General features: G+C 39.6%; 2 protein-coding genes across 2 annotated transcripts; one reads left to right on the top strand and one right to left on the bottom strand.

Annotated features, from left to right (window-relative positions):
- The first annotated feature begins 2220 nt into the window (after positions 1-2220).
- On the top strand, positions 2221-14452 carry RPP40 (ribonuclease P/MRP subunit p40). Its single transcript, XM_005149916.3, has 8 exons — positions 2221-2429; positions 4128-4272; positions 5380-5448; positions 6805-6900; positions 7666-7791; positions 10745-10943; positions 11873-12007; positions 13850-14452. The coding sequence occupies exons 1-8, from the start codon at positions 2301-2303 to the stop codon at positions 14046-14048; spliced, it is 1098 nt and encodes a 365-aa protein (XP_005149973.2). The 5' UTR covers positions 2221-2300; the 3' UTR covers positions 14049-14452.
- Positions 14453-30629: 16177 nt separating this feature from the next.
- On the bottom strand, positions 30630-137059 carry CDYL (chromodomain Y like). Its single transcript, XM_005149917.3, has 7 exons — positions 136886-137059; positions 85628-86294; positions 40400-40656; positions 39623-39795; positions 37847-38057; positions 33497-33640; positions 30630-32523 (listed from the first exon to the last, which is right to left on the bottom strand). Exons 1-7 carry the CDS (start codon positions 136907-136909, stop codon positions 32365-32367), a joined length of 1635 nt encoding a protein of 544 aa, XP_005149974.1. The 5' UTR covers positions 136910-137059; the 3' UTR covers positions 30630-32364.
- Between the last annotated feature and the right edge of the window lie 106734 nt (positions 137060-243793).

Genomic DNA, 243793 nt, shown 5'->3' with positions numbered 1-243793 from the left:
CACATGTTAGAAACAAGTGGGTCTGGATCACCTTAACAAGCCAGAAGCACTTAACTAGTAACTCCTCAGTAGCATCCCTCCTTCATTTAAACAAGCATGGTTCTGTAACACAGCCCTTGCAAGAACCAGCCTTTTCATGCTGCTACCTATTTATAGCTATGAAGTCAGCAGCATCAAGCAGACCCAAACATAGACAGAGCACCACGAAAGTTCAGTCTATGCTAGAAGTGGAGCCTGAGCACATCAATACTGAAGCTGGAGCCATAACAGAAATTCACCAGACTAGAAATGCAGATCTAGAAAACTAAAGTGCTGTCTATTTACCTCAGCCAAACAGCCAATAACTGACCAGGTAGTGAACAAGAGTGCCCGATTATGATAGCAAACCACAAATATATGTAGTTCATGATTGAGTAAAATCATAACAAGATGATGGTTCATACCTGTGTAACACTGCAGTACTTGAAAAAGTGACCTTACCATAACCTATACTTTTCTATATAAAGTTCCTACACTGATCTATACTGAACAAACTTTTCAGCTTGGCATCCAACTAGCTAAGGGAGAGGAATAATCAAACTCATGTACCCCTAAGTGTTAATATTGAACTTCTCATTTAGAAACAGCATGTCAAGATATCCCTAGGGCAAGCTTAGGATCTCTGGAACTACTGTTGTCAAACTGGCATCAAAGCCAAGCATCAGCTTTGCCAACTTGATGGATGTTTGGTGAAGTGACCCAAGTGGTGCTTTAAGTAAGGTTACATACAGCCTTGTACAAACTACAGAAACAGCAAATATGAATAAAGCTGCTTGGTACCATTTTAAACTAAATTAGGAGCCATGAATATAGAGGACAGGGAAAAGAAATACTGCAGGAAGACGGAAAGAGGGGATTTTTATGTGTTTTATATAAAATATAAAATGTACAGAACAAGCAGTGAGACGGCACATCGGAGGTAGGGCCCAATTCCATAGCCCTTGTGCACTGTGCTCACTAACCTGGGCAGTCCCTTTCGGAGGGATGCAAGATCTTGTGATCTTGTAAAACTGCAGCTATTACTACAAATATGCTCAGAGATCTAACAGATGACAAATTTTCAGTATGAATTCACATACTTGATGTATCTCTGTAAAACACTGATGAAATGTTCCAAAATCAGGGCTCGTCACCCAAGGCCATTCCTTTATTTTTTTACTTTTACAAAGTTGCCTTTATTTTTTGCCATCTCACAGCAGTGACCTGCCTCACAGGAGACGTGCACCCCTGCAGCTCCTTGGGTTTTATGCATATCTCACATCTGCTGTAGGGTAGAAGGAAGCAGGTTGCTTAATATCTTGAAAGCCTGTCTGGTGCTATCATCCACCCCGGGACACACTCCTCTCCATCTGTTTTATCTCTCCAAGCATCCCTCTCTCCTAAAACCATTCCACATCAGGACATGAGCCCTGGACACATACAACTCTTCCCTCAATGCCAGTGGGGCGCAGCTCCTGCTTGCAAAATTCATAGAATCATAGAATTACCTAGGTTGGAAAAGCTCTCTGAGACCATCAAGTTTAACCATCACCCCAGGACTGCCAACTCCACCACTAACCCATGTCACAGAGGGCCTCATCTAAACGGTTTTTAACAGTTCCAGGGATGGTAATTCCACCTCTTCCATGGGATGCTGTTCCTGCAGAGCTTTGAATTCTCAGCAAAAACTGGCAAAATAAACTCTCGAACCAGAATGAGAAGTTAGAAAGACAACATTACTATAGCACCAGGTGCATAGGGGATTGGTTCGCCCATCTTCAGCCCTCATTGCCTTGTCCATGGCTATGTCTCTATACATGATGGAATATCATGGAATCACAGAATGTCTTGGGTTGGAAGGAACCTTAAAGTTCATCTAGCTCCAACTCCCTGCCACGGGCAGGGAGGGACACTTTCTACTAAACCAGGTTTCTCCAAGCCCCATTCAACCTGGCCTTGAGCACTGGCAGGATGGGTCATCACAGCAGTGCATGGGCTCAGCTTGGGCTGAGACGAGTGTCCCACGAAGCATTCAGTACTTTGACAGCGGGCGAAGCTCGCAGCGGCTCCCACCACCGCCACCGCCACCACCACCACATTAGGACCGCATAGAGCCGGCACTGCCCCGGAAGCGGCTGCGCTACCGAAGCAGGCGGAAGTGACCTCAGAGCACATCTTGTTCCCCGCCTCCCTCCCCGTTGCTGTCCGGTGTGTGTGTGTGTGGACAGCCGATCGGGTACTGTGACCGGAGCTCTCCCGCCCGCCGTGCACGGCAGCGGATCATGTCCCTCCCGCCGCTACAGCGCCTGCGCCAGGCGCCGCGACACCTGCTGGTCTGCGAGAAGGGGCACGCGCGGCACGCGCGCTCGCGGCACGCGGCGCACGTGCGGGACCACGCGTACAACTGCCGCGTGAGTGCACGCAGCTCCCTGCCTGCCTGCCTGCCTGGGACGGGTGGTAACGGCCGTTGGGGGGCAGCGTGAGGAGCGGGTGCGCTGAGGGGGTCGCTGGCCCGGCTGGGGGTGCTGAGGAACGGTGCTGGCCGCGCCGAGGGAGGAGGGCGGATGGAAGCATCCGTGCCTCCTGGGCCAGACCGCAGCACCGCGGGCGGAAAGGTCCCCATGGGTCCTCCTGACAGCCCTTAACGGGACGCTTTGGTGGCGCTTCACCCCACGCCAGGCGGTTCTGTGGAAGGTTCCTCCGACCTTGTCAGCTGGCCGGTCTGCCTCTTTTTGTGGGAAGGAGAAGGAAAATTGGCCCCGTTGGCTTGGTGGTCTCACACAGTTACACAGCACCTTGAGGAGTGGAAGACCGTGCAGACACAAACTAGAAGAGGGGTGACAGTGCTGCCCACCCAGTCCTGCAGGAAGAAGCATCCACAAATTCCCAGCCCAAGCAGCAAGGGCCTGAAGGAGTCCCTCAGCAGGGAGGGACCTGGCAGCAGGTGTACCCTGAAAGCACTCAGTCTCATGCTGTCCCTGCCTCTGCCAAAGCCTCCTGTCATGCTCTCATCAGCTGCTTAATTGTTTTGGATGACTTAATGTGCAAAGTCCAGTTTTTGACAGCTTGCTCTCTTTTCTTCGACTGTTACAAGTTCCAGTCAGATCCTCTTGCCATTTCCTTAGTAATTTGTTTTCAGCAGCTAATTAGAAAGCTTCCTCCTTGTGTGGCAGGAAGCCCATCTGTCAGTTGTTACTTCTCTTGTGTATGTGTGCAAAGGGAGATAAAAACCTGTTCTCTGAGAGCTTTGGGGAAAAAAAGTTTGAGGGAGAGAGAGAGGAGGAGCAGGGGGACTGACCTTTTGGTGTTTGGGGATAGTTGCTGGGAAGCATGGTACTTGCCCATGTAGTAACGTTTTCTGTGGTCTCCTGGCCTTAAGAGTTCTCTTGATCTATGAAACACATACAGGCATGGTTTTAAACAAAAGGGAAATTAAAGGTGGGCAATGGGACCAAAAGACAAAAATGCTGAGTGTAGAGTAGGAAGAAGCGCTAGGTGCTTCTCCCTTTTGAAAGTCAGTTTTCTACCTTAAATTAATCAGAAGTAAGAGCCTTTTTTGTGAGCCCATCTTCAGGCTTTGCTCTGATAGCGTGTTCACTCTTCTGACCTCCAAAGTATTCCACACAGGAGAGTGCATTGATTTAAAAACTAGTTGAAATTCTACTTTGGTCTTCAGTTTTCCACTGAGATTACATAAATGCTTAGCCTACATTTTTAGTTATAACTGCTTCCTGCAGCAAAGGCTGAAGGAAATGTTCCAGTGCAACATCAAGCTAAATTTATAATGACGTGAAACAAGATCTTAACTCATGCTGTGTAAAGGCATGCCTTTACTTAACACCTCAAATGCATATAAAATGCATATAAAATGCAAAAAAACCCCAACAAACCCAACAAACCCAAACCCAAATAATGTATTTAGAGAACCTAGAGACTTCGTGTGAATTGATACATTTTGAAGACAATAGCCTGATACTATTTTTTCTTCATCTCATTTTGGTGGAATATATTCATGTCCTTGCAAAGTAGAGGTTTTATTTTGTACTTCTTGGTTTTCTTCTAGAACAGATTTTAGGATATGATTTACATTACAGATATTTTCCTAATAGGTGTCTTTTTTGATCCCCGAATGTGGCTTGCTACCTGAAGTGCTGAAAAGCACTATTGCGGATGTTGGAGAGTACTACCTGGTGAGGAATTTACCAGTTCATGAATTGGTTGCTCATGATTTCATTGATGCTTTTGTGAAGAAAGGTAAGGAAATCAGAACATGACAGATGCAGTAATAATATATTTCTTTTTCATAGCACAGTAAAATCTATTAATATTTCTTCCTCTAAAGGAAGAGAAGAAAAAGTACAAAGAAAATTTTGTATTAATTTATCTGCTTTGTGGTGTGTCAACATTTGTTTGCACCTGCTGGGTCCAAACATTTTGCGACTGTTCCGTCTTCATTTCTCCTTATGCCATCTTAATTTTGCAAACCAGCTATGAAGAGGGCTTCCATGCATCCTCATACCTATTTATTTGACATCTCATCTTTATGCTGATTCCTGCAGAAATCTGCTCCCTTCTCCTTTTCGTTCCTTCTTATTTCAGCACAGAGTGGTGGTAGCTGTGTTCCACAACATGCAGTAGAAAAAGAGAAAAGATGCAGCCTCTGCCCAGCCAGCTCGCTATTGCATACTCAGAGCATGCTGTTTTCATCTAGCAGGGCCCACTTGTTTGGCTTATGATAACTATTGTACCCTTCACATGATTGCCCGGGAGGAAAAAATAGCTTGAAAGGGGAAGGGAAGGAGAGCAGAGAACATGTAGATGAAACAAGAGAGTAGATGTTTGCTTGCTGGCTGTGGGACTCTCTTCTTATTTCCTTTAGTCTCATTAATGATTCTTATGCCAGCAGTTTTATGGAACCACTATGACATCTGTACACAGAGTTTACAGGATCTGATGCCTGTATTTTGAAAAACATTTGGTTGTGGCAGATAATGCAGCAAAATAGAAATGTGAGCATCTTGCCCCTTGTCTTTATATGAACGGATAATAGAAAAGTGTCTGGGGTTAAAAATGGGGTTTTCAGTTTCTGAATGGGGAAAGTTGCAGGTAGAAAGAGGTGCTTTCATATCGGGCCATATTGGTAAGGTCCTTCAGAACAGTGCCGATTCAAGGTTTATAGTTCATAAAAATAATAACAAAATGCTCTTTTACTTGAGAGGGCAAAAAAAATTGATGAAAACACCACGGTTTAGAGTGATTCAAATGATATTTGGCATGTTAAAATATCTTAAGATGAATCTTTCATATCGTCATGTCTCTTTAGAGACTGCAATCTCATTGTTTTCTGCTTTACTATTAAAGGTTCATGCTACGCGCTTACCTATAAAACAAAAATTGATCAAGATAATACTGCAGCTCTGCTACCAAATGGTATGTTTTTTTTTGTTTTTAATAACGTATTGATTATGGTTTGGGGATTTTTTTTAAGGTAAACTGAAGAATGTAATGGTGCTTATACTTACCAACTTAACCAGAAATACATTTGGATCAGGAAAATGCTCATTTTAACTCTTTTTCATCCATACTGTTAAACCAGGTTCAGTTCTGTAGAGCGTCCAATTGTCAGTGCTTCAACTATAATTGTGAATGCTACAGAGGATTATTTTTGTGAAAACATTGCATTCCAGTTTCTTGTTTCCTACTGGTCTTAATGACAGAATTTGAAAAAAAAAATAAAATTCAGCACTGCTTGGAAACACTTTTCTTTTTTGAGAATTATGTGTTAAAATGCTCTGTTTCTCTTCTGTCACAGTTTTATGACAAAATGTCAGGTGGTATTTTGAATGCAGAGAAACTGATGAAGTTATTTGGGCTTCAAATATGTCTTTATTTCTGTTTAACATTAGATCAGATGTAATAGAAACACAAATTGGTCTGTCAGCCCTCTAGCCTCAGGTGCTGTAATATGCCAGGTGCCCATCAGGGCATAAGTAAATTCAGATTCTTCAGAGGAGGAATTCTTTATGTGCTCTTTTAGCACAGTCCTAGCAAAATGGAGACAGTGATTGAGTTTGTGTGATGGAGTTGCTACAAGCTATGCACAATTAATGCAGAGACAGCACTACAGTTCCGGGTGATGCCAACATTTGAAATCTTTAGCAACTGCCTTGTTTGTTTGTATTCTGTGTTAATACTGTTACTTGTACAGTAGAACCAAAAGGCTGTGGTAGAGATCTGTTATGAAGTTTTGTAGCAAGGGGCATCTGCCAGATTTGGTTTATGAGCATGGAAGTGGAGTTGTTCCAGCACATATCTGCTCATCGCTAATAAGCAGAGTTAGATGAATGTGAGTAATCCCACTAGATTTGGAGGAACTGCTTTTGTATGTTTAGTTGAGCAAAGTGTGCATGAGTATTTACTAAATCAGAGCCAGTTTTAATGTAGAGTTCAACCAACAACGCAGCAAATACTAGGGTACAAGTGGAGGAAGGATTGAGCAATGAAGGGAGGTAGTACAATAAAAGGTATGGCTACCTCAGTAATAGCATTACACTCTTCTCATTCTAGTTCATCAGACCTCTTTAATAAAAGGGTAATTGAGTTACAACACTTTTTTCCTTTTTTTCTAATGGTTAGTCAGGTAATCTATTTATATGGAGCTAAGGAGTTTGGAATACACTAATAATACCATTGAGCCAAAGGTAACATTGTATAAAGTATACAGTTCTCAGAAGACTTCAAAGGGAACTAAGTAAAAGATTGTATTAAAAATTGTTTTGTTTATAGGAAATCTAATTCTGTCGGTGGATAAGGATACTTATGAGGAACTTGGACTGCAAGGTCGCCCTTCTAAATATTCTGGCAAAAAAGTAATGAGATATAGTAAGTATTATTTATATTAACAGTGCTTATTTCAGATCTTTTGTTGTGATTTTGTTACTATTATTATTCTGTAAATAATTAAAATAATGCCATCTCATGTATTAGAATTCACAGTAGTTGATGGGTAATTACATAAAACTTTGGAGGAAACTTGCTATCAATAATAAGAATTTTGGCAAAATGGGACATCATTTTACCATTCAGTTTGTCAAGTAATAAAATGTATTATGAAATTTCCATCTGAAAAATAAATGTAACTTTGTCCTGGGATCAGTTCAACAGTTGAAGAAGTGTCATTGCTGTATATGTAGCTTTTGGTGTCAGAAATTGTAGCTTTTCTTGCTGCTAATGTCTTGCATAATTACCAAGATATTTCTAAGGCGCTGGTTTGGGATTTCTGTCAGTGCCATTACAGAAAGAACCTGTCCCTCCAGTCACTAGAAGGCAGTTTCAGATTATATCAAAATAAGGACAGCAGGAGGTAAATGTTTGTTTACATAATGAGTCATATTTACATAAAGATGTAAAGGTGCATATAATATGTGAAAAGGAAGTTTAAAGTTCCTTGGTTTCTTTGGAACTTTTTAATATGATAAACTTTTGAGCAACTTGGTCTAGTGGAAGGTGTCCCTGTCAATGGCAGGGGAATTAGAACAAGGTGATCTTTAAGGTCCCTCCCAACCCAAACCGTTCTATGATTCTTAATTAATTTAATATTAATATTTATTTCAATTGGTTAACAGTTGCTTTTGTACATTTTTGCAGTTATAACTATTGACTTGACTGATTCCGGCTTTCATCCTGATAGCAAGAAACATAACAGAGTGCTTTGGGCCTTAAAAGAAAATAAACCTTTAGAATTTGACTTCCTACTAGCTTGGTATCATACAGGTAATAAGAACTAAATGTAAAAGTAAAATCTAACTGACATGAAATCCAAACATTTTTAGTTCACTGTTCTTTTGTAGTGATTGTCTAAATGCATTTTTAGTGGAAGGAAAAGTTAGACTAAAATGTGTTTGTGTGTGGGTTTTTTTATTTGTTTCGCTTATTTGTTTGGGGCTCTGTGTGTGTTAGTTACTAAACAGCAGAACATTTCAGTCAGGAATGCAACAGTGATTTGTAGTAGATACATTAATTACTTCATTTCCATGTCTCTGGATTGCCCTGGATTTCTGGGGTAACTTTCCTTGTTTCATAGTGCTGTCTCATCGTTACAAATTTGTGACATATGTAACCATTAAAAATAAATGGTTTTTATTAATATCTGTAACTTATATATTTGGTGTAATAGTTAAGATGGGGAGCTTCCATTTCATCACTAGCTGTAGGACATATACAGAGTCCCTATTTCCATCATGTTCTGTGTACACTGATGCGGACACAGTCCCTTTTTATCATTTTATTCTCAAGCACTTGTTTGAGACTGGAGGAGAGTAAGAGGTTGTTATAAGAAATGTTATTGTCTTAAATCACCTTTCTTCTAGTATTTGTTTATCTCCTGTTTGCTGGTTACATTATTTCTCCTCTGGATTCAAATATTGTTCTTCCTCTGAGGGCCCCTTTTCAAAGTCGGCAGTTCCTTCTATTACCTCAGAACTGGCTGTATCTAGGGATATGTAATATTTGCATAGAATTGTCAAAAACTGCATGAGTCTATACTGAAAAATAAAAAAAGGTTTTCTTTGTCATAGCTGTGTAGCTTTTAGTGTGGTTCTGCTTTGAGTCTCCACACTAGTGAGGAGGGATGTTAGAGAGGTCCCCAAGAATGCTTTCCCATCTGCTCCTTATGTTGTTACCTTCCTTGTTCTTCAGGACCAAGTTTGACAGGGAGTTAACTGATCTGAGGAATTAAAGCTGCTTCTAAGATTCTTTAGTAGTGTCCATGTTTCACTTTCGTTCTTCATGTTTCCTCTCCCCCTTTTTAAGTGCTAGTCATACAATAAGGACTCTTCTTTGTTTGGCACACAGCAGTTGTTTAGGGGTTGCAATTCTTGTCCTTGTCTTCAGAAAAGAGTCATAGTCAAGACTTGCTACCTAAACCCAGCTGAGGTGGTGTATCTTCAGGCTCAGCTTGCTTAGATTTGTTGATCATAGGCAGAGAGCAAAATGCCTCTAGGGCTGGTAAGTTTCTTGTGTTTGTTGCTGCTAGTGTTAGCAGCATTCAGGAAGATTAGCATTCATTTTTCCTCACTTTCTTATATCCAAAAAAGGAGTAAGGTCAATCATTTCCTGAATATTGAGTTAAATCTGCATGCCTTTCAGTGCAGGAATCTTGTCCTCATAACACATGAAAGACATTTATAGCTTTTTATTAATAGACATGAGACATAGTGTGTATTCTGCTGGAAGGAGAAAAGAGCTGCATTTTGTTGAGCTAATCCATGTCCTCTATGAGCATTCTGTGTTCAGCCTTCCTGCTGATAGCTGCTGTTCTTTACTATGGCCAGCAATGCTGCAAACCTATAAATATTTGTGTCACTTTCAAAAAGCAGGACTTCCTGTTTTCATACCTGTTTTTCCCACTTAGTAGTCCTGGCACCAAGAAAAACAGAAAAAGGGGGTATGGAGTGTCTCATGTCTTCAGTGACAGAGGGAAAACAATAGTTTCTTCTCTATTTCTGCAATTTCTATGACAATTCTAAATGTTTATTGGCTGAAGTTGACTGGTCTCCAAAAAACTTTGTCAGTGTGCCTGGTGGTTGTTGACATGGAAAGCTTTGCTGTAGCTAGTGGAATTATTCTGTTGGAGTCTTGACTGTAGTCTCTGGCATTTCCTTAAGTTCGGGCTATAGCTGAGGCTCTCATATGCAGCAGACATTTAAAATGTAGATTTTTTTTATATTTGACTGAGAATTCTAATATGCATCGTTTGAACCTTTTGGTCTAACAAATACCAATAGGAAGTACAGGCTGAAGGAAAACCATCTGTTCTAGCAGACTTCAGACTTAAACGTATCTGTATAGAAGTACGAAATTAACGAGTTTGGTGGCTGCCTTTGTCACTGTGCCCTTTGGTGCTTGGGCAGCCTTTTTTGAAGGATGACTAAAAGGGATCAGTTTAGCTTCCTTTTTCTACTCCCCCAAATGATTGTTCTTGAGAGAAATATGGCTGATGGAGTTTAGGCAGTCCATAATTTTTTACAGCAATTCTTGGATATTGTGTTCTGAAGTCTTTATCTGTGGATATAGAACAAGGATTCCACAGACCTCTGTCCTGTTTTTGAACCTCTGTTTGTGCATGTATTTCCTGCAGTATTTGAATACTGTGCTGGACTTCAGACTTCTTCTGAATAAGGTATTATTTCTTGGTCTCCTGGAGACCCATTGTTACTTCATGAAAACAGAATACATTATCTGGAATTTCAAATTTAGGAGAATTGATTCTACATCAGTTATCTTACTGCTTCAGAAAGAAGTTGGTTGATATTTTTGAATTTGCAGTATGCTTGCTTAGGTTAGGCTTTTAGTCTGGGGTACATTTTGGAAACAGTTTACATGTGTTCCCTTTCATGCACCCTTTCATTGTCTTCCTTTTCAGGAACACTATAAATTCCTCTTTCTAATGAGTCCACTCTATTACTTGGCCAGTTAATTCGGCTTCAATTTCCTATTGACAGATCTATACTTGCTAATTAAATAGTAAATTTACTGAGCTATGTTGAGTTGCTGGATCTCACACTAATTTTTATTTCCAAGAAGATAAGGTTTTGCCAGAGATAACACCATGTAAGCAGTTTTACACACCGCATTTTCTTGTATACATATACAATGGTTTCATGGAGTCAATGCTCCTTTTATTTAGTAGTTTTGTAACAGCTGTTTATGTTGTTATGTTGTTAAGGTGCAGAGGGATCAACACTGGTGTCATACTTTTCAAAAAACCAAATAGAGACCCTGAAGCCAAAAATAACATTCAGCACATTAAGGGACTTACAGTGCCCACTGTTGGAAAGTAATGAACTATATGGAAAGCCAGAGGAGTCCTGCAGTACAGAGGAGCTGTTTGAATGGCTAGGTGCTGTCTTGAATCAAGTTAGCTTGTAAGTATTTGAATTTGTTTGATCTTTAAATACATTTTAAGTAAGGAAGCTGTTATTTTAAGCAAGAGTTGAATAAGAATTAAGAAAGACACATTTGTAAATGGGAAGTCTGTTACACGCTTAAGCATTTGTTGTAAGTCTTGAATAACTTACCTGTTTGTAGGGGTACCCATGTGTACAGGTTTCGGTTGAGATAGTTACCTTTCTTCATAGTAGCTGGTATGGTGCTGTATTTTGGATTTGTGACCAAAACAGTGTTGATAACACAGTGATGTTTTAGCCAGAGCAGTGCTTACAGTGTGAAGGTCTTTTCTGTTTCTTGCACTGCCCTGCCAGTGAGTAGGCTGGGAGTGGGCAAGAAGCTATGAGGGAACAGAGCCATGACAGCAGACCTCAACTGACCAGAGGATTGTCCCACACTATATGGTGCCATGCTCAGCAATAACAGCTGGGGAAGGAAGGGTGGGGAATGTTTGGAGTTATGTTTGTCTCCCAAGTCACAGTTAGACACAATGAAGCACTGCTTTCCTGGACGTGACTGAGCATCTTCCTGATGAAGGGAAGTAGTAAATGAATTTGTTAGCTTGTTTCACTTTCCTGTGCAACTCCTTCTTTACCTGTTACATTGTCTTCATCTCAATATATGCCTTTTCTCACTTTTACCCTTCTGATTCTCTCCTCCATTGCACTAGAGGAGAGTGAGTGAGCATCTGTGTGGTATTTAGATGCTTTCCAGGGTTAACCCACAGCACCATGACATCTTGTGTATTAATTTCTTGGCCATTAGTTGCTTTGATATTAATTTAGATGATATACGTAGATACTACTTATTTGGTATAAGTTCTGATTACTAAGATTTCCTGTAGAAGATTTAAAGTGACTGTTGTTTTTGCTTATTTTTTGTGTGTTTGGTGTTTTTTTTGCCCCAGAGACAACAAATCGTCTAGCTTCTTATCAACTTATTGCTGTCCTCAGCCGAACACAATTGTGGAAAAAGCATTTTTGTGCACAATCACAGGCTTTATAATTCCTGAGAAGATAATTCAGTTATTGGAGCAGCTGTGGTAAGGACTGACAGGAGTATACTACTAAAACACTTGTCCTCTAACACTTTTTAATTTTTGAAATCACTCTTAAATACTTCTTTTCAGTAGTGCTGTTACAGGTAAATAGCAAAATACACAAAATGAAGAGGTTTTTTAATTAGGAAATTAGCAAGTAGTTTAATATTATTATAATAAAGCAATAAACAATTTTGGATACTTTAAATTTGAAAATGCCTACCCTGCATTCTAATAATAAATTTGCTTTTCATCCTAATTTCTAAGAAACAGTGGCTCTGCTGAGTTCCTGCATTTTTCAAATTCCCCGTCTATGAAAATCATATGATTTCAAATATGTCTCATTTAGTATTTTTAACTACGGATGTGTCCTGTGTTCAGCTATAACAATTATTTTCCTCCTTCTTAGTAGCTGGTACAGTGCTGTGTGTTCAGCATTAGTCTGAGAACAACGCTAATAACATATGAATATTTTCATTGTTGCTAAGTAATGTTTACTCCGATCAAGGACCTTTCAGTCCCTCATGCTCTGCCACTGAGGAGGGGCATGGGAAATGGGGAGGAAGCAGGGACAGGACACCTGACCCAAACTAGACAAAGGGGTATTCCATACCTCAGCCAGTGAAGCCCAGTATATAAACTGGGGGGAGTCACCTAGAAGGCCAGATCACTGCTCAGGTTGGGGTGGGTATCAGTATAGGTTGGTGCATGGTGAGCAGTTATACTGTGCATCACTTGTGTTTATTGGTTTGTGGGTTTTTTTTTCTTTCCTTCCTGTTTTAGCTTCATAATCTCTCCCCCTGTTATTTCCCTTATCATTATTATTATTGGAGGTAGTAGTAGTAGTTTTGTATTACACTGTAGTTATTGGACTGTGCTTATCTCAATCTGTGGGATTTACATTCTTTCAGTTCTCCTCCCCATCCCTCTGGGAGCTGGGAGGGCAGAAAGAAGATGGAGAGTGAGTGAGCAGCTGCTTAAACCACGACATGGTGGAAAATATGATAGAAATCTCTTTACTATACCAAAAAAAGTATCACAAGATCAAGTGCAACGTAGGACACTGGAGAGTGATGGAACAGGGTAGCTGTAGATCTAATTCAGTACCAAACTACATGATCTTAGTGTATGATGGATCTATGTTGTATCTGTCTGTACTTTGTATTAGTGCTGCTGATAGTAAATTCTGGAAGCTCCTTGATCCATGTGTGAGATGACGCTTGAAATACCTGGTGGCTAACAGTTGCAGCACTGACTCATGACAATATTGCTGTTGTTTTATCTGGAATATGGTCATTACTCTTTGAGCAATTTTCAAATCCTGTGCAGAAGACCTCCCTGGGCTAGGCTTGGAACACAAATTTCCTTGGCTTTTATTCTTCTCTGTCTGGCTTTGATTATTTGTAATCCATTTCCTTCCTGGTGGTAAAAATATTTGTGTCATCAGAGCCTGACTATGTTTCTTCCTCCAGTGTCATTTTTCCCTGATAGCAACTGCTGATAGTCAATGTTTTAATTTTCTGAAAGACATTGCATGCTGTAGGAAATTGAGAACAACTACTTTGCAACTTAGAACTTTCTCTTACTGCTATAACTTTCAGGTTTGCCATGTCTAAAAGTGTGGTAGGAATAATCACTAGTCAATCTTCTTTTGTTTCTCAATGTCTTCTGATGGAATATTTTCTCTTGAATTTATGTATTATGGACTAAAATAGGTTCATTTAACTGTTAATTATAAATTTCCAGTATAATGCCTGTCTTTGACTTTTTGTACTTGATCCTGTATACTTGAACATGCTGTCTATTCAATTATAATTATTGATTACCTTGTCTTCTTTCTTGCAGTTGCTATTTTGGTGAACCAAAACTGGCGTGTTGGCTGACCTTAACTGTGCATGGCTTTGCAGACAGCCCTGTTTCCTGGAGAGAAAATGAACATGGTTTCCACAAGGGAGGAGAAAACTTGTACAACTTTGTTATTTTTAGAAATCTGGACTACTGGCTTCAGATGGCTGTAGGAACTAACGATGATTGTCCTCCATAAAGCTACATCTACACAAGTTGTTTTCTAATAACCCCATGTTACTGTACAGAAACCTAATAAGATAATTTTTATAAAAGGAATCATAACAACTACTGAGAGGCTGTATATGTTTTTACATTACTTATACCCTTTAAAGGATGACCTGCAATGGAAGGAGTGGATTTTTGCTTCTTCACTGTCATACAGTGCCTTCTGAAAGACTTCACAATTCTAGGTTTAAGAAGATGTTTTGGAGAGTTAGAAGTACTCGGGAATTGACTGTAGGTGGTTTCCTTTTATCCAGAAGTAATTTTGGAATTTGAGAGTTAGTTTTACAGATTGCTAGCTAAAATATTTGTGGGGAAAGCTCATTTTGGGATTTAGTGTTTTCTTTCTTTACATTAAAGATCTGTAAACCCTTCAAATTCATGTTTTAGATATTTCAGCCTACATGCTGGCAAATAAGAAAAAAAAAGGTGAGGAGGAGGAGGTATGTGACAGTGGAAGGAGCACCCATTAAACATGGAAAAAGGGAAGGCTTACTGCTGACCTGCATTTTTGATTTAGCACATTAATGTCATCAAAAAGAAGTTGATTGTTAACAGTGATGCAAAAGGCTGCTGCTTGCTTTCTTGATTGACCTACACACACTCACACCACCACCATTCCCCCAAAACCCCAAACACTACTTTTTAAATAGCTTATGGTTCTTGCTTACAGGACAACTTGTGGAGATTTCACTGTCATGTTATTGAAGGCACATTTCTGGGAACAAATACCTCAAACGATGCAGTTGAAGTGAAATGGATTTTGTTAACAATAAGCAATAATGCTGAGTGCACAGGCAGCTATAAAGAATGCAGGTTAGCTCCTGTTGAAATCAATGAAAGGTTGGATGGTTTTTTGGAGAATGGGTGCAGATGTCGGTTGTTTTGTTTTTTCTTTTATGGAATGGGTGTGTATCATTAAAGTACTAACGCAGTGCTAAAATGGAAGTTGTCCACTTGATGGAGTGAGAGATTGGTAGTGGAAGTTAGAGCATGTCTGTAGTAGAAACATCAAGATCTCTTATAAGGGTGAGTAGCACAGAAAAGCAGAAGGACCATGGGAAGCAGTTGAGCTTTATTTTTCCATCTGTTTATTTGCTGTATTCAGTAGGAGAATCACCTTGGATGATTTACTGGATAGTAAACCCAACCCCTTTTGCTCAAGTTTTGTAACACATTTCACAGACACAATTCTGATGAATCAGCAAACAGTTTTAATCCTTATGTTGTTTTTAAAAATTATCCTGCCGCAAGATGTTCTTGGTAGGTTGTCAGGAGTAGAGGTGCCACCTTGTCTCATGTACAAAGAGTCACACGATCACAAACTGAATGAACAAGAGTCTGGGAAACTTCTTGGCTTGACCCTTTACAAGTAAATACTTAACATGGCTAGCTCAGACACTATGTTTCATTATTATGTGTTGGTGCAAATGGCTTCAGTTGTTGGCTAAAGTCTGCTTTTGAAAGTGTCTGTGGAGAGATTATGCCATGTGTCAACTTTCACAAAAAAGAGACTAGTAATCAGAAGTGTCTTCCTTTTTCCTCTTAAAAGCTTGAGCTTTCCTGGAAGCAAAAGTTCTGATGCAAAGTTAAAAATCTTCAATCTTTATGAAAAGTTGAATGAAGTTTGTAGCTGCTCCAGTGACTGCACTCATCTTTCTGTCTGATTCTAGCAAAATTTTTCTCTTACAAAGCATAATGTATACTGCTTGGGGAAAGAAAAACGCTACCTGGAAGTAAGAATTTTGTATTGGTGGGTTTGTTTTCTTTACTAACCAAGAGAAAGGAGACAAATCTTATGCATATGCTTCACAGTAGTCCCAGCAGGAGTGCAGCCGCTGTGGCTCTGAAATGGCAGCAGTAGGAACAGCTGAAATGACTTTTCTAATTGGCACCTGACTGCAGAGCACCTTGGGTTTCTTGATGGGATGATTCTGGAAGGCAAGCTGAGGAGCAGGTATTCCAGCAATAACAGTTTTTCCAGCATGTGAGTATTAATGTGAATCTTTTACAGAAATCTTGGCAAATGATATGGGTCAACAGTTCCCTTTGCATCCTGTTTACAGAGGTAAAGGTCTGTGTTTCTCAAAGCTCAGTGTTACAGGCAGTCATTTGGCTGTGCTGTTTCCTACATCCCTGTTGTCTTTTGGTGGTTGCTTTAAATGGCTTTTCCAGTTAAGGATTAAAATGCTGTCTCTGAATCCTGTAACTTGAGGTGCTGAGTAAGTTTATAGCTTTTCTGAGTTTTCTTTAAACCTAAAGAAAGTATTGAAAGAAAACCTTGTGCTGTTAGTAGTCACTGCAGTTGTCTACTCCTGGCCTGTGTGGGGTGATACTGCATTAAGCAGATCCATGCTTTCGTAGCAAGGTCCAATGGTATGCCTGCCTGTTAGGAGACAGGCTTTCTCATGCTTGCTGGGCTTTGTAGTTGCACAGAAGAGGAACTCTGGGGTGGAACTGACTTCTTTTGTACCACCTGAGAACAACTGTGACCTGAGGGAAGATTTTCTTGGGGTGAGGGACAGGAGCCTGTTTTCTATGGACTGTAAGGATAGAGGGAGCATTGTGTCTCCCCAGGAGAGTCAATCATGGAGGAGACCCTTGCTGAGAAAAGGAGCAGGGGGTATTGCACACCTCCTTGGGGAGCAGGTTAGGAAGGATGGTCTGGATTTGAGGCAGGTGAGCAGTAATTTGAGGGCACATTGAGCAGGGCGCATGATCTTTAAGGTCCTTTCCGACCCAATTGATTTTATCATTCTATGACTGTGAGATGGAAACAAAAGCCTTTGCCTGAGAACGAAAGATGGCTGCTGGTGTTCTTGCCCTTTGTGTCTGTCTGTGAAAGAGGACAGGAAAATGCAAAAGGTTCCCAAGAGCTGCAAAAGTAATGGGGAGCAGCTGTGCACCAGCTGCTTCTGAGATCAAAGGGCTGAGTGCTTACTAAGAAGTTTTGCCTCTGGGGAGTGTTTTATCTAGCATGGGGAAGAAAAGCCAAATACCTGAATGCAGAGACAAGCCTGGGGTAAGCTGGTTGCATGATGAGTAGAGGGGATTTTTGTCTTGGTATGCGGACAGGCAGTGATAAGACACTTCTCGAGAGCTGGGGAACTGCTTTGCTTTAACCTCAGCTCTTTTGCTGAGCTGTGCATTCCTTTCTCTCCACTGGTAGAAGGAAAGGGAATTTTGTTGAGAGGTTACTGGGGGGAAGATGAAACCAGCTGAGAATGGGCTGCAAAGATCGTGTGCTTTTCCAGCTACATGGCTAGTTCATGGTTATGTATATGGGTGTGGAACAAACAGAGAACAAACTTTCATGTTGACAAAGGTGAGGTAAGAGCTGAGGCTGTTGGACAGTGTGTTACACAAAATCAATCTAAATTGAATTTATCTGCATTTTTGGTTTGATGACTCAGGAACCTGTTGGGGAAATAAAGGTATTGTGTCCCTTAACAGCAGGAATGGGAGCCTAATGGTGGTAGTACTCTTTGTGTGAGGAAGGAAATATCAGCGGCTGGGGGGGGGGGGGGGGGGGGGGGGGGGAAGAGGGAGATAAGGATGCCAAAAAGGACTTTGACTATCAGATTATAGAGATGCTGTTGTTTCAGAGAGAAAGCAGCATGATTCAGCACAGCCTAGATCTGGGGAATGCAGGAGAGACAAGAATGAGCGTTAATCTAAGGCTGCTTGAAAGGGAGTTGACAGGGCTTAATGGAAGAAGTACAAGCTTTGTTTTGGCTGCATCATGCTGCTGTTTATGGGGAATATCCATTTTGGACAGCCTAGCCAAGATGTGAAGTTGGATGTCTTGGAAAAATCCAAGAAGAAAGAGACAGGTTAATACGTCATCAGCCTGGGGATTGCATAGCCATCATGGGAGTGAGGGAGATTGCTCAAAGATGGGCAATAATATTCTTGTTGGAAGTAATTTGCATGCCTTTTATTATCCCTTGCTACAGAGAGGGGTTTTGGTTTATTTGTAAGGTTTTGGAGAGCATTATAGAAACATGAAGGTTTAGAACTGTCTTGAGATAGGTTGGGTGACCCTGATGTTGCTGTTAATTGTAATTAGAAGTTGGGCTGCTCACCCAGTGCTGTAGAGCCACTGTTGGGTTTTGCTCATGGAGAGAATGTCCCTGCTACAACTACTGCAAAAAGAAATGGTAAGGCAGAAAAAAAGCTAAAAAGGAAAACGGGAGCTTAGAGGAGTATTTCTTTTCCCCTGTCATGGGAGGGGCATAGCAAATCAGTGGCTGATCTGGGATTAGAATGAAGGCTTTTTATAGCTAGTCCAGTACTCTAGGTACTAGTTTATATATAGTTCCTCTGATGCTGTTAATTAAAGATTAATGCATGCAATTGACTGTCTTTAGTATTTCTTTATGTGGTATCTGTAGTGGAACATGCTTGAACTGTTTCTCTTAATCATTTTTATTCAAAGAACAAAACCAGAGACTAATTCAATTAGTTATTTAATAAATAACCACCTTCTGAATATTAACAAGAATTTCAGAAATATCTACTATAATCCAAGGCAACTCTTAATAAATGAATGGCCTCTGTTTTGTCCTTGGAAGTTGCTTCCATCACTACTTAAATACACTTGTTTTAATGCAGCTGTATATAGGAGCAAAAAAGGGGGAGCTAAAGTGACTTGAGCAGTTTTCAGCTTTCCAGAGAGCAAGGAGCAGGGTGCCTTGGCTATGCCAAGTTTCTTTTAGCTGGCTTCATTAGAACAGTTTAGTGGGCTTTAGTTAGTAGAATATGGTTATGTTTTACATGGGTAAATGGAGAATATCTTAAGCAGTTGTATATGCTGTTCTGTCCCCCTGCTGTGAAATACAGATAACCATTGATGCTAATAGTACTGTTGTCTAAGCCAGATGTCTTGGTTCACTAGATATCGACAATCTTTCTGCATGGTATGCTGGTAGGGTTGGAGACAATGCAAAGGGATTAAGTTTATTACATGATTACAGGTAGAAAATAGCATGTTCATTGATTTATCCTGAAGGCAAATATTTCTAATCTTTGTCACTGTTGAAAGTTTGTACCTTTCTTCAGTGCTACCAAATCAAATATGCATTTCAAAAGGATAGAGTGTAAGGCTTTACTGGAAGCTAGTGTTATTACATTGTAGTTTCCAAAAGTTTTTGTAGTTTGGCATGGGATAAAAGCCTTACTGAACTGCTCAGCACACTGCCGTTGGGACACTGATTACAATTTATGAAGAGAGGTTTCTTCTTTGTTGTTGAAAGAAGTCGAGAGTTTACATGGTCAGCTTTTGTAGGGCAGACTCAAAACCAAGCAGTTTTTGAGCCATTGGTTCTTGAGCCTGTTTTTCAGTTGGATACTAAATTCAACTTTTGAACTACTGGTGTCAGAACAAGATGTTATAACCCCATAAACTTACATAAATGTCCTCAAATATTTTTGTAAGCTTGATGTGATTTGTTTGTAAGCTTGGTGTCATTTGTTTTCCCATAGAGGACTTAATTGCCATATTGTGTACTTGCGACTGATTCGATAGAAAGATAGTTGTGTGTTTCAGACGTCACTGAAATTCATACTACACAGGATATCACATTTAATGTTAAATACTATGGAATTACAGTCTGAAACATGAGGAACCTCTGTATCTGTGCTGCTCTTAAAGGTCTATAGGAATAGTGGGCATTTAGCAATTCAGAGTAATTGATGCTTTGGCCAGGTGATTAAAGGTATGCATGTGACCAGTGTGGGTTTGCAAAGTCCATGAATTAAGCCTTTGAAATTGTGCAGGCACAATCTGGTTAGATCTGTAAAGAGCAGTGATGCCTACATAATTTTGAAGACTTGTAAAACACATGTAAAAGCAGAGCATTGTGGTGCCTACCTGTAGGCAGTTAATTGCCCAATGGTATTAATGGTCTCCAGGCTGGGTACCCAGTCCCACAAAGTGCATTTACTCTTGTTCTTGGAACAGGGATCCAGAAAAGCCAGCGTGCTGAGCAGTGAGCTGCCTATACCAGCTGGTAGACTGTTTGAAGGACTACAGTGCATCTTCAGTTTGAGACTGAAAGGCAAGGTTGCCTGAAGGACACTGGGATGTACTTGTAGCTCTGATAGCAAACTGCTGGATGACCTTCTACAAATAATGTCGCAGTTCTGTGCTGCTCTTACATTTTCCCCTTCAATGCAACAGACTTAGAGATGTTGCTTGCTTTGTAAAGCACTTGGAGAGTGCCATAGGTTATTATTTAGTGTTCACAGAATTCACTTCAGAACCTAGAATCAGCTCTTGCGACATCCATTTTCTTTTGAAGGCTACTCATCAGAAAGGGGTGATTCTGACCAAGGCTTCAGGACAAAATAAATTCTATCTCTCTTTTACTTGTCTGGAGGCTGATATAAGTGAAGGAACTGGTATGGGGTTTACTCTGCTTAAGGCAAGACTGTAATGTGCAGGAAAATGAGTCCATTTAGTTGGCAACATTGTAGAAAACGGGGATGAAGGGTAACTAAGGGTAACATGAAGTATTTGGATATTTATAAAAATGTGAAATGGCTTTCCTTGTTAAAAGAATGGTTGTGCATCATTAAAGGCTACAAAAGTGAAGTGGGAACATGCTTTCCAAATCGGGAGGAGAGCAGTCCTTAGCAGTTGCTAATCTGTTTATGTTCCAGTCATGCTCAGAGTGTGGCTTTGAGCTCTGAAGCTCCTGTAATTGCCTGGAATATGTCACTCTGCAGCAAGATTCATTGTTCTGTTCTCCCCAAGAGGAAGGCTGAGATTTTTAGCTGTAGGACTTCCCTTTCAGTCGAGCAGAGAGACATAACTAAATTCTCATGTATTGTTTTGTTGAAACACTATTAATTATGGCTTCCATTATATCCGCGTCAGTTCTATGTGAAGTAGGCAGAAATTGATGCATTTAGTGGGAAGCAGCCAGATTTATTTTGGAGATTATACACGAGTTTTAGGAGTGAGGTTTGGATCCCTGGTGACAGAAGTCCCTTAAACTTTGCAGGATCAGTGCGATGCTTGTTTGATTCCATAATTTCTCAAAAGATCAGAGAATTATTTTTTTCTTCCCTTTTTGCTCAGATTCTTGCTGCCAGGTTTCCTTTGTTACTCCCCAAGCAATGCTCAAAGCAATAGACACTAAGACAAATTAAATGAGAGTGAACTCAAAGCTCCATGCCTTGCATGAGGATTTAGAGGGGCCAGATTCAGCAGGGATTGAACATGGTTTTCAGGAAGCTGTATAAGATGTAGCTTCAAAAGGACTTCCAGCCCAACCTCACCCATGTTACTTTGCATGGGGACCTCTCTGTGCCTTCTCTTGAAGAGAAGGGAGTGCATTTTTAAATAGCAAAGAATTCCTGGAGTTTCAAGTCCCAAGGTATTGCTGGCCGTGGGAACCTCTCTATATAGCTCTTATGGAACTGGGAGCTTGGAGCATAGCCATGGCACTTCCATGAAAGGAAGCACACATGCTCTATGCAAAGCTCTCCTGATGTTGGTAGTCTGGGTGGAAAAGTTATTTTTTATTCTGTAGATTTGTTTCTTCTGTGAATGACAATCTACACTGACTTTTCCTCCCTAGGGGCTGAAAGTGGAGTTGTTAGATTTCAACTAAATATGAGACTTCTTTAGATCCAGGTGCTGTTCTCTCCTCTTTCTTCAGTGCGTGGCTTGAGCAAGTGAATTGTATGCTGAGGACCTCTAGGGAGAGGAGCTGTGAAGAAAATACATTTCTTCATGCCTGTCAGAAGGTAGGTCTGCCCCGTCCAGGACTGCTTTACACTTTGGAATCTGGAGTAGCTCGCTCTTCTCTTACTCCAGAATGTGTTGGTGGGTTGGTTCAGAAAGTTCAAGCTCCTGGGTTTACTGGCATCTGTTACTAAAAACATTTGCTGTGCTGAAATCAAGAAATCAGCTGCCAGGGAGATGGGCTTTGCTGCAGACAGAGATCCTGCTCAGTGTTCTGCTTCCTTGCCTAGCCAGATCCTGCCCTTGGCCAGCAGTTGCCACAGCTTGTGTGGGTGAGCAAGCGGGATTGATTCCAGGGAATATAAACTGGGGAGTTGTTGGCCTCTCTTCTGGGCGAGGAGTCTTGACAACAGTCATCCAAAGCCCTCCGCACAGAGAGCTCACTTCTCTTTAGCTCACAAATGGTCTGCCTCCACGATGGTGCTTAGATTTGTTCCACCCCCTCAATCCTCCCTGAGATCAGTCATTTGAGGAATACCTGCCATTTGCTAAAAGACCCAAAGAGTGTGATTTGGAAACAAAGTTAAGGAGTTGAAAACTGCACTGGTAACGTAGGACAGATGTTTGGCTGAGGCTTTTTCAGTACATAGAAACTGCTTCATGAACTATATTTTGTTATGTTTTAGGTGCTTGTCCCTGTAAATTGTGAGGACATGGTAGAAGCACATCGGGTCCTTAGAAAAGTGTGCCAGCTCATACAGTTACTACTCTGAAAGGGCTGTGGTGCCCCACTTCTTCCCTCTGAATTCAGTTTTGACAAAAAAGCCAAAGTGGATAAAGAAAAGAAGTTAGAAATTGGTCTTGCACTGAGACTAAACATGATTTATTTATTTATTTATTTATTGCCCTGGATGTTTTAGGTAGAAATATAGAAAAAAGATACAGTATTTTAAGACTAAGTGGAGGCTCTGATACATTTTCTGTTTGTTTTTTTTCTGGGGGGGGGGTGGTTCTTCCAAACTTAGTCTTGCATGCAGAAGAACACAGAATGTGTGAAGATGGATGATTTCAGGGCAAATTAAGAACTGCCAGGTTCTTCCGTAGTGTTCTGAATTTGGTAAAAACGCAGGTTTTTCTTCTTCTAATGAACAAATAGTTTACCTCTAAGCATGCTTAAACTTATGCCATTTGCACTCGAAACAAGATGAGATACTGCCCTGTTCTAAGAGAAGGTCTTCAAATACCAGAATCTGCAAACTGTGCTTTATTAAACCACCTTACTTGCAAGCCAGCAAGTATGTTGGCTTGTAAGTAGTGGTGGGAACAGCATCATCTGATGGCCACTAGATCTGTGGACTGCACTGATGCTTTGTGTGTTGTTTTTTTTGTTTCGTTTCTAACCCCTACAGCTGTTTACCTGTATCTGTAGTTTGAAATGACTACAGTTTTGTTACAGAGGGGATAAGCTTGATTCCTGCTGTCTAAAGCCTTCCTGCATGAACAGTCTGCATGTCCTCAGTGAAGTTTTTACAATTGGTATTAGCACTTTTGGTGGGAAACAGTGCAACTTCTGAGCAATTCACTGAATGTCTAACCAGTTCCTATATTGAATGTGAAGTACCATTGTCTGCTAGCAGCATTATGTCCAGCACTTGTACTGTTATGTAAAAAGAGACCATGTTTGCCTTCCAATGCTCCCAGTCATTTTATTAAAAAAATAAAAAAAAAAGTGGATAAAACTGACGAAGTTGCACAAAGTTTTTGCTCTTAGGGAAGCTGAAAAAGAGGGAAGTGCACTGCAGTGTTTCACCCAGGCTGATGCTTTTAAACTTGATTGATTGATCTTAAACAAGGTTCAGAAAGTTCATCCCTGCCTCATGGTACTTTGGTTAGGCACGGAGCCTGTTGAATTGTATCTCTGTAGCTGTTGTGAGGGTGTTGCTGCCAGCAAAATAATGTCCTATTTACCAGGCTTTAGAGGTATTGGGGAATTACCAAAGGGGTCTGTCACTCCTTATTTTTATATTTTTCTCTCCCAGTAGCATCTGGCTTGCCCCGGTGATGGAAAAGGTTGGTACATGGAAAATCTTGAGACAGACTGTCAAGAACAGTAATGGTTTGAGATAGTGAAAATCAGTTTCAAGATATTGTAAAGAGCTGGGGGAAGCTTTCTGGGAAGGGAATGGAAGCCAACCGAAGAGAAGTCTGGACTATTAAATTAATTAGCCTGTCATGAGGTTTTTGAAAGCAAAGATGAAGCGCTATTAGAATGTTGGCTTCATGGCAACATGAAGAGAGCTGGCTGGAGCCTGTTCATCTGCATGTATTTTTTGGATGAATTTAGGTCTTAAAGCCTGTGGGTTTTGTTGAAAAATGACAATTTGAATGAGGCAACTTGGCTGCTAGCAGTTGCAATCACAACAGAGCCAAAATAAGCTTTGTATTTCTTAACCCCCTGTTACTGTGGGGTCCAGATTATCCCAGATGATGTGCAAAGGCACAAGGACTGAGCATTGTGAGCTGCCAGGGTTTTTTTTTTCTGGGTGGGGGGAGGGAAAAGAAATTACAGTTGTTCATTATGTAAATACATGGCACATATGAAAAAACCCAGGGTTATTCAGATGTGGTAATATTAGTGAGGAAAGAGAGGAGGCAGCTATACAAGCAGAAAAAGAGCTAGGGATGCGAGCAAACTGAAAACTCAGACTGTGACTTCAGTGTCTGGCACAAGTCAGAACAATAAATAAAGCACTGACATGGTAGGGGGCAGGGAAAAAAAGAGTCAAGATTAGCATAAACAGCAAGTCTTGAGCTAGTTGTGCTGTGCACTGTGTTAGTAGGCATCAAGTTGTATTTGTGGGAAAGATGGATACCAGCAAAAGAGACTAAAGAGTCTGTGTGAAAGATGACCAAAAGATTCCTGTGCTCCAGTTGTTTTTGTCCTGTAGCAGGAATTGGGTGCAGCTCCGTGGGACTTCAAAGAGGAATACTGGCATAATGCTAGGATAGAAATGGACCTTCTTTTATTAGAAAATATGCAATTAGATGAAATTGTGATTTATACAATTCTGAGTATGTGGAGAGCTAGCATCAAGGGCTGAGAAAGTAGTCAATTAAAAAGTCCTAATGAGAAACAAGTTGGATCCTGAGGGACTTCTTATTTTTTCCTGATCAAAGATGATCATTAAAAAAAACCTTTAAAAAATTAAGTAGTAAGTATAATTTGGGGCAGATTTTAGTAAAAGATGCTTATATATATACTTCATATATGTGTGATCAGGACCTTTAATGCAGTATAGTAGCAGCTCCAGGTAGGTAAAGCTAGAAGAGTGCCAGACTTAATCCAGCACCCCTGCATTCCTATTGCAGGTATTACTGACCTCTTCAGATAGTGAATGGTTTTACATGTCCTTGTCAAAAGCTATTTTGGGTGTCTGTACAGCTCTGCTTCAAGGTTGCTGATGGATAATGGCAGCGCAGCGGAGAGAGATGATGGTTGTTAAATATGTGTCTGGATACGGTACTGATCTGAAAGATGGGGAAGGATAAAGTGCACAGCCTTTCAGGGGCTCCTGTTTCCTATGGCTTCCGTCTGTTCCGTCAGTAAACCTGAGGGACACTATTTCTATAATTTTGCATTTTCATGAGATTTGATCAGGGATGATGCATAGTTCCTGCCAAAGAAAGAAAGCTACTGCTCAGATTAACTCTTTCTAGGCAAGAAAAGCCTGTGCAGATCAAATAACAGTGCAAAATCATTGCACTGTTCCATCTTCTGTTTAAAACCATAGTAATTCTTTTGTTTACAACAGAGGACATTGAGGATGCCTGGTATCTAACTCCAGCATTCCTAGAATTGCCTGTGAAGGTTTCTCCCATCATACCTAAGCTTGGACCAAGAATCACTAAAGCGAGGCTCCCAAAGCCATACTGGCAAGTCCTGTTTTGTAGTTTTACAAATGCTTCTGATCGTCACAAGCGTTGAATTCATAAATTCTGCTGGAACAATGTTAAGTCAGTGTGATGGGGGATAAAAGCTGAATTTGAAGTTGTCTCGATACAAAGGGAACTGGGTGACTTGTTAATAAAACATATTTTAAAAGGCTTACAGTGGGCAAAATGTTGTAAACTGATCGGGTAAGTTGTCCATGCAGACTGCCCGGTGTGCATTATGTGCATACTGTTTATATACTCTAAATACATTTTAAAGAAGGTATTTTTAATATTCCCATTTGCTTTTAGTGACAGTTATGTCTAAACCTCACAGTTACTTTCAGAAATATCAAACTTCACCACTACCTTAGAGCACAGGTTTGTTAGTTCACACAAATAAAAAAGTATAGATGAGGGAGAATCTGTAGCTATGGTTTTTGAAGAGTTGGAGGCCATTGTGCTTTGCTCCAGAGCCGTGTGAACTGCAGTATACTTGTCAGTTAAACTGGTTTGGGGTTGCTTACCCGTTCTGGGCACCTAGCCAGCCTAACTTACAAAACTGCAATTATCGTGATTGTTAGGAATAGTTCCACTTCTTCCCTTGGATTTCTGCTGCTTTGCTGCTTTTCTTCTTTGAGGAAGTCTTAAATTTTCCTGTCAGTTCTGAGGAGACCCTCTTTTCCCCTTAGGGGTTCCAACAGAGACATAGTGTCGCAGAAGCTCTCCCATTCTCTGACAAATGTAATCTTTCCAGAGGCAGCAGCAGCAGGCAAGAGTGCTGCTCCTAGGGATCAAATCCCTGCTGGCCCCAACCAACCAAGCAGCTCCTGCTGCTAGGAGACCCACAGTGTTTGGGTTTTTTTTAATTTCATGGTTTGACACAGGATTTCTAAATATACATCTAGTTTGAAGGCTGAGAGGCTTTGGTATTTGTACCATTGCTCGTTTATGGCTGCACCATTTCTGTGGCAGTTGCCAGCAGTTTATCAATGAACACTGCTGTGGTATTTTGATGCCCCTCCACAGAACACAGATCGAAAAGAAAGAACTGGCACCTGGTGCTGACCACCCAGCAGCTTTTGGACTGCAAGTGCTTTGAGGTACCTATAGTTTGAAGGCCTTCTGGTGAGGCAGTTTTTACTGCACTGTTGCCTCTAGCCTTGCAGTCTCCAAGAGGAACAAGCCACTGCTTCTGTCAGGCTCTTCTCCAACTCTTTCCAGTCTGCTGCGTTGGCTGGCTGTCCATGTGGATGGTTTGAGTTATCAGGGAGAGCATGCTGGATGGTGCAGTTCATGTTGCTGGTGTGAGCTGGGATCACAGCTTGCTTCATGAGAAAGCCTGCGAGGTGGTGATAGTATGTTGATCTAGAGGGGAAACTGGGCAAGTCTGTAGAGTTAGTAATGTACTCTGCTCTTTTATCACCAGTGATTTGCCAGGTCAAGCATGGCAGCTGTCCAAGCACAGTGCCTACGTGCCTTTGCGCAGCTCTTCCAACAGGGTTCCTGTTGTGCATGGTAGGAAAAACAGATGCGAAAGCTTCTTTAGCCACTGTCCTTGCGGAGGAGCTGTTCCTCTTTCCTGCTTTTCATGTGGATTCTGGGTGGGATGCTCTGATTCGCCTTTCTCTGTGCAAGTGCTTTCAGTTTGTGATGAGGCAGTGGTCTGAGAGGAGAGCAAATCCAGCGCTTATCTTGCTTGTGCCTTGCACTGCTGTGTCTTCAGTGATAACATGTTTCTGTGGAACGTGCCATGACTCCTCGTTGTTGGTACTGTAGCTCTTCTCAGGTTACAGTTCTTTTTCATCGGTAGGACTTGAAGGAGCACTGGGAATGTCAGAGACAAGGAAATGATAACAGCATGTCAGGTCCTTGTGGATTGCTGGCCAGGAATCTTCTACCAGGGAATTTCCTGGGTTCAAACCAACTTCCCGGGGTACGAAACTCTGGGTTTTCTGAAGTGCCTGAATGTGAAGTCAGAGATGTCTGTGCGTGTCTCTTTCTAGACACTGGCAAAAATACATTTATTTTCAGCCAACCAACCTCTCTCAGAAACTTCTGTGCAATTTTTATATGGCTTCCTTGTTTATTTTACACCTATTACTGTTAGACTGCTGTCTTACTTGCTTATTGGGTTTTGAAAGTTCAGTAATCAAAACCAATTTACCAGAGGGGAATTGAAAGAGAGAGATGTGAAGGGACACGGTGAGAATCAGTGAGGTTCAGTGGCAGAATTGCAGTTTTAATGCCTCTGTGTCAGGAACTGTCTAGAGGCAGATGTGCCACATCTCTTGTTCAGCAAGTTTTGTTCCCTATGTGTTGTCTTACCATGTGAGTGTTGGGTGGACTTATTCTACTGTTAGGAAGTGTAGTGAGGGAACTGAATGGCGTTTTAATACAGGCTGACCAGAGATTTCCAGAAAATTGCATACTTTCAGGTTTGGAGGGATCTCATTTTTAGCATTCTTCTATCCTTTCTTTTTTCATTAAAAATTGTTTTTCAACCAATTATGTTTGAACAGGTTAATGTCTGTGGAAAATCTATTTGCTGAGCCACAATGGCTAAACCTGTAAGAGTATCAAAAGGAGCAAGTGTGAAAAACTACCATCATAGAATGGTTTGGGTTGAAAAGGACCTTAAGATCATCTCGTTCCAAACCCCCTGCCATAGCCAGTGATGCCTCCCCCTACACCATGGGTGCTAGTGTTGCTTGGGGTATCCACTGTAGGGGAACCTGAACTGTAGACCTTGGCCCTACATCTTTTTAAGGATCAAGCACAATAGCTTATCATCTTGTGCCAGCCCCTTTCAGAAGCATTGGGGATCATCTGAATTATTTTTTTAAGTATTTATTCTACTTCAGAGCTGGGTTATCTGAGGTCTGCAAACTTCCTGCTTTACATCATTAGGACTAACAATTTGCAAAGATCTTCTGTTGAAGGAGTTACAGCTAATTCTGCTGCCCCCCAGTCTGACAGCAGTAACTTCAGAAGCCTGTGATTCTGGGGGAGAAGATAGCTAATCTCATGAGCTGAATTAGACTGTCCAAAATATCCAAAAGTTTGTGGACATGTTGCCCCTGGTTCATCCATCAGACTGGCTGGTGTGGTTAATTTTGCTTCAAGAAAATTGGTGTCAAGACCTGTCTTTTTTCTTTCTTTTCCCTCAGATGCACAGGCTTGTTTCATTTCTCTCCAGAAAACAATTTTCTATTAGTATGAATGAACATGTAATTCCTTCAGAAACATCAAGAAATGAAAGTGTGACTTAGTGACTTTAGTTATTCCCAGACACAGTATAATGCTGGCTTGACTGATCTGACAATCTTCAGATTACTCCAAAATACCTCTTGTGGCTTAGCTTACCCAAAGCTAAAACCCTGCTCTGCTATTTTTGCTCACTCAAGCTACAGTGTCAGCAGAAGTTGTGGTTTAGTGTACACAAATGGCTTTCTAACAGTTCTAAGTACATTCAACCCATGGCTCTCTGGTTTCCTGACCCAAAGAAAAGGTCTCTTCTTTACTTCTACACATAAACTTGAATATGCAGGAACTTCTGTGGGGAAAGCATAATATATGGCCTCAGAGCTGTCCAGTTGTCAATGCTTGTCAGTTTGCTGTTTGCTAGTAATAGGTGAGCCGTTACCTATTTCAGGTAGAAAGAGAACTAGAATGTCATTTATTCCTACACTGCATTATCAAGGCTCCTCTGGTACTTTCAAGTTTCAGCACCAACAGTGTGTCTACACACTCTGTAAGGAATGATGCAGATTGGGTAGTAGTCATGCAATCAAGATAGCAGACAGTCTTGATAAGAGACCTGAGGGTCAGGCCTAAGCAACTGGGAGTAACTGGGAGTCCCCCGGAAGGGCTCTCTCTCTTACGGGTTGGGCTCATTTCGACAGGTGGTATTGTATTCTCTTCCCTTGTTATTTCCCTTATCATCATTATTATTGGTGGTATCAGTAGCATGGTTTGTGTTATACCTTAGTTACTGGACTGTTCTTAACCCATGGGAGTTACGTTCTTGCAGTTCTCCTCCCCATCCCTCCAGGAGTGGGGGGGGGGGGGGGGGGGGGGGTTAGAGAAAGACTTGGGGGGTGAGAGAGAGACTGTGGTTGGGTTTTAAACCACGACAACTATCCACTGATTAGGCTTCTGACACCCAGACTGGTGCTTTAAGTTTGCTTTCATATCTGAAGGAGTTAAAAACTGCGGAAAACATTTTCCTTGTTTACAAAAGTATATAGAAGTTCTCTTGGGCACAATTCAGAAAGATACTGTTTCTGTGTTATTGCATTGTACCCAGGTCTAGTAAGTCATGATACTCCAGAATTCTCCAGGTACAAGTTGCTCACACATCAGTACTAGAATCAACGTAGAAAACCATTTTTGAAGTACCACTGCTGCTGGGAGGCTATGACTCCAAACCAGGTGTAATCTATGCCCAAATGCTTCTTAGAGATGCCAGAGGAGAGATCTTCATATAAATTTGAGTTGGACTACACATGGTTTAACTATACAGAACTGTAGGTAAGGTATCTTTCCTTCTACTTTTCAATAAAACCAGATCTAACTAAGGAGTTCTCACTTTACCACAGCTACATTGTAGGGAAAATCACCCATTTCTAAGAGATTGCAAAGAAACATTTCCTGAATGATATTTTAGAAGTGTAGCAAAATAACTGAGAGCAGAATGACCACCTATAGACCATCTTCCCCCATCTACCACCTCTAGGAGAAAATGGCTATACAGTTACCACCAATAAATTAATTTTCAACCTTGCATTTGATGGAAATCAAGAGCTGATAAAAGATCAACAAAATAAACCATAAATATCAAAGTCATTTACAAGATTTGTTCCAGCAACTCTTACTTTGAAATCAGAACTGAAATGTCTTTGAAAAAGACAACTCTTGGACCGAGCCACATTTAAAATGTGTTAAGAAATATTAGTTTTATTTAACCAGTTTTCACAGCTGAATATTTATTCTATAAAAACTTTACAGATTGTACAGTTTATATATAGTTCAAACTACTAAGAACAAAGAAGTAGGTCCCACAGATGCAAAAATACTGTACCAATCCAAGGTAAAGGCAGATTTACACACTGTACAGCTCTCCACTGGGAAGGGGAGGTGGGTCAGTTCCAAGTAAAAACTTCAAAACTGTACAAAAATAAGGTTTGATTTCTTTTTCATTCTTCATAATACATTCAATAAGATTGCAAGCACAGATACCCAAGTAATAATAGATATCTGCAGTCAGGAATCAATAACCACTCCTGAAAGGAATGCAAAATAGGTCTATTTACACAGGGCACTCTTTTACACCATACCGTATATAGTGTATATTTAAAATAATAAAAAAGCATAGACAAAGAACATTAAACATCTAATATAAGGTAGTTTTTTTTTAAAAAGGAGTTTTTGTTTTTTATGTCATAGTGTGCCAAAAGAATTTTAACTTATTAAATAATATATTCTAAGTGAACCTAAAATTTATGAACATAAAATGCATTTTTGGTGTAATACATCAATTAAACCAGCAAATAGGAAAAAAGAACCAAAAACAAAACCCAAACTGTATATAAAGTAGTATTCTCACCCAGCAACAGAAGCACTTATGTAGTTATTAAAAAAGAAACCCAACAACCAAACAAAACAACAAAAAAACAAACCCAAAAAGCAAGAAAACAAAAAAAAAAATCCCAAACCCAGAGAGATTTTTAAAAACCCCACTAAAACTAACTTATAACTTAGGATATTCATACAGAAGATATTCAGTGATTCACTAATACTGCAAAACAAGCTCTTTTTTAGTTTTTTCTTTCTTTCCCCTTCCATTTCCCTCCCACTTCCCCTCATCCCCCTTCCCTAAGAGACAGTGGTTTCTTCATGTTATCTGGGTAAGAATTAAATGTATTCCTGCCCTCTTCTTCCCACCCCTCTATACCTCCCCCCAAGAAAGGACAGAGTGTTTTCTTAGCAATAATCCTGAGCACACTCTCTTTTTGGGGATATATGTGATGTAAGCTTAACAGGGTTTAATTCCCCCACATTTTAGAATGTTCCATTGCTTGAGGTATTTCAACCTTCTTCTGAGACAAGGCCTTCTATCTTCGCTGACTCCTTGGGCAGTGAAAGTAAGGGCTGGCTAATACCCGTTTCAATGCTGTAATCTAATGAACAAGAAAAGCATTATTCCAGACTTCCCTGCCACACAGAAAATAATGCAACACCATTCACTTTTTAATCCATTCTCTATTTGATACAGTACTAGCCAAAGATAACAAAAACTAGAGCCTTTAAAGAGATGTTTGGTAGTGCACTCTATCTTTTTTTTTTTTAGCTTGTGTGCGTGTGTCTACATACACACTCTCACACACATATTACATTTTATATATATATATATAAAAGACATATATATGCACACACATACACTTGTGTGTGTGTGTATATCTATATGTAACAATCAGGGAAAAAGGAGTTTTGTTCAGATTTAAGTGATACAGTACTTTTAAACCCCTTGACAGTAAAAGGGGAGGGTGTCCACTCCTGTTCCCAAGCTGAGCAAGGGGTTAGTTTATATAGGTTTTTTTAAATGGGCACTTTAAGTTTGCCCTGATGTCCCAGAAATACAATTCCAGTGTCAATGGGCATCTCATCAGAACTCATCAATTTTCTTCTGCAGATATTTTAACATTGAGTCCATTCCTTGTGCTGAGCCCCAGATTTTCTTCAAAACTTCACATTCCTTTTCATTTGCTTGTTCCAAGTCCACCTTCATGATGTTCCGTACTAAAGCTTTGGATTCTTCAAGTACCTGGGCCAACAAACAAACAAACAAAGGGGTGTTGTGTTAGTGTTACACGTGTACTTACAGGTTATGTGGATGGATCCTGAAGTTGATTATGAACCTAAGCTTATCATACTACAAGCCTAAGAAACACTTCAGTTAACAAGTACAAAAAAAGTGGAAACGATGAAAATAGTAAAATTGTAACCATGAATATAATGGTTTTATGCTGATAACTAGAGAAAACTCCAACTTCATTTTGGTGATGTCTAACCATAATCCAGAACTGCTCCAGTAACCAGGCAGACCTTGACAATCTTGGGCATTCAAAGGAGGCTGAAAAATCTCACTTGCTTTTCCATTTACAAAGCTATTGATCCATTTCAAAACCCAAAATTTCCAATGCACAGAACAGTTAATTTGTACTTCATCTCTTCTCCTAAGATTAAATATGCATAGCTTTGGCTATTGTGCAACAGCCAGTACTGCAACCAGACATGAGGATTGGACTAGATGACCTTTGAAGGTCCCTTCTAATCCACATTATTCTATGTATGCACTAGGCGTTTTGTAGTAAAATTAAGTTCAACATGATGTCAAAGACTGCATTTACTTTCCTGGTAATCTATATTATTATAGCTCAAGACATTATGTTACAACTCAAAGATTTCTGTGCAGTACTTAGGGCAACTGTGTACACTGTTGATTAGAATAAGTTAGGCAACTACGTTAAACACAAGTATATTGTAAAGAGTCCAATGCTGTTTTCAATTTCATAACCAATGTGTACTATGGACTATGAAAAGCGTCAGATACAAACTTAAAAAGCAGTCCTCAAAACCCAGGAAATAAAAAGACAGTGCTGTACAAAAATGCTGTACTTATTTCATGAAAATGGTCATTTTTCAGAAGGATGTAATGATGTAGCCTGGTAATACTTAGATAAATACTTATTAATCTCATCATAAGCACGTATTGCAAGAAAAGAAAGGAAACTTACAACTGAGTTACATGTGACCAGTTCCTTGATTCGAACCATTACTTCTTGTGTGAATGTTCCCGGCCAAAACACTTGAGAGACGAGGCCTTTGGCACAAGCTTCCTGTGCAGTCAACTTCCTTCCACTGAACAACATTTCATTGGCCTGAAGGGATAGAAAGTTACTTCTGGTATGAAATGTAATGAGACAAAACTCATTAAAGGAAAAATGTTCAAAACAAATAAGGAAAATGCCTGCACTATTTGAAATAGTTTTACTATAGCTCTTCCAACTCCTAACGATTAAAGGACTTGCCTTTAGATAGGCAGCTGGTGATGTTCACTATACTATGGCAGGAGTTAACAAAAAAAGCAGAGGTCTGTGATTAAGGGTTAAATGTGAAACTGGCTTTGCTGGTTTCTCATTACTGAGCATTCATTAGCTCTAGCTATCTTGCAGCATTGCTCACTTGATTAACTATGTGGTAATAGGTTACAATTAGGTTACAATGCCTGGCAGATGTGTAAAGCAATAGAAGCCATGGGCTTACCCTCTGTAACAGTGTTAGTTGCAGCAATGAAATCTTTGCTAAAATCTATCCATAAATGATAAAGATAACCCAGTTTTGGTAGCAGACCTCCTGGGAGCTGCTGGTCTTGGTAGGCAAGAACAGGTAACTTTTCGCAACTACATTTTTTTTAGTATTGAATACTCAATGTGGTTTATTTTCAGCACTGCTCCAAAGTGTGCAGCAGGATTTAATTTATAATGCAACATCTAAAATATCTGGATCATCTTCAAATTTGACCTCCAAACCCCACGGCACTGAGCAGGATATAGTCCAATATTTGATCAAATTTATGGAAAATAAACATTCCCATTTTATTCAGGAGCTCAATATGGAACTGATAAATCCTTTCAAAAGCTGATTTATCAGTCTGATTAAAAAGAAAGAAACCCAAACCAGTATTTAAAAGCTCTGTCCATAGTTGAAAGGTACAGAACAGAGTACTACCTTCTGTGCAACAAGGTGATCTCTAGTTCTCTAGATATTTTTTATATGTAATTATAATACACTTGACTGTCTATCAGCTTCACCATTAAAGCTTCATCCTACAACCAGTTCACTTACACTTGAATTCTACCTTTAATGAAGTTTCTTACACAGTTAAACATTTTGTTTGCTGTGCCATCTGCATGAAACAGTCAGTGAAGATAAAGGCAGAGTAACTGCCAACTTCAAAAACCCCAAATGAAAAGGAGTATGACTGTTTCTTTGTGACTAATTTATATTGAAAATATGCCAAAACCATCACTGGACTCTTGAAATCTGGGAAATGAAATCTGAACCTGACAAGTGCAGCATTTCTGAGGACAAAATTTGGAGGTTTTTAATGTTTTCTAATACTGGAAATTCTGGCAATTATTACAGCAGCTTTCAGTTAAGGATCTCATACGATCTAATTGCCGCAGGAACTGTTCCCAGTTTTGCTATTTTACACATGAAGCAAGTTGGAAACTCAGAGGTCTGTTATTTGCCCCTTTGTAACAAAATACAAAGTCTGGGTTCTCCCGGCAGTTGGGTTGCTGACTGTCCATAACATTTACCAGCAGCATTTCTCAGAAGTTAGTATGGGAAGTTAGGGTTCACATATACCCATTTTAAAAAAAACAGTCTCAATCTAAGGATACAAAGTACATGCCTGTATAGTTCTACCTTCTCTGAAAGCAAAATCAGATATACAAGGTTTATTAACTCATGACTCTTCTAATTTTCCACATTACATGTGAATAACCCAAAACACTAGCTAATAAACCGTCTGTGTTGCACACAAGTCCGTCTAACCCCAGGAATTGATTATTTTCCTACGGAGATATGGGGAAAAAAAAGTTATTCCAAAATAATTTTAAAAGCTATTCTACATTTATATCAAAGATCCAGATGTGAAATCAATCCAACTGGAGTTAGGAAGGTCGGAAATTTAAATCAGCTGCTCAGGTCTACACATTCTTCACATGTATTTTTTTGGTAACCAGGATAAAAACAAATGCTAGAAACCCTTAATTTGTTTTCTAGAACTCAATAGTGACACGAAGCCCCACAAGTGACAGTGGGGCAGGTGCCTGTCTTCTGCCAGCTGTAACACAGCAGTAGCAGGAAGCCTCACACGAAATGAGTGCTCCCATGGGTTTTCGCAGTTGACAGGTTTTGAAGGGAAATGTTTTTCTCTGGCATCCCCACTTTTGATCTATGCACAACATGTGCTGGAGACCCACTGCTCAACAAGTTTTAATCCAGTAATCACACCTTGTGTCTGCTGTGACAAATACACTTGGTGGCTACTTTCCACGACATATAATACAGCAATAGAAATGACAGTGATAAAAATATTTCATAGTTGTAAGATTCTCATTAACAATCTTAATTTTCTACTTGGTCTTCTCCTTCCACAGAGGAACTTCATAGGGACATCCTCTGGTCTCTCTTTTACAGCAAGTGCTTTGAGGCTCATGGGAGAACTGTGCAAGCCCACAGGCACTAGCTGCTGAGGAGCATCTTGACTCTCTTGCACTGTGATCAGCAGCTCTGTACCAACTGATCCCCTGCCTGTGATGCGGACTGCAGGCAACTGTGGAAATGCGTATCCTGACTGACTGACAGAAGAGCATGAGAAATACTGCCAAGTGAGCTGGAGACTGGCAGGAAAATCCAGAGTGGGAAGCTTGAGCACGTGGCTCCTGTGTTTTAGATCCAGGACCAGAAAACCAGAGCAAGAACTCCACAGCAGTCACCTAATAACAGATCTCCCCGAAGAGGCACCACCTTAATCTCTGTGCTAGATTAGTTTCAAAAGCTAAGTTTAAGAATCCTTCTAAAATCCTTGGTATTCTCAATACAGCATCAGTTTTGAATCCTAAGGTCTGGGCTTCAGATATCCTGTAATAACAACCTCTCTTGAACATGTTCTGTGGAAAAACCCCTCCACAACAGAGCTGCTCATCAGCCACAACTGACCCTGCAGAGAGCTGAGTATAGTACAACAGAGAGCACTCCCCATCCTGTCACCTTCCGCACTAACTACGGAATTGTTGTCTCTGGAGGCTTTCGGTTTAGATCTTTATATTTAAAAATGAGAGCATTCACAAACACACATGAAAGAGTGGAAGAGCTTCTTGTGTTTTTGTACATCTTCTAAAGAAACAAAGAGCTACAACCACAAGTCTCTAAGGGACGGGGATGGATGGAATGGATGGATGAATGGATGGATGGCCAAATAAAAAGGGAAAGGAACAATCAGTTGTTTGAAACTTGCTAAGATATTAAAACTACTCTTATAACTGTTAATCTATTTGTTACCTTTTCTAATAAGTAAATCCAGAAATTATACAGTTAGTCATTAGATCAAGTGCATTACAAACTGATGCTTTTAATGTATCAAAATCTGTATTTTTAAATCAATAAATGCCTACAGAGAAAAATTTGCTTTTATAATAGACAGTAATTTTGGAAAACCAGGTGTAGCTACAAGCTCTTGTTTCATACTGTCACTGTGCAATTTCAAACTGGGATGGGGCATAGGGTCAAAGTTTTCAAAGAACACAGCATAAAAATTAGGAAGTAACATGAAAAGAATGTAGGTAAAAAGATTTTTATATAGCTTTTTGTTAATTTGATTCTCACATCCAATCGGAAAGCAAGAAAAGGGACTAAGAAACACATGGCTTATGTTTTCAGCAGCAGTGCAAAGCTTCCGTTTTTCTATCCAGCAATACTGGAAATTGAGTGCAAAGACTAAATAATCAGTAAATAACCCTCCACACAAAGGTGATTTGGGCTGAGTATTTCTTCCATAATGCACTAGTGTGAAACATCAGCAGAGATGTACAAAGTGAGCAAGTTCCACACAAGTTCTTGAGAACGAGTGCACAAAAGCAGAATTACTTATTTTGCAGACCAGCAGGAGACTGCTGAGAGCTGGTGCCACAGCATTCTGCTGTGTAACGACACTGAGTGCAGAGCAGCCCATTCTCTGCTACACTTGGAAGCTGTGCTGAATGCAAGATATTGGTGGCTGGTCCTTACAAGGCAACAGCAAGGAAGGTGTGTCCTGGCATGCCGGCTATAACCCTTCTGCCACTGCCAGGGTTAAGGGTGCCCATGACATAGGATTAGGTCCCTGCTTTTGGTTCCGTGCATGCAGGTGAAGACTAGGTTGCAACAGCATGGAGCAGAGAAGCTGTAAATACTGGATTCTCATGAAAGGTTTTCATGAGAGGAAAGAAAAGACAACTTGGCAAAGGTAAAAAGTCTTGAAATCACTCTGGGTAAGTCATCAGAACTGCATTGCCCCTACTCTGCAAGCTACTTACAGAAGCCAGGCCCATTATCCGAGGGAATGTAAGGGATGAACATCCATCCGGACCTTGTCCAAAAGTAGTGTATGGTGTCTGAAACCAAGCCTTCTCGTTAGCCCAAACCACGTCACACAGAGGCAATATAGATGCTCCAAGTCCAATGGCTGGGCCATTTACTGCTACAATGATAGGCTTCTTAAACTGAATAAAAGTATTCACAAAATTCCTGAAGAGAAACAGAAACATGTACTCACTATGTATTTATAGAGAGTAAAATACAGCAGCCCTTGAAAACTTCGTAAGAACTCATCTCCACAGTAACATTACTTTCAAACCCAATCTGATAACCTTCCATGATGAGGTGGTTAGCTTGGATGAGGAGAGTGCAGTGGGTATTGTCTACACAGGCTTCAGAGTGAGGCAGTCAGCACTGTCTCCCACAAGACTCTCCCAGTCAAGCTGTTGATGTATGAGCTGGATGAGCAGTGAGGAGGACTGAAAATGTTTGCATGGCTGGCCCAGAGGGTGGTAAACAGTGGCACCAGGACTAGTTGGAGGCCAGTAATTAGTGTTGCAATGGCTGTTTTTGCATTTCAGTGAAACAGAACACTTCTCCTATATCACATCCATCACTACAGGTTATCATGCTTCAACTCATCCTAGCGAGCTGAAGTAGGTGAATGCTGAAAAACTGCTGGAACGATCTTAAGGAATCCACTCCCAATTCAGAGACTCATGATAATTTTAATCACATTTGAATATTCCAGAGATGACCATCTTAGCATATGTATGAAAAATACCATTCCTGTATTTGAAGGGGGGGTTTTAAGTTCCATTTATCCATTTTCTTAACAATGAGTAATAGGTGACAAATCAGGATTCTGGACGGGACTGAATTAGAACTAATGACAGAAGCTCAGTGTTAAGAGCCTCTGTCCTCTGGCTGCATCTGAAGCTACTGCATGAGCAACTTTTACTTAGAATGACTGAAATATTTCCTTTGGGGGAGAAAAAGGCAACAAAAAAAAAACACCCAAAACCCAACCCAACCAAACAGAAACAAACCCCCCACCTATTACCATCCCTATGAGCCAAATGTGCCTCCAATGAAACAGGCTTTACATGTCAGAAGGCCTTTTTTAGGGAAATGAATATTGATAATGACAACAGAATATTGGTCTCTGAAGGAATATAGATATTCTGGAAACATAACAGAGCTAATCCAAGAGCCCAGGCCCTCAAAGCCAGTATTTAAATGATGAACTAAACTACTTGTTTGTACCATTTAAACATGTCCCCAGGATCCATGCTTTTTTCCATATATATTCTTCTAGTCTGTAGCAGTTCGGTTAATTTTCTTTAAAAATTAGGTTTGGTGCCTAGTGTTGGGATGATGGTCACTGGTTTTAGTCTACTCCTCTAAAGTATCCACCACTGCTCTGAATGTACTATACCAAGTTACACAGTCAATGCATATCTTGTATTTGCATGTGTTAAATTTGTTTTCCTGAAGCCTTATAGCTGTTTAAATCTTTTAAAATTGGTTTCAACTGGAGGAATATTACCATACTAACAGTTTTCATAGGTAAATTTCAGTACTAAAAATAGCAATGCATTAAATAGCAACCCAAATAAGAAGGGACAGGGAATATAAAGAAGTGCAGCACAATATAGCACATAGCATGGGGGTTTCTGGGATCTTGTTGAATTAGAGGCTTTTGAAATAAAGATAAGACAAGCCCCACTACATGAAGAATAGCCACTCAGACGACTGAAGATAATCTTACATACCTAATAGCTTCTGCCATCTTAGTGCTTTCTTTTTTTCTATCATCCGTTAAACGTCGTATAAAATAAATAAAATCAAGACCACAGCAGAAAATGCTACCAACTGCACTGAACAGAACGAGTTTACTGTCATCTGCAGCTGCTGTGTTCAGTGCACTCTGGACTTCCTTCATTACCTGAAAATCAAAAATTCATTAGAATCTTTTTACTCCAATATTAAAAAGTAGCACATTGTTCTCCTCCCCTCCTCCCTCTGAGAGCTTTAATTTCTCCTTAGGATCCACTCAACCAGCAGATTAGAAAAGTTCACTTTTTTCATTATCCTAACATAAGAACATTAAATAAATACAAAAATGGTAGGAGAAGCTTTGCATTTCAAAAATGTAATTAGACAAAGATAATGAAATCATTAAGAACAGATCTATGAGATGCTATCTGTAACTAACGCTCTCATTCAGCATTTCTGTAATTTGGACAGCAGGTGGCACATGCAACCAGTTCAGAAAAAAACAGAACCTTAAATTAGGTTAAAGCTCGTTTCAGGTTGCACTTCGTGAATCACCACATCGTACAAAAGACAGTACATCTCCATGTTCAGATAACACAGTTCTTACACAAACACCTGATTTTAAGTGTAACTCAGTTCAGTTTGACATCTTACAAGCAACAACGTGAATCTTGTTTTGTGCACGTTTGTGCCTGAATAATAGGGATAAAAAAAGAGGCAAGGACTTGGAACTATCCCAGCACCCTTTCCCCCAAAATCTGAATTGTTCTGACCTCTGGATTTAGTGAATTATTTTCAGATGATTTTGTCGATAGCAAAATATGTGTGAATCCATCTTGTTTCCTGACAACAATGTCTCTGTACCGGTATGCGCTCTCCGTCTGCCTCACACTGAAACGTAGCCTTTTATCAAAAGGTTGATCTCTCCTGTCATCAATAAACCTTCGTTTGCTGGCTGTGACTCCTGTTACAGATGTCTGTATGTTGGTTGTACCATTGGCTGCTAATGCTTCCATAAAGGTGGATGTACCTGGAAACAGTTTAAATAATAACATTCTAGTAATTACATTACACTGGGCCAACGATTGCAAAATCCCTATTAGCATGAAAACAGGGTAGTCATATTAAGAACACACAGTAAAGATGAAACTCAGTCCCCTGGAACTGAAATGTTACAGAAATAGATTCCATGCACAGGGCAAAATTAAAGTGACAAAGAGATCCAACAAATTTATTTTACAGTTGTAAGAAAATACATCTTAAACAATCCAAACACACCAATCATCATATACTTATTTTTAGAAAGAGGGAAAGGTTTATTTAACATTCCTAATACCAATACACTTCAGTAGGTTGATGCTCTGCTTTCTCCCTCTCCGACATCTTTAACTCCTTTAGCAGCACCAAGACTGCAAAGAGAAAGCAGAAGCCTTTTGTTTCAAATGCCACGAGAAGTTAATAGATGGAAGAAAGTGACACAAAAAGCCAAATAAAGAACTTGATTGACAAGATCATATAAAGCATAATACTCTAAAGGAAAATGGAAATTAAGAAATACTGACTACCCTTCTTTGAGAGGGAAACAAGACCCATGCAGCAATGGATATTTGATGGATTCATAGACAATGAGATATTTCTCAAGTCTAAACAATTTTTGCTATTAGAATTGTCAAATAGAGCATTATGTCTTTCTGGTCTAGTTCCCAGTTACTTAAATAGATAAAATTTGAGGGGATGCAAGTAACCAGCCAATTCCTCATGACACAGAAGGGACAGGTTTTTCTGTATTACACATTAGAAACTTAACACCAACTAATTGGCACTTGTAAGAGAGAATAGGATAACATCTTAGATGTATAACCCATCTGTATGTTAAAGTCTTCATGTAAAGTCTCCATGCAACCTGTCAGACTAAAGTAATGGAAGTATGCATGGGGGGAGGGGGCAGCAGAGTTAAAATGCTGGAAAAATGTCTTGCAGGATAGGAAAGTTTTGTCAGCTTTTTCCTGAAAACTGAGGTCTGAGTCTGTTAAAACCTACTGGAATCCCACAGCCCTTGTCTCCCAAACAGGTATGTCTTAAGAAGTACAGTTAAACCAGAAATCGTTAATTAAATGCCATTGATGGATCTTGCTTAATTCAGTATTATTTTTCTGAAGAAGCTGCATTTCTCATGTTCTAATAATATGCCATGCTGTGAGTTTTAACTAGAAGGCTTCAAATGCGTGTCCAGTGTAGACATCAACCAGGCTCACCTAAATAACGAATATCCTGTATCTCCACACTCCAATTGTATTCAAATGTTGCTTCCTTTGACCACATGAAGTACGAAAGATATATTAAGAGAAAAACTAACTTAAACCCTAGAACATTACATGGTTTTTGTGTTATTTCAGGAACTGCCTGCAGATACAAATGAAGTCTTTATATCAAATATTTTAAAATAAATGAATCTTTGGTTAGAAAACTGTAATGATTAATTAGGCAAGTTTTCTGTCAAAGGAGCTATACAATAACAAGGTTTTATTTTCCTTCTTAGGGTCTCTTTATTGGTGTATGCGTGATTTAATCCTTAGCATTTGTGAAGAAGACAACTCAAAGTTTGTCAATTGTTTAAAGTGAAGAGCAAGAAAATGAATTCAGTTTGTGGTCAGAGACAGAGGTAAACAAAATGAAAAGTAAAGTTAGTATTAAATAACATCACGGAAAGTTCATGTTGATTCCTAAATTTTCACCTCTTACCATTTTTTTTTCATTGCAGCAGAATAAATCAAAATTTGATGCAGACCAAATAAGCAGCCAATGAGGGATGTCTTTGATACTCTTCCCTTCTAAACCACCTTATGCTGATTACATTCCTTTAAAAGAATTCAGAATGCTGCAGGAACAGCACCATTGTATTTCACTAGGAACACAAGACTACATGGAAAAATGGCTGCAATGGTTTGCTTTGCCATGGAAAAGGTAAATGAAAACAACTGAAAACACCTCTCATTTCTAAACCAAATACAAGATTTTATGCCTTCTGTCATAGTGAAAAAAGCAGAGAACCAGGACAGCATAATAGACTAGACTAAGCCAAAAAAACCCCCAAGAGTCAGTAAACTTGTATAAGAGCTATGAGTAGATCTTTTCCCACGACTCATGCTTCCAAAACCATACTCAAATACCAGAAAATTACTTTTGAGATGTAAGCGGCAATGATCACACACTTTGAGAGACGGAACTTTTGGCAAAGAGACCAAGACGTAAACACCCCACACCAGTTTTCATGCTTATTGAACTGGCAAAGAGGCCTTCCCATTTTTTGTATAAATTCTGCCTGTACTTGTCAATAGTTGCAGTTTCAAACCACAAACAAGGGACAGCTGCACTTCAGTGGAAGAAGTCTCCTACATCCAGTCTTGTAAACACACTTTTAGGCACATTAAAACTGGAAGATTTAACTGTACTGCCATAGATTCCCCCACATGAAACTTTTGCATTGAGGTTTCTTATTTTCAGGTTAATTACAACTGTATTTTATCATGTGAAAATATAGATTTCATAACAAAGCAAAAGCAGTTCTGCATTTTAATACATCAATAAAGACAGCATAGCAAAGACAACCAGAACACCACAGCACTCCTCTTATAAACTGAGCCTTCCAAAACAATAAGGGCTTGGAAAAAAGGCAGTTTACCCTGGATATTTGTCAACTAACGCAGAGCTATGTTGTTTACGAGGTAAAAACCCCTGCTTTTATAGTTACAAAAACCCCCTTCCAATGCCAACAATTAATGTAATGGGATCTTCTCAAAGCTCAAGCCATACTCCTACTGCACAAAGCTTCACCATACAGATGCAAAATGAAACTAAGAGGACTACTTGGTTTTGCAGCTGCTGATTAAAACCTGGTAACAGTCACATTTTCATGCAGCTGCTCTCCCAAGGAAGAAAAAAAACCAACAACCCAACAGATAAGAAAGGAATTGGTCTTACTCAAAGACAGAAAATACAGAACAGGAAAAGTGTCTTCATTCCCATTCCACTGGCAGAAAACAGGGAAAAAAAAAAAAGCCACCTCTCCAAAACATGAGCAGGGTAACAAGGAAAATGCACGATGCCAGACATCTAGATAAACAGTGTTAAAACCAAACCAAGTAACGTGCAACTTCACAACAAGCCAAAAGTCAAAATCCCACGCTCCTCTCTAAGTTATTCATGCCTCCCAGTTACTGCCTCTTGAATTTCTGAGAAGTTCAGTTTAGCTTACACAGCAAGCCTTGAATGCAGACACTTCCCTCCCTCCAACAATACTGGGACACATCCAAGCAGGTGCTCCAAAACCAGCTAAGCCTCTTTAGCACGCTTATTTTCAAGTACACCCGGACAAGTGCTGGTACTCTCCATTCAAAGGTTTGTCTGATAGAGTAGGCTGCTTCTGAAAGGCTTAGCACAGATGTCTAAGGAACAAGCACAAGAAGATGGGAGGTGTGAACATGCTGCCTGAGTATTTCCCCCAATTCCAGCCACCGGAAATTTAGCAGCTCTTAAAATCTGTATGTCCAGAACCACTGGCTGCACCAAAGCCCACATAATTAAATCCTCATTCCCACTGGGATTGTCCAATTTACTTCTGAAACCACTATGGTTTTGTCTTCTGAAGTATCTTTTGGCAGTAAGTTCTGCAACATACATCTTCACTTTATCCCTTTCATCATGTCCCTTCGCCAGGTTCATTAGTCCCAATCTTATTTACCCTTTCTGCTTCTGGAAGCAGACCAAGCCTGTCATTCTCCTCCATGCCTCTCCTTTTCTACTAAATCTTGGAATAGGGTCCAAGTATTCAAGATGGGGTTTTATAACATGATATATTCAAGCCTTTTGTCCCCTACTCCTTTTCCATAACAATTTCCAACTATTTTTTTAAACTAGCACCGGGCAGGTGTTTGCAGAAAGCTGCCCAAAACAAACCCATTGCCCTTTTCCTGAGCAGTAACATGGATTCAGGAACCAGTCATTGTCCAGGCACGGGTTTTTATTTTGTTATGGGCATAGTTTTGCCCAGAAGTCTGCTTTGTCCCTCCCCATTGCTTGGCATTCATCTGAGCTGAAAGCAGCCTCTCGTTTTAAATCACAAAACCACTTGGTGTTTTCAGTTAAGTCTGCAGTGCCCACCAGGAGCTCCAGGGATGCCCGTGCCTCCATGCACCACCCACATCCTCCCCTACACTAGGTGACAAAACGGTTAATAAGTGTCCTACCCGAATAAGCAAGTGAGAAACAGTGGCAACAACAATTTCTTACAGTGTTAACTGCAAAAATAACACTGTAACTGTAACTGGTTATGACTCAAGTAACAGAGGGGAAAATGTGATGTGCAGAACTGATGGGGGAAAATTGTAAAATTAAACAAACAAAAAGTGCTAGAAGGTGGCTGTATTTTTTCCAAAGTCCTTCCTATACTCCACTGCTTTACAGTCCCCTGTATACATAAGCCACAAGAATCCCCATTAGTTGCCCAGTGCTGGTTGCCTTGTGCCCTTTTTGCCTATAAACAGCAGTTTCCTACATGTTCATATGTACAAGCAAGCTCTAACTATAAACACCATTAAGCTTTTCCAGTGTTAACTCCGCACTACATCAAATACCTCACACAATGAGATGTTGACCCTGGACAGTGATACCGCAGTGCAAACGTAATATGTAACATCTTCCAGTAATTTTTCCACCTCTGCTTCAGCAATTACACAGAAAGTATTTATCACAATTGTAGTGTATTGGCACAGATTACAGAAATTTAAGATGAGAGTTCCAAAGAAAACTATGTATGTACCCATTTTTTGTCTCAGTACATGTATTTACATAAATACATAATATACATACATAGCACTTACATTTTGGAAACAAACAAAAGTACCAGCATCCTTTGAAATATCACTATAAATATTTTCAAGAAAAAAAAATCTTAATTTCTTGTACTTTTCAACTCAAATTCCTGCTTTGCTCTGTGTTTCTGAGTGTTCAGAAGGTATATGTCATTTACGAAAGTAAGGTATATTTTAGTTAAATCCTTCCAGAACATGGTGCTGTATTGATGCAACACAGAAAAATCACAGTGTGATCCATAATTAGCTGCACGTACCCTAGTGTTAGTACAGGCATCCCTAAAGATGCCAGGGGGAAGAGGGGTGGGGAAAGGGCAACACTTCTTCAGACTATAGGCTGTTGATCACTGTGATACCCTGCTGCTGGTGCTGAAACCTCCTCCAGACTCTTACAGTTGGGAGGGTGTGCACTGTAACTTTATCGTTTCTAATAAAGCTTCAACTGCTTCTTGATTCTGTTTCAATAGTTACACAAGCAACAATCGATGTTCTTTGGCTGGTTTTGCAAACATGTCACCTTTCTATATTGAAAAACGTGTAGGTTTTAAGCACAGATTAAGTGGCGAATTACTTTAGTAGCACTTGGTGGGACGTCAGTTCCACAGTAAACAGTCCTACAGCAGCTAGCAGGCTTGACTGTCAATGTGTGTCTTCAAATTGCTAAAAACCCCCACCTTTTCTCATGCCCTGTAATGTCTACTCTTTACCATGTATTTTGTATAGCTGTTAATTTTGTATGTCACTTTGAAACACTGGTCCCATAAAAACCTACAGTTCTTACAGGACACTGTTGCCAACAAAATTAACACAAGGAGACACACACACCGCCCCTTAGTAATAATTCTCTACTCAATTAAAAGTCTTTCTATCCTACACCAGTTTTCACCTTTGCTGCCATGTCACATTAGGGTAGTATCATCTACAGTAGCCATTTCCCCCCCCTTTTGTAGCTAGCTTTCTGTTTCTTTGATTACATACAGCATCAGTCAAATATATTTATATGTTTACAGAGGAAACAGCATTTCTCCACCCCTCAAGTTAAACAGGTTTACCTTAGTAAAAGATGGGAATAACAAAATTCTGAACCTAACACTTAAGACCATGTCCATAAAAACCAAAGGATAACATTAATAACATGCAATTTGGCAACAGGTGTTTTAAAAAGTTGAAGTTTTACTGCCTTTAAAAATGAACCATGCATTTTTATGCATAAGGTGTTATATAAACTTTCCATAGTCTTAGAGTGGGAAACAAAGTCCCCCTCCTAACAACTGCAAAAGGCTTTCCAAATACATCTCCATTCTTATTATTTCACTGGAAATACATAAGCAAACACCCATCAGGTGAGCAAACTCTTTTTGTCCTTAATCATAGCATCAAAATAAATTAGGATTGTTCTCTTCCCCCTTTCTGCTGCAGATTTAGACTCATCTGGAAGCGATTTTTTCTCCCATTGACTCAGGATGCTACTGGCTGACAATAGAAAACAGCGCACATAATTCTCACCATTTTAGCTGTTGCTCTAGGAGGCTGCAAGGAAAAAAAATATATGTGAAGATTCTTAAGCGCCTCTGATATTACTTCAGTCCAGAAATCCCAGCCATATTTCACAGTATGCACCAATGTATTTGATGGGGGAAGCAAAGAGTTGTATTTCTTTTTCTCACACATAAGTACAAATGGGAAAAGACTTCCCCAGGTTACAGATGCCTTTTGAAGGCCTTTTAATACTGGAAGCATTTTATAAGGAAGAACCCTCTTATCTTGACACTCTTGGAGCTGCAGGTTATGATACCATGGCATTCATTTGAAATGCTCTCAAATTTGAGAGTTAAGTAAGGACATCTCTCGGGGCTCATCTACAGAGGAAAGATATCACAAAATAGGCTAAGGCTGACACTTGAAATATACCCAGCTATTTCACACTAACTCCTAAGGTGAACACATTCTATATTAAGAATACTTCATAGCAATTTAATCCAATCCCCAAAGTGATTAAAAAAAATGCTTTCTTCCTGTGGAATAAGAGTGCCCTAATGTAAGGCTAGCCTAGAACAGATACTGCCAAAAGACATCCCAGGCAGCTTGCTGGGTGGACACAAACATACACATGCCAGGTATACATGACAAAATTCTTGTAATGACATCAAAACATTTCTGAAACATTTTAGCTAAATTATCAGTGAGATTTATACAGATGGGTATAGCACCACTGTGTTGGCAGAATACTTTCATCTACTTCTTTTTAAAACATGTCGACAGTCATATTTCATTCTTGTCACACACATAAGGCTTTCACTACCAGAGTTTGCAAGAGCTCCATTCACAACTGCCCTTCAACATCTGGCATTTCAATGCAAAAAGGCAGCAGAAAATGGGGGCTTGAGGGCTTTCCAAGGTTCAGGACACGGATCTGTAGATACAAGCTTTGCAAGAGATCCTAGCCCTAGAGTGCTCAGAGTACCTGAAGTGACCACCCCTGCTGGAAGATGCACCTCTGGTTTTACTTGTCTATCTCAAGCAAGTACATGTGTCTTTTCAGCTCCTGTCTAATGTCTACTATTAATAGTAAATGTCTCAATTTCCTGTGGGATTTTCACCAACAGGTTTATTATGAGGTATCAACAGGTTGCTAAGCTTGCAGCAGAGAGGCCATCTTCCAGTACCCATGCGTGCACAGCTGTGTGCCTTAACACCCTATACTCAGGTAACCTGCAGTATGCAATGCTGCTGGCTGCTACTAATATGGGGCCATCTATTCTGTAGCAGCACCCTCCAACAGAAAATACCGACCTTGACAGAAATAAGTGACTGGGGTTGGAAGGGGAAGCCTGAAGGAGGAGTCTCTTGAGTCTTCACTTGATGCCTTCTGGGTATCTCTTAGAAAAAAGCTAAATATTGCAGTGATGGATGTTTAGTCTTGAGCCTTGCACTTGGACAAGAGGGCTACTAGCTTCTGGAGCACTTCTGCTGCCTCAAGGTTTGTGGAGCAAAAATCAGGAGCTGGACATTGACACCAGGGGGAGGAAATATGGGTGAAAAGAAGATGAGAGGTCTCAGGAAAGTATAAACACAGCTCTAGAGCCCTTTGAGGAACGGCACATTCAGAAATGGCTGTGCCAGGCAGGTTCTTACTTTTGATTCAGAGGTACTCAACAGAAAGTAGTCTCCACTGGAGAGTCCAGGATTTGAGCCAAGATGATTTCTGAAAGACCCTTCCTTTAGGCAAAGTACACAACTGTTGTTTAAACCACATCTAAAGAGGCATTTGCAAACTGTTCTAGAGGCAATCTCCTCACCAGTTTTCCCAATATTCTGGGAAAATAAGCCCACATTAAGAGCAGGATGATGAAAGGTATCTTTGGGTATCCTATGCAACAGGTGCTGAATAGCTAGGTGCTCTGAACTCAAGAAGAAATTCAGCGCAGTATATCATCTAGTGAGATCTGTCCTTTCATATTGCTGCAGAGGAACAAATCCCAAATACGATCCACAGGCAACAGCTGAAATGGAGTACGATGGAAAGAAGTAAATAAAACCTGTGCTCGAGCTGAACCTGATCTTCCCTGGTTTTGACAATACTAGCTAGGATCAGCAAGTATGTGAGGATATGCCTGAATTGAAGCAGCCATGGAGAATGTCCAGAATTCTTTATTCTTCCTGTATTATACAACAATAATTAAAACAAACAAACAAACAAACAAAGAAACCCCACCAGAGGAAGTCCCAAAGTCAACAGGAGACTAATGAGAATGAAAGACTTGGATCAGATGTGTTGCATGAGGAAAACTTTTGTAATATATCCTCCCTTGATTAGGCTTTGTGCCATGTCACTGCAGGCAACTACTAGAAAATACAGGCAGCATTTGTCTTCACATCACATAGTCAAGCCCCACAGCTTGACCTCAGCACAAGTGGTATGGTTCTCCACATTTCGGGACTTGCAGAGTGAAGATCTTGAACGCGGCCATGAGTCTTGGGAAAACACTTATAACAAGAACGCCTTTTCATCAAATTTTGAAATCAAGAATACAGTGGCAAACAAGAAACTATATAAAACCGTGTCCAGGGTAAATCACTTGACAATAACCACAGCCAAAAGCAGGGAACAAGAGAAGGCAATGCTTCAATCTTGGCTAGCAGCTGGGAGAAACTGGAGGCAGTGAGCTGCCCTAACCCAGCACGATGGATCACACACATCATGGGTAGCATTTGAGTGAGTACTCTTCATATTGCAGAGGAAAGCATTCAGCTTCTCTTTAAGACCTTAGTCTTTCTACTTCATTGACTGTTGTCAATGAAGGGAAAATCTCACAGACAAAACCCCTAAACTGATAGCTTCATAATGCACTAATTAAGTAGTTAACAGTTGCTGCCATACATAGAGAGTGGTGCAGAGCTGCAAGTGTCTTCCCTCAGGCAACAGAACAAGTCAGTATAGAAGCCAGGATTATTAGTTACAGGTGGTCGCAATTCCCAAAAGCTACTTTTCCCTGTAAAGAAGTTGTATATGTCTAGATTTAAGTACAAGTAGCAATATTGATACTATTGCAGAAGAGTTAAAGGAAGCAACAGAATAAGCACTATGATATTTAAATGGGACATATTGTTGCAGCAGCACCAATATATTAACATGAAACCACAGCCTTGAAGAGATTATGAAGACCAATACTAGAAGGCTGAAATTTTGAAGGGGACAAAATAATCAATGCATTAGGAAATAACAGATGTGGCAGGGGAAAAAAAAAAACAACCAAACCCCCTTCCCCCCTGAAAACCAATGTGGTTTAAGGCAAATTTCAGAACAAGTTTAGAAAAGCTAAACCAGTTAAGATCCATTTCAGAAAACAGGATTTAGCACCGACTATCAACTGTGCCAAAACCAAGAGAGGCTTTCTTAGGTACCATAATGCCTGTTACTACACAAGAGCAAGAACAAAGTATGTCATATCTAACGCTTTAAATCAAAGTGTGCCATGGCCTCAGAGATAATTTTATAGCTTGTGTAGCTGGCAATAGGAAAGTAAGACTTATTTGTGTATTTGGAGACGGAGGTAGGAGCACATCTTTTCAGGGGAGTTGTCCTGGTGTGATCATAGTTCAAGAGTCAATTTGTAGATTTTTTAAATGCTATCACTGCAAGGGCATGGAAGGGCTTGGGCCCCAAACCTGGTAATTTGAGACAGCAGGGGAAAGAAAGGGGGAAAATAAAATAAACAATAATGAAAAAAATCGCCATTTGAATTCTGGCCTTGGTAGGTAATTGTTGCAACTCCAATTATTTAATCCCAAAGCCCAGCACGGGAGCCTCAAATATTCAGCAGGAAGTTCATAAAGCTGTGCTCAGAGTTACATTTAGTGGTTCATGGGTGACAGGCTCTGAACATCTTTAGATACAATAGGCACCTTAAAATGCTGAATCCTGCCTTAGGAAAAAATCCATTAACAACACATAGAGAAACCAAAAACACCAGAGGAAGTCACTACATAAAAGACAGGAGAACTACTACTGAGTAAAGCAATGATCGTGTACACAAAAATAATGGGACTAGTACATAACTAGTCACAATTGAGAGCTCTATCCATTTAAAACATGTCATAGATGAAACAAAATGACAGACGACTTACACAACTGGTTGTTTCCTAAAACCTGCCAGGAACCCACCTGTTCCAGACAGATTCCAACGCTAAACCAAGAATATAGAAAATAGAAGCAGGTGAGTATCAACAAATGGAATTGAAATGTAATTTCTACCAAGATGAATGCTGTGCAATTTTAGATAAATGTGTTATGTAAAAAGATATTGCATTAAATACTTTTTAGATAAATAGCAAGATAGCACAGTCATAAGGAGAGGGTGTATAAATGGAACTAAACTTAAACAGTAATTGAATTAATTTCTTCAGGAGTGAGATGTAGCTTCAATTAACTCCACATGGTTAAACAGGTCAATAGGAACTGAGGGGGAAAAGAGAATATGCTATACTTACAAGAAAATAGGAAGTAAAGAACACTGGGAAGAATACAGGGAGATGCTAAAACAGATAAAGAGCGGATATTAGAAATGCAAACCAAAACTCTAAAGTTCTCATAGTTACAGATGCTAAACACAAATAATTTTTCCAGTTATTAAAAAAAAAAGACAGAAGAATTTGACCAAAAATAAGAGTGAAATGTAGTGTAAGTAACAAAGTCAATTAAAATATTAGTGGGGAAACCAGCATGCCATAAGAAACCAGACAAGATTTACAATGAGTATGAATATATTGTACTTATAACAAATGACAGACTTCGAGGCTTGAACATTGTAAGATTGCTGAGTGACAGTAAAAAAAGAGAAACAGACAAATGTGATGGTCTATATGGGAAATGCATCACAGTAAGTGAAATACCTCTGAGACTTGCTTACTTTAAGATTAGACAATCTGGAAGATACCTTGAGTAATAAAATACGTATTCATTTCAGAGAGAGTTGGGAAAAACCTAAAAACAAGACCCCAAACCCACCAAAATCCTAAAACAAAAAAGGGGGCAACAAATGAAAAGCCTTTAAACTCTGCAGTTTATTTCTGTTCATAAACAAGACTGCTCTCAAAATCATGTTTCAAAAGTGTCATTCTGTTTAAAACCTCCTGGAGATTCAAAGCAATACCCAGGAAAGCCATGCTGGATACTGCAAAGAAATGTTATAACTTCTTACAAGGTAGATTATATGGTTATAATATAAATATATATGCCATATTTTTACCAGTATTTTGTAGTTTCATATCATCAAAAAACCCCAAGCAAAATAAAGAAGCCTACCCATCACATATACGCACATCTAATGTACATGTCAGGCTTTGAAAATATCTCAACACAGGAGCAATCCTATTTCACTCAGCATCAAAGCTGTATATATAAAATGTAGTGATATGAAGTTGGAAATACATTAAAAAGTAAAAGTTATCAATCAAAAATTAATTTTACTTTATAAAAGTCCTAAAACATGAAAGTTCTTATTGATGTCAAGAAGTGGGAGTCAGTAACAACAAAGATTTCAGGGTCATTGCACGATAATAGTAACATTCTCTGTTGTTGGGAGTTTGATATACAAAGCTGTAATAAACTCTGTATCTCCATTTGATCTCAGAATATGTTGCCATATGGTCAATAGTTACGTGAAACAATGATATTGCTTATAGCTTTCTATTCTGTTATTTATCTATATATCAGTGTACTGTGATTTACAAACCCAAACACCTTGTCCATTTTTAGTTACTGTGGTAGGTTACTTTTCCCAGTGTAGCAACATCACAGAAAATATCACACTATCAGATATTCCCCCACAGCTCAATTAAAAGACTATCGATATCTCAGTGGAATTTATCTTCAAGCTCTTCTTTTGAATCATTCTAATTAAGAAAAATGCTACAGTGGGATCCTCCTTTTCATTAGTTTGTAAACAATTACATGCTTACTGAAATTTCTAAAAGGATGATTGTGGGTTTTCTTTAAAAGACAAAAAGTTATTACTTCTTCCCCCCTTCTTTCAAATCAATAGGAGACTATGAGAAAGCAGCAGCACATTTATATGCTGGCTCAGATCAGACCAACACTTCAAACGTATTAACGAAGCTCATCCCTGCTACAAGAAGGAAGAAGTCTGCCACAGGTTTGTCCTTGTGCTCGACTGTCTTTGCCAGCAGACTGACACTCCATTTCACTGGCAAGTTCAGGAAAATCAGTCAAGGGCCTTCTTCCATGAGCTTCTCCATACCCCTGTGATCTGGGCAGGCAGCACAAAATGAATTACTTATCATTACTTAAACAGCCATATAGCTTACATAACATGGAAATTAAGATGTTTTTCCCTTTGCTGCTCTGTTTCTTCCCTGTATAGTCTGTCAGACCAGAAACAAGTATTCATTGCAGGTATTTCTGTCTAACCCAGAAACAAGGCAGCTGGGTTTCTTAATACCTTCTCTCCCTCCACCAACAGATTTGCTGAACAATTCCACCAGAGCTTCCAAGGTTAAACCAAATTCTAGTTTAAAACTATTTACCATCACCAGTGTTTCCACCCCCTTTGGTTTTCACAGTTTTAAGACAACTGGAATCTTTATCTAAATTTACAAAAACCATTAAATATAGGTCAACTGCAGAAGAATAGCCAGGCAAAAGTATCAGTGTTTTCCTATTCTGTGCTCACTATTTGGACAGAAATATCAGCTTATGACTAAGTAGCAAGAAATGAGTAATAAACTGACATAAACAAATGAAGACATGCCAAAAAAACCCACAAGACCCAACAAAATTAATTTAACAGGAGGAACAAGCCAGACATTTTTGCGGGGTGCATTTGGTTAGCTTTCAGATTGATCAGTTCCTGAGTACTGCTGCTGACCAAGCAGGAAGCAAGAATGTGTGGGGAAGGGGTGGCAGAAAGCGGACAGGATAACCAAGAGTAATGTGAAAAGCACGTCTAAAGAGAACAGCAGCACGTTTCCAGTTTAAATAATACACTGACTAGCACATAAGAATTATAGAAAAAAACACAGTTATTTCCTCATGTAAAGCATTTAAAGTATGAGACTGAGTCCCAGTATTACAAAATGATTTATCTGCACAGGAAAGTGGAAGAATTGAAATCATCAGAGAACAGGTATCACTGTAGTGCTACCATACTCTTTCATGACCTACACTCTACAGCATTTTTTAAAAAAACCACCTGATGTGAATCTACCTCTTAATATTTCAATAGCATGGCTACATTAACATTGAAATTATGAACAACTTTTGCAAGCAAAAGGCAACTTCCAGTTCAGAACAGATTTGTGTGAGCTAGTTTATTTGGACTAGTTTATTTGTACTTCAGAAAACATCATGTGATAAAAAGTCTTTAAACTTTCCCAATTAGAAAAATAATGAGAAAGACCACTGCAGGTATCTGCAAAGGAAATACAGCACACTTCATTGCTGGCATCAATTCGTAGTTTATCAAGGCTTACCTACACAGCAAAGACATCAGAAAAGTTATCACAGAAAAGAAAATGGGATCAGAAGCAGACAGGATGTCCTGCTGAGACATGAGCAAGAGTGGGAGGTGGGACATGAAGCCACATATCCACTGAGGCTGCCATAATCTGCAGTGGTATGAAGCACAAGCAGGGGACATAAGGGAAGTGTGACTACTCGTCACCTCCTCTTCACGAGCAGGGTCTTCCCTGCCTGCTAGGTCCAGGACTGTCCCAGTAGCATGAGTTTTGACCATAATAAATTCTAGAGTAAAATGCATAGAATAGGAAAGGAGACTAACGTTCAAGCTGAGGCTCCATAAATTAATCTAACAAATGCTCCAGTAAGCCCTTGGAAAATGTTAGAGTGCCCTGACATGTCTGAGAATTATATTAGTGCAATATATACTCAGAAAGCAGATTTGGGACTGCTTAGCTGATGATTTTGTCAGCCTTTTGAAGGACAGAAAACACTGCAACTGATAAAACCTCTAAAGCTGTTGGGAAAATTGTTTTTTCTAAACTAGTGGCTAAGGTAAATAGAAGAAATGCGCTTTGACATGAAGTCTACTACATGCCATGACATGTTGTCTATCCTTTAAAAGGTACATGGTTTAGCAGTGGATTTGGCAGCATCAGGTTAACAGTTGGACTCTATCACATTAAAGGTCCTTTCCAACCTAAATGACTCTATGATTACCAGCCCATGAAACAGCTCTGTTTTCAGACAGACTCCCAGAGTGCCACTCTGGGTGGTTCTTTCACAACTGCTCTTTCCAAAGACAAGTCCTTCACCACGCACCAATCTGTGTATACCAACCAGCAAGCAAAGCCTTTCCCTTTATTTTATGCCGGTTAAGGTTTAAAACAGTACAGTTTAAAGTTTAGAATCCCTTCCTTTTCATCTAGCTTATATATGTTTCTTATAATATACAAAAAACAAATACGATGACCATGAAGTAGGACACAGTCAAGAACAGAAGTGGGCAAACAGTGGATTTTGGTCCAGAGGGTGAACCGAGACACAGCAAGAAACTTCAACAGGTGGTTCTTTTGTTTTCAGATTTACTCCTTCTAAGTAACATCTTTTAAACTGTTCTGAAGCAAAATTAAAATGCTGCTTCAAAACAAAGCCCGATGTGCATTTAATAAATTGGAATCATTTGTAAAGAGGATCCTCCTCTCCCTTGTTCTAAGCTCCGCTTTTGTTGCAACTTCTATTGTTAAAGTGTTGCTCATATCCATTCAGAAGTAAAATAATTATAGCATTTATTACTAGGGTTAATGCAGCTGTCCTAATTACTTTGCTGTATGAACACAAATACATATTATTGATGTTACTTGTAGTAAAGATAAATAAGAAACATAATAAAATTTGCAAACACTAATACAGCACTTACCTCACTAGCTTCTCCTTGAGAAAGGTTAAAATTCAAGCAGAACAAACCCAGCACTACATCCTACAGGTAGATTTGAAATTTATCACAACTTTAGTTCCACATGTATTTAGCTGAAAGCCAGAAATGATTCAATCTCAAATTCTGAGATTGGAAGAATGCTTCTCTTATGTAGTAAAGGGAAACCAATGGCTTGAATTCAGGCCTGTGCTGTTTCAAGATTGCTCTTTGAAAGGGTCTGTCAGTGATTTTACTCTGCTTTGGTAATATAAAAAACTACACGCGTCAGTGGTCACAAGGCAATTGGAAACAACAACTTCTCACAATTATTTTCCTTCCAAAAGCACTGGAGAAAAACCTCCCTTCCAGTCAAGACTCTTCTACAAAACCCAAAGCTTTTGTCCCACACAGCCGCACTAGCGAGCTAGGGCTGTACAGCCACACTACACAACCAGGCAAATAACCAGGACCCATAAGCAAAAAGGGTGAAGTATGGTCCATTTAAAATAACAGACATCCATTATGCTGTGTTTTAATTCCACTTTACCATAGGCCCAAGAGATGTCTTTTAATGTTCTCATACAGCTAAATACTTCAGGAAAAAGTAAATTCAACCTAGACTCTGAAAGCAAAACAAGATTTTCCCATTTTGTATTCTTCACAAGCAAAAGTAGCTCAACAAAAAAGCCAAGTACCTCCAGAGATGTGATTTTCACTGAAAATTTCCCTCATTAAATCTCCTCTCCCCTGCATCCATGACTAGCTAGAATTGTATTTCTGATGTCCCAAGGGCATCTACAAAAGCAGATGGCATTGAGACTTTATTACACTACCAAAAACACCGTCTGCTTCAACAGATGACCCTCAAAAGGAACCTACCTCCATGTTGCAGCTCCTTGTTTTTATTTCTGTACAGTGATATAACAGCTACTAGTCTTTTTACTAGCTGGCACATTCTTTAACCACAGAGCTACAGGTGTCTCCCAATAACCCTGATGGATTCCCCTGCATGTGAAAACCATTTGACTGAATCAACAACAGCATCTGCAGAGCAGTCCTGGGGGAGGAGGATGGATTAGACAACAAGGGTCTCTTCCAGCCCTATTTCCCAGTATTCTGTGATGTATATGTGATCACTCTATATAGCATTTATGCCTTTTGTCCTGACCTAAAAGCAGTTGCTTTTCAACAAGATGGAATACAAAGACAAGGTACCCAGACCTATGGTAGCAGGTGTAGACTAGCAAACTGTAGAGAATGACAGTCAGATTCTTAGCTGACTGCTGCTTTCAGTCCTGATGGGGAGCTCTCTACCTGTGTCCTTGAATGAACCCTGAGGGTGAAAAATCCTCTTCTGTGGGGATGCTCATGTATTTGCCTGGGAAGCCACAACCACAGCTCCAATACATATCTGTATCTCTGCTTAAGGTTTGATGTTATGTAAGATCTTTGTAAGAATGCTCCTATGGATTGCAGTCTCCATTCCAAACAGATAATCTCTGCAATAATATGACTGTTACTCCTGTTTTATACATTATTTGTAAAATACTTCCAAATCAAGAGACTGGACTCTATGGCTGGGTACAAGAAATGATAGCCTTCTAACAGTTTCACAAGACTGAGAAAAATAGCCCGTGGTAAGATGAAATGTCTAATAATAAGTGATCAGATTAAAAATGACAACTCTTTTCTCTAAGGGTAAGGAACACAGTCATTCATCTGGGGAAACTGCTAATCTGCTTTGGTTTCAGCACAACCAAAATACTATCTAAATTAAATATGGGTGCTATTATTGGATAGAATTTGTGTAATACATTTTGGACTGCTCAAGGGAGTTTATGACCAACTCTCGAAGTCATTCTTTGAGATGACCTTCTGCAATGCTTTGCGTTAAGCTAGAATTTGGCAGGGTTGCAGGAAGAGAAGTAAAGCTAGCCTGATTCCTCTGATATTACTGGCATTTAAGTTCGGACCATAGTAAAATCAACTTTCCCCTGATGTGGGGGAGCCAGGATAGAACAATGGTGAGAGAGGACATAGGGAGTTCAAGAGCAACATGTTTGCCTGTCTTACTGTAGTTACTGAGGGGGGATGCCTACAGTTATTTTTTGAAGGTATTTTTTTCCTTTCTTGAACTTACAGTGTTTTTGTGTCTGCATGTGTCTCCAGTGGTGCCCACTATTACTGTATTACTTCTGAATGCTGAAAGTTACTTAGCCATACAAAGCATACTGGGGAAGGGGAAAACAGATTTTCCATAGTCCCAGCCAAGCAGAGCCAGTTCTCTCTTGAGGGGCTTCAACTTCCTCCTTTCCCCAAACTAATCAAGCAATACTTTGCAGGTAAACATCAACCGGAGCAAAAGGAGTGTTCAGTAGCTGAACAAGAGTTTCAGGAGGGTCTTCCACCCTGATGATGCTTTAGGCCCTCTGCCAGTTTGCAGCTGCTGTCCCAGGCTGGCAGGCAGGAGGTGGTGGGCTCCCCGCCAGGCAGACATTGCAAGGATGCAGCAAGGGCATGGAGTCACTCTTCTACAGCGAAGCACAAGATGACATTATAAAAAGATGGAAAAGGCTGATGAAATTCATCAAGAAGGAAAGGGGGAAAGGGGGGAGGTTTGAGGGGGAAAGAAGTTGAAGCAGAAGGAGTCTTTAGCTGAGTGCCAGCAGAGGCAGCCACAGCTGGTTGTAATTTGGTGAGCAGCCCCTTCCCCACCTGGTCTGATCAGAGAGAGCCTCAGCTGTCCCTCTTCCAGCCCTCACAGCCCTCTCGGCACAAAAGGAGATGGTTATAAAACTCACCCCCAGGTGTTTCTAAAGAAGCCTAGCTAGCAGTGCAGCATTTCTATGCTGAGAATATCCATTTATTGAAAAGGAGACTGTCTACTTCCTCTACTCCAAGCATCCTGTTAGTAGGAAACATTTGCAGGCGCTGTTATGTTAATCTCCAAGCCAAACTACGCTCAGTGTAGGCGATCTTCAGGCAATGTAATGGATAAAAAATGAAGAGGGTTTTGCTGAGTGTGCACACAGTCAAGTCTTTTTAGAAAAACTTAACAGGTGGCCAAGTCTGAAAGGATTTTAACATGATAATAAAAGCACATCTCTTGACACAAAGGACAAAGCTCTGTTCAATTGCAAGTTGTTGCACAAAGGCTCATCTAGGCCTGACAGTTCAGGTATTCAGCAAGCAAACTGACAGCAATACATGACATTCTCAGGATATGGGAATTCCTGACATCCCCTACATTTCTGCCATGTAATTCCCTCTAATGCAAGCCCGGTATTCACCACAGAAGATTCTGTTACTGACATTTTCCTTTGCTTCCCTTTCTTTTACTTTTCTGGTAATGGGCATAAGTTTGTGTGATATATGAAGAGAGCCTGATGTTTATGCCCCTCCTGTTCCCAAAAGGCAAAAAATCTCAAGCCACTGTCCCAGAGTTTAAATACAGCAAGTAAGATGGCCAGAACCAATTCCAGTCCCAATAAATGTGATTTATAACGATGACTCCCTGTTACAGTTTCAATGGAAATCTACCCATCTGACATCGCTGCCACTGAAAGTCAGCCTATGCAAACATATACACACTAAAAATTCCATGTAAACTTTCTTTTGTTTTAAAATTTCTTATTGGAAAGGATGTCCCCTTATTTATCACAGTAAGTTATGTTAGTTTGCACTGAAAATTGATCCCTCTCATCTGCTTAGCAAAGCCGCATTTATGATTCAAGAGAATCAATGACTGTTTAATTTAGTTTCTTTATATTTGTTTTTTGCCAGTGCAACTGATTCATTTATTCATTTACTATGTGGATTTTAGTATTAGACTTCATTAAAATCATTCAACATTGGCTTATCTAATTTACACCTATAACCTGTATTTCAAAAATCGCTGTCGTTATCTCTTGGTAAAGACTCATTTCTTGGTTAATTTAGCAATGTGACCATGTTAAAGCCTATTTTCTTTCACAAAATATGATGAAATATATCTATGTAAAATACATATTCTTAAGTGTTGCTACAAAACAGCAAATATGAAATGTAGTAAGACATAAACAATCAGAAGCACACAGATATTTCTCTGCATATACACATACATTAATCCTAAACATACTATATTGTGAAAATCAGTCATTCAAAGTAAATATTAACATCCCTATTGAAAGCTCCATGTGCTGAAGTTTCATGGATTACTATTATTAATAATATTACTAATAAAACCACCCAACATTTAAACATTGTCCTTGAACATCAACAGGAGACTTAGAGCAAAAAGGCCAGTGGAACTTAGAACGAACTAGATGGATCATAACCTTTTAAGATGAGTGAGTAAGAATATGGACCTTATGACAGGATCAACATTATGGCAGTCCTAGTCACTAGATCAGTGGAGAATAGGTGGAATATTACTTGTGTTGTGCTTGTAACAACTGCAATAAAATTGCTGCAACAGAATCCTGGGTATTCCACGCAAACACATTTGGTCAGAGTGTTTGCCTATGGAATTCTTTTGATTCATAACAATGTACAATGTTTTGAGAGAAAGATACACAGACAAAGAAAATAAATACCCTCTAAACTTTAAAATATTTGTCTTTTAGCTGTCAATCTGTTTCACAATTTAAAAACTCTAACAATAGTTGTAAGAGAAAAAAAAACAAATGTAGTCCCTAAACCAACCACAAACACTGACATCCTAGAAAAATCTAAATATTTTGAAGATGGAAACAAGACCAAACAAGCAAAATAAAGAACATCCTTCTGTAGACCTTTATGCTAAAATTAACTTGCAAAAAAGGGGGTCTATGGAACAGTGATCATAAAATGAAGCTTATATATGACATGTTTTCTGCAGGTTTCATTTCTATCCCACCCTATATGACTTTTCACTTCACAGCAACTGAAAAACTGTGCTCCACTGTGAGGGCAAACCTGAAAACCAACCAACCAATCAACCAACTAACAAGCTAAGAAACCTATTAGTACCAAAACCTTACTATGGGGATTGCACTGAAAAAATAAAAACAGAACAGAAAGACTGAAGATAACATACTGAGAAATAAAAAGCATAAATCTGAACTTAGTATTGAGCCATCAGAGGAGGGTTTTTTGTTTGAGAAGCAGTAAGCTTAGGAAAGTATCATAGTATCTGCCTCTACTGTAAATGAATAAACTGACTTCAAAGACAGAAAAAAAAAGTTCCAAAAAGCCCCTAAACCACATCTGCATATCTTCCCAGGTGAAATGCAACTTTTTATTAAAACCACAAAATAAAGCTTTGAAGAAATATTAGCTCTTTCATGCAAAGATCAGAGTACAGTAAACTATCTGAATAATTCTAAAGCAATTAATGACTAGAATTATGCACTTTAATTATGAGAAAACCAAACACCTGCCAGTGTGTTGATAAACGTTCATACTGGAAATGAGCACAAAACTCTGTAAGAAAGAACATAACCATAAAATAAGATGAGCTATGTGACAGTGAAGGAGTACTATGTCCTTGGTATTCGCCTGTTTCAAACCAAAATCTAGATCTCAGGAATGCTACAATTAATTATGGCAGGTTACTGGAAGAAGCTTATAAAATTGCTAACTTATATTCTGTAATGCAAACAAGACAGCTCTACCTCTCAGCTGAAACTATCTATTTTATTTATATTATGTACTGAAACTAGGTCCAGAAAAGCAATTTCACATGTGTCATAGGAAAACGCTGATGATATGCTCTCAAAAAATAGTAGTCAGAATCGCATCTTTCCTTTTTAAAACAACTGTAACTTTTACAGGCCACAAATCATTCAACAATTTGCTACTGAGCCTTTCTTCCACCAGACTGAATTTTTCAAGAATCACACGGGAAAACCATGGGAAATTCAAAAGACATGGAAGAGGCAGCAAAACCCCTTAATGTTCACAAATGAAATTACTCTTCACTGAGCATAATTGTCTTCATCAAACGAAGGGATTTAGATCAGCCTGATACTTTTACAGCATTTACTGTCAACCTAAAGAGCTGTCTTACTGACTTCACACTGAGTTTAGCTCCCTGGCATGATCAGACAGCAGAGATTTTCCATGTACTTACAGATGCAGTCTCAGGGGATCTTATTATCCTTACCTTTAATAACATGAAAAAAAAGGCAATAACAATTTTATCAAATCCTAGAAAGTCTAAATTTAAGGTAAAGATATGGAGATTATTACCTCTTAGATTTAATCATGTTGTTAATTCAGAGCAGCAGACTCAGGCAATGAAATCTGAATTCTCTCTAACTTCAGTAAAAAAAGAAAACACTCGATCCTAGAGTCTGGCCAGAACATTTTGTTGGCACAAATCTGTTACACTGACAATAAAAATTGAATACTGTTGCTTAAAGAGGATTTAATCTAACTCAGGCATAACAACTTCCCACCTCCCCCAGTTATTTCTTACCTGTAGACAAAAAGAAAATCCTGACTAGTTTGGATATGTATCACATCAGTAACAATCTGTGAATTTATAAGGCAGGAGTCCCTGAAGCACAGGACTGATTACAGAATTGGGCATCAGTGTTGGGAGTTTTATGGGGCAGGTAATATTATACATATTTAAGGTTAGCCACAAGTTAATTCTCCACATCATCTGAAATACACTTCTAGTGGTATTTGTACACATTGCCTCAAACTACACTATCAAATAAATATATGAAGATTTCTCCTTAGAAAATCCACATTTAAGAATTGCTTTATGCCACTTCCCTCACAGGTGCACTAGAAAGAAGCTATCCCACTACGGTCTTCACATCACAGTAGTTACGATTTGCCACTGACAAAAGCAAAAGCAAAGTTGCAATAGAATGCAACCGCAGAAGGCCCTAAATTAAGTATTTCTGGTCAACCTAGAAACTATGACAAGATTCTCATTTACACAGTGAACCAGGATACCTTTACTATCACTGTCCTGTGTCAGAAGTATCACTCCACACTCCAAACTTTCCAGACTGCAGAAACTACTATCTCTTAGAGATGTATATTGCTCTTGGAGGTATATTGCCTATTTCCTGTAGGAAAACATTACCTCTGACAGAAGTATAAAGATCCTCCTATACATGCTGTGATAACCCATGAACTGCAGGCTACATTTAAGTTTGGAGATGTGCATTTTTATTTGTCAGTCCGTTGCACAAACATTGGAAAACAGGTGGTCTCTTCAGCTATCTCGATGCAAAGGAAATAAAAAGTACAGGACAAAACCTACCGATTATTTTTCTGAAACACAGATAATTTGTCATTACATTTAATCACAAAATATTCTAATCTTTGTGAGTGGTGGCCATGAGAAGTTGGTTCTTGAAAAGCTTGAGATCCTTTTTACTTTGCAAACAAGAAAAACCCAACGCAGGCTAGATTTGTCAACTTTCTAGAATGTGTTGAGACAGTCAAAAGTTTTTCAATAAAGTCTCAAGGTAATGCTTCATTGCTTACGGCATTAAATAGATGGATAAAAATCACTCTAACAGTTTTAAAGTTAAAAGCATGTGGGGCAAAAAGACAAGCAGGTTTTCAGGAAACAGGTATTGTTTCTTTAAGTCTGAGATAGGAAGCCAGAGCTGGGACAGGAAAAGTTCTTACAGTGTTTAGCAGGAATCCACTGAACTGAAGCTCCACCAAGTTATAATTAGTGACTTCACTCATCACACCTCTTTGTTTTAAATCCTAACCAAGTATATTGTTTGAGACAAGAAAAATGCCATGATTCTGTACAGCCTGCAAACAATCTAGAACTAGGTGCTGACATTCTTGTATTATTTCAAGCTAGGAGTGATAAAATAAAATAAACGCTGAAGGCATCCTTTCAGTACATATTTTAATATCATATAAATGTGAGCTATTTTGAGAATTAGTATTTCCCCCTAATTTAAAGGAGCTGCAGCCCAGTAACAAGGCTCATAATTCATGTATTTAGGGTCTAAGTGATTTATATATCATTTACCTTCACAGACAAAATGAGATTAAAATAACTATGGCACTGTTTTGTGTTTTTTTAAAGGATGAGGATCACCACCTGAAACAATTCCAAAACATAAGACATGCCTGGTTTTACCTACAAAGTCGCAGCTCAGAGGATAGGAAATATGTGGGAAAACAGGCATTGTGACTGTGTTATGAGGAGGAACAAGTATAAACCCCAGATTATTCAAATAAGCAGTGCACAACTTCTTGGAAAGTCTGGAGCTAAAAATGAAACAGCAAGTGCAGCTGATTCAGCAGTGTCAGCTACTGAAACTGCAAGTACTCTGCAATAAAAGAATCTGTGCACTATGAACACCAGGAAGTATTCACATGGAAAAGACATGCACTGCAAATCACTCCTCCAAAATCAATACTTAAAGTAACTATAATTACAAAGTTCCTTGGTCAAAACATGTAGTTAATGCTGCCAAAAGGAAATCAGACCAATAAGGCTCAACACTCCCAAAAATTTAAATAAAAGTATGCGTGGAGGAAAAAAAAAAAAAAAGAAAAAAAGAAAGAAGTGAATTAAAGTGTGTTGCTAATAGATGCAAACAACATCACCTCATCAGACTGAGCAAGCTATGCATCATAATGACAAAGACCTACAGATCTTGGGCTGCTAATCTCCAGAGAGATCTTTAAAATCTGATAGGCAAAACATTTCAAATTTAAGAGCAATTCAGGAACGGCACACACTTGGATTTCAAAACCTGATCAAATTCACTGAACCTGATCAAAATGTGAGCACTCATAAATTAAAACAGACCAAGGTCACCTTACCTGGAGCAGTTCAGAGGCTGTCATCACACACACAGCCCACTTACATAGAGGGCATGCAAAGACCTTCTATGGGAGAGTGGGCTACAATTTCACAGCCCACAGGCACTGCTTCTCAGGACAGAAGAGGAAGGTAGTACACTGAGCGCAGCCCAACCCTGCACCGAGGCGATGAAATGGTGGGCCTTTCTGCTGCCGGTCAAACCCCACAACCACAACCCCAGCAATCTCACTGAGGGAAACACAAAAAGAAACAAAAAAGGAAACACTTTCTTCCCATAGTGGGATTGGTGCAGTAGATGCAAATAGGGTATTAAGCTGCGCTGTGAAATGTGTGACTTGTCTTTATCACCTTTTTCCCTTCGGAAGAATAAAATCAGGAAGTCTGCAGAATCTAGAAAGTCTTTCAGGTGACAACATCAGCCCTAAGTTTGAGAAACAGCAAAACAAGGTTAGGAAAACTTGGAAGGTAGTCACCACTGCTGGACAAGACAAGCAGAAAAAGGTATGCTGTGACAGATCAGGAGGGTTACTGGGGCAATGGTTATAGGAATACATGGAAGGGAGATGATGCATAAAAACCCAGCTTAAGTATTACACTTCCACCTGTAAATATACTTGGACCACAGCCTTTTTTCAATAAAATGTTTACTCATATGGAAGAAAAATAAAGCATACACTAAAGACATGGCATTGCAGACTGTGAAGCAGAACACAGAAAAGTTTATTTGGGTTATAATCAAAGTGTACACCAGTTAACAATGTGATGTAAAAAAGAAGGGCAAAGTTCAATTGTGGTACACTGGTAAGAAGACTGCATGTGCCAGGAGATGATGCTTTCTACTAAGTACTTGTGAAGTAACTGCTGAAAAAATTCCAGTTTGGGGTACCATATGCAAAGGGAGATACTTTGGACTGTCTATGGTTGATCAGCAATGGCAAAAGATTCAAAAACAGGACATATGAGAAAAGATGAAAGGAATAGGATAATTTTAGTACATAAGAAAGAACTGCAGAGATCTGACAGCTGTTCTACAGCATGTGCAAATAAAATTTGAATTGTTCATTGGAAGAATGACTGCTGAATAGCATTGGCTAAGCTGCATCTGTTAGAATATATTGGGGAAAGAAAAGGAAGAGGACTTTTCTGATCAAAGCAGTATGAAAAGTGAGTTAGAGATGGTTTAATCCCCATTATGAATTTATTGTAAATTTTAAGAACAGGTGATGCAAGCCCAGTCAGGGAAAACAAATACTTGCTCAATTCTGTCTCAATACAAGGATGGACAAAGCTGATCAACATTGCCTTTAGCCCAAGCTGCATCCCTAATAACATCCCTGAGGTTTTAAAAAATAAATAAGAAAATCTGCTTTCCACATGCATAGTCCTGTTTTCAATGCTATTGTATTTTGAACAAAGGCCAATATTTATTGCTTCAGTGACATGTTGTTCTACATAGCTCTTAATATGTTAGACATTTCTAGATGGAGGAATAGTGTTCAAGTAACAAGCTTTCTATAAACACATGCCATCTTGCTAGTTTGAAGCTATTGGTAGAAATCCATACATACCAATAAAGACAGAGATCATGCGAGTCACTAACTCTCTAAGCTCCAGAACACACACCACAGAATTCTTGTCTGGTAACAGCATCTCTTTGAGGACCCCTACTGATCTCCCAAATTCTCCAACTTTGTAACAGAGACTGATGCTACATGTCCAAATAATAAAATGATTCAAACATGACTAGTACTTAACAATGACAAGGTCTGATTACAGTTTACAAGCTTAATTTGACTATATGATTAGGTAGATGTGAGATTCTTAGAGCTTTTCTTGTCCCTCTTCCCCCACCACAATCAGACTTCCAAAGCTGAAAGTTAACAAGCAAAAACTATTCAGATTTTGGTTTCCTCAGTCTGTGTAGGATGGCATGACATATTAGAAATAAGAACCTAGCAAGAGATGATGATTTTACTAATGTTGTATTTAACTACCTAACATGTGGCACTGCAGAAGCATATCTAGGTTATTCTTGAAGGTGCACATTAAAGGATATGGGGCAATGGAAATAGATTGCAACTGGGAAAATTCTGACATTCTGATAATAGGTTAGAAAAAAGTTCACGAAGAGGTAGGCAAGCACTGGAGCAAACATCCCCAAGGTGTCCACTCTCCATCCTTGCAGATGCTTTAAACAAGCCCTGAGAAACCTTCACAAGCATATAGAAATGTCTGAGGAGAAGCAAACAAAAAAACCAGGAATTTCATCAGAGATTGAAGCACAAAAATTTTTTTGAATAACCAAATATAACCCAATGTATTCTATTAGAATATATTGTTTGATCTTGGTAATTATTCCTGCTATAGAGCTGAGGGACCTACTTGTTACATACTGCCTTTTAGAATTTGTTTTGCTTCTATCTTCCCTATGACCTGCTGTCACATTAGTCTACTGAAATCAAAAGGCATCTTCCCTCATCAGCTGGTTCCAAAAAGTCATGTTGATTAAAGGCCCAGACCACATTTTGCTTGGTCTGAATTTAAAACTTCTTGGCTGAAGTTCCAAGTCAGTTACTTCCATTCTTTTCATTCACAGGGACACAGTTGCCGTAAGACTGGAAATGACTACAGGAAATTGCCCTTAAAAAGGCTCTGTATTAGCTTAGTTGAAATATAAAGTAATCTTTCCACTGCTGTAAAACTCAGTTCAGAGGTTTTTATGTTCACGGATTACATACTGCCTGTATTTGAAGAAGCTGCTTAGTGACACTGCATGCTCCTGTGAAGGGGATAGCAGATTAGTATATTGCGTCAGGGTTATAAGCATAGAATCATAGAATATTAAGGGTTGGAAAAGATCTTAAGATAATGTAGTTCCAACCCCCCTGCCATGGGTAGGGATGTCTCACACTAGACCATGTTGCCCAAAGCCCTGTCCACCCTGGTCTTGAACACTGCCAGGGATGGAGCATTCACCACTTTTTTGGGCAACCTATTCCAGTGCCTCACCACCCTCACAGTAAAGAACTTCCTTAATATTCAACCTGAACTTCCCCTGTTTAAGTTTGAACCCATTACCCTTTGTACTATTGCTACAGTCCCTGACAAAGTGTCCCTCTCTAGCATCCTAGTATCGATAATTAGAGGACCTTGGAGTTACTTATAGTAATAGGGGCTTTTGCTCAGTGAAGAAACCAGCTCCTAACTACTCTCCCACCACTTCACCAGGTTTTTTTAGCAAGAAGTCTTTTCAAGACACATCTAGGCCATGCTTCAGTAAGCAGCAGTGCCAGTTTCAAGATCCTCCTCTGCCCCAGGCCTGCTTGTTTCAGCCCATTTGTGTAGGCTGGCATAAATTAAAGGATATGGAGAGGAGCAAGAAACCAAACCATGAGGTGATAAGAGGAACAGATAGAACGAAAGACATCATTGTGCAAGATGTAGGAAGCACCTCTACTTAATGTTTAATCACAGTACTTAACTGGGGGAAAAGTATAGCTGGCTTGGGCTATGTTGAATAAAAGAAGTCTGTGGTATTTCTCCTTGCCCTCAATGAAGCAGTAGAGTCTGAAGATTTTGAAGAAGCTACATTCAACAGAGAGGATGAAATTGGAGAAGGCACTTAAGCAAGGCACAGGAAAAACAACCCAAGCAATTTCAGAGAGAAAAAAACCCATTCTTTTTGCCAGGACCTTTCCTGCCTTTGCAAGGGTTCAGTCAGGTACAAGGAACCTGAGGACGGTCCTGAAGCCAACTTCCAGAAATTTTAAGGTGCAAAATTTTAATTATGCAAGAAAAAATGCAACGTGTTTGTGAGACCTATCTTAAAATCTATTCACATTGGATCTCTCTGGCTTGGAGCTCCTACTGGTATCTCTCCACACTACATCACAGCTTGACACACACAAAACTAAAAAGAACTCTTTGGCAATATGCTATTCCATAGGCACTTGCAACAAAACCAATCAATCAACCAAGAAAACCAACAAACTCCCTCTCCCCCCAGACAACCCCAACCCATTTTTGTTAAAAAGAGAAACCACAACAAAAAAAAAACCCTCTGTACTTCTCTTGTATTCATAAAGCCCCTTATGCCAACTCAGCTTCCATGTTCAAGACAAAGTCCAAAGTTTATGTAGCAGAGGTTTAGCAAGGAATCATCTGAGCCCACTTCTGTTCTCTTCTTCAGTTGAGAAGGACACTAAAGGAAGAAATTGCTAATAGCAAAAGCAAACACTTCATCAGGATGACCTCAACAGAAGTTTCAGTAACCAGCCCACACAGTTTTTCATTGTCAGCACACTCAGGCATTCAGGGAGACACAACAATCTGCATAGGTCTTGGTGGGTAGAGCAGAGGTTGCCAGAAGGAACTGTTTGGAGGACACATTACCAGGGCTAGGCTATGTGTACATGGCTGAAACATAAGCTGCTTTTCTGAAAGCAAGCTCTTTTAATAGGAATCCAATTTATTTATTTATTCAGAAGCAGATGGCATCCTCTCAAGATGTTATGCAGAACATGACACACAAAACAAGTATTTTCATCTGAGCATATTTTTTTTAATCAGCTCCCTGCTATTCAGCATTAAATGACAAACAAAAATTTAGTCTCCAGAGTCTGGTAATACTCCAGGCTAACTCAAGCTAACACAGGATATAGCAGTAAGTGATGAAATGTAATGACTTGTAATACACTGGAGCGCAGACTAGATGACCTCAGTGTCTTTTGACTTGGATGTTGTATAAAAAAAGCATTCCAATTGTTGGGGGAAAATTACAAATTGCAGCCTTCACGCCGATGAGCACATCTGATGGAGGAACCCCATGACCCAAGATTAGTCAAAAGTGCCTTAATGCAACTTTTTGTATTTACACAAAGGAAAACAAGAGGCAAGAAATCCTATCACGAAGCATTGTCAGTAATACTGCCATGCAATCACTGTATTGTAGGAGTCTGTATGACACTGCTGATAGCTTTCATATTATGTTTTTATGTAATTCCTCCCGAATCATAACCTTTAATTTCCATTCATTGCAAAGCCTAAGCAACCACTACAAAGACTTGTGGAAAGATACCTTGTTAAAGAAACTGTTATCACTACATACAGAGAAAACAGAATTTAGAAGGAAGTCTAATGCCACCAAATACTGCCTCCTCTCCTGACCCTTTCCATTCCACAACTCACTGCTTAGACCATTGTGTGCCACCTTTAATAGATACTGCACGGTTTCCTTCTAATAGTCATATATATCCAAGTGTGTTGATGTACAGAGGTTCATTTACCACACATTAGTACAATGTATGACACAAAAAGTGAGTCATCCTCTCATTACAGCTTCATACAACACATAATTAAAGTATAAGGGACTCCCACAAACTAAAGTGTTTTTAGAATTTTCTGCATAAAGAACATGCTTGGTTCTAATATTTTCCAATAACCTAATATACAATTTTGTTTTTAAATAAAAGCATGCTGAAAGAATACTAATCCGAACTGGAAGAATTTTTATGTCTATGTACTATATCAGGGTCATCCAATCTCAGCAGTCATTTAATTCACATCCAGCTGTTAAGGTCCCTTTCCCCTTCTGCCAGTGTTTCCATTTTTTCTATGCCTCCCCTGCACCCAAGATCAGCACCTTGCACTCTCTGTGGAAGGAGGTCCTTCCCCCTGCTCTCCCTTTCCTACCCAGTTCTGCTTTTCATTTCTTCCATCAGCAACAGCTGCTCCTGCACACACCATCCTGAGACAGCTAAAACATTGCTCAAAAGTCAACAGGCCTGGGAGAGCTGCTGCTGCTGGGCAAGACACACAGCTGCTGCAGGAAGAACTGGGTAGCTGCTTTGGCTAGCAGCTTCCCTCCCATAAGCAGGAGCTGCAACCCTGGATCCCTGGGATACAGGCAAAGGACAGGACTTCAGGATTTGGACTGCACTTCACTTTGTTATGCCTGAACATGGGTAAAAGAGCGAAACTGAGGGAGTTTTAAAATGTACAAATTCTGTCCACTTCCTCACTCAGTTTGCTATCACCAGCAAACTTCAGCAGGGTATACTTGATCTCATTGTCCAGATCACTTATGAAAATAAGAAACAGCATTTGGCCCAATATGAACCCCTGGGGGACCACACTAGTGACAGGTCACCAGTTGGAAAAGGAGCTACTTATCACCACCTCTGGGTGGTGCCCATCAGCCATTTCCCCAGCCACAGCGCAGACCACTTGTCTAGACCATAACACATTGGTTTCTTTAGGATGCGGCTGTGGGAAACTGTATTGAAAGCCTTGGAGAAATTCAGGTAGACAATAGCCACCACCCACCCCACATCCACTGAGAAGGTTACTTTGTCACAGAACCATCAGGTTTGTCAAGCACAATTTATCCCTAGTGAATCTGTGCTGGATTTTCCCAATCATGTGCTTCATTTGACCTGTGACAGCCCCCAGGAGGATTTGCTCCATAACCTTCCTGGGGACTAAAGCAAGACTGACAAGCCTATAATTTCCTTGGATCCTCCTTCAAGCAAGTATTGTAGATGGGGTGACATTTGCCTTCAGCCAGTCTTCTAGGGCACCCCCTGACTTACACAAATTCTCAAAGATTATGGTGAGTGGCCTCGCAACAGCACCAGCCTTCCCTCCTAACACTCTCAAGTGGATACTTTCAGGGCACATCAATCTGTAGGGGTCAAGCTCTCATAATACCAACAAAAGAAGCTCCTGTAACAGTTCACATACCAGCTCTTCTTCACTGATGATGATGGACCTGAGTTTGCATCAACCTGGATTTAGTTCCCAAGGCATGGGGCCCAACAGTGCTAGTAAATGCAGAGGTGAAGGAAGTGCTGAGAACCTCTGCCTTTTCAGCATTGTTGGTGACTAATTCCCTTCTCCAGTTAAACATCAGGACAATATTTTGATTCTGCTTTTGTTTGCTGTTTACTCACCTGAAGACCTATTTCTAGTAGTTTTTGACATCTATGGCCAATAAAATTCAATCTGAGCTTTTGCTTTTCTTACAGCACCTCTTCACACCCTGCCATTGCCCTTGTAGATCTCACTGGTTACTCATCCGCTTTTCCATGTCTGGTACTTTTCCCTTCTGGTTTTGAGCAGACTTAGAAGATCGCAATTAAGCCAAAGGGGTCTTTTGCACCACCTGCTTCCCTTACCTTTAAAGGGGATGAACTGGTTTTGTGCTTCCTGGAGAGCGTTCCTGAAAATGTCCCAGCACTCAATAGCTCCTTTATCCTCTGTGGAAGCTTCCTGTGGAATCCCTCCCAACTGAGCTCTGAGCAAGCTTAAGTTTGCTCTTCTACAGTCTAAGACCTTGTCTTAGTACTAACCTTCAGAGTGCTCAGCAGGATCCCAGGCTCCATGGTATTGTTATCACTGCAGCCAAGGCTATCAGTGAGATATTGCAAAGCAGGAGTGTATTTAATTGTCTTTTCACAGCATCTAACTGATGTAAACAAGACTGATCTAAGGTACAACAAACATCAGGCAGAGCAGTTCTAGGATTTCACAGCAATTTCTGCAGAATCTAAATGTACAACCCTCTCTTCCCCTAAAACAACAAATCAAACCACCAAACCAATTTCCCTTCCTAATCTCAACCCTACAGAATGCTTTCACTCTTCTAAGCGAAGCCAGAGTACAATTAGAGGAGAGTTAAAGAGCATCTGTGAAAACTGGACATACACCAAGAAACTTACTGACCTATAAACAAATTTGTGAAAGTACACAACGATCACATAAATATCACTCTGCAACCAACAGAAATCCTCCTTAACTGCTGAGGATTGTCAGTGATGCTGGAGTATGTCAGTTTTCATCCAAGGGCTCCAACAGCTTCCTGAAGGGCCTTCTCTAACAGTGACACAGTACTGCCAAATCCAGCCTTGTGCAGATCCCTCCTCCCTGAGCATGGGGAGAGTGGGTACAGCGCCTTAGCAAGGGTAGTAGGATCATAGCAGGACTCAGCCAGGGAACAGAGAAACCACTGTGCACATACAAAGGGGAGGGGAAGTGCATTAGAGATAGAAATACATAACCACTAATGAAAACCCATCAAAAATTGCCTTAGTGTAAGGGATTTTTTCTTTTTGGAGTCTTAAAAGGATAAGAAGTCTATCCAAAGAATATATTAAATAATTATAGAAAGTAGGCTACTATTTAAGTATATTAAATATATGTATATATAAAAATATCAACACATACAAGACTGAAACATTTGAAAATGTAATAATTGAGTTTAACTAAGTTGTCAGAAGATCATAGCATAGCTAATTCTTACACTGGCAAAATTTAAGCAAAAGTACAGAGATATTAGCACCAAGTCTACTACAGACCCATTGAGTGATTTTTATACAGGTTTGTCCTGAAATAAATTTTATTTAGTATTACCCCCACCCTTTTTAACCTGAACATATATAAGTATGTGGCCTATTTGTATTACATTACCAGGTTTGTGATTTATAATATGTATTAGTGCAGTAATAATTTCTTCATACTGCATTTTAATTGAAAAGAACCTAGAGAAATGTATTTTACTGGTGTCTAAATTTCATCTGTCACAATTTAAAATATGATACAAAGTAATTTGGTACCAAACTTCATACCAAGAATTTTAAAATAAAAAAAATAAATTTAAAAGTGGAAATAAATGCAACTCTTTCATAAGAATTCATATGCATAAAACCTCTAATGGAGCATGGAGTGCTCCTTAACATTTTATGCATCGATCACTAATCTACTTCTATATCTTATTCAATCTTAAGATGACATTTCAAACTGGCCTATGATGAAAAAACATGGACCCCTTAACTACAACAAGATATAATAAGAGGAATAATGATTTCTTGAAAATGACCACTGTGAGAGAGTAAAACAATACTAGAAAAGAAAGGACTTAAGAGCAAAATATCTTAACAAATCACTGTACAAGTCAATTTTCTTCCTCAACATTTCACACCAAGCCAAAAAACAAAGATCAGTGAAGGATACTGACTGGTGTTGCTTGTGTTACTTTACCAGAAGACTTAAGAGCTCAACCTTTAATGTAGCTACGTCTGCACTTGGAAATGCAAATCAAAAGAAATCTGATTTCCAAAAATGCAGAGCATCAGCACTTCCCCACGAGGTCAATAAACATAACAGGTATCTAAACTGCCAATTGAAAAAGGAAAAAAAATGGAAAAAAGCATACCATTGATTTGTCATGTGTCTTAAAAGCACTCATGCTTGGATAATTTTACCCATTGCTTTCAAGGGTGATCAACCATAATATGATTGTTACTTTCTCCTTTTATTTTACAGCATCTAAAGGGCTGTTGAATCTAGTATTTTGGACAGAAAAAGAAAACCTTTGAAAAAGGCATTTCCTCTGATTCTTAAGAGCAGAAACCTCAAGTACAACTAAATCAAGCTCAGAAAACACCCATTTCAAAGCACTTATTCCAAAATAGGTTCTCAATTCTGACCCATAGTTTGGGCAGCTACTTCATTTACTATCATCACTGTCATACTATCATGATCATTTAAGGAAACCCATTCTCTCGCTAATTTTAACATACATATTCTAAAATTTATTTATTTATACCTTTTTGAAATTGAAAACTTTCCACTTCCTACAAGGACCTCAGACAAGCAATATGTCTAAATTCCTTTTTTCTCTCACATATTTAAAATGGATTTTTTGCTGCTCTACTGTTTGCTCAGAAAGGCCATTTCTAAAAACACCCCCCACACTGACGATATACCACCCAATAAAGCTAATGGAACAAAAAGCTCTCTCAAGGTACAAAGCAAAGAAACAAGAAAACAAAATGTTTCACTAGCTTTCAGTAACACTAATCAAAGATGTGACTTGTGTTTTGTATAAAACTGTTAAATATTTAAACCAGGTTTTCAAGTTAATTGCCTACACATGCACCGCAAGTAAAAATAGATGATTCTCTAAACCAAAACCACAGAATAATCTGTCGCCATTTGGATTCAGAAATTAATGGAGAAAATCACAAAACACGGTAAGTTGTTTGAAATACCCATTATTACTGTATAAGTTTTCCTGCTTGTACTATATAACCCATCCTTGGGTTCCTTGGTGAAAGGGTTTTGCCGTGCACTGCCACAAATACATCTCCACACAGTCACCAACTTTAAGAGAAGCCCTAGCAGGATATTCTTTCCTTATGCTGAAAATGATTTTTAAATTATCTATGTCAATAACATGTTATGCCTGGTAAAGTAACAATTAGCTTTGTATTTACAGTTGGTTTCAGCTCATTCCTGTGTTGCTCAGAAGCCAAGGGAGGAGGGAAGAATACAATGTAACAAAACTGTTTACACTGCAGGGGTTTTGTGCTAACTATGCCAGAATACAAAAGGATGAATGAAGATCAGTATTCTTAAAGCACTTAAATTTTGTGTTTGTTTTGGGGTTGTTTTTTGGTTGGGTTTATTTTTCCCCAGATGATTGTTTCATACAGTTCTCTTAGCATCTTTTCAAGGATGTCCTGTATGAATCTTGAGTAGAAAAAGGTGCTTCACAGTAAGGACCTGAGCAGGAACCAGACCACAGCTCCACCTTCTTTCTGCTTTTTCAGTGCCTACACTACTATCTTAACAGGGCAACGATAGTAATTTCTGAATGTTTGAGCAGTATGAAAGTAATTTCACACATACTAGTTGAGTGAATTATTTAATAAATAATAATTGCTAAAAGTGCAGAAAGAAGCATAAAAATGCCTGATAATTCAGTTTTCAGGTATGTTACAAAATGTTTCCTTACTTCTAAAGCAAGACATTCTTTGTAAAACCATATAATTCCTATACAGTTTACTCTCATTATCCTTATAAAGGCCTACAATTCTTTTAAATAACCATTATCTCTTTATCTCTTGTTCTCAACTATGTTTTAGCAAACAGCTCTCAGGACTAAATGGAAGCCATATCAAAAGCCATTATCTTTCTGTTCTGAATCTGACACTCTTTGATTTCCTCAGATGTTCCCTTATCTTATTTATTAAATTCCAGAACAGACATTTCTAACTCCATCAGTCACTATTACAAGACTATAATTATATTATTCTCTAAAATATTTTCAGTATTACTTTATATCCTCTTTGCTCCTGTTGTTTCAGTTTTCATCAATGGATTGCCCTAGATTCTTCAATGACGTACACATCGGAAGTCCATTTGGACACCTTTCATATGGAGCTACTCTTGAGTAGGCTGCCAGCCAGTTTGTCTGCTCCCTCTTATTCTAGACCATCTTAAAAACAATACATTAATTCAAGTTGAAGTCTGAGGGACAGCAGTGCTAATGCATGGAAGACACTATGCCAGCCAACACTTATTATCTACAGATACGTTATACACCACACTTGATTGAAGAGTAATGACAAATGTATGTGGCAAACAGAGAAACCTTGAGAGCTTCTCTAGTCTGATATTAGGCCAAGTCTTCCTGGAGTTGCTCTTAGTAGTGTTCAGGTACTCGTACCTGCATCCTGGGCTAAAAACTGTTTAGGAGCCCACAAAGAAAACAGTCTTCTCAAGTCATCTCCCTGATGTTCATCAATTTTGCTTTGCCTCCTGCTTTAGATATGTCTCTCTGAAGTTTCTATTTTCTTACATCTCAAGTAATAAATAAGTATTTCTCTGTAAGTGTTGTACCTTTGCTGTTCACTGCAACTTTTTTTAAGTAGAGCACTAATAAATATAAGGAAGCACAGATCCTATTGCAGTCTTATGCCATCCCACTGTTAACCTCTGACACAACTACAATGAACTATGAAGCATATCCCATTTTCCATCTTTCCAGCCCTTTCCTAGCAGCCTTTTAAAGCACAAGTACTTACTTTCTTTGATTGCCTCTTTCAAGGAATAGTTTCAAAGAAAATAAATGTCAATCTGCACTTCTTTATTCATGTTTCACTATGGTGTTCAAAGAATTCTTCATACCATGCTAAGATGCTTTCCTCCCCTTCCTCCATAGTAAATCTTAAAACTTCCCAGTTTTCAGATGTGTTCAAATATAGAGTATTGTAGTTCAAAGCACTAGTGCTTATAAATTGTCTTTGTTTCTTAAAGGCATCTAAAATAAAACAACTTGAAAGCATTTTAAATTAATACTTAACAAAATCCAAAAGCTTTTTTATGCATTCCAAGATGGCAAAATTAAGAAAACAGTTACTAGAGCAGAATCAACTGTTTGATAATTTGTGGCTTAATGCATTTTAGTGTGTGCTCTTATATACATTTACAATATAAATGGAGTGTACAGAAGATAATTCAGGTATTTTTTACTTGATTTGAAAAAATGCATACAATATAATAAATGTGTGTCTTCTGTATTTATTTTCTTTAAAGAATAGTACTTTGCTGTATTATTATCAATAACTCACAGCAGCAGTTTTGGATCATGACTATGCCAGTTTGAGTACTGCAACTTCTTTGGCGGGGTACAAAGTACAGCTGTCCTAGAGCAATCTGGAATGTGGTGATTTTATTAGTTGTCATTACGAAAAAAAAAAGGTATTTTTGCCATCCCCTGTAAAATACAAACCTGCAGCCAGCTGTTATCCAAGCAGCTAGCTTAAAAAATAAAATAAAATTTAAAATTTTCAGGGACAGGGAATTGCTTGAAAGAGTCCAGCGCAGAGCCACAAAGATGATTAAGGGAGTGGAACATCTCCCTTATGAGGAGAGGCAGAAGGAGCTGGGTCTCTTTAGCTTGGAGGAGACTGAGGGGTGACCTCATCAGTGTTTACAAATATGTAAAGGGTGGGTGTCAGGATGATGGAGCTAGGCTTTTTTCAGTGATATCCAGTGATAGAACAAGGGGCAATGGGTGTAAACTGGAGCATAGTAGGTTCCACGTTAACATCAGGAAGAACTTCTTTACTGTAAGAGTGACAAGAGCACTGGAACAGGTTGCCCAGGGAGGTTGTGGAGTCTCCTACGTTGGAGATATTCAAGGCCCGCCTGGACAAGTTCCTGTGTGATGTACTCTAGGTCACCCTGCTCTTGCAGGGGGGTTGGACTAGGTGATCTTTTGAGGTCTCTTCCAACCCTTGGGATTCTGTGATACTGTGTGATTCTGTTTGCATCTCCTCAGATCTAACCATTTTTTCTCTTTCACAGGCATTGGGTAAAAACAAACAAAAAAAAGGAATAATTTGTTTACTAATTCTATGACATTTTATCCCACCTGTAGCAGTCCAGCTATGAGGATGTTTTGCTGACTTTTTATTTTAAGTAGATGTGATCAAGGCAGATCTCCTCTGAACCATATTACAAATGTTTTGGTCTGTTTTTGATGGATTTTTGTACCAACCTATTAGGTTTAATCTTCTTTTCAGGGAAACACAGATTCATAATGACAGTTTCCTTAGCAAATATGTACTCCAATCACTTCACAGCCTTAACAGAGATAGGAGATGTAAGTTTTTTTAAGAACTGAGACAGCAAGCAACCATAAAAGCTGCTGGTTACTCTGCCAGGCATAACTGCAAAAGGCACTGCACAAGTATTTCTGATAGCGCTTCACATCTCTACTGCGTTACCAAAAGCTGTCCTGAAATTTTACAATTTTGACAATGGTGGAAGGAAAAAAAAGTAGCCCAACGTTTTTACTCTATTGCTCAGTCTGATCTTCAACACATTTTCTCTGCATAGATGTATGCAAAGTAGGATGAAGCAAGCCCTGTAAACAGGGCCTTTGCTTCACAGTGCTTCATCTTCCCTAAGTTTCGACAGAGCAGGTATGACAAATGTGTGCTCAGATATTACTTTTGTCTCATGTTAGTACAAGTACTGCAGGAGAACATAATGGCTGATCATTATTGACCTCACCAGAGCAGTCAAGACAGATTTGTACTCCAGATCCTCAGCCTGTGTAAACTAATACAACATCAGAAGAACAGCACAGCCAAGAGCTTTATGTTTACCAGTGGCCTGCTCATGTAATATAAATATCAGTGAAAATAACATAAGTTTTTCTATCAGGTTTGAGGATTTTCAATGCAAATGGAGTATCTTGTGAGAACTTTTTTGCCTAGTTTGGGGTTTTCTGTTTGTTTCTTTTGTTGGGGTTTTGTGTGCATGTGTGTTTTGTTTTTTTTTTAAATATATTTTATCCAGTTTTTAAAAGGTTTTTCAAGGACAGAATTAAAACAAGGAAAAAGCATGTTTCTGTCTCCTTCCTAGGGACACATCCTCTCCCTCACTGTCACTTCCAGAAGGTTGATAAAAATAAGCCTGTCCTTAAAGGAGCAGTTGGTTAGGCCATATTATAACCTGTGGTTTGGGGTCAGGGAAGCAGGGGAAAGGAATGGGACCACTCTTTTCTAAGTAGCTATCTTTTCTACCAGCTTAGCTTTACCAAAAGTCTATACTGCAGACTATCCAACTGGGGCATCTCTGTTCTAAGCATTGGAGGAAAGCAGAAAAAGGAATAAACCAGTCACTTACGCCTTATGTTCTCAGTAAACAGCCTTAGAACTCAAGTAAATCCTGCACTTAAATCCTGATTTATTATTATGACAATCTATTGACATAAACCAATATGGCCCTAAATGAGAGATTTTCACAAGAAGTTGTCAACCCCCAAGCACACTGTAAAGTAACAATAAGCTGTACCAAGAGCTGCACAAGCAATGAGGCAGGTGCAAGACAAAACCCAGAACAGTGTGGGATAACAGATCAGTTTTCCACACAATAGAGACCATCCAGTCTACCATCTTTCTAAACACTTTTTCATGTATATTAACCCAGAAAATACAGATAAACAAGAAATTGGCAACAATTCTGAATATTATTTCAGTTATATAAGCTGAAGAACTTGAAAATGACAGTAATACAGATGGAAGAATTGTTGGTAGGTTAAAGTGTTGCAATACAGTGCATTAGAGAAGTACTAATGTGAACTTTTAAGGAATAAAATCTAAATGAAATGCAACTTCTGAAGAAAACAAAGGTGTCTTTAAGATTGATTAAATGAAAACTGTTTTACTCTTTACTCTTAGTGATTTGCTAAATGCATACACAATGGAAGATACAAAATTACACACTGCTGCATTTGACAAAGAAGTTTAACCAGTAATTTCAGAAGTTAGACAGGCTTTACAAAGGACTTTAACTCATTTCATAGGCTTCTGTTTGCACTAATAAAATACTTGGTTGCTTTCTAGATCACTCAGCAGAGATCAAGCCACCATCCAAGTGCAACTTATAAACACACTGAAAAAGGATGTTCCTGTCTTACTGCTTTTTTTTTGGAATCTCATTTTACTACTTAACCAAAACAAAAACAAACAAAAGAAGAGCTCAAAGCTGTTCCTGTCCTTCCAGGATGCTAAAAAGAAATCCAAAAAACTTCAACTTTCCTTTAGTTGTACTGTCCATTCTAATTCACACAGCAATGAACTTCTACAACTCTCCTCTTGATACTGCTTTTTGAGAGGGTAATATGCATATAGCTTGCGGTCCACTTGTCCAATTAATATGGTTCATGCCCAACATACCATTGGCAACTGTTATGCTCTTCCCGTGAGATTCGAGAGTGGCCTAATGAGCTGTGCTGGTGAGAGTGAACTGTTTCTCATGCAAAGCCCAATCCCAGGCATGCAAAGAGTGAGGGAAGAAAGTAACAGGGAGAACTTGGGAGAAAAATGGATGAGCTCCCTTCACCCTAGGGAACAGGGAGCCACTAAACTCCATCCAGCTTGGCTTGGTATTGTATTGGAAATGTACATTTGTCCCTGGTTCCAGTGCCTTTTACACTTGCTTTGTTCCTGTTGAAGCTAAAGCTATCAGACACTTAATCAACAGACACTATTTTCCCTGGGTGTTACAGTGGATTTCTGGTTTTCTGCATCTGTGGTTTTTAATCTCATAAGCTGCTTTAGGTAAGGGAGAGAACAGCTAAGAGGCAGACCTTAAGTTGACTCATTGTTTTGTTGATGCCTGGCTTTTCTTTTGGTGCTAATACCATTGTTTCCCGATAACAGCAGCACCATTATCCAATTGAAAAAGCAGCAGACACCTTGTAGGGTGAGATACTGCAATCATCTTTGTATTCTCAGTCAGTCTGCTACTCCTGCAAGTTATTAATCTGAATTAATACATGCAAGGAGGGAGATGCTAATGCCACTGTGCACACTGGTGGTGCTTGTCTGCCTAACAAGTGATGTAATTCATTGCATTTCTTGTATTCCTTTTCTTCCCATATGCCAGCCACCAGTCTGCCTTATTCTAATTATAACATATGCAGCTAGATGTGCTCTTCAAGCTCATTTTATACTTTAAACTTTGCATGCCTTCCTGCCCAAAATATCCCTTCCTGTGGCATTTATTCTCAATGGCATCCACATGTTGGACATTGTTAGCTGAAAAGAAACTATAGCTAGAAACAGCAATAGACACTGTAGAAACTGTATAAAGTGACCCAGAAAACAAACAAACAAACCTAGATTTTGCCAAGCAATGGCATCTGGTTTATGGTCAAGCTTTGCAGAAGGTGAGCAATCAGTACAGGCATTTAGTCCTTTCTAAAATTGCAAGACAGCTCTCTAGCCGTAGGTGACTGACAGACGAGATTCCCTTTACAGTTTCACTTGTGCACTCTATTAAATAGAACTTCCCAATATATTTAGAGTGTACTATGCCTAAAACATTTGCAATAAAATTTCAAAGCTAGTTTTTAATTCAATTTTGATGAAGGAAGCCTTCATAAATAAACTCTGAGGGTATCAGAACTTACCGTTTCTTAACGGTAAGGTTAAGGCCACTTTTTCTCTTGCCTAGTTTTGAGTAATATGCATAGCTTGTAGGTGCCATTAACATCTTTTCCACAACATTTCAGTTCTTTGGTGGTGTTTTTCTGTTTCATTCATCCACTTCAGGATCACTTCTATTAGCTTTTCATAACAGCTGATGATCAACACATATTTCAAAATACCAGAAGCACAGGAATCTTCATTCAGTGACCCATTCCCACTTCTTCCATATATCACCATTCTTAGACTTGTATGTAGTATATTACCCCATTGACCCTCTTTTCAAGGCCAAGCCTTTAAAATATGAACATTCAATACAACGGTTCTCTTTGTTTAAAAACTATACTTTGGATAGCAGCTAGATTTTAGTGTGCTGAAAGCACCAACTCCCAGAGCAAACATTACTGTTATTTTATTCCCCTGGTACCCCTGCATATTTGTATAAATATTTGCTGGTGCCTTTTCTGAGACTGTAGGAACTTTGGAACAAGAACTGCATCATGGCAGTTTGTCTCATGAAAAGCCAGACTAGGTACTACAATAACACCAGTATTTCCTAGCAATAGCAGTCATAGGATATTCCTATGCATACAAGTTCTTTTTTTTCCTGGTATGTACTTTTACTCTAAATGAAATAAAAATAAAAATAAAAATCAAAGCTGGGGAAAACAAAAACCAGAACAGACTAAACACTGAAGAGTTTCATTATCCTGAATAGGGACTAAAAAACTAACACGAGTCACACAAAAGCAGTCATAGCAATAATCTCAAGATTAGGAACACTCTTTTCATATTAAAAATTTCAATTATTTTTCCAACATTATTTTGAAAAAAAAACCCTACACCTAAATTGGCTTTAATTAAAAAAGTTAATTTTTTAAGGGTAGTGTATATTTTTCTAGAATTTCTTAAAGATATGCATTCCAATTAATGATTTCTGTTTTGACTACTGGGTTTTTCCAACAAAATTATTATAATAATAACTCCTAAACCAGCTCAAGTAAAAAGTTATTTTTCAAAACATGCTTTTGTCTTCCTGACAACATGCTCCATGTGGAAGTAGGAACTCTTTAAAATTAGCAGAAAGTGCATGTGGAGGAGGTGGGAAATTTGGAAAGAGTGCTCCAAATGCCAAATCTATCATCTGTATTATTAATATGCCAGACCTGGTGCATATGAAGATGAAGGTATGAATTTGACGGCATTTCGCCCCAGTGAATACCTCTCATGATGTATGATTCCTGAGGTTGGTGTTGAAAATGTGAGAGGTGTCCATTTAAGAGAGAAGGAATGTCTTAAGTAAGGAGTGAAACAGGATTCTGCACTGTGACAGCCCCATGCAGAGGAGGGAACGAAGCATTGATTTGCTACATTTTTAATGAATAGCAGTGTGAAGTTAAAAATAAAAACAGCAAGAAGAGCACAGCTTTAATGAAGAGATACAGAATGGATCAGCTCAGGAAGCTCCAAGGCCAAGCTAGCTGTAGGAGACAGGGCTGCCTCTCTTGGCTTTTCTCTAAAGATCCACTCTGTCCATGCAGAACAGTTGAACTGGAGCCTGGGCTTCTGTGAAAAAGGTATCTGTTCAAGAAATCCTAAAAGCTAGTAAAAAAAAAGGCTGATGTCAGATATAAATGCAAAGGTTTTTTTGTTTGCTCATTTGTTTTTACTTTATTTCTAAATTTCATAATCTGAGAATTACTGCACGATTTGGATGTTACCCCCAAAAGTGCTGCAGATAAGCCTGCAAAGTTGTAGTGAATTTGGGTATTTAGCTTCTGTCTCCCAGGGCACTGAAGTGTTCAGCCTGGGGACTAGTGACAGTGCATCAGTTAATGTGCTTGTACTAATATATGCCCTCCAGCAGCAGGCAGAAGGTGGAAACATATTCTGAACTTTTGGGTGTCTGCATATTGTGACTATCTCAGTGGCTATCCTTCTTTGACCTGCACCTCAAGATCTCATGAAAAGGGTATGAGAAAAAACTCATATTGCCATCATCCTTATGATCAATTGATACTTTCATTGGTAGTTGCCCAGACAAATGCCTAAGAAGAGCCGAAGGAGGTGGTGGCAATTGAGGAAATTGTAACATATCAGTGAAATGGATAAATGAACCTTAGGTAATATTTTACGTGTCACCTCTGTTCCTGTGCAGGTCTTTCCACTTCCACTTGATGACCTGTAACTGGGCTCTCACTGTACCACTATTATCTGAGCAAAAAATTTTTGGGAATTATTTACGCATTTGTGGTTACTCATCTACCCCAAAAAGGCCCTTTGTGTACCCTTTCTTTTCTGAACACCATGAGGCAAAAGCAAGGCTTATCGATCACTTCACTAGGAACAACACCATACTCCAAAATGCATATTGATTATTATAAAACTATCATGCTTGCACACACACTCCTCTACCTCACCTACTTAGAAAACTCTTGTACTGGCATTTCTTGCATTCTCCCCTCCAGCTTTGTTTGCATCCTCTAAGATTTACATTCCTTCTTTAGCCCATGCAAAGGAAGAGATATTCCTGGCATCTGTGTGTGCATTACCATGGTTACCTAGTTCATCTGCAGCAAAATGGGTTGGTCCATGACCTGACACTGCAGCTCCAAGAGCATATTCCTCCCTCGTCCACTGCTTTTCCCCAGCTGTTTTCTCGGGAAATCTGAACACAACAGTGGGGAACCCAACACAAACTCTCCCAAAGCCTTCAACACGTTTTTTGCCCGTATAGTTTGTCTCTAAGCACGTTTTTTGGCAAGCCCTGTCCTTGGTTTTCAAGCACTTTTTCCAGCAAGTCATCATCAACAGCATACCTGCAAATTCTACTTGCTGCATTTTATTTATTTAAGGACACAGAATTACGCTTCAAAATTGAGCCTCAGAAGCACGTTTACAAGAACACCTGTGACTGCACAACAACCTGGGTCTGTCAGGGAAGAGCCAAGGTTTGGAGCACAAGAAAGAGAATCATGAAGTCTTAAATGAGGGTCTCACCTGGATGAAGGGAACAAACAGCTTCCTCACACCAAAGTAGTTTGGGTTTCACTGGTATCACAAAATTTACAGCACAAGCTGAATAACCTGTCATCTACTGAAATAATAGCAACCCAGGCACCAAACCTAGATAAGCTCTCAATATCAAATGAGGTATAAACAACAAAATACTGATAAAATAGAATGAAGACAGAATTCAATCCAGGCAGAAGGCATAAGTAGTTCCACAACTGGCTCAGATTTTCACTGAAACAAAACTTATCAACTTTGCTTTTTTTAAGCAACATCATTCTCACAGTTTTTTTTTTCCTGGGCAACATTTATAACAAAATAGATATGGCAACTGTTATGAAGAATGCTCAGGTGTGTCCTGAGGAGGACCACAAAGATGATCAGAGGGTTCAAGCACCTCTCCTATGAAAATGGGCTCTAGAGAGCTGGGCTTGTTCAGCTTGGAGAAGAAAGGGCTCCAGGGAGACCTTATAGCAGCCTTCCAGTACCTAAAGGGGGCCTACAGGAAGGGACTTTTTACAAAGGCATGTAGGGATAGAACAAGGGAGAATGGATTCAAGCTGACAAAAGGGTGATTTAGATTAGATATTAGGAAAAAATTCTTCACTGTGAGGGTGGTGAGACACAGGAACAGGTTCCCCAGAGAAGTTGTGGATACCCCATCCCTGGAAGTTCTGAAGGTCAGGCTGGACAGGGCTTGGATCAACCTAGTCTAGTGGAAGGTGTTCCTGCTCATCTAAAACTAGATGACCTTTAAGGTCCCTTCCAACCCAAATCATTCTATGGTTCTATGATCTATTCCCATAATTTATGTTTCTAATATTTATACCAAATATGACCTATTTAAATAAAGCAATGTGATCATCTCTGGAAACGGTACACTGATTATGTGTACCACACAATGTCAAGGCAAACACAGATGTATCTCATGGTGATTCTGAAAACACAAATACCAATGAATCTCTGCAAGGAAAACAAAAGCTGGCAAAATTCAATATGGCTTTGTAGTCATATAGCTATGCAAAATAAAGTTGTGAAGTTCTCCAGACTTCATTTAACATGGCTGAAACAGAGTGGTAGTTTGTTTGCATCTGAACAGCAAAAAGGATCAGTCAAATGAAAAATCTACACAAAAATGACCGACTCATACACATACCTTTTCCATTTATTGTTAATGCTGATGCAATTGTGGCTGTTACTGGCACTGGCAATTGTGGCACTAATGGATGTATCCTTGGCCGGCTGCCCATCCTAGCACGCTCTGCACCAGGTCCTAATAAAGCTCCCACTGGTTTTTCTGCTGCTACTTCTGGTGCTACAGAGTCTTCTTGATCCTGTTCTATATGGTCCATTTTATCCGGGCTTTCGTTCTGGAAGCCATCAACTGTTGTCCGGCTCTTCATTGGACTTTTGGGCACTAGGATTTTAATACCTGATTTTGCGAGGTCCATATTTTTCCTTCCAGAAAGAGATGGGGAACTGTTTTTCCGGAACTTCTGGGTGGCAGAAAAAAGTTGATTATTTTTTGACTCATGGTCTTTACCCATAACTAAAGATTTAGTGGATGTCTTTGAAAAAGAACTATTGGTAGATCTAGAGATTTGCTTTCTGGCATTATTTGGAGAGGTCCTGTTTGTCCTGGTTAATGTGCTTTCTTTCTGCTTTTCATTGTGGCGTCTGTTAAATTCATGTATATATTCCTCACAATTAACAAGGTGCTGCTCTGGCTCCCAAGTATCATCTTCACTGTCGTATCCTTTCCACCGCACCAAATACTCTGTTTTTCCCTTCTTGTTTTTCCTTTTGTCAACAATTCTCTCTACCTGTTAAAAAGGAAAATTAAACATTAGACAGGGACAGATGTAAGTAACTTGCATGTCAATAATTTGTTATGTGGAGACAGATTTAAAGATATTCTTATAGTTCTGTAATTCTGTATCGGAGATCTATAGCTTACAGTCTTTCACTGCCAACAAGAATTTCCTCTCTTTAAACTTCTGATTGTTACTTCCATCTCATAAAAGATGTTCTAAAACACCAAAATTGTTCTTCACAAAGTATTTTGCATGCACAAGAATCTGAATATGAGACATTACAGTCAAGAAGCAGCACTGGCCCCAGCAAAGTTTTGACACCAACTTTAATGTGGATAGGATTTCCTTCTCTGAACATAGAGATCATGTTTAAATATACTGTATAAACACAGTGTGTTTACCTTATAAAACTTATCAATTTGATATTGTTTGAATAATTTGCTTGCTTAGCATAAGGCATATGAGAGTATCCCTTACTCACAATGAGCTATCCTTCCGCTACCAGGGACAATACAGTACAGCTCAGAAACTGGGACAATATTTTTTTTGAGGCGTTTCCTCTCATGAAAACAGAACTTGTTTTGGCCAGTCTTTGATACACATACTTGAACAATTTACCATGCCTCGCTTATCTGCAAACAGAGATGGTATTTATGTCATAAGTATTAAGCATGCACATGTTACACCTGCACGTGGGACTCACAGGCTAGAGGAATTCAGGCACTGGGGACACAAAGCCCACAGGGCAGACAGCAGCAGCTGCAGGGACACAGGCTCATGCCTTGCCCGAAAACTCAAGCAAATCTTGCTACTCCTGGAGAAAGGGTATTCTTTTACAGAAAAGAGATGCAAGTGCAAAGCTATTTTCAAGATTTCCCCTTCTCATTTAATTTCCCCTACTCAGGTTGATCCTTCTGGTAAATTCTCCAGCACATTTAAGTTCAGCGAAGGGAGCAATACAGCTTTCTTCCCCATCTCCATCTTCCTTATGGTTATTAAAAAAGCAAGGGGAGGGATGGGACTATGACTTATTTCACTTATTAATTTAACTCCTAGCCCCTGATCAACGAAGACCACACATGTAAGCCAAAACCACACATACCTAGAAGAACCTCTGAAGACCAGTAACATTTACTGGAGTGGCACTCACCAAATGGAGTATGTACAGGAATGTTTGGAAGGGTAGAAAATATGAGTATGTATGGTATACATATATATGGTATACACATACGGAATATGATTCATTACCAAATCACATGGCTGTTAATAGCAGATTCTCTTAGGAGTACACCTTAGTCTTATATGTGACATGTTATCATAACATACTGCCTGCTTTTCTACAGTGAGGTTAAATGATTACTATTATATTGCTGCTGAGATTACAATAATTACACATCCTACAAATTCATGTGATACCCTACAGGTGTTGTACTATACTGTCCTATCATTAGCATGTTGCATAGCTCTCTTTGAATAGGTCTTAAAAAACCCCACCAAAACAGCAATACACAAAATCAAACACTAACTAGCTCCACCTTCACCTTGTTACTCAGCTGTACAATTAAATACATTTTACATGTATTATAATGCAATACAAATTGTCCAATTATTTTAAATGCTGAAATATGTAAAAAAACATTTTTATCCTGGTTATTTCACTTTTTAGTAAAGTCACTGGACTTAAAAAAACATGCAGCTAGAAAAACGAGACTATTGTTTTTCCATTAAATTTTATTTAAGAGCATCTTAACAAAAATACTACCCCTAATAATAAAGTGATTATTGAGGAAGTAACTAGGTGGAGGGATGATGGTAGAGCAGTAGATGTGGTTTTTCTTGATTTCAGTAAGGCATTTGATACTGTCTCCCACAGCATCCTCATAGATAAGCTAAGGAAGTGTGGGCATGATGATCAGGTAGTGAGGTGGATCAAGAACTGGCTGAAAGGAAGAAGGCAGAGAGTTGTGGTCAATGGGGCAGAATCTAGCTGGAGGTCTGTGACTAGTGGAGTCCCTCAGGGGTCGGTGCTGGGACCAGTGCTGTTTAATATTTTCATCAACGACCTGGATGAGGGAACTGAGTGTACCCTCAGCAAGTTCGCTGATGACACTGAACTGGGAGGAGTGGCTGACACACCAGAAGGCTGTGCTGCCATTCAGCAAGACCTGGACAGGCTGGAGAGTTGGGCAGGGAGAAACTTGATGAAATTCAACAAGGGCAAGTGTAGAGTCTTGCATATGGGGAAGAACAACCCCATGTACCAGTACAGGTTGGGGGTTGACCTGCTGGAAAGGAGTGAAGGGGAAAGGGACCTGGAGGTCCTGGTGGATAGGAGGATGACCATGAGCCAGCAATGTGCCCTTGTGGCCAAGAAGGCAAATGGCATCCTAGGGTGCATTAGAAAGGGTGTGGTTAGTAGGGCAAGAGAGGTTCTCCTCCCCCTCTACTCTGCCTTGGTGAGGCCGCATCTGGAATATTGCGTCCAGTTCTGGGCCCCTCAGTTCAAGAAGGACAGGGAATTGCTTGAAAGAGTCCAGCACAGAGCCACAAAGATGATTAAAGGAGTGGAACACCTCCCTTATGAGGAGAGGCTGAGGGAGCTGGGTCTCTTTAGCTTGGAGGAGACTGAGGAGTAACCTCATCAGTGTTTACAAATATGTAAAGGGTGGGTGTCAGGATGATGGAGCTAGGCTTTTTTCAGTGATATCCAGTGATAGGACAAGGGACAATGGGTGTAAACTGGAGCATAGGAGGTTCCATGTTAACATCAGGAAGAACTTCTTTACTGTAAGAGTGACAGAGCACTGGAACAGGTTGCCCAGGGAGGTTGTGGAGTCTCTTACATTGGAGATATTCAAGGCCCGCCTGGACAAGTTCCTGTTTGATGTACTCTTGGTTACCCTGCTCTTGCAGGGGGTTGGACTAGGTGATCTTTTGAGGTCCCTTCCAACCCTTGGGATTCTGTGATTCTGAGAAATACGCATTCTTTTTTTTTTTTTTTTTCAGTAGATGCTGTGTAAGAAGACCTTCAAGTATTCTGCCAGAAATGTTAAATTCAAACTTACAAACAAACCAATGAATCAAACTTGACATATAGCCAAAAAAAACCCAACACCCCAATTATTACTATAGTCTTGGTTATCCTCTCTCAACCTTCTAAAACAGACTTTAAAACCATGATTCTCAGAGAAAGATCTCTACCACTAGAAAGGCAGTTTAATTTTCTAGCAGGAAATCTTTGTAAGAAACAGCATTGATTACTAGGCACAAAGTTCTACTAATGTCTTTCAATACTTAAAGGCCACCCATAAATGACATGCCCTTTTCAAGTATGAAGTCATCCCTCTCATCCAAAAAAAACAGATACCTTGCAGAGATAACAGATGAACTCTAGAACAGGAGATGCAAAAATCCATTCCCAACCCCATGATTTATAGAGTAAACAGAAATGCATAAAGAAAATCATTATATTTAGCTGCATTGTCCAAGCCTCCAATAAAACCTACTTTGACATTGCTTCTTTTGATCAAAAGGAAGTCTATTTCCAAACCCATTAATTCTTCTTGAAGAGAACTTATTTCTATTTTATTTACAACACAAAAATTACAGCAATTAACCTGTGATACACAATTTATCCTGTGGCTTTAGAGCTTTAGTGAGGGATTTTTTGGATTGCCTCAGCTTGATCAGTCTAAGTCCCATAGGACCACTTGAAAAATTCCTTCGGAATATTCTGTCTCAATACTTTTGCTGATGATGACAGCTACATAAGTATTTCTCTTCCAGAGATGGGAAGAGGAAACTGGAATGCTTCCATGATGCACACAAGGTTTGAGTATAGAACAGGAATAGGCATATCCATTCTGAACTAGTGGCTTATTTAAATTTTAATTGCAAAAACAGTGACTACAAACTTGTACTTCTCTTTTTCTACTGAAAAAAAAGAAAGCTTTTCCAAGTCTTCCACATCTACTTTGGTGTGCAGTGGTGTGACATAACTTGAAATACAATGCAAGACATCTCATGGTCTTATGTTAGAAGATACTAGCAACTGACAATCAAGTATTAAAAAAGCAAGCAAACAAACAAACAAAAAAACCCCAGCCACACTCACACACACAAAAGGGGAATCTAACTGGATAGGCAAAAAAACTCTGAAGTCAGCTAACATGCTGGAACACCTAGGTAACATCTGAATGGGTAGTATTGCTTTTCCCCCCACTACTGTTACCTTGGAGCTGAGAAGATGCTTTTCTGATTTTATGCCAAGATAGTTCAGAGTTAAAAACTGGCAGAATGCCCCTAAGCACCAGGGGAAGAGCAAGACCACATCCTTTGCCATAAGCATGGCAGAAATGCTGGTAACAACAAGTTCCTGTAAACTACCATTTCTACAGTGCCCAATGCCTTGTGGCATGGGGTAATATTTCTTTTCAGCAATTAAAAGATCCTGCACTGTCAGGATTTGCCATTAACGGTTAGTTTCCAAGTGTTGCAGTAGAATCAAAATAGAACGGAAAATTATATAAAAAGAAAAGATAAAAAAAGTACGAGCGAAAGTTATCAGGCAAAAGATAACATCTTCCAGTTTATTTTAGCATGCTAAATTATCACTTTCCCCACATGGGGTAGCGATCAATAACACTCAAAACCTCAGCCAACAGAAAAACTAACAGAAAAACAACACGCTGCTCAGAGGTATAATCCAACAGTGGAGTGCCCAAATTATAATCCCACATACCACAATTATATCTGAGATTTCCCATCTGTAAAACAGTAAATTTCCCTTCATGAATATGGTGAAAACTGGTTCACATTTGCTTTCTCTCCCCGAGGAAGTGGATACTTTGATTTTAATTGCTTTTATTAATAAAATATGACACATTTACACTTTTTCAAAAACCAGATAAGAACAAGATAAGGTTACAGGCCAAACTGCTGTTCAGCTACAGCTATGCCAGGTGAGAACGGCAGCACTGTAACTGCTCCTCCTTGCCCTGTACCAAGACAACAGCTGTCTCCTCCCCATCTGTAAGCACTTCTTCTGTAATTATTCCCTAACGTAGTTCTGTCAAAGTGACCTGGTTTAGATATTAAGAATACCTGAGCTAATGTAGGCATCCTGAAATAACTGGTTTGGAGAGCAGCCGCATATGCATCATTTTCTGACGCATCTAAAAGCACTGCAACTTTCAGCAGAGGACAACAAACACCTATGGGCAGGACAGGCACAGGAGCCACTTCATTATGCTGTGGTCAGAAAAAGGACATGCAGTCTTAATTGATGGTGGAAGATCTTTAGTTCAGGTCAATAAAAGTAAGCATAAAATTCAAAAGGTAGTTCTCAGTCTAAAGCACTGTAATTGGGGCATATTTGTAAACTCTATAAAAAGCATATTCTCTGTGTGTAAGTCTATATGCATGCATTATATATATATAAAAAGATCAAACCTTCATTTAACAGATTTCAAGAGATTAAACTAAAAGTACAGTTCTTGGGGGAGGACAACAAAAAACAGAATGCGCAAAATAAACATACAAGTGAGCATGTAAATATTCAATGACCACTGCCTTGTTTATTACAAATCTATTTTCTATTCATATCATAGAATCATAGAACGGTTAGGGTTGGAAAGGACCTTAAGATCATCTAGTTCCAATCTCCCTGCACAGACACCTCACACTAAACCATGTCACCCAAGGCTCTGTCCAGCCTGGGCTTGAACACCACCAGGGATGGAGCATTCACAGCTTCCCTAGGCAACCCATTCCAGTGCACTCAATCCCACTGTCCATGTCAGTGACAAAGATGTTGAACAAGACCAGTCCTCACACTGATCCCTGAGAGACACCACTCGTTACTGGTCTCCAGCTGGACATTGAGCCATTGACCACAACTCTGCATGTGGCCATCCAGCCAGTTCTATATCCACCAAGTGGCCCACCTATCAAATTGATGTCTTTCCAATTTAGAGACAAGGACAATCATGTTCCTCTCTGTCCTCATATTCATCTCAGGCTAAATTAATTTAATAATAAATTAACAGAATAGCATCCATTTGACTTCATACTCTGTTTGTTGTCTTTAAACACAAGAAACTCTCCAACTCACATAACAAGGCTATGCTTACATTAGTGCTTTGGTTCAGGGCAATAGCACAATTCAGAAGCAAATCCTTCTCCCCTCCACACTATTTTCACTTACTGTGCAATGGTTTTGTTCACAGACTAGCCTTTGTATATGTGATGAGAATTCTTTATGGAGAAACATAAACTGCAAACAGAAATCACAGAATCATAAAATCATAGAATAGTTAGGGTTGGAAAGGACCTTAAGATCATCTAGTTCCAATCCTCCTGCCATGGGCAGGGACACCTCACACTAAACCATATCAAACAAGGCTTCATCCAACCTGGTCTTGAACACTGCCAGGGATGGAGCATTCACAACCTCTCTGGGCAACCCATTCCAGTACCTCACCACCCTTACAGTAAAGAATTTCTTCCTTATATCCAGTCTAAACCTCTGCTGTTTAAGTTTCAACCCGTTACCCCTTGTACCATTGCAATGGTGTTATCAGTCATGCTTCAGTCCCTAAGGGTCCACACAGGTCCAAGAAAATAACTGCTCTGCACAATTTCAATACACACTGTAGCATGTCTATTCGATCTTAAGAGGCTTGGCTAAATCTAGACCAAAAGAAGTGCCACGTAGCAGAATACGTAGAGATGAGGTCACAGCACCAACTACCATACTCAACTGATTTTCTCCAACTGAGACAAACTACTACTATAGACTTTCCCCAGTTCAGAGACTGAATCTAGAATATATGCAAGTCTTGCACACATGTGTGTACTATCAGTAAACATTCACCCTTGGTTAAATTGGAAACTGTTCCATATACAAGTGGGACCTAAATGATCATCCATAATAAATCAGCAGTGTTTATGAATGTCTATGTCCTCTATTTATTAAAATCTTGCAGAGGTCAATGATAAACAGTATTCAAATACTTCTCACTATAAAAAAAATAAATTTCTTCAACATTAAAAAATGCAACTCATATATAGCAGCATACAATGCATGAAAACAGTTAAGTGCCAAGTTTTGCTTAAAGAAAAAGGAGAAAGTTGCCACAGAAATGGACTTAGAGATCAATGTGATCAGACAAAAGCCATTTACTACAAAGCATCTACCCTTTTCATTCTGTTGTCTGCATCTGCTTACAATAGCTTAGTGTATTATAATTGGATATGTTATACAATAACTTGCTGTATTATGATTGGACACATTCTTGTAGCACACAGCAACTAGTATACAATTGATCAAATAAGAGCATTAGAACCTAACCTTTAAAGTTTGCTAACAGTTCACTACTTTGTATCTTAGCACATTCCAGTTTCTTCTTATCTTGCTTGCACCATTATTCTTGCTTCCTTACCCACATCCTCCTTCATCCTCAGTTCATGTCAAACTCCACATAGGCACTTGCTGACTTGGGATCGTGGCCATTCTTTGCTAGAAATCCATCCACAGAAAGTAGTTATGTGGAGACAGTTATTCAAAAGAAACTTAATGACAATGCCAAAATACACCTGACAGTCTGCAGAATGTGCACTAAAATCTTCAATTTATACATTGTATCAAAAAATACATCATTTACAAGAGTTTGGCTTAAATGAGTTTTGCTCATTGGTCACAACAGATTGCACCAGCAGGTAAATTTCTAAACCAGCTGAACACATGTATGTTCAGAATACCAAAACCATAGCAGTGTGGTTTAAGTTCAAACAGTATCATATAAAAATTACACTAGGATACCATATACATCCTGGAGTTCGTCTTTACCGTAACTCCCAATATTTTACTTCCTTTGTGCTAGCCTGGGGGTGTACATGTAAGCCTGCCAGCACATGCTTCTGGAGCTGACTGATTTGATTAGCAGGACAGAATGATTGGATTAACAGTCAATGAACTGTTGTAAACTGAGCCACTGCATCCTTATGGCACAACTGGCCACAGCATCTATACGGTGCAGGACTCTGGCTATGGTGATGACTGTAGTACATATATATTGTTCTGGAAACCAGAGCCGTACCAAATTAGTATGGATCAAATGTTGGCAGATTATTGCCTTTGTGTCAAAATAGCTAGAGCAGATGATACAGCTTTTGTATTTCTTTTGTGACAGCTCTGGGATGAGGGATGATGCCTGATCTGGCCTAAGCCTGCCAGTATAGAGTTCACATGCTCATCTGTCTTCTGGCAATTGGGAACAGCAGTATAAGCTCATACAGAATCCTTGCTTTGCAACCCGCAGCCACTCCTAACATGCTTTTGAGGAGGCTGTGTGCGTAATGAAGCTGGAACACATTCATGCCCATGAACAGGAGTCACATAAAGGACTAATAAACCTCAGGTAGTCCTTCACTCTATGAGTGCGATAAAGAGAACCGTATATCTCAACCTTCCTTCCAAAAAGTAAATAACTGTGCTAAAACAAATTTTGAGATTTCTCTTTTCCCCAGGCTTTACTTCATTCAAAGAATGTCCATTCTTTAAGGATTCCTGGACACAAGTCATGCAAGAGCTAACTTGGTGGCTCTCCACAACACTCAATTACTATACTGGCCTGCAGGTCATAACTAAAGTTTTAATTCACACTCTGTATAAATTTCTAATTAAGTTGCCTATAAAAACACAATTGTTTCAGTGAAGCTCATAATTTATCATCAACTTCATGACTTATATCCTTCCAAAGTCTTAACAAAGACAATAGACAAAATAATTACTGCATTTTCATCAGCGAGCCAGTGGTTCCACGGAATCACAGCTGTGGTGTGTGCCATGCCTGGCTGCACAACCACCTCCTGAAAAGGCACATTAGGAAGTTCTATGCCTTGTACTTACATTCAACAAACTCGGTATCACTGTACCTGCAACTCCTTTATCATCTACTGAAAAACACAGTATGCAATCAGGAAAAAAAGGCCTTAGTAAGGAGCCTTTTCTATAGAGGACACCAGGGAAATGGGTGGGGAGGGAGGGCCTGTGACACAATCATTTTGCCTTAGGGAATTAACTGAGAATGCTGAGATTTACTTCCTCACAAGTCACCGCTGATGATTGATGCTAAAATGTCAGCATCACAAATCTTTCCAGATACAATTTACACTGAAATAATCAAGCAAGTTACAATCTACTACAGAACTGATCAACTGTAGGCATCTAATTACTGCAAACTGGTTAGAAAAATCTTATTCTCATTAACTCACTGTTCATAATTGTTCAAACCTTTTTTTACAAAGAGATAAAACAGACTTACACATTTTCTATTGGGCACAAAAGCAGACTGAAAATACATGAAAATCTGTACAAATACTGAATATAAACAAACACCTGCAACACTGGATTCTTACCAAACATGCACAGTTTGAAGTAAGAACAAGCAGCATCAAATAAGCTTATCGTCTTAAATGGAAATGGCCTTAATCAGAAGGAACTATTAAAAATTACTAGCATTTGATTCAAGATACACATTTTGGGCAGTCAAAGCTATTACACAGGTATTACTGTGTTATTAAGTTATTAAAAAGTTTCTTGTTGCTCGTTATTAGAAGATCTCAGCACCACCCACACACAGAATTGTAAAGGAAATGCTTCTCATCTTCAATTCATTTGTAAAAGCTATATCCCAGGAAGCAAATCCTGGATCTTTCTTTCTTTTAAATTTTTTTTACGCCTAAGGTAAATATCTGCCTGCACTTGTCAAATTCTCTTGCTGGTATCTCTCCAGAGCAGTCATGAGAAGCGCAGGTCTCTAACATGGCACAACCAACACTATACCAAAGAAAAAATATAGAAAACTGTATCATGTATTTATTACTGGCAACATGAAAGACAAAATTATCACCCAAAGTTGGTCATGTTTTTGGATGTGATGATTCATGAATATGTAGTAATAAACTAAAGCTACCTCACAGTAAGAACTTCAACAGCTTGATTACTATTTATTTAAAGTATAAGACCAATAGAAACATTGCCACTTCATCCTTCAGCTAGAATAATACAGACTAGCAGATGCAGAATTTGCCAACATTAAGCATCCAGATTATGGACTTTTGCTTTCAAAGCAGGAGAAACCTAACCTTGAATCTTGAACAGTGCTAAAGTATTGACTCTATAAAGACAAATGACTGATACAGATTCAAAATATTTTATCTAAAAAGAGTGCTTTAAGGAGAGAGTAGGTCACAGCAAAACCGCACTCCAAATACGCTAGAGAACACTGTCACAGCCAAGCAAATGTCAGAAACGGGAACTGTGGCAAGAAAGAGGAACAGAAAAAACAAAAAAAGTCAAAAAATCACAGGATACTTGAAGAGTGAACTCAGTATGCATACCCAGGTCATCAAATTCCACTTAATTCTACAATAACACTTTTATCCACCAACACCAAACAAGGCTTTTTTAGCAGCCTAGTGCTTGCAGAAGGGACAGTGGCATGAGTCTACTACTGTAGGTCAATTGACCAAACCTCAGTAAGAAGGGACATAGACCTCATAGAAGCTCTTTGAAGCTTCTTAGGAAGCTCTTCTTCCTTTTTTCTTGTGGAGGTCCTGAGATGCTCGTCCTAAATAAAGATAGTAGAGACAGCTTTCCTGGGGATCACTGCATACAAGAAGACACAGTATGTACTTACAACCTCCTACCAGGCTTCTCTCACCCCTGCACCAAAAGCTTATTTCAGCAAGACATAATTCAGGCTTCTAGATAAAAGACCATGACTGCATTTTTGTTTTCAAATACAGAAAAACACATTAAACAGTTCCAGGTAATAGTAAAGAACAACATCATTTACTGTGTCTTTCTGCATTCCTTACCTCAGTTCCACCACCTAGAATATGCTGTATATGAGTACAGGTCTCCCTCCAGTCACTCTGCCTGCAATATGACTTCCCTCAGTACTTGATCTAAACCCATCCAGAAAAACTAGTGTTATGGAAATTTCCCCTAATTAATCAACCTCAGTGCTGCACAGCTGCCTCTTAGTTCTGACATGAAGTTTCTCTATAGGATTTGTTAGTAGATGAGTTATTTTTCCAATTGGAAAAAGGCATGTCTCTGGTTTAGGCCTCAAGTCCCTCTACCTCCCCAGCTTTTAGTCTTAACCTAAGCTCTTGCCCCCTATTTAATACCACTGCAGCAGAGCGTGACTCCACTCTAATTTTCTTTTGAAACCAGGCTGTGTGGTACCAATAAAGCCATGTGATCACAGGTAACTCTGCTTGGCAAAGATTCTTCCAGCTTCCAAATTTTAAAGTTTATTCAAAAAAGCAGGGAAGTTTTATAATGTCCTTCCAGTGTGTATACTCCTAACAACAACAAAATCAGAGTACATACAAATAAGTCCATGATCTTTGGCACATAATTTTTAACTAAGCCTGCACATGACATATTAATAGTACAAGTTTTGCAATAAGGTGTTCAAGTGACTTTCTTATTTCACCCATGTTTGTAACTTTCCTAAATCTCATCTTTTCATTCTTCAAACATGCTGATTGGAAATAAAACTAGCCTACATTTCATCACTTTTTAACCTCCTGATGGCATAATTTGAATGAAAATATATTTCCAATAATTATGATTTTCCCAAACTGTACGATACATACTTTTTAACATCACTCATCATCCAGCCTAACACATTACACTGACATTACAAGTCCTGAATTAAAGGGACTGATGCCTACAAGATTTTCTTCTGTTGTCTTTTGAAGATATGCACTGTCTTAAGCTCAATTATTTACTGATCCTACCCAACACCCATTCCTATGTACATACTAAAAGTAATATACACTAGATATTAATCTGATCACCTTGATGCTGATCCATAAAACATGTTGTTCCATCTCGAAATCCCCCATGCTTTGTAATGCCAACAAATTAGCATGAAAAGTGGTTTAGGTTTGGAAAATGGTGGCTTCCTTAACAGAAGTTAAACTCATTTTTCAATAATTCAGATATTTTTTTAAAAGCTGGGTAGCTGCAACTTCTCTATTACATGGCTAACAATAATTTCTGAGGTAATACAGACATAAAAACTTTCTGTAGAAGAATTTCTATTCACTATCTTATGGAATGAAAAAAAAAGAAGGGAAAACACACAACTTCCAGAATTGGGTAATAAAACAAGTAAACAAAAAAGTTATTTGTTACTCAAAACACTTCTTGTCCATTATTTTTGTCCAGAAAACATTGTCTCAAAATTTGCCATAGCATGAAGTAGCCACTGATCTCTTAATAGAACACTTAAAAATTGTGCTCCTTAAGGTCATAATGCAGACATTAAAGAAACTGAAACTATTTGATCTACAGATTTTGCCAATTAGCTTCAAAACATATGCAAAGCCAGGGCTTCTCACTAAAAAGAACCATGGCTGAAATCTTCATATAGGCAGAAATGATATGCACTGCAACTTGCCGAAGTCCATTCTCAAGAACAAAGGAAGCAAACACAAATTTCCTTCTCTACTTGCACTCAAGTCTTCCCCTCTGCAGAGTTGTCACATAAAATAATTTGTCAACTTTCTATTATTACTATGAAAATATTCTAAGTAAACTACCATGTGCTGTTTTGCAGAGGAAGCAGATATTTTTTTCTGTATTTTCCATCAGATATGAACATTGTATCGGCTTTTGGTGCATCCTCACCCTCCTGCTGTGCTCACTTCTAAGATAACTCTGTTTAAAAGAGTGGGGAAAAAAAGGAAATCTCTCATGCCATCTCCTTCAGTTTCAGTTGCTTTTTATCCATTTCTCTGTATTTGTCCCTGTCTGTATCTGATACAATTTGCAGTACTTTTCTAAATCCCACATCATAGTTTGTTATGCAAGTAATGTCTTGAGGGTTTTATACTATAACAGTGTACTAAACCCTTACTAATTTCTCTAGTTTCAATACTGAAGTAATTTGTAAAATATCCTGCAAAATAACAGCTTTTATTTTAAAAAACGAAATCATGGTGTAGACTAATCTATGCAGCTGTTTGTGGTACAGTCACTGTTCACAAACAGGTTTTTATTATATGTAAGCATTTTAATTAGGTCCGAACCTTTCTTTTTGCCATAATTACATGTACACTTTCACTGATGGACCACAAGTTGTTATTTCTACATGGTATAGGCTGTAGAGAATAAATGACTGTCTCACCTCTGTGTTTATGAAATAGACAAAATCACTAATGGGTGTGTGGAGAAGACTTAAGCATGTAATAAATAGCCTGGTATCTATTTTCCCCTTCACTATGTTTTTCATATTTAAAGTCAGTTTAAATATGCACTTTTTTACTGAAGAGCTGGGTTTGGTATAGAACAACTTAGCATTATTACCCTTTCTCCACTGAAAAAAACCACCAAACTGATATCCAAACTAATGCCACAAAAAAGAATGTAAAATTCACATAAAATTAGCTTCACATTGCAACACAAACATTATTTACAGATTGCCTGCTCTGAGAAACAGTCATTGCAGGCCAGTGTCAACAGGGGGGAGTTACCCTTCCAAAATAGCTACTGTCTTACAAAACACCTTTCCTGCGCTAGTAATGCCAGTCTGTTTCTTTACACAAAGTCCTCCTTAGATTCTGGGAATGTGCAGGCAAGGTGTAGCATGTTGGTCTTCCAGCTGTCTAGCCTTGGTAATCCCTGTCTACACAAAACAGAAACAATGTATTTAAAAGCAAGTTGCCAAATTCCAGAAATATGGCATTATACTTATTTTGTCACAGCACGGTTAAAATAACAGTGAAATATAGAAGCATATTTCAACTTCGAATTTGACTGGAAGTGCAGGTGAGAGCTCCTTTCTTCCTATCATTATTACTGCATATCTCTAGTGCATCTAAAGAATTTATGCTGCAAATTCCTTGCCAAGAATCTATCTGTTTCTAGAAATAGTCACATATTTTGAAAATCTTTTGAATTCAGGATCTTCTTTAAAAATAGATAATTTTGTTTTGGGTTTGGGTTTTTTTCCAATATTGGCAATCAAGTCATCTGTTGGCAATGTCCAGTATTGCCTGCAAATTCAAAAGAGCTTTTTGGTTAGCTTGAATATATTTGAAACCATACCTTTAAAAAAGATGTTTGCATATTAAAAATCTTTTGTGATAGTTTTTGATAGATTTTTTAACACTTTAGCACTATAAAGTCCAATTAGTGCAACTCAGCACAGGATTTAGTCTTATCTCTATAGCTATTCAAAAACTAAACTAAATTAATTGATATTGTTACCATTACAGTGGTGCTACAGAACAGAATTGAATGTCTAAAACAAATGCACAAATTCAGATGTAATCCAAAGCACTAGTGATTTTGTAAAGGCTTTCCTGGAAACCATGTCCAAACCGCTGTACTTTGTCATGTAGTTCATGAGCCTGCATCTTCCACACCTTGCTACTTGAATAACACAAAGGTTCTGCTTCTTCCTTGCTATTTTTATTATTACTCATCATTGACCAAGATATATACCACTGACAAATTTAGATGCTGATTTTAAGGTTATGTTTTTCATTATATTGAGTATTGATTAGAGAAGATGGTTCTGTTACTGTAAAGAACATGGCTGATTCCTTCCTTTTCCAGAAAGAAGCAACATTATGAATTAAATTGGTGAATGGATCTGACTAAAATAAGTACATCAGAAATGTTTTGGTTTTCAGCTGATTTACTGTGTACTCATATACCTTTATGTGATGGAAGTGGGACAGAGATGGGCGGCGTAAATGGAGATTCACTCCACTTACTTTTTACTCAAAAAACCCCAACAACAAACTGGAGATTTGCCAGCAGTGGTGAGTCTTTCTGGAATAATGAGAATGTGGAATTATGGTGAAAATTGCTACAGTTCCATAGCAGCATGTTGTATACGGGTTTGCAATGAACACAAAAGAAATTTAACCCAGAGTCCCTCAACCTGACAAAAAATCAGGGATGAGGAAGTTACCTGAATGAATTCATTATTTCTGGAGGTTACTTTAAAGACTGAATGCTGAGTTTATATGCATGAAATTAATTATGAACTGTATATCAGTATTAAAGTTTAAAGACTAATTAATTATATTTTATAGAATACTGGAAAGTGTACGAACTAAAACCTTCCAATTTCTAGATTGCATATGTTTCTTTCACTCTTTGCTTTTGAAATTGTCAATTACCTGAGGATGATATCACAGTTTTGAAGGCAAAAGCTTTTCTACCCAAGTCTTGAAGTTTATAGCACAACGTCATTTTAACTTACAATCTCACACTTGGACATAATTATTCAAGGGCCTGACTGGAACCTTCATTCAAAGTGCTCTGTTTCAAAAACAACCAACCAATCCCGAAACCAAAACCAATGCATGACTACTTCGAAACCAGAAAAGCATTTAAGTCAAGCTTTTTTGTTTGTTTTTCATCTTTTAAAAATCCAGCTATTCAGATGACAATTTCTGAATTGCATTATTCTTCTTGACACTTCCAGAACTCTGTGACACCTCACTGGAGCGAGGAGAAAGGAAAGTGAAACAGACTCCTCTTTAATCTCCAATGATAAAGTTACTGATGAATGTGAAATTTCATTTCAGTTTCCACTATACATAAATGAGTGTCACTTCCAAAAAGAAATCTGAGGAAAATGGTTTATTTTTTCTAAAGGATTTTATATGCATCTCTCTCTATGTTCCTTAGAGACACCCTGCTAGTAGCACCACAACTTATAATGGGATGTTTTTTTTCCTACCTACCTGTCTATCACAAGATATGAAAGAGATACTTTTGCAGACCAACTACCGCTAGAGCACACATTTATTTTGTTGGGGGTTTTTTTCTGCTTAATATTATGAGAGCAACAGCTCTTTTTCTGTGTGTAATGTATGTACTGGAAGCAGTGTAAGCTTTCTTCTGCCATTAGCCTTACTTTGCCTGTTTCATTCAGCTTCCTTACATCCTAAAACACTGCTGCATAAGTTCTGCTAATTCTTTCTAATACCTTCACAGCTTTCCAAGTGCCAGTATCCTGTCTAGACCAAGGCATACACTTTGCAGCCTACATCACCATTCCTCCTTACGAAAAAAAAAAACAACAGACCAACAGATTCACTAGTGTTTCATTTTCCCTCAGAGGATTTTTCCAAGGCAGCATATGTTTACAGTGGAATGCTTACTACTGCTGTTTTAGAGCATCAGTTTGGATAAGGGGGTATTGGAATACCATGATGGATAGCTGATTCACATTATCAGACTGATGTACTGCTATCTACATGGAGCACCTCTGAAGGGTTACTGGATCAAAGTTATTTTTAAGAATTTGATATGTGTATTTAAGTAAAAAGGAAGGGAAACTGAGCATTCAAAGTACTGTCACAAATTAAGGAAGGTGTTCTGACAAACTGGAGTAAGTTCTTACTTGAAAAAGATAGCAAGTCTTAAACAAAAATCCTATTAAAAGTTGCAATCAAATTTAGATAAATTCAGTGTGACAGATAAAATTAAGAGAAATAGGATGGAGGCTACTAACCATGGTAGTATGATTTGCAGTAATATTTGTCACTTTAATAATGTTAATTGACAATACTTTTAAGTGTTACCAATTACTGGGGGAGAGGATTTACTTGTCCTATACAGCAAGTACTACAAATTGCTGTTATTCTCCTTATCAAAGAGCTTGGAGCCAGCTCTGATGAATCAGAGTGGTAATACCCAGAATTAAAGAGAAATCCTTCAAGATTTTCCTAAACAGCTGAAATTAAGATTCTGCTGACTGCATTCAAAATTTAAGTGTCTATGGAACAGAAATGCTCATGTTTGATATGGGTGGGGGTGGACAAGCAAGACAAATAACTTTACAGTCCAACTTCTTAGAACAGATGGCACTCTGAGGGGCTTCATTTTTGAACTCCTGCTATTTGCAAGGGTTGGTAAGTTCAGTTACGGGTGAGGGACTATTCATTAGGGACTGTAGCAACAGGACAAGGGGTAATGGGTTAAAACTTAAACAGGGGAAGTTTAGATTGGATATAAGGAAGAAATTCTTTACTGTGAGGGTGGTGAGGCACTGGAATGGGTTGCCCAGGGAAGTTGTGAATGCTCCATCCCTGGCAGTGTTCAAGGCCAGGTTGGACAAAGACTTGGGTGATATGGTTTAGCATGAGGTGTCCTTGCCCATGGCAGAGGGGTTGGAACTAGATGATCATAAGGTCCTTTCCAACCCTATCTATTCTATAATTCTATGTGTAAAACAGAACCTTCCACTGAACCAGGCTTTAGATCTCAAAGGCTCTAGACAGATCTTTCGAAGGACCAGTGTCTGCCTGAGTTTGCTTTTGTCTTACCCTTTTTCCAACAGCTCACACCACCTCTCTTCAGAAATACATCTAGAATACCATCTTTTTTTTTTCTTTACTTCCGAGTGCCATTGGGCTCTTCTTGCTTAAACAGCTCATCACAAGTATGAAAATGTTGTGCTTTGTGGATCAGATTTTTTTCCAGCCAGGAAAACCCCAGAAAACTTTTTGCAGTTTGTCTGGATTTCTCAAATTCTAAACGGTATAAACCTAAATACTACCCACATCACATGTGCAGTTGTCTCTCCATTTTTCTTTCAGAGCAGGTGATCTCAAGTAACAAGAGCTATCAGAGGACTGTAACTGTTTCCAAAGAAGAAAAAACTAAATAGACTGACTCTTCAGTGTGGGGAGGAGATGAACAAGGTTAAGATGTACACAAAATGATGAACGAGAAAGTGTATAGGAAGTATTTCCTATACTTACCATAACAACAACAACAAAATGCAGAGGATACGTAGTGAGAAAAAAAGAATTAAACAAAATCAAGTTGCAGAACATAGTGCTACAACACATAGTGGAGAGACTAGAAAAATTTATGATAGGTCCATTATAGGTTGCTAAATACTGAATGCAAACTGTAGCTCAGGAAGTTCTTAAATTAGTTTCCCTGTAACAAGAAGAGTATGCCAAAGGAAGAGTCACTCTGTGAGGTCCTATTATTTTTTATCCATTCACTACTGTCATTTCAAGACAGGACATTACTTAGGTGGATATTCAGGCTAGTCCAGTAGAGCATTTCTTATATCAAAAGCCACTCAGTATACTTTTTTAAGAAGTAGAAAGATGGGGATTGATACTTCATTGACAACAGGATAAAGAAGCTTTATGGAAAAGTCAAGGCTATCAAGCAGCTCAAGTGCTTAAACTGGAGCAATAGCTGCTATGTTCAGTTTTATTCAGAGCAGCGACACTTTAAGTCAGGGTTACAGAAGCATTTTGGAAAATATAGGCTACACAAAGATAACTACTTATTAAATTTAAATGTTGCCAGGAATTTTTCAAATAAAGTCTTTTCTTATCAGTAAGGCAGTTTTCATTAAATCAACGTTTCCATTGAATTTCAGTTCTCCTGAAAGTCTCTCCAATCAACAAAACCATTTTTTTCAGTCTCTGATCTGAGCTGGAACACCTCAATGCACTCTGCTTTAGTGCAATTCAAAATCAATTTAACTTCCTTTTCCTACAAAAATTGACATGATGGCCTCTCCTCCAGGCTCCTAAAGTTCCCACTCTTTTCAGGGGATGACAAGCCCTTCCTCAGAAGATGATGCAATTCCTCACATCATACAGGCATGCCTCCTATCTGCTTGCAGGAAACACAAGATATACATAATTCTCAGTGCACACTGGCATAAATAACTTGGCCAAAGATCCTGGTTCATTTTCGTAGATAATATACTGGGATTCTTAAATGACAGCACTCTGAAGACGACATGCCACAGAGGCAAAATGCAGGTTAAAGTACCAAAATTCAGCTCAACTTCAAGATTCCAAAAAAAAAAAAAAGGCAAGATGAGAATTTCTACTGTCAGTTAATTTCAATTAACTTCCGCCAAGAAAAAGCCCTATTATCCTTTGCTGTTTCTCCCATACCCAAACAAATCCTGTTTTTCAGAATTTTCCTGTGTTGGAAATTCTAAGTTTTAGCTAGGTCTTCACAGAAACATTTTCAGCAAGGACCCCAGTGTTTGAAGGTAGATTAGCTTCCAGGAGAAGCTATTTGCAGAAGACATTTGAAAACATGTAACACCTTTAGAGCAGAAAGTCAGCACACAGATAAAACCCAGATTTCCCCACGCACCAAAAGTGAGACGTTCTATATGTACACAGCCTGCTACAGTCTCCAGGTTCAACACATTCAATAGAATTTGGCCATACCCTACCAGCAAGATGATATTCAGGCAATCACATAACTAAGATACCAAGGCCAGAGATGAGTGGCAATGCAAAATCTTGCCTTCTAAATCAAAACAAACCACACAACCTCATACATATATTTGCATAAGAATACATTAAAAATACCAGCATGATTGAGACGGCATCTAACACAATGATAGGCGGTACTTCTCTTTTGCTATGGGCACTGATGCAATTTAAGCAGTCCCTGCTCTTTAGACCCTCCCCCAACATTAGCACAGGGCTTTTTTAGTTACACAATGAACCAGTCAGGAAAACAGATCTAGCTTTAAAATACCTCACTAAAGAAAAAAATATTTTCCAGTATCATGTTGCACCATTACTTCTGAAAAGCTCTGCCATGCACAGGGGCAGGAAGGAACAGCCAGGTATAGGAAAATAACTTTGCTGCTTTTTGTGGCACCAGAGCTACCTTATGCTGAGACAACATTAACTTTAGCTGTAGTGTGATGGAACAGAATATGAAAGTCTACAGACGCTTACAGGTAAGGTCTTATGTTGCAGGTAAATTATAAACTATTATCAAAGCAGGCAGTCATAATTTCATTATTTGTCTTCCCACTGCTTATATCAATTACAGGGATATCACAGTTCCTGAAGAATCAGTTTGATTAATCAATTTAAAGCTAATCATTCTGGGGAATATTCTGGGTTATCTTTCCTTTTATCTTTCCCCCTCCCCCCATCATATAACAGGCTTTTTGAATTACTTTGAAACCAAGAACTTTGACAGTAACTACATGATGAAACTGAAACTGAGAAAGTTCTTCAAAAGATAACTGGGTCCAGCTCAGAGACCGTTTTGTTGGGTATGATGGCCTTTGCAGGCAACAAATAGTTTCCACTGAAGCAAACTCTTCCCTGGAATTGCAAGATCTCTCTTCTGCTTGATGTGATTTGACAAACCCAGTGACTGCAAGATATGGCACCACTCGCTGATAATCACAACCATTCCTTTGCAGATACCAAAATCTCCAAAGGCATCTCATAGTGGGTCATGGAACATTTTGTCCCACTGTCACAGTATATTCTGTCTTACAGACACTTTTTATCTTCCCTGTCTCCTTTCCTCTCTTCCTCTCCACAATCAAGTACCTCCTAATAACTGAGCCATTTAGATTAACTAAATGATTAAATACTATAATGTTCCTACCCTTTAAACAAATAAAGCCAAAGGCTTTGAAAGGCCATTTTATCACATCACCTAGCCATTCCTCTGGCTTTTCTATAAAGGAAGTTTCAAGACAACAGCTGAAGTATTTCTGCCACAGTCCTATTCTTCCCACTCCCAGAATGCCTGAGACTCTTCGCTTGAGAATAGCCCTGGAGTTCACCTGATCTCAGAGGATTCAGGAACCTTTCCTCCCACCTGTACCCTCACCTGGTATAAAACTCACCAACTGTCCAAGTTGCCTTGCCAATAGATCAGCTCATCCGCAGCGTTTATACAAGTCAGGAAACTGTAGTTGTGGGTCAAGAGGGAGAACAGAATCTCACCACAGCTCAGCTTAAGAGCTGCAGTGGAAATGCACCTTGAAGCTGCTCATTTCCATCTCCTATTGTTTGGATACACGGGTCCAGCCCCCCGGTAATTGAGGACCTTTTCAAATGCAGAGCCTCCCAACTCCTGAGTCATCCTACACTTTTTGCTGGGTAGTTAACTCTTCACCTGCTTTCTCAAATCAACTGAATGAGTTAGGTGGGCTTTTTTGGTTGTCAGAAAAAAACTAACTGCATACGAAGCATAAGAACTAAACCAAATCACATCAAATAGAAAGTCAAATTTTAGGGAGAAAATAAAAGAATGTTCCAGGTACTACAAATGGGATAGAACAAAGTTCAGCTAGCTCTTGCTCAACCTGCTTTTTAAATTTACTTTTCTCACTCTATCCTTCTCTTCATCTAGCCATTGCTCAAATTTAATTTAAGATTTGTTCCCACCTTCTTTCCTTCTCTTTTTAACTCCACTGGACATACATGGAAAATGGAAATTAAGATCGGTTTAGTGAGAGTTGCTTTCTCCAGCTCAGTTCAATAGTCATATCACTCCTTTTCTTTAAGCACATCTGCAGCTTCCAAAGATTCAGAGTCCAGTTTTGTTTTCCTTTATAATTCAGTTTGTTCAGTCGTTCTTTCTGGGGATACCCTTCCCTGTTGCACCATAGGTGCTTTAACAAGAAGGAATAAACTCAAGAGGCATGGGAGCAGCATAATGGATTCATTGGAAGATACAAAACATAAATTAAAATTAAACAATCTAAGACCACCACAGATTTTAATCCTGGTTTAAACAGAGGTTTTCTGCTTGCTTGACTCTTACGTTTTGGCAGCAGATGCATCCCACGTTTTAATAAGAGGCCCATTTTCACTGGTTGGTATTAAGTCAAAATGATAAATACCGTATTTTAACCGAAGATGGCAGTTTTTGCAGAACAGGATGATACATCGCTCATATTTATTAGTGTGATGATAAAGGTGTGAAAAGATTTACCCGTTGTTTTTTTTTTGTTTTTTTTTTTTTTTTTTTTTTTAATTCAGACAAGAAATGCACAATTCTTAATTCTAAATGAATTAAGGAAACTCTGACTTTCCAGGCTTTTATTTAGAACTTATACGGACTCTTATTTGGATGCAAACTAAAATTCTTGAGCTTACCTTTCCAATTGTTTATTTAGTATTATTTAATGAAAAATAGGTTATGCACATAAATACGTGATTGGTTTGGGGCTTGGTTGTTTATTTTTGTTTATATTTAACATGATTCTATTATAAATTTTTTTTTAGAAAATAATCAGTAGCAGGGAGGTAAACTTGGTCTCTTGTTTATGCTTCAGAATTTTGGAAGTATCTTAATTCATACCTGTTCTTTCACTTAGACAGGAATATATGATATTGATTTCTGAAATCCATAATGTTTTCTTAGCTTTTGATAAGTTAACTGAGACGCTTTAATAAGTTGAAATGAAGAAAGCATCACTGTGTTTATAAAAGTTCTACTGCTGCTAAGAATGGATCAGGTACTTGAAACTCAAGTTTACTTAAGCTCAGCCCATGACTGATTCAGTGATGTAATTCTCTGGCAGCAAAATACAAAGTGCTTTATACTTTTCTGCAGTTTTCCGTACCTTGGTAGCCTATAGAAAGTTCAGTCTTTAACAGGTGTATCATATCTTAAATGACTTTTGCACATGCATTTAAAAATGCATGGGGATATATCATCATATATTCAGAATTTTATATTAGTCTGTATCGTATTTGTTGATCCAGTTTTCTTACAGCTACCCGAGAGTTACTGTATCTGTTAAATGTTATTACTTCACTGCCTAAGCCTCTCCCTTCAAAGAAAGAGAAGTTATAGTAGTAAACACCAGCTAAATTAAACTCAGGCCAAATTCTAAATTTAAAAAACAGTTTCAGCCAATTTTTTAGACTAGCAGTGGGTATCTGTTAATGCACAACAGCTGGGGACAGCTATTTAAATCTAGGAAATGAACAGCTCAGTGAGGGAAATATGTTAAGGAGCATGAGGAGCCCCAAGCACAACATATGAGGATTCATTCAGATAACCATTTTCAGATCTGGGAATCAATATACACTCCTTTCACATATCAGGAAGTGTATCCAATACTTGTATACCTCTGTCACTGCATCTAGCCTAAAAATCTACATACATATATGCTTCAAAAAACACCAAACAATTTTTTGAACATATCTTAAAATTGTCCAAAAAAATCCCCCAACTCAGTCTAAAGGACCGTTTTCCTGTGTACACATTTTCCATATAAGTAAAAGTTACAGGATTGCCTTTTAGAAACCGGAAGTGGATATCCTACTAATTAGCAAGGCACCAGCAGTTACTTTATCCGGAATTGTTCAAAAAAACCTCTTCTTAACGGTGGATCCAGGTATGACGGGCCTAATGACAAGAGTATCTGCTTTCATATTTAAAGATTGGAGTAGTAGAATATATACAATTTTAACTACCATGTTTTACATTTAGTGGTGTGGTTCAATCATGCCAACACAGTTTGTGAGGCATTTTGCTGACTACCAACAATGCTAATGTATTAATATTAGCAGAAACAGATCTTTCTGTAACACCAGAGGAAATCTAAAAAAATGCTCAGCTTGGCACCTGCCAAAATCCCTGAAATCCTGCTGGTAAGTGCATAGTGCCATAGCTGATCCAAAAAGATTTAAAATACAGCAAGGGAAGGAAGAGGGTAGAGAGGACAAGAGGGTCAACAGAAAGGCACTGTAAAAGAGTACACTCTGAAAAAGAGCATTATTTAAAAGACAACTCTGCATCCCTTGCTGTGTTCAGTTCTCAATGTGGAAGAATAGACGGTATTTTTTTTAATAAGGGCTTAAGGAAATAATGTTTGAGAATAAGGATTCAAGCAGAAGGGAAGACGGAACACAGTCTATAAAAGAAGCCAAGTAAAAAGAAGGTGAGGATTAGGATCGAACAAAGGTTACAAAGGTTGCACATAGAAACTGCTGTACAAAAGTAGTTTCATCAAAAAGACAAGCAGGTGGCTTTTTAACTCTGCATGCAATAACAAATTTGAAGGTGACTTGGAGTAGAAGGTGGGAGTAAAATGGCCAAAATGGAAAAGCAGGAAAAACATTAGGGGTAAAGTGGGCTACAGCACTGCAAGCAGAGCTGTTAAGACAGTTGCCTTGCTGAGGCTCAGCAGCATGGTGGCTTTTGAATCTAGATGATAACTCCTAGTTAAACTCAGTCAGGACTCACAAAGGACTGAGGATGTGCTTGAGCCCCAGTGATGACTGTGGTCTAGAAGCTATGCTCAGACTACAAGTAACACCCAGATTTCACCAAAGTCTATACAAAACTCAACTGCTCAAGATTTATTTATACTGTATTTACACACTTCAGGAAAAAAAATATAAAAAAAAGGAAAAGGGCAATTCTGAGATACAGCACTAAACCATCACTTAGTGTTTCTCTTAAGCTAAACAAGAATTATTCCTACTGTGGAACTGGACAGTGTTGAAATTATCATTTTCTTTAAGTATTGCCTTCCAGAAAGGCATTCTTCTCAAGAGAAGCAGCTGGATGTTTTGAAGTATCTTCATGGTGGTGCATTATATTCTTCTCAAAACCTCCTGTTCCCAGAAACTGGTCTAAGATCTGAACTTGAGATCTCAACATGAAAGAATGTTTTTCATTATTTGCCTTGCAGAACAACATTTACTGTCATTCCCAGCCTAAGAATGTACTGCAGGTGTAAACAGATAGATGGACAAATATATTTCACCAAGCTTTCCCATAATCTGGCACTGACAGAGATTTGGTAACCTTCCAGTAATCTTTAGAGCCTTCTTTATTTTATTATAATGTCTTATTATGAAGTCTTTTCGAGCAATATTCCTCCACAGCACTGAGTGCATTTTGAGAACATAGTATTCTTGAGATGGTTTCTCTGATCCCAAGACACTTTGCAGATTATAAACAAACAAATTCTTAAAAACAAAACAATTACATGAGGAAAGAAAGTTTTCTTGGGAAGAAAATGGAGGAGTAAGATTCAGAAGCCTTATAAAGCCTTTGTCAGTGCTGCCAGGACAAAGCAATTTTTTATATTACTGTGAAAATAATAGAGCCTTGCAAGCAATCATTTGCCATCTCTCCAAGTACATCTGTTACCACTGAGATCTAGATTGTCTTTGAGAGGATGTCTAAACTCAAGGGCAGAATTTAAGGAGGTACTTAAGTGCTAGCAGTGAAAATGTTATCTACTAGTCTGGTTTGCTCTTAACAAGAGGTTGCTGAACTGCCTTGGACAGCACCACAATTACAACGAATTTAGAAGGCAATTTGTTCCTTTTGAAAGCTGAAAGGCAGAGTGGGACCTTCTTCAACACTTGGCTTTGTTTTCTACAAATCAGAAAAAATATGGGAGGACAACACAAAGACCAGTCACAGCCAGATGTTCATGCTGAGAATTCATCTTACTGAGAATGAACAGGAGCCCTTTAATGGCAACTTGTGGAAAGTGTTACCCACTGGGTGACCTGCTACCTGGTCATCCTGTTTCCTTCCTTCTAAGAATCTTCTTTAAGAATAAGATAATAAGAAGAAAAAGGCACCTTTTACTTAAATTCCCCTCTCTTTCTTCCCTACCTCTGTGATGGCAGTGTTGTTGTGCAGATACATACTGTAGCCATTTGGAGAACCAATTCTGCTGAGAAGCAGATCAGCATAATATTTATGTTTTGGCTGAATTTCTGGACCTGGTTCACATTCAGCCATGAAAACAGGTGAGCCAGTACAATGGAAGTGAATGCACTGGGGAAAAAAAACCAAACAAACAAACAAAAAACCAAACAAAAAAACACAACAAAAGCCAATGTCACCTCTTCCCCCCACATCATTCTTGCTGCAGAACTGACTTAATACATGTGAAAACTACAGCCTAACACTCAGATGGAGAAACACTAGTTTTATATCAGTGAAGCAGAGAAATATAGGGAGACCAAAGGCTGACACCATTCCTGCCCCTATATAAACCCTGAAAGAACCTGTTCATCATCCTCTGCAGTTTTCCAAAGAGCTCTTAATCACAAAGTGAGTCAAGAGACTACCTGACTTGTTTCAGGGCTAGCAGCTTGTCGCCCACATAGACAGCAGTGGACATCATGAAAAGATGTGACTCCCCACAAAGAACTCTGGTTCCACATGGTTCCTTGTTCCTCTGCTTTAGATCAAAGTATCCTAAACCTCAGCTGAGTAGGTTGTGCTGGACATTGTCCACAGAAATACTCCCAAGGTTCAAATGCAGGATTAGACTGCTGTTCTGTAAGAATTGATCGAATCATAGAATCACAGAATGGTTTGGGTTGGAAGGGACCTTACAGATCATCTAGTCCCAACCTCTCTGCCAAAATTGATGGGGGGCTGCTTTCAGCTTATCATTTCTATGCATCAACCTAACTTTGCTCATGCTGGGGCAGTCAAAATCAGCTCTTTATGTTTCTATGTTTCTTATTCCAGGGAAGTTTTTAGAAATATGTTGGTTCACAACAAAGGACAAGAAAATCACATGTCTGAAATATTAACCAGTATTCCTCTTGAAGTGTATTTCTAAACAACTGCTTTGAGCATTTTTAAAGCATGCTTATTTCTGGAAATACCAATATGCAGAACTGAGTCATGCACATCACTTGTGGTTGTTTGAGAGCTGCCTGCTGGTATTAGGCGTTGTCAAGATATTCTCAAAGTCAGCAAGGTACAACCAAAAGGTACCAAGTCCAAAATGTACAGATTTCTTTTGCTGCATGCCATAACTGGGATATTTCTGAGAAACATTTGAGCTGTGTGTTCTTCAGAAAATGAATGGAAATTTTTACACATAGCAAGCTGTGAATGGAAGGACAGATTATGTAAAGCATGGTTCTCTGAAGGGGGCAGAGGCCCTGAGGTGGAAAGTGATTTAGGGTATGAAAAATTTCTCCTTCAGTGATGACATCAGTTTTTAGCATTTTGTTGGGATGTGTGGTGTGTGCTCCTATCGACCCTCTGATATCTACGCTTTTCCATCAGTGGAGTAAGGACTTTAAATTAGATCTTGATTGTCACAATTTGGAATCCATCAAGGCAGAAAATTTCTATTTCTATAAAAAGGACCAATTTTTGTGTGGTCAAGTAATTTTCAAAATGAACAGCTAAAAGGAATTGGTAAGGAAGTGAAAAAGATTAGAAACTGACAAAAAACCTCTGGCTTTATTTCCATGTATCTACTAATAAATATACTTCCCAATTAGAAGATTTTACTGTTAGAAGAGGTACAGAAGACAAGCACTATTGCAGCTGACAGTGAATATGCAGTTCTGAATTTATGTGTAGATTAGCACTATGTACCATAAGGGAAAAAGTAGTCTACTAATGTTACTGTCAGCACTCTCAGAACTGTTATTACCAGCACAACAAAGAGATCTTTCTCTTTTCATACAGCTGGTTTTCAATCGCTCAGTCCAATTATAAAATCTTGTGCTTTTACAAAGTAGGCACCAGAGGGAGACCTGCACTTTAGTTCAACTATGAAATAATGCTGGCAGGAGTCATTCAAAACTGGACAATCAAAGCCTCTTGGCCAATAGACCCTAGGTGGTTCCAGTGAAATTGTGGCTAATGGGAGCACTCAGAGAGGGACTGGCATTTGGTAATCTTCTCTTTTCTAATGGCCAGAAAAACTTAAGAGTGCTCCAAGAGAAAAAGCAGGATTCCAGATTTTAGGCTGCAGATGAACATAACCTCAATCGCTTTGAGCATAGCTGGGAAAGACCTGTTCTTTGCTACCCGTGCCTACCCTAACCTGCTGATGGTTACCACTTCCCAAATCTTCTGACTAAGCTGCATATGTAAGAACTCCCTAAACATGTCAGTCAAAATAAGCTAGATCAGCTTAAGTAATTTAAATAACAAATCTTTCCTAACATGGCTCAAATTGACTGAATTGGATTAGGGAGAGCTCCCATCAGCAGCTCAGCTAGCAGACCAGAGAGGGCAGTAACCCCAGGTAGAGGGTAGTGACGAATGCTTTCGTGTGAACTTGCTCTTCATTGATAAAGCTGCTGTTGAAGGAGGACTGTAAACATGTATATATTGTAGGCAGGTTAGTATTGTTTTCTAAGCCTGATAAAAGACAGCAAGAAAAGCTATCTGGTCAGGGAATGCATTATTCTCTTAAAAATATGTACTCTTAAATTCAACTGGTGAAAGGCAAGAGGCAACGACTTCTAGAAGGCAAGCAAGAGCCCAGCAAACTGATCCTGTGCACATGGAGTCAAGCACACTAACTGGAGTCCATGTATACAGATTAAAAATAATCATTATTATGAAAGATAGGTCTGTTGGTATGGAAAAACAAATTACTCTTTACCTGTACAGCTGGATACAAGGTTTATAGTTATGATAAAGGAGTTATTGATGGGAACATAGAAATGCTCATTGAAAGTATTGCCTATTGCCCATATTTTTTCTCAGCTCCTCATGCACATTCCGAGTTAAGAAAATTGTTGAACAAAGAATAAGGAGCATATTCTAGAAGAAAACCCAAAATTAACTCTGCTTTGCATGATAAAAAAAAAAAAACCCAGCAGTCAATACATCTCTCAAAAGTTTGGGTTTAACTTCAAGGTTGAGAATTTGGGCTTTGCATTTTTGTGTTCAGTAGATTCAACACAAGTTTTCAATGAACAAATTCATTCTAGATGCTTCCATGTACAAATACAAAAAACTTGGCATTTTAACTACAACTACTATACCTTTAATACAATTTTGCACACTACTTTAAAGAAATATCATTACAGGGGAGTTGGTGGGGAAATCATGTTAAAGTTTCATTACAACTGCAGAGGTTATACAACTTCCAAGTTGCCAGCAGCTTCTGAAACTCCACAGATTGAATTGTCAAGGATGCTTTTCCATAGCTGCTTAAAGCAATACTCATGGGATTGCCAAAACTGAAATTGAACCCACTCTTAGAGAAAATCTGGACTCAAATTAACCTTATTGAGCAAAACAGAAGGGGGAAAAAAAACAAACAACCAACCAAAAACCCAACAAAACCCAGAAGTGAGAGGCAGTGAGGGAGAATAATTTTCAGATGGATAAACACCCTAAACTGACTCTGTGTGAAATCCTGAGTGCCAGTGTTAATACAGGAAACACCCAGCTGAGGAGGTGCCTTTCCATTTTCTTGGAAATACATGGGAATGTCTAGTCCTTGAGTATAAGGACAAACAGGAGAATCTAAATATATCTGTACCCTGGTTTTTGCTTGTAGCTTACACTTCTCTCCTGGGAGCATCAAAAGGGACCCCTTCCCACTGAATTCATCCAGAAGGGTAGATTAGCTGTGTACCTTCTATTTCTCTTTTAATTACAACTGCAAACAGTTTTCTTCCCTGACTACAGGACTCAGGATTCAGTCTGTGCACAAATAAGATACAAAAGAAAAGAATTAAGAACCCACAGGCAACCATAAATCTGGCATTTCCTCAATCTAGAGTGCTTGAATTTGTGATGTAAGTAACAGTCTTTTTACTATGTGGTATAAAATCTAAAGAAAAAATCTATTATAAAAAAAGAAGATGCTCAGGCACAGCCCTTGCCTTACAAAGCTCACAATGCTCCTACTTGCAGGGGTGCAAGATTTATCAAGTAGATATGAACAAGGGTCTAACTCAGATGTGGTTTGTTTATATGCACATGCTTTATCAGGCGAGCAAAGTTAATTATCATTTGGTGGGAGCTGAACTTGCAATAGCTTTTTATTATTCCTTGTGGTAACACATAAGCATTGCCAGTTACCTGTATCACAGAGCACACTGCGTATAGCTTCAACTATATTGTTTCACCTTTTTTTTTCTTTTTTTTTCATCAGTCAAATAGTCTTTTTAAAGAGGGTCAAAATAGACAAGTCTGAACTTGTCAATTAGACACGTCTAGGCAAGTGGTGCATGCGGTAGTGGGGAATTGGCCGACTGGCTGCACCCAGAGGTTGTGGCAAATAGTTCCTTTTCCAACTGAAAAACAACTGACTTGTCACTACTGGCGTCCTCAAGGGACCCATTTTGGGCCACACACTTGTTTAATATCTTCATAAGTAATCTCCAGATCTAGATAGGACCAAATGTACCCTGACCAAGTTACGAGGGATACCAAACTGAAGAGGGAAGTGGACACTTTAGAAGGGAAAGTCACCCTGCAGGATGACCTGGATAGGCTGGAATAACAGTGTAATCATTATTACCTTCAACAAGGACAAGTGTAAGGTCTTACACCTGGGAAAACACAATCCAAGAATGCAGCACAGGCTGAGACTGATCTGTCTGGGGAGCAGCTCTGTGGATCTGGGAGTCCTGGTGGACAACAAACTAATGTTTTAGAACAGTGGGCAGTTGTGGTGAAGAAAGCCAAGAGGATGCTGGGTTGCATCAACAAGGGCATCACCAGCAGAGATAAAGAAGTCATCATCCTACTCTACTCAGCTCTTCTCAGGTGACACCTGGAATACTGTCTTCAGATTTGGTTCCCACTATGTAAAAAAGATGTGGACAAGCTGGAGAAGGTCCAGAGAAGGGTAACAAAGATGATCAAAGGACTGAGAAGCCTTGAGAGGAGAGGCTGAGGGAGCTGGGTTTGTGCAGCCTTGAGAAAAGAAGGCTCAGGGGAGACCTTACCACTATATTTCTGTCCGTAGTTACAGGGTGGCCACAAAGAAAATGGAGACTCCCTTTTGGAAATGAGAGGTAATGGGCACAAGTTACTCTGAGGACATTCTGACAAACACAAGAGGAAAATTTTTCACAATGAGAACAATCATCCGTTGGAATAATCGCCCCAGGGAAGCGGTGGATTCTCCAGTGTTGGACACTTTTAAGATTCAGCTGGACAAGGTGCTTGGCCATCTTGTCTAGATCAGGCTTTGCCAAGAAAGGTTGGACCATATGATACTTGAGTTTATAGAATCATAGAATGATTAGTGTTGGAAAGGACCTTAAGATCCTTAAGATCCAGGTTCCAACCACCTGGAATTTTATGATTCTGTTATTAGTTATTTTAAAAGTTATGGTGAGCTACCAAAATGTGCTTTAACATAAGGAATATTTGTATGTGTGATTACACTTCCTAGTTTATTTCCATGAATAATATTCAAAGGTAATCTGGTCTATTCTCAGCCTGCCACCAAATCACCAAGTTATCACAAAATGTAGTATATTGTGCCTGCCTTACATTTCCCCACAACGATGATGTGCAGGGAAGTGGTGGAAAGAAGGAAAAGATTAGACCTGACCAAATTTCACCATTTAGGTACAGTGACTATATTCACTAATTGCAAAAAAAAACCCAAATTCATAGAGCTCTGAACTCTGTGCAATTCATTGTTTTTAATTCTATTTGGTCATGTTTTCCTAAAGAGCATGAGAAGCTAAAGCCACAATACAAGGAAGGGTATGACAATTAAGGAGGCAAGATGCTTGTATTTTTCCCAAAGGATGCAGTATGTACTTATGTATGTACACAGAGTAAGCATAAACTCTATAGCATGTCCCAAAGATCTATAGAATTGATACACAATACACAATCTCAAGAGGCATATCACAAAATAACATCCAGAGACTGCCACAAAGAACTACCAAGATACATAAATCTGTCTACTAAGTCATGCCATTTAAAAAGTTAAAATAGATTTTCCTTGATGTATCATTTTCCACCATACTGTTTAAAAAGTGAGGTATTTTCAATCTAAGATAAGAGTAGGTCTTGCAAACAGAACTCCATTCCTTTAAATATTTTCAATATGATCTTAATTGCATTACCAACACATCTTGCAAACTGAAGAATCTTGCAAAACAAAATTTAGGCACAACTTTACACTTAGATAATACTAGAGCAATTCAGACACCTTTATCATAGTACACAAAATCACTATTCAAACCAGAAAAACCTGGAATTATGGAAATCAAATTAAAGATTTTCTTATAAAGAAGTCAAAACATCTGAAAGAAGCCAGGCAATCTGAAAAGCTACATATCAAACTCAAATTCTACTGTAAAACTGCCATTAAAGTGGAATAAAGTCTTTTAAACCACAGAAGTATTCAAGAACTTCTGAAAAACTGCCTCTGTGCCATTCACAGAAAGGAGGATTTTGTATAGAGTCTTAACTTCCCCCCCTCTTAATCATAGAAAAGTTAATTCTACATGCTTCTGGAGTTTAACAAAACAGAATGTGACAACAGGAGACAAAAATCTGCATCCGAACTGTTAAAACCTATACAGAAATTGCACAAAATAAACAAAAACTGCAGCCAAAAGGAATTCTGACATATTCACCTCTACATTCACCAAAGAGAAAGACCTACTTAGTCTTTTCTACACTGTTTATGAAGTAAGTTGAAGACTAAGCTCAATAGCTGTGACATGGTTAAAAATAGCTGTATGGCTTAAGCATGGCAACTCATACTGCTCCACAGGAAGAATTACTCTCCTGGTCAAAATATTTGCCTTTTCAATGAGCTGAACTTTCAGGTCATCTGTTAACAATGTAGATTCTTTCCTGTCTAGAAGAACCTTATTGTCTCTCCTTTAACAAATAGCGGGGTATGGTTCCTAGCTGGTTGCTAATTCACACAGTTATCATGTAAAAATCTTTCAAAATGCTGTATGCATTGCTTGGGTAATCACGTATTTTGATTCAATAAATCTCATAGTTAATTCCTCGGCATATGTAAAATAAAAATTATTTTTATTATACCCTCTCCCCAGATGCCCAACCCTGCTTTCCCCTCTCTTTTCAGCCTTCCCTTCAAAACCACAGATGCACGTTACAACTGAGTGCAGGGTGCCTTTCATGATGAAAACACTTTTGTCAGATTTTGTAGACAATGTGTGTGAACAATGACTTTAATTTGCTCTCCTGTATAACAGACAACTTCACTCCAAAACACCTGCAACAGGACATCATATTGTGCTTGAGCTAAAGGCATCTTTTTGAAAAATTCACGTCTTTGTTTTCAATGACCTATCCAGAACATCCTTAAATAAACTGTTCTGATAGATAGCTGCCTTCAGTTTTATATTTTTTCTGTTTCTAGAAGAAATTCACCTTTCAGCTTTCGGATCCTGTATTTTGTCATACCGTTGCCTACTATACCTGAAGGACTGATACGTCTGAAATCTCTGCCTCATGTAAGTACTTACAGGTCAGTCACTTCCCAAACTTCCCTCTGCTAAAACTAAACAGACTAAGCTTCTACAGGCTCTTACCATACACCAGGGTTTGTTCATTTACTAGTTTTTAAGGCTTTTCCATGTTAAGCCTCACATCTTTAAGGCTTGACTTGTTTTTTCTGCATCTTCTTAAGTTTATCTAGGTTTTAGGGTTTTTTGCATCTTGAGCTCAAGCAGGATGTAAAAATTTTCTAACATCACTTGAGCTATACAACAAAATAAAGGTACATCTAACTCTACTTGAGATCCTCTATATCCATACCAAGAAACTGCACTGTGCATTTTAGCTTCTGCATCATATGACTGTACTACTCCTTTCCAAAGTACTAGTCTCCATCCTACATGTATGATCTTACTGCCTAGACAGATATATTTAGCTATATTAACATATGTTGAAATGATCCCCATTAACTAAGTACAGACCATCCTTCACACTTACTAATCCATCCATTTTTTTGCACGAATGCCTTTTACCAGAGATTATATTCTATTTTCCTCCAGATCATTATCCAAATCCTTAAAGCAATGGGCTGTGAAAAACTTGTATGAAATCCAACATGAATGTCCTTCATCTATTACTGCTTTATGATCTGCCAATTAACCAGTTTGAGATATATTTAATAAGGCCATGTTGACTTAGCAAAGAGCTAGGTTTTAAAAATCAGAATACCATGCAGTACTGCATCTGTACGAAAGCTTACTGTATCTACACAAGTATCTTTGTCAACCAACAACTTTCAGCCTCATAATAAAGAAATAAATGCAGACAGGTTCTAATCAACACAAATAGCTGGACAAACAGTGACTGTTTTTTTCAGTTTTCTGCTAAGCAATTCTCATTTCAGTCTTTCCACAGTTCTTTCTGTGATCCTTATCAATCTGCCCAGTCTAGTATTTATGTTATATACTGGCCCATCCTATCTCATTTACACTTCTATAACAATTACACTAAAATAAAGTACAAACCCCCGTACCTTGGATACCTTTAGTTGCTTGAGTGTATGTTTGCTTGTTTTAAATCCTGACTGCTGTGGATTAGAGAAAAAATTAAAAAATTTGTTTGTTCCTACCAGAATAAAGAAATATTTTTTGTAAGTCACTGGAAATTGTGAATATAATATCCAGATATTCACCAAAGAACAATAATATTTTGACCCACAGCATGTTTTTTAGAGAATCACAGAATAATATTTTTAGCAGTATTTTAGTCTCTTCTCATCTATTATTGTTTACCCTATCTAGTAGATGCAAATCACTACTGGCATTTTGTTGCTCTAAATAAATAAGAGAATTTTCATATTGTTTTTAACCCCATTTATAGAAAGTTAATGACTAGTGCCTATGTAGAATCATTGAATAGTTAGGGTTGGAAAGGACCTTAAGATCATCTAGTTCCAGCTCCCCTGCCATGGGCCTCACACTAGACCATGTCGCCCAAGGCTCTGTCCAATCTGGCCTTGAACGCCGCCAGGGATGGAACATTTACCACTTCTATGGGTAGCCTTTTCCAGTGCTTCACCCCACTCATAGTAAAGAACTTCTTCCTTATATTTAACCCGAACTTCCTCTGTTTAAGTTTGAACCCATTCCCTTTTTTCCTGTTGTTACAGTCCCTAATGAAGAACACCTCTCCAGCATCCTTATAGGCCTCCTTTAGACTCTGGAAAGCTGCTATGAGGTCTCCATGCAGCCTTCTCTTCTCCAGGCTGAACAGCCCCAACTTTCTCAGCCTATCTTCATAAAGGAGGTGCTCCAGCCCCTTATAATCTACTATGAATGGCCTTTTTATTGAGACAGCTAGTAGCCACTCCTGCTTACGGCATTTTCTCTGAATCTTCATTCATCTGAATTTTTCACCTCTGCCTTACTACACTGACAATTTCACACCTACATCTAATGACTTTTCCTTGTAAGAGTTACAAATCCCCTGGGTAACTTTTGTTTTAAAGTAATATGACTTTGAAACAAAACTGTTTTCTTAATTTTTATAGCAAAATTTGTAGTATGTCACTTTTAGGAAACCATCTTTTCAGAAAAACTGATTACATATTAGTGCCAAGGCCTCTGATGGACAGAGCAGATTCAAATAAAAATGGTAACTATTTGTGCTGATTGTTCTCATGGAAGTGATCTTTCATTTAATTTCATTTTGCTAGAAGAATAAAGTTGAGCAGAACAGAATTTCTCATTCTCAGAAAAGTGTGATGGCCTGCACATATTAGAAATTCCAGGAAAATTTTATTAACCATCACCTAATGTAATCATTCTGAAATAATAATGCATAGTTTCTTTGCATCTAGATATTTAAAGAAAGATTCCCCTGTCACATAAATCACAGGAAATTATGCCTTTACCTCTGTAAAATGAAAGTTCAGACCTTACAGAACTTTCTGAGGCAACTTCCTATCCTTAAGCGTACACTTTATTTGGTTGCTTATGTCTTGCAGATAGTCAAAGAAATAGAATGCAATGTTTTTATCCTTGTTTTCTGGAAGTAACAAACCTGGTGCATAGGCTGACTGTTAAAACAATGTCAGAACTGAACCACAAAGGAAAAATGGAAGGGCCAAGAATAATGGCCTGATTTTATAATTTGGTTTTGCTCTTAATAAAGTCTGGCACTCAATAAAAACTGGCATAGTGGAATTCTGTTTGACTTAGTCATTTTCACATATGTAGTCTAAAGTGTTCACTGTTGAGTTCTGGTTTTGTTTAAAATACTTCATTGGCAAGTACGTAAATTGGAATATATTGGACTGGGTTTCCAGACAATGATCAACAGAATTTCTTTTTTTTTTTTTTTTGACTGCCTGTAATCCTGGTTTGTACTTTAAAATTATTTAATAATTTGTTGGGTTTGGTTTTTGGGTGTTTTGTTTGTTTGTTTGTTTGTTTGGGAGGGGGGTGGTGTTTGGCTTTAGTTTGTTTGTTTTTTTAACTAAATGAAAGATCAATGCCAATGTTGGCAATGCCATTAAATTGTACTGGTTTAGAAGTAAAGTACAGCTTTCAAACTTATTGCTACATGCACCTGTTAAAACAATGAGTCATCTGAATATACATTCATGCAATCTTAATTTCTGTATGCTACACCCCTGAAATAACCAACATTCTATTCTATGGTTTTATACCACATACAAATGCAGATTACATTTGTAGTAAGTATATAAAATCATTTAATAAGAGAAAAATGTCTTTTAAATGCTGAGTACATAATCTCTTTTTATAATCATATTTAATATTTAGAAATAATAATAAAATCACAGAATAGTTAGGATTGGAAAGGAACTTAAGATCATGAAGTTCCAACCCCCCTGCCATGGGCAGGGACACCTCACACTAAACCATACATTTTTTAATTAGCTATTAGCTACACATATACAATTCACAGAATAGTTCTGCTTAATATAAACAAAATTAAGTGGCCTACACATAGAGAGAACTGAGAACATTGGATTTGGGGCACTTAAACTACTTGTCTGTTTTCTAAATTCTCACTCAATTACTAGCTCTATGTTCCCAAAGCCTTCCATAATACATCACTAGCCTTGTAGTCTTTAGTATTAACAGATATTTTTCTTCCCTAACCAGTTTTTATTTATATACTAGAAGGAGTTAAAAAGCAACACAGTTTACTTTCTCCTTATCAGTTTTCCCACCTTCTCATAAACATGTTCAAAGTGAAAGTAATTTGTTCCTGCCCATGAAACCGAAACCAAAAGTAATTAAAGCGCAAGTTTTTTTACCAGTAGATATTGACAGCACTTATACTTTGAAGTTTAATTCCATTGAAGGGGCTAAAATAATCTTTATGAATATCAGCATTTCAAAGGAAATGCAGCTTAAAGGGAGCTCAACTGTGAGGAGACATCCCACTCCATCCCCACTGCCCACTTAAAGAATAACCAGAATCCTTAGAAATAAATTATACTTTTAACTATGTTTGTATATCACACCCCCATCTCCAGACTGGCATCAGACCATGATTATAATACAGCCAAGGTGGGCAGGCGAAAGACAAGCTTACAGGGCTACAGAATATTCATTACTTGTGGCACACTGAAAGTAACAAAAAGATTCAGCAAGCTTTGTAACTGCTGCCCTTAAATAAAATGCAGAGAATTGTTAATAAGTAGCAGTTACCTGTCACTGAGAAGTAACTGGAATTCCAAATTGTTGCAAAAAGGAGTTTTCCATTTACAGTTTAAAGTGGAAGCTCAACCAGCTACTAGAACTACACAGTACAGTGTCTTCTGCTCTGAACATGATCACCCCGTCTCTCAGTGCAATCCCTTTCTCAGGGACACGGCTCCTCTCCTGCGTGGTGTGACATGACCTCAAGGTGCAGTCCAGGAATATGGGCTCTGTGACTCAGCACAAGCCAAGGGCAAGAAGCTGTGCAGCCACACTACAAGTCAGCCCAGCAAGATGATCCAGCTGAAAATTAAACATGCAGTTTGATGTATTGCTTGGTTTGTTGTGTTTTTTTTTTTTCTTTTTAAACAGAGCCAAGTCATTGCTGCAACACCCACCACATCTACCCAGATTTTTCTCCTGCCTTCCTTCCACTATGCCATATATTCCTGCTCCTTTACTTGAAGTGGCACCTCTGAAGTGGTTGGATTTCAACCTCAAGTCAGTCAGAAAACTGCCAGCAAACTATTTCTACAAAAGCACTGAGTGGCCTTCAGCTAGACAGCCTTCCTTAAATGGCATTCACCTGACGCTGTGACACAGATCAGTGCCAGTGCAAAGGAAGGGGGAAGAATGAGTGGCTTGTTGAAGGAGGCAGTGGTGACAAGCAAGGCTCACAGCATTTCAATTTGCTTAAGCTGTAAAAAACAGAGCCCTCAGACTCCCACTTGAAAGTGGACAAGGAATAGATCATCTTCTTCCTTAATATTTAAGTTTCAAACCCAACTTCCAGATATCACACCACTCAAAGAAACATCAAGGGAAAGAGAGGAAAACTGACACAAATGCTGTTGGTATACACAAATTTCCCCAAGTCTCAGGAGTTGCTTACTGAGGCTGGTCTGTGGCTCAACAGCTTGAATGACCTTCCACACCTGCTTCGTCATCCTGACAAGTATGTGCATGGACATGCACTGAACCAGACTGAGGAACTGATTCAACCAAATAACCATTTTTGGAGGCAGGGTTTTTTGTCTGGTTGGGTTTAATTATGCCAGATTGATTCTCCAATCCTCTTAGCACATGACCAAGCTGCTCTTCTGGCTCATCGGATGGAACAGCTGACTGTTTGGAGGAAAGACCTGCTGAAGTAAATTACAAAGCACTGCCACCCAAACATCTTCTGAGATTGAATGTAAAATGAAGTAAAATACAACAGTTATGGTTTAAAAGCAAAACTTCAGTTTTGTTGATCATTTACTGTCACTCAGTAAACAAACCTTAAAACAGACCATAGTAGCTCAGAGCAGTGCCCAAAGACTTTATACTTCAACAGCAAAATCCCTTAATAACTTTCACCTACTAACACAGTTTACAGTCCCAAGGGAAGGCTGTAATGAATGAAAAATTGGGTATTATCCCTTAGGTTCAGAAGACAGCAGAAAAAGGAAAAAAAGAAAACCAAACCAAATCCTGCAGTGCTTAGGAGGTCACATTTAAGTATATTCAACTTAACTGAATAAATTAACCTGATTATCCTTTCTATACCTCTTTGTAGAGAAAGGGATGAAGTCTGATGACCTTCCAGAGAAATTTTACTTAGAAGGTCTGAATGGCCCTCTGGATGACTCTCATCACTGATTAGAGAGGATATCAAGGATAACACTTGATTCTAGTTAAATATCTCTCTGCAGTTAGCTCCACCAAAACCAAACCAAACCACACCAACAACATAAAAGGAAGACAGGTTTGTCTGTCACTTGTATGTCCAGGACAGCTTCTCTCTCTAAGACCCAATCAGCCTTTACACTAAGATGTTCTGACAGTACTTACCTGGGGGAGAAAAGGGAGGAGAAAAAAGGCTTTACACTGCCTGTGCTTTGGTGCAGGGATTCAAACTTTGTCAGGGAGATGAGCAAATGATTAGCGGTCACCTCTGAAATATTCAGTCTGAGTGATATTCTCAGTGCCAGACTGTGACAGAGGAAAGAGAATTACATCTTCCAAGAGAGTATCCACAGATCCTAATGATGAGAGCCTCCATTTTTCCTGAACAACCAATTCCCATTCTATAGAAGATAAGGCAGTTATACCAGGATATGCCTTCTTTCCCCTACATAACAAAGTTCCAGTTTCTTGCTCAGAAAAAGATATAATCATCCTTACTTTGCAATCATTAGACAACTAATTCCACACTGAAAGTGCACTTTTCTGAAGAAGTTGGATGGAAAAAGATTTTTCTGGTGGTTTGACTGAAAACTAGAGAGACAGGTATTGGGAAGGCACTGGGAAGGTGGAGCTCAAACTATTGACAAAAGGGACAAAAGATTAAAAGAGAGTATTTAGTGAAAAGTAGAACATAAAATAATGTTTTCACAGTCCAATGACTACATTCTTCTTCCACTTCTCATAATTTACTACATCTCAGTATACTTTAAGACTTTAATTAGCATACAAAGATCTAAAATCCTTGCCCCAAAATTAATCACTTCTAGTCACATCTTAGTTCAAGCTTCATAAACATAAACAAGTGTATAGAAGAAAAATAAGAGAGACAAATAAAGCATTATTTTACTAGTGGAAAGAATAAAACCACATAAATACATGAATATAGATATAGGTCAAGATACTGACTCATTAATTCCCATTATTTACGAAAACATCCATCATAAGCAAGCAAAAAAGTCAAAAGACATTTTTACTTGACAAGAAGAGTGTCATAATAAAGAAAAATATTTTCTATTCATGCAAGGAATCATTTTGTTACAATTAATAGCTTTGATTAAAAAAATATATATGTTCAAGTGCAGAAGATTAAATTCTTTAGAATAAACTAGGTTGTAATTACTTGAGTAAGGACTTCAATGTTGAATAATTCAATTAATATTGAATATATTCAAATAATATACAGCAATTAAAACAGGAACTTTCCATTTCACAGACCAATACCAGCAAACAATGACTAACTTACATCTTCACTTGCACAGAAAAAACCCAAACACTATTGAAGTGTAATTTCAATGACAGCTGTCCATCACTCCTTGCTTTTCACAAGTATCCAAAGGATACTAGAGCCTAGCAAACATTTTTATCTGAAAAATGGAAGAAAATAACACAGGAATAGGTATAAACAAATAAAAGTAGCTTCATCTGTCACCATGGGCGGATCAAGACCTAACGTTCATGGGGACAGAAACCATATCAGGTCCTTGTGTTCATTCTATCTTCTTACTAAATTTATGTTTTACCACTAATGGCAGCAGAGGAAACCTCCAAAAACACCATCTTACTCAATATGCTTGCTCTGCATTGCACCATTTTGAAGGCAAAACTGAACTTAAAATTGAAATTGATCCTTGTAAAGAACTGGTTTTAAAGATAAGACATTTTAATGATTTATCTCAACAAGCCTTTTCTTAAAAAAATCCAATAGTCAAACAAACCTGCTATTAAATCTTTACTGATAAGAAAGTAGAGAAGCATGGCATGGTTTGTATACAGTTACGACACACATATCCTGCTGATGAAAAAATAAGCAAGATCTCATGTTTGTGTGTTTTTAAAGATTTATGGAGTAGTAGTCCTTCATGTCCATTGGTTTCTGTAGTCACAGCCATAAGCTGTCATAAGTCATAAGCTGCATAAGTCAATTCAAAAACTGCTCAATGCACTGACTTCCATGTTTTAATACTCCTACAATGCTACATTTTAAAGAATCATCCTTAAATACAATAATTTTCATCTTCTCATTCAAAACCTAGTATTTTATTCTTAGATAGTTGGAATAAAATGCACAAATAAAGCACAAATCTCAGAAGATCTGAAGAGTACAATGTGGGGCAAAACAAATCAATTTAGGAGCTGCCCTTATACAAGAGAGATGCCTCTAACATGGGTGACATAGTGTCTGAAACACTGATGGATCTTTCAAAACAGGACACTACCTTATTTGCCATCAGCATAAGGAAAAAAGTCTTTGTTGTTACTGATGATGATTCCTTGACAACTGGGTAAAAATACAGCTTTTTCCAGTGTTAATTCTCTGGAAGTCATGCCTTTCAAAAGTCATATGATAGTGAACTCATCCTAGCCTTCTGTATTACATCGTCTAATGGACATTTTTTCCAGATTAAAAAGATAGAGAAGTGTCCTTTACTCTCCCACTCAACACGTACCCATTACTATCTGACTGATGCTATCAGATCAATACATGAAGTACATAACACTAAGCATATGAACCACACAAAGGAAAGAAGAATTTGAGAACAATTTGTGAGCTGGGCTCTAACTTTCTCTAGCCATTTCCCTACACTGTAAAGAACCTGGTGTCCACTGACAGTTTGAATTTTAACTTTGAAACTTTTGACCTTACTATATCATAACTGAAAATTGATTGATTTCTCTAAAACTGCACTAATTTAGAACTTCTGTTGCCTTTAGGAATATCTGGACATCTAGTTATCCCTTCAGCTGCAAAGGATGATGGTGAGCTGTTCCTATGGACGCCTCATCACTCTTCCAGAGGAAAAAGCTCTATAGCATCACTTTGAGGAAGCATGAGGAACTGTTTAACTGGAAATGCTCACTCAACTAACCATCAAGTTGCTTTGAATACATCTATTTAGAATAACTTCAGATCTAATTCCACCAAAAATAGACTAAGTTAAAAAGCTCAAGGTTCTCAGTCTGGTGTAAATATCACTGCTTCTATTGTCTTTCTGTTTCTTTGTTCTTAGAAAGCACTGTTAATCAAAGATTGAGTTTGGTCCCTATCTGTGACCCAAACAAGTGAGAAGAAATGTGCCAGCCTTGAAAACACGAAGGCCCATCCAAGAGTATAGAGTTACTGTTTGGCTAAAAACCTATAGAGAAAAAAAATCTCTGTTTGTTTTGTTTGGGTTTTTTTTTCACTCTTTAAGGAAAAGTTTTCCATCCATCTTCCTAATTTTAGAAAGATTATGCTCCAGTACAATCTACTACAGTTTATACTTAAGTCTCACAAAATAGTATTAATTTCAAACAACGAAGTTAATTCTTAGAATTATTATTACACATGCTATTACAATTAATTTCATTCTGTAGCCATATTTCTCTCTAGATTTTCTAGACTAGGAGTTTACTCACACAAAGCAGTTAGCTAGGCCTTATTTAGGCATACAGACCTTAAGCATGTGAAGTCTGCACTGAAGACTTTGCTGATATCTAAAGTGTACACTGCTGATTATTTCAGATTTCACTCAGAGTTGGTGTTTCTGTTTTGGCTGATCACATACACTAACATCCTCTTCTTGAAAACTACAGTTCAAGTTAATAAACTGTTCAGGAGCAGCAATGTATTCAGTGATTATGACTCAGAAAAGACTTGTGCAAACACCTTAAATTCTACCATTTGAACAAGACCCCAGCAAGTATTTAGAATATTGTCTGAAGAGAAACAACAGTTGAGCCTGACTAACCACTGTGCTAAGACGAGTGAGTGACCTGGCAGTCATACCATACTCCTGCTTACCACACCCTGCCAGGATCAACAGAAACATGCAAGACACTGCTCTTTCTGCAGACGTGTCCACCTTTGCCTAAGCCTGAAGCCGCAACCCCCTGGCAGACATGCACAGGGACTGAAGGTGGGCTCTGGTCATGTAGGGAACTCAGGGCATGCTGCTGGCATTTCATAACCAAGGCCGAAAACTGCCTTGGTGCCAGCAAAACTAACCATGAAAGCTCCTGATGATTACTGCTGTGCCACATTTCCTTTCTCACCCCCTACAGTAAGACATTACAGATCTGTGATAGGAATCAGGGTGCTGAACTGGATGGAAATTTTTGTGTCAGTACATATAGACTTACATTCTCATGAGGTTAGTTTTAACCTTCTGAGGCACCTAGCCACTAAAATATGATGCAAGAGTCATGCTGTGCTAGCACGAGCTATATTTTATATATATGTACATATATATATATATATATATATAACTGGGGAAAATCAGGTGCTGAAATCAAAGCACAACAAATGAGCCTGATTTAGCAGCCAGCCAAACTACAATACAGCTAACTTTTCCAAAGTTACTTTAAATTGTTTTGTACCCTTCATAAATCTACATTACTACTGGTAACAAAAATGTTATCAGTCTACAGACCATGTTGCACTGAAGAACTCAGGTTTATGGAAAGAAATTCAAAAAACATAGACTTCTGAATATCCACTAAATGCAACATTCAACACGTCACTGTGTCAGGGAAGTATTTTGGAGTTAAGATATATTCCTTTCAACACTCTTAAGAATGTATCTTAGTGGTTCCCCATCACACATATTAACAAGATGTACACACCTGACATGTTTCTGTGATAAACACATCACAATGTATTACCCATAATTTGCTTTAAACTGTGGCATCTTCAAATTAAAGCCAAACTTTTTATTATTCCCTAAACCAGGCAGATTCCCATAAACTAATGTCTTACATGAAGTGGAAATGCTTAAAGAAGTAGTTAAATGTCTTTGCAAAACAAAAACGACAAAAAAATAAAAATAAAGCACATCTCCTTCCTTCCCTGTTCATTCAGGATACTAAAAAAAAAAAAAAAAAAACACAAAAAACCCCCCAAACAAACAAAACCCCCCCAAACAAACAAATTAAAAAAAAACCCAAACCCTAAATCCTGCGGTTTGATTTCTCAGACGCTACTATGACAAACAGCAAAGACTGAACATTAAGACTCGTTTTCCTTAAAAGCAGTGAAACTTTCAGAAACTGTGGGGGCAGAAGAGTTGGAGAGGCACAACTACAAATGTGGTTAGGCCACTTAAAACACATACCTTATCTTTCCCCACCAACAAAAAATGAAACAAACAAACCATCAGATATAACATGGCCAAGAAGAAAGATTTGATCAGAGCTCTACTGATTAATTTTATGAAGTGTGATTATAAAATGTGAAGCCTCACTGAAGAATCACAACATAACTGATAGTTACAGTAGTTACTTTGTTTCGGTATTCAGTAAAACTAAGACATTTAATAAACAGTTGCCTTATTTTGCATTTTATGCTGGCAAAGTGACTTGAAAATCATTTAAAAATGTAAATCTATGATTATTTTTTTTTTCCATATCCATTTTATGTATTCATACATATTCATAGATTCCTTGAAAAAGATCTACAGCAGGTCACCATTAAGGGACACATGTAAATCTTTTGAGGATATTTATGAAGACCGTAAATATTCTTGCCTTTACAGTGTTCTGAACCAGTGACATGCCAATTTTCTCTTCCTCTAAGTAATACAGAGAGAAATTTAAACAAATTTTTTCAAAGAACACAAAATTCTTGGTGTAAATATTTAAAGACTATAAAAAATAGATAAATAAAAGTTCCTCTTAGAGAAACACTAAATAATGAAAAATACAGGACTTCCTTTTTTTAAGATATTTTCTGGGCTAGCAATAAACTGCCAGAGAAAGCACATGGTATATTTAATATGGGAATTATTATTGCTTAACTCAAAGACAAACAAAAAAACCCAACAACCTTGTATTTATTGAAAAATAACGTTATCACATGCCAAACAGCCACTCAAGACCTCAAAGGCACAAAAGAAGTTAACAGGGAGAGGCTTGCGCATACAGTCTGTGGAGCTCATGCTTCCAACAGACACCCCGAAATAACACATCACCCAGTAACACCAGGTTTGGATCCTATTACAGAAGAGTGGCATTATAGGCCTGCATTATCAGTTATATACAACAGATCTGCACATCCACTTGACACATATTTAAGAAGTCATTCTGGTTGTCAAAAGTTTTAAATCAGTTTTGCAAGTGTGGAGCATTTATAAGAGAGAGATGAAACTGTAGCCACTAGTAACTTTGTTTTTCTAGCACTCCGGCACAGGTCAGACATTGCAGCAGCGGTCAGGAAGAAATGAAGCTGCACCCACTGGGAAGTCAGAAGGACATGCCATTGGTGATGCTGCTCCAGCTACACCAACCTTCCTGGGGAACAAGGGGCTGTAGCATGTCTCATTAAGTCCTTTGTGTCCAGTAATTTATCCTCATTCAAGAGGTACTGAACGTCAGCGTAGCAGGAGCAACCCTTTGCAGTAGTAAAGTCTTGTAAGTTGGAAGTAATTATTCTGTAACTCTAAATGTGACTGGCACCACTTTAGCCAATTGACCAAAAAACTCAAGAAATTAAATCACAGTCTGCTGTGAAAGACAGAGACTGTATAGGTAAGAATTATCACAGCCTCACATGCTTTATGGATGGGATATCTTTCCCACTCTCCTGCTTCCTCCTTTTTTTCCATCCTTTCTTTCTGTGATAGACATGGGCAATTTGAAGCAAGTTACACAGAAAAATATGACATATACATGTATGTACAAAATAATGCATGAAAAATGCTAAAACATCTTCTTATCTGTGAACTATTTGCAATCCTATACAGGATCCCATCAGATTTTCATTCTTTTGGCCACAGATGTCTGAACTCTGGGAGCAGCCACTAAAGCCATGTCAGGCCAGTGGCACTGCAGAAAGCAGGGCATACCAGAGAAACCCCCAGGGGCTTAGGTATTTCCCCAGCAGCAGCAGATGATGGGACACCTGACCTCCTCAATTCTGTCTGAAGCTCTAGGACAGGAGGTTAGAGAGATAATCCAAGCTGGTGAAAAGCAGTGTGGCAAGGAACATGGGAAAAAGAGAAGTTTCTTGCACTGAACATGGTGGCTCCATTTCTGCAGTGCTCTTACATTCGTGCTCTGGTTTAAAGAGGTGAAAGTCAGCAGAAAGAGATGAACCTCTAATCCTCAACTCTATTTTAAGTCAGATGTACAGTTCCTAAGGGGTGGAAGCAATGCAAACAGGTCTGATGTAAATTTCTAGTCTTATTTAGTTAGCAAAGGCTAGTCAAGCAAGTCTTAGTCTTTTATCTCTTTTGAAACATGCAGTAACATTTGCACCACTTGCTGTCAAAATAAAATCTGAAAGATTCAGGCATTACAGCTCAACAACTGTAAGACCCCTTTTATGAACAAGTGTCACTGATGTTTAACCAAGATCTTTTGAATCAGCACATCAGAAATCAGCAGCAGAAGACACATCCCAAGATAATTTGGACTTCCTGAAAGACAGGTTGAATTAAAACAACCCATTTCAATGAGGAAAAATGTCTGTTGCCCAAATAGGCAATTCCAATTTGTTGTTAACAGCAATTCTTATTATCAAATAGCCAAAAGAAATTAAAACAAACTCCAAGCTGCACACTGTAGACTGGATTTACCCTTTCAGTTAACTTAAGACAAACAAATGTTTAGAACTTACAGTAAATACATGCAAAATATGATGAAGATCTGATCACTGCAGTGTTACCAGGGTTGAGAGAGAAACTTTGGTTTTATGTGGGTAATTCCCATGCAGTATCAAATTTTCAACTAAATGACAGCATTTCTCCCTCAGTTTTCCACACTCTATCATTTAAAAAACTAGCACAGTAGCCAAAAAACAGCCCAAGGGATCACTTTTTTTTTTTACTTCTGCCCAATACTGTATACAGAAAGTTTACATTTTCATGGAATAACTGTCTTTAGGTCTTACTTATCAGATGATCAAACTTGACATATAGCCTACTGCAAGGCCATAGAACGTCAGCCATTAGCTTCTGAAATTAGTTTCAATTCATAATTTTACTATATCTGTATAATTAAATGTGAAATGCTTTAATTCTAAAAATAAAACCAAAAATGCTGAGTCAGCACTGGACATGAAGTATCACCTTGAGAATACTAAACACTGGGATGCAAAAAAATATCCACACATGTATTTTACAAGACACTTGAAGAATTAAAACAAACACTTTCCATTCTATAAAACATACCCAAACACATAATTTTGAACTACAGGCCTTCAAATATATCCATGGCAACCAATCAAGTCACCTTTAAAACTGTAGCTTGACGAGCAACATCAAGGTGGAAATACAGAGTGAAGAAAAGACACCAATGTACTTGCAAAGTTCACAGTCTTGCTTACTTCTTGGCAAAACTCAATAAAAATGTTTTGATATGAGTAGGAATCATAGCCCAGGTCTAACTACAGTTACGCAAACGGGATCCTGTGGGCCTTGTATATCAGTTGTACGAGTAATTGTCAGAGGAAAGATGGAAACACTCGGCTGTTTGATTAGATACGATCTCCAACACGGAAAGAACTTCAATGTATTTCCACTGCACTTAGTACAAAGTGGGATCACTTCCACATTTAATCAAACAAATTTATCATGCCAACCACAATTCAGGATGACTTCAGTCCTGGACATCACTGCAAGGGTCTGCCAGAGGAGATCAAGTGATTTGACTGCAGAGCAAGTAAACATAGTTTGCTTCCAAAAGAACCTTCTAAATGAGGTGGGTATACCACTTCTAATCACCTCAGTGAAAATTATAACAATAAGCAACAATCTTTCAGAGGGCGGGAATCAGTCGGTAAAGTAAAGCAAACTTGTCACAGTGTAAAAGAAAGTAGCCCTACTATCTGCCCAAGCAGCTGAAGGGAGGTCTTTCCAAAAGCCACAGTAATGCAGATGGCAGCAGGCACACACAAACAAGTATGCTGTAAGATGTCAATGCCTATTGAAACAAAAATGGGGGAAACAACTCCAAGTGGCACCTTTTCATATGTTTTCCTTTACCTGTCTTGTTTACCAGTTTCGCTATGTCTGTCTACCTCACCAACATATTGTCACTTGAATAATCAAACAAACAGAAAAACTATGTTATTCACCTCACCCATGGAGCTTGGCAACATTACTACTTGTTTCACTTTCCGTGTAGGAAAAAAGAGACTTCCCAACATTTTTCAATTAAAGTTTCATATTTTCTTCAAATCTTCCCCCCACCTCAAAAATGCAGGTAATCATTACCACAACCTCTAAAGTGTCTGGGAATGAATGACATACAGGATATACAGGCTGCCCAGCAATGTCATCCTTCCAGCCCAGTAGTGTATTTCAAGGTTTCTATCTCTGAATTCCACCTCACTGGATTATAGTTTGGCTCCTTCTCTCCCACAAACAACAAATGAATTCATAAAGATTTTTTTCTTCTTAAAAAAAAAAAGAAAGAAAAAAATGAACTTACCATGATTTTTATTGTTTATAAGAGGATTTCTCATTTGCATTTTGGAAGAGCCATGACACATATCAGCAGTAGTTGGTATTCATACTTAGTCTAACAATTGCAAATAGATTATACACTTTTTTTGACTGAGACACGAGAGCAAGATTCAGAAGGAAAGATGAAGGTATAACAAATGGCACTGGGTTTCAATCACCAGATTCAAAGAATATTGTATGGTATTAATAACAAAGAAAATATCCATGAAACAGAAGTAAATCCCCAGTCAACAACATGGGCAGTTGACAGAAAGGTTTAAATTAGCTAATAGTCAACATTTCAGGTCAACCTGCAGTTACACACTTCCTAAATTAGTCTTCACTATATTTCAGTTAGTTATTATTTTACGATTTTTCAGCCATGGCTATAAATTTCACTGAAAGATACAACTTGTCAAAAATGAACAGCAATTTAGAAAACAAAAGTAGCAAAAAAGACAGCTTGACCAAATGCACATAAACTTTGCACTTACACAATTAAAGGATATGTCTGATTTTTAAAATTCAAAAGTAGTTTATCAACTTCAGGCATTTTGCAGAAGAGGTTTTTGCCCAGCAGACTACACACGCTGCCTGCCTAGTGAGGACAGCCACGCTCAACAACCTACTGAGCCTTTTGCACAAGCCAACATTTTAACAACCAAGAAGAGTAATGCGCAGTGGCCACACTAAACCTCAGCCCAATATCCAGCAAATGCAACTCTTCTGGTCACTTCTTAAACCTATCAAAATCGATATCCCATTCTCTGTCTTTGATCAAACACAGCAACACACAAATAACAAGCATTGGCCACAGAACAGTCTATGGGTCCAAGTCCACAAACACAACAGAACTTCATCCAAAGTCAAAGGAAGTTGTTGGCAATCCTGTCACACACAGACCGGTTCCTAAATTTCTCTCCTTGCTTCCAGGAGAGATCCCTTCAAGACTGGCTTAAGCCACACTATGAGGATGGGGAAACTTGCCAAAGCAATTGGCCATGATTTATCTTGTCTTGGGAATACAGGCCTTCAGTCTTCTACCTTATCAGTTCAGCACCTCTGCTCGGCAGTCAACTTGCTTCAAACATAAGCCCACCTAGGGCACCTTTCACTGGCTTCTGCGGGTGTGTTCACCCACAGCAACACAAATGTAACTGCGTTAACGGGAAACACACGTGCACCGATGGTACAGTAAGACATCTTGTTCTGTCAAGTGTCCTGCAGACTGCCTGTCTCCCTTTGACCTTATCCTTCCAGCCTCTGGATATAAATATTTTTGATAGAACACTGCCTGGATGTACTTGGAGATAAAGCAGTTTTGGGTTTGGGTGGCCACTTCTTTACCCAGAAGACAAGAATGGCTCCAAAACAACAGCTTTTCACTCCTAGGGAAGACTTCTTGTGAAAATAAAAACAAGGAAGTTAAATCCAAGAGAGCCATAATGCTTTTCAATTAAGGGCAAGGATGTGAAATTGCCACACATAAGACAGGAAATTCAAAGTTAGGCTGTCACTTCATTCCCTTCTTCACCCCAAAACCTTCCTCTCCCGTCAGCACACCCTTTGACCAGCTCCCGAGTGATGAGCGAAGGATGGCATGTCAGAACCTTAACTTTGAATATTTTTGGCTTCTCTTGCAACCTTAACCGTATCGTTAGAGCACGGAGAGCCGAGGAGTTTAAATTTTAATATTTTGCATCATCGCAGCTTGCTGCATGGCCAAGGCACAGGATGGTGGCACAGGACTTCGGTACAGACACCAATCCAGGAGGAAAGCCCCTCTTGCCCTCCCTCCCCCTCCGGACACATGCAATAACTCGGCTTTGCACGCATTTTTGCACACCGCCGGGCTCGCACTTCGCCGTGCTCACTCCCGGAGCAAGTCGCGGCTGTCAGCGCTGCTCACCCCATCCAGAATCCTCTCCCCCCCGCCCCGTTCTCCTTCTAGAGTCAAAGTGCTGTGTGAACGGGGGGGTTGGAGAGAGAAGGGGAGAGCGCAGGCCACGGGTAACACTTTGCCGTCTCCTTCCAGTCACATTTCCGTCCTCCTCCGGCAAAACTGGGGAGGGAAGGGGCGGCGGGGGGAGGACGGGGGGGCACACACGCAGGCGCCGGGCCCAACGGGAAGGGGCAGCCGCAGCAAGTGTGGGTGACAAGACTGCCGGCTCTCCCGAGAGCAACAAAAAGGCGGGTGGGGTGGGGTGGCCGGTGGGGCCGGGGGCAGGGCCGGCGCTCGGGGGCTGTTACCTCGTAGAGTTCCTCGGAAGCCATGCTGGGGAGCCTCACAAGGTGGAGTTGGGTGCTGGTTTGGAAATACTTTGTTTCAGTTGGTATCCGTGTGGCCTCCTCCTCTTCCTCTTCACCCTCCTCCTCCTCTTCTTCTTCTTCTTCTTTTTCTTTTTCTTCTTCTTCTTCTCCTCCTCCTCCTCCCGCTATCCTTCTCCTCCTCCTTTTCCCCTCCTCCTCCTCCTCTTCTTCTTCCTCCTCCTCCCTGCGCGTCTCTCTCCAGCGCAACTCGCAGCTCCGGTCGCTAGCAGCCGGTGAGGTGCTGCCGCCGCCGCCGCCGCCGCTGCTGCTGGTGGCGGCGGGTCTGCGCGCACGGCAGCTGCGCAACTCGCTGGCTCCCCGCTCGCGCCCGCTCCCTCGCGCTGCCTCTCTCGCACGCCCCGGCAGGCCGGCACGCACGCACGCACGCACACACTCTCTCCCCCTCGCGCGCGCACACACACACACACACTCTCACGCGCGCACACACGCACTCGCGCACGGCGGCTGCACCCCGCACACCCCCACCCCCCCCACCCCACCGCCACCCCTCCGTCCCCGGCTCGCTCAGCTCGTTCGCTCCCTCCCCAGGAACACTAATCGAGCTCAGAGAGCGCCACACGCAACCACCCCGCCCCGGCTCCAGCCGCCCCCGGCACCATCCTCCTCTTCCTCCTCCTCCTCCTCCTCCCCCCGCTTTGATCTCCCATTGTCTGCTCAGCTGAGCCCCGGCGGCGCGCGGGGGCCGGCGGGGCCGCGCCTGGGGAACCTGGGAGGGGGGGTGCGGGACGGCCGCGGAGTTCGGAGAGGGGGGGATGGGATGGGGAATGTACCGGGACACGGGGCCCACGCACGTGCGGGGCCCTCGTTGCTTTCCCTTTCCCCTACACCGGGGCTTCTGGTATCTGCGATCGTTCCTCTCACCACCACAGCTTGTCCAGCCCCACGGGGCCATCCCAACCCATTGGCCAACTCTACCACCATATGTACAAGCAACGATGTAGTGCGTCTGTCTACGTTTTCTTCTGTCCAAACGTACTTGGTGGAATGCATTTGCCATAAACGAGTGAAAGACGTGGGCAAATCCGCACTAGAACTAAGCAGCCCCACATGATCATTGCACACAGCTTACATCTCCCAACTGACCGTGTTTGCAGTCAGGAACGCACTACACCAAGACCTCCCTTGGATGACGGCTCAACAGAAAGTAGATGAGCTGTTGACTTTCTTATGAGTCCAGTACTGGTTACACCACAAAACTTGTCATTGTCACCTCATGTGTCATCTGGGAGTGCTTCATAGGAAATTGGGCCAACAAGGTGCCGTGTAGTAACCCATTAGCTCAATGAACTGAATGCATCGTTGTGGAAAGGTAGATGTGACAAGTTACTCCTTCAAGAGTAAATTCTGCATGACAGCATTTCTTATCTCAAAAAGGCGTAAGGGTGGGACAAAACCAGTGTCAGGAGAGGAGTGCCTTACTCCGCCTTTCATCACACCAAGGCATTTGTTCCAGTGAGTGTTTCCTATTCTGTACCGTGTCAAGAATATACAGAACAGCACAAGTTAAAGAAGAGTCCCTCACATTTGTGTGATCAGTGAACCCATTGGCCCAACTAGATTTTTATCAAGTTACCTCTTTTTTTTTCTTTATTATTTTGTCAAAGTCCTTCAAAAACATTTCTGAAAAGCCAAGAAACACCTCAACATTCTACTTTGATAAACATGTTTTGGACCATTGTCCAGCAAGCACCCATTCGGAAGATGCTGATCTGTTTGTAGGCTTTGGGTGATATATGCAAAAAGAGCTGGAGATTCCCATCTCAGGGGTGGTTAACCTGGCCACTCCTTGTGACAAATACATCATGTCTCCAAAGTCTCCAAAGTCAACTTCAGTTATCCATCTTCTGGATAACTGAAAATCTGGTTCTGGACTGCTAGACGGACATAATTTGTGCAGATAAGACATCTAACAACTTTCATACTTTTCATAGTTTCCTAATTTCCTAACCAGTCTATTAAAAGGTGAACCACTGCTTGAGATATTCAAGACCAAGTCTTGAAGTCTAAGTGGTGCAAAAGGGGGTCGTTCTGTGACAGTAAGAGGATTGTTGACAAAATGATAGGCCTGTAGGAAATGGAGACAGTTAAGACCCAAGAATTCTGTGACTGCCTTCTGAAGGTGAGCATTTAATCACAGTTCCTAAGATGTGGTCTGAATCCTTTTTGAGCTATACATGTCATGCCACCATTGTACCCACCTTCTGAAGGATAATCTTTTAAGGTAATAGTTACTAATATTTTAGCGAAGAGATGGCAGCAGTGGTTGCTAGAGACACTAGTTTGCTTGCATGGCATAAGAATAGAACATCTTTATTTTTACCAATGGTCTTACTGTGGCAGTAAACTGGGTCTTAGGTATTTTGATCTTCTGAGTGACTAAAAAGAAACACAATTAATCAGTACTGCTCTATTTTTAGTATTTCAAGGAAACAACAAAAGCTCAGAGCTATTACTAATTTTTAACATTTCAAACACACTCCATGTTTCATCTTCAGTGAAAGAAGTTCTGTTACACATATTCATTGTTTGCACTGCCACTTAATTCCTCTCTGGTTTCTATTCTAACCTTTTGTCCTTGTTGCTTTATAAGACTTTTCAGGAGAATCAACCATGCTGTTATAAAATACCATGCAATAGTGGTGCCCAGGTTTTCCAGCTGGACTTCGCTTCACTAACTTCCATGATAGCTTGGTCTCATCTTGCTTTCACTAGAAAAAAAGTCAAGTTGTCCAAAGGTTTTATGGTGAATTGTCTAGATCACCATTTCCTTCTTGCTTCTTAAGGTATTTCACCTTTACTCACTGAGGCAGGATTGTCAATTTGCGACAATATTTTGGTTGTTGAAAGCCATCTTCATGCCAGCTTCCTAAATGGCTTTACTAACATTGCATACAGATGTTTCTAGTAGAGAAGTTGTATGGAATACAGTAAGGAAGCAGTCTAGGAAAAGTGGAAAGCCATGCCAGTTTGAGTTTTGACAGTGGCAGCAAATATTTCTAGAGGTGCTTGAGACAGCCTTGGTTACTCTAGCTTTGGACAGAATTGAGCAATGTCAGCTGAGAGGGAAACATTACCATACACATATGGCACTTCCAGTTTGAAGTGGACAACCACCTACGGTGACAGTCCTGGTAAAGCCAGGGGGACAGTCATTCTTCTATTTAGCACAATGAAGAATGTTCTAAGGTATATAAGATCATGGTATAAAGATCATTTGAAAGGTCAACTCCATTTTGACCTCACTATGTGCCCTTGTAATGTCTATGAAAATCTTCATAGATGGTGGAATAGCTGAATTTCAGATAATTAATGGTGGCAGGCCACAGCTGGCTGGAAGTTTATGGTACTGGAAACACTACAGAGATCTGTATTAGATGGGAATGGGTCTCCGTCTCCATGATTTGCTCTAACCAAGGGATCACAGCCTTATTTGATACGCAAGGTCATTTTATCCACAAGGTCATAACTCACGATAATAAAGTCACTATCAATAACTTACGATCAGTTATATTAAGGTGATTATCTACTTTTTAGTATTTGGGAGCAGGGCTTGAAAATTAAGGTTTTAGTAACTGAGATCGTCAGTGATTAGATAGATTTCAAAAGGCAGTAATGATATGACTAAATGTGATGGTCCATGCTATAGGCATTAACATCTGATCAAATCATCCTATGCTACCTTTTCACAGTTAATGAAAAGCTAGTCAGCATAGTCAACAGAATTCATAGCATGCTTCATCTCATCCTAAAGTAGACACCTCTGTCTGATCAGATGAATTGAAGTCTAAATTTGATTCACTTTGTTGACTTTAACAATTTATATTTTTTTTTCAATTTTTACCAATTGGAAGTATGGCACCTATTCTGCAACTGCCTAAAGATAGTTGAGATTAATACTACTCATGTTTCCAGGCTTCCTTGATCTAAACCAACTGGATAATCTAAAACTCCATACTGGCCAACCTATGTTGACAGATTAGATATGAAATATGTCATATTCCTTTGCACCTAATATTTTTTTTCTATTTTGATCCTATGCTCCTTTGTCCTCATAGAAACATAGAATATAATCATCGAATAGTTAGGGTTGGAACAGACCTTAAGATCATCTAGTTCCAACCCCCCTGCCATGGGCAGGGACACCTCACACTAAAGCATGCCATACAAGGCTTTGTCCAACCTGGCTTTGAACACTGGCAGGGATGGAGAATTCACAACCTCCCTGGGCAACCCATTCCAGTGCCTCACCACCCTAACAATAAAGAACTTCTTCCGTATATCCAATCTAAACCTCCCCTGTTTAAGCTTTAACTCATTACTCCTTGTCCTGTCAGTACATTCCCTAACGAAGAGTCCTTCCCCAGCATCCCTATATCATCTCAACACCATTATGTAGCTTATCCTTATCCTCTGATATTCTCCCTAATTTCTGTCCCTCTTCCTTTCCTCACCTCTTCCTCATCTCCATCTTGGCTTTTCGCCTTCTGAGTGGTCCAAGATACTTAAGCTCAAATGAAGACATAAAAATGCTAGAAAAAAAAGCATTTCTTGTTATCCATATCTTCCAACACAACTGAGAACTGTTTTTTTTTCCATTTTGTAATGAGAGCAGTTTGAACTGGTATCATTTCAGGAAGAAAAACAGATTTAGTTCTGTGCTACATTGAGGAAAATGGGATCACCTGAAGGAACAACCGTTAAAACAAGATTCTTTACACTAAAGTCTAGAAGAGAGGGCCTCCTAATTCTCTAAACTACTAAGACATTTCCACACACACTCAAACACGGGGTAAAAGTCGGACCTGATGACCTTCAAAGTCTTTTCCAACCTAGCTGATTCCATGATTCTATGACATTACTTTCACTGACCTGCAAAACACTGAGCAAGTTGGGCTTGTTCAGTCTGGAGGAGAGGAGGCTTAGGAGAGACCTTGTAACAGCCTTCCAGCACCTAAAGGGGGGTGACAAGAAATCTTGAGAGGTACTTTTTACAAGGGCATGTGGGGACAGGACAAGGGGGAATGGATTGTAATTGACAGAGGAGAGATTTAAGTTAGACATTAGGAAGAAATTCTTTACTATGAGGGTGGTGACATGCAGGAACAGGTTGCCCAAAGACGCTGTAATTGCCTCATCCCTGGCAGTGTCCAAGGTCAGGCCGGATGTGGCTAAGAGCAACCTGGTCTAGTGGAAGAGGTCCCCTCCCACAGCAGGGGTGTTGTAACTAGATGATCTTTAGGGTCCCTTCCAACCCAAACCACTCTGTGATTCTATGATGATGCTATGACTTCCAGATTAGATTAAAGCAGTAGCACAATCAGATTTAAACATCTGAAGAAAAGAATGGTAATTATGATTATAAATAGATTCCTGGTAATTTTTGTTGACTGACATCATCATACCTTACCTTATTTACAAGCTCAGGAGTGTTGGGTCCCAACTAGAAGGAAGTGCAGCGGGAGGGACGGGAAACCTCCTTGGATGGATAAGGAGCTGCCAGGGAAAATTCGAGGGAAAAAAGAAGCTTATAAAAGGTGGAAGCAAGGACAGACAGCCTGGGAAGAACACAGGGATGTTGTCTAGGAAGCTAGGGACCAGGTTAGGAAAGATAAGGCCCAGTTAGAATTAAACTTGGCTAGGGATGTTAAGGATAAAAGGGAGGGATTCTATAGTTATATTGCAAAGAAAAGGCAGATGAGGGACAACGTGGGCCCTCTCCAGAAGCTATCGGGAGAACTGACTACCCTGGATTTGGAGAAGTTCTGAATGTCTTCTTTGCCTCAGTCTTCACTGACAAATGCTCTGACCACACCACCCAAGTCTTGGAAGGCAGACACAGGGACTGTGAGAATGAAGACTTTGGGCCCACTGTAAGAGAAGATCTGGTTCGAGACCATCTTAAGAACCTTAATGTGCACAAGTCCATTGGACCTGATGAAATCCACCTGTGAGTCTGGAAGGAACTGGCAAATGAAGCTGCTAAGCAACTGGCCATCATATTTTAAAAATCATGGCAGTGAGGTGAAGTTCCAGTGGAAGATTCAAACCGGCCATCAGCAGCCATTCTCAGTCACTTGCTGAGGGGAGTAGCTTGAGAGAGGACGCCTGTAACACTGGAGCAGAGCCGGGGGAGATCAGCATCCAGGAGCCTCACCACAGAGCGACAAGAGCCACTGAGGGGGGAGCCTCAAGTCCTCGACAGGACCTGCCCAAGAGCTCAGCTACCGCGAGGAGGTGACTCACCGGGGGCGGAGACAGGAGGAGTGGCACCAACTGTGAGTAGTTAAAAACCTACCCAGGGAGCGCGGCGACCAGAGCGGGTCGAGGCAGTTTGCGCAAGCAGGCGAGCAGGATGGTGAGCACTCGCCGTACGACCAGGGTCTGATCTGGGAGCTCTGCCTTGGCTGACCCGGTGGTGGCCAGCGTAGGCACCCAGACAGAGCCGGTAAGTGGGGAGGTTTCGGTGCAGAGCTTGGAGTGTAGAGAGTGCCTGCACTGGTCTTGTGAGGGAAAGGTGCAGAATGGGCAGGGCTGCACTCGCTGCTCCCTGATGGAGGTCCTCCTCCAGCAGGTGGCTGAGCTACGGGATGCTGTCAGTAAGCTGCAAGATGTCAGGGAAGCTGAGAGGAAGCAGCACTGCTTGCTCCAGGACCAAACAGCACAGGGGCCTCAAGCTTCCCCTCTAACTCATGGAGGAAAGAAGGAGGCTGTTGACCATGGAAGCTGGGAATTAGTAACAAAAAAAACAACAAAAGGAGGAAGAGAGCAATTAAAAGCAAGGTCTTCCTCCTAAATCTGCTGCACCCACCCAGAACCGCTTTGCTGTCCTGCAAGGGGCTGATGAGGAAATGCACTTGCATCAGAAGCAGTCGGCTGGTGCACTGGTACAGAAGATCTCTACTGGTGCCGCCAGGAAAAACCGACGGGTTGTAGTAGTAGGGGACTCTGCCTTGAAAGGGACAGAAGCGCTCATCTGTCGCCCTGACCTGGTCGCAAGGGAGGTGTGTTGCCTACCTGGGACACAGATCAGGGATGTTGCGGAGAGGCTGCCTGCTCTAGTAAGTCCCACGGACTATTACCTGCTTCTAGTGATACATGTGGGTGCTAGGGATATAGATAGTAGTAGCCTGAGGAGTATAAAGAAGCACTGCAGAGCTCTGGGAGAGGTGGTCAGGGGTTCTGGAGCTCAGATAGTCTTTTCGACAATTCTCCAAGACACAGGGGAGGACCTTCCAAAGGCAAGGAGGATTGGACAGGTTAATAAATGGTTAAAAGGGTGGTGTCATAGTCAAGGGTTTGGGTGTCTTGGACATGGGGCCCACATTTGTAGGCCAGGCCTACTGGGGTCTGGTGGAACTGCTCTGATAAGGAAAGGGAAGAGTGGCTTTGCTGGGAGGCTTGCCAGACTTGTCAAGGATGCTTTAAACTAGTTGTGTTGGGGGAGGGGAGCATCATTCCATCCCAACACACCCAGTCAGTTGCCAGCACCTATAATGAATACTCTGAGCAATGTAGTAATATTCTAGCCACTCCAGCCACTGAGCCGGCTTCATTTGGAGCTCGGATCAGATGCCTCTATACAAATGCCCGTAGCATGGGGAATAAACAAGAGGAATTAGAGATGTGGGCACATCTACAGGGCTATGATATAATAGGCATCACAGAAACATGGTGGGATGGCTCCTATGACTGGAGTGTTGGAATGGAATGTTACAGGCTTTTTAGAAAAGACAGGCCCGGTAGGAGGGGAGGGGGAGTTGCCCTTTATGTTAGGGATAGGCTGGAGAGTATGGAACTCTGTCTGGGGACAAGTGATCAGTTAACAGAAAGTTTGTGGGTCAGGGTTAAGGGGAAATCGGTGACGGGACACATTACTGTGGTGATCTGTTACAGACCGCCTGATCAAGACGAACCTGTGGATGAAGAACTCTACAGACAAATAGGAAAAGCCTCACACTCGCAGGCCATTGTTCTCATGGGGGACTTCAACCACCCTGACATCTGTTGGGGCAACGGTACGGCCCGGCACAAGCAATCCAGGAGGTTTCTCGATTGTGTGGAGGACAACTACCTTCTGCAAGCAATAAAGGAGCCGACGAGGAGAGGTGCTCTGCTTGACCTCGTGCTCACCAACAGGGAAGGGCTCGTTGGAAATGTGACTCTCCAGGGCAGCCTTGGATGCAGTGATCACGAGATGGTTGAATTCGAGGTCCTCAAGACAGTGGGAAGAGCATGCAGCAAGCTCACTGCCCTGGACTTGAAGAGGGCAGACTTTCGCCTCTTCAGGAACCTGCTTAGCAAGGTTCCATGGGATATAGCCCTAGAGGGCAAGGAGGCCCAAGACTCTTGGTTAATATTCAAGGATCACCTGCCACAGGCTCAGGAGTGTTGCATCCCAACTAGAAGGAAGTGCAGCAGGAGGGCCAGGAGACCTCCTTGGATGGATAAGGAGCTGCTGAGAAAAATTCACAGGAAAAAAGAGGCTTATAAAAGGTGGAAACAAGGACAGGTGGCCTGGGATGAATACAGGGATGTTGTCAGGGTACTTAGGGACCAAGTTAGGAAAGCTAAGGCCCAATTGGAGCTAAACTTGGCAACGGATGTTAAAGATAATAGGATGGGATTTTATAGGTATGTAGCAGCTAAAAAACAGACTAAGGACAATGTAGGCCCCCTCCGAAACTTTCAGGAGAACTGGCTACACAGGACTTGGAGAAGGCTGAGGTTCTGAATGACTTCTTTGCCTCAGTCTTCACTGGCAAATGCTCTGATCGCAGCACTCAAGTCTTGGAAGGTGGACGCAGGACTGTGAAAACCTAGACCTTGGGCCTACTGCACGAGAGGATCTGGTTCGAGACCATCTTAAGAACCTGAATGTACACAAGTCCATGGGACCTGACGAAATCCATCTGCAGGTCCTGAAGGAGCTGGCAAATGAAGTTGCTAAGCCACTGGCCATCATATTTGAAAGGTCATGGCAGTCAGGTGAAGTTCCCAACAACTGGAAAAAGGGGAATATAACCCCCATTTTCAAGAAGGAGAAAATGGATGACCCGGGGAATTACAGACCAGTCAGTCTCACCTCTGTGCCTGGCAAAATCTGGGAGCAGATCCTCTTGGAAGGCATGCTAGGGCACATGAAAGACAACAAGGTGTTTGGTGACAGCCAGCATGGCTTCACTAAGGGGAAATCCTGACTGACCAATTTGGTGGCCTTCTATGACGGGGCTACAAAAGTGATGGACAGGGGTAGAGCAGTTGACGTCATCTACCTGGACTTGTGCAAAGTGTTCGACTCTGTCCCACATGACATCCTTGTCTCTAAATTGGAGTGTCATCAATTTGTTAGGTGGACCACTTGGTGGATAAAGAACTGGCTGGATGGTCGCACTCAAAGAGTTGTGGTCAATGGCTGAATGTCCAGCTGGATACCAGTAATGAGTGGTGTTCCTCAGGGATCGGTGTTGGGACCGGTCTTGTTTAATATCTTTGTCGCTGACATGGACAATGGAATTGAGTGTGCCCTCAGCAAGTTTGCTGATGACACCAAGCTGTGTGGTTCTGTTGATAGGCTGGGGGGAAGGAATGCCATTCAGAGGGACCTTGACACACTTGTGAGGTGGGCTGATGCCAACCTCATGAAGTTTAACCATGCCAAGTGCAAGGTCGGAGCAATCCCAGGCATAGCTACAGGTTGGGCAAAAAGGAAATTCATGGTAGTCCTGCGGAGAAGGACTTGGGGGTGTTATTTAATGAGAAAATGAACATGAGCCAGCTTCAGTGTGCACTCACAGCCCAGAAAGCCAACCGTATCCTGGGCTGCATCAAAAGCAGTGTGACCAGCAGGTCAAAGGAGGTGATCTTGCCCCTCTACTCTGCTCTCGTGAAACCTCACTTGGAGTATTGTGTGCAGTTCTGCTGTCCTCAGCATAAAAAGGACATGGAACTGTTGGAACAAGTCCAGAGGAGGGCCACGAGGATGATCAGGGGACTGGAGCACCTCCCGTGTGAAGACAGGCTGAAAAAGTTGGGGCTGTTCAGCCAGGAGAAGAGAAGGCTGCATGGAGACCTCATAGCAGCCTTCCAGTGTCTGAAGGGGGGCTATAGGGATGCTGGGGAGGGACTCTTCATTAAGGACTGCAATGATAAGACAAGGGGTAATGGGTTAAAACTTAAACAGGGGAAGTTTAGATTGGATATAAGGAGGAAATTCTTTACTGTGAGGGTGGTGAGGCACCCTGGTTGCCCAGGCAGGTTGTGAATGCTCCATCCCTAGCAGTGTTCAAGACCAGGTTGGACAGAGCCTTGGGTGACATGGTTTAGTATGAGGTATCCCTGCCCATGGCAGGGGGATTGGAACTAGATGATCTTAAGGTCCGTTCCAACCCTAACTATTCCATGATTCTATGATTCTACCTCGGTCTTTACTGATAAAGTCATAGTTTCATTCCAAAACTTTGCACTTTCAAAGAATGCTAGCAGATAGTCCCCTGTTTCATTGTGTACTTCAGTGATAAACTTATTGGAAAATTTTTTTAACAACCTTTTTTTCATCTTCACCTTTTGCGCATGAAATGAGTTCATATTATCATCCAACCTCTACCCCTCTAAAACTGAGACATGAAATTACCACTGATATTTCAGAGATGTCCACTTATTTCTCTTATTTCAATTAAAGAGGCCTATATTTAAGTTCCTCAGAGAATATAGTACCTTTTATTTTTAAAGTGGCGTCTTTATTGGTATTTGTCACAAGCGTAAATACTGGATGCTTCTGTGACACCAGCTAGGTACCCAGTACCTTGAATTGAGTTTCAAAAAATATATATAGAAGCCATCCATGACTTACATGTTTTAAATGACTTGCTTGCTATCAAATGGAAGCTTTGTGATGAAAGTATGACTAAATTATAATCTCATAGGACAAAATGCATGTTTCATCTAGAAGACCTGCTTTTATCTTCCTCCATTCTCCTGCCTCTGCCACCACCCACCTTTCTGGTTCTGCAACACATGAAACTGGAACCTTAGAACCGACAGCTTCCATCATTATACAGAAACAGACATAGATATCTGTGACTATGAGAGCCATGCAGTCAGTGGTAACAGAGGTGAGATTAATATCTATCTCTTTATGTCCCTGGTAAATGTGTCTGCTACACATTCCTGATATTTTCTTAGAAGGTCCTTTGTGCCTTGAATGAGGCAAAAGCTCCTTAGAAGACCTAATGTGAATAGCTGATAGGAGAACACACATAGAGAGTGAAGGTATACAAGTATTGCCTAACTTTAAAGAAGTTTATGTTTAAAAGTCCCAAACTGGAAATCTAAAATAAAATAAGAATGATCTTGTGCAATCATGTTGCTCAGCCTTTCAGCTCATCCTATGGGTCACCAGCAGAGTTTAAATGTTTAGGTCCACATCAGATATAAAAAGTTGTAGCTACTTCCTTGATCTCCTTGGCTCTATTCAAAGTAGAGCTGTCTACCACTAGAATGTAGCTTCCTTTGGCTTTGTGAGGATGAGAATGGGTTTATAAAACACCTAAGAAAACAAAATCCTAGCTTAATAGTTGGGTTGGGAACATTTCAGTTGGCTGATCAGCTGTAACAGTTTGCTCATTCTCATAATCAAGTAGAGATCATGATGAGATGAAGAAAATTGAACCTGAAATTGAACTGGGGGATGTCCTCTTCAGTTTTTGAAAGGAGGTGTCATAAGCTAAGAAAGCAGGTGGACAACTGATGTAAATGTAGGTACCATGTCTGAGAGAGATCCATTCTTTGCTTTTTTTCTGGAATCTGTAACTCTCATGACTAAATGCAGTTTTCGAGTAAGTATGTGGAAAATAGAGACATGTGAAATTCTGTAGTTTTATAGAGGATACAGCAAGCTGTACAGATTTTTAATGAAGTAGATATTGGGATACAGCTCATGCAGGAGATTTATCCATAAAAGACTTTTTTTTCTTTCTGGCTCCAAGTATGGCCTTTACAGGTTGGCTTTTCCAGAGTTTTAAAATCTCCACTATTTTTTCTTTTTTCCTCAACATGATGTATCAAGCCTTTTCAAAATCCTATACTCAGTGTGTCAAGTGAAGAGAAAGTTAGTCTTTGTGGTAAACCGTTAGCTGCTTTCCATTATAAGGACATTTGTAAATACTGAGAGAGAACCAGGTATTCCTTCTGAATTGTGGAAACAGTAGAAAACATCGACTGTTTTTCCACTCAGAGAAAAAATAAGAAGCTTAACTATCTTTTCTCCTTAAATAACTGAAGAAGGGAAAAGTGAGAAATGCAAAGGAAAGCTATCTGCTAGAACAACAGAAATGCACTATTAGGAACAAAAAGAAAATCTGGATCCAACAGTAAAGTTTTGAGATCAGAAACTGGTCAAAGATCTATGTTTTTCTTTAAGTTTCAAGATTCAACCTTATATTTTCCTGTGACTGGAAGAGTAATTTTATTTTGACATGGTGATATCAGAATATCAAATGCTGTGGTGATGTCTCAGCCACAGTTGCTGGCAGAATGTTACAACTTATGTTCCTTTCTTTCCTCATGTTCACAGGACTGCAACATGTCTTCTGAAGTAGATGACGAAGAAACAAACATCCATGGGATCATCTGCTTAGGTCTGATCCTCTGGTTTTGTGGCTGCCTCTTGGAATTCAACAGGCCCTGCAGCTTCCCCTTAGTACTGGGAATATAGATGTAGATACGTGGGATCCAGGGTTTGATTTCCCTTGAATATCCAGAGGAACATTTTCTATACAGTGCATTAAATTTAGACTTTCTGTAATCATCACAAAGTAGGTCTATCCAGTGCACTGCAGTGTAACTGAGTTGTACTAGTACCTCTTACCAAAAGTTTTAGTCATGTATATAAGAATATTATGCTAATCGGTTAGGTCTGGTGCTTGAGAAACTTCACATAAAACCGTGCAAGCTGCCTTTCAGCATAGGGAAAGTATAATATCTGCTTGATTCATCATTAGATTACAGATTTGACTGTGAATTCAATATAGCCTGAACAACAACAACAAAAGTTATCTTCTGTAAAAGTAGGGGAGCAGAAGGGAAGGAATCTTTAGTGAGAAAATTAATGTCTTTCCTTGGAGGTGGTTTGTGAATAGTTTCTTTTTTGGGGAAATATGTTCATATCAGTATATAACTTAGTAAAAGTATGATAAAGTGGAAGAGGTAGTGGTCTGAATGTCTTTAATTTTCTCTCCTGTCTTTCTCTGAAGTTGTCCGCATGGTTTATTGATTGGACTGGTGGTCCATAGATGGATTAATGCCCTTTTGCAATAACTGTGGTGATATCAAAGCTCAGAATTAAGCTATGGCTTCTTGAGACTTATTCAGAACTGGCACTGGAAATAAATTTATTTCCTAAGGCTAGACCATGGCATTATGATCCTTTAACATAGAAGCTTAAGTCAACATGACTACTGTTCTTGGGTCAGTTTACAGTTGGGAGACTTTACAGCTGAGAATTAATGGGTCTGAAATTGCAGATTCATGCAATTTTAATCTTTTCAGGTAGCCCCCACTAACAAAGGCTGGCACATACAATCAATAGCCTTGTTGTTTAGCCTGGCAGGACTGAAACAAAAGCCCTTGTTCCAGAAGTTTGCCTGTGTTAGGATAGGCTGAATTCTACTGGATTTGCTTTGTTAAATTTTAGCAGCTTCTAACTGGTGATCATTTGGTACCATTATTCAAGCTTTGCTGTCAATAGACAAGGCTAATTCACTAGTACACACGTTACTAGGTTGTGCCATCAAACCTTTATGGTGACTTGAACTGTGTTCATTGTCCTTATACAAGGAGATTGTGTTTTAGCAGGACATGGATATATTTTTTTCAGTCTTTCTACAGCAATGCAATAGGGAATGATTTTTCCTCTAGAAAGTCAAGTATTAATACAGGCACAATGCCTGTCTTTCATTTTGGCATTAAAACTTCCTGTTGCAGCCTAATAGTAATTATTATTAAAAAAAATAAAATAGTCAATAAACAAAAATGTTCTAAAGTCACATCTAATCAAACTGAAAAACTGTCAACTGTGTTGGTGTATTTATGTCAGTTTGGCTTATCAAAATTCCAAAAATGATCACTGTTGTAATTGGAAAGGAATTCTTGCTGTTAAAAGTTCTGTACATCTACCTTTTGTAATCTTATCCATAGATACCTATGCAACAGTAAGGAAAAGAAGTGAGCAAAGGAGATATGAGGACACTCCAGTACTTCCTCAAGGAGTCAAGCACCTGTCAAGTTGTATTGTTGATACACCCCAGCAATGAGACACTACAAAAGCTGTTCAAAGAAGAACATATTTTTCCTGAGCATTGTTCTGGGGAAAAAAACCCACAACCTCAAAGCGAATCTTTTCAGGTAAAATATTCTTTGAGAGGATTCATCAAAAACCATATATTGAAAATGGTTTAAACTCAGCAAAGATAACAATGTAACGTGTCTTGTAATAGAAAGTGTTGAGCAACATTAGCTATAGGCATTATTATCTGTATTTACTAAAATAACATCAGTGTAACATAGCCTGGAATGCACTCCCCAGAGATGCAGTCTCAGATCAGCACAGGCATGCATAAACACTACATAATATACAGTCTTTTGAAAATAAGTATGGGATGATTCTGTTACTCAGAAATAGAATATTTATTAATTACTCATACAGGTCATCCCAAATGAACACAGAAGATAACATCTTTATATAACACAACATAGTGTTATATTTTTTCAATATAATACACGTAACAGAGAGGAACTACTTGAAGAACATTTTTTTTAATTGAAAAAAACCCAGTATTGAAATTGTTGTCTGTATCTTTTGAACCTACAAAAGCTGCCGAAATTAACATGACTATAATAGTTCAAGGTTCAGCAGGTTAAGATGAAGACCGAAGAGTAATATCTGCAAAAGACCTCAGAACCACTTAAAATTGTCTCTATATATGTGAATTTTAAAGTGCAATGAAGGATTTTCCACACTTACAAAGGCTGGAACGCCAATACTTTCCATGGGAATAGAATTTTTACTCAAAGCTCTGCAGAGCAGCAAGGAAAAAATCCCTGTCAACCATCAAAAAATGTATCAGAAATCAGTTATATTTCTATTAAAAGTATCTAAGTCTAGAGCAGAGAATAGTGATTGTTCAACTCCCTGGCTCTATTCAGAGAATCTGTCATGTGGAACTTGTCAAGGAAACTGGAGGTGGCGTCACAGAAGAAACTTCCCTGCTTCTGCATAAATCAGGAGAAGCTAAGGGCTCAGGGCTTACTTCAAGTCCTATTCTTTACATTAATTGTTCTTCAGCATACTTGAAACATACTAAAGAAAATCATCAGTAAGTTGCATAGAATAAGACAAAACACATTTTTATGCTTGGTCTACATACTCCATTAGTTAGGCGATAAAACTCTCATTGACTTCAAAGGGTCAAATTTTTCTAATGCAAATTCTAAGAGTCAGCAGACATAATTTTGCTAAAAAGAAGTATTCATTCTCAGACAGAGAATGTATATCTATTCAAGGGGTAATAAATTCAAAAGGTGGTTGGATTTCATTTTTTTTTCTTGCAGAGAGTTGTAAGCCTAAGAGTAGATAGCAGAGTCAGTATCAGCTTTTATCAGAATCTAAACATGTCATTTTCAATGTTACAGGAGTGACTTCACCTCTGGCTCCTCTCTGACTTGTCTGATCCTGGGCTTGTGTTTATGTACAATCTTGCTTTTATTTTCTGTCAGGAGGCAAGCACTATCTTGTATATACTAATGCCTATCCTGCAGATCTGACTGGTTTCAGGCACCTGTTTTTCTTTTGATATTGTCAAACAGTTTCCTTAGAAGAAAGCATCTTTATTTAGCAGATGGAATAAAATATGAGAGAAAAGGGGATTTTAGAAACACCAAAGAGCCTAAATCCATAATTAGGTTAATTTTGGTTAAGATCCAGCTGGAACCGATCCACTTCATAGGGATATGCAGGAATAACATAGTCATGCTGATAGTCATCAAATGTCTCTCACAATTCTTCCTCACTCCCAGGGACAGGAAACCTCTAACAACTGACACAATCAGCTGTGAGAGAGTATCTCAGGTCAAATAACCTGAGTTACAGGAATGATTTAAAAAACCCCTGGGAATGTTAATGAAAGTACTACTCCATTCTGGGAATACTGTCATCTACAGAAGGTTAGCCCAGGTGTCCATATGTATGTGTCTGTCAGCTGGTTGGAAGTGAAGATGCACTTCAAAGACCTGAAAATCACATGTCCAGTGCCTTATGTATAGCACAGAAACTTTATATTAAGGCCAGATCCAAATACAGCATAAAAAAATTACTCAAAGGCACACCCATATTTGTCACAGTTACATTCCTATTGCATTGCGTAAGAAGAAAACAATATCTGGCAAAAATAAACAGAGGCACATAAACGAAAGAGAACTAGTTACAATACTTTCACATTTATCTGATATTCTAAGGTCAGTTAAAATATGTGTTTGGTGTTATCATGGAAATGTCACATAAGAAAATATAATACCAGTTTACTTACAGAAAGTTGAAGACAAGAATGGTTGGAAGAATATTGTCAACAGAGATGAAACAATACAACAGTTATTGAAGATATGTGTATGTATTTTCAAAGTCTGCTTTCCACCTTATTTATTCTGTTCTGTAAGAGTCTTTCCTAGCTTTCATCGTGGGTACTTTCTCAGTAACATAAAACACAACTACAATTCAGATGATGAAAATGTAGCAGTGAACAAGGTATGAGGAGGTTTATTTTCTGTCCAACTTGTTGAGGAGAATTTTCAAACCTGTCAGCTTAATTTGGAATTTCAAGGTGAAGATGAATAACCAGCCTCTGTGCTATTCCTGACACATTGAGAAATATTTAAAACAGTATTCACACAGCTGTTAGGATCCTTGGGTTTTGAAGACTTGCCCAACCTAAGAATTTGTTTCTCATTTTAGGATATAAAGGGAACAATTTTTGTTGTAAGTGGAACATAAACCTTAAAGCAAGACACCTATGCACATACATGGATTTTCCCATTCACTATAAATAGTCTTCAACATGAAAAATAATGCCCTGCTTATTCAGGCTTGCTGAAGTAATACAATTTCTATTTAAATCTTGTTAGGGAATTATAAATGTTTTTGGGGAAGGAAAACCAAAATAAAAAGTCCCCACGTGGCTATTATTCCAGAAAACAATTTTTCCCTCCTGAAAAGAGGGAGAAAATTCTATCCCTCTGGGCAATTTTAAGTTCTGGCTGTTCAGTGTCCACTAAGGTAAAGGTTGATAAGGAATTTACATTTTTGTATTATTGTTAACTGGTAATCAAGTAATAACATTATTTATTCCTGAGTAGTCAACTAGCATCCACAGTCCGAAAGCTCCGTAGCTGTGCTTGATGACAATTCTTCTAATTTCTTGGGGTGTTTATTATTTTTTTTTCTATTACCTTGTCTTCTTTGGTACCAATCCTGAGTTCCTGCCATTTGTGAAACAAATCTTGTCATCGCGATTTGTGTTGGCTTTGTTTACATTTTTTCTCTTCTCTTTTCTCCTGCATGCAACAGCATCAAGTAAATGGATTCCTACAGTTTTTCAATTAGTGACAGTAGTTATTAGAGAAATAAAAATTACTCAGATTGGTTGGCTTTGACTTAGATTTGTAGCTGAACATACCCGTCAGATTTCATTGTGTATACTCTTCAGTCACTTCTAAGTTTTGAGAACCTCACTACTTCCGTAAGGCTCTACTTTTGTTTCCTACTTTGCAACTGGTGGTTAGTCTCCAATAAATTTAATGAAATCTTTTCAATCCAAAGAGAAATAATAACAATAAAGATATCAACAGCAGCGATAATAACAACAACAACATTCACAGAAAAAAGTTAATTTTTCCAGCTGTGACTTGAGGGATAACATTTTCAGATACTTTCTTCCTCTTCACTTTAGACTGCGGCATAGAATCGTAGAATCATAGACTAGCTAGGCTTGGAAAGGACCTTAAGACCATCTAGTTCCAATCCCCCTGCCATGGGCAGGGACACCTCATACTACTAAACCATGTCACCCAAGGCTCTGTCCAACCCAGCCTTGAACACCGCCAGGGATGGAGCATTCACAACCTCCTTGGGCAACCCATTCCAGTGCCTCACCACCCTAACAGTAAAGAATTTCTTCCTTATATCCAATCTAAACCTCCCCTGTTTAAGTTTCAACCCATTACCCCTTGTCCTATCACTACAGTCCCTAATGAAGAGTCCCTCCCCAGCATCCCTGTAGGTTGGCTTTCTGGGTTGCAAGCGCACACTGAAACAAGCTCATGTTCAGTTTCTCATTAAATAACACCCTCAAGTCCTTCTCCGCAGGGCTGCTCTGAATCTCTTCTCTGCCCAACCTGTAGCTGTGCCTGGGATTGCTCCGACCCAGATGCAGGACCTTGCACTTGTCACGGTTAAACTTCATGAGGTTGGCATCAGCCCACCTCACAAGTGTGTCAAGGTCCCTCTGGATGGCATTCCTTCCCTCCAGTGTATCAACAGAACCACACAGTTTGGTGTCATTGGCAAACTTGCTGAGGGCGCACTCAATTCCATTGTCCATGTCAGTGACAAAGATGTTGAACGAGACCAGTCCCAACACTGATCCCTGAGGGACACCACTTGTTACTGGTCTCCAGCTGGACATTCAGCTGTTGACCACAACTCTTTACGTGCGGCCATCCAGCCAGTTCTTTATCCATTGAGTGGTCCACCTATCAAATTGATGTCTCTCCAATTTAGAGACAAGGATGTCATGTGGGACAATGTCGAACACTTTGCACAAGTCCAGGTAGATGACATCAACTGCTCTACCCCTGTCCATCAGTTCCATAGCCCTGTCATAGAAGGCCACCAAATTGGTCAGGCTGATTTCCTCTTAGTGAAGCCATGCTGGCTGTCACCGAGCACCTTGTTTTTCATGTGCCCTAGCATGCCTTCCAGGAGAATCTGCTCCCAGATTTTGCCAGGCACAGAGGTGAGACTGACTGGTCTGTAATTCCCCGGGTCATCCATTTTCCCCTTCTTGAAAATGGGGGTTATATTTCCCTTTTTCCAGTCATCAGGAGCTTCACCTGTCTGCCATGATTTTTCAAATATGATGGCCAGTGGCTTTGCAACTTCATTTGCCAGCTCCTTCAGGACTCACAGGCGGATTTCATCAGGGCCCATGGACTTGTGCACATTCAGGTTCTTAAGATGGTATCGAACCAGATCCTCTCATACAGTGGGCCCAAGGTCTAGGTTTTCACAGTCCCTGCGTCTGCTTTCCAAGACTTGGGTGGTGCGGTCAGAGCCTTTGCCAGTGAAGACTGAGGCAAAGAAGTCATTCAGAACCTCAGCCTTCTCCAAATCCTGTGTAGCCAGTTCTCACAAAAGCTTCCGGAGGGGGCCTACATTGTCATCTTACATAGGAGGTGATAGTTCTGATCTCAGAAACATAGTCCTTTAAATTCTAGAGCAACTCAGTTACACTTCAAGAGTCATTAACAATCTGTGGAAGCTTACACTGCTACCACTTTATATGATTTTGCTCAGATAGCATGTTTTAATTCAGTTTAATTTATAACTGCATGGGGGTGAGAGAACATATCTCATGTTATTTTACAAGCCTAACCAGAGAATTAATTGGTAAGCCCCCCCCCCCTTTCAAATCCAGCTTGGTATAGATCATTTGTTACTAAGACTCCTTTCACACTGGATTTTTCATATTTTTGCTATGAGTAGAGTGACTTGAGTAATATGTAGAAGAGATTGCCATCACTCTCATACTACCAAGTTGCTATACAGTTATGCCAAATAGCCTCGGCATTTATGGTTTTCAAAGTGTGAATAATGTCAAATTTGCTCTTCAGAGATTTTCTGATGATCTTTTTTTTATCTTCGGACGTAATCTCCAAGTACAGGTGAGCCTGACATGTTTGGTGACACATTCAGACTATTTTATCATCTAATATAATGCATTCATGAAAAATAATGACAAGTGGCAAAAAATGAGAAGTACATTTTTTGGTGATACTTTCCCTGGAGCCTTTGCTATCTCACTCTATGATACAGTAGTACCCACAGAATCAGGTCTCGAGTTACAGCTAAATAAGCCTTTCAAATGTGTGAAAGTCAAGGGGTTTTTCCTAGTTAGGTGGGCATTTACTCACTTGGAGCAACTACTCTAGCGGTGGAATCATCTTCAAAAATGTACTAACATTCACAGGTATTTCCACTACCATTTCAGAGGGCCTCCAGCAATGATGACAATCTGTGCAGATTGGTGGAAGTATTTTCCTCCATATCCACCAGTAAGTCCTCTTGCTCAAGCCCTTTATGCGTTCCACAGAATTGTTCTGGCTGTGTTTTTGTTGTAAGCTTCTATAATAATGAATGTGTTCATTTGGTCAATACATATTCAGTTGCCCTGATGTTCCAATGTGTAGTCTGCCACAAAATAAACATATTAAGTCTTTGTCACATAAATCATATATCACAGATAGTAGTTGCAAAACAACAACAAAATGAGCATCTTCCCCAATTAATATACTAGCACAAGGTTCAGATGGAAAGGGATGGTAACCCACAATGTGGACTAAGTCCTAAGATATGCTTCTTCTTTTAGATGCCAGTGCTAGGAACAAAGGCTGAAGTGAATTTATCCTGTTGCTCTGCTTAAAAGCAAAATATCACTAAGGCCTAAAGCCTCCCACTTCCAGTTCATCCAGTTAATTTTTGGCTCTGGAAATTTAAACCGTCTTAGTTATCACTACAAACTACCTTTTTCCATCTGCAAGAGCCTTTGAGAACATGAATGCAACTATCTTTTATTTGAAGAAAAGTGGGGAAAATAAATTGCCAAACCAGCTCAAAAACATCCCATCACACATATGATCAACCTCACAGGTGCAAACAGAAGTCATTCAATTTGCCAATCTGCTTGGCTTCTGTGATGTAAAGAGTAGCAAATGGAGAGCCTCTTTTTTGTTCCAGTCTAAGAAAATCACTTATGTCCAGACCAGCTTAACTCTGCAACTAGCCGATTGAGTATTCTGCTATGAGCCAGGCTGTGATCAACATGACAGTACTACCATCACCTATCAGTCCCCTTGGTAACATCAGATCTTGTCTACCAATGTAACCAGCCAGATAATTCTTAGAAGTCTGCTCTGCAAATACAGCTGCCAGTTGACTGTATTGAGACTCACTTTATGCAGATAGACAACCTCCAGGTAGATACGCCTGTACAAAGGAAACGTTTCCTCTCTGAGTTTGTTGATTTTGAATTTAATTACCAAACCAAAGTCCACTTCCTATAAAGGCAGAGTGATTCTGTGAACTTGGGGTCATCTTTTGCAAGCCTTACACATTCTCCCTTGACAACTCTTAAAAATTTATTCACATGTATACAATTCAAACAAATTACAAGCACAGTAACATGAACTTTGCATATGGAATTTCAGGTAACTGATACAGTTATTTAAATAAGCTGGCTAGTACTGACTTTTCCTTTTTTGCCTCAGAGTGAGAAAGAAAGTGCTATTGCTCTACCATGGTGGTACAGAGACATTATAATTAATACAATACAAAGAGTTCTTTTTGCTTTGCAGGTGGCAATAAGGAACCCCAAGGGAATATTCAAGAATCCTTAGTGTGTTTAGAGTTTTATTGCAGGAAAACGGTATGATGTAAGTGCCTTTCATTTCACTCTCAGCTATGGAGGCTTTAGTTAGCATGCTTATACATATAAAACACACATGTCTCTCTCTTCTCTTTCCTCAGCCTTTCTAAACTACTGAAGCAGAGATTCAAAACAGCTTGTGTACTACTATACAGGCACAGAAAACATTAAAGAACATTGTGAAAGTTGTGAAGTCAAAACCTCTAAGTTTCCTTAATGGAACTCTATTTTTATAGACATTATGATATTGCCTTTAGTTATACGATTGAATACTTTTTGTTTTTCTAAAGGACAACTTTAAATCTTTAACTCAGAAAGTTTATTTTACAAGTTTCATAATGTGTTGATACAGCTTTGTCTTTTTATTTTTTTTCTAGAGAAATATAGGAGCATACAAAACTCTAAAATCTCCTTGTGTGGCATCATGCAGATTGTAGCATTACTGTTCATTACCAGGGTTAAATTTTCGAGTTACAGAAAAGAGGTTCTTACCATTTCAGGTAGTAACTAAGCGTTAGCAAGCTATCCACCTCCATATGGTCTACCAATAGAGGGGAAAGAAGGCATCATTTCAGGGTTGTTTAAAGCCAATGTAGGACCAGGTAGTAAAAAAAAATATTGGGGAGTGAAGGTGTTTCCTGCATTCCCATCTGTCTCTTCTGCAGCTTCCACCATTTTAACTTTGGTTGATATGGGTAATCATGTAGAAATACAGTAAACCAGATCAGCTTGCTGATCTTACTGAAAGCTATCTCTGCAAAATAGTATCTAGTGTCTGATTAGATCTGTGAGCTGCATCAGTTCTTACTGATGTGGATCCATACTCCTTAGTGCTAAAGCAAGAAAGGGCAGCCAGGGGCAGGAGGGAATGCATGTTCATCCTTTTCAGTGGCAGTGTGGTCTTAAATCCACTTTAAGAGCACATACTAAGATACCCAGATGGTAATGAGTTTCACCAGTACTGACTGACAGCAGAAGAATGTTAACAGTGAAGAAACTTAAGTTCAGGTCTAAGTGCTGTCGGGATGTGATCTAGTAGACACAGGACTTTATTCACCATAGCTAGATGTTTATGTCCCCATCCACTCATATCTGTCTTGCTGGTCCTCTTCTTTTTTTGTCATAGTCTTAGTATAGTCTCTCTCTGTTGTTGACTTCTTGCCACACTAATAGATGTCTTCAGTTGCAGGATTCTTCTTGCAGCTCCAGCCCCCCACTTCCCATTCTAACTTTTTGGCTGTGGCTCACAACTGGTTTCCTGCTCTGGTCAGCACACTTAGCAATTCCCAGGCTGCCCCTGCTCCCCATTCCCTGTTCTGTTTAATTCTTGTCAAGCATACACACAATCACAGTTTCTTCTCTCAGTCCCAGTATCAATTTCCACCAGCTTTTTGCCTGCTTCACTGTCCTGCTTGCTAATTCCGCGGTCCCAATCTTTTATTCCCCCAACTCAGACTTCTTGCTCCAGTTTCTTCATTTAGTCCTCAGGATTCCCCTTCAACTTCCTGTTGTGTTTCAGCCTTCCCATCGCCTAGCTATCTTAGTCCCAAATCTCCCTTCCCTGAAGCTGATTTCCTTTTCTCAATTTGTCAACAACAACAACCAGCTGCCTGGTTCCCAAACTCTCCCCAAACTCCTCCAGTCCAAGCTATTACTACTTTTTGGCATTTCAGACTGATGGATTTTACTTTCTTTCTGTATTTCACTCAGGTTCTTTCTCTAGCACTTACTTGCAGTAAAAGAACATCACGATCATACAGAAGAGTCTTCCCGTTTTCAGCTCCGATGCCTGCTCCTGCAGTGCTCTCCGGCAACCTGGAGTGGCAGTGGCAGGGACTGTCCAGCTCAGCACCTCAGTGAAGACTCTTGAGAGACTGTAGCTGCCAAACTGCGGTGAGGCACTACTGAGCATGTACAAAAAGTGGTTCTCATAAAGGACTTATCTTTGCGGCAGTTCATCAAGGAGATTACGAAAGGCTCACACCTATCACAGAAGCCATTTTACTGCCAAATTTAAAGTCCCTCACCTGCATTAAAAATACATATGAGCATCTCAATAATTTTAGTATTTTAAGCAATACAACAATTTGGGATAAATGCATTGAAAAGAAGGCATCACTTAACAACTATTATTAAATATTTATTTATTATTATAATATTATTATTAAATCTATTAGGCCCCTCAGAGCAAAGTGAAGAAAAGAATACGTAGAATATTTTTTTCCAGTGAGGGTTTGAAAAAAGCTGCTGTGTAGCCATCTAACATTTATCTCCATAATGGTGAGGGGGAGACATTGTGTTAGTCACTAATAAATAGTTACTTTACTTCGGAAATATTGTATAGCTGTTTGTCACAACAGTTTCATTTATATTTTAAAAGAGTAACATGCTAACTTATTTATGCTTGCATAGCTGAGAATATGCAGACTGTCAGTTTCTGCATTTTGCTGATAGATGGCTTCTTAGGAAGCATCCTGGCTTCTCAAGATCTTGTCAGCTTGGGTCTTGTTACCTGACTGTATCCTAAATGTTTGTCTACATGGACTAAAATTGCCCTTTGTGTGAATTACAGCAGTTGCATAGCTTTGTATTATAAAGCATAGCATATGTATTATAAAGCACTCTAAAAGGAAATGCCTTGTTTTGGAAATGAAAGAGTGCTTATATTTGGTATCCTGCTAAATTATACCTTATGTGATATCTGTTATTAGAGTCTCTCTAATGACCTATAAACCTGTTTAATATTTTCAAACAGACTTAAGAGAAGGATAGAGGTCTCACAGTTCCTTAAATTTAGTGAGAATCAGCAGCAAGGTAGTTAATGCCGTCACGTCGCCACTGAGTGGAAGGCGTGTTACTATGCTGTGGATGTTTAGGGATAAAGGACTAAATCCAATAGAAGAGCAGGTTTCCTTAGGACTCCCCTTGCTCATGGAAGAATTTATTAATACATAGATTAACCCTCATCTCAAGCTATACAAATTAAAATTTATAAAGTTATTTTTGTTATAGGCAGCCTCAGTAGCTGCTTGACATGTTCCATTACAAGTTTGTTTTCACTTGTCTGTTATTTTGAAAAACTTAAAAGCCATCTGGACTCAAATTTGGACTTACCCTTTTCCAGAAGGTCTGTTTCAGTTTGAGCTTCTGGGGGAAGTTTCTTCTGAAGCATAATATAAAACCTTCATGGGATTTTCTTCTCCTGTGTTATAATAAAACTAACTATAGATACATTCCAGTAATTTTGGACAAAGAATTGACTTTGGCAAGGTTATTACTCTTCCTTGAAATACTCACACAGTAATTATTAGGCCAAATGGCATTCTTTGGAAAAGCCTAGAGAGAGCTGCTAGCTAAATATGGTAACACTCTTCTGTTTCACAGCTCCTTTGTGTGACTTCCCCTCCAAAGCATCTTGGCACATTCTTGCCCAAAGTTTTAGGAAAATCTAAATACTAAATGAAGCTACTGTTCCTTGTTGTCCTATGTATTATACATTTCTACATGTAGAAACACTGACAGGACAACAACAACCACTCCTTTGTTGTCAGTTTTTCCCTAGCATTAAATTCAATCCTCTATTTTTTGGTCCCTCTAAATTTAAAAGCTTTATTAGTAGTATTGATACTCAAGGATTTTAAGTGTAGTTACAACCCACATTTAGGAATAAAGTAAAGTACCACTGTTTAGGCTGACCTTTTTAAGCTTTATGGCAATCTGTTTCCTTTCTTTTCAGTCAAGTGTTGTAATGAGGATATACAAGTGTGACCTAATGTGGGATGTCACATGAAAGCTTCCTGATAGATAGTGGATGGTTTAGGTTGTAACTGAGGCCACCTGAGAAATCAGCATTTGAATCAGACAGCTGAGTAAATCGACTAAGTAAACTTTTCGTATGTGACAACTTTTCCACCTGAGTTGGGATGGAAAGTTGGCCCAATGGAAACTGGATGTCACAACACTACTTATATATCTGCTATATCACCATTATTTACATTATGTCAGTCAGCTTTCATACAGTTTGAAATGTAACCCTCTTTTATTTTTTAAACAAAGCTGTAGTAACTATGGAGCTGAGGAGTGAAAAAGAAGCCTACAGATATACACCTAATCAAGCAAAGGTGAAATGTACAACTCTCAAGGTTCAGACAATGTATGTACTAGTACAAACTCACTTCAGAACACAAATTCAGGTACTGCTGCTCAGATCTCCAATGACATTTCAGCTCTGCTTGTTGCCAGAAACTTGGATTAGGGTAAAAACCGCACAGATTCTTTTTTAACCTCAGACAATATTGCTGGACCAGTCTATAACACAGCCTCATAGCCAGACTGGGCAACAAACTCCAGCACAAAAACAGGAAAGAATGGCCCAGGGCAGGGGAGGGTAAAAGCATTTTATGCTGGTTTTTCCACCATGAGAAAGGTTTGTGTACTGAAGCCTAAGAGGGACCACAGGAAAGTTCACAATAATTGACAGCCCATGAGGCAAACATCTCTTGATCATTGCAGTAAGAAAACTGTATGGAGGAGACTTAGATTTTTTACTTGGTTTTAAATGGATAGTATCTAAGAAAGGGACCTTAGCCTCTTTAGAGCAAATACTAAATAGCTCACAAATGCTGACAAGAGGTGCATTAAGAGGAATTCATAGAAATTAATAAAGATTCTCACATTAGTTCTTGGGGATTCAGACAACCTGTCCGCCTTGGTGTGTGTTCACCTACCCTCATTCAAAGTCTACCAGTTTTCCAAACAACTTCACTATCAACATGGAATTTAAAGCACTTTCAATAATAAAATCAGCTATTTCCTGAGGAGAGATACATCTGAGGAATGCCTGGACTGAATGTCTCATAACTTTCCTGCAGGATAAAATGATTCATTGCCTGGACACACCAGTATTCAGTTATATATGTAGACTTCAGAACACATTTAAAGTTGAAAGATGTTGTACTGTGGGTAGTGCATATTGGAAGTGCCTTAGTCAAATGAACTGAAGTTTTTACCAGTAATTTTGCTTCAGCCCCTACTGTTACAATTTTCAAGACAATGCGCTTATGTATATAAATCAAGCATCTTGCCCATGAAAATAAGTTCCTTTGTGCAGAAGGAACAACTGAAGCAAAGTATCGTAAACTTGTACTTTTACTTCTCTCCTTGGCTAGGCACATCAATTTTCAGAATACCTTGGGTATGCACATTGATGATAAAGCATTTTGAAATATTGGCACTTAAACCAGAATCACTGTTTTAGGGCAATTGTTCCTGAAAGAGCTCTGGCAGAATGCAAACAGCACTCATAAAAATTCTTACAAATGGCAAGACTCAAATTCACTCTATCTGGTTTGTGTCTGATGGCTTCAGCATGTTACCATAAGCCACCTATTTATTCTGGTGCTAGCCTGTCTGCAGACACTTTGGCTTGAAACTAGACTCCACTCCTATTGTGCAAATTATTTTATTTGGGTCATTCCCTGGACTTGACTTCCTTCTTGTCTCTTCTGAGGATCTTATAACATTCTGATTTCTCTATGGAATTTGGAGTGGTATGGCCACATTTGAAACATGTATTTATTCTAAGAAGGGCCAAAAGATACAAAAAGTATTAGAATAACGATGGCAGTTTGTTGTTATATGAATGTTTTAGAAGAACAGTGTTCTTAGAGAGTCTTGTTCAGTCTCATTTTTTTACCATAGCTGGATCCTTAGTAGGTTAGAACTGTAGTACTGCAACATAGAATGTAACAGATAGATACACATATAATCACCACAATCCAGCTTTGTTACACACGCTTGTTGAAAACAATTGTTTTAGCTAGTTATGTAATTTGTGTAGCTATATTACCTATGTAACTTATAGAATCACAGAATAGTTTGGGTTGGAAAGGACCTTAAGATCATCAAGTTCCAACCTCCCTGCCATGGGCAGGGACACCTCGCACTAAACCATATCACCCAAGACTCTGTCCAACCTGGCCTTGAACACTGCCAGGGATGGAACATTCACAACTTCTCTAGGCAATCCATTCCACCCTCACAGTAAAGAACTTCCTCCTTATATCCAAACTAAACTTCCCCTGTTTAAGTGTTAACCCATTACCCCTTGTCCTATCACTACAGTCCCTAATGAATAGTTCCTCCCCAGCATCCCTGTAGGCCCCCTTCAGATAGGAGGGCTGCTATGAGGTCTCCACGCAGCCTTCTCTTCTCCTGGCTGAACAGCCCCAACTTTCTCAGCCTGTCTTCATATGGAAGGTGCTCCAGTCCCCTGATCATCCTTGTGGCCCTCCTCTGAACTTGTTCCAACAGTTCCATGTCCCTTTTATGCTGAGGACACCAGAAGTGCACACAATACTCCAAGTGAGGTCTGACGAGAGCAGAGTAGAGGGACAGGATCACCTCCTTTGACCTGCTGGTCACGCTCCTTTTGATGCAGTCCAGAATACGGTTGGCTTTCTAGGCTGCAAGTGCACACTGAAACAAGCTCATGTTCAGTTTCTCATTAAATAACACCCTCAAGTCCTTCTCTGCAGGGCTGCTCTGAATCTCTTCTCTGCCCAACCTGTAGCTGTGCCTGGGATTGCTCCAACCCAGGTGTAGGACCTTGCACTTGGCATGGTTAAACTTCATGAGGTTGGCATCAGCCCACCTCACAAGTGTGTCAAGGTCCCTGTGAATGGCATTCCTTCCCTCTAGCGTATCAACCGAACCATACAGCTTGGTGTCATTGGCAAACTTGCTGAGGGCACATTCAGTTCCACTGCCCATGTGTCCTGGGTTCAGCAGCAGCAGTCATTTTTCTGCTTCTTAGTAGCTGGTGCAGTGCTGTGATTTTGACTTTGAGCCTGGGAACAGCACTGATAACATCAATGTTTTTAGTTGCTGCTCAGTAATGTTTACTCTGACCAAGGACTATCTGAGCCTCATGCCCTGCCAGGGAGGAGGGGAAGCCGGGAGAAAGCAGAGACAGGACACCTGACCCAAACTGACCAAAGAGATATTCCATACCACAGCACGTCATGCACACTACATAAACTGGGGGCAGCTACCCAGAAGGGTTAGATCACTGCTCGGGTCGGGCTGGGTATTGGTCAGCAGGTGGTGAGCGGTTGTATTCTCTTCCCTTGTTATTTCCCTCATCATTATTATTATTGGTGGTAGCAGCAGTAGTTTTGTGTTATACCTTAGTTACCAGACTGTTCTTATCTGTTCGATTCTCCTCCCCATCCCTGCTGGGAGTGGAGGGGAATAAGGGAGGGGAGTGAGAGAGAGACTGTGTCTCTCTCTCTGGAGTTTAAACCTGGTTTAAACTCTCTGGAGTTTAAACCAGGAGACCATGTCACTGACAAAGATGTTGAACAAGACCAGTCCCAACACCAGTTCCTGAGGAACACCACTTGTTACTGGTCTCCAGCTGGATATTGAGCCATTGACCACAACTCTGTGTGCAGCCATCCAGCCAGTTCTTTATCCACCGAGTGGTCCACCTATCAATTTGATGACACTCCAATTTAGAGACAAGGATGTCATGTGGGACAGTGTCGAACGCTTTGCACAAGTCCAGGTAGATGATGTCAACTGCTCTACCCCTGTCCATCAGTTCCATAGCCCTGTCATAGAAGGCCACCAAATTGGTCAGGCTGATTTCCTCTTAGTGAAGCCATGCTGGCTGTCACCGAGCACCTTGTTGTTTTTCATGTGCCTTAGCATGCCTTCCAGGAGAATCTGCTCCAAGATTTTGCCAGGCACAGAGGTGAGACTGGCTGGTCTGTAATTCCCTGGGTCATCCATTTTCCCCTTCTTGAAAATGGGGGTTATATTTCCCTTTTTCCAGTCATCAGGAACTTCACCTGACTGCCGTGATTTTTCAAATATGATAGCCAGTGGCTTAGCAACTTCATTCGCCAGCTCCTTCAGGATCAGTGGATAGATTTCATCAGGTCTCATGGACTTGTGCATGTATATTGTGTATATATATATATAGTATAAATTTATATCTGTGTATATATATTGTATAAATATATATATAGTATACAATATAATATACAATATTGTATATACAATATTTTACATACAATAGGTATATAAAATATTGTATATACAATATTGTACATATATACAATATATATAAAATATATATTTTTATATATATATTGTATGTACAATATTGTATATTGTGAACATAATTTGTATGGCTTGATGAGATATGAGAATAACTATGTGATCTTTAAGGTCCGTTCCAACCAAAACCAATAGGGGTAGGAAGAAACTAACTGTTGTCTGACAGGATGGTCCCCACTGACATGCTCTCTCACACATTTTTACTTCCTGGGAATAATGTAACAGCCTATACTGTTTGTGATATGACAACAAGAAGTAAGCTCAGGTCTGTAAGCATACCACAGTTTTATTCTAATATTCTTCTGCTACTATGTATATTTCATTTATGAAGATAATTACTTCCTTTCAGATGTATGCTTGGTCTTAGCAGAGTTTAGCAGCCATATGAATGACCTTTCTTCAGTTTCTCAGCCTATTCCCATGATGCTATCTCATGTCTGGATAATATCCCTGAAGATCAGCTGTGCCTTTGCAGTGTAAGATACCTTCTCACGATGCACTTCCATTGCAGAAATAGTGAAATGCCTCTCTCTCTAAATATACAGGTAAGAGGCTCTGCAAGTCTTTGTCTCTTGGATCCAGGACAATTATGGATAAGATGGACCAAGAACCAATGAAGAAAGAAGATTCTTGAGAAGTTTGGGTTGCCCAGCAGACCATGAAGAAACATGCATTTGAAAAGGGTGTATGCAAAAAAACATGCTAGAACATGCAGATAACTGAGTTTATATCAAATTGAGTGGGATAAATGGCTGGTTTTTGCCTGTTTATGTCTGTGATCAGATGAGCACCACCACTAATGCTAATGATTAGCCTTTTGCCATTGGCTAGCAATTTTCCCAGAGTAGCGTCACAACACATGCAGTCTCCAGACTAGCCACATGATTTGTTTGGGACAATTAAGTGTACATACATTCTCTCCTGAATAATATGTGACAATAATCAAGCACAGATATAGCTACATTCTCTATACCACTCACAAGTCTGACAAAGCAGTTATCTGTTTGTTCCTGAACCATATGATGTTTCTTTCCTGCTGTTTCTTATGTGCCACAACTTCTAACTCATGTTTACTTCTTCACCCCCAGACTCAAAAACGTAAAGGTACTTGAAAAAAGCCTGACATGGAATGATCTGTGTTTACAGTAAAACAGGATTATTTTGAAATAATAGATAATCCATTTTAGTAAGCAGCTCTCTGAAAATTTCCCAGTGATGACACATCTTGGAGGACAAAGCAGAATTTAAGGCATAAACCTGGGATAGTTGCCAACATACGCGTGAGTATCAGGTATGTATCACAGATAGCTGCCATATACACTGAGTCAGCTTCTCTACCCTTTGATGTCAGTGCCTGCGTCTCTTAGGTCATTATATAAGTCATCCACAGATTCCAGGACAAACAGTACCATACAATTTAATGGAAATTTTTTATTTTTATGCTAAAACTGTTTACCATTAATGTGCTGATATCATTACTTAAATATCATAGGGAGGCCTTTTGGAACAAATAGATAATACAAGAAACTGGAGTGTACTGACAGATCTCTGTAGCCTATTTATAGTCTGCTAACACAATTAAGAGGCCATGACTCTAAGTGCAGTCATAACTCTAGAAGCACTAAGGAAGCAGGAGTCCTTTATGTCATGGACATGATGTCATAGTGAAGAAAAAAAATAAGGAAAAGGTTGATGTCAAGCCAGGATGGATGAGAGATGAGCTTGTGTTCGAATTTTCTTTGATACACTGAAGAATCTACTACAGAACTATGGGTGTAACCTTTGGGATGTATTCTTTGACAGCCTTTTCTTCCTATCTCCTATTTTCTAGTCTCCTCTATCTCTCTTACCTTTTGAATCACAAACAGAATCTGTTTATCTTCTTCCTCCATAGTCTCTTCACTCCCTTTGCTACCAATAAATACCATCCTCCTCCCTAACCTGTCCTAACTACTTTATTTACAATGCTATCTGCATTTTTCTAATACTCTAGTCTTAGGAGAATAACTGCTTCTTTAGCACAGTGACTTTTTCTTGGCAAGTTAATCTAATGTCTCATTTGTGTATCTGTTTGTCTGTACCTGTGAGTTACTTTAAAGGTTTGGTGGAGTTTCTGGTCAAATAACATTTTTTTTTAAGTGTGTGAGGAAATGACTGTAGTTGTCATTTGACTGCAACATCATTTTTTCTGATTTCATTTAATAATGGCACACAAAGTTTAAAATGGGGGTAGAATCACAGAATCCCAAGGTTTGGAAGGGACCTCAAAAGATCATCTAGTCCAACCCCCCTGCAAGAGCAGGGTAACCTAGAGTACATCAAACAGGAACTTGTCCAGGTGGTTCTTGAATATCTCCAATGTAGGAGACTCCACAACCTCCCTGGGCAACCTGTTCCAGTGCTCTGTCACTCTCACAGTAAAGAAGTTCTTCCTGATGTTAACATGGAACCTCCTATGCTCCAGTTTACACCCATTGCCCCTTGTCCTACCACTGGATATCACTGAAAAAAGCCTAGCTCCATCATCCTGACACCCACCCTTTACATATTTGTAAACACTGATGAGGTCACCCCTCAGTCTCCTCCAAGCTAAAGAGACCCAGCTCCCTCAGCCTCTCCTCATAAGGGAGGTGTTCCACTCCCTTCATCATCTTTGTGGCTCTGCGCTGGACTCTTTCAAGCAATTCCCTGTCCTTCTTGAACTGAGGGGCCCAGAACTGGACGCAGTATTCCAGATGTGGCCTCACCAAGGCAGAGTAGAGGGGGAGGAGAACCTCTCTTGATCTACCAACCACACCCTTTCTAATTCACCCTAGGGTGCCATTTGCCTTCTTGGCCACAAGGGCACATTGCTGGCTCATGGTCATCCTCCTACCCACCAGGACCTCCAGGTCCCTTTTCCCTTCACTCCTTTCCAGCAGGTCAACCCCCAACCTGTACTGGTACATGGGGTTGTTCTTCCCCAGATCCAAGACTCTACACTTGCCCTTGTTGAATTTCTTCTGACTTGTCAATGTAAGTGACCCAGTTATGTAGCTCCTTTGGCACCTAGTTCAGTTAAGCAAAAAAATATTTCTTCCTCCTTCTTTCTCTTCTTCAGAGAAAAAATCAGAAGTAGGAAAGGAGGGTAAAAATCCATGCAAAACCAAAATGCTAACTCTGGAGGAGATCCTACCTCCTTCATTAGTCCACATGGCTTTTGGATACCTGCCAGCAGTTTAGGAGGTTCATAACCTGTCCAGTAGGAACTGAGTCTAGAAATTAGTTAGGAGGATATTCTTGGTAGTGGCCAGTATTCTATTCACTGCAATGGGAAACCGGAGAAGCAGGGTGAGAACTTGGCAGTAAGGAGACTTCATCGATTAAACAGGGCCCCTTTCTTATGATCTACATGCTCAGCAGCCTGCTTGAGGTCACAAAGCTTTAAAAAAGACTGTTTTAAAGCTCTTATTTTGCAAGACCATCTGGCGGGTCAATTCTTGATAACACATGAAGCCCCATTAACATAAATGGGATTTTGTGCAGGTGTAAGAATCCTCCCTAGAGAATCAGCCTTGTCGTCAAGATTGTTGAAAGAAATTATTTTTTGGTAACCAAGTATTTAATTATCCCACACATAATAAAATTTTCTGTACATCCTTTGGAGAATTCTGATCCATCCACTAGAACGTGTTGATTCGCAATGCCAGTTATAGAAGCTAAAACACTGACATCACAAACAATTATAGAGATGAACTGAAATACAGTTGTAAAAAAAGCTAACAGGTCATGGGTGTGCCATTTCAGTAGTGCTGGTAGATGAAATTTGTGCTATTTCAATCTTTAATTAGAGGGAATACAATTTTCCTGAGAGCTAGATTCACTGTGGGGGCTGAATTCTATTCTCAGTCTTTTCACTTTCCAGAGGGAATGGATACTGTGCTTTTGAAAGTGGATAGGAGCCTCTCCCCCCATCGGCTTACTCATTTTCCCTGACTTTGCAGAATTGTGACTTATGCAAAGTCATAGAGAGCCAACGTCAGAGCTGCAAATAGTTCCTCCATCCTCCTGTTGTGACTATTAGATCACTGTTCTAACAGTGCTCTGGATCAAATGTAGGTGTGTTCTGAGGAACCTTCGTTATCAGTCATTTAATACCCTTTAATATCACGCTGCAACTAAACTGGCATGCTCATAGAGTAAGACCCCTTTGAGAAAGCTCTAACTAACAAGCCAAGGGAAAGTTACCTATAAAATGAACTAAATTAATCATGTGTTTTTATTATCATTCCCTAATATTTTAGATAAAGGCTCTCTAGCTAAAGATAGCAGGGAATGTTTAAAAAAATCCCAAAGTTTATTTCTTTGGAGAACAGATGATACTCTCGATTTTCTGCTTCATACAAATCAATTCAAGGTATTTTAGAGGTTGCTCAGTGAAATTTGCTTCCATTTTCTGCGAAAAGCATGATGAATCGGTAAGTCTGTGAAGATTTCTCTAACATCCTGATGGCTGTTGTAATCTGGTGTTTTTTGAAATATTACCAAAATGTTTTCATGTTATTTATCCTTGGCTAAGGGCTGGTAGCCATTACAAGTAAAAGTTACTATGTGAGTAAGATAAAATTTTACCTGGCTTAATTTCTTCTCATTCTAGATGTATAAAGTTTATTAAAGTTTATTTATTTACTCTCAGCTAGTCATACAGATTTCCTTTACAATCAATGGATAGTGTTTGGAACTTCAGAAAGGACTCAGCTGATGACCTCCAGACATTTATTCTACATTTCAATTAATCATTGTTGGCAAGTGCCAGTCTCTCTCTGTTGACTATAGAGGGAGCTTTGACAGCTCGCTGAGACAGGTAGAGTCTAGCTCTTATATGATTAATATTAGTGAGCTGAATCCCACCCTAGCAGACATCAGAAAGACAGCAAGCAGTCTATTGCTTCTTAGTATTTTTTCTTCTAATCCTATTGTCAATGTCACACGAGCGTATTATCCAGCTGTGTTCATGTTTTTAACTTTAAAAAACAGAAATAGCATGAAAGTATCCATAACCAGAAACCTTGCTGCTTTCACAGATTTTTGTAAGACAAATAACCAAAATCCTTATCCTGTTTGATTTAGTCCTCAATATTTTTAATCCTCTCCAGTTAATTTTGAATTCTTTAAAAAGAGCTTTTGTAAGGATATTAAATGATAGACATTATTCCAGTCTTGCCTTCAAGAGCTGTGCTTGAAGAATATTAACTGTGCATGTGCACAATATATAGAACAGACCATTTCAAATCTCTGTGAATGGTAACCGAAGTATCTATTTTTCTTAACCATTCTGAACAGCTGAAAACTATCAAACCCAAGTGATCCACTCATCTTAGAAAATGGTAACTACCAAGGGATACTTTATTATTTCATATGTTTATATATAAAAACCATTGTAGAATAAAAATATCTAAAGGGTCCACCATACCAATAAATTGTGTTTGGACCTAATATGCTAGAGTGAGACATCAGTTTTACCACTGGTGTCTCTGTAGAACTACAAATGGAACCAGAGGTAGGATTTCTCTGACCAGAAGTAGCTGTCAACAGTGTCTATCTCTGACCTTTTTGTTTAGACTTCTTTTATAACCAATGAGAGAGAAAATGACACCTCTAGACATGATTTGCTTAAGCTTAAGCATAAGGTAGATAGCTAAAATAGGTCAGATGAATCATTCAATATAAATTCTCTTTCTTTTTTGACCAACTCAGATAGGAAAGCTTGTTTGGTAGAATTAATCATAAGCGTTGCTGAAGCTTTAGGGTTTCATTATTAAAGGTGGGATTTTGTGAGAAGCTCATACGTGTTAAAGCAACGGAAGAAACGTTAAGTCTTGTTAGCCCCTGACAAGCTAAATCAATCACTCAGCACTCAATAGTAGGGGACAACTTTTTGGAGCATAGAACCAGTGTCAGAAGTATAAAAGAAAGATTTCTGAATGGTAAAACATTTATCAAATTGTTTGCTCTATTCAGCTTCTGAGTAGACCTTCATATTTTATACATCGTTCATGTTCCCTATATACCTCTCCATATACCTCAGAAGGACTGTCAGTCACTGACAAAGAAGGAGCCTATAACAAACTGCATGATAATAGTGAGTCATGAAACAGAGAACATTATGTGAGTGAACAGATTCTTTTTTTGTGTGTTTACACAGACACACATGGAAGCATTGGTCAGTAAAGACAGATTTAACATTATTATCATGTGCATCATTTTATTTTAACAGGTAAAAGAAATTTCAAAGAGGATAAATTTGGACAATTTTGGTAACACTGAGCTATTTGTGAAGTGTGCATATGAAATTGCATATCAAGAAAGAAAGGCAATGAGGAAATGATAACAATTTTTAAATATATTCAAAATAATACACATTGAAAGTAAATAATTAAGAGAATTCCCTTGAAGTATCAGTGATATTAACAGTACTTAATAATAACAAAGGAGTAACTTGAAGAATGTTTAGCCTATCTTCTACCAACAACTGGAATGTTTCCTACATTATATTAAAATCTGGACATGTATAAAAACACAAGGATTAACTCCTGTGTTATTTCTATTACTTTGATACAAACAATGTTGTCCAGCATAGAAGTGTATTAGGTTTTCACAGCAATGTTTCGGTAGCAGAGAGGCTACAGGGGCAACTTTTCTAAGAAGCTGCCAGAAGCTTCCCTGTGTCTCATGGCGCCAATGCAGCTGGCTCCAAGACAGACTAACCAATGGCTAAGACCAAGCCCATCAGTAAAGGTGGTAGCACCTCTGGGATAATGTATTTAAGAAAGGGAAAAAAATATTGTGCAACAGCAACTGGGGAAAACAAGTCAGAATATGTGAGAGAAAGAGCTCTGCAAACACCAAGGTCAGTGAAGAAAGAGGGGGAGGAGGTGCTGCAGGCACTGGAGGTCAGTGGTGAAGCAAGTTGCCTCTGAGCAGCCCATGGAGATCCATGGTGGAGCAGATCCACCTGCAGCCCATGGAGGACCCCACACTGGAGCAGGAGGATGCCTGAAGGAGGCTGGAGTAGGCTCCTGGCAGGATCTGTTGCCTCATGGAGAGAGGAGCCCACATGGAGCAGGTTTGCTGCAGGACTTGTGATCCCACAGGAGGTCCATGCTGGAGCAGTCTGTTCCTGAAGGACTGCACCCATGGAAGGATCCCACACTGGAGCAGTTTGTTCTTGAAGGGCTGCACCCCATGGGGGACCCACACTGGAGCAGTTAATGAACTACTGCAGTGCCTGGGAAGGACTCATGTTGGAGCAGTTCATGGGGGACTGTCCCCTGTGGGAGGGACCTGACACTGGAGCAACAAAAGAATGTGAGGAGGAAGGAGCAGCAAAATAGTGATGAACAGACTGCAATTCCCATTCCCATCCCCCTCTGCTGCTCAGGAGGAGGAAGAGAATTTGGGAGTGAAGTTGAGCCTGGGAAGAAGGGAGGGGTGGGGGGGGAAGTGTTTTTAAGATATGGTTTTATGTCTCGTTATTGTACTCTGACTTTTAATCAGCAATAAATTAAATTAAGGTTTATGAGTTGAGTCTGTTTTGCCCGTGAGGGTACCTGATGAGTGATCTCTCCCTGTCCTTATCTAGACCCATGAGCCTTTCATTATATATTTTTTTCTCTCCTTTCCAGTTGAGGAGGGGAGTGGTGGAGCAGCTTTAGAGGGCACCTGGTGTCCACAGAAGGTAATGAAGTTAATGAAGTTAATTTGCCTCTGAACTACAAGAAGTTAATGAAGTTAATTTGCCTCTAATTTGCCTTCTCAACTAAGCAACCCTGCTAGTCAAAATGTTCCTTTAAAAACTGTGTGACAGTACCAGTGTTTTAGAGCTGATAAACACTTTATATGAGTTACTTGAAGTTATATCTTATGTATAATATTCCACTGTTGTAAAACCAGATGCCTGGAACAGGGATAGTGGGGAATTGTCTGTAACACTGTACACTTAGAAAAGTCCATTGACTTCAAGGTCACCTCCTACTTTTTTCCAAATGTTATCTGGCAACTGTTCTAAGGAAAGAAGCAAGCATTTCCATGACCTCATGTGTGATTCTGCATAACACAAATCAAAGAATTTCATCCTCTAATTTCTTCACCAAGACCTTAGTGTCTCTGAGCCATCTCGTATACAAAGACATCTAACTTTAACTTGGGCCACAAGTGACAGAGAATCCTAACTTGATTTCCTTTCAGTTAAAAATAGAAAAGGACATCTCCTTTTCTACCTGAATTTGTCTAGTATCACTTTCAAACACTAGGTTTATTTTTACTCATTCAGCCTACAGTTTTGTTTCTAAGAAGAGAAGGTTGAATACCTTACTGCTGTTTACAGATACCTCACTGGAGGTTGTACAAAACATAAAGCTACACTCTTGAAGGAGCTCAATGAAAAGATGAGAGGCAATAGACACTATGAAGGTAGCCAGACACTGGAGGAGGTGCCCAGAGCAGTTGGAGAATACCTTGGGAGATATATGAGACCATCTGGACACAATCCTGGGAAACCTGCTCTACCTGGGTCTGCTTTGGCCATGGGGCTGGACTAGAGATCGCTGGAGGTCTGTTCCAGCCTATGTGATGGGTGATTCAGTGATGCACAGATATCTGATCTTGGTTTTGGAGGTTAAAAAATCATGTTGCACAAATTAATCATTACTATTTCCACCATGGTAGCACCCAGGACTCCTATACCTAGCTCTTCCATTAGGGCAGCTGTGGTGGTGATTTGCAGAGTGATCTTTCAAACCTGTGAAGTGATAAAAGAAAACTGAAGAAAACTCATGTAAGTAATTTTATTTAGCAGATATGGAAGAAACTGTTGGAATAATTGGTCGGCTGCAGACAGGAACTGACATACTGAGAATGAATGAAATGGCCTGAAAAGTACGAATAAGCCTGAAAGACATTCTTTAAAAAAAATAACTTATTCTTGATGTGATGGCAAAGAAGGAGCCAGTGGAGAGAGACAAAAAGAAAGGAAGCTTAAAGAAATAGTCTTTGCAGCAGTATTATTATTATTGTTGCTGTTAAGAGAAACAGAAAAAACACAGTATTTTTGAAGATAAAGGAGAACTTGGAAAAGAGTTCTAACTTCATAGCTGTCTTACAGAAATAATATGCAAGGTGGAAACTTAATATGATTTTCAGACCTAAAAAGATGTCTACATCACCTGCCTGTCTGACAAACCTGGTGATCACATTATTCACAGCAGTTCTAAATGAGGGAAGTTGTAAGGACTGACTAGGAAGGAAAGGAGTGTGTGACATGCTTTAGTCATGCTGCATTTGAGCTGATAGCTATCAGAAGATGCTGAAGCTGAGAGACAAGCCAAGATGTTATGGGCAAAGCAGAGATATAAATTTGTATCTCTGTATGGAGATGGTAGTTGTGCTTGTGGGCGAGACTACTGAGACACAGGCAGACAAAAAGAAGAGAAAGAAGCCAAAGTCAGAACTCCATGCAGCCATCTGCGAAGGCAGAATATCCTTGGAAGTACACTCTAACAGATTGATTGGGAAGAGAACCCAGAAAGGACAAAGTTGCTGAAGCTAAGGAAGTAAAACAATTCAAATGAAGAGTATGGCTGTTATGTTAAGGGCAACAGATGACTGAAGGTGGTGTCAGGAGGGTACTGATTTTTAGCCTTAAGCAGATTTAGGTCAATATGGTAATACTGAGTGTAGCTTCAATTGAATGAAATGGTGAACAGAAAGGTTCTGAAAGCTCAGCTAAATTTAAAGGAGGATGGAAATGGGGCATGAGGCTCCTGCAGCAATTGCAGTATGAACTTAGTAGAAAGTGGGGGGAAAGATGAAGAGATTTTCTTTTTTTTAAAGAGAGAAAATAAAACCAACATTTATTGTGAAAGTGAAGATCAAGAAGATGAAGAAATGATGAGAAAAGCAGGGAGGTAATATGAATGGACAAGAATGCATCCTGATCTGTGAGGAGTCACTAACAGGCTCAGAGGTCAACAGACGAGAAGTCCTAGTATGAAGAAGATGTAGTTGAAGCAAAGGAAAAGCAGACTAGCCAAAATGAGGGAAAGAGTACCTCATAGTTGTCCATTTTCTCTTGGATGACACCAGTGACTTCCACCATGGAGAAACAAGTAAAACCAGAACTGAGGGAAGGTTTAGGAAGCAAGCTGCAGGTAAAAAGAGAACACCTAAAATACAGGAGTGGAAGCCGAATGAACTGAAGTAGAGTTGTTCCCTTTGAAGACAGCAAAATTGAACGGGAGAAAATAAGCTTGTAGTACAGGAAGTCAGACTGTTCACAGACCTTCCAACTGAAGAACAGATTCTTCAGACAGACTTGTTTCCACTGGCTCACTTGTGGACCACAGGATTTTAAAGTACCTTCTGAAGACTGATCTACTTTGGAGTGTGGGTATGAAACTGCAGATACCTGTATGTGATACTTCCTCTGGCTTTGATGGAATGTGAAGGGGTTGGTTTTCTAATATAGAGGGTTTTTTCTGCATTTTTGCTAATTCTGCTATTACCTGCTAATATAGGAATAGAATAGCACAGCAGGAGGAAACATTATGTGGAATGTGCCTGCTGTCCTGCTGGGAAACTGGGCATTGCCTAGCCACTGTGAAAGCAAAAGCAGTTCAAATACTTAGTATTTATATTAAAACTAGTAATCAGATTCATTTTTTTGGAGGACAGCAGGTAGCCTGTGCCTTAATGACGGATGCAGTTATGAAGCAGGCAGATAACAACTTTTTTCCTGTTAGATCTCTTGTTCTTTTTCATAAAATAAAGTAGCCAATCATGTTTATAACACCTCTTCAACTAGAAGTCCTGATTGTTACCTAATGCAAGTCACCTAATGCATTAATTGACAGTCACAAACATTTTGTTCTAGCTGGAGAAACCACAGTGGCTGATTCTGCTCATTCAAATGCCTATTTTAAGTTCTGCCCCTTCCGTGAAAACCACAGGAATTAAGTCAATATTTAAAAAACCCAAACCCACAGATGTTAATTGCATTATCAAGTTCTCTAAGTGCCTGAACAGAGTAAACAGGTGACATTATTGCTACAAACCTTGAACCACATCCTCTCTGTTCCATTTGCTACATTTCCTTTATGTGGTTGGAGTTTATCATATACAAGTACAGCAGGCACCATTTGCCAATGGCCATTTGCAAGAATTGAGTCTTTGATTATAAAACCATGGGATTGGTATAGGATCTGATAATGAGAAAATGTGAACAGGGTAGTTTCACTGACAGCTGGTTATGTTGCCTTCCTATCACAGTAATACACGTTGAGTCATCAGCCAGAGTTTGAATCCTTCCTGCAGAATTATAAATCAGTAAAGGCTCACAAACCTGCTATTAAGTACTCCACACTGATCTTCATATGTACTTGGCATTGTAAAGTCCCATAAATTTTCCCTCACTAAGTGACTTGCAGGACGTTTTTCATTTAGACCCTTACGTGTGTTCCTCCAGCTGCTCAGTGACAAATATGCTATGGTACATGCTTTGGCCTCATTCTTAACATGTGCCATAAATATTTCTATTTTTCTTTCTACATAACTTTGGAGAGATGGGTCTGCTGAATCTTCTGATGAATGTGGGCAAGTAATACCTGCTACTCTCTTCAGGCTGAGACATTTGTTTTTACTCCTTTGGCTTTCACATACGTTTATTGTGGTGGAATAAATTTTCAACCGGAAACTGACAGTCTTTGAAACTCTAGGTTCTTGATAACCAAATACTGTTTAATCTTGCAAATATAGATTATAATATTTTAAAACATCCCTTTGGATGCTTTCTTGGTTTGGATACTAAGCTCAATGCTTAAACAGGCAAAAATAATAAATATTATGAATTGTTAGGGAAATAGAGAATACAACATAGAACATCATATCACTCCATGTTGAACTTGCATCTAAGATACTGTGGAAGAACCTGCTGACCCCTTCCACCAATACCCCTTCCCTCAAAAAGCAGAGAGTAAAACTGGAAAAGGTTTAGAGAAAGTCTAAAAGAACAAGGGAACAATTTCTATACAAGCAGCAAATAGGTAGGATAGCACTCTTCATCCTGGAAAAGATGTTTGAGGAGGAAATGTCAGTCTCATAAAATCCTGAGTGGCATGGAGAAGGTAGGAAATTATTAATTATTCACTGTCTCTCCTGACACAAGAATTAGATGGCAATAAAAGAAGGCAGCAGACTCAAACTAAGGAAGAAGTGATTCTTCAAAAAACATGTAGTTAAGCTGCAGAGCTGTGAAACAGTGAGAATTGCTGTTTACATTAAAACTGTCTTGGGCTTAGGGTGTCCCTGAGCTGCAAATTAGAAATACAGAGTTACATAGATTGGAAGGGACCACCTTCTCATACAACACCCTACTCAAAGCAGGAACAGGTAGAGAAGGTTGTCTAGGACTGTGTCCAGATGCCTCCAAGGTAGAGATTCTACAACTGCTCTGGACACCAGCTCCAGCGTCTGGCCACTTTTATAGTAAAAATTCTTTTCCTGGTATTGAGTGAGGCTTTCCCAGGTTTCATGCTGTGTCTGCTGTCTCTTGTCCTTCCACTGCACCTACAAGAAGGAAGACCCTGCCTGAACTACCCTATATATGAGTTGGTCTCCAGCTGTTAACCACTTGCCTGTACTGCTGTGTGGGGTTACGCTATTCGTGGTACAGGACTTTGCCCTTATTGAACTTCATGAGGTTTCTCTCAGCCTATTTTTCCAGCTTATCTATAATAGTACATAGTACATAAAAGTACACAGGAGGCAGCCAACTTATTTGCTATCGGTGTTTTGCTATCATATGCAAACTTGCTGGGACTGCACTCTAATAATGATGTTGACTGGTTTTGCCAGCGTATTGACCCCTGAGGGATAATCACTAGTAACTGGCTGTCTGTTGAGACTTTTTGCTGCTGATTACTGAACTTCAAGCCCCATGGTCCAGCTAAATTTTAAGCCACCTTATCATGCACTTATTCAGTCCATATCTTATTGATTTGCCTATAAGGATACCAGGGGAGACTATGTCAAAGACCTGCTAAAGTCAAGGTGTACATTTACTGCTGTCCCATTATCCACACAGACAGCAATCTCATCATAGAAAATCAGTTGATCGGACATGATTTGCTCTTGGTAAGTACATTCTGGCTGTTCCAAGTCACCACCTTCTCCTTCCTATGTCTGGAAATAGCTCTCAGGAGGATTCGCTCCTTGACCTTCCCAGGGATGGCTGAGGCTGACCAGTCTGTACTTATCTGTACTTCTTGCCCTTCTTAAAGATTGGTATGTTGTTTGCTTTTTCTCAATACCCTGCACCTGATCTGGTCCTATGGACTTGTATGTGCTGGATTGGCTTTAGAGCTCCCTAACTGTACCTCCCTCTACTTTCCCACTGATTCAGTTAGTAGGCAATGGGAACGAGGCAGTCAGGGGGCAGACCTAAACTGAAAACAAAAGCAAAAACCTTTGAATATCTCAGGCTCTTCTATATCCTTTATCACTAGGTCTTCTCCCCATTAAGCATCGGGCCCATGTTGTCTTCAGCCTTACTTTTGCTGCCAGTGTAGTTATGGAAGTCGTTACTCTTGCCCTTCACATCCCTTGCTAGTTTCAAATCCAGCTGAGCTTTGGTTTTCCTAATTCCGCCCTCTGTACTCAAGAAATCTCTCTATTGTCTTCCCAGGTAGCTTTCCTTCTTTATATTTTCTGTTTGCATTTGGACCCAGTAAAGAATTCCCCAATCACCCAACCTACCTTCTGCCATACTTAGTCAACTCTTTGCTCATTGGAATGGATATTTTTTGCATTTTGAGGAAGTTCTACTTAAAGATTAATCAGTTGTCTTGGGCCCCTTTGCACTCCAGGATAGTTTCCTATGGACTTCGACTGAGCAGATCCCTGAATGACCCCAAACTTGCTGTTCTGGAGTCCAAGGCTGTGATCGTACTATTTGGCTATCTCCTTTCAGGATTTTTAACTCCATAATCTAATGGTCACAGGAACTAAGATGGCTCATCTTTACATCAATCACTTGCTAGTGAGTGTGCAGTCCAATAGACCACCTTCTGTAAGCAGCTCCATTATAATTTGTATCATGAAATTGTCATTTACATGTTCCAGAAACCTCCTGTGTTGCTTGCTTCAGCCTTGTCACCTTTCCAGCAGACATCAGGGGGGTTGAGTACCTAAATGTATGATCATGAGGCTTCTGGGTGTCAAAAGAAAGCTTCATCTATTTAGTCTTCTCAGTCTGTAGCATATTTACCAAAATATCACCTGTGTTGTTCTGTCCTTTGGTTCTTCGCTGTAAGGTCACAGCTGGCCCTTCACCTATTCCAAGGCAAAGCTCCATGCACTTTTTAGCCACTTCTTTGCATAGTGCAACCCCCCCTCCTTGCCTTCTCAGCCTGTCTTTCCTGAAAAGCCTGTATCCATTTACTGTAGCACTCCTATCCTGTGAGCTATTCCACTATGTCTCTGTAATCCCAGGGAGGTCACAGGTCTACAAACTGCATGGACTGCTAACTTTTATTTGCTCACAGGCTGTGTGTGCTTGTGTACAGGCACTGGAGATGGGCCCCCAGCCAAGCTGCTTTCACAAGAGGAGTGTGATAGCCTCCCCACTCCTGTTGTCTCCCAGACACTCCCTCAGATTGCTGGCTGCTGGGAGAGTATTTGGAAAAGTATCATCATATGCTTGTTCCATTTTTGTACTCTTCCCCAGACATCAGCTTTTGATCATTGACCTTGGTGTGTACCTGAAGAACTGCCACCAGTAGGAGGGATTACATCTGTTAATTTCTGATGTCAAGAGTAGGACATGAACCCAAGCCTCCACAAGAAAGTCAGAAAATATGCTGCAGAAAAACTTACACCTTTGAGCCTAGTACCTCCACCCCCGCTTGGCAGCCATCCGAGACAGGATACTGGGCTACACAGGCCCAGTACATCCATGCTCATATTGTTGGGTTGCTGCCCAGAGCAGATAGGCAAACTGAATTACTTCTTTTGTTGCTTTGCCTTTTAAGATAATACTTGATTTGGAACTGCTGAAATTCTTGCTAGGTGTTTTTCATAATTGTTTTTTAACTCAGTCTTTTTGATACTGAGTAGTCCTTCAATCTTTGCTTGCATGCTAATTGAGCTATCCCTAGAAAAACCGTATTGTCAGCAAAATCCGAGTCTCCTAATGTGCTGCTGTTGAACTAGGCAATGTATGTGCTACAACAAACCATGACTTTTTTTTATAATGAGTAAGAAACGTGAAAGAATGCTTTTGCATTTGACAGTGTATGCTAAACCATTTAACATGTGCTCACCTTGATTCTATCTTGTATTGGTATTAATTTTTTTGGCATACACAAGATTTAGATATGTTCCAGAATGATTCACAGTGATGCTGTCAAATAGCCTCTGGAAATTTATGATGTTTATAACAGCTATATACTTTTTTTTTTTGCAGCTCCATGCTCAATTTCATGACTGCACTTGGGCTGAAAAGAATCTGGTTAACACATGACTTTCTGAATCAAGCCTTGATTGATCATCCTTTTGCTTCCCTTCTTCCATTCAAGATGATATTGTAGAAGATTTGTTATTGCCTTCAAAAGTATAATACACATCGGATGCTGCAAAGGCACAGGCCACTTTTTGTATTATTTTGATTATTTGATGCTATTTTCTTACTGTTCTGCAAACAGGTAAGGTTGCCGAGGCTAACCAAAAGCAAGCGTCAGAACCTATCCAAATAGGTGCTGATTAAGAGACTATGAAAGAATGATGAAAGTGCTAACAATATGCCATAAAGCACAGACTTGTAAATGTTTACTAGGGCTTGTAAAAAATAACAGAAGATATTTACAACATTTTTTTATCGTTTAAAATGTATGGACTCTGATTGTCAAAGTAATGTTTTATGGAGATGATCCAAATGCCTGCATTATTAATAGATGTCCTCAGGTCTATCTCATTAGATCCTACTCTTTCTTGTATTAATTTGAGCATAGAAACTGGACTGCAAACCCATCCAGTTCAGAGCAACAAAACAAAGGGTCTTTTTAGTCCTAAATTTCACACTGACAAACTTATTCTAAGCATAGGACTCTGCAGAAAGGATGGTGGAAACACCCCATCTGATAATGAAGAAGCTGCCCTTAGCATCTTTTGCACAGCATGCCTAGGCAGGCATTTCTAGGAATTGTGTCTCAGAAACAATTAGTGGAATGAAGAAGACTGTAGAAATGGATACAGAAACCTCAGAGTGATGTTGCCTGCTTACATCATGAGCCATGAACTCTGAAATGAGAATACAGGCTTCTCAGTTCTAAGTCTTCTACTCTACATATCCATACTACTTGCTAATGTAGACGTAGCATCAGGAGTCCCTCTTTTACATGCACTTTCCTCATCTTTAACCTTTTGAAATTGGGAGCTCCGTGTACTCTCCTTTCTCTCTACAGAGAAAAGTTTTACTGTACTTGAAAAAGTGTCCTCTCATCTCCCCTTGATCATGGGCTGGGGAGTGTCTTATAACTCAAGCTCTGTATTTAGGATCAGTTAAATACCTCTGAGTCTTACATGAATAGGATAAATTTTGGGAAGGGGGAAAAAGTCAGGGCATTACAAGACAGAAAAATATTAAAGCAAAATAGCTTTTATTAGCAGAGATAATTCAAAGTCATAGTGTGAAAATTCAGATGCCACTTGTTTTTCAAAGATGTATATAAACCAATACAAATAACCTAAGTGAAAATCATATAGCCAGTGGGTAAGTCATGCACTGAGTAGATGAGGAGTACTTTGACTTAATCTTTTTGCAACTGAATAGCAGACAGCCTGCTCCAGTGTGTCTTCCTCTGCTACAGACTCTTTGTATAATGAGAGCAATGTCTGAGAGGAGGTATTTCAGTTTCGGTTCTTTTGCCACAATTTCCAGCCTCTTGACAAATATAAATTGCATACTTTCTCTGTGACAGGGGGAATATTGTATAAGGAATTGCAACCTGATTATTTACCTACTATTTATTTAACTTTTAGTATTTTCACCTCTGAGAATCAAACAGGCTGGTATTCCTCGGAGTCTAGGAAATGGATTTTTAATTAGGTACCCAGAGAATGACTCCAGATGATGGATGTGAAGGTGATTTTAGTATTCTGTGTGACTCCTGGCCAATGATTTTTGCACTTTGTATTTTAAGCCAGGGCTTAAGCTCATGTACAACCAGTCCACTGAATGCTTACTGCTGCGTCTAGACTGGCATTGCTGGCAGAGGGGAAGAAAAGGAAGGATGAATGGGGACAGTAGTTTTCTTGGCCCCACTGATGTAATACAGGAGCTTGCTTGATGAGTTCTCCTTTCCTTTTTCTGGGAGGCCAAGAGGACTGAAACAACTGTTAAGTGCCACTACCCAGCTAGCATTGGGGAATTTCTTCCACAATGGAGAGAGATGAAGAGTTCTAGAACTAAGTTATGTTTTCCTTCATTCAGTTTCTACCCTTCCTGCCAGCTGAGCAGCATTAAGTGCAAATATTTCTAGGACTGTACTGAGAAGAAGCATGGGGAGAAGGAGAAATGTATTTGCTGGGGAGGCAGCACCCTGGAATCAGCAAACAATGCTGCCACTCAACTGGTATAGGAGGCTGGTATGGAGGAAAGTGAAGTTCCTTTGGTTCCAATGACCTTTTGCTTCCATCCATTCCCAAAATAAATGTGCTTATCCCATAAAAGCCTAAACCCTAACTTAGATAACACAAGCCCCAGAAACCAAGACAGCTGAAATCTATATTTACAAAACCAAAGCCAAGAAATCCTGCATATCTCAAGTCATGTAACATTTACACTGATCTTCTGAAGAAAAAATATATAGTATTAGATGTGAAAGATTATGTAAATATAGGAAAGGACAAATAAGTGTTAAAAATTAACCTTGAGGGAAGGAGAAAGGAAGAAGAAAGGAAGAAGAAACATTTGTTCCTTCATGTGATTACATGAGAGGCCACTTTGCTTGAGAATGAACAATAAATTAGTGAAGAGGTTCCAGTGCAAAGTACAGTCCCATGAGAAAGTTACTATAGAAGAAACAACGGTACAAACTTAAAGTGTTTCTATTACTGCATGTTAATCGCACACTTGCATTATTTAGTAAATGTGAGGTAGCCTGTGTTACAGTGAAAAAGATAAATTACACAGCTTAATGATATTCAATATAAATAAATGAAATAATGATATAAAAATAATCCATTTTCACTGTCATAAAGTAAGTTATCACCACTGCTTACCCTGTAGTAATTTATTCATGTAGAAAATTGAAAAAAATAAAGTAAGATACTGGAGTTTGTATTATATATGTTGAGATGTTACTGAAAGGGAAAATAAGGTTTTCTTCTACAGGTTTGGCAAGTTCTAGTCTAGTGTGCCAGTCTCCCTCAGAGCACTTCATTCTGGGCTTTTCATTGTCAGAAAGATGAAGACAAACTGAATCCTTAATTGTTGCTTACTATTTTACTGTTTATACATTTTTTTCCTTACATTTCAATCCTATCACCTGGGAAAACATGGGCCTCATTACCATCTGCCAGACTACGCAGAACAAAAGGAAAGATTTTTGTGACTGGGCAAAATTTTCTATGTATCAAGGCAGAGTAACCCTCATGATTTCAGTGGTATCATTTCTATATTACATCAGCAAAAATGAGGTAAAATTTTGTGACAGCTCATCTCTGTACTGCTAAAAATTACCTAACACCCCCCTCCCCCTTTTTTTTCTTTTGGTAAAACCTGTATGTAACAGTCTTAAAGGGATACCTGTCTTTACAGTTGACATTAGAGTGTCCTTTCTTTTCGGTCTAAGTTGTCTATTCCTCCATAAGCTAGCTGGAAATATTTCTTTTCCAGAGCAGCATATGGTCTGGCTTTGTGAATGATGAACCTCATGGGGTAGCTTCTTACTTGGGTAAAAGGTTTTTAGAATGTTAATCCAGAGAATCTGTATGTAAGGGAAAGATATGGGAATTATAAAATGAATTTTCATCCACTTTTTGAAGTTTCTATTTGCTTGAAGGGGCCATGTCTTCAGAAAGCAGGAAGCACTGGCTGTTAGAAAACTGAAACTGAAATTGTCACAAACATGATAATAATTTTTAATGATCTTTAAAAGAAAACCCAAACAAACTGTAGACAGGTATAATTAAAATATTTCTGAATATCAGATACATTTAAACTAACATGTCATCCTTATTTTTAAAAGCTTAATTGAATACTGTACATCTTACTTTGGTACCATTAAACTACAAACAGTTTCTAAATGATAACACATGAAGCAGTCAGTTGATCTGATTTTAGAGGCAGTAAGGACAGAAAAGATGATAAATAAATTCTTTTGAGGAACTTCACCTACTTATTTTATCTTTCTATGTAAGCATATGAATATTTGTTCTAGGAGATTCCAGCTTTCTTGACCAACGCAAAGTTAACTTTTTTCCTTCTGAATTGTGTGTCACATCCTGCATTCAAACTACCTTACAGAAAAAGCAGTCACACAGCTATGGTTAAATATTTGTTCCCTGTACTCTGGCAAGAGAAAATAGTTAGAGGCAGACCACAGTCAGTTTTTGGCTTGCAGTTTAATGTGTCTCCCACTTTGATCTGAAGTATTCTTCATGTCTAACAGTGCTACAATGAGCACAGGTAGCATTCAGAGCTTACTCCTGCTCAGATTAAATCAGTGTTAAAACTCAGTATATTTTCTAAGCATAGGATAAAACATTTACACAGGCATGGGTTGAATCTGAGACATATCTAAATCAGAGTAACTGGTGTTGGTTTAAGTAACCTAGCCTGAGTGTTTAAAAATATACTGAAAAATCATTTATGGATCATGCTTTTAAAGGACAACATACTGTTGACTAGAACACATATGCAGACATACCAATATCTTTGAATTTACTAAAGGAATTCAGGCATAGTCCTAGTAGCTAATGACTGTGAAATGAAAAAGTGTTTTCAATACTGGCAAATTAAAAGGGACCCCAAGTATGACCAACTATTGAGCTGCGCACTTTGATTTCTGTCTGAAACATTAATCCACTTGTTTTTTTAACCTTCATTCCAAGGTCTTTCTCCTGAGGCCCTTGCTTAGCTTTTACGCCATAGGTCTGAAAGTAAAAATGTGCACCTGCTCTAGCAGGGCTGCATCTTTTGCTCTGTGCCCCCTGAGGGGTACAAGGACACTATGTCCTTCTTTCTACAAAAGCAACTATATTAGCAGAGTCTGATCTGCCTATTGAAGGCCAATGTCTGCCATGAAAAAGCAATCTTGGGATTTTTCAAATAATGCTACATAATTGGGAATTCTTTCTTATTTGGCATCACCTGCAGCTTAGTGCCACTGCTATCAGAGTAATCCACAGGGTCAGTGCTGCCATAAGAGAAAAGCGACAACCAAAAAAAACCCAGAAACATCTTTCCTTGTTACTCTTAGAGTAGTTCTATCCTAGCTGGACTCTGCTTACTTCGTAAGAACTAATGAAATCTCAGACCCAGGTGGTGTGGTCACAGGCAGATGAAAGAAAACACAAATATAAATCTTGGCAATTTCTGTTTGCAATGGTAATGCTTTAAGCACAAGTACTAAGCTGCACTTATCACATTTGAATTCTGCTTTTCCAGTCTCTCTTAATAAGAATCATTCATATGAGCTAAGTGTTTCCCTCAGTAACCATCTTTGCATTATTAATAACCGACTCAATTTTGCTTGCTAGAGTAAGAGCCCTGCTTTAATATGTAAGGTTAGGTTCAAGTAAGAGTCTTTCATGAAGGCGTGTATTAGCAGCCTTTTCCACTAACTGGTCTCAAAGCATATCATCAATCTTATCACCAAATTCACATGGTTTGGAAGCTCTTCTCCTATTCAGAGGCCAACATTTAGCTAAAGACCTGGACAGACAAGCAGGAGGAAAAGCTGCAGCAAATGAATTGTGTGTTAGCCATGGTCCACAGCTGAAACAACAAGAATAAAAAGACATAAAAGTTATCTAATGCTGTTAGAACAAACACGTTATATGTGAAAGAACATCAGAAGTGAAAATCAGTAATGGAGGCCTACAACTCTAGACCTAATCCTTCAACTCTTAATCCATTTTGATTCAAACAAATGAATCAAAATGGGGAGGGACTCTTCATTAGGGACTGTAGTGATAGGACAAGGGGTAATGGGTTAAAACTTAAAAGGGGGGGTTTACATTGGATATAAGGAAGAAGTTCTTTACTGTGAGGGTGGTGAGGCACTGGAATGGGTGGCCCAGGGAAGCTGTGAATGCTCCATCCCTGGCAGTGTTCAAGGTTGGACAGAGCTTTGGGTGATATGGTTTAGTGTGAGGTGTCCCTGCCCATGGCAGGGGGGTTGGAACTTGATGATATAAAGGTCTTTTCCCACCCTAACTATTCTATGATTCTTTGATTCTATGATCACTCTGAGGAATGTGTATCCACTTTAAACAGTTCTGCTAATTGTCAGATTATTCAAAACTAGACTCATGTGACACAGAATTAGGTATTTTTGAATATAAGATGAACAAACCTGTAGCTGGGGCTATAGTATATTTACATTTTTTGCATTTAACATACCAACTCTAAAGAGAAACTATATATAAGTCAATGACAGAAAGAACAGGTTTTGAAGTCTCTGCTTACCTCAAACTCATTTATTTATGTCAGCTCTTAATCATTCTAATGTCATCCACATGGAAGATATGACTCTAAACGAAAGTACTGGAGCTGAGATATCTTTTTTTTCTGCATGACAACTGTATTTTCAAGACATCAAAGTCGATCTCAATTCTGATGGACAGCGTAATGGCAGCCATGGTTACCCCACTGTGTCAGAGAAATTTTCTTCTTGTGAAATTCATTTCCCTCACTGCACAGAGCTAACATCTCATGTGCCAGGGAGACATGATGTATTGGCACACCCTTAGGACAGGGTTTTCTTTCAAGAGCACAAATGTTCTATTAAAGGTTTTAGCATATGTTACATGTGTATAGTTTCTGCAAGTGACATACTTATCGGTTACCACTTACTCACTGACAAGCGAACAGTCATGCAGAGCTTTAACACAAGATGAAGTAGCATATAATATCTACATCGAGTGCTGCATCTTGCTCTATGGACACCTTTTACTCTCCGGGTATCCTCTGGCTGTACCAAAGTGAGAGGCATCAGTTATATATCCTTCTGTTGAGTCAGGCTACTGACTTGTGGGCTTTTCACCTCCTGATCTTTAAAGAACCAGGCCGACACCTGGACCCTACAGGATGAACCCTTAGGCATGTTGACACTTCTGGGCAGTTAGACTTAACTTATCAGCCTTGGAGACCAGCACTAACAGCTGAATTATACAAGGCTAAAAACCCTGGACAAGATTGGTGAATTCCACTCCTGTGAGGAATAGCTGCCTGCCTAGCCATGTGTGAGCCCAGCCTGTTGTGCTGTGGGGGGAGGCAAGAAGGGTGCCTACAGGGTGGATTGGAGGGGGTCTACGGGGTGCAGCCCTGGAGAGGATGGTCAAGGGCCGCTTCCTTCTGGAAGCCTTTGGCAGCTGGGACCACAGGTGCTTGGGCTGCACAAGCAGCAACATGTGAGGGTGCAGCCTGAAGAGCTTCATTTTCAGCTGACTAACCTCTTTCCTTGGCAAGAAGCAACATTTCCTTGTATTTTTGAAAAGACAGAGAGAGTACATGAGAGAGAGAACTATTTTCCTCCTCAGCATCTACTCTGAAGCCTGGGAGAAGGCCCCAAAACCTGTATGCATGTGTACTCGTCTGTTAGGACAAGAGCATTTTCTTGTGGTGGAAACGAGGAGCTTTGTGCTTTTGATCAGACATTTAAGCAGTGGGGTTTCACCACATTTTTGCTACTTTTCTGGGGGAGATGCATATCAAGAATGCCCACTCTGCTCCTTCCTCCCTGCTCCTCCTAGCTCATCTTTTGTCTCAGGGAAACACTTAGGGAAGCAGTCCCAGCAGCCATCCCGCTGTCTTTGCCTACCTAGGGTCATCAGTAACAGCTTTTGTTTAAAACTTCAGGATTTATGATCCTTTTTTTTCAGCAAATGAGAGGCATAATGTAATCCGTGTCCTCCCAGCTCCTCAGTCCTTCACGTCTTTTCACCTAGTGTGAGAAGGATTTTACTGGTTTTCTGGTCTCTCTTAACCAAATGCATAGAACAAATGTAACGCTGCTTCTCAGACAGTTAAATTGGATTTGTCCAGATGGACACTCAGGCCTCCTTTATAGGTGGGATTAATTTTATTAAAATATAATCCTCCCATGCTCACATTATCCCCTTCAGACGTTCTCTTTTAATCTTTTGCAAAGTAGCATTAAAACAGTTTCTGGTATTCATTAAGAATTATATTAAAATGCAGACACACCTTTTTAGGCTGCAACTGCTGAGAAAAAGCAAAACTGGGATTTCCTTTTCTTGGGGGCCCTCTTTGAGCCAATTAGATAGGAACAAGTAAGATGCAATTGCACCAGTTCCATTAGCAAGACAACCACAGGGGCACGAAGGCACTCTGTAACCACTCAACTGCTTTCCTTCTGGGACAGAGATGCAGTTTATTTTGTGCCTCCCAATCCTGGAAATCAACACATGTTGCTCCGTTGCCCTGCTTTGAAGGAAGGTCTACAGAGGTTTCTGTGATTTTCCATTTCAGCCCTATGCAGCACAAGGCCTATGCACCACTTAAATCCTCATCAAAATAGGGCTTAGGTAATACCCTTGGCAGAAGGGCAAGTTCCACCCACATTCCTCTGTGCTCATCTGGGCTGGAGAACCAGAACTGAAAAGCTGCGTGTGTGTTGAGTTTCTTTACCGCTTGCAACTAAATCCTTACTGTGCACCTATTTCAGCTTTGTTTCTGGCTGTGCTTTCTGTAATACTAGAAACTGCCCGAGTAAAAGCAGTTTATTTACAATCTTAAGATCAAGTAGCAAGAACAAAATGAGAAATCTTTGCCATTCATTAATCTTGAACTTGGAATGAGCAAAGAGAAACTTCTCAATTACATTATTCATCCCAAAAGGGAATCTCAAGTTTCCAAAACCCTGTCAGTCAGTTATGAAATATATGCAAGTTGCAAAAAAGCAAATAAATCTTCTTTGACCAGTCTCCTGATTTCTGGCAAAGCCCTACAAATGTACATGCTTTACTGTTAAAGGCAGCATGTTAAAGTCCACCTATAAGTGAGAAATAAAGGAGAATTATATATATATATGTAGTAAAATAAAAGGCAAAGGTCTGCTGGAAAGCAAAGAAAAACATGGGAGCAAAGAGAAAAGCAGTGTGTTCGAAATTATTAATTTTTAACTAAAACACAAAACCTCAGCAATAATATTATACATTTCAAAATATAATAAACCTTGAAGAAAATAAGGTCCTTGATCTGTTTTTGTAAAAATCATACTGCCTAATATTGTAGGATCTCTGATATTGACACACCTAAATAATTTGGGTGAAACAGAAGCACACTTTTAGTACATTTTGTTACAACCCACCCATACCTAGCAAGAAAAGGTAGTCACAAGTATCTAGGAGATCTGGGGAAGAGCAGGGAAAAGACACTAGAAAGGGGAAATGATAAAAAAGAGAGGGTGCAGCAGCAGTGTCTGAACATACAAGAGAAGGGTCCATGGCATTATCATTGATGAAGTGGAATTATCCATGCAGTTAAATCATAGTAAGTTCTCATGTAGTTTTAACAAAATTACTTTATACTCTGTAGCAGATGCTTAAGAAATCATTTCTGACACTGGAAAGCTCTTCAGTTAGTTCACTTTCCTAAATCCATCTTTTTGAAGCAAGCATAAGGGTCTATTCCCATCTACCAGTATCTGCTTACCTAAGTTTTCAGCTATCCTATGTGAACTCAAGACTCAAGCCTCGACATGCTATAAGCAACATGTTAGCAGTTTTGGTCTTGGACAGGTCCATGCTAATGCTAGAAGTTAATCTCTGCTCCATCTTCCTCTTGTAGAATCGTAGAATAGTTAGGATTGGAAAGGTCCTTAAGATCATCTAGTTCCAGCCCTCCTGCCATGGACACGGACACCTCACACTAAACCATGTCACCCAAGGCTTCATCCAACCTGGCCTTGAATGCCTCCAGGGATGGAGCATTCACAACTTTCCTGGCAACCCGTTCCAGTGCCTCACCACCCTCACCCCCCTTACAGTAAACAATTTCTTACCTATATCCAATCTAAACTTGCCGTGTTCAAGTCTGAACTCATTACTCTTTGTCCTATCACTATGGTCCCAAATGAAGAGTCCCTCCCCCTCATCCCTGTAGGCCCCCTTCAGATACTGGAAGGCTGCTATGAGGTCTCCATTCAGCCTTCTCTTCTCCAGGCTGAACAGCCCCAACTTTCTCAACCTGTTTTCATATGGGAGGTGCTCCAGTCCCCTGATCATCCTCGTGGCCCTCCTCTGGACTTGTTCCAACAGTTCCATGTCCTTTTTATGTTGAGGACACCAGAACTGCACACAATACTCCAAGTGAGGTCTCACACAAGCAGAGTAGAGGGACAGGATCACTTCCTTTGAACTGCTGGTCACACTCCTTTTGATGCAGCCCAGGATAACGTTGGCTTTCTGGGCTGCCATAGCCCATACTGCTCATAGTAAATGCGTTTGTAAAACAAGAGCTTCAATGTCTACGACACTGTTCTCGATTGAAGCATAAATCTAGTCCTTGTCTCTAGTATCAGTTGTGGATCTGAAGAAAACTGTCCAGCCACCTGCTCATCTTTCTTCACCAAGGAGATAGTCCAGACCTAAACTACTACTGCACTGGACCAGCCAATCTAGATTTCACTTGCATCATGTAACACAGTTGCAGCCATGCAGTTATTCAGCCTCATTCAGATGAGGACCACTGTAATCTGATTGGTGCATTACATGATATTAACTTTGCAGGATGGAACTGAATATGCTTAGTATGTCCAGATCCTGGCATCTTTAGCCACCAGTATCTTGGACTGCCACAGCTACAGTCTGACCAGAATCTCAGCTAATCATTTAAAATCAGTGCTAGAATTTCCCAAGTCTTTTGCTTTATCACTTCATGTTCTAGAATTAATAGCAAATCTGTAATACAGCAGAAAGGATATTCTAGCTGCCTTTAGAATGTCCTCCCTCCTGGTTTATTTATATTTACTTTGTCACACCAAATTCCCTGTGTACTGTTATCATTAAACCACATTGCCACCATGTGAGTGCAGCTGGATACCTATGTCTGGCACTGTATTGTCACAGTCATAACTCTGAGCCACTGGCTTAGCAACTGAAGGGCCAGTATCTCCAGGTCTGATGGTATAACAAAGCTCTTGCAGTTAGGCCCTGTCAAATCTTGCCATAGAGTTTGAAAAGTTATATTTTTTATTTGTCTACTCCCATGTCTCTCTTGGATGCTATTACAACTGTCCAAGCAGAAGCAGAATCGGACAGGGCAGAGCCTCTGAGTTTTGGGATTCTGGCACAAATTTAAGTTGGTGTTTCTTTGTATACTCAGGTGCTGCCTTGGTGCGATGACTCGAGAATGCTAAAGAAATTTCTCATAATGCATGCTAGTCCCATTCATCCAAGGGTCCAAAGAGGCTGCCTTTTGCTCCAGCAACCTTCACTGCAAAAAATCTGTTTCATCTTGATAGCAAAAACCTACTTTACCTTACATTTTTTTGCAAAGATTTACCAGTTTTCTTATGTCACTTGCTTGTATTTGGAACTTACGTTCATTATATGGAAAATACTTTTCCATTGTGATATATATGTACTATATATACACATTTTTTACAATTTTAAGATATATGTATATATATATAAGTACATATATGTGTCTGAGTATCATGCCTACAGAATATAAATCTAATAATCTGATAACTTTAAAGAAATTTCTCGCTTATGTTACTTTACACTCCCACAGCAAAATGGCTACCTCCCATAACCCCCCCACAATGCTTTCCATTTGTCCTACACAGTTCCCAACACATAGCACTTTCTGAGTACTAAACCACCGGACTGGCAAGGAGATGAACACTCCATGGTGAGCTCTAAGCTGTGCGCATGCAGACTGTCAAAAATTACTGACTTTGGAAAAGTTCTAGAGTTACTGGAGGGAGAAGGAAAGGAAGAAATAAGGATGGATAGATGGTGTAATTGCATATGGTTAGAAAACCTGAGAAAACAAGGCTAAAAACAAAGCTAGTGGAATGAAAGATAAACTACTCTAGGAGAGATGTAGTAGAGATGTAAGAGAAGCTACTTAAAATACAAACAGCCAACAACTAGAGACACCAAGGCAAATGGTAAGATGTTTAACATTATCATACATGGAGAACTTTTACTGCAGGCTAATCTGCCAGTGTTTATTAAGAGGATAAGGGATGGACAGATAAGGCTTTAGAAATAAAAATTGCATTATCACATCTCTGCTGGTGAGGAAATGCGTGATATTTCTGGTCTGCTGTTATGTTTTTAAAGGTAATCAACTCATGATATTATAGGTAGTGATTTCTAGCAATCCTGTTGATCAGAATAACTAAAAGAAGTTGGAAAACAGCAAATCCCCAGAAGCAATGCTATTCATGCTGCTAATTTGAAGGAAATTAGAGAAAAAGGCAGATTAAATCATTAGATATAATTACTAACTCTTATCAAAAACTGTGAAACAAAAAAAGAACTTTAACATTTCAAAGTGTGTATTTTTCCTATGTGTAATGACTTCCTCAAACCAGCTTTAGATATTGTTGTAACTGTTTCTAAGCAAGAGATGAACTGCATCTGCAGGAACAGAATGATTCCAGACTATCTATAGGTGTCTGTTTGCACCTAAGCCTGTGCTTCCCAGTGAAGGGTGATGATGCCAGACCAATCCTATGGGCTGGAAAGGTACTCTGGAGACATATTCCAAGAAAAGGTCATTGACTTTTCTCTGTCCTCTCCTCTCTCCTTCCCTCCTTTCCTCTTTCTCCTCTGTTCTCTTCTCTCCTCTCTTTAATTTCCCGAAATCACCACGAGATGTATAACATTTACATTAGACCTCTTAGCAACCTTCCAGTATCTGAAGGGGCCTACAAAGATGCTGGGCTAACGGACTCTTCATTAGGGACTGTAGTGATAGGACAAGGGGTAATGGGGTCAAACTCAAACAGGGGAAGTTTAGATTGGATATAGGAGGAAGTTCTTTACTGTTAGGGTGGTGAGGCACTGGAATGGGTTGCCCAAGGAAGCTGTGAATGCTCCATCCCTGGCAGTGTTCAAGGCCAGGGTGGACAGAGCCTTGGGTGACATGGTTTAGTGTGAGGTGTCCCTGCCCATGGCAGGGGGGTTGGAATTTGATGATCTTGAGGTCCTTTCCAACCCTAACTATTCTATGATTCTATCCTAAGTCAATGGGAGGTAGCCAAAGTCTGTGGTTTTAACTCCAGTATGGATGGCTAGCTCTTTCTCTTCATCCTTCCCTGTGCCTTGAGTTGTACTAAATCTGGGGATGCACCACAGTGATAGAACCAGAATCCAGCATCCAAGAACAGAGATGTGCTTCCTGTGGGAGCAGCATCTGACTGGCTAGAGGCAGCTAAAGGGCTCAGCTATTCACAACTGTGAGACAGAAATATGACTTTCTCAGAGCTTCTATATTGAGTTGGAGTACCAGGCAGGAATACTGATGAGACACATGAGGAAAAACATGAGTTTTCAGTGGGCTGAACTAAAAGAGTAGGGGAATGAAAGGGTTTTTTGCTGGAAGCTGAGGTGCAGAATTTGAAGAAAAGGCTTGCACTGGAGAGTCTGTTTTCCTGGAGGCTGAGGTGCAATTTGCTTTTAAGAACAGGGAGTGGGTAGCATGGTTTATTAGGTTGCCAAAGACAGTGGCAGAAAGTCCTGATCTAAAAAGATTAGAGAGCTACTGTTTTGGTCATATTAAATATTTTGGGTTTACTTACTTTGGGGAAGTGACACTGAACTACTGTAAACAGGATCTCATTTTGCAAATAAAGAAACAGGTTCAGTGAAAGACATGAGGTGGTTTGGCTGATTCATTCTTGAGATGAGACTCTTACTGCAGACAAGAAAAGAAGAAGAGTTTCTGTCTCAAGCAACTAGCCTACAATAAGAATTACTTGGATTCAATTCTTTAACCTTCATTTCCCAGTTTCAGCCTTTTGCCCTGTTTGCCACAGCAAACAGGTGAGCTGAAGTGTTTGATTTCTCCAGGTCTTCATTCCTAATGCAATATCATAAGGCTATTGTGAAAATAACTTCTTTATTCATGCTGCAGGGTGCTGAGAAAAAACAATAAAATATGCAATGTAAACTCCAAGGGAAAACTTTACTGATTGACATGAAACTGCATAAATCACTAAACATCTTCAATTATGACTGGCTGGTACTGAACATACAGTAGCTCACAAAAATAAGTTTATAAACGAATAATGCAGTAGTGTTACCAGAATTGCTAAATTTAATTACTATGTCATTGTGATGTGACTTGGAAGATCTCTGTCAGCTAATCTAATTGAGAGATTATTTCAGTGCTATCAGATTAAGATTGTAGTTGAAGTGTCTCTCATGTTAAGTTTTTCTGCTTGGATTCCTGCTGTAACATAAAAAATGGGCTCCTGTCTTGAGGATTTTAAACCCTTTCCTGTCCTTCAGTATATTTTCAGAGCATTTGAAAATAATTCCCAAAACCCAAAGATTACCTGCAAAATCTTTAATATATTATTGTGAAATATAAAAGGCTATAAAAATAGAATAACTGTAATTTTAAAAATAAAAACAGCTGGAAAAAAAAGGACAATAAAGAATATCAGATGTATTGCTACTAAAATAATGCCTCTGTCCTGGAATTAGCAAACAGTTCAAATGAGCTAAACAATTTGTTCCTTGAGTATTGTATCTCTTCTATATTCCATCTCTTGTTTAAAGATTAGTAAATACCTCTTTTGCAGCTCATTAGCTTTTCATTTTCAAGCGGGATTAATTTAGGCAAAGTACTTTGTCCTTCTAGTTCATGTGCTAGAAAATCCTCAGTATCTGTGTACATTAGGAAGCTTTACTGCTTACATCAAGTTGGTTTAAAAACAATTTAATTGAGTGAAAACTACTACAGGGGTACTTTATTTCAGTCAGGTATATCCCAGTTTTAAGTGGTTTAAAATAAACTGAAACAATAGAAGCTTAAAGTAGTATTTACGTAAATGTTATATTACCTTAATTTAAATAGGAGACACTTGCCATGTTCTCCCTAAAACATTGCTTTTTTTCTCAGGGTAAGCCTAACTATATTAAGTAATAGAACTGTTCAATTTAATGAATTGCCACCCTTAAACTGGAGGTTACTGCCTTTTTATTTGAAATGTAATAACTGGAGTGAAAGCCTTACCACAAACATGAAACAGAAAAGACTAAATGAAATCACGTTTGATGGGGACATGACTTTTACCTGAAGACTTTCCCCTAGTCATGCTATATAAGAGCAAGGCAACATGAAGAAATTGATTTTCAATTTAAAGCCATTGATAGATCATGGCAAATAGGCTATTCCATAAGGAGAGGAACCAGGGAAATCCACTTTCTTATGCAGCGGCATCCTATGAGCCCTTTAAGAAATAAGGACAAAAATGCCAGCTCACTTACATGACTGTCTCACAGTATCCATAGCTTTCTCCTATACCTCTCAATAAGATAAGAAGAAACAGCACAGGCAGTGGCTGAATTGTAGCTTCATGTGTGCAGATAGGTTAGACGTGATGTACACAGCAGCTGCAGAATCAGGACAAGCAGGATAGGTAACTCTTGGGATCACACTGTAGCATTTCCTTGAAGGGGCAGTAAGGAGAGAGTAAGAGTGCCAGCTTGATTCTCTCTGCTCATTTGACAATTTTCAGGAAATTTCAGTAACTTAATAACTACAAATGCTCTTAGTGACTGTCTAATCAGTTTGAGAAAATAACTGTGAAATGAAAAACACCTCAGCTATATATAAACTTTGCTTTCTTAGGCAAAGGAATACTTGGCACCAGTTTCACATTCATGTTTAGGTATTTCAAACACTTTCGTATATATGGCTATCCCGAAGTTTTTGCAGGTAGGCACATTGAGGAATAGACACATTATGCTTCTTGCCAAACACTGCTCACTTAGCTAAGGCAGGCCCGTAAGGAGAAAATGTCACTTCCAGTCTCATACCCCAACCACTGGATAGTGCTGTTCTTTGGCATTCACTTCCATGGAGAAATCAATGAGCTCACTTTCACTAGGGAGATGGAAAGGCTGGTCACAGCAGTTTGCTTGTATTTTCATTCTAGTTAGCAACTTAACATGACAAATGGGTTTCCAATTTCCAGTTGTCTTAGCTGCAGCAACAATGGAAGCACTGACCTGAGAATAAAATGTCAAGAAAATGCCCAGTCACAGAACAAGGCCCTTCTGGGAGACCAAACTTTACATCAATATTTGAATTTATCAGAAGCTAAAAACCTGCTTTTATCAGAAATTTAAAAACATTTCTGTTCCTGGTTTACAAATAATTGAAATGGACTTATTTTGCATTTTGCAGTTTTCTAAGCATTTTAAATAAAAAATCATGGAAAGACTTACCAAAAGCTTTCAAGTCTTGTAAACTCTAATGAATTATTATGTTTCCAGAATGGCTTGGGAATTAAATTATAGATGCCATGGTTAGAAAGTGATCTGTTTTGCCAGTATTGATAAGAGGATCTTGAAAAGGCAGTTTTTGACATATCTTTTCATTATTCCATTAGAGGCTTTAATGAGCATCTTGATGTAATAGGATACACACAAGAACTTTCCTACTGTTGTCATTAATCCAGTCAGAACGGTCACACTAATACTACGCCACATCTTTGCTGCTTTCGATGCCATTGATTAGGGAGGAGGTTTTGCAGACCTGGCTGTGACCATCCTCACCAGGATGAACAGTTATACTTTAAGATGGCTTTGATCATTCCTTCAGTTACTCCTTTTACTCATGACCTTTCACCATTCCTATTCAAGAGCACTTCAACAAGACTTCTGGGAAAGAATGTGCAATGCCCTGAGCTACAATGGCAGCAATATGCTGACTGCACCCAGCTCTGTGACTCAAGGCTGGCTTGTTCCCAGCTGTTCTACTATCTGTAGGAAATTGGAAGCCTGCTGAATGAAAGGCAGATGGTGTGATGGACAACCTATGATCCCTATCGTCAAGTTACACAATGTAGACTAGTAGATCTTTTCAGTGCATGACAAAACAAATTGTGCTTTCACTATCACCAAATTAATTCTTGGTTTTAGTGCTTGCAGACCATCGGAACTGAAAATGGTTTGCTATTCCTATCTAAAATACTGGAAAACAGTTATGCTCTGAGTCTGATTTGACACCCTCTTTCTTCATTTTTGCGGAGCATTATCAGCTCAAGGTAAAAAGGCTCCAATAAGTAAAGTGAAGAATATACACGGATTTATTTTCATAGTTTAACATTAGGTTAGAGATATATACAAAATTAGCAAAGGAAAATAGAAATTAATTTTAAAAATAAAGTCAAAATGAACTAAATGAAACTAAATCCACCCAAGTTTATTATTCAGTAAACTAAAGAAAAAAAAGTAGTTTCTGAAATAAAAGAAACCCAGAATCACTGTCCATGAAATAAGTGGAACTGTAGGATAAGACACTAGTTATTTTGAATAATGTGCTTTAAATGTATTCCTTTGTAGATAAAGTAGTTTATTTTCTACTCCAAATATTAGCCTTGGTGAGGTGAGGAACCCTTAGCATCAAATCCACTGTCTTATATTCATTGCCTGAAAAAGTACAGCTGTGTCTTTAATCTATACACTCCCTGGATGAGCCCAAGACTTTGCTTTTATTACCTGAAAAAAAGCTCATTATCTTATATTTCCTCTGTGAGAATTTCTCGAAGCTCCATTCTCCCAGTCTGCACATTTTGAGAATAAATAAAGTGCTGGGTGATTAGACCTCATACTTGACGATACACTTGAGTAGGCTGAGGTGGTTTTAATAGCGAGTTTGGAGGAAATACATTTCTACTCTCCCACCAAAACTGCCTAATGAAATGTCTGTTGCCTTTTCTTCAATCATCAGTGTCAAAGTTGCATACAACCTCGATTTTCAACACACCACAAGTGGGGTGCATTAGTACAGACACATGCTTGCAGTGAGACATGGCTGTTCCTAACAGGCTTAGTTCATGCCATAATGGGAAGTACAAGCTGCTCTGTAGCCTTGGGGGCAGACTGTATTTCTCATCAGCATGGAGAGCTTACATCATTTTTCAGAGTTGCAGGGGCTGTGACAGCATTTGTTTACCTAACCAATTCCTGTGCCAGGTACAGTGCAGCATATGGAAACCAGGAGATGGATGGGATAGTTTTCTTTGAGACTTTTACTCAGGGGCCGGTGCTGGTTGTCTCTGGTTTCCGGATGGGGTGTGCCTTCAGCTGCTGTTTCTCTGGTTGCCAGGAGGGACTGAAAAGATAAATGAAATGGCAGAGCAGACCAAGCCCTCATTCAGCCTACGGTTGCTAGGTGGCTTTGGTTCCCAGATTGGGTGTCTCCCCTGTTTCTGTGGCTCCCAGAAGGGACAATGAAGATGAATGACATGGCAAAGTGCTTAATAGCTTTCATTCAGGCTCCAGTGTCTTCCCTATTCTGGTACAAGATTCCCAATATCTGAGGAAAAGGAGGAAAGTGCCTAGTGTGTTAAAACTCCTGTGCATTAAAGAATTTATGAAGGCAAGATTTCTTGTAAATATTGGGTTGGTTTTTTTTTCCAAATGCAGAGACCTGCTTGCACATCATCAGCCTCCAAGAGGTGGTCCCAAAATATTGTTATTTAGGTGAAGGGTTTAAGTATCTGTTGTCACTGCCTTTCTGAACTAAAGAGGGGAATTAGCTTTGAAAAGAATGGTTTAGAGGTGAATAAGCAAACAGAGAGGGAGACAGAGAGATCGGTTGCTGTGGGAAGATGTCACCACGGTAACTGTTTCATGGACATCCTAACCTTCTCAGCAACAGCAAAGAACTCAGGTTTCCAAAGGCACCTAACTATAGGTGAAGCAGGTCTTGGAGCCACGGCTCCAGTCTTTTCAAACAACTATTTTGTTTGTGCCTAAAGCCAACTGCAGGGAAGACAAAGAAGCAAGACTTCAAGTCTCTCCACATTCTCTTTTCCCATTCCCATTCCCAAGGGCACTAGGAAACTTTAGAGTATGGCTGTGAAACTTCCTTGTGTTGTGGACTTTCAAAGTAATCAGTAGAGAACAGCTAATGGCTAAGAATTAGACTACCGCCTCTTACAAGGAAAAAAGTATTTCTTCATGTGTGTTGTATGTATGTTTGTACATAGACTTACACACATTCGTACACTGGGGAGTTAATACTGGTTTATCACAGTTTTATTCTTTATTTCTTTTATACTCACAAAAATTTGTCACTTCTAATTGCTTGTTTTGACTAAAGACATGGTGGGCAGAAGTCTGAGGACCAGATATTCTGTTTTAAAACACAGGTAGATAGTTTCATGTGATAGTATGAGGGGACTTGAGTTTTCTTCAGCCGCAGCAACAGCTTAAGCATCCTCTGCTTGTCCCTGCTACCTTGCACTACCCTGCACTGTGCACTCACTTGTGGTGGGGTACATGATGCCACATGGCAAAAAAAAAAAAAAACATTGGAGAAGGAGGAATGCTGTTTTTAACTGGAATAAATTTCAAATTTAGATCATCTTGTAGCTCCAGAAACAGTTATAAAGGCATAACTTCAGAGGCAACTGGGGTTGCTCAAGATGGCTCCTGTGGCCCAAAGAAACTTAACGTGCATCAGCTATAGCCTTTTCTGTGCTGAACTAGGTAACGATACATTGTTTGACTTTAGTGTCTTAGTTTACAAGCATTTGTATGTCAGTGATGCTCCCAAAAGAAGATGAGTGAATGGCCAGGAGGGGCATTTCCTCATTTTGGCCAGTGGTAGTCACTGCTTTGGTAAAAGATGCACTGTGAAACAGCTTTCAATGTAGAAGAGTGTGTAAAGAGATTTTTTTCTGTCAGGACAGGGATTATCTTTATAATGTGTGTAATATACTGGCACAGGAAGGGTGGGGTCTTCCTCTGATAGAAACGGCAAGAAGAATAGAACACCTCAGGAAATCTCAAACTCAGCAAGAGGAGCTTAATCTCATTAAAGGGACAGGAGGTTGATACACTGTATAAGCTGATTAACATTTACGCACAGAACACTACTACTTTTGAGAGATTTTGAAAAAGGATCCCTATTTATAGTGCAAAGAAGCTGAAAAAAAAACCCCACCAAATACCTTCTATTAAAAAAAAACCCAAAACCACAAACCCAACAATAACAGGTGTAATAAAAACCTTGTTTATACTACCACAAAAGAGTTATCCAGGAATTCAAAAGACAGAGCTCCCTATTTGCTTTTGCACACTGATTTTTTTCTTTCTATACATTTCTCATAGATGGAGTGGTTTAATAGAGTGGAAAACATAAACAGTCAAGACTTCAGACATGCTTACTTGAAACTTAATTTAATGCTTATGAAAGGCTCTAGATTAACAACATCAGAAATTGAATTATTCAGAACAAGAACTTTCTGTGCAGTACCGATGACACCTTTTCATCTGGTCCCATGAACAAGCCTCCACAAGGAACAACTGAAAATGTCCAGATAAGAAATATTGTTTTAGCTTTCCCTGATACAATAGCAGCTGCTATTTTTTATTTACTTGTGACTGAAGGGAAGGAGCTGGTGCTGGTAACATCTGCTTACTAGGATCTGAATTGAAGCTCCTAGATTATTTCATATTGGGATATAGAACATAGATCAACTGGAGCTCCTAAGGGCTCCTGTTACTGACTCATGGTGGGTTTCAGTTGGTGAGCTATAATGTAAAGTACCTAGTTCCCATTTTCAGCTTTCTTAGCAGCTTATAGTCTATTTTTCTGCCAAATTAACATTTGTTCCTGATATACAAAACTACCCACAGTTGGGATATCCTTCTAACTTTAGAGATGAAATCAGCTGTTTTCTCACACACGTACATAATCATATAGTCAACCTGACAGTTTTCAAAGGTATCTTCAAAGACTTTTTAATGGGCAGCACTGGCTCTTCTTAGCGTAGTTGTGCACTTCAGAAGGGGAAGTTAGGGCATGGATAGAAAAGCTCTGGCAAAACTAGCTTTTGCTTTTGCAGTTTAAGAAATTACTGCCCCCATCTCTGTGCTCAGCATCTCTCCTCGAAGTTACTAACTCTACATGGGGTTTTGTAGGAAATTGGCTGAGACAGGCAAATCCATTCCCTTCCACTGACTTTATTATGTGCACACTCATCACCAGGAGAGGCCTAGTCCAGCTTCAGTCAAAGCTGCCATTTCTGTTGTGAACATGGAGAAATGTGAAGCTTGGACACTGCAGAGCTTGTGGAGAAGGCCAAATCAATTAGGACACAACAGGTACCAGGGAAACCTTTACCAGCATGAGCAAAAGTCATGTCAACATTGGCTTCCATATGTCCACCTCTTTTGCCATAAAGACCTGTGATTATAGACTGTTATTTATTTTTTCTGCCAGATTCTCTGTTCTTACCTTTCAGTAGTTTCTGCCAAGTGGGGGTCCTTGTTGCTCTCACCTGTATCCCTTCTAACCTTGGGTGGTACATGCAACTAACCTCTGACAGTGTCCTACTTTAAGAAAACCCAAAGGCCAGAGCTGGTATCACCTTTATGATTGCTGTTTGAGGTCCTCAACAAAACATCGAAGCAAGAAGGATCTCTAAAAAATTCCCACACTGAGGGCATACAAATGGGACAAACTCAGCTTATTTCCTACTTTATGGGCAGGGATAATTTGCATGTAAATGACTGGGTTTTTGTTTTTCATGAATTTGAAGCATAGTACGTGAGATAGGCCAGGTAGACAAGCAAAATAGTCTGTTAGGAGTGAGATCTGTCACTCAGCCTACTGAAGCACACTAATGATTCAGGTAGGTAATTAAATTGTTTATCTTAATCAAGAAAGGCTTGTGAGACTTTGAGAATTTTTTTCTATTTTATAGTCAACATATAAAATTTTCTCTAATGGGAGTGAAGTTTATGAGGGGAAAAATATTTCCTCTGTGTAAGGATATTTGTGAGAGGAATTTCAATTGAGGGCACTTCATTAGCAACAGGATCTCTAAGCATTCCTTTCTGTTGTGCTTTAACATGTATGAAGGTACTTTTAAATAAAAACAACTGAAAATATTAATAGATATATATGATTGATTTGCTGAAATATGTAAGTAAAACCTCAAACATGCTTAAGGCTCATGCTTCAAGCTTGCCTGCTTTCAAATGTTCCACAGAGTCAAATTAACTACTGTGGTTTGCTGTCAATGCCTGGCAGCAAGCATGTGGCTCAGTAGATCCAAATATGACTTCTCAAATTGTTATTTAATCCATAAGAAAAGGAGTGATTGTCACATCTTGATATATTTAGTATTGGGAGATTGATAAAAGTTCACTCTGTGGCTCTTGGAAATAATAGAATGTTATTGACTCAAGTAAGTCTCATGCAGGCAGTGCTATTGCTGCTGTAAATTAGAATTACAACCTATATGATGACAGGTCCATGGTGCAATTGTCTCTCTAGTCTTGGGTTGTCTTTATTAAGCTGCCTTCCTGGATAGGTATGCATATTATGAATATTTCTGTTTGTTGCACTTTATATATGGATAAAGTACATGCTAGCACTGTCTTTGAGGCTCTAGTATCCATAAAGACCTAAAATATATGTTGGATTCTAGTTTTATTAGATTGGCAACATGTTTTAAATGATTATTTATAAAATGGCAATAATCTTTTTCTTTTCCAATGTTGAAATTTTTGTATTTTTTTTAATTTCAAATGTTAAAAATGGAAAAATAATAATATGATACTTTCCTTCTTTTACTAAGAAAAGAAATTCTATGATATTGTACTTTCTGTCTCAGTCTGTAGAAGTGCTTCTTTGTATAATAACTTAGATCCAGTTGGCCAATTTCAGTCAACTTTTGCAAGGGATGGATGTTTGACAGATATTAAATTCCTACACAGTTTATAAAAAGATTTAACCAAGTAGAAAAGACAGAATCTTGTGACAGAGACTCTTTAAATCCCTCTGTCGAAAGAAAGGTGTAATGTGAGCACAGACCTTGGTAGACTAGACAGAGTACCCATGCAAGATCAATCCTGAAACGCAAATCCAAAGAAAACCTCATTTGTGTCTGCTGCTCACAGAGCTACCAGTTGGTTGATCAGCCTTTGCTCTGATCAAATCTCCCTCTTTCATGATGCCTTAAAAGAGATAGTCCAATAATATGCCTTGGAAAATCTAATGTTTCAGTGCTATGGAAATGGCAGTCCTACTCCTTCCCATCCCATGCCTGTTTCTGTCCATCCTGTCATGTCCTTGTATTGGGGTGATTCAGCTCACTGGCCTTAGAGAAAAATAATTTGCTTCTCTGGTATTTTTTTCTGACTTACTGAGGGGAATTAGTTCAGTACATGTCTTACGAGTGCCAGGGCTTGCACAAAGGAGTGGTGAGCGTGTGTTAACAGCAGCCAGTAACAGCAGTGAGCTGCTAGATTGACTCCAGTTGATGGTGAATTTTATTTTAAGGTTACTCTACCTCTGCCAGAGATTATCCACACATGAGGATAATTGCCAGGTTTAATTTAGTTCGCTGACATTGTATCTTTTGTTAATTTGACTTAGCTGTCCTAGGACTTTCTGTTTCAATGTGAGACTTTTGCAGCCGATAAAAAGACAGACAACGTATAGAAAAGAGATTTTGTCTAGACTAAAAGATAAAATATTGGAAATTCAGGAGGTGAAAAATCATACCACTACCACCTTTTGGGGGGTTCAACAGAGAGGGCGATCTGGTGCATTTAGCTAGACCAAGGAGACAGCCAGTGTCATCTCTTTCTTACCTATCCACATCTCTCGCCTGCCACAAACCACAGCACCAAAGATGCACTCACTGACCCCACTGGCAGTCAGTGTTGTCACCCATGCCAAACATGAGCCCTATTTAAGGCAAGTAAACTGGTACAACCCCACATCCTGCCTTGCTGCTCCTGTGAATAGGAATAGCAACAGAAGTGCTGCTGTTCCCCTGGCCAGAGCTGGAAGGCTATACAGCTGCCATTTGTTACTCAGGATCAAGACTTCAGCAGGCAGTTAGATCTGGACTTGTTCCGTGGGAGTTATTACACTGGAGATGTGTCTGTTTCAATTCTGGAAATGATCCTATTGTAAATGAAAAACTGGCAATACTAATACTATGATGGAAAGACATTTCTTAGAAATGGGAAGAAAAGAGCAAAAGAGGGTGAAAGACCTCCTGCAGTTATATGTACAGTAATCACAATTGTAAAAGTATAATTAAAAAAGCCACAGAATTCTAGCTAATATTTAAAATTATGACAACAGCTGAAAATTATAAAGATTCTTCTACAGGAAAACTAAATATTTCCAGTATTATTTCCAGTATATGCCAGTATTTCCATAAATATTTCCAGTGTATTTCAGTACACTCATAGATTATGCTATTTAGTTAATGCTTGGCTTTGACTTTTATAAAGTAGTGATGGCAGTCCTTTGCTTTGTTCTATTGAGTGCCTCTGGATCAAGATCAGAGGGGTCATCTTCAAGGGGTATCTGAGAGTATCTGCTACCAACATCCAAACAAAGACAATATGGCAAAAAAGGCAATATTTGGGTCATTAGCAAGCTTTGAGTCAAGAGAACCTGGTTCTTATGCCGACTTCAACTATCCAGACATTCGTTGGAAGAACAATACGGCAGCTCACATGACATGCATCCAAGTTCCTGGAATGTGTACAGGACTACTTCCTCATGCAAATGTTAAATATGCCAATCATAGATGAGACATCCTGGACTTGCTACTCACAAACCAAGAAAACCTGATTTGCAATATCTCAGTTAGTGATAGCCTTGGCTGCAGTGATAACAATACTGTGGATCCTGGGATCCTGCTGAGCACACTGAAGGTTAGTACTAAGACAAAGGTCTTAGACTGTAGAAGAGCAAACTTCAGCTTGCTCAGAGCTCAGTTGGGAGGGATTCCACAGGAAGCTTCCACAGAGGATAAAGGAGCTACTGAGTGCTGGGATACTTAAGGAACACTCTACTGGAAGCACCAAAACAGTTCATCCCCTTCAAAGGTAAGGGAAGCAGGTAGAGCAAGAGATCCCTTTGGCTTAACTGCAAGCTCCTCAGTCTGCTCAAAACCAGAAGGGAAAAGTACCAGACACAGAAAAGTAAGTGAGTAACCAATGAGATCTACAAGGGCAACGCCAGGGTGCACAGAGTTGCAGTTAGAAAAGCAAAAGCTCATACTGAATTCAAATTGGCCAGAGTTGTCAAAAACCACAAGGCTCTTCAGGTACATAAATAACATGCAGAAACAGAAAGAAGATACTGTCCTGTGTTAAGCAGGAGAAGGGAATTAGTCACCAACAATGCTGAAAAGGCAGAGGTTCTCAGCACTTCCTTCACCTCTGCATTTACCAGCACTGTTCGGCCCCAGGCCTTGGGAATGAAAATTCAGATTGATGCAAACACAGACTCATCGTCATCAGTGAAGAAGAGCTGATATGTGAACTGTTACAGGAGCTTCTTTTGTTGGTATTACGAGAGCTTGACCCCTACAGATTGATGTGCCCTGAAAGTATCCACTTGAGAGTGTTAGGAGGGATGGCTGGTGCTGTTGCGAGGCCATTCACCATAATCTTTGAGAAGTTGTGTAAGTCAGGGGGTGCCCTAGAAGACTGGCGGAAGGCAAATGTTACCCCATCTACAATACTTGCTCGAAGGAGGATCCAAGGAAATTATAGGCTTGTCAGTCTTGCTTTAGTCCCCAGGAAGGTTATGGAGCAAATCCTCCTGGGGGCTGTCACAGGTCAAATGAAGCACATGATTGATAACAGTCAACATGGATTCAGCAGGGGCAAATAATGGTTGACAAACCTGATGGTCTTCTATGACAAAATAACCTTCTCGGTGGATTTGGGGTGAGTGGTGGCCCTTGTCTACCTGGATTTCTCCAAGGCTTTCATACAGTTTCCCACAGCCACATCCTAAAGAAACTGATGCATTATAATCTTGATGAAAGGTCTGTGCCGTGGTTGGGGAGCTGGATGACTGGCCACACTCTTTTTCCAAGTGGTCACCTGTCATTAGTTGGATTGGAATAGTCTTCTCAGGGAAGTGGTGGATTCCCCAACATCGGACACTTTTAAGATTCAGCTAGACAGCATGCTGGGACATCTTGTTTAGACCATGCTTTTCCCAAGAAAGGTTGAACCAGATGACCCTTGAGGTCCCTTACAACCCGGTATTCTATGATTTATGAATAGTCAGGAAACAAGGTGTCTACCATTCACATAACTGGTTGCTAAAGATGCTAATCCAGATATTTTGCTTTTCATGACATGGCTTCTGCAATATTTGTGTATAATTCTGTGGTTTGGATTAAAGCCTGGTAGGCAGTTGAGCCAGCCCCAGCACACTGTACCAATAATACTGTTTCCAATTTAGTAATGAAAATGACCATTCCTGTCACAGCTATTTTTGTTGCTGAAGACTATGACTGTCTAAATGAAGCAGCATTCAAGACAGCTACACCATACTGCAGGGAACATATGAGTCCACATGCCCTATGAAAACATAATCTATTCAAAACAAAGGAAACCTTTCAGGCTATAAAACATGGTATGAAAATTGGAGACACATCAGCGGCCTTCGGATGCCAGAGCTGTAAATTTTCTCAACTGCACTTTGTAATTAAGCAGTTATCAAGCTAGCACTAAAGAAGATACATTGAAGGCCAGAAGCAAACAAACTGCAGTGGCATGGAGCTCCTGAAGGCTATGTTTCCCTGCTAAGAAGCTATATGAATTGACCCATGTTGCTACAACCAAAATTATTGCCATATTCAAGTTAGCCTATTTATCTATTTTGGGTTTCTCTGTGCTACAGTGTTGTTTGCCATATAGACACTCTTGCCTGTGTCCTGGTAAAAAATTGCTAACAGGGTAGTACAACTATTTCATATATCAGCTTTGTATCTTAACCTTCTTGGATGTGCTCTGCATTAGGGAGGCTGGAAGAGAAATCTAGTAAAGACTTCTGATCTCCAGGAAAATCAAGAGCTGTTAACACTCTATGCTACTATAGGCAAAAGAGGTCATTATATTCATTTTGAACTGTAAGACTTGTCTTTTCACTGACGTAACGTTTAACATTTTCCTGCAGGAAGGTTATCAAAGTATATATACATACATATGTATTTATTGTGTCTATAAAAAATACAGATCCACTGATTACTTTTTTTTTGCATCTACAAAAAGTAGAGGCGTCTAAATAAAGTCTTCTTTTTCTCTGTTGTTCATAACTCAGTTTAATACACTTAAAAACTGCAGACTTAACCACATATATTGATGATGTCTACTATAAAAAATATGTATTGAATTTAATATTGCCTCAATTAAGTATTTGCATTTCCTCCATAACTTTTCATTTACACTAATGCATTTATCAATGAAAGTATTTTTCTGTAGATATGCAAATCAATTTAAATAATTTTGTTGCGGCAGACCCAACCAATATTTAGCACCAGTGTGAAGATTTACAGGACAGAGCAACAGAGCCAGGTTTATAAAAATACCAAATCTGACAGAGGTTTCACGTCCCATTTCTGCCCCATCAGGAAAAGTGTCTAGTCCTGCTGGGAACTTGCATCAATTTAGCTCATTCTAATGGATCTTTATTGGCATAGAAGAAAGAATATCCCAGTGGTTAGCATGGTAGCCACAGGCTACATCTGTGATCTTTAACAATCCTGCCTCTAAGGGACTGCTCAAGAATGCAGTAAGTAGTCAGTAGGATTTCCAGAGACAGTTAAGAGCCTGTTTGCCATAGAGAACAATAGAAATTAGGCACCTGGTGCATTCAAAATCCCTGTGTAGGTGCCTATAGCCATGTCTAGACTGTAGAGCAGTTGCATTCCAGGGCTCTATGTCTTGTGTGCACAGCTTTCCTTCCCATGGAAACCAAGGCACAGAGTGGGGGGAGGGGGATGCTTCACTCAGAGATTACACTTTGACACAGCTGACTCACTGGGAAGCACTCCTGCAGCTCTTCCTACATCTTTATGTATCTAAGTAGTTTTAAGGTTCTAAACAAAGAGTCAAAGTACGTTAAAAATCAAGCTCTTTATTGCTCTGGGACTTGTTTGTCCATCAGTAAGATAGAGACTGCAATTCTTTTCTCATATGGCCATTATAAAGAAAAACACCCCAATGGCTTTGCAGCACTCGGAAGCCATAAAAACACCACCCAAGAAGTGCATGACTCTTGGTCTATGCAGGGGCTGTATTACCAGCCAGGGAAGAGAAGTTAAGATCATACTAGTCCTCCTATTAATGAGCTTTGTCCAGCATGTAACTCCTCATTCATAGTGCAGTAGTATTCTTCCCTGTGATGTGAGCAATAGGTACAACCTTCACAGAATGAAATGGTGTCACTAACAGGCTGCCTCTGCATGTCTTTTCCATCCCCAATTGCTATATAAATTCTCACTGAGAACTGCACACAAATATTTGATCTACCTTGGATTTCCATTTCTCAAAAATAATGTCCAACTTAATCCCAATAAATTCTATGGCTAAGCTCCACTTTTGCACTGAACTGTGGGAGTTATTTATAGCTATAAATGAGGATGATTTTTGAGAATACTGTCTCTATAGAAACTGGTGGTGGACTAGACCAAAGAGGTTTCTTAAAGGAAATTCCCTGCTCTTTTCCCTTCATAGATGATGCCAGAAAGAGGTTGAAATCCTTGTTGGCAGGTAGGGAAGGATGTATTTGACATATTTGGTATTATTAATCTCTCTTCCATGAGTAAAAATGTAAACATTTGCAATTGACAGTATTTACTTACATAAAGTGTTTTTTTTCAGCTGTATTTCATCTGCATTCATGCTTTCATTTCACTTACATTCCAAAAAACCAAGGGAAATTCCAGAGCACACACATAAAATTGCATTAAGATGGTGTTAAGGTTGCTGACTCTCATTCCTAAATAACACAAAAACTAAAAGCACAGGAAATCCTGAGTTAAGGCTCTTTCACAAACTTTGGACATAATTTCCTTTTTCATAAATAATACTTCCTTCAGTGCTGGTGGAATCAATTTGTGGCTGGCTGTTCTGGCATCACGACAAGGATGTGGCAGCAGAATACAGCATTTCGTTTCCACTTATATGTGTGGTATTACCATAAGGCCAAACCTTTTAAAAGCAAGTAGTGATTTTGACTACTTAGCGCTGAGATGTCTGAAGTTCTCTGATTTTTGGAGAGTGTTGCCAGAAGGAAAACTGAAAATCTTTTTAAAATATTAGAAAATCCTACATGGAGTAGGAATCCCAGTAAGAGATGTTCTTTCAGGTAATTGCCAGTCATGGTCAAATTGCTTCCTCTATAGAGATTTTAACGTCTTTCTGATCCCTAAAGATTCACTTTTCTCAAAACATCTCTTGAAATCCAAGTATTACAATAAACAGCAGTCTTTCCCTGAAGGGAACTCCTGTTGTGAAAGATAATAGTAAACTGCATTAGCATGTTTCCTGTAACCAAAATGGTCTGTGTTGCCGTGGAATCATAGAAAGCCATTCACCTACTGAGGTCCTGTAAGTTTCTGGGGCAGGTTCCATACTTTGAGGCCTGTCAGTGAATTGCACTTGCTGCGGGGGAAGGAAGCAATAAATGTTTAGATGCCGATAGCAATATTCCTCACTATATTAGAGCAGGAAGTTGACAAGCAACGTGTAGCTGGAACAGCAAACAATGTAGTCACTCTGAATTTGCCTGGTGCTTGGAACTAGTCCAGATCAGCAAGGACAGTGCTGCAACCACCATTTTGCGTTTTTTCACTCTTACTTGACACAAAAAAACCCAAACCAAAAACCAAACTTTGCACACTCTGACACTAAGCACCACATAACCTGATAGCACAGCTATAAATCACACCCATTGCTTCAGCATCTCAAGATGTTTTAAAACATATTGAACAGAATGTTCTAACATCAAATATCATGTGATTTTTAAGGCTTTCCTTAACAATATGAACTCATTTGTAGAGCAGCAAAACCAAACCTGATTGAATACAATGAAAATTATATACACACTGAAAACCTTTTGCTCACACAGAGTAATAACTGACTTGATGAGCAGTCCATAGTTATTTTCATTTTATACTGCAGCTAAGACAATGCAGCAATGCAGCTGAAGGGGTGGAAGAAGTCCTATACCCCAGTTAGCCTATGGCCAGATACTATCCCTGCTTCCGGCATAACGTACCTAACAATAGTGTACCTGCAAGGTGAGCCAGTTCAACTGGCTGATCCTGTGGAAAAATAACTCTGAAAAGTAAAAAAAAGGAAACAGCTCCTCACTGCATCAGGCAGCCACATCAGGTCACACTGAAGCTGCACAACTTAGACCTACTAACAAAGGCTGGGGGAGAGAAGAGCAAAGCAAGGCCCCACTTTTCATCAGCTGCCATCTATAAAGTCCCTTATCTATAGCATGAAAACTTACCCTCAGCCTAACTAGAGAGTATGGTGCAAGCTGGTATAAGAACAGCTGGGATCCTTCTCTTCATGCACAAAAGAAAGCAGTGGACCAGATGACAAACAAAACACAGGGCTGGTACACCCTTATCCGCATGCTGAAAGCAGGCTGGGGTGGACCACAGAGAAGGGCTGGGAGGCCCTAATTAAGTCACCAGCAGGACACAGCTGCAACAAGGCCTAAACACCTGAGGGGTTTAAAAATAGTCAGTGTCACTTTGCATTGTCACAAGAAACATATTTCAAATTAGAACGTCAGGAGCCTGCCTTTCCCATCCCATTCAGGATATTTTACAGAATCACCAAAATACCTGTTTAGTGTAGTTCCATTCATCATAGACCTTTTCAGCAGTTTGGCTTACATGTGACAAAAAACCTGTTGTGATGTCCACCCTAGACAAAAAATGAGCAAGCCTTTGTCATTCCACCTTAGCTACTGTCCTAAAAAGCCATTACAGGCCACACCAAGAAATATTCAACTCAAGTGTCATTCTTTTGCCTTATTTCAGACATCTACATTAGTTGAAATACACTGTGCTCCACAAGATGCTTACTTCTTTCACTTGACAGTAAAGGTAACTTAGGGAGACTAGCTCAGGTGCGGCTGTCTGTTTCAGACAGCCAAATTTAAATGAGATGTATTTCATCTGAGGAGCTGTCACCTTCTGTCCAGCTGTAGATGATGAAATACATGGTACTATAATTCAAATCTTTGGGAGTAAATGTGATACTCAGAATTACTTCGTTATGTTACTTTTGTCACCCCATTCTATTAGAGGTTTTCCCTACCTAGTTAATCTCATATCAATCACAATGTGTCAGGGCAAAGACATGTACCTTAACTAAGCACTGTAAAGGAAGAGGAAGAATGTATTTTCTGGATTTCAATAATAAAATTTTGTTAATTAAGGATCAGAGCAAATAATTTCAGTAACCTCTCTGGAACTGCCTTGTGTATTGCTTTGTTCAGTTTAGAAGTTTGAAGAAGAGGAATGTCTACTGGTTTCCTAGGCGCCTTCATGAATCAGAGAAATGTTGCCCTAACATTTACATGTAGTAGTCTCTATTTTAAAACTGCTCATTCTTATTATAGTTTCCTTTACAGCAGTAAACAGTCCCTAGCCTCTCTTGGTACTTAGATGCTCCAAAGATTTTATGCCTTTACTATACCATGCTTGCTATTTGGTGATTCAGGTGTATCTGTGTGAGTCTCTTCCCTTGTGATCCAAGCCTATCTTCCACAGAGTTACTAACTTGAAAATGGTCTCCTAAAAAGAAAAATTGCTTAAATTAATCCAGTTCAAAAAAAACATCTTTTTCTAATTTACAGTCATAGACTGTTTGACCTATGTGAAACTTATCAGTAACCGTTGGCGCTTTTATTGTCTGTCTTGGGTTTAGAATCTTTTCTTGGTACCAGCCACTGATACACTGCTATGCAACCCGCATGGCAGGGGGGTTGGAACTAGATGATCTTAAGGTCCTCTCCAACCCTAACTATTCTATGGTTCTAAGATTGCCAAAGAGGAAGTGTTCAAGTGCTACTTTGTGTTTGCCCTGTGCTGAGCCTTCAACACACTTCCTTCATTTTCAATATTGCTAGTATTTCAATTGTCAATGTATACAATAAGCACTGTAACTGTCTTAATTTTTTTTAAGTAGTATGAAAAATACAGAATTCAAACCCAGTTGATAAATCAATCTGAAAAAGAGCTCAAATACATAAAAGACTTGCTGTATCTTGACAAGCAGAGGCTGTGCATCAGCTTAGCACTCAGTATCCAGACTCTTAAATCCTAATAAATGCAGTGGAAAAGGCACCAGCAATGTTTTGGGTCTCTGAATCCAAAGTCTTGACACTGGCAGTATATTTGGTATTCATCTCAAAGCTCTGCTTCAGGTTTAACTACATAGCATAGTATAGATTTAAGTAAATGTTCACATGTAAGTGAAGTGAATTGTGTTTACAGTTACAGTAAAGTACTTGATTATAGTACAAAAACACCTCTAAAGCTTAGAAACTGTAGCAGAAATCAACAGTTTTCCCTGAGTTTCTTTCAATCTCACAAGTTTTCAATCACTTTCCTGATTTTGTGAGACCTGATTCAGGATCTCTGCATGGCTGGAGTTATCCGTATGGCATTAATTGCAGCAATTTCATAATAAATAAAATAACATCCTTTTAAATGAAGACATAGCTTTTAAAGTAGCTTCATTGCACCCTCCTACAACAGCTTTGGTATGAAACTTGACATAGTAATGACAGAGGAGCCATGAGTTTTTCTCTAATGACTATGAAGATAATCTTTTCCTTCAAATTTTAATGGATGTTATATTACAGACAGGCATGGATGCACACATGCCTCGCAAGGTTGTCCAATATTTCCATTATAAGACTGTTTTCAGTTATTTGTAACTTAGCCAAAGTTTAATTATTTGCACTGAAATTTTCCACACTGAGCATCTGCCTCAGGCTGCATTTGGTTTTTTTGGAAACCAATAACTCAGCCATTTCTGAGATCAAGGCAAAGGGAAAATACGTCATTTTCTTAATAAAAAGCCCAACAGAGTTCTGCTGAGACGTCTTAAGGCTACCAGAACTTGTAGAATGGACTGAAATGTTGCCAGCGGCTTGCCTGCATTTCAAGGATGTACCTCCCTCCACCTCTTAACAGAAATTTGGCTAAGTTCTAGTCCTTTGGGAAAAAGAAAAAAAAAACAAAGCAGTTCACGCATGCTCAGTACAGAAGTCTCAGGTGTCAGCAGTTGCATTTCTCAAAGATTCTGTAATTATAGAACATGTTCCAGAATGAGGCTGAGCAGGATTTTCCTTGCAACTACAGCTCTACGTCATACTGGGCTACAGTCCAAGACGGAGCGCAGAAGCTCTATTTCTCCCACCTACTCCAAACAGGAAGCAAGAAGGAGGAAGCTGCACTATTTAAAAGCAGAGCTTTCAGAAAGCTGATCTGCTCAGAGATGAGGAGCAGACAGGAACCAGGATACCAGAAAGTAAAGACAGTGCAAGAAGAGGGAACTGGGATAGTTATGGTGACAGACACAGTAAACTGCACATGGAAAAGGAAGTGAAGAGATTCAGAGCCAGCAGGAAAGAAAGAAAGAAAGAAAGAAAGAAAGAAAGAAAGAAAGAAAGAAAGAAAGAAAGAAAGAAAGAAAGAAAGAAAGAAAGAAAGAAAGAAAGAAAGAAAGAAAGAAAGAAAGAAAGAAAGAAAGAAAGAAAGAAAGAAAGAAAGAAAGAAAGAAAGAAAGAAAGAAAGAAAGAAAGAAAGAAAGAAAGAAAGAAAGAAAAAGAAAGAAAGAAAAAAAAGAAATAAGAAGAGTTGTTGAAATGTTGGCAGCTGTGAAGAAGACTGAAGGATCCAGTGTGTTTCAGGAAGGGATTGATGCTGGACATCAGTCTACAGAGAAATCTATGGTGGAGAAGAAAAAGGGGCCAGGAGAGACAGAACAGATTAAAATCTAGAAAGGAAAGGAACTAGTGGAGGGAACTGAAATGTACTGAGAACTGGAATTGGAGCTGGAATGAGGACTGAGATTAAGAAGAAAATAAGATCAAGTCAATGACTGTTAGAGCCAGAAGCGGTTATGTTTTCCAGGAATAAATTCAATCATCTGTGTTGTGCGGATGTGTATTCAATCTGGACCTTGTAGTGGAGCCCAAGCCCATGTCTTCTTCAACAGTCCAGTGACTGTCGGAAAACACTCCAGAAACTGTCCATCAAAATGTTCTATCAATTTTTTGTAGTCCACATAGAGGACAGAAAATACTATCCCTAGTTAATCTGTTAGCTTAAAATTGCAGGAGATTATGTGGGGCACCTACATTTTCCTAACCCATTGATAAAACCTGCACATTTAGGCATGACAGATGGAACATGTGGGAGATTTATTTTCTAGTTTTGATTAAAAAAGAGAAGTTTATCTACACATAGAAAACTATGATGGAACAATTTTAAGACTCCAAACCAACTGATCACAAGTTAGGAAATGGAAAAAATAAAGCTATACAATCATGGAGACTGTATATTGGCCCCTTTGTGTTTAGGTGGACACACTTCTTAAATGTACAATTATTTATCTGCTTAATTTATTTAACAACAGCACTATACACCTTCTTCTCTCTCAAAATCCCTCTGTAATTCTTAGCAAGTAGTCTACACTAAAAGCTTTTCATACGTGGTGCCTCTTTTTTTGAGTGCCTCACCTGAGTTCCTGTGATCTGGCTTAGAGAACTTCTGCACACTTGAGAAGTCAGCAGGAATCACAACTTGAATAAATAAATAAATTGCTATATTAAGTCTCAAGATCATGCACCTTGAACCAAACACCCCAAACTATTACACAGTTTCACACTTCTCTCTGAGTAAAACAGGAGTAGCTCTATCACTTTAACTGCTAGAGATGTATCATGAAAGTAAACATATTCATATTCGTGAGGTACTCAGAGAATACAGCGATAAGAACCACTGAAAAGATCAAGAGGAGATTAATCATTCTGTTGTCAGATAAAATTTTAATGTTGTGAAATAAACAAGGCAGAGGGACTCATACTGAACAAGGACAAGAAAACAAAATATCAGATACCATTTAAAAACTACCTGTCACTCCTGAGTGCTGACTGAGGCTTGGATCTTGAAGAAAATAAATCCCTATGCTAGTATGTAACTAAAGGCATTTGCACAGGGAGATGAGTAAAGTTTGCATACAGCCTGACTTCTGGCATTTTCTGCTTTTGGATTACTTGACTTTGCAGCTTTAATGACATTCTTAAAGCCTATCATTTAATATGTTTTATACAAATATACAGAGCACTAGGAATCTTGCTTATTATAATCACCACTACCACCAAAACCCCAAGATGGCATTATAGTTTTGTTATACAAAGATGGCTGAAAACAAACCTACTTCTGTTTTTAATACCTTATGTAGTTAAAAGGTTTCAAAACCTTTTCTTTCTTTCTTCTTTCTGTTTCCACCTCTCTCCATCATTCTTTACAAATGCCTTCTTTCTTTAAAAACTGCAGGACTAGCTCTGGCTGAAACAGCTGCAGAAACAGCTTGGCTTCAGACATTTACCACAGCAGATTTGCTTAATCAAACAACCATCAGAGCAGCTTTGTTCCAAGCAGTTGCCAAAAGCCTGTCATGCTACAACTTCAAAAAGCTGCTCCAGCAGCTTTGCTGCACACCAGAGATGCTCATCATGCGTGGAGGTGACATCATACGTTTCTAAGTAGGAAATCCAAAGATATTAATGTTCTGTACATTTCTGTGGTGCAGTTTTACCCGTCTAATTAAGGCATTGGTAGTAACAAATGTTATATTTTAGAGTCCATGGCAGCTTTATCTTGTTTATATCTTTTCCAAAAAATGTGTTACTTTGTTCTAGATACTTCCCACAGCTGGCCTCTGTCCAAACACAAATTATTTCACAGAGTTTGAAGCAAACTCTTTCAACAACTTTGAACAGGCAATTGAAATCATGAAAGCAACAGAGAGCCATCAGAATAAAAGAGTAGGAAGCATGCCGTATGGTCATCAAGTTCCAGCCATCATCGACTACCACATTTCTGTGGTTTTGATAAGATTGTTTGTTTAACCTGTATTAAGGCCTTCAGTGAGAGCAACTCTACCAGCTCCTGAGGCAAACCACCTCCAGAGTGTCAGTACCCCTACCTTCAGCAAAGATTTCCCAATAGCTAGCTTGATTCTTTCTTTCTGTAATTTAAGGCTATTACTTCTCGTCACACAGGACACCTTGTCTCCATGGACTAGGAGAATAATGCATATCCTTCTCTCCAAAATTCTTTTCTCCTTTAGGGTACACAACAACAGTTCCTTCAGTCTTGGCTCATTTAAGGTAGTTTATTTTGGCTTGCAACTATTTTCATTGCTGTTTTCTGGACTATCTTGGGTAGTGCACTCCTTTCTTGAACAGCAACGCCTAGAGCTGGACACTGTAACCCAGCTGAGGCCTTGCCAGTTGTGAGAGGAGTGGAAGGATTACTCTCTGTGGTTTGTAGGCTATGCTATTGCTAAGAGAAGTCTGCACATAGTTAATGCCAGAGAGGATAAGTACTGCATCCTGAATGTCACAGGCACTTAAATCTCTCTTGGGAATACTCAACAAGTATGCAGTAAATTAGGTCAGCTAATAAGACTGGATTTTAAATGTACAAAAATTCTGGTAAATATAAATATTTGTAGCTTTAAACACTGGACACACCAATTTATTACAGCAACACAACTAGTTTTAGAAGTGAAGCACTGATGGGTTCTTTTTATGAACCTACCTTTTTTTGAAATTTAGACATAACAGCTATGCCAGTAGGAGTCAAATGCTCATGCTTAATTCAAACGGATCTGTGTTAACTTTTATTGAATCTCTTGTGATTTCTCAGCAATTTTTCTGCTGTGGTTTTTGCAAATTCCATACATTAGATACCTTATCTTTCATGGCAGGCCTCATATCTGGGTATAACCATCACACTAAGCTTTTTTCTGTCATGCTTCACTCTTCTAGACAGTCTTTACTGTGTATGTTTACCTATTTTAACCCATGCTTTGAGGTATAGGATACAATATCACTATCTACTTATTATAACCAGACTATCTACTTATTATAACCAGTAGGAGATGCAATTTTATATTTACAAAATTTGTGATTTTTTCTCAGAACAATGACTTACAAACAAAGCTTTAAGACAATGGATAAATTAATCTTTCTGTGGGATCAAATCTGCAGGAATCACCTCCAGTGACTGTGTTTGGTAACCTTCACACCAGCAGTATTGAGTAATCTGAACAGAAATAAAACAAGTCAACTCTGTAAACAGAGTTTAACAGAGAAGTAATTGTGGAAATTGGATTGTATGGCAACAGACTAGGGTCTGAAACTTGATAAAGCATATTTAAGTACACTGACTACAGAACAATTAGGTGGCTAGGAGTCTGCTCTGCTTGCAGTTCATGGTTCATGGACCCTAGCTCATGCTGTCAGCCAAAGTCAGTGCTTTGATCTTCGCAGTTTTTCCACACCAGTTCATTCCCAGGAGTTATATTCCTTGCCAAGCTATCACACCTGGAGTTCAGCCAGTTACGAAAGAGCTGTGTCAATATGACATCTGAGAATACTAAAAAACGGTGGGTATCCTCCAAGTGCCTTCTTTTGACAAGCTGCTTTTTAGCTGCATTTTAGTCCCTGAGAATTTGAAGATTAGTGTTTAGGCTCAGATACAGACATTTTTAGTTATCCTGAGAAAAAAACAAGTCTGCTGTCTTTTCCCACAACATGCTTCTTCCCTTTAAGAAGATAGTGTCTGATTTCAAAATCCCAGCAATCCCTCTCTCCCAAAAGAACAGGTAATCCCAAGATCTCTCTCTTCCTGTGAGTCTGCTTATGTTGGCTCCAGTCCTCTGAGCTAGCCACTATCTCCACTGTCAGCCACTTTGTGGTTGCAAAGGATGAGCAGCAGGGTCTCTGATTGGCACTCTAGGTGTACTACAGACCTGCACTAGCTTAGAACAATTCAGGATGCCTGTAAACCGGATGCAAGTCTCAAAGGATCATCAGCTGGGGACTACAGAGAGCTAATCAGCACTGGACAGACTGGAAGGTAACAGGAATGTGGATGTATGAGCAGCAGCAAACTAGCAAACACCTCTCCCAACAAGATGATTATCTTGCTGAGAAGATTCTGTGGATTTTCAGGCACTAAGGGACAGAAGCAAGAAAATTAACCAAAGAATTTGCCCTATGGTTCTGTTTCCTCTTGGTTTTGTTTTCCCATTTAACACTGCCTATTCTGAATGCATATGGCCCTTATATATTCTCTATGGTTTTTTTTGAAGAGTGTGGATACAGTAAGGTAGATCCCTGAGTGACAGAGTGAGCCCCTCACTGCATGTTCTAGTACCTGACTTTCAGATGTCATATACCAGCCCTGAATTAGTTACCTACAATGCAGAGCTCAGAGACTCGGAGCACTCTGAGCAGGAAACCAACAAAGTCAACAAAAACTAGTGAGAATACTGAGAACCAAGCTCTCAGAAGGATTTAAATGCTTAATCTCAGGTTATAACATGAAACTTCTTTTCTCTTGGTGTTAATACCTTGAACGCACGGTTGGGCTCACACTTTTCAAAGAGGCGCGTAGCCAGAAGCTGTTTTATTCAATATCTCAGTGGTTATTTTGAGGACAGAAAAAAGACCCATAATTTGTCTTGTTGAGCTGCTTTATTTCACTGAGAATAATTAAATATTCATTAGGCGAAAGAGAGAGCAATACTTTATTGCCCAGCACTCGAGGCACTCAGCTACAAGAGAAGAGCCTCAGTGCCTGCATCAATGAAATTTTAAGTATCCCATATTAAGTAATCATGAGATCAGGGACTGGAATTCAGTCATCTCTACTTAGGTGAGAGAGCTAACCACTGAGCTATATTATCACACTGCTTTTTATATTCATTTGCTTCCTTTCATGTAGTCTTTCCATTCTAACAAATATTTTCCTACTCTGTACAGTGAAAAGTATGGGAAGAATGGAAGTTGACTATCTTCACTCTGGAAAGCCAACTATGCCTAAAGTTAAAATGATCTTGGAAGGTGGGAAATACCTATTCAAAAGACAAAGGCAATAACAAAATAAATACTCTCTGCCATGTCTGAGCTAAACTCTTTAGCTGTTGAGTAAAAGGGCAGGGAGAGTGAGGAGAGATCCTCAGCCACGAGTCCTGTATGGCCCATTCCAGCATATCTGTAGTCAGGGTGTTTTCTGAACTAGATTTTAGATGCAAGCTAAGGGATGGAATATCTTCCTTGAGAAATACAAAGCTCAGGCATCAGCTCTCCTAGATTCATTTATTTAGCCACTTAATAAACCACCTACAAGAACTTGGGAACTTAAGATTTTATATGACTCCAGGTAAAGTAGCACGTAGGTGAGGACACTGAATGGACATTGAATGAATCCCATTGAATTTGGGATTCAAACACCTAAATATTCCTGGAAATCCACTACACACACAATATTTGACCTTAAATGTCTAACAGGTACATATGAAAATATGCTTTGCTTGGCTTCAGTATATTTTCTCTTTTAAAGCTATCCATATATTGTCATACTATTTCTGGAAGCCAAGGACTGAGTAGCCATCTTTAATTCAGCTGTTGAAGAGAATCATATTACCTTGCTTTGCACTTGTAATATTGACTTAGGAAGAGTCATGTGATTTAACTTAGTATTATTTTGATGTTCCTTCTGAAGCTTTAGTGTGTATACCACATTACATAATGGTCTCCCGGCCTATGAATTTTGAGTTGGTGTGGTATAATATTTTATACAAAAAGAGGTGTTTTCTACTTCAATACGATGATTGTACAAGGCTGGAAACACCATAGAAAATCAGTATACTTCTAGTTTCATCAGTGCTATTTTTATTGAACTTTGAAAAAATTGATACTTTATTTTAAGGATGAGGTAGGACACAGCTAGTGAATCTGCATCCTAACTCTGGTTTGATGAGAAATAGATCTGGACCGTGCATAGGACTATCATTCAACTGTCCTTGGTTTTGCACCAATCAGCTCAGTTCCCGTACAAAGCACCCATCATCTGAGTGAGAAAATAGGGCAGCACAGAAATTCACAGATAGAAAATAAGCTGAAATAACTAGTTTTACATGAATATAAGGATCTGCCTACATAGTTAAGTGGAACCAAAATAACAAAATGGCTTATATATTATGCTTACAGTTATGATAGTTCAGGACTCCATAAGTGCTATCATTTCAGAAGAACAGTGCTCCACTGTGAAATAACATGGATTTTTAAAGAACATTATTTAAGTAAAAGCATTCACAGACAGTCAAAATTCTGCATTTAAACAAGGGCAAATTCCTTTCTTGGATATTTTGCATTAGCTGTTTATGGGATGCATAAAAGATGTCTTGAGTACAGCAATCAAAAAAGGCTGATCCTGAAAGCCTACCAGCAGTCCTCCACCTTTGGACTGCCAGTGCCTACAGTCTGAAGTCCAAAGTGTTCCTCTAACTGGAATGTCTGAAAAGTGAAACAGACCTAAGAAGAAAGTTCAGATAACACTAAAAATATCACTGATGGCAAAGTGGGGCCATCCAAGCAGGGCTAATAACAGAATACATTTTGGTGATAGGTAAGCAGAAAAGGATGAAATATATATTTGAGCTATTTTTCATTTTCTTATGAAATAAAAGCTTTACAAGTATCTGTATTTTAAAAACACTTTATTTCTGCTTGCTGTGTACTTAAAGACATCAAATAAATCTTTACTGGTTTTGAAAGATTTCTTGGATGGGTTAGATGAATGGGTGTGGATAGGAAGATTTTGATCATTGATCACAGGGTTCAATTTTTCACTACAGCATCTTTTCGTACAAATTTTTGAGCTGAATATACATTTGAAGCAAAAAGAATTTGAAGCTGTTTAAAATTAATTAATTTTTTAATGAAGTACATTTCACTTGCCTGGTTACTTGTATTACAAATAAATCACAGTTGGTTTTTAGGGCAATTGAGATCAGACTTTGCCCTTTGAATACGTGAAACATAAATGTCTCAAATGCTCTTTAAAATTTCTTTTCTGGGGGGTGTCATGGGTTCAGCAGTAGCTCATGCTCTGCCAGGGAGTAAGGAGAGACAGGACACCTGACCCAGGCTAGGCAATGAGGTATTCCATACCATAGCACGTGATGCCCAGGATGCATACTGGGAGAGAGAGAGCTGGAGGGGTAGAGCTCTGGAGGAAAATGGAGGAGGGAGCACGCGGTGCTCGGCCAGGCAAGGTGGAGTGAGTTATGGGTTGGTGGCTGGTGGGGTGTTGTATTCTCTTCACTTGTTGTTTGCTGTATCATTATTATTTGTAGTAGTAATGGCAGTGGTGATTCTGTGTTATGCCTTAGCTATTAAACAGTTCTTATCTCAATCCGTGGGGGCTACATTCTTTGGATTCTCCTTCCTAACTCTCCGGGAGTTGGGGGACTTGGTTTAAACCACGACAGGGGGGAAGGAAACCCTAATTCTGTAACTGCCACAGAGCAGCAACAGAGAGATGCAACCTATCTTCACCAGCCTCAGCAAACACCTTCTTGCTTCAGCTCACACCTGCAGCCACATGAAGTTGAACTTCAAGATTCTCAAGAAAGTACATGCTTAACTTTAAGAACGTGCACATTTTTCACTTCCTGTTGCAGAGCTTCAGCGTATGCTGATGAGTTTCTCTGCACAGGGACGACTTTCTGAAGTGGAACTAATGTCTGTTATCAGATACGATCAGTTGCACAAGTTTCAACTTCCCACAACCTCCAGTATGAAAATGTTGCAAGAGGCACCTGTGACCATCCTCAGGCAGTGCCTCCTCCAATAAGTCAGACAGACCCACTAGCCCAGAAAAGTGATGAAACTTTACAGCTGGAGGAACTACCCATGGGCAGGGGGAAGGGGGTTGAACACTTCAGTTAATTGAAAATATTCCAAATTCCAGTATAGTCAATTACAAGCATTATCACATAGTCAAGACTCAGCCAGCAATTTGCAACCTGTGCTTGGGTTTAGATGCATTTGTGTCATCATTTGTATTAACTGGGGACAGTCTTATTTAGAGCAATGAGTGGTTTTAATCATTCAAAACCAAGCACCTTTGCAGCAAACTATGTAAGGGATGTCTCCAAGGAAACAATGGGTTTGCTTCCTATTTGCACGGTATAACTTAGAAATGAGTCTGTTTGGTGGCTGATAAAGGTTATCACAACTATCACAACTAGCTGGAGAGAGGGACTGGGACACTCTTTCTGTTTAATTTAACAGCTCAAAAGAATTGTGATGTTCCTGGGCTGCACTGCCAGCCATGGGGAGAACCATGAAAGCCATGTTTGCTTTATAAGGAACTGTAAGGAACTTTATAAGCAACTGCAACTACATATCTGCTGGAAGTCCTGCTTGCTGAACAGGCAGTGACCATTTGACTTCTAGTGTAATGAATAAATAAGGACTCTCTGCAGTAATCTACAGGCTTTGCATATAGGCTTGAAGAGGAGGAAGTACTTGGTAGAGCTCTCACTTTCATATCAAGGAGTGCAAGAACACTACAGGAGCACCTGCATGGGCTATGGAAGCAAAGGTACAACCTGCTGATGTATGAGGGATGTATGAGGTTTTGATACTAAGTCAGAATTTCACGTGACGAAATATTTTATCACAGACAAAATCCCTACACAAGCCATGGTATATAAAAGGAGCATGTGGGAATATCACTGAACTTACATGGTTGTTTCCATAGTAAGCATATTCTTTTCAAATCCTGTTTGGTTTCACTGATGAGTATTTTCCATCATACTTTTAAAAACTATACATCCCTCAGAGATCGGTGTTGGGATTGGTCTTGTTCAACATCTTTGTCGGTGACATGTACAGTGGGATTGAGTGTGCCCTCAGCAAGTTTGCCGATGACACCAAGCTGTGTGGTTCTGTTGATACGCTGGAGGGAAGGAATGCCATCCAGAGGGACCTGGACACGCTTGTGAGGTGGGCTGATGCCAACCTCATGAAGTTTAACCATGACAAGTGCAAGGTCCTACTCCTGGGTCGGAGCAATCCCAGGCACAGCTACAGGTTGGGCAGAGAAGAGATTCAGAGCAGCCCTGCAGAGAAGGACTTGGGGGTGTTGGTCGATGAGAAAATGAACATGAGCCAGCTTCAGTGTGCACTTGCAGCCCAGAAAGCCAACCATATCCTGGGCTGCATCAAAAGGAATGTGACCAGCAGGTCAAAGGAGGTGATCCTGCTCCTCTACTCTGCTCTTGTGAGACCTCACTTGGAGTATTGTGTGCAATTCTGGTGTCCTCAACATAAAAAGGACATGGAACTGTTGGAACAAGTCCAGAGGAGGGCCACGAGGATGATCAGGGGACTGGAGCACCTCCCATATGAAGACAGGCTGAGAAAGTTGGGGCTGTTCAGCCTGGAGAAGAGAAGGCTGCGTGGAGACCTCATAGCAGCCTTCCAGTATCTGAAGGGGGCCTACAGGGATGCTGGGGAGGGACTATTCATTAGGGACTGTAGTGATAGGACAAGAGCTAATGGGTTGAAACTTAAACAGCAGAGGTTTAGATTGGATATAATGAAGAAGTTCTTTACTGTGAGGGTGGTGAGGCAGTGGAATGGATTGCCCAGGGAGGCTGTGAATGCTCCATCCCTAGCGGTGTTCAAGACCAGGTTGGACAGAGCCTTGGGTGACATGGTTTAGTGTGAGGTGTCCCTGTCCCTGGCAGGAGGATTGGAACTGGATGATCTTAAGGTCCTTTCCAACCCTAACTATTCTATGATTCTATAGAGGTCAACTCAGGAAGAGGCATGTTTAAAGTTCCTTCTCACCCCAGGATTAAAATACATTATGATAATACAGACTAAAAAAAAAAAAAAGCCAAGCCAAACAAACCCAACAAAATAAACCTAAATGTATGTAATATACTAGAGAACTAAGTAGCATTAAGTGCTGCAGACTGAGATACTCAAGTTTTAAGAGTGATGTGAGACCGCAGGCCCTAAGCCAGTGGAAGCTGAAAAGCTTTGCAGATGTGATGTGGTCATTCTCCATTGACGCTGGTGGTCATGCTGTTATCACAGCACTGTTCCCACAGCTGTCACTGGAGTGATGTTGGCAGAGCCTCTGCTGGGAGACATCTGCCTTGGTCTTCTAACTGGAGTTGAAATGCTATGATGACAGCTGCACAGAAAGTGAAGAAAAGGGAAGACAATAGAAATCTGAAAGAAATACTGAAGATATAAATGGAAGCAACTATGTTAACCACTGTCAAGATTCAGACCAGAATTCCACAGAAGTTAGAAAATGCAGCTACGGGGTGTCATTTTTATTTCAGCTACAGTGCTGTAAATCTGGGATTAGGTTAGGCAACTCTTTATTAATACCAATACAATCAGAATCTGCCTTGGATCCGTAAAGCAATTTTAATTCACCTCCCTTGTCTATTTATGATACAGTAGCTCTTCACAGCAGCATGCTATAATCACACAACATACACATGACATTTTATGGAAATGCTATAAAAGAAGCTGACCACTGAACGTAACAGCTTGCAGTCAACTTCTATGAACATTGAAAGAAGAGAGATTGCTTTCAGTGTACTCTGATTTGTTGTTTTTCTTTGGAAAGATAGCAATGATGCACCAATTTTTATCTCTAAGCAACATCCACTGTCCTGGCAGTTAAAAAAAAACCCTATTACAACATACAGAAAATGGTATTTTTGTCAAGAACACCATGTCTATTTTTTTCTATTGTTCTGTATATTAAGCCTTACCCACACTTATGTGTAACTTAGTCCCAGTGGAAAAGCTATTGTAACTGGCATGTATTTGTTATAAAGACTTGGAACATAACAAATACTTTCAAGAGCCATACATAAACTAGATGAGCTCAGAGAAACACAGACCATTTTGCTAGGCTGCCTAAATCATGAAGCACTGTTCAAATAGAACAGCTGAACCCCTCACATACTAAATTGAACAAGCACTCTCCACACACACACTTTTCAGGTGCAAGAGATTAAAATGTAGCCCAAGGTCTGGCTGTCTGATGTACGTCAGTTGAGGCCTAATGCAAAAAAAGCACATCTCACTCCATTCCACTAACAGCTCAAGTGTTAAAGAATCTGTACACTGGGGCATCCTTGTCTCTGTGTTTGCTGGAAAAGTGGACTTTTGAGGGACACACAACTTGAATCTGCATGACTTAGAACAGATGGAGGATACAAACAGCCTGCTGTGCATGCGACATTACCTTACCTAACTGTGTGGCAACATGCCAAATGTGTGGGTGTCCTGGCCCTCAAATACGCAAGGAAAAGGAGTGTTACCATTACAGGCATAATACCTTGTTGTATTTTCACGTAATGAAAGCATTTGGTTTCCTTCATTTTTGGGGGCTGGGGCTTGTGTACCATACACAGTGATACATATGCCATAATATATAATAGTAGCACTCCTCCACAAAGTCCTGTTTTTTATAGGATGCCAAAGTAGCCGTGGCTGAATACCTGCACATAACAAAACTATTTAGTCACAAAGTTAATGTATGGGAAAGTATGAAAAAGCACAAGGGAGACAATGAGTGAGGTTGCACAGATTTCTCTCTGTCCTAAAAAAAGTATTTAGAGTTTCCTGCGCAAACATGAGTAATAAAGAGATGACGTAGTAAAAGAAAATAATAAACCCATCTATAATCATATCCACATTACAAAATTATGCGGGAATCGGTACTTATGGTTATCCTATTTTGTAAGCAAATGTTTGTTAATAGTTCTGTTTCTGAGCATCCACGTCTTCCTACTGAGATCTGGCTTGGATTATTTCCAGAGGCTCCTTTATAGTTTCTGTTCACTAAACACAGTGGTTTTGTTGTGGTGCTGTTCATCTGTTTTGTGAGGGTGACTGTGTTTTCTACCCCAGTTTCTCTCCTCACATCCAGAAGTTAGCTCCAAAGAGCTGCAAAAACAGCCTGAGGTAATATAAGAACAGGATCATGTTCCCTAGATACGAAAGTTCTTGCTGTTCTCTGGCTGTTCTCAACAGAAAGCCCTAATCTATGTGTCAGCAAATGTAACTATGAAGATGCTGCTATTTTCTCAGGATATTGTAACTTGCTTTGGTACCTTAAACGTGGATTATGCTTTTTTTTCAGTTACAGAATCTGTGCACAGCTTCCCACAGTAACTCCTTCACATTCACCTATGCATGCCCCAAGGACAGAGCCCCTGAGCTTCAGATCAGGTCATGGACCAGCTCATGTCTGCCTTCAGTTTGTTTATCACCATGGAACAGCAGCAACAGCAGCAATATCAGACAAGAAAGAAAGCAGAAGCCTTCAGCAAAGGTGAGAAGTCTTGGTGGTATTAACTGAGAAAAGAAAAATTAAGTAAGAAACGCTCTACTCTAGCAGTGGTTAAACATCAGAGACTTATTTCATAAGACCTTTGGACACGACGGAGGTGTTATTGGACTGCGCAGATAATCAAACATACACAGAAAAGAAGAAACAGGAGTTAACTTGACAGCAAAATGCCTGTGAGCAATGAGACCTTTTCTGTTTCAAAGGAAAATTCCATGCCTTCCCTTCTGGTTGGCCTGCTGTAGCGGATATGCTTTTGGAGTACAGCATGTACAGTGCATAAGCAACTATTGGCATTCATGGTTGGCTTCCAAATCATTAGTGCTTAAAAAATACGAAGTGCAAACTTGGCTCTCTTCTATCCTGGGTTTTGTTATTGTTGTTATTGTTGTTCTTGTTGGTGCTCTGAAACAGCATTTGCTCACTTAAAAGAAAAATACCTAATTTTAAATCATTGGATGTATTCCTCCTTTATTCAGTCAAAATGCCTTTTGTTTCTTTCTGATGTCTGTGGCAGTTGGCACTTTCCTGTGAAGGATCAGTGATGTAGCTGACTGTGTGAATCAGCATTTCTCCTAAAGACATTAAATATCATCCTAGACCACCCCATGAACAACACAAGAAGGAACACCTCCACTAGCATAAATACATAAACACTGTCCTGCCAAGGTATTGAAGGCTCTGTGTAAAACCTGCTCTAGAAAATGTAACTAAACTGAGTGAAAAGGAGAGATCAACCTGAGAATGCCAGGTTCATCATGAGCGATCATCTCCTAATTAAATTGCAAAATACTTACTGTTATCCATGCACTCTTCCTAAAACATATCTCGTTGGATTTAAAAGAGATAGCTGTAGGTATTGTCTATATTATTCAAATATCTTTATGTGCTAGTGACAGAATAAGACACTCAGGATGCCTAGCACTAAAAACTTTCATTGTGAATGAAGATGATCACTACTCAGAGCCAAGTAGCAGGTCAGTATGTCCTTGGACATGGATAATGCAAACAGTGTGGAAATTTTCAAGAATGGGTTGGTCAGAGCAGCTGTGCAAGGGTGAGGAAATTGCTTTCACCAGAGCTGTGGAGAGAAGAAATTTAGGCATGGGATGATAGCAGGGAGTAAAGCGCAAGGAAAGGACTCTTTCACAATCAAAAGCAGCTTCTCAATGTAGCTGTAATCTTCTATGCCAACAGATTCACATACACCATGGCTGCAGTTTTGGTAAGTTACACATGCCAAACAAGGAGGGCAGACAAAGTTTTTTCAACTTTTATGCATATGTGTAATTATAAATATGTCTCCATACATTAATATTTTGGATTATTTCAGTTTTTCAGAAAGTATAGGAGAATTGGAACAGGTCGTCCTTGTCTCAGTTCTAATAGTTACTCTTTTTCTCCTTCCTAGTAGTTGGTGCCGTGCTATGTTTTGGTTTTAGTCTGAGAACAATGCTGACAACACACTGATGTTTTAGCTGTTGCTAAGTAGCACTTACCCTGATCAAAGTCTTCTCAGTCCCTCATGCTCTGCCAGTGAGGAGGGGTAACAGGGAGGAAGCAGAGACAGGACAGCTGACCCGAACTAACCAAAGGGGTATTCAATACCACAGCATGTCATGACCAGTATATAAACTGGGGGAAGTGATTCAGAAGGCCCAGATCATTGCTCTGGTCAGGCTGGGTATCCATCGGTGGGTGGGAGCAATTGTATTGTGCATCAGTTATATTTATTGTTTTGTTTCCCTTTGCCCTTTTAGTTTTATATCTTCTCCCATTATCATTTCCCTTATCATTATTATTAGGAGTAGTTTCATATTATACCTTAGTTACTGGACAGATTATCTCAACCCATGGGGTTTACATTCTTTCAATTCTCCTACTCATCCAGCGAGGAGCTGGGTGGGGAGGAAAGGACAATAAGTGAGCAGCTGTGCAGTTCTGAGTTACCAGCTGGGCTTAAACCACAACATAGGTATAAAAACCCAAAGCAGTGTATCAGAAGAAAATGTATGTGTCAAACTTACTTCACGAGCACATCAGAAAACCTACAGTGTTCTATTAGCAACAAAGACAGAAAGTCCACAGCATCAGTTATTTCTTCAGACCTACCTCTATTTCACTTCAGAGCACCTGTCCAAGAACACTATCCCTCAACCACTCATTCCTTAAGAGATGACCTCTTGCTAGTAAAAATGACCACAGCATGGAAACTAAACGTTTCCTAGTATCTTCCCTTGTGAAGTTAAGAAGGGTTAAGTGGACAGGCAATACTCTTATAGAACTCACTTGCTTTGTCATAAGGCTTTAGAAGAAAAAAAGGTTATAGGATGTATTGGTACAGATCACCAACAAAAAACTAGCTCATATCGGCCCGGCCTTCACTTCAGTGAGACTAGTGGAGACTTGCCAATGAAAGCCCTCTTGCTCAATTTGGTTTGGGAAAACGCATTACAATAGAAAATGTGTCAGCTAACACAATGTTAAATACAGTTTTGCTCATACTGCAGGAAAGAACAGTAATGTTTAAAACCACATCGGCTGCTCAGAATTAGCCTGTGAAGTGGTTGAAGAGAAACATGAATAAAAGTACCATTCCCCTTTCTGTTCCTACTTGAAACTTCACTGTAGCATGGTTGAAAACACGTATGATCTTTCTCACTGTGGGGAAGAGCCTAAAATGCCTCATGTCTGAAATGTTCAGACAAGAGTCTCCTGTCTGTTCCATACTTATTAGTTGCTTGACTAATAAGGTTGTTATTAAAACAACCCAATTTAATGTCTTTCATGCTGTATTGGCTTCATGTCAAATAATGTTTATATAAATAATATTTGAGCCATGGGAAACTTGCAGGATGTTTTGTCAAAGTCCTTGTAGTGTTTGTCTCAGGAATGATTAAGACATATGGAGACTAGAAGAAATTCTAAATAAATTGCAAATTCATGAAAAGGTTTTTCTCTTCAACAATATGTTACATTTTTCTTGTACATGGATTTAAACACACTTCATTCATTCCCACTTTTCCTCATAGATCCTGTGGACTGGGATCCCAGGATTTCTTCAGTTTTCCAGTCTCAACAACTCTACCCACCAGAGATTTTCCAATTTTCTTCAGAATTTCTTTTTTCCTTCCTCTCCAAAGTCCTTGCTGAAAGCCTTCAACAAATCAAATTCTTGGCAGCAACTTCTTTTATCTTCATTTTAAAAATCTGTCACCTATGTTTCTGTAGTATGATATTTCAAACTAATGCAGCAGAGTGATTTATAAGCTTAGAGACTGCTTTATTTGACCTCTTTCACCTTGAAAGGACATGTAAAAGGAAACAGAGATTCATCTTCTGCCATTCCATGGGCTCCCAAGCTCCTTTTCATTGAGAACAGGACACAGTCATTTATCCTGAGTAAAATATTGCTGGTTACACATGCTCTGCTCTCTCTATAATAAATCGCATTTTAATTTAAGGAATTTTTTTTTCGCAATGTGTTAATGTTAAATAAAGTAGCTGGCAAAAACCTCCAGTGCTTTAATTTTTTCCCTACACTGGTGACTTTCCAAGGCACCAATACCTGGTTCTTCCTTCATGATATTTTACTTTGACACTCACATGGTCAAATAAGCTAAAAATAAAGGAACCCAACTTTTCCTTTCTGCTTGGCAATCTAGATAGAAATTATGCAGTGGTGCAAAGGGGGGTCAGAAGTTTTGAACAAATATATCTTTAATAAAGCATGGCATCACTACTGACAGCAGTCTAATGCTATGAGTCATGTTGTGTTACTTTCAATGGAGTGAGACCTCAGTCATAGGTGTTAATGTGATCTTTCCAATGTAAAGTGTTAAATCATTTAACATGGTTTGTGGTTTTAAGTACAAAGAGCTTAGCCTGCTCAATCACATGGCAGCTGAACTAGAAATTCATGCCAAAGCTGGGAAGTGTATTGATTAGTATGTACAAGAACAAAACAAAAAGCATTTGGAAATTGAAGTCAAGTGGTTAAACAAGACTAACAATCAAAATCTGTCCAATTCCCTTTCCCAAATACAGGTTACCCATTTAGAATCCGTTGTGCTATCCAGAAGTACTTCTTAGCACACAACAGGAAAGATTTAATTCTCTTATTCATCTCTTGGTTCATGACTGCAGAAGTAAAGATTGATTTGCTTCTTCTGATAATAAATATAGATAGGGAAAGGGGAAAGGGCAGGAGAGTGGAAAGCAGAGGAGATATAGCTGCTGATGAGCATTTCCAGTTACAAGACAATTGAAAAATAGTTTGGAGTAGCCAGTCACCCCTGGTAACTGCTGGCCTGGAGCATGATTGCCTTGCCTGATATCCTATGCGATAGCCCTTCTTGGCCAAGTCAGATCTCCTTCCTTCTACTCATCATCCCACATTTGGTAGAGCAACACAGAGCAGTTCAAGTGAGGTCTGAGTTGGTCTGTAAGCATAAAAGCTCAGTGACAAAAAGAGAGACTAAAAATGAGATAATGAGAAAGAAAGAGATTCAGAGAAAAGGCAAGGCAGGACCTTGCTTTTGCCAGGTTGCTGGTTTGGAACAGGCAGGTACCCTCTCATGTTTGACAACCTGGGTCTGGTGGAAGCTGCCCAGTGGAGGGAAGAATCAATCAGTGACCTTTCCTCAAGGTCCTTCAGAAACCTCTTTTACCATAATGGTTCCCACTATTTTGCTTTTTAAAGGTTCAGTGGGTAATGTGAGACCAAACAGGCCATCTTTTCTTAATTTTATTCACCTATTTGCATCACTAATTTCTCACTTCACCCTTTCCTTATCTGTCAAATACCATCTTCATAACACCCTTGACTGGATCTGGAAGACCTCTTTGAACAAGTGATTGTTGTCTCAACTTCTTAACCCTTCTGCTGTCTTTAATTCTTACAACTAACTGCAGCACTTTATGAACTCTTACTGATTTCTCAGAGATGATTTTACAATAGGCACAGTTTATCCAATTATCACAAAGGTAAGAACAGTCAACAAGTAAATAACAAATTGTGTTTAATTTCAGCCAGGGATGCTTACTGGAATGCGAGTATCCACTAGAGCAATAAATCCCCTAATAAGGCAGGGAGGAAACCAAGAATCCTGATCTAGCTGTCATGGCTAAATCTGATTTACATTCCAGGAACAGACTTCAGGGTTTTCACAAACCACTATAAAGATCAAAACAATCCATCCAACCCTTTAGGCTGAGGTTGAGTCTTTCTCCATGGCAAATGTGCCCAATGTTTCACAACACATTCTCTCAGAGATGGCAGTTAGCCACCTGGCAGTCAGTCTTATGAAAGGGATTTTCCTTTTAATTATAAAAATATCCACAAAAATTCCTCCATTGCCTATCACACTGTTTCCACAATACAGTTTTAAATGATTTATGAAGGAGTAAATTAACACATTCTTACTATGGTCATTACAGCTATAGTTGATCAGGCAGCATCAAGCACCGCATTTTTCAGTTTAGGTACCAGAATCATTCGTTTGACCTGATTTACACTGATGACATTCAGTGCTATCACTCTTATGATACAGCAACTTGTCAATGCCAGCTATTTAATTTTGTAAAGCCATTACCCCAAATTTATTAGTGATGGGTCTTAAATGTCAATTCAGGCCTGAAGAGTTATATTTTGGGGGCGGTGAACATCCTTGAAACAGGCTTGCATTAATGTCTTGTACCTTGCAGTTGGGTAGACTAGGAACACTCATACAGTGAGTGGTAGCTGCTCAGCTGAGCTTTGAAGCTGGTCCCTTCTGCTACAACCAGAAGAATTAAATATTTGGATTGTCCTAATATAAAAAAAAATGAACAAAGACTGCACCTAGAACTAAGGCTGGATTTTCCTCTTGCTTCAATGCATGGTTATACATAGACACAGTTCAGTGCCTGCAGATGCCTGCATCAATTTTACTATTGACTTCAGTAGCTCTATGGCTGGTCTTCTCTACACTAGGGGGTGATTGACTAGCTATTTAATTAACAGTTTAAGCAGCATTAACAATAATCTCAGCAGTACCCAATGGATTTTCTGCTTTAAATATACTGTGCACTTCCCTATTTATAGTAAACACCAGCAGTGGGATTCATCTGTCCAAATATAGATTCTGCATTGTAGGTGTCTGCATCTGAGTTAACTGTCTAGGCTCCCTTTATAGGCAAGGGAACAGACCTTCTGAGGGCAGAGCTCCTCTCATCCCATTTCCAATAGCTAAAACAGATTGAATGAGTCACCTTCATTTAGGTGATAGAATCGAAAGGCCTATTTCTGTCCATTTGCTATAGAGTGAGTCTTGACAACTGGCAACGGTATAGATGCCTACACTGGAGAGACTACAACAGAGAGAGATACTTCCTGCCCTAAAAGTAACACTTGAAAGCTGCGGCCATCAAGCTGCTCCTATGTTTCCTCAGTGAAGAATGCACCACTTTGCTGCCTTGCAATCATGTTTGCCTCTATCTCCTACTTTTTTCATTTGAAAGCAGGGCATGTTCAAGAATGGTATTTTAGACCCACCCTTCTTGCTGGCTTTCACTCTTCTTTCCATAGTTTCAACTCCATGGTCTCATTTTACTGGCCAAGGAGGTAATGAGCTATTGAAATGAAACAGTGCTGCTGTGTATCTGGTTGAGATGATCATTGTTGAGCAATGTAACATGCTCTTATCCTTTGTCCCCAGAGGACTGAGCAAACGTTTTGTGAGGCAATCCCATTTACTGCTGATGCCAATGCCAGGAAATGAACAATCTGTGTTAGCTTTTGACTTTTAAAAACAATGGGCTGGATGCAATGCCCTCTGAAGTTACCAGGAGTCTTGTTCTTCCTTTGTTTTCAAAGGGCGTAGGGTCAGGCTCAACACTAGGAGCTTGTTTTGCTTTGTTTCTATACTTAATGAGAAATGAAAGTTAAAAGCAGGTGTAGTTGTGACTATGAGAAGTTGACCCATATGGCAAGAGCAGAATGTGATTTTTAAATAAACAACAATCAATTTTTCTAGTTAAAATTGCTGTACTAATAGCAGATGGAATTTTTATCACACATGTTGTAGCTTAAGGTTTATATAGGAGATTACTGGCCTCTCCATTATAAAATTTAGACACACAACAATTTTGTTATAAAGTTCTCATTATGCTTTTAAAGAGTATTTTCCCAAATAATGTCTGTATTGCTGTTAAATAATTTGTGAACTAATTTTTCCTGGTCTGATGATATTTTATGTAAATATTGATAAAGCTTCTATCACTCATATGCCTCTTTCCTCCATTTTCCCTCCCGCTGTGTGAAACATCCTCCTGAGGTCTGTGCATAACTCACATCACCTCCTTAGATTATAGGCAAGTGGGTTAGTATAACTGCCATAAGTTTCCCTCAAGAGGCTTTCTTATGCATGGAAACATATATAGCATCTTTATAATCTAACATCTTTCTTAGCATCTTTAACACTTTTATTGTAATATGGAGGGGTGATGGAGTAAACTCTTACCAAGTTTGCAGATGACACCAAACAGAGGATACCAGTTGGTGCACTTCAGGACAGGGCTGCTCTCCACAGTAACCTGTATTGGCTGGAGTAATGGGACAGCCTAATGAAACTCAGCAAGGAGAAATGAAAAGTCCTGTATCTGAGGAGTAATCCCCACAATGATACAGGCTGGGTACTGAGTAGCTGGGGAGCAGCTCTCTTGAGAAGGACCTGGGAATCATGGTGGGCAGTCAGCATGAGCCAGCAACTTGCCTGGCAGCAAGGAAAGCTGACAGCATCCTGGGCTCTTTCAGCAGAAGCACAAACAGGAAAGTGATAATCCCCCTTTATTTAGTGCTTGTTAGACCACATCTAAAATACTCTGTACAGTTCTGGATTCCCCAGTACAAGAAATTCACCGATATGTTGAAGAAAGTTCAGCAGAGGGCTAACAAGATGCTCAAGGGTCTGGAGCACCTGTCCAGGAGGGGGAGGTTGAGGAAATGGGGCTTGTTCGACCTGAAGAAGAGACAGCTTTTAAGGGACCTAACTAGCTGCCTGCTAGTATGAACGAGGAGGTGGCAGCAGGCTCTTCACACCAGCGTGAGGTGGGAGAATGACAGACAGTGGACGTAAACTGAAATATGAGAGCTTCAGGGTGGATATAAAAACTTTTCTATGTGTCAGGCAGAAAAACAGGTTAGCAGAGAGCCAGTGCAGTCCACATCCTTTGAACTTCTCAAGACTTGAATGGATTAAATCCAGAGAAACCTCTGTTTGATCTCATAGGAAACCTGCTTGAGGAGGGAGAACTAAAGACCTCCTGAGGTCCCTTCCATTTTGAATTATCCTACAATCTTATGAAGAAGAGTTGTCAGCAAAAGATTTTGTCTGGGAGGCAGCAAATAATGTTTTCAAGTGGCAAACTTCAGGAGGGAGTGTAAATGTGTACTAAAATCTTACAGTCGGCACATTATACATTCTGCACAGAGCAGTTACTTCCATTATATAACAGCATTTGCATTGTTCCTATTTTTAATTCCTTTACAATCACCAATCACCACTAATGCAAGGAGTGAGACAGGAGTGTGGACTGCCGTACTGCTTATGATGGCTTTTGGATGCACTGCAGAGCATGCATAAAATTGCTTATGTTTATGGACAGACATTCTGGCCTCTGCCTCACTACAAAAACATGTGCTTTGCTTATGGAAAAAACGCACAAGTCTAAGGTAATTAGAGTTGCTGTATTTCTAATATTTCACAGTCAGAAGTGTGTGAGCGTGCACTATGTGATACACCACAATGAGTCTGACACACTGGAGAGGTAGCTGAGCTGCAACTGTTATTGTGCAAGTACATACCATCTGTGCAATATAAGGGATGGCCTGAATATGGCTATTTATCCATGCTCTCCTATCCAGGCCAGAGGCCTGGAAATCTTGGCCAAATGGCCATATTTATCTTTTCCACATGGACAATAAAATAGAATAACTGACAAAAAAAAAGAGGATGGATCGATGCAGATGTAGCATACCCCTAGAACAATTGTGTGTAGTCATCTCTTACCCTGAGAGACCTTAAAATTTTCCGAAACACCTCTTTTGCTTCCCATGCTGAAGAAGTATCAACCCTTTCTTGTCCAAGGATAAAAGTAAGTCACAGAACTACAGCTTTCATTTTCTGGTCCTTTCAGTCCTGGGATGGAATGATAGTAGGAAGAAATAAATGCTATGCTGGAGTGATGCGCCAACTTGAAACACAGTCTCAGTACCATTTCCCAGACTGGCTTTGCTTCCAGTAGCTGTTCTTCATGACTGGTGGGAAGGATCACTGTAGAGCAGATCGATTTCCAGGTCCAGAGCAGACCCAATGTCTCATTACAAGGCACCCAGATCCCCCCTCAGGCTTTCACCACAGCTTTCTCTCACAGGGTCAGGGCTCTGTCTGAAAAGTGATAAGAGCAGTGATAAAGCTGATGAGTGGTTTCCAGCTTTTTTTCTTTACTCAGGTCTTGTTTACACTGTAGTTCCCAGAAGCCTCTGACTAGTTGTGAACTAAGACCCAATGAAATAAAAAAGGAGCAAAGAAAGCAAGAAAGTTTCACTGAGTTCACTGAAATTCTTTGGGCTTGCCCATGCATGGAGTTTTGTGCTGATCTAACAAAATGGAATTGGGGTTGCATCAATTTAATTAAATCACTGCAAAAGCTATGTAATCTAATCCTTTATTTTGGTTAACACCTATGCAACTCAAACATTTGAACAATAGCTACATAAAAAGCTCAAAGGCATAAAAAAGACTCAAGCTCCAGTCCCCCAGTCTCAGTTCCAATTAAAAGCTAAGAAAGCATGTACTTCATGCCCCTATGCTTTACTGTAAAGCAGGGAGAAACAGAGAAAGTAGTAGATGTTCCTTAATTAAAGAAACTCACACCCGGTAGTGATAGGCTAAACCAAATCATGTAACTTTTAGGTCTTCTTCCTCCTTCACAAAACTAGCACTAAATGCCAAAACCCTTTATTTTATATTGCAAGCCACCTTTAAGAACAGAGGGAAAGAGTCTCCTTGACAATATCGTGTGAGTCCCTCGAGGCTTTTCTAACACTTCATTTTAGTCATCTGGAACAATTTGTTGGTACACAGTCATCCCTTTCAGAAATTTCCAGAGACATTAACTTGCTCACAGTGGGTTACTCACAGTGTAAATCCCTAGGAAGCAGTTTGGTTGATGCTCTTGTATGTAGTGACTCCTGCCATGCATGACAGTGCCAGACTCATGGAGACCATCAGAGCTTTCTGAATAATCAGCAAAAATAGATTGCTTTCTGATGTTGGCAGCTGGCAGCTGACAGTGTCTCTAATGGTAAGCTGGCCACTCCTTCCCCGTCTTTGCCCCCTCATTTGCCTGCATAGTTCCTGAAAGGGAAACCTCAGGGAACCCAGGAGGCACTAAATTAGTCAAAGTGGAGGTTATCCTCTGATATTTGATTGTAGCAGAAACAGACTGAAGATAAGCATTGTTAACTCACTAAATGTCAACAAATCCTGGCTTCTATTGCTTTGCAAATGAGGAGGGAGCTCAGAAGTCTTTCTCTCTTACACTGTTAAATAAAGACTGTTTGTCCTCTTTGTGCTCCCCTGAGAATAAAAGTGGGGCTGGCAATTACAGAATCCAGGACTGGCTGCAGCAAGAATATATTCTGCACTTCTTTACAGTTATGTAGCTGTTGCTGTTTCTACACAAGCCTCAGCTGGAGGCATGCTGACCACCTCTTCTGAGGTGGTTATTACTCTAGCTATGAGCATCTCTCCTTAGCTTGCCACTGCCTTTTGCCACTGCAGTCTAGGTTCAAGAAAGCCAAAGACTTTTTGAGATACCTCTGCACTGTACACACTAAACACACAGCTGGTGAGTCAGGTGGGCTGTGGTTGAATACCCTCTTCCTGGCCTAGGTGTGCCAACTAAAACCAGTGGCACCAGCTACAACAGTAATGGACTCCTCCACAATCACAGAATCATAGAATCACAGAGTGGTTAGGGTTGGAAAGGACCTTAAGATCACCTAGTTCCAACACCAACACCATGGGCGGGGATACCTTACTGTAGACCATGTTGCCCAAGGCTCTGTCCAACCTGGTTTTGAACACTGCCAGGGACGGATACACAGTGCCATCTCTGATAACCCCATGGTTTTGAAGATAACACATAATTGTTCTAAGCCTTTTAAAATCTTCTTAATCCTTATCACCATCAATTTCATCACTTCTAAGTTCACAATTTTGTTTTGTTTTTTCCCATTATGTCCAAATTTTTTGCTTGGTCACATCTCTGATATGCTTTTAGGTATGATGGAGCTGTTAAGGGATAAGTGTAGTCAGAACTGGCCTCTGTTCTCATTATTTTCTTCTGACATACATCAGTTAAAAGGCAGAGTTTTGTGCAGTTTCCTGACCAAGATCTCTTATGGTCTTGTTTTTATTATTGTTGTGAGATGTGATATATGTATCAAAGTATCCTTGTTTCCACAAGGATCTTCACATCTTTTCTTTTGCCAACTAAGCCTCTCTTCAGTGTACGACACCAGTAATGCTTCAACAACTTTAATTACTTGCATATTACAAGCACAAACACTTTTTGTTCTCTGGTGAACACACACACGCCCCCTTAAAGCCTTGAGCCCATACGTGTAAGCGGGCACACATGTAAGCCTACACTGCCCTTCCAGTGGAAAGAAATCATCTTTGTTCACAGAAATTTTCTGTGTTTACAGAACAGACATCTTTAGGCTCAGTTACTACAACGCTCCATTATTTCTTTTGTTACAGAATGGTAGGGCTGGCAGAGACTTAGGTAAGCCTCATTAAGCAACTCTTGCAGTATGCATAATCATTGTGATGGAAGTTATAGGAGTGTTTATGATATTCTCACATGAATAAATTAAACAAGGGACTTAAAATGACTCATCATGGCTCTGCAGCATTCACTTCCCATCTGTCTGACCTTTGTTCCCTACACAGGCATGCTGGATCTTCTACCCACAAAAATCTGAACCTAATATGTAGCTGACAAGAATGCTGTATGACTCTCATTCATCACAGAATGAGAGCATGCTTTAGGCTGCAAGGTGTTACTCCACTTTCAAAAACACACTCACAAATCACCTCTCCAAACAGTAGAGAAAATCAGCCCTGGAAGTACCAGTGTTGGTTATTCATAGACACTGCTACCAAAAGGTTGTATGTCTTCACAGCTCACTGGCTTTATCTACTCATAGAGGAATATCTCATACAAAGCTTCACTGCCATTCTGCCCCCCATTGTATATACCAGTGCACACAATAACAGTCACAAACTCTCCTTACTATATGGAGTTCTCATCTTTCCTTGTTTCTGGACGAACCGTGTCACTTTTTTAGTTGCAACTAAAAATCCTGAACATAAAAAGGACATGGAACTGTTAGAACAAGTCCAGAGAAGGGCCACGAGGATGATCAGGGGACTGGAGCACCTTTCATATGAAGACAGGCTAAGAAAGTTGGGGCTGTTCAGCCTGGAGAAGAGAAGGCTGCATGGAGACCTCATAGCAGCCTTCCAGTATCTGAAGGGGGCCTACAGGATGCTGGGGAGGGACTATTCATTAGGGACTGTAGTGATAGGACAAGGGGTAATGGGTTGAAACTTAAACAGCAGAGGTTTAGATTGGCTATAAGGAAGAAGTTCTGTACTGTGAGGGTGATGAGGTACTGGAATGGGTTGCCCAGAGAAGTTGTGAATGCTCCATCCCTAGCAGTGTTCAAGGCCAGGTTGGACAGAGCCTTGGGCGATACAGTTCAGTGTGAGGTGTCCCTGCCCATGGCAGGGGGGTTGGAACTCGATGATCTTAAGGTCCTTTCCAATCCTAACTATTCTATGATTCTATGAACCGCAGAGACAGTGGGAGGAGCATTGCTGCCAGCTCATTATGAGCACTCAAAATCCCTTCCCCCATTGACCATCAAGGAGAACATTACAGCCTACACAAGCAGTATGGCACACTTTATTTTCATAGCACTCAGTTGAAGGAGTATTAATTCATTCCCTTTCCTTCACTATCAGGAATGTGAAAAGTGGTGATCCACTGGAAAGACAAATAAAGCCAGATTCAGCTGAGCAAGGTCAAATTAGAACACTCTGGGCTATGACGGCGGGCTTGAAGAACCAGCAGAAATGTATTGCTGACTGCACTTGCACAACACTGTAGGTTCATGGCAGACTCTCAAAAGACAGTCTGTGTGCTGCCAATGAATTCCCTAAACTGCACTGTAATTCGGAGACAGCTGGGTAAGCATCTTAATATTTCCTACTGAAAGGGGAACAAATTTCCCAAGTGCCTCTATCAGAAGTTTTCCCATTTCCAGCAGTTTTAAGGAATAAAAATATAAATACAAATGCAATCAAAGTGTGGTGGAAAAAAAAACACATGAGAGTGTTTTATACCATCATTGCACTGATAATAATCACTACTTGGTATCCCACAGTCCTACATTCAATAACACTGTCTGCCTTACTGATTAGGTAAATATTCATAGAGAAAACCCTACCTAAAAAATAGGGGCTGCTAACTTAAGTGGTGACAATGAACCCTCTGTTAATCCCTATCATCATTTTGAGAGTGCATGAGTGAAGCATCTTCAATATCACTCCTTCACATTCTTACACTCACCCTTTCTACCTGCACAGTAGTAACAGTGAGGACCTTACAGACCTATCTCCCACTTCAGCAGAAGCAGAGAAAACTCAGACTCCATGCTGTTACGAATGAAGTGCCACATTTAACAATATAGGCTAAAAATAAAAAATAACTCAGGAAAAGTGCAAAGCGTTTTTTGGTTGCATGGACCCCCTCATCTGGTTCATAGATCAGACCTCACATGCAGTTCCAGCATAAATGGGGGATAAGCAATGGGATGGAAAAGAGGACAGTGACAGAGATATGGGACCTATTTATACAAGTGTTACTGCTGGGAAAATGCATGTGCAGCCACAGATAAATTCAGTTTGTTTTATTTATGTATGAGCTTGAGTTCTGGAAATGAAGTGGCTACTAACCACACATGGCCCATCTCTTAGCAGTGTAACACCAATACTTATTTCACAGACAGCAATTCCACATTAAGACAGACAACACCTTGGGAATTGCTCACAAACTGAAAGAGACAACAAATTGACTTAAAGGTTGTACACTTAGTCTACGCTAATTCCTGCATGAGAAAGGCAACAGCAATGCAATGTTATCTCCTATAGGCTGAACATTTCCTGTCTCCCTAAGAAACACTCTGAAAACATGTACAATATTCTCACTGCTGGTATGTGTCGTAGCTATCAACCAAGGAAGAAACTGCTTGCGCGCTGTGTTATCAGCATATTGTTTGTATGGCTATGCAGCAGATTGTTGCTGCTTCCTTATTGCTGCTCCTGCAGATTCCATCATAGCTTTCAAGTGTATGATTAGAAATGCTTTATATCAGGGCTGCAAATTAATCATTAAATTTAAACTGCAGTCCGACAACTCCTCCTGATTCACAGTTGCCCAAAACTGCATTCTACCAGGTATTTATTTCATATGGCTGAAGCTGTCTTTCAATGTCATCTAGACATGCCTTCATAAGAAAAAGGTATTAAGTATGCAAGGCCACTTGGAACTGCAGTACTGTGAAGACATTATGAATGACAGTGTTTTGGCAGACATGAAGCCAAGACCACTTTTCCCTAAGGAAGCAAATATTGAAAACATGCACTTTGCCTGGCCTCCCTATGTGTAAGTCAACAACTTCCTATGATGATTCACTAAGACTTACATCATCATCACTGTTGTTATTTATACTGAGAGCTCTTCAGAGAAAGGATTCTCTTTTGCTGTATTTGTGCACAGCATCTGCCATGGCTACCATCTCAGAACATGAAATGGCATGGATTCTTAGTTAGTATGACTTATCTAATGGAGTATTTCTGTGCTTATATGGAAAAAACAAGGGATAAGAGAACAAGCACATGAATTCCATCAACAGCTCTTGAGAAACCTGTGAAAATTTTTTAGATGTTTCTTCAGCACAATGATTTCCATGCACTCTTGCATATCAACAGGTCAGTAACTGCAAATGCTGATGTACTGCCCCATTGAGCACCATTGGTGAGACTGGCTTAAGTCTGTTGGGA

Source organism: Melopsittacus undulatus, chromosome 1 (assembly GCF_012275295.1).
Source record: "Melopsittacus undulatus isolate bMelUnd1 chromosome 1, bMelUnd1.mat.Z, whole genome shotgun sequence".
In the NCBI taxonomy this organism is placed as follows: Eukaryota; Metazoa; Chordata; class Aves; order Psittaciformes; family Psittaculidae; genus Melopsittacus; species Melopsittacus undulatus.
The sequence above is the reverse complement of the archived record's forward strand: the minus strand, read 5'-3'. Positions and strand labels throughout refer to the sequence as shown.

Coding starts and splice junctions, on each gene's coding strand:
- RPP40 (XM_005149916.3), top strand. CDS start 2,301: ATGTCCCTCCCGCCGCTACAGCGCCTGCGCCAGGCGCCGCGACACCTG. Junction 2,430..4,127: donor ACCACGCGTACAACTGCCGC/GTGAGTGCACGC, acceptor TTTTCCTAATAG/GTGTCTTTTTTGATCCCCGA. Junction 12,008..13,849: donor CAGTTATTGGAGCAGCTGTG/GTAAGGACTGAC, acceptor TCTTTCTTGCAG/TTGCTATTTTGGTGAACCAA.
- CDYL (XM_005149917.3), bottom strand. CDS start 136,909: ATGGCTTCCGAGGAACTCTACGAG. Junction 86,295..136,885: donor CTTCCGAGGAACTCTACGAG/GTAACAGCCCCC, acceptor CCTTTTTAACAG/GTAGAGAGAATTGTTGACAA. Junction 32,524..33,496: donor TGGTCACATGTAACTCAGTT/GTAAGTTTCCTT, acceptor TTGTTGGCCCAG/GTACTTGAAGAATCCAAAGC.